The 288,358-nt window shown below is 43.7% G+C and overlaps 6 protein-coding genes and 1 long non-coding RNA gene across 25 annotated transcripts in view; 3 read left to right on the top strand and 4 right to left on the bottom strand.

Annotated features, from left to right (window-relative positions):
- The first annotated feature begins 33,167 nt into the window (after positions 1-33,167).
- Positions 33,168-46,323, top strand: LOC137666929 (uncharacterized). The gene is given in 11 exon segments (XM_068407208.1): positions 33,168-33,945; positions 34,378-34,519; positions 39,637-39,811; positions 40,586-40,831; positions 40,979-40,999; positions 41,145-41,167; positions 41,294-41,540; positions 41,571-41,831; positions 43,533-43,544; positions 43,546-43,679; positions 44,727-46,323. Coding segments are annotated over 11 exon segments (2,835 nt in total). The 3' UTR covers positions 45,523-46,323.
- A 13,573-nt stretch (positions 46,324-59,896) lies between these two features.
- LSS (lanosterol synthase) lies at positions 59,897-69,752 on the bottom strand. The gene is given in 22 exon segments (XM_068407714.1): positions 59,897-60,173; positions 60,392-60,470; positions 60,942-61,074; positions 61,077-61,111; positions 61,403-61,483; positions 61,915-61,980; positions 62,541-62,646; positions 62,856-62,952; positions 63,321-63,470; positions 63,618-63,668; positions 64,378-64,449; positions 65,141-65,197; positions 65,790-65,817; positions 65,954-66,051; positions 66,491-66,609; positions 66,927-67,035; positions 67,265-67,400; positions 68,235-68,331; positions 68,664-68,785; positions 69,189-69,297; positions 69,382-69,520; positions 69,603-69,752. Coding segments are annotated over 21 exon segments (2,010 nt in total). The 5' UTR covers positions 69,461-69,520; positions 69,603-69,752; the 3' UTR covers positions 59,897-59,987.
- Positions 69,753-75,737: 5,985 nt separating this feature from the next.
- On the top strand, positions 75,738-78,659 carry S100B (S100 calcium binding protein B). The gene is made up of 3 exons (XM_068407943.1): positions 75,738-75,794; positions 77,087-77,239; positions 77,738-78,659. Exons 2-3 carry the CDS (start codon positions 77,102-77,104, stop codon positions 77,876-77,878), a joined length of 279 nt encoding a protein of 92 aa, XP_068264044.1. The 5' UTR covers positions 75,738-75,794; positions 77,087-77,101; the 3' UTR covers positions 77,879-78,659.
- A 5,796-nt stretch (positions 78,660-84,455) lies between these two features.
- Positions 84,456-85,460, bottom strand: LOC137666927 (zinc finger protein 436-like; the record flags this gene model as incomplete). Its single annotated transcript, XM_068407207.1, has 1 exon — positions 84,456-85,460. A coding segment is annotated over one exon (1,005 nt), but the record flags the coding sequence as incomplete, so codon positions are not given.
- Positions 85,461-85,662: 202 nt separating this feature from the next.
- On the top strand, positions 85,663-90,112 carry LOC137666942 (uncharacterized). The gene is made up of 3 exons (XR_011048731.1): positions 85,663-85,917; positions 87,912-88,125; positions 89,998-90,112. It is a non-coding gene; the product is annotated as an uncharacterized lncRNA (long non-coding RNA).
- DIP2A (disco interacting protein 2 homolog A) lies at positions 86,162-217,148 on the bottom strand. Of its 7 annotated transcripts, none has more exons than XM_068407220.1 (39): positions 216,954-217,148; positions 177,868-177,939; positions 158,877-158,996; positions 149,795-149,914; positions 143,112-143,357; positions 135,194-135,322; positions 134,280-134,399; positions 131,429-131,626; positions 129,659-129,750; positions 129,309-129,419; positions 128,389-128,512; positions 128,004-128,113; positions 127,481-127,583; positions 125,894-125,958; positions 125,489-125,582; positions 124,899-125,018; positions 123,162-123,276; positions 121,917-122,056; positions 113,063-113,199; positions 111,610-111,690; positions 111,296-111,423; positions 109,097-109,241; positions 107,762-107,963; positions 107,091-107,200; positions 106,871-106,951; positions 104,207-104,330; positions 103,250-103,371; positions 102,826-102,937; positions 102,484-102,593; positions 101,838-101,968; positions 100,071-100,239; positions 98,363-98,533; positions 96,190-96,219; positions 95,038-95,099; positions 93,143-93,200; positions 92,610-92,684; positions 91,739-91,913; positions 89,014-89,137; positions 86,162-88,151 (listed from the first exon to the last, which is right to left on the bottom strand). In XM_068407220.1, the coding sequence occupies exons 1-39, from the start codon at positions 217,048-217,050 to the stop codon at positions 87,899-87,901; spliced, it is 4,776 nt and encodes a 1,591-aa protein (XP_068263321.1). In that variant the 5' UTR covers positions 217,051-217,148; the 3' UTR covers positions 86,162-87,898. The 7 variants fall into 7 exon arrangements, 6 of the variants coding, with proteins under 6 accessions (XP_068263321.1, XP_068263322.1, XP_068263324.1 ...); XM_068407221.1 differs by having other exon boundaries at positions 109,127-109,241; XM_068407223.1 differs by lacking the exon at positions 96,190-96,219.
- A 6,194-nt stretch (positions 217,149-223,342) lies between these two features.
- Positions 223,343-288,358, bottom strand: part of PCNT (pericentrin) — a 101,231-nt gene continuing 36,215 nt past the window's right edge. For 3 of the 13 annotated variants that reach the window (XM_068408016.1, XM_068408021.1, XM_068408027.1), the window contains 34 exons: positions 287,352-287,585; positions 285,524-285,688; positions 282,188-282,334; positions 280,473-280,624; positions 279,405-279,619; positions 278,745-278,956; positions 277,095-277,257; positions 275,882-276,025; positions 272,412-272,450; positions 267,428-267,657; positions 266,888-267,007; positions 266,376-266,396; positions 263,410-263,637; positions 260,696-260,866; positions 259,199-259,351; positions 258,417-258,587; positions 257,031-258,152; positions 253,939-254,460; positions 252,905-253,010; positions 252,317-252,471; positions 250,188-250,385; positions 249,746-249,922; positions 248,915-249,110; positions 248,080-248,293; positions 247,251-247,401; positions 237,903-238,619; positions 236,949-237,226; positions 236,110-236,212; positions 232,384-232,548; positions 230,804-231,042; positions 229,731-229,819; positions 228,110-228,263; positions 226,277-226,404; positions 223,343-223,741 (listed from right to left, as the gene is read on the bottom strand). In XM_068408016.1, the coding sequence (XP_068264117.1) occupies positions 223,698-223,741; positions 226,277-226,404; positions 228,110-228,263; positions 229,731-229,819; positions 230,804-231,042; positions 232,384-232,548; positions 236,110-236,212; positions 236,949-237,226; positions 237,903-238,619; positions 247,251-247,401; positions 248,080-248,293; positions 248,915-249,110; positions 249,746-249,922; positions 250,188-250,385; positions 252,317-252,471; positions 252,905-253,010; positions 253,939-254,460; positions 257,031-258,152; positions 258,417-258,587; positions 259,199-259,351; positions 260,696-260,866; positions 263,410-263,637; positions 266,376-266,396; positions 266,888-267,007; positions 267,428-267,657; positions 272,412-272,450; positions 275,882-276,025; positions 277,095-277,257; positions 278,745-278,956; positions 279,405-279,619; positions 280,473-280,624; positions 282,188-282,334; positions 285,524-285,688; positions 287,352-287,585 (7,323 nt within the window). In that variant the 3' untranslated portion in view covers positions 223,343-223,697. The remainder of the gene's footprint in view (positions 223,742-226,276; positions 226,405-228,109; positions 228,264-229,730; positions 229,820-230,803; positions 231,043-232,383; positions 232,549-236,109; positions 236,213-236,948; positions 237,227-237,902; positions 238,620-247,250; positions 247,402-248,079; positions 248,294-248,914; positions 249,111-249,745; positions 249,923-250,187; positions 250,386-252,316; positions 252,472-252,904; positions 253,011-253,938; positions 254,461-257,030; positions 258,153-258,416; positions 258,588-259,198; positions 259,352-260,695; positions 260,867-263,409; positions 263,638-266,375; positions 266,397-266,887; positions 267,008-267,427; positions 267,658-272,411; positions 272,451-275,881; positions 276,026-277,094; positions 277,258-278,744; positions 278,957-279,404; positions 279,620-280,472; positions 280,625-282,187; positions 282,335-285,523; positions 285,689-287,351; positions 287,586-288,358) is intronic. The other 10 variants (XM_068408019.1, XM_068408017.1, XM_068408018.1 and 7 more) reach the window with 10 other exon arrangements.

The raw sequence follows: 288,358 nt of genomic DNA, 5'->3' as shown, positions 1-288,358 counted from the left end.
GACTAGCACGTACATCAAGGACAAGGAGAAATAAAAGCTTTAGCCAAGTAGTGGAATCGGGGCTATTTATAAATTAGCAGGAGGAGCTGCAACGATCATCGCAATGAGCATCCAAGTTCTCCTTATCATCCTTTATGGCACTTTAACACTGGGTCATCCTCCAGGCATCCTCGCGTACAGTGGAAAACTCTTTAATAGATTGTTTACTAAATGAGGGTTTACTCAGGAGAACTAAAGGACGGGTGCCTCCTGTCCCCTCTCCCCTGCCCTGGCTGAAGGCAGGGCTGGGTTCACTCTGGCTGCCTTCTTTGGGCAGAAAGGCCAAGCCTGGCAGGTGAGGACCAAGGTCAGGACAGCGCGGCTCTGGCAATTTTTCCCAGCTGTGCTGGAGAGCTCCTCTGTGACCTTGAGCACATTCTGTCTCTGTCTCTTTCTCTCAGATGGGGCTTACTGAGGAGGTTTCCTGTGTTGCATTTGTAATTTAAGAGCCTTCAGTGGAGGATGCTGTGTTGAGCCCAGTGCCACTGACATCCCTCTCTACTGAGGTGAAACAGGAGTTTGACAGGCCCCCAAAAGAACAAACATTTGTATAATCAGATGTTGAACACACAGAAAGAGCTCAGGGTTGCCATGCTATTTATTTCTCTCCGAATTTGGCTTTTTTTTTTTTTTGGCAGAATTTAGTCCTTCTTTATTTAAACATCCTCAGATAGAAACAATGTCTTTACCTATGCTTGGTCACTTAATAAACCCATGAAAGCCAGCAATTCTGATCAGGTAAACTTCATTTAACATGTCTCACCAATCCAGAACCTGCCTATTTGAAACAAGATGAACATACACATGTACAAGAGGGATAATAAGACCCAGCTCAATCTAGCCTTGCGTGACAGAGCCAGCGAACTGCGATGCTTAATCCTAGAAACAATCAAAGTAACCATTAAGTTTGCCAAGTCCTTGCTGTCTGAAAGGGGCGAGGTGTTCAAGCTGGCACTGCTACCCCTAGGATGAGCGGCTAATTAAAACAAAACAGTTGCAAATGCAGGATTCAGGTCAGGTCTGTGCTCAGGCACAGGGGAAAACGGCAGCCTTGGCTTGGTTCTCTGGGCAGCTCCACTGGTTCCAGTGAGGCTGCCCGTCACTTGTAAAAGCCTGTGAAGGCTGATACAGGGAGACAGTCACCAAAGTCCCCGGAGCCATGCTTGGTTTGGGACAAAAGGACGTGCAACCCGTGACCAGATATTAGTGACTTCCGAGGCGGTCAACCTAAAGGAAAGCTGCTGGATATGGAAAAGGAGGGATCCCAAGCCCCGTACGAGGAAGCCAAGAGCTACCCGAGCCCAGCTCGGGAACTGACAGGCACGCCAGGCAAGGAGGGGAGCGGGGCTGGGGAGAGGGGCGGGCGGCTGCCGAGCCCAGCCGCCTCCTGCCCTCCGTCCCGGCCGCGGCGGGTCGGGGAGCCGCCGGCCTTGCCCGCAGGAGCCGCCGCGGTTCCGCCGGGTGCGGCGAGGGGCTGCAGGGCTGCCGCCCTCGGCCCTTCCAGCAGCGCCAGCGCCCACCAGACCCTCACGGAAGCCAAGTGCCCGTAACGCCGGGGCTGCGGGGCCGCCTCCTCCTGCCCCGCGCCCACCCCCGCCCAGCTCCGTCCCCCCCGCGCGCGCGCGGCGGGCGGGGCCCCGCGGCCGTTACGCGGCGGCTGTTACCCCTCTCCTCGCGCCGCCGCGCGCCCGCCGTTGCCGTGGCGACGGACTAAGCCGGGGCCTGGCTCCGGCTCGGCGGGCGCAGAGGGGGCGGACGGACGGCGGCGGCTCGGCGCTGCCGGGGCATGCACAACAAAGGCGGGAGGCGACGCGTCTCGGACGGGCTCCGCAGGTAGGCAGGTGCGGGCGGGCGCGCGCGGGCGGGTCCCTCTCGGGAGCCGTTCCCGCAGGACGTCTCCCCTTCCCCGCGCTGCGGGGGCCGTTCCCCTCAGGGGAGAGCGCGGCCCGGGGCGCGGGCTCCGGCCCCGGCCCCGGCCCGGCGCCGCACCTTGCGGGCGCGGGGCTGTAACAAAGGCGAATGGCTGCGCGGCGGGCAGGGCTGCGGGGCTGGCGGCGGCCTCCGCGCCTCTTGCCTGGCTTCTGCCTCTCTCTCGGGGCGGCACACGGAGCGGAGCCGGGCGCAGCCTTTCGTGCATTTATTTGTTCGTCGGGTCTCGTTCCCCAGGTGCTTCTGCCAGCCCCGGCGGTGCCCTTGCGGTACAGCCGCTAGCTCCGCGCCCAGCCCGGGGAGCGGGACACACGCTTCCCAGCCCCTTCCGCACCTTTCCCGGCTGACACCTGCTCGTTGCCGGGGCCCCGCATGCCCCCCGCCCCCCGCATTCGCCAGCTCCTCACTCGCAGCGCTTAGCGATGGCTGCTCTTGGCGCAGGGGAGCGGGCTGAAACGCTCTGCGCTGGGCAAACTGCCGGCCGGGGCTGCAGGCTGCTGCCCTCGCTGCAGGGCTTCGGGTGAGCCCCCCGGCTTCATCTCTGCGGGTCCTACGAGAGCAGCCGCAGAGGCAACTTTGCAAATTGGCAGGTTAGAGCCTTTTAGATGCCTAGGGGCTTTTGTCCCTTGCAAGGTGGAATATTGTGTGCTTGTACCGTATTAGCCTGAGTTTAATTGTTGTAAGGGGTGGCTGAGCAGCACCTAGCTCTTTAAATCTGCGGGGTGCAAGTGAGTCATTCCTTCATTCGTTTCCATGTGATTCATAACGTTTTCAACTCCAGGATGCATTTTCCCAAATTTATAATAGGTTTTGTTATCTGAGCTATGAGCAAGGGCATCTGTTTGAATCCATAGAGGTAGAAGTTTTACCTACTATTTTCAATAATGCAGTATGACAGAATTCCCTGGAGGGAAATCTATAAAACCTGCTCCTACCATTTTTATTTACACTGCAGCAAAGCAGCGCTGGGTGCATCTATATTTTTGCCTTCGCTAGTTTCCTAGTCATTGTGGCACTGAAAAGCATTATAAACAACTCTGCATTGTTTGTTAATATTATAGTGAGGCCTGAGGGCTTGGTAATGGGTTCTTTCATTCATGGCTCTCAAAACGCTTCACAGACATCAATTAAGACTGGGAGCCCTGCTGCAACTTGGGGAGGTTTTATTGATCCTGTTTTACAAATGGAGGAGCAGATCAGAGACCTAGAAAGATTTAAGTCAAATCCAGAACCTAAGCCATCATCTCACAGATAGCTAAATCCTCTGTTTAGGGTGCTCTTGCCCACCTCTTCTAAGGAAAGTCTCTCTTAATTTCACTGGCTGCTCCTGTTTTGGGCACTGACAGGCCGATGTATGCTTTGGGATTTTGAGATACTGCTCTTGCATATTGCCAAAAAATTATGTGCCTCTAGTGCCATATTGTTGAGAGGGATGGTTTCTGATTAAAACAAGCCTCTGATCGTCGCTTGGTTTGTACTGGCGTAGAACCCCAGAGCTCGATCATGGATGAGGGTGCATTAGGCAAGACATTGTACAGCCAGACAGCAAAGCATGTACCGAGCTGATGAGCCAAATGCAGAAAGCCTAGTTATGTGCTATGACTTCTTTGACAGCCTCCCTCACAAAAGAGAGAGGGTCTCTCCTCACTAAGACTCTCTTTGCAGGGCGTATTTCCAAAAGCAAAATCAGTGGTTCCTATTGTGACTGTAACCCAGAAGATTCCTGATCCTAGCTTGTTTTTGAGTCTCTCCACTTGCTTTCGTGGTGCAGACAGGAGATGGGCTGTGTTTGAGATCTGGTTCCCATCCTTAGGCATTGCTTATGTTGATCTCCTTTAAGGCCGTTAACCAGAGAGCCCAGCTGCAGTCTCAGATTTAAGTCTTGCTGCCCTGTCTATAGAGCACTGCCCAAGACAGTAACGGTAGCCCCAAAGTATTTCAAAGTTTTAAGCTTCTTAAGCTTCATCTGTGTAAGAAAAGCATACTGCAGACTAGGTGATGAGGTACAGTTCCCAGTTGTCCCAGAGGGAAGGGAAAGGAGCAGACTGAATGCTTTTATGGCTTTTCTGGGTTTAATATCCATTGGGTGCTTGCTGACACTGATCTAGTCTTACAAGGTGTTCTGGAAATCCTGATTTCTTAATATTTAGGTTTGTAGGAGATCCAGTGCTGCTTTAAATACACTCCCTCCGCAAAACAAACAATTCCCCGGCGCCCCCCCCAACTCCAAACACCTTGGTGCTGCAGTTGCAAGAACCATCGTTCATTGCCAGCAGGCAAGATACGGTATCACAGTTTGTTTCCCTTCCAGTGTTTCTGAGGACAGTTCGTGGAGAGAAGAGAGAGCAAGTGTAGCTCTAGGCCCTCCATGGCTGGGCATCAGCCAATTACTGTCACATCAGATTAGCTCTATGGCACATTAGCACTCGTTTATGTTAATACAAATGCAGCATGACTGTTCCATAGTATTGATGGAATTATTGTGTTTACAGCCCTATAATATGACTAATTGTAAGGGAGGTTCTGATTACAAAACCATGGACTTCCAAGGTGATTCCTTCTGCATCTTCTGTATAGGCCAGTTTTGAACCATGAAGTAGTAGTGAACTACTGGAAGACCTAATCCAGTTTTTATTTACCATTGATGCAGTTACGCTTTTGGCAAACTCTAGGGAAAAAAAATCCTGTATCACAAAAGAAACAGGAAGAACTTAACGGGTTTCTTCCACCTTGCCGTGATTCTGATTCAGTAGCTTGTGCTACTGTAGCTACTTGGCCTCTGAGGAAGTCTCTTTACCTGCCTATGCTCTGCAGGAATCTACTTGAGAGCAGCATTAACATTTCTTCAGCTGCCACTGCAGTGCGTGAGCACATTCTCCTTGTCCAGAGCAGCTTGGCAGCAGCAGTCGTGGGTGTTTGTGAGATGAGGAGGCATCACATGCAGCACTCCATAGCCAGGACTGTAAATCTGTCCGCAGCTTGGTGACTTTCCTGCTCACGTCACCTGCTGACATTCAAAGGACGTGCCTGTTTGTCTCTGGGAATGAACTAGGCACCTCTGGGCAGATGAGGTAGGACGTGGAAGGAGGCAGGGAGCTCCATGGCTTGTAGGAACAGGGTGAGGGATCTCCTCTGCTGCCAGGGATGGATTGTGTTACCGCTGCCAGCCCGCTGCCCAGGCTTCAAAGCCACTGCAGAGTGCCATGCAGCATTGGTTGTTTTCAAAACACCCTGCTGTAAGTTACAGCAACAAAGGGTGAGCAGCTCCAGGAACTGCAGAGGACAGCTGAGTCGACAGCCTTGTCCACAGTGCCATCCCTGCTCAGGGAGGGCCCTGGGAAAACCTCTGTCACCACAGCAGATACCAGCATCAGTTATATGAGGAGCAGCGATTTGCTGCTCAAGGACAAAATGGACAGTGGAAAGTCTGTGATTTCAGGAATTAGTTATGGAAAGCTGGGACCCTCAGGCTGAGGTAATAAGAATAGCTGGAGAATTAGGCAATTCCCATATTCATGAGATGACAGACTGCAGTCCCTTTGCCAAGGTTGTATTAAATACACTGAGGGGCAGAGGAATTTTCTGGCTTTGCTGACAGCTGCTTCAAGGTGAAGCACAAGAGGAAATAGAAAAAAAAAATTCTCCACTGTCTGCAGATACTCATTGTGCCATGGAATAACTCAGGTCCTAGAACAACTCGGGGCCCTCTGCAGACCTTTTGGAACCTGGGTTTAAGACAGTCCGCTCACCTTCTAGAAATAACCTGATTGGGAATTAAACAGTACCTGTCCTAAAGACTTCTTTCCAGGAAGGAACTAAAGCTTTTGAAATCCTTCTCCATCTCCTGTACTAGACAGGAATTCAAGGAGCAGGAGTAATTTTTTTCTTATAAAGAAAAAACATGGCTTTGTGTTTTTAGCTAGAGAGACAGTCTACGCCCTTGCTTTCTCTGCTGCTGAAATGCTTAAAGATACATGTAAGCAAAAATCCATTTTTCCTTTGGGATACGAAGCTTCAGCAGATGCTAGTGGGAGTTTACAGGCTTGGTTCTTTGTCAGTGGTTGCAGAAGCAGCCAGGCACTGCACTAGCTGTGGATGCAGTGCTAGAGCCACTCCAGTCAGACACTGTGCAGCCCATCTCGTGGCTTCCCCGGCATCTGGGAGCACTGCTGGCAGTGTCTTGTCAAAACTCATTTGTTTGCAACACAGCAATCTGACTGTTTCTGCAGGCATGTTTAGGAAGCCAGGTAGCGACTGAGAGATGACAGTGGCTTTGACCAGGAGCGACTGATTCACAAGACTTAGGAGTACACACAGCTGAACTGTTCATGCAAGGTTCTTCCCCCAGGAAGAAGGGAATTAAAAGACCCTCAGACACTGAGGAGAGAGCTCCATTCAGAGCTAGCACAGAAGTGATACACGTTAATTTCTAGTGTCACGGCCAGTCAGAGCTGCTGGGACAGATTTATCTGCTGGCTTCATAGCTTGTCTCAAGGACAACTTGCCTACCGTTCCCTCTAATCATGTCCTTGCTCATCTTAAGGATCTTTGCATCTCAGGCTCCTTGCTTAATGAACCCATCCCACAGAGAGGTTTAGAGGCAAAGCAGTGGTTCAGAGTTTGACTAGAGCAGAATTAGCACCAGCCGTGGCTGGTACTGGATTGAAGCTGAGCCCTCTGAACTAACAGGACATCAGTGCCTGTGGATATCAGTCAGCTCTGTGCTGAAGTACTCCTGCACTCATGGTGGTGTGGCTGATCCTTCCAGCCTGCTTCTAGGAGTAGACAGAAGGAACCCCTTTCAAGTGGAGGTCCCTCTTGAAAGACCCCTTTCAAGACAGTGCCTTTCAAGAGGCAGGACCGTAACTGCTTCCGATAAAGGATCAATACAGTTTCGCTGCTAATCTGTGCTGTGGTAGTTTAACCTGGAAAAACCTCATGCCTGAACTGAACTGAGACCGCTCAATTACAAGAAGATCTGAGAGCACTCCCTCAGGAGTCCTGGTTTGCGGTACTTAACTGTTTTGCACTGATGTGCCCCGTTTTTTACCACAGCTGTTGCAACAGCTCTGCTCTCTGTGGACAATCAGGGTTCAGGTTTCCGCAACACAAGATAACCTGGCTGTGAGCCCCAGTGTGGCAGTCCTCTTCCTAGTTTAAGGGCTAGACATGGCTTTGGAAATTAGCGCTTTATGCTTGCAGAACCTACCTGCTGTGGGGAGACCTCACAAGTAATTTGTTCAGCTTCTCTGAAAGCTCGGTATCACTGAGAACAAACATAAGCCAAAGTCACAGGATAAAATAGAAAGAAAAAGAAAATCTGGTTTTGGAAGGAGTAGGCCATGGAAGCCTTCCTTACTGATAAGCAGCCCCTGAGCTGATCAGCTTTTTAAGATTAAGGTGCATAGCTTGCTTGTTTGATCTGCCACTTGAGTCTCAGGACACCTTCCAGCAGGTATGGGAAGAGCTGACATCCCATTCCTGGTTCTGAGAACCAGGTCTGCTAATACAAAAGTGCCTGCACAGCCAGTCCTGTCTTTCGGAGAGCATCTTCTGCCCTTTATTCCAGGTTCTGTACTACCTGGTAGCCTTATAACCATGTGTCCTCAAGGGACACAGTCATTACTCATCTACACAGCACTGCGTTATTTCTCGTCATGTGCAAACAATAGAGCAATAATTCTGCAACACTTTTTATTCTGGCTCTCAGCACACTCCTCAGGCTTTTCTTCATTATAGTAGTAGCATGAAGTAAATCCATAAAACAGAGCTAGCCCAGTCCAGAAGCAACCGCAGGCATTAGCATAGCCCACAGTCACATCAGCCATCCCCTCCGTGCTTACGACAGTGCAGTATGCATTAGTGCATAGCTTGGATTTTTTGTACAGGATGGCTTTTGATCTCCATGGGAAGAAGCTCCCTACTCCCTCTGGCCTGTCCAGAGGGATGAGAGTCAGCAACTTTATTTCGTCATTGCATTAAGAGCCATGATTTTACCTGTATCTCACCTCGTATAAAGACTGTGTCAAAACACAGTCCTTTTTGAGTAAAGTCATGTTCAGGACAAAACTCCAGTTATGCCTCAAGCTAACACTACCATAAAGAGTAATCCCTTTGAGAATGTCTAAATGTTATACAAATCAATTCAAAATTGTTGTAATAGGAAAGGCAGATGATAGCCATGTGCATCATCAAAAATTGTGTTCCTAGCCCACCATAAGGAGAAACATTTAGACATACTTTCCCTTCTTAGGATCTGTGGAAGAAACACTTCCCCTTACCTGATCATGCCTTCTGCTTTCCTCCCAGAACAAGACCCAGCCTTTCCCTCCCGCAGTAGCCAAGGTGAATGCACCTGCTTGGATGACGCAGCAGAAGCTCATGCTGCTTATTTTCAGTGGGCTAGCTAAAAACGTGTCCTAGCAGAGAAATCTTGGCTTTCTGGACCAGGAGAGATGGTCTGCTATTTTCAGATGGAAATCAGAGAAATAAGGGAGGTTGGCCCCTGGGGCAGATTTCCAGAGGGTCTCTGCAGTCCCTGCTGAATTGTTTTGAAAGATGCAAGCACTTATTTTTGGTGAAATGATGTAGCACATTCTGTGATAATATGGCTATGAATATAGGTGCTGAACACTTTTAAGAATGAGGCTTTTGTGCTGTTCATTGGTGGATCTGAATGTAGTTAGAGAGGTGGGTATGTGTCGGTAGAGTGACTGAACTTTTGAAACGTGTACTGAGGCAAAGCTAGGTCAAGTGAGATGTCTACCTTTCCAGAGAGTGAACAAGATCATGGTATGTCTGGAAATACAACTCTGGTTCCACCTGCAGGACCACACTACATCAATTTGTAAAATAGCATTTGGATTATCTCTGTAGATTATCATAATTATTGCACAGTAAATGTGTGCATGTGTAAAAGTCCTCAGCAGTAACGTGTGTGCAGACTGGAGCTTGCCACACACGGTATTTAGCAGCTGCATGATCCTGCTGATGTCAGCATAGCTTCCATAGGTGGAAGCCCTGCACAGAGTGGTAATAGGAGATAAGAGGTTCATAAACTTGAAGGCTGGACAAGAATGCTGAGATGTAATCTTTTGCTAGACACAGGCTGTAGGACTTCCCCAGACTGATTTATTCTGTCCAGTGCCTCTCTCCTTTAATGGCTGTTTCCAACCCCTGAGCCCTGTGGACCAAACTTTGGCTTTCACATCCCCAGTCCTGCTGGGTGTCAGCAGCCAGTGTTACCATCAGCTGCCTCTCTGAGTGCCTGTGTGGTGGCTGCGCTCCCACCTCACGCTGAAGTGCTGGTGAGTTGGACACAGCACTGTGTGAGGTGATGAGGCATGTGCTTTCTGTGCATCACACATTCTCCTTCCACTCAATGGGAATCAGCTGCTGGACTGAGCTGAGACAGAGCCATGTGGGGCAGTGGGGTTTCACAGAGGGGTAGGGTACCAGGGTGTAGCAGCAGATGCTGCTTCAAGTTGAATTCCTCCTTCTTAGCACAGCTCTACCTCATAATTTGTGCAGGGCTGGACCAAAGCTGTAATGGGCGTGCAAGTGGCTATGGCTTTGAGGCAGGTGATAGTCTTCCTTCAGCTGCTTCTTCAGGGACGTGGGAGGGCCAAAGGACAAGGAGTTTATAGGAAAGCACAGAAAGATGGTTTGAGAGCCTTGTCAGGCAACAGGATAGCAGAGGGTGCTCCATGCTGTGATCCCTGGAGGGACTTGCCACCACTCTATGGTGGCATAACTCTGTGTCTTTTGTATTCGTATCGATATTGGTTTTCTTATTTTATTGAATATGTTTAAATTTCAACCCATGAGTCTCCCTCCTTTTCCCAATTCCCTTTCTCAGCTGGGGAGGGGTCTTGGGTGACAGAACAACTGGTTATTGTTTAGCCCTGGGTGTGGGCTAAACGGGGACACCTGCCCTATCCTCTCTGCCCATTTTGCCATTCCTGCTGCTGTTTGAAACACACAGCATCTGGAAAAAGCAATGCCCTTGTGCAGTGCCTTTAGTTTCAAGAGAGTTCTTCCAGCGTTGAATTTGGCCTATGGATTTTAATTACTCTCCACTGTGATAGTAATGAGAGCCAGTGCAATTGTACTGATTTTATTTTCTTTTAATTTGTTACGATGCTCTGGATGCAGATTAACTTTCCCAGCTCGATACGTATTATTGATTCATCCTGCCTTGTGATGTGGTAAATGGCTCGAAGAGGTGGCTGATTTCACTGTAGCTTCTGCTGCTACCTCTGCACCCCATGCAGTGTCTTGCTCCAGCAACAGCCAAAATCAGGTACCTTTGCTTGCCTGTGATCGGGTTGTTTACATCCATGTAAGTGAGGGAGCAGGGATACTCTTAGTCTCAGGGCCTCCCTCCCAGTGAGGGAACCTGACAGTAAAGCTTGTGGTGTGAGACTACACCCTACTGAAGGATCCTCCACCACTTTCTTTGATGTCTTTTTTCCTCTGCTTTTACATCATTGAAGCTGTAATGGGGATGGGGAACAGAGCCTGAGTTCTCTCAATACAAAGTCCTACCAGAGGTTGAGGTAAGGAGGCTGAGACAATGCCTTGCTGGTTGAACAGAGATGACTGCAAGATAACCTGCAGCCACATCAGCAGGAATTTGCTCCACAGGCTCAGAGACACACCAGTGGAGCCAGGCTGGGTGTGTCTGTATGTTGGTGCAAGTGCATGGCCAGCCCTAGCCTGGAACCGCACGCTGGCTCTGCACCACACAGCCTGCTGCTCCTGGCTGCTGGTGGCTTGCTGGGCCTGGCTGCGAACCTGGGGCGCCACCTCATCAAATTAGCTCACGGGGCAGTGCGGTGCTCGGAAGCAGTGGGAGTGTTTTGTGTCGCCCCATGGTGTTCCTATCCTAGTCATCTTGGATAGCAAAGAGCCAGAGGAGAAAGGGAGAAGAAAGGCAGAAGTTGCTCAGCAGCCCTTTACCCTCCACACGCCAGCCCCTTGGCATAGGCTGCAGCAAGAAGCCCAGTGTGCCAAGACCCATCTTAGAAAGCTACCTCGTCCTCAGCTGTGCTCATAACCTCCCAGCTCAAAACACTGCTTTGTGGTAACTGATCCTCTAGCTCTGTGTGTCGTTACAGCACGAGACCAGTGCGTCCCTCAGCAAGTCCAGAGGGACCCTGACTGCATTGCATGAGTGATGCAAGTGTCGTATCGCCAGAGGCCATCGGGGATCCAAGTGCAGTGGTTGCACCGCTGATGAGTAGCCCTTCAGCTCAGTGATTATTATCTGGTTGCCGATGATGGTTATTGCTACCTTGGAGGGATTCCCTGGAGCAGAAACTGAACTCAGGCCAGAGTAGCTTTGCCTCAAAAAAGAGTCCAAACAGTCACTTCAGATATAAAATGTTACTTGTTCTTCTTGCAAAAAAATCCATCAGCTCTGTGGACAACTCTAATGCACAGGAATATGTACTAACCATGCAGCACTGGGCAAGCCAAGATAAAGGAGATAAGAGGTAGATATCAGTTTGTCTTGTCACACAGCTGAGTTTAGGACTTAGAAGCCTATATCCAATTAAAGCAGCCAGGCAATTAACATCAAAACAGTTGAGCCTGGTCTTCATCTAGTGCATGTTAACATGGCTGCCATAGCTGCAAGGAAGCCTCAGATTTATCTTGAGTGGGTCTGGCCCTGCCCTCCTTATCTCCATCTCGCAGTAGTTTTGTTTCCAAACCTTGCTGTTTGTGACTTGTCCATAGCATCATGGTGACAGCAGTCTTCTGTCCATCTCTGTCTTCCTTCACCTCCAAAGCTATCCTGTGCACCTACCTGCCAACATCCCACTCGTGCTGGCCCCTGAACAGTGAGGAACTGCTGTCAGCAGCTTCTTGAGAGATACTGGGCAACACATTGGGAAAATGCTTTTTGGAAGATTAGAAGATATCACTAGGCAGAAAACTGAGGTAAATTGGGACACAGTGAAAAGTCAGATACTGGGGATTAGATCCCAAACATTAGCATCCTAGGGAGCTTGGGGCAGAATCCCGCAGACCCTCAGCCACGGACAGCCATCATGCATTAGCCCAGCGGTGTCACAGTGTCCTTGCCCCTGGCAGCATTTCCCCAGGATACTTGGCGTTCATTTAGGAGGAGCAAAAGCTTTGGGGACCTGGTGATTCACCAGAGAAGGTGCTTATGCTGCCTTAGGCGAAGCAGTACAAATACACACTTTTGGTTAGTTCCACTGTATCCTTAGAGAAAATAAAAAAGTACTTTTTCCCCCTCCCCCGTTAGACTAAGCCAAGTTTTACGTTTAGCTCGGCTCACCCATCTGTGGCGCTGAGTGTGCCTTCAGCACACCACCACTGAGGGCAGAACTGGGAGAACTGGGAGAAGGGCCCTTCTGTTCTCTCACTGTCACACCCTTGGGAAACAAGTGTGTCTCTTCAAGCAACTTACAGACTGCTTTGTGATCCCAGCCCAGCCACACCAGTGTCCCCAAAGTCCTAGCCAGCTCAATTATATCCATTTTATATCTTTTAAGTTTAAAAAAAAAAAAAACAAACAAACTTAACAGAAGCGTCTAAACTGTGCTACTCTTGATTTACACCAAGTTTGCCTTTCTTTCTACCTGGAATAAGAACTAGGCTGCTTTGTGCCCTTCTCTAACTTTTTTTCACTGTTTAGGCTAGGAAAGTAGAAACCAGGTGAATGTTTGAACAGGCTCCAGCCTCCGCCCTTCCCCAAAATGGTTTGCATTGAAATGGACTTTTAATATCTTCCTGAAAAAAAAAAGAAATTGTATTGGAACTGGTAAAACTTTTGCTTCCCTACATCTCTTCCAGTCCTTACCTCATAGCATCACTTGGAAGGAAACAACATCTCCTCCAGGATTTCTCTGGGGTTTTTTGTGGTGTGGTGTTTTGGTTTTTTTTTTAACAATAAAATCCTTTACTCTCGCCTCCCAGCTGGAATTCCCTGAAGCACTCTCATGTGAGCATATCTCAGGGATGATGCCTTGCTTAGAGAAAATGCTGTAAATACTAACTGGTCTCCTGAAGGAACAAAGCAAAGGAAGCCACATAGCAACTGCTGTTGTCTGGCAAGTCAGAGGGGCACTGTGCCTCCTAAACCAGGTCCCAGAGCGATCGTACATCATCACTAGTCAGGTGCCCTTTCCAGAAGATAACAGATGACTGTTTAAAAAAAAAAAAAAGAGGGGGGGAGAGAGAGAAAGAAGGAAAAGGAGAATAAAACAATGGTGAAAGGCCAAAAGCAGTTGCAAAGACACAACCACACACACAGTTACCCTGATGGGGTGTAAAGAGAGGCATGTATGCATCATGAACTGGTCCTTTGATACTGCAGCCCTGTCCTTGCCCACATACCTGCATTTCCTTACAGCTTGAGAGGGGAAGGCAACCGTGTACTTCAAGGTAGCTAGAGCTATGCCAGCTTGTGCTCCGACAGTGGCTTGGAGCTGTTATGTTGTAACACAGGTTCTAGAGTTCAGTTAGTTCCAAATAATTACACTTCAGTTTTAGGAAGCGTAACCTGACTTTCCTTGGTGCTCAAAGACTGCAAGGAGAGGAAGGGTCTAGTTCTCGCAGATGCTGGAAAGTAGTTTTATTATCTCCTTTTACAGATATCAGAGCTGAAACACAGGAATTGGAGTGTCTTGTCTGGGAGGAGCCCAGGAGATCAGGGACCAGATGTCAGTCTCACATGTAACCAGGTTACAGCATCTCCCACTCTGCAGCTGTGAGAGTTACAATATTTGCTTCATTCACACGCTTCAGGGTGAGAAGTCACAACGTCAGTTTGTGGCTTCTCCAAATGACCTTAACTTATGTCCACAAAAAGCTCAGGAGTGTAAATCAATGTCCTGTGACCTCCCGCAGAGAGGCTGTTAACAGAGCAAGAGGAGAAAGTGCTGCCTGCATTTCAAGGCAAGGGCAGTTGGCTTTCATTTTTAAAACACTCTCCCAAGTGACTGATGGAGCAGTATTTTTGGAGAGGAGAGGAAACTGTCAGTCTCCTGGGACTAGGTCAAACGTCTTATGATGCCAGATGCCTACATCAGAGTACTTCTACCAAAATACTTCAGACACTGAGGCCTGGGCAAAATCATCTGCTCTGGCTGAAGCAGGAATGGCATCTGGAAATAAAATCTGGCTTGAGACAATCAACAAGGCATGAGGATCTCTCCCTGTTCATCAGGATCTTGAGTCAAAGGCTGTCTTGTCCAACTGTCTTAACACGATCCAGAGCTGCTGTACCATCAGGGCATCACAAATTCCTAGGTGCCTGGTGGGGAACAAAGGAAGGCAATGCAAACCAGAGCTGGAGCTGAGAACATCACTGGGCATGGCGCTGGCCTGGGGGCTCAGTTCCTGTCATCACCAGTTGGAAAGAGAGAAAGTGATGGACTTCAGGGAGGGTCTTTAGCTGTGGCTAGTGGGGAGTTTCGTGATTGCATTAGGAGACCCTGTACCGGCAGCTGGGAGGCAGGAGGGTGTTCATTGCATTTATCTGGTTTTCCTCTTTCTTTGATAACTACAATTCCTCTGACCTCTGCAGAAGGAGGACCTACAGGAAGAGAAGTATCAGCCATCTAATTACAGTGCCTGATTTTGCTGCTGCTTTTACACATTTATCAAAGGTTTTACCGTTGACTTCAGCAGAGTTGAAAAAGAGCCCTTGTTTCATCAAGTGGCACAGATTAAGTTAGTGGGATTCTGTTCCAGGGCTTCTGACATGCTTCCAAAATCCAGCCCTGACACTGCCCAGGCTGTGGGTAATTTGATTTTGCTGGTGCTGAGAAAATCTCTGAGCAGCAGCAGCAGAGATTGCACCTTAATATCTGCATACTCAGATGGTGGTGCCTACTTCTTTGCATGTCCAGCTGATTTATTTTCATACATAATGATCAGAAAAGCAAGCCAATGCCCCCAGACATCCCTAGCTTCTAGTAAATATCAAAATCTAAACTTGATTTCAGTAAGAATCGTGAAAAACTGAGCCATTATATTCTGCAGAAGTTGATGGCTGAGGCAGAATGCTTCGTGCTCTGGCAAAAATCGGTGATGTTAGCCAGCTGGCTTCCATTTGAGAGACCCCATCGATTTTCGCAGATGGCAGCTGGATGACCTCAGCAACAGGAATCAGAGCCTCCCACTTCACATGGAGAAAGCCCTTCAATCTTTTAACTAGCCAATCTTTGACTTCATTTTATTTAAAGATTTTAGGCACTGTGCAATGCTAAAGAGGATCTTGCTGAGCTCCTATTACCTCAGCAGCAGCTGATATGTAATGAATTATTCAAGGCTAGCCAGTTCCTTCATTAATTTTAATAAATCAAGTTTTCCACCATGTTCCAGGCAGTGCTGCCAGCTGGGCTGTGATGAGGTAAGCCCATTATTTCCTGGGGCCTTTTCATTTGTTCCAGGTTTACGTACCTGAGGCTCTTTGTAGTTAACAAGAGATTAGTAGCAGACAGTGCTAATTTGGGGTAGATCTACAGTGGGCAGAAGAGGCAACAGAACTCCCCCATCTCTCAGGAGGTGGCGAAGCCCTGTCTTTACACAGGGAAGATGACTTTGAGTCTACAGAAACAGACTCAGCTGCTACATGCTGACCTCCAGGGCAGAGTGTAACCCTTCAGACAGATGGCCTGGACACCACTGCAGCTGGGAGAGGCACTTCCCATCTTTCACACAGAATCACTCTTATGAAATTGTTCCTAGGTCTCTAATATTTCTCCAGAGCAGGCAGATTGTGGTCTTTGTGAACCAATCCCATTTAGTAAGCGTCTACATGGATCAATCTTGTATGTAACGCACAGACGTGTTGCCATGCACAACTGTGAATACATATGCCAGCAGGGAATTTCTCCAGCCCAGGTCTTGAAGGCGGTTTAGCACTTACGGCCCTTATCCTTCCTGTACATAGGACTTGCCATTTTTACTGGAGAGAAGCAGAGTGTTCAGCCCAAACCCATTTCTACAGTGGCTGCATCCAGCCCTGACTATTCCTGTCTTCAGAGAGCTGATGTTGTCATGAGGACATGATCAGATATAGCATAGCTGCACTTCACAGCACATGCAAGGAGGGCAGAAGTCTCTGTAGCTGCTTTTGTTTTCATGTGTTTTAGGAGAGGTAAGATGAACTGCTGAGAAGAGAGGCTGGACACCAGCAATGCTGAGCACAAATTGTTTACAGCCACAGTGATAAATTCAGTCCATGGGTTAGCCCTTGAATATCTAACCTGCCAGCGTCTACGTGGTGAATAGTCCCATGAATGTGCTGCTGGTAAGGCATCCAAGTACAGCAGCTTATCCACAGATCTGGCACCGAGGCTCCGTTTGATTGATAGATGAAAGACAGACCTTGCTAAAGGAAGGTCACAGTTATGGGAGATTTAATGATTTGATCTTTGGGGATGGTACATGAAAGAATAGCACCTAATTGTGAGAAATAAGAATGTGGCTTCTCAGTGTATTAAATAGCAACATCCATATATCTGTGTTTCAAGAAGTGGGAGGGACATTCACAGATCCCTGCAACCATTGCATCTCCTGGCTCTTCTAGCCTGCCTCACACAGACACAGGGCTGTTTCCCGTGCCTGAGCCATTCCCACTAGTCATCACGGCCCCCTAGAAAATTGTTCTAGAGGTCAGATATCTTCCCTATGAAATCATGCACCTTTCTGTAGTCTGCTGTAGTCTAGCTTCTGTTACCAACCAACAGCAATGTGCTGCTCTTATGAAATGTATTTTCCAAACTGACCTAAATCTAAGGCCACTCTTATCTCATGCTTTGGTATTCAAAAAAAAAAAATCATCTCAGATTAATGCTGCAGAGCTCCCAAGACGGTTATTGCTGAGCAGCTGACGGGTAGCTTTCTACTTACTCTACATTCATGGCACTGCTACTGACTGTAGTTCCACTTCATTTTTGGAATGACACTATGCTGTTTTTAGGACCCAACGTATTTCAGCTCCTTCAAGCCATCATTAATCCTGAAGCTTTTTAATTATCTTTTTTCCCTTATCAGTTTTGTGCAATTCTTAGCCTGTCATTTTTATTTACTACTTTCTATTTTCCCAGTTTTTATACACATAACAGGCTTGCTTTCACTTTCCCAATAATAAATGAGAATCCTTTTTTTTTTCCCAAACCAATAGATTTACTTTCCTCAGCCACAGCGTTGTGGCTATTTGAACATTTAGCTGTATTTTTCGACGCAAATTTCCTTTAGGACATGGCTCAGGGTTGTTTTCAGCTCTCTGAAATTGACGTTTTTAGAGTCGTAATGGTGGATAATTGGTTTGCGCTGGGCTCTGTTTGCACACAGCAAATACAACTGTGTAGTGATCGCTGGTAACTAAGCAACCAGTTATGTTTTTAATTCTGTGAACAATTCCTTGCTATCTATCAAGATTAAGTCTAACACAGCATGTGCCCACAAGGGATACAATGATTTTTGGAGTTAAGAACCCATCATCTCTAAGATTGGGAGTAACAGCAGCAGGAGGCCCCTGATCTACTACTCTGACGCAGCCTCTTACAGGCATGTAGCCTTTTTCTCAGTCAGTGGATGTGAATATTTAATAGTCTTGTAGTCTTGATGGTTAAGGTAGGTGTTGTCCACAAGTAGTTAATTGGCTGCCACATTTTTTTCTGTGATTTAGGCGGTGACAGCAAACATTTTTTTCCCTTTATCTTTTAAAAGATAAAGGGAAAAGAGCCTTAGTGTTCAAAGGCTCTCATCTGGGTGGTTTGCCACTCAGAAATTGGAAGGCCACTTGTGACAAGCTTGAGTTGCTTTGCTCCTACATCCTGGAAGGTCTCTGGGCAGTGGTTGCTGCATGGGACATTTGAAAACTCTTAATTTTCTACTCTCTTGTTCCATGTGAACATTTCTTTCTTCTGTCTAACCTGGGGAAGTAATACTCGCCAAACCCAAGGGCTCAGAAAACTCCTTGTGAGGGAGCAAGTAAGGGTGGATATCTCTGGAAGGGAAGGTGAGGTGGAAGCCAGGCAGCAGGGCAGGTTGAGACTGCAACCTTGGACAAGGGGTACAGTCCCACTGTGATGAAATGCAAAGAGCAGAGTGGGCCCCATGACTGTTTCTTGGTTCAGCCAACAGTCCAACAAGCACCAGAGAAAGCCATAGTCCCAACACAGCTCTGACGTCACCCAAGAACTCAAGTTGGCCAGGCCAGAATCAGTATACATACAGCCTAGCTCAGGCAAGGACCAGGGCAAGGACTTAAATGCAGCTCCCATACCGGTCGGTGGCAGGAGCAAGTGTGGAGGTCCCAGATGAGGCTGGTCAAGGTAGTTAGAGGCTGTTGTACTAGGGGCTGTGACACTCCTCAGCCTAGGCCTGGATCTGCTTTGCTACCCAACGTCTGTTCCAGAGGGATCACTAGTAAACACTTCATAGAAAAGAAATCCATTTTAGCTTCATGCAAAAAAGAAAACATGGCCCATCTGGAGCAGGTCGTAACAACTCTTCCATCACTGTCCATCTGCAACGAGTATTATATGGTGCTTAGAAAGAAATTTTAACAAGCTCAATCTCCAGACTCTTTGCAGTTCACCCTTCTTGCTGTTGCTGCTTGCTGAAAGCAGCCATATGGATTTTGTACTGAACGTTGCATAAATGCTAATATGTAAGTATATTTAGAGGTGGCATATGGGCAATAGTAAATGGAAATGAGTGCTTTTTTTGTTCAGATTGCACAGGCAAGTTCAGTGAAACCAGATGCCGCAGTGGGTTAGTCAGGAAGCTTCATTCACCTGGAGTCCCAGGTTCAGATCTTGATTGGGGTTATTTCTGCACTTGGCTGCGCAGGCTGATGCTTGCCAGTTGATGTAGAAAATCCTGAAGACTTCAGCCATTGTAAAAAAGCCACACAACATACAGTCTGCTCTGGGTGACACTGTAGATCAGTCAGAGACAGAGATCTCTGTCCTTTGAGGTACTATAGGCACACATGTATGTGTTAGAGTTATTTTGTGTCAATTTAGAAAAGTCGTGTTGTAGTCTAATAGCTGACAGAACAGTCTGCTGTAGCTAGCAGATGAAGGAAATTCTTTTAACTTTGAATCCTCGCTGAGCATCAGAAGGTCTGGGGATATGTATGAGTCTATGGGTTTCAGTGGCCTCTCTGTTGGGAGGGTAACGTGATTCATTCTGGTGCAGTGCGTCACAGCTCCTTTTGTGCCTACCCCAGTCAGGGAGCAGGAGTGTTCTCTGTGCTCAGGCAACAGGTATTTGAGCTGGGTCTGAAGGCTCTGGACTGAGTCCCATCTGGCAACTTCCAGGCAAGCTGATGTCGGCAGAGCAACTGGCCGTGTTAAGAAATCTCCTACAAAATGTACTTTACTCTTTTCTGGTTTTCAGTGTTTGGGGGATTTACTTGTAGAGTCCCAAGCAGAAAAAAAAATCTCCAAGTTGAACAGAGATGGAAATTTTTCATGAAACTGTAGACAGAGCATCCCCTTTGATGATCATACCATAATTTTATCTGCTCTGATTGAAAGGTTAATTAGATTTAGAGCATTTATACACAAAGGAAAAATGACAGCACCCTGATGGATTTTTACAGCTTGCTCAGGGGCTGGCTTACAGCAAATCCACTGTGGTCACGACATTCCCCACTTCTGTCACAGCCTGATGTCTCTTCTTTGCAGCCTCGCCTGCAACATTAAATAGCAGCCATAAAGCATTTTGCCACTGGTCCTGCCAGCTGATGAGTCCATTTTAAAGCCTGCTCATTGCATTGCGTGCATTTCTCTTTGCATAGGGAAGTAGTTAGTTTTGAATGTCACCCAGTCCTACGGAGGCAAGTGGGAAGATGGATTATGCTGGCAGCGATCCATCCATCTGTTCATCTGCCAACACTAATGTTTAGCTTTTCAGGCTCCCAGTTGTCTTAAATAATGCTGACCTACAGGATCCGGGGTGGGAAAGGTCACGTAGCTCATTTCTTAAGTGGTAATTAAACTTTCTGAGGTGCTATAACTACATGCAGGAATTGTTGATGGGCAGTATTTATGAAGTTGAGGTTAAATCCTTTTCTGAGGTGCTGTGTTGCATGAGTCTTTTACCATCACATTGGCTGCAGCATCCCCATCATATCTTCTCAGAGTACTCCTTAAAAAAGGTGTTCATGAAGGATTCGAATGTTTCCCATGAGTGACGGGGTGTCTGCATAGACAGTATTTCCTCTTTTTTGATTGATATTACCAAGTTGTATCTATAGAGTGGTTTTGTCTCTCCTTGCCGTAAAGCGTTCAGCTTCAGGTGGGTATTGGTACTGGGAGACAACCACACAGACTGCAGGCTTTCAGTGCTGTGCAGGAGCCAAGTTATTACAAGAAAGCTGGTTGACATCGTTTTAAGTTAAATGTCTTGATATAAGGGATCTACTCTGAGAAACCTTTGGTGACCAGCTGTTTAGGGCACACCACACTTGGAAGGTTGTCCTCTGAAATATATGCTCTTCCCAGTGTGCTGGGATTTGTGCCTAAAGGCATTTACCCTGGTGTCTCCAAGTGGAGGTACCCAGAGCTCCTGCCCAGTCCAAACTGGCCACTTCTGTTCAGCCCTGAGCTGCTCTGGGCAGTTCACCACCTGACATGTCTCTGCAGTAACAGAGTCATTAGCAGAAAAGTAATGGCTCCATACGCAGTAGAACAACAGTTCCCCACAGGCAGAGATCCAATTTCAAGAAGCCATTACCTTCCTCTAGCCTTCTCTGTCTCCCAGTGCAATAAACCAGTTCCTGCCCCTGTCTGGCCCCACCTGTTTGTGGTGATACCTCCTTTCTTCCACCCACAGCACTCACAGCCCCGACATCCCCTCGCTTCTAGCTGGGGGAAAGGCAGGACGTGCAGCTGGTTCTGCGCTCTCTGCCCTGGCCAGCAGCAGGTCAAGCAGAGCAATGAGGCGTGCTAATTGCAAGCCACAACATTTCCTACATGGAAGACAGCAACTGGAGTCTTCTCCAGCCATTGGTGTTCCTAAAGCTTCTAATACAGACAGGCAGACAAAAGGAGCTGGGGAAAAAAATTAAAAATAATTTCCATAGCTAATTGAAATGGAGAGGAAGGGGAGAGGTGCAAATCCAACTTGAAAGAGCAGCCTTTGCCTCTGATAGTCAACTGGGAAAAATAACTTACTGGAGCATTCAAGAATATGAAACACAAGGAAATAAATGATGCTGACAGTCTGATCAAAGGGTTGCTATACAAGAGAGAGCCTCTGTCAGTCCTGGTCCGGCCTCCATGTGCGTAGGAACCTTGCCCAATAAATTTGATGAACAGCTCCATGTAATGTAGGAGAAACTAACTGAATTTTGCTCTTGGGATCTGTTGCTGATGTAAAGTGCTTTCAGACTCCATAGTCCATTAAAACTACGTTTATCAAAAGATGCAAAACAGAGGGACAGGGTAATTCTGTCTCCAGTTCCTGAGTTCACATGGAGGCAAAGGATCTGAACGCACAAGTAGCTGGAAAAGCTGACACATCAGTTGTATCTGATCTACACAGGGGCATTAACTGGCAAAACTGTCAGCGTAATGATACTGCTGTAGGTACCACTTCCGTGTGGATACACTTCTTCTGTAATAACAGATCCAAACCAATAACAACTTCCTGGGGCACAAGCGCCCACCAGGTGATGGAGTGGTACATGCCTGGAGGGGTACCACTGTTTGGAGTAAACAGTTCTCTATTAAGTTCGTATGTGCGTAGGGAAACTCCTAGACATAAAACACAGGAGAAAAGATAAGAGTCTCTGCTAGGACAAAAAGTATACTTTGAAATTTACTAATCATACTAAAAATCCCTCCCAAAACAAGGCATCTTGCAGTTTGTGCACCCCTTGGTGGGCTTAGATGAATAGCATGTGCAGAGGAAGAAGATGATCCACTGGGACTTTATCACGTCTTCATTAATATATCACCAACCTGAATTAGGAGTGTTTTTCCCAGAGAAAGCAAGGCCAAAGACAGAACTGGTATTTTAGGGAGATGGTTCCTGTGCCCCAAATCCCTAGAACACTTCTGCAAGGTGAGAAGGCCCAGCTGTGTCTGGAGTGCCACCTGTTCTTGGCAGTGGTCATTACTCAGCTAGTATGAAGGGTAGAAGATACTCTAAACTGCATATTGCAGAGTAGGGAGCTGTGAAAGAGCCCATGATGCCACCTTTGGAGACTGCACAGCACGGAGCCTCAGGAAAATACAGCAAAAAACTGTGCAACAGCATCTTTTTGACGCTTGAAACAGCTCTGGAGAGGCAGGGAGTTCCCACTGGCTATGGTGGCAGCTGAATGAAATTGTCACTTGTGATAAGGCATTCTGAGAGCTGGGGGAAATCCTGGCTCTGTGCCCACTGGCACAGGTCCAAGTGATTTCACTGGAGCCAAGTTTTTTACTCTGTATGTGAAATGAATTGCCAGGGTGAAGCTGCAAAAATAATGTCTGGTAATGAAATCGGCTTGCAGCAGTGCGCCTATGTGCCAGAGCCCTGCTGCGAGCAGGAGTGTTTGCACTGGCTCTGAGGAGCACCATGTTGTTCTTGTAAGAGGGAGGATGAGTCAGGAAGTGTGAAGTGCCACTGAATTCGTCTAGGATGTCACACAACTGCCCATTTTTAGGCAAATGCACATTTTCCTGGGGGGAGGAGGGGGTTAACCCACTTTTTTTTTTTTTTGCTAGCTTTCCCTGAATTCCCACCAACCCCAGGGACTATCCATCAATATCACCATAGCAACAAGAAGTCATTAATGGTGTCCTGCCTATTGACAGTCAGAGTCTACATGGCACTGAGCTGGGTGGCAAGCCATCGCCATCAGCTTCAAGGAGAAAGGAGAGAACTCAGGGTCTCTGTGGGATCAGTCCTCTCATTCTCCCTCCCCTACATCTCCCCAGAGAGGTCCTGCATTGCATAGTGGCAATAAGGGACATATTTCTTCCCTTAGCAAGTCGTGTGCAGTGTGTGTTGTAGGGGACTGCTGCCAGGAAAAGTTGGGGCTGGATTTGCTGCACAAGTAAGGATAAATGTGACTCCCTTGGGTTTGTTTGCATGGAGCTGTGGCACTGAGAGACACTTTACATTGCAAATAAGCAACTTATCCTGCAAACCTACAGGGAGTTTAGAGCAAAGCAGGAGGCTCAGGGGCCAGCAAAGGGGAATGGCAGGCTAAACTGCAAGGAGAGATAAAAGACATGTCATATAATTCTGCTAAATGGTGAAGGAAGGGAAATTCTCAGCGGGTGTAAATTAGCATTGACAAGCTATACTGATTTACACCCAGCTCATGGTCTGGCCCACAGTCTGATCAGCTGAAAAGCATCATCATCTGAAAGGGAGGGGGTTGTTCAGAGAGGCCCTTGGGAGGAGTTGGGGATTGAAGAGTTGAAAATCTTCAAAAAAGAAGAAATTCCTCTAGGTAGGTAGGGAAAAGCTTGTGATGCTCCCCGGGGCTGACGCAGAGGCAGAGCCTGGCCAGCTGCACCAGTTCCCTGTCAGGACTTTCGCTGCCTGGTAGCAGGCAACATGCAGTGCAGGACCTTCTGAGGACAAGTCCCTCACCTGAGACAGCTAACGGGTACAGTCCTCACAGGTTTTCTGTAGAAGCATTGCTAAGTACCTCCATGCTCAGAAGAGTGGGAAGTGTGACAGCCCGTGGCCATCCACGTGGCCAGGACTGCTGACACTACTGCCATCCCCATTTCCTCATGCCAAGCCTGCCTTTGCCAGCAACATGCCAAAGTGCCTGGCAGCTTTGGGATGTGATCAAATGAGGCGTAGGATGAGATCATCCATCTCCCTCACCCTCCTGAACACCTCCTTCCTCCCCCAGGCCTCTCTCTGAGCTCACCGATGAGGCGTGCGTTGCTGGCTTGGAAGGACTCTTCTTATCCACCTTCCATCGGCTTTGAGGGGTGCTGGAGGAGGTCCCAGTGCAAAGTTAATGAACTGAGATCAATAGAGTTAGGTTGTTGGTTTTTTTTTTCCCACTAGTGAGATGTGAGTCAGGGTTCATACTGCGTTGTTGGAAAGACCAATGCAGGAAGGGACCAGAAAATTTTGATGTACACCTTATTCTTAAAATTAATGTGTGATTTCTTTCCTCTGCCCTATGCATTTTAAGGATTGGGCTGGGACTCGTGGGGCAATGTTAGAACAAAAAATTAGGTATCCCTTCAGCAACCCTGGTGGATCCAACTGTATAGGACTGGTTTTCTGTTGTCCTCCTTGGACAGCTGGAGGCAACATAACAGAACATGGGAAAAGCTGTGTTTCTTTGTTCCCTGTTGGTCGTGTATTGCTAGTTCAGCCAGGAGTATTTCCACCTTGAAAACATCCAGCACCATGACTCGGGCCCTGCACATCATGAGATTAAATCATGTGTTAAATGATGATGTTAGAAAAAAAAGCCTGACTTTTTTTTCCATTTAGCGTGACTTGGCTTTTTATCTCTTTCTTGTCAGAGTGTGAGTGAAAACTGTGAGTTGAAAAGCCAGTCTTCAGTGTACGCTTCAAGAAAACGTTCAGCTGAGTGCTTAGGTGAAGGCTCTGTTGATCCTCATCACATGCTGAGAGGGGAAGGGAGCAGCCAGCTCTTTCCTGCTACTGGCTTGAGTTACTTCTCTCTCAGTTCTCATGTTCACCTAACTGAACATGCCCCTTTATTTTTTTGCACTGTCCTCTCTGCCTTCATAAAACACATGGAGAGGATCAAGATGGTTTTAGGTGGTCTGAGATGTATTTTCCCACCTCATCAGCTACCTGCTGCAGACATGCTCTGTCTGTGTTAGCTCTATCCAAAATTATCTGCCGCTGATCACTGCTGGAGACAGGCCTCTAGGCTGGCAGTACTGGCCTGGCTCACAAAGGCGCGTCTAGCAATTGACTGAGCGTTGGCGGGGTTGTGCTGGGGTGCGCGTCTGTCAGCTGGAAGCCAGAGGAGAACAGTCTGGAGCTGGCACTGGGAAGTTATAATTGATGTTGGACCCTTTGCTGGGACTGAGCTTCAGGTGACAGCCTTGAACCATTTTCTGCAGTTAGTGCTGATGTTATATCTATGCAGAGTCGGAATTTGGAGGAGGAGTGGAGGTGCCAGGCTTTAAAGTGGGCTCACAATATGGCTTTGTATTTCCCAGGTCTCACAGCAGGCTGGATAGGTTTTCCTAACTCAGGTTTGCCTCTGAGAACTGCATGTATCTGAGCCAGGGAGCTTGGAGCCTGGTATGGAGCAGGGCTGGAGGCTGTGGTCAGCTCATGCCTGTTCCTTGTGAGGCTAATAGTGCTTGCTGTGTGTGTATGCCAGGACCAAGGTGAATGGTGGGCAAGATCTGCTCTTCATGACCCAAAGGCATGGGAATGCTTGGTTCATGGTATGTACACAGGGACAGGGGAAAATACCTGGGTCCTGAACATCAGCTAACTCAAGCCTAAGCATTGGCTCTGCTTGGTTGTAATCCGCATGGGCTCTTTCTCCAGCTGCAAGAGGAGAGCAGAGTGGCTCATGGTGTTACAGAGAGGTGCAGGATCTATCAGTCAGGTTCACCCTGCAGGTTCATAGGTGCTGTGGGTGATCTGTCCCAGGAGAGGACTTCATTGCAAACAGGACTTTCTTCCTTCTGTGAAAGAGTCATCCAAGGGAGCTTTGTGGCCAACCAGGGTGTTGACTCACTGAAAGCTTGGCAGATGATGGGTGATGCCATTTCCTGGGGCGCTTCACAGCCAATGCTGCCAAGCAGCTCCAGCTGGGACACATGATGTGGGTGTCACGCTAGTGTCTCCAGGAGCATTTGTTACAGTAACTAACACACTCAGCCTTCCTTTGCTGCAAGGTGAATGCTTATCCTCTCAAGCTCCATTCCCTCTGCTGCATTGTCAGCAGGACTGTTGGAGCAATGTTGTCCAAGAGATTGAGTGGTCCATTGGTGAAACAAAAGGGGGTACCCTTTCACAAAGCAAGGAAACAAGAGGGAATGCAGGTCATCTTGAAGGTATGCTGCCTGAAATCAGTGTGCTGGAATGCCTGCCCTTAGAGGTAGGCTGGAAGTGCCATGTCATCACAGCCTTTCTGAAGGAGGACCACAAGGAGAAGACCATGCTGCGACACAAGAAGGAGAAGCTGCTCAGACTTAGAGAGCAGCCAGAAAAATTCATCGAAGGTGCTGCTGCCAAATGCGTAGATGTGTGGAGCAGTAGCGCTTCTCAAGTGAAACCTTTCATGTCAATAAAGCAAAATTCCCAAACAGCTTAAAAACCCCACAGAAAGGGAGCCAAAAATGCTTAAGACCTTCAAGTGATTCCACAAAATTTTGAGATTAGCTTTTCTACTGCCTTGAGACTTTTTAGGAGCAAGTCTGACCAAAATAGAAGTTCATGTGAAGTTATGGTGATTCTGACACTCTCCTTGGTGGAACTGTGTGTACCATAGCAGGATGTTTCCATGATGATCAACAGATGATGTGGACAGATTCTTCTCTGGCACATCTGGCTGGCACGTGTATACCTTTGGGCTGCTCTGATCATGGGTCTTGGCCCTGACCATGGCCAAGACCAGTTCTTTTTCTGGAGGCAGTGGTAGTAGTGGTGATGCTTCAGAAGTGGTACCTGTTAAGCAGCAGCCACAGATGGGCTGTGTAAACTTGTGTTGCATGCAGTGGGGTGGAGGAAGAGTTGGGGAAGCAGGAAAGAAAAACCCAAAAAGAATGAGGAGAAGAGATGTGAATGGAGGAAAATGGTTAGACAATATCATGTGACAAGGCAGGCAGCTCATTGCACAGCAGAAATTTAATGCCATTGCCTGTGCTCTCAGCAACCCCCTAGACCCTGGGCTGCACTGGATCTTCAGAGGTTCAAGAGAGACTTTGTTCCCTATGCCAGGCTGTCTCTGAGACAACATGGTCCATGCATATGATTAAGCTGAGAACACAAGGACTATAAATGTGGTGAGCAGATTATAGAGGTTATGGTTTTCTCTATATTACCTAGTTTTGAAACTAAGATGGCAGTTGTTCCTCTTGTTAGTGATCCTGATTTGTGCCGTGGAGCAGGCAATGAAAGCAGTGATAACGCTGTAAACTCAAGCAAAGTTACACTCAGCTGTTTACCCTAGGAAGGAAGAGAAACCCGGGAAATTGTACTGGTTTAGATAACTACTGTGGTTATACCTCTCCTGCTGCAATTAACAGACACCATATAAGCCCTGTTCCTGTTCCAGCTGCTAGAACAGACAAAAAAAACCCAAGAAATATAACTGCAGTCACCTTATCATCACACTGCGTCAACTAGTTCCTGCAGCACAGCTCTGGTTAAGTGAACAGCTAAGAAAGCAAACACAGCCAAGGCACCTTTATTTTTCTTGTTAACCTTTAACTTGGAAAGAGAGATGTATCTGGCATTCTTGCCCTTGAGATTGCTGGTGTTCTGCTAAGCAGCTGAAGTGATGTGCATGACACGGCAGTAGACAGATCATGCCGTGTCCATGAGGTTTGCTGTATCAGATAGCAAAAAAACTCACAGCAGTATCATAGCTTGCTAAAATTCTTTGTACAGCCCTTTGAAATGTGCCTTTCTCATCCCTCCAGCTGGTGAGATCTCTGAAGTCAAAGGCAGACTGTACTCCAGAATAAACCAACCTCTGTTCAGTGGTGCAGTTTGCAAAATTCAATGCAGGGAAATTAGAGTAAGACCTGAAGGTTAGCTTAATCTCTTATTTCAAGATGGAGTAAGGTGACTCCGATTACTCCCCTTCCCTGGAAACGCGTTTGGTGTGGTGGCCATGACTCAGAAGTCAATTTGCTTGTGACTGAGATGTCGTAAATGTGGAGAGTGGAAAATGTACCAGACTCACTTGATCTCCCCGATCAAGGCAGGAGAGACCAGACAATAGCAAGCTGCTCTCCACCATCTCATGGAACAACCTTCCCTGTTTGACAAGTCTATCAAGCAAATCTTGCTGCAGTGAACTCTGCAAAGCAGCACCAGCAAACCTACTCAGTCCTGCCAGATTTGGTGGCCTCTTTTCCTGAGGTCTTGTGAGGCTCTGTGGTCCGCCTGTCCCTGATGTCCCTGGAGTCCTTGGACAGGACTCGTCCTTTCCACAGTGCTTTTCACCAGTACTGAACAACTTACCCTGTGCCTGCCTATTTCATCCTCCTGACACTTTCTCTGGTGCTTTGCTGGGAAGGTCAGCCAGGCAGAGCGGTTTTTATGTGTGTGGGAAGGAATAATTTATCCTTCAAGCTTTAATCCTTAAGAAATAAGTTCTTTTGGGGGGATTTTGCAGGAAAATGAAGGTTAGTGGCAAGTCTCCAAGCAAGCACTTATCAGAGTAGTGGAGGAGAAGTTGATTAAACAGAATCACATGGTAGAAAATAAGCTGAGCACACGATGCCTTTAGTATTATGCTCACTTAAGGCGTGAGGCTCATAACCACCAGGAGCTTTTCAGTCCCTGAGCCAGAAACAGGCAAATGTTGCACAGACAATATGATCAAAGAGCAATGATGTGCTGTTCCCACAGCGGCAGCCAGCACTAAGCTCCTTTTTTGCAGTTTGGCCTGGAATAAGTCAGCATTAGCCTGGAGGATTGCTGGACTAGAATAAAGCCCTAGCTTTGGGGAAGTGTGGACAGGACTGCCTGGAAGTACTCAGGTGGATAAATGAAGGAGTGCAGCATCAACCCACAGTGCTCACGTATGCCGGGGAGCAACAAAGAACTGGCAAGTCACTGCTTAGTTTAACTGGAGAAGAACACAGGGTGGTTAGGACTGCTGTGTACCTTTAGGAGGGAGTGAGTCAGGACCCTGAGTTGGGTCACCATGTGAGAGATCAGCATTTACTTCTCTCAATTGCCTCACACTTCTGTAGCATTTGCTACTTTCCGTACCGGATCACCTGCTGTAGCTATAGACTGTAGTTACAGCTCTGAGGTAGTGAGAGGACAAACTCTTCAATGTTGCTGTAGCTCCCAGTGTTTCTTCAATGGTGACTGTGTAAGACTGCAGCTAAGTATTCTGTATGTACAGTGAGCCTGCAAGGATGTGCTGAAAGATCATCTTTAGCATATCATCCTTAAGCATATTAACTCAGATGGTTTGTTTCTGTCTCCATCTCGTGCTCTCCTCCAGCAGAGTGCCTAGAACATGCTTGTGGTCATGTTGGTTTAGGGCTGAGTGTGTAGACACGTGCTTTATATTATAGCAGTGTCACTGACCTGACGAACGCAGGCATCTGAGTTGAAACTGTGATACTGTTGCTGTGTGCCATGAAGAATGGAGCACAAGAACAGGGGGAGGAGGGAGAAGGGCTCAGTGTTTCCTGGTTACAGGCCAGCTCAGAATTACCTGGTGTTTTAGAGAGACCTCTGCTTTCTTCCTGCCCCAAGCAGCCCTGGGCAGCAGGGGAAGCAGGCTGTGCCTCAGCACAGCTTGTCCCCCTTCACAGGTCATGTCTTGGGCAGTTGGCCTGGGTGATCGGTGAAATTAAGCTTTGCTCTCTGACATGCTGTGCACAGCCCTCAGGGTGGTGACATGGAGATAATGGGCAAAATTAGAAGAGTTCAGTAGGAAAGAGATGGTCCTTTCAAGGATGGAGTGACAGGGAAGAAAGGTGCTCCTGTCCAAGCTGGCTGTTATGAGATCTCTACAGCTGCCTTGCAGGTGTGAGGCGGAACAGAGCTCATAGATTTCTGAGGCTCCTCCTCACTGCAGCCAGAGCACTGAACCCCCTTGCACGCCCACCTGTGAGCTACGTCCACGTGCACCTTTGCTCTGAGCTCTCCTGAAAGTATGAAAGGGACCTCCCACGTCTTAGAGCAAAAAGTTACTTTTTAGAGAAAGAAAATTCAGCTCTGATGGGTGACAAAGATTAAAATAAATTATGTGGAAACAAAATTCCCCTCTTCCTCCACTTAATCCAGTAATTTTTGGTGCCTGCCTACACGTCAGCAAACTCTGCACAGCCTCCTCTGGAAAGTCTCTGTCTCCTGCCATCTCTCACAGCTGGCTCTGGCTGCTCTCTGTCCTCTCTGGGTCCTCCACCCTGCAAAACTGCCTCTGCTGCCCCTCTCTGTCCCTCACCCTCTGCCTGCCCCACTCTGCCTGCAGGTTTCTCCCAGCTGCTCCTTCCCTGAAAGCAACTTTTGCCACCCCATGCACATCTGGAAGGTCCTGCCCTGGCAAAGCAGCAGCAGGTCCCCGCTGCCTGGCAGAGCTCACAAGCACTGGTGCCTTCCACACCCACTGGGGAGAGCGGCCCCTGCTCTCCCATGGGGCGAGTAGGTACCTCTGCTGCTGGTGGGAGACAGGAGACCTCTCCTGCCTCCGTGTGATGGAGGGACACAACCCCCCTGCATGGTCTGTGCCATGCACCTGAGCACCAGGGGCCTGTGGCCACCCACACCTGGTGTCACTGCAGCTGTCCTGCAGCCCAAAGAAGGGTCAGCACTATGGACCCTGGCAATAAGTTTCCATCTGAAGAGAGACCATGAGGACACAAGTCAGTTGTATTTTCAGCACTGCCCCGTCCATTGGTGAAGGGAGCAGCCAGAGACAGATCCCACCCCATCGTTTCTGTGCCTCTGCTTCCTTGCTCTTCTCGTCACAGCTTCTCCCTTTGCCTGTGTGCTTTCTTTGCTGGCTGTCTTGCTCTCGCACACACACACACAGAGCGCTTGCCAAGCGAGCGTGTAGCCCAGGAACCTGCCCCACATGGGCCTTGGTTTCTCTTTCAGGCCTTAGTGTATGTAACTCCTTGCCTTGGGCAAGGACCCCTTTATTCTCAACTCTCACTACAGCAAGGGTTGTTTTCTCTTTCTACTTGGTCTGAAAGTAGAGTGCAGAAAGTACACGCTGGCTTTTAGTCCTGTGGCTGTGACCGGATCACAGACCAACCTGACAGGCCATGGCATCTCTCATTAACAGCACTTTCTCACAGGAGCCCTTCGGCACTACCAGGAGCCCTGTTCCCTACTCAGTGACTGGTTCTCACATCATCTCATTCTCTCTTTCTTGACAGATCATGTTATAACCTATGATCACAGAAAGTCCTGATCCTCACGTTTCTCTGCTGTCACCTGTGGGCTCCTCCAGAGCCGCGAAGAAAGGGGAACTCCAGCCCCACCATGAGAAGACTGGGTGAGAAGTGCCTGTGACATCTTGGGGAACAGCCATACCTCGAGAGCTAGTTGTAATTTTTATTTTTAGCAATTATGACAGACTGAAATCATGTTCTCCATTCTGCGCTGATCCACAGGAGCAGCTCTGCCTTTCCTCTCTGGTATTAGATTAGAGATAGTTTCATTAATGCAGGGGAAGTATGTTAATTTGAACCACTCTAAGCAAGGATTGATTCAAGCTACCAGCGGGTTACCAAGATTGGCTTCCAGGCAATACACTGCCTCAGACTTCTCCTCAAATGGAAGATGTCTGTTGGTGCCTCACATGGTTAGATGCCTGAGGTGTCTTAGCCTTTGGGGAGTAACAAGCCTCTTCATTCCCCTCCTGGTCAAGGTGGCTGTGCTGCTTGAATGGTTGGCAGTGTGCGGAGAACCCAGCTGCACTACAAAGCAGTCTGGGCTGTAACTTACATGATCCTGTCTTCCTTTACCAAGACCTCTTCCTGAGTGGTCAACCTGGCTGGTTCTTGCCTGGCTTATTATTAGAGACCGATGCCCCACCATCCCAGCTCTAAGTTGCCCATGCGAATCTCAGGCTAACCCCATATCCCCTGCCCAATCTTGTTCTCCTTTACGTATGGCACTCACTTGTTCCCTTTGCCTCTGGTTGCCAAGGGAGGGAGTAGACAGGGCTGTAGCAGACACTGATGTCTTCTGTAACTGCTGGCAAGCCCATGAGGCCTAAATCCTTAAGAGAAATTCATAGTGTCTCCATTCAATGTAAGGAGGCAACTTCTACTTCCAAGGATGACTTAGATCTACATCCTGCTGGCCCAAACTGAAGTTTTGGGATTTAATTCTCCACATTGTTCTGAACATGTGGTTTAGTCTGTTAGGTTCCTTGGGCATTGCAATGCTGAAAACAGATCATAGGAACAGCCATGGAAACCACACGTTCTCTTTCTGGGCCTCCACTGAGCTGTCATGGGGGGTGATCATTTGGGCCTGTTGCTAAGGGGTCAGGAGTGCACATTTGTGAAAGTCTGTGAGGTACCTTTGTCTCTGCACTGGAAAGGCCTTGGGAATGCTTGTCTACCAGTCACTAAACCATATGTATCTTCCCTGTAACGGGTAAATCAGAGCATTAAGGGGCTGCAGTGTGACTCTCAGGGACAAAACCACCACCAGTCAGACACCTTCTTCCTCCTTGCTACTTGAACCTTCCAGGAGACCACGCTGTCATGTCATCCTTTCCCACTCCCAGCCTCCTCCTTAACCCACACACTCTTGTCTGTACCCCATTTGAGGGAAAGAACCTCACTATCTCTTCTAACCCTCCCATCTCCTTAGTGCTGCTGTGTGAGTAAGCTGAGCCTGCAGCAAACACTTCTAAGCATTCATCACTAGAGTTGAGCAGTGTTATTGTGAGGGAATTGCTGAGGGTAGGTAGGATAAACTTCTCCAGATTCAGATGGATAGTGTTGGCTTGGCTAGAGACGGAAAAGATTCCCTGCCCCAAGCCCCATGGCTCATCTCCTAGTTATGCTGCTCTGTTTCTACCCAAGCTGTTGGTGTTTGTCTTCTGCATTCCTTGGAAGCAGACCTGCTGTTGCATCCTGCAAGTCATCACCAGGCTGCTTCAGTAACTCATCTTTCCTTCCATTCACAGGTCTTCTACGCATGGCGACTCAACCCATGTGAGAGCTCTCTTATGTGAGTACCCAGCAGCACGCTTTGCTGTCTGTGGTCTGTGGACATTGACTGGCATCTAAGCAACACCCCAGCTCCCTCCTCTCCCCCTAAACGCCACTGTCTTAGAGCCTCCATGTGCATTTGCTATGACATACATCAGTGTTGATGAGAGACAGGAACACTGCCGGGTAATCTTGAGCTGCCAAAATAATCAGCTCTATGCACAACATGGCTTAAAGGATTTTTCAGTTAGCAGCATGCATCCACTAAAGAGCCTAGACACTCATATTTTTTCTGGGGACTTTCACACTCTGGACTCCTGCCACACAGGCAAGGCACCTTTGGCCAGTCCTGTGGAAAACCGGATGTATCGGAGCGTGGAGAACCTTCACTGGGCCACAGCTGCTGACTCTGGGCTGTATTCTCACTGCCGGAGCCTGGATAATGAGATCATCTTTCGCTATAGAGGCACCAGTCAGTGGACAGAAGGCTGTGTGGATGTGGCCCCAGTTCAGAGCACATCGGACTCTCTGAGAAACCTTTCTCTCCATGCTAAACAGACATCTCAGTCAGCACAGAATGTGCTCCTCCCTCCCTTTGCCAAAGTGCCTCAGTGGCTTTTCCCTTCAGCAGAGGAAAGAGCCCTACACGGGGATGCCAAAAAAGAGCTGAAGGAGAAGCTGAGGCTGCACAGCAGTAAGGTGGCAGAGCCCTGCAAGCCAGTGCGTCCGCAGGCGGCCCTGCCTGACCTGATGGCGCGGGAGTTTTTTGAATGCCAGATGTGCCAGCAGTACAAGAACGGTTGTGCTGTCAACTGCTGCACGGTGTTGGTGGAACACACTGCTCTCAGGCACAGCCTCACAGGGAGGGAGAAACTGTGTTCTGCACATAGGATCATCAGTCCAGAAGACATCAAGCAGGAGGCTCAGAGGAGGCTTGAGCTCCGAAGGCAGAATAGCTCCCCCAATTTGCCCCTTCAGCATGCTGGGGAAAGCCATGAGATGGCCAAATCCAGAACAGCAGAAACCCTGGAACAATATAGTGGGGAAACAGATGTCAAAGCCACATTGGGGCACAGCAAGAAAGGCCGCTGCAAAGGGAGGCTCTACATACCCACCTTTGAGGAATTCGAGCAAATGAGAAGTAAGGAGGCAAATTCATCATCCAGCAGCAGTAGGCCAACAGAGTGCTTGAATAAGGGTCTGCCTGCAAACCAGACCCTGGAGGAGGAGAACAATAAGAATGTCTGTCCAGAAGCTCTGGAGACCAAAGCTGTGAATGAAGCTGCTGTCACAGTGGAGGATGATGACAATGTGTTCCATGAAAACCACACCTCTGCTGGGTTTTCCCAATATCCAGCCACATGGGATGGTTTCAGAATGAGCAGCCCTGAGGTGAAGGACAGAACCTTCCAGATGTCCAGCCCGGATAGGTCCCCGATCCCCATTTGCTCTAGCCCTATTCCACTATCACCTTTGCAGGCAGTAGCAATACACAGAGCTGGGCAGGAGATCTTCAGTGATGGGCAGCAGAAAGGAGAGACAAGACAATTAAATGATGTCCTCCACCTTGCAGGGCAGTCGCTAGCTTCTGAAGCCCAGTCCTCTTGCTGTTCATCGCTGCTGTTAGAAGCCACAGACTTATCCAGCTATGGAGCTAAACTACAAAAAATGAAGGATGAATTCATAGGTTCAGCCCTGGAACTTATTAAGAAAAGGTAACATGCTCTGTGTGGTCACCTGAAAGCAGTTCCCTTGTTAACGATCTGGTCTCTCTCCTGATAGGTGCATTTAACTCCCATAGCATAAATACGCTGTTGGCAGAGCCTTTCATCTTAGGGTCTCTGATAGCCACATGGACGTGTCTTTAAGCTGTTGAGCTTAAACTCCATCTTTGTGTGGGATTAAACATCACAAAGCATTTTCATCTAGACTTTGCCTTTTTGTACACCTTAATCCTGTCCAGACAGCAGCCATTAGTAGTCCTGACACCCAATTTCTCACCCATTTTATTTCTGTAAGAAATTGTTGAAAGGTCTTTTTTTTTGTTTGTTTGTTTTTTTTTAACATCTGTTGAAAGTAGAGGACAGCAGAGGGTTACAAAGTACTAACGTGATTCCTTTGAGAAAAGATGTAGAGTCTATCCCACCACTGCAGGACACGAATTTAGGTAGTGTGACATGCAGCAACAAGTGCTTTCACTTGCTGCGTGTGCATAGTGAACTGGCAAAGAAATGAGAGCAAGATGGCTGCTATGAGTCTTTAACCACCCTCTGGAGACCGGCACAGGCAGCGAGCAAAGTACTTGCAAATACTGTCCTTCTGCCAACTCAGACAGCGTAAGCAGTGACAGAAAATACTTGCGTAAAGCCTTCCTCCCTCTTCTCCAACCAGGGTTTTCCCCTTCTCTGAGTAAGATTTTCACAAGGACTGCTTTCTCTGTCCTGATTTTGGAGGCTGCAGTCCTGTTACCTCCCTCCTACCAAAGAAATGAGGATCCCTTTCTATGCAAGCAGGTGGACCAACAGGAAGCAGCAAAATTCTGGAAGGTAGGAATTTGGGTCAGTTATCACTGTCTTATCAGTAGGTAAGGCTGATGTGAAAAGGAGGAGTAAGTGTTGGTGGAGTGGTTTGTTTCCATTTGCTTGGTGTTCAGGACCAGCTTTACCAATAATTGTATTTGGCTTGGTTCCTGGCTGCTTCTGACATCCACAGATGCGGTGTGTGAAATGCCAGGGTGATGCCTTGTACACTGACTTGGTATTTCTGGAATGCTAGAGCTCTAAGACTGGACTCAGGTTTTAGAGGAGATGATAGTGACTTCTGCACAGGAATGAGAGTTGTCTGAAAGAACTGCTGCAGAGCTGAAGCTCCCCATGTAGACAGAGCCAGAGGGACAAGCAGAAATACTTCTGCAACTTTATAATCCAAAGGGAAGTAGGTGGTGTCAGAGCCCTAAATGCTTCCTTCAGGTGTCCAGCCCAGCCTTTGTGCTTTTGTTCTAGAGTATGAAAACCCAATGAAGAAACAGATGAGAAAGTTACAGTATGCAACCGTTTTCATTGAGGAGGCTATTTTTATCATTGATATGAAATGAAATACACAGAATGGCACAAGCTGTGAGTAAGAGCATAGGAACAGCTGTCTTCGGGCAGACCAAAGGTTTGACTAGTATCTGGAGCCCTAGCTGCATGCCTAGCAAAGTATATAGGAACTGAGTGGTGCATATGATCTTTCTTCCTACTACTTTGCCAGCGTCCAAACACTTTCTGCCCAGGGCCTTTATGGCTTCAGTGTGGTTTCTGTGCTTTTAATATCCACAGTGGGTTTTGTTTCTGTGAATGTGTTCAGTCTCCCTAGTTGGATTTGTTAAAATGTGTGAGGTGATTTTATTAACACCAAAATGGTAATTGATCTATAACCAAGAACGACAGTGGTTCCAGTACTAGAGAGGTTTTTTCATGTGAAGGAACCACCCAGGCCTGTTTATTTTCCATAGTAATAACAGTTAATAGTAAAGGTTGTAATTTCTTCAGGATAGCAGGAAGAAAACAAATCTGTTGGCAGTGCCAAAGTACTGGTTAGTGGGAAACTCCAGTTTCCTTTGTCTGGAAATTTCTCAATTTTACATTATTTCACCCAAGACTGTAAAGTGCCTGAATATTCATTTGTAACTCAAGCTGATTCTCACTGCAGAGATGGGAGACTTTTTCTCTGGATATTTTGGGTCCTAAATTATGATCACTTACATCCAGGCCACATTTTTTCTAAGCCTCAACTGAAATGAGCTGAAAGCTGGGAATTTGGTCTGATTTGCACAGATACTGAGCTCACTGAGCCTTTGATAGAGATGATGTGATGGAGCGTCACACAATAAGATAGCTGAAATTGTTGTCTCCTTCTAGTGATTCTGTGTAAGTGTTGCAGTTTTACAAAGCAGTTTTGTCTGGTAAAGTTAATTGCCTCCCTAGTAATTCATAGTTAATTCCTTAAGACTCATTGAAATGGTTTAGTACTTCATCAGTGACGATTTGATTTTCAGCTTCATAATTGCGGTGGCTTTAGCCCCCTCATGGATCACTGGATACCTTTAACTTAGGTTGTAGTCTTGGCTGGGAAGGGGTGTTGAGATCTAGGTGGAAATCCTGAAGGCATTTCAATATATAGTCTACTTTCTGAACTTGTTTAAGCAGCGAATTGCTCAGGATAAGGACATGCAAGGACGTGGGGTGCCAGTCTATGAAATGGGGGTCAAGATGACAACAAAAAAATGCACAAGGAAACAAAGGACATGACTAAGACAGAAGGCTTCCTGAAAAGAGTGATGGGGTGTATTTGGGATGACACCAGGATGCTGGCTAGAGTAACAGCTTCCCATAGCAGAGGACTCCAAGGCTGGAAGGCAGTTGCCAGCAAGGAAGGAGTGGACAAAAATGTTTCCATTAGTCAGAAAGAGTCAGTCACACTTCCTTAGCTCAGCTCTGTGAGTAGTATTGGCTCTTATTCCCACTGCAGGTCACATCTTGAGATTTTTAAAAAATATCCCTATTGGGTTATGGAAACCACAATAAGCAATGGCATCTGGTCTGCAGACCTTATCAGCAGAGAGCTGCTGTCAGCTTCACTTAGAGGAGCAGTAATACTCTGGAGTACTTTCCATGTTTAAGTGGATGATCTTGAAGCACTGTAAAAATGACAAATGCGGGCTCAGCTTCTCTCTGAGAGTATGGTCTGTGTGGTGGGAGGTGGTGTGATCACGAGGAGAAGATAACATTCTAGTCCTGAGCTCTGCTACTGACCTTTGACACATCCCATTGCCTCTCGGTGCCTCAGCATGGTCCCTACTTTCTGCATGTTTCAACCAGAAGCTGTTTGAACAGGATCAGCTTTTGGAAATGATGGTTTTCTAGCAGTGGCAGATCCTCTTCAAGAGCTGTCTTGCTCCCTAACCTCTGCCTTCTCTCCCACAGGTGTACCCAGCTGAACTGTTCATACTTTACCCAACTCAATGAAACACTGATGAAATGATCTGGCTGGGAATACATGAGGGAGGATATTTTTTTAAACCCAGATACTTTCAAGAATGATTTTAGATCATGGCCACACAGACAGTTACATTGGACTGGCTGAAGGAGTGGTACCCCAAATCTGTCTGGGGACGGGAGGGAGGAACGAGACAGGAACCTCTTAAGCTGGACCAGGCCAGGACAGTACCATGGTGGGACCACAGCCTTGCTGGTGCCTGCGCTGCTCTTACTGCAACCCTGTAAGAGGGCTAATGCAGTCTGTGCTACAGACTGCTCCGTGACAGCGCTGATGTTGGTATCCCCTTTCTACAGGCTGGAGAGGAGAGGCCTGGAGGGGTGAAGTGGTGCTTCCAAATCCACATGGCAGGCAGTCAGCACAGCAAAAAGTAAAAGCCAGGAGCCTGTTGTTAGCCCTGTGCCGTTGCCACACAGCCACAGCTAAACTCTTTTTAAGCTGGTAAATCCTCTGGTAGTGTCAGCTGTGGCCTGGAAGCATAAATGGAGGAAGATGAAAAAGCATCAGCTGGGAAGTTGCAAACCAACTTTTCTGGCCTGACAACAGAGCCAGTTTGTGTTCTGGGAGATTTGGTCCCTTTTCAGCGATTTCAGTATTGGCTGATGGTTTGTTACCGGAGCCAACTGTCATTCATTGTAAGGAAAATGCCCATCTGTCTCATGTGGCTGCTTGTAGCTGACAGTGTTGTAATTCCATGTGAGCAGTATGACCTACCAGCATAAGTTCATGAGTGAAGTCTTTAAGAAGCAGCAGATTTTTGTCGTAGGAGACTTTTGTGAAGCCTAACATACATGCATAACCTGAAATATGTTCCAGACACAGGCTTCCTCTATGTACAAGCATCCATATCCAGTCCTGACAACCTTTCTTTTAAAAGGAATCCAAGCCCATATAAATTAAGTAAACCCATAATGAAAAAATTAATATTCTTCCAAGCAGGCTTCATTATGCATGGAAATAAGGTGTCTTAGAAAGTCTGTTAAAAAAAATGTATCACAAGTAGTATCACAAACTACAGCCTGTCAACTACTCTGTCAAGTCAGTGGTTTTACACCAGACTGTGTCCGTCTGGAGAGGTGATGTTGTCTACAGAGAGGGAAATGTGGGGTTGGAACAGGCTGTCTGTATCAGCCAGGCCAGACCCTTGTTAGCACCAGACAGCCGTGAATAAGAGCATCCCAGAACTGCCAAGTGAGAACAACAGACTCTGCCAATCTTTTCAGGACTCTTAAGTGCACCAAAAGGCCTGATCCTGCGTTCACTGAAAACAGAGGGAATCTGACCAGTGGTTTCGGCCGGCTTGGGATCATATGAGATGAAAAACAGAGGGAAAGCTCCTTTAATCCTGTAATCTCTTCAAAGTATTATGTTTTTTAGCAGGTGGTTTTCTTCCAGATGAGCAATATGGTTTCTGTGTTGACGACATCTCTTTAAATAGCAGCAAATATGGATATGGCCTACTTAGAAAGAGGTTTTTGTAGTCCCTATGGGAGAACCTCATGTTTTATGGACACAAAAATGCCCTGCGAACACTCGAGACTTGATATCCCAGACTGATGCTGGCATGAGTGCAATTATCCAATTTGTACTGCTATAATTGAGCTGTGTTTTGAGCCCCTGAAACACATGCACAGCCATCCATGCTGATCTGTCTAGATTCCTGCCTGCATTTCCCCTGAACTGTTGTGGCTGGTTGTTCAGACCAGGGCTTTCTGCTCAGTCTCATCTGTGTCAGGAACGGCAGGTGAATTGCATACATGATGTTCTTCAGAGTCTGCTTCTTCCCCTGCAGCTGCAATGCTGAGACTGCTGCCAAATCCCCCTCCAAGGGACGGTGTGATCTGAGGAAAGCTGATCTCCCACCTCCGGAGGACAGCCAGGAGCCCACAGCGATGTCCGTGGCAACAGAGACCTGGGAGGACAAGCCAAGCAATGAGACATCCAGTGACACTCCACCTGCAGGGAATGTAAGGGAGAGGAATTCCCCTCACGTCTTGGGCATGTGTTCAGGATTATTTTTTGTGTCAGAAGCTCTAAAGTATCCCTTTGTTGTAGGAACTGGGCAGGCTGGGAACCTGGGATCTGAAGTCACACCAACTCCCATGAGCAATTAAACTCTGTGATAAGGATTTCTAGTGCCTTTTTTGTTACAGTTGATGAAACAGGAGGCAGTTTTGTGCCCTTGCCTATCTGCCGCTGCATCTCTTGCAGGGAGTTCGGCAATAACCCCCTCGTGGCTTTCAGTGTGCCACCAGCCCCTCATTGCTATGCTGCCTGGGAGATGAGACAGACAGACTCCCTCCCAGTCCCCACTTGGTCAAACAGCTAATGTAGGTAAGGCATAGATGCTGGAGTTCCTGACCCCACAGCACTGAAACGTTCACAGAACAGAGGCAAGCTAGCTCAGATCCCTAGGACAGGCTCAGCGCCCCGTTTAGGCCCTTAGCCAGGGCTATGCTCTTGACTTCTTCATGGTTATTCGACAACAGTGGTCCAGCCACCATGGAGCCACTGTATTCAGAGCTACGTAGCAGCAGAGGGTGAGGGGTCCTTGCTGTTAGGACAAGACAGAGGGACCTGGGGAAGCAGATTTCCTAATGATCATGTAGCAGAACTACATTTAACTATCCTAATGCTGATGAGTTGCCTTTTCTGTCGTTTGGCAACTGAAGTCCAGTGGCTGCAAACCAGGCACTGCTTTGACCACTGCCTTGCTCCAAACCCACTTGCTTTTCATGCAGGTTCCCAGTCCTGGCTGCCGCCGATCCAGCTCCGACATCGTCCATGAGAGCACGGATGGTGCCAAGGCCCAGCGGGAGTGCCGGCTGCGGCCACACTTCAGTGACCCTATGCCAACAGACTCGGTGAAGAGGAAGCAGCTGGAGCTGAAGATTGCAGCTGCAGCACGGCAGCATGCACAGAAGCGCCGGCAGGAACGAGACTACGGTACCCATATTCTGCATGCTCAGAGGGGGCTGATGGAACACGTGCTGAGCCCTGCTACACTGATGTAAATATGGAGTGACTCTACTGACCTGGGGGAGGGAAGCGTTCTGGTTTTAACCTAGGTGTGCAAGGAATCAGGATCTTCTCTGCTGTGTCTCTGTTCCTGCCTGGTGGGTGGCAGGGGGGAGAAGGACCAAAGGCGTTCACGGGTATGAGCAGAGCAGGGATGACAGGTTTCACCTGGGAGCCATTTACTTTTGACCCCTGCCCTTCCCGGCACCAAAACAGGAGTGGGGACAGCTAACAACGCTAGATCTACCCCACCATGGTTCCTACCACTCATGGCTGTGCCAGCTTGGGCTCCGGAGGTGAGCTCTGTGCAGCTGGCAGTACAGTAATGATTTGTGTCTATTCTCAGGTCCAGTGGTAGCAAAAGCCAACCTTGGCCATGGTGGCAGCTTTGATGAGACCCGCCGTGCCCCCCGTGGCTCCCTCCACTCCAGACATCATTGGAGCAATGTCAGCAGCCTGAGCACAGACAGTGGGATTGTTGGCGTGAACGATGTCCAGGATGACCTAGATGCCAGCGAGGCCACTCGGACCAAGTCAGTGGATGTGGAGAGGGCAGATAGTGGCATTGGCCAGATGCCAGCCAGAAAGTGGAGGAACAGGGCATCCGAAACGCTGAGCTCCCTGCAGGCCTGGGAAGCCCACCGTCCCTGCACTGACTGCGGAGAAAGGGACCTCCCGGTGGAGACAGATGTGCAGAACTGCAATCAGAGGCGGGCTGACCTCTGCGAGAAGTGCCGCAAGCGCAGGACAGAGCGCAAGGAGTCTGTGCTGGAGTTTGTGAACACAGAGGCCAGCTATGGAGAGGACCTGCGCATCATCAAAGAGGAGTTCTACCTCCCCATGCAGGCAGCTGGGCTGCTGAGCCAGGAGCAGCTCCTGGGCATCTTCAGCAACATCCAGGAGCTCATCGACCTCAATGAGAACTTCCTGGAGATACTCCAGGAGGAGATTGATCAGGCCTTTGACCAGGTATGATGATGCATGCTCTAAAGGGGCCAGACCAGGCAGACAGGAATAGGTTTTGAGTTAGTGAGGCAGCATAGGTGGAACAGAGGATCAGGAGGTAGGACTCCTGGGTTCTGGTCATCTACCTAGTCTCTCATTCCCCCAGCTATTGTAAACCAGTGATTTCAGTAGGCCTGTGCCAGGTCACAGCTGCTGGCCTCACTCTGCTGTGGTAATGCCACTGACATTAGCAGGCCATCAGCAGTCTAGCTCCTTTACCCCAATAACAGGACCTAACTGTCCCATTACCAAAGTTAGCTTTAAGCCAGTTCACTTGGACACTGATAAGAGTGTGACCGTGGGGGCACAGAGCTCAGCTTAGTCTGGTTCACAGGCCATGCGCTTGCTGGCTCACTTCAGGCTGGCTTGGGTGTACGTGCCTTGGGTTGCAGTTCATTGCAGCTTGCCTCTAGGCTGGCTGTGACGCCAGGCAGCACAGGCTGCTCCCTGCTCTGGTGACAGTTGGCACTTTGAGCTCTGTGTACCAGTTGCTTCTACTGATGCACTCTGCCTTGCACAACGGATTTTCCTACCTCACCAGCATGGTGGTCAGAGGGCAGAAAAATAGAAATAAGACTCTTAACGCAGCAGACAATCACTAGTAGACAGATAAACAGCTCCACCCCTCCTTTCTTCAAGAAACTAAAACCCACTTGTTGCTGTATCAGTTTCACGAGGATGTTTTGTTCTCTAGGAAACACATCCCTCCTCTCCCTCTCCGAAACCCTGCATGTCAGACCGAGTGACACATGTCTCAAAAACTGGCAACTTTGACAACCACTCTCATGCACCTGGCACAGTGAAGGCAGATGTGCACTGTAGGTGTGATGTCCCCTGTGAATAATTTATTGAGACAATGGCTTCTACAAACAGCTGTGGGTTTCCCTGTGTCTGCCTCCATGTTGCCCTTTGCAGTCAGCGCTCAGTACTGCACCAAAACGCCGCCAGCAGCCAGAGAGCTGCTCCCTCTCTCGCCGCTCAAATGAGTAGTGACTGCAGAGCATGTCAGCATACACCTTGACACAGCTAAGAGCATTATGTGGCACCAGATTCTTACTATTCCCTTATTTTATTACACATCCAGAAATCAGAGAACAATTTACCATAAAGTTTATTTTTCACTTAGGCATCAAAGTAGCCAGTGAGAGCACAACTGAAGGAGACTGCTTCCCAGGCAGGCCTGTTGCTGAGAACAACTGCAGAAGTTGTTAGGTGCCATGTCTGTTATCGAGTTACACGCCTCCCCTGCCCGTTTGCTCCTAAATGCTCGCTTTGTTAATTTATGCACCTGCGCATTAGCCTTACGGCACACCTTCGGGCAAGAAGGTCCCCAGTTCACTCTCCTGACTGGCAGGCTTACTCTGGCCTCTGCCCTTTGAGCCCCTGCTCTGGTGAGCTGGCAGAGCCTGCAGAAGCAGAGAAGACGTCTCTGTATGTGTAAAGGAGGAAGCAGTTAGCTGAGCTTTCCTTCCATTGCCCATGCACTGCTCCCCCCCTAGACCTGTAGGGACTGCCTTTCCACCAGGAAGGGTGAGCCCAGTTCCACCTTTGGTCTGGGTGCTCACCAGATCCTGCCATAGGTTCATGCTGACAGGACTGAATGCAGGCTCTGTGCTCGTGCCTCCCCGAGCTAACCCAGCAGGGGCTGTATTGCGTTGCTTGCAGGGTGATGATGAACCTGATGACCGTGTGCATCGGCGAAATATTTCTAGAGTTCGTCAACATGCTGCCAGCCTTTCAGACCTACTGTCTCCAGCAGTCCTCCTCCGTGAATATGCTCAACGTGCTGGAGAAGGAGAAAGAGTTGCTCAGGTGAGAAAAGGGCTGAGTGTACTTTTCCAGGCTTTGGGGACAGGAAGGCACCTGGCTGAGGGTGAAGCCTTTGTCAGCTCAACTAGATCAAAGTTTTGATGCTAATGGTCTTCAGTGATGGGGTGAGGAGAGTAATTTACTCTCCAAAATATATTAACCCCTTGATATCTCCAGTGAGGCAGCCAGTTGGTCCCCAGCTGTATACTGTATTTTGTGGTACCAGTGTTTGCTCGTTGACCACTGGGCTGAACTGTCACCAGATAACACCCAGCTGAGAACAGCTTTCAGTCCCTGCGCCGGAGCATGGTTTGGATTTCCACTGGGGAAAGCCACTGTGTGAAGCATGCATGACTGGAATTTGTTTCCCGTTGCCAGCCCTGGCCTATTGGGCAACATCAGGAGAGTCACTTCTCTCTTTCCACTGCAACAGCTTACAATGATGACGGTACCAAATTCTTGGTTAGAATGCTTTGTAATCTAATGATGAAAGGAGCTACAAATTAATATAATCTGATATAAGCTGATGTGTCTGTCTGCCTGGGGCCTACGTCAGTGTGTACCAGAAAAAGATCACACCCTCGTTGTTTTATAATTTAATAGAAGACTGCCAGGATGTTAATGTGCTAGTGTCCAGGCACCTCATCACTGTTCTGCAGCTGAGCACAGCTGCAGGAATTGTTGTTAGTTTTTGAGAAGACAGAATTCACACGGCTGTTAAAACCAAAGCAGGGGCTGCAATGCCCAGCAGCTGTGAGCACCACACTGGTCATTTGCGTTAGGATTTAGGATGAGGGTAGTGAAGACACTGGCACAGGTTGCCCAGAGAAGCTGTGGCTGCCCCCTCCCTGGCAGTGTTCAAGGCCAGGTTGGATGAGGCTTTGAGCAACCTGGTCTAGTGGAAAGGTATCCCTGCCTGTGGCAGGGAGGTTGGAACTAGATGATCTTTAAGGTCCCTTCCAGCCCAAAACCATTCTATGATTCTATGATTTGCAGCTGTCTGCTGGCAGAACAGACACCATTTCATTCCCTCTTCTTAAATCCCTGCAGAATATTCCTCAATGTCTCCCAGAACGACAACACAGCACTGCGGCGGATGAACTTGAGGTCCTTCCTGATGGCCCCTTTGCAAAGAGTCACCAAGTACCCACTGCTGCTCAGCAGAATCATCAAGGCCACCACCGAGTACCACCCAGATCATGGCAGCCTGCGAGAGGCCAAGAGCCGCATTGAGTCCCACCTGGAGCACATCAACATGAAAACCAAGCAGGAGGGGAACACATGGACCCTCCGCTCCTTTCGCCAGGACAGCAAGAAGAAGAGGGAAGTCATCAACATCGAGATGAGAGAAACTGCCCTCAAAACTGTAGGTTGGCTGCGGGAGGAAACACGATTTGTGATGGAGGGGTCTCTGCAGCTGGCCCAGCCCCCTGATGGCCAGTGGGTGAAGAAAGGCAGCAAGACCCTGAAGTTCCAGAACATGCAGGTTCTCCTCCTGGTGAACATGAAGCGGGTGTCCGAGTCCAGCCTGGAGTCAGCTGAGCCAGGGCCTGTGAAGGACGCCGTGCTGGTACTCATCAGGGACAAAAATAATGGGAAGTTTCATTTGCTCAGGGAGCCCTTGAGGCTGAGTAATTGCATTGTCTCCACTGATCCAGACTGCGATGACACTTTTGAACTCATTGAGATCAGGCGGGAGGCATTTGTGTTCCGGGACAGCGACCGGGCACGGACTCACCACTGGTTCAGGCAGATCAGGCGATACTCAAGGGAGCTGGGCTCCTGGAAGAAGCGGCGGAATGCGCTGCCCAACATCATGATCAGCACCCCTCACACCAGGCCCTGAGTCCTGCATTGGCAGCACACAGGGAGACTTGGCTTGGCCAGTGCCACGTGCAAGGACCATCTAGAGCCTTGGTGGCTTGAACTTGCTCTGCTCCATGGACAACACAGGGCGGAGCCTGGCCCACAAAGACTCTTAGCAGCACTGGAATCAAGTGTTAAAGCCTGATTCTGGTCTCCAGCCTCAGGACTCACAACCCATTTGAGGCTGATGTACCTACAGAGATGGGCTTCCCTTGAGGAGCAGATCTCTGGAGGAAAATACTGAGTTTAACTTGTTAATATTGCACTGTGGGAGATGATGTATGATGCTTGCCATTGCATGGATTGTGTCAAAAGCCAGTCTTGACAATATGAGAGAGGTTTCTGCCATTGACTGTGTTTCATCAGCATTAGGTAAAGTCAGGGTCAAAATTAAGTGCAGTATTATGCAACAGAGGAGGAAAGTTGGAGAAAATTATGTTTTCCACCATGACTCCTAAGGACTATATTTCATTATTCACCTCTGTATATTCAGTCAAAATACTTGTTTAAAAAGAAAGCTCTTTCATCTTTAATCCAAATCAAGTAGGTATCAATTTGCTCAGATACAGCTGCATGCACACAGCAAAAAAAAAAAAAAAATAAAAAAAGCAGACAAGAATAACAGGAGCTCTTGCTCTCTGGCACAAACACCCCAAATACGTGTAGAACCTGTGGAAAGGCAGTATATCCGCACTGAAAGTCTGTTGTTTAACTGACTTAGGGACTGGAACGTAATGCTGCGTCTGAAATATCTCAGAAGTGTATGTAAATATAGCTTCGCTACCACTAATAGTGAACTTAAAAGTTTGCAATTATTTAAACGATGTAATCTAGTGTATTTCAAAATTTAATTGAAAGGAAGAATTTACATTGTACTGTAGAGTAACATAAAAGGTTTTAATAATTATCTTTCAATGACTTTAGGTGGGTATTTTTTGTAATATTTGTTTTCTGGAGTAGATAACTTCAGTTAGTGTGGGTGGCATTCAGGTGAACAATGTGCCTACGTCTGTTCTTTGAATCCCCTGAACAGAATTCAGGGGCTACTCCTAGTGAGACTGGGGAAAAAGGTACAAGCCTGCTAGTCTAATTCTTACTAGACAACAATAGACTGGCACAAAACCTTACGCTCTGGCTGCACCAGACATGAGAGCCGAAACTAGGTACACAGAGCGCTTCCCGTAAGGTCCAGCCTCTCTCAGCTCCGCAGCAGGGAAATGACTCGAAGCTGAACAATGGTAAAAAGGCAAACGGGGTTTAACCTTTTCAGCCTGACGTTACCACTGACGGTGGCCTTGCGATTACCAGATCAGCAAAATGTCACGCTGTGACTTGCATGGCAAAGGCCAAATTACAGCCCTAGAGGCTAAATTAAAGGGGCCTGAATTTTGGCCAGTAGATCTCAGAGGACAACCTGTAAATGTTCTTTCAGACCCCGGGGTAAAGACAAAGCCAGTCAGTATTATTCACTCCCAACAAAATATTTATTGCAAGCATTTATTTTACAGGAGGATTCACTCAAGGAAGCATATTTGTGTCTTTCTCCAGAGACAGGCCAGCATTGGTGAGCACACAGACACAGGCAGACAGAGGCTACCTTCACGTAGGTAGCCCTAGTCTTGTAAGTCACCACTGACCCAAGGCCTGAGCAGGCCTCCAAACCATGCTCAGTGCTTTGTTCTCCTGCCACAGCTGCTGGGGCTTGTTACACTGCCCTGGGCACCAAGGTGGACACCAGCAGTGAGATGTGTGCATACTGGCTGTACTTTATCTCCAACTGCACTGTCCAGCGTTTCAGTACTTCATTTAGTCCTTGAGGAAACGGGAGTTGTTGCGTCATCGGAGGCTTTACAAACACATACCCAAGACATGAGGGTGGCAGCACACAGCTGAGTGCTGTAGCGACCGATAGCTGACAAAATGCTTGTTGCCAAAATGCAGCAGCCTGACTCCCTCAAGCGAGTTGGAATTCCCTCCAGCTGTTTCTTGTCATTAGACAATAAATTGTTTGTTCCCCCAAAATACAGACTGAACAGCCAGCGACAAGCACGAGGCATTGCGTTTGTAAGTTTGTTGCTTGTTTTTCAAATAGATGGATGCCTAAGCAGAACAGCTGCTGGAGGAGGATTTCTCTGACGCTGCCATGACAGACCTGCATCTAACCGCCTTCAAGCCCCATTCACCTAACATGCGGAAAGCAACAGCTTGTAGCACCTTTGTTTTCTCTCCCAAGGTCAAAATGACACAGCTACCTTCTCTTCATTACCTCCAGTGGCAGTTTTGGTAAGGGAAGCCATAAGTGCAGTAAGTCTCAGCTTAATTTATCCAAACAGTGAGAGGCTTTCACAGCCACAGAAAGCTGCTGCTTTCTGGAAATTTTTCAATTACTTTCCAGCACAGTGATTTTCTCCACACCGTTTCAGGCTTAAAACCAGCCATGGACTGTTTGTACAGTCATATCTTTAAATCAAGATACTTTTAGTCACCCTGGCAGTTCAAAAAGGTTAGAGAACAATAAGTATATGTAAAGGTCTGATATTTAGCATCAATCTTGCGTTTGGGTGATTGTTCAATTTGTCAGATTCAGGGTTTTTCTAGGTATCACAGGAAACACCTGCCTGCCAGGCTCCTAGTAATCATGGCCTATTTCCTCTGAACCAGGCAAACTCTCCCCAAAAGGTCCGTAAATAATCGCTGGGTGCTGAGTTACGAGCAGGACGTGTACTTGGTGCTGTAGCCCTGTTCTAAAAAACCTACAGCCAGGGAACAGTACAAGCTCTTTGATCTGGGACAGCCTGCTACGGGAAGCGACAGCCCGATTGTTGAACCTGTCAAACTGGACAGAGGTTGCGCTTCCAATGTTACTTATCTTTTACCTATCCGGTGCGTACTCAGCTGCTCGCCTGCCTTTAAATTACAGGTGTTGAAAGGGAGCATGAGCACAGAACAGCCTCCGTGGCCCCGCGAGCGCTCGTGCTGTGGGGTGAGCCTGCAGAGGAAGGGCGAGGACGAGGAGTGTCAGCACACTGACAAGGTGGTAGGTTTCCATAATCCTCGGGCACCTTTCCGAACTGGATGATCCCTCTCTTGGGAAGTTCCAGGTCCTTCAGTATCGCATGTACACATCTTACTTGGCAGCCCTGGAGATTAGTTGTGCTGTATTTTTCCATTTCTAATTAACAGCCTGACGAAACGCTATTATAACCCAGGGTACTTGGGAACAGGGTTGTCTGTAAGCCAAGAAAGCAATTATTTGTTCCAAACTGGCCTTCCTAGGGCTCCGTAATATTTTTATGCCTCTCAGAAGACGTGACTGACAATACTAAGATTACTTTTCAAGATTGCTGCGCACTGAACTTACCCAGCTAGTACAAGCAGGCCTCTCTGGAAGTACCATGTTAGGGGGAAAAAGAGAAAGTCAGATTACTCTGTTGATTTCTCAGAACTCATAAATGACCTTTAATAAGAATTTACAATGAGTCTTACTTGTCATTTACCAGGAAAACCACAACAACAACAGGTAGTCTTTATCATAGAGTCCATGGGGTTTTGAGCTCAGAAGGCAGACACACAAGACACAATACTGGATTAAGAGCCCCCTCTGAGATCAGGTCCCAAGGCAAGAAGGAACAGCTGGTTTAAGAGTCAGAAGGCTGAGTGGGAAAGCCTGAAAAAAACACAGGGAGATGAAGAGCTAATACTTCAGAGGGCAGAGACTTCTGCTGTAGTGAACAGAGATCTTCTCTTGCATGGTGCTCTTGTACATTCCTGATTGTCCTTAACAGAGGTGAGGACGGGGAAGGGGTGTTCAGTGTGGGTCTCCGCTGTGTGATCAGAACACAGCTGAAAGGGAGTACCAGGTTTCGTTTGGCAACACAAAGCTATTGTAGCTGTCATTAGAGACTGAGAGATTGACCTCAGCACATCCCAAATCCTGAAAAAACACTCCGAGATCATCTCAGATGTCCTGCCTTAGGGAACTTCAGTCATTCAATGCATGTGAATCTTATCATGGAGCTAAAGTCCCAGGAAGGCAGATGTCCAGCAGGAGATTCTGGTGAATCTTGCACTCTTTCTTGTCCCTGACATCCTCAAAGGGAAGATAACTCAAGTCTTCTAGCACCATGTGAAAGATATCCCTTCAGGGCTCATGGATGAGGCAGCTGTAGTAACTCTCATTTCGTGATGTCAGCTGTGTCTCCTCTGAAATGTATGCTGGGGAACCAGGGGAGATTGAGCTGGAATTAGGCTGACATTCTCTGACTTGAAATTGGAAAAACCTGGAACCAAATGCAATGGAGGAAACTGTCCTCCTGATGGAGATCAGATAAATGTTGAAAGATCTCATGTCATCGTTGAGTGACCTTGTGTCACTACAGTGGAATATGACAGAGTAAAAAGTCTTACTGATCAGGCAGACAAAGGAACTGCTTTACTTCTCACAGAGGCTGCTGCAGAATATCAGTGTGACTGAAGACAGGTACAAGCAATTTAAAAAAAAAAAAATCAAAGTTTTGACAACAACATTGCACAGTCCAAAAACTCCAGGCAAGCCCCAAGGACATTCACTAGGAAAAACGACATCTCCCTCAGGAAGCTGAAGGTGGTGCCCTAAGGGAAACCTTTATACAACATGAGTGGGAAAGTTGAGCGATAGGAGCATAGAGGGTCGTCTTCAACAGAGAGTGAAAACCCTAACAAGGAACCAGCACACAGGCAGAGCATCTTCCAGCACTGGTCTCTGCCCAGCTTGACTGGGGGCAGTTACACAGCTGCAAAAAGTTGAAAAGCTGGCATCAGGCTCTAGGTCCAATAGCAGGGATGAATGTCATGACAATTTGCAACTCTCCAGCTCAAATCCTGCCCCAGTGTGATCTTCACTAGCACAGGCTTTGCATCCCTGAGAAATTATCTCAGCTGCAGGTGAGAAGACACAGACTGCAAACCCAGGGAAGGTGCCCTGTGTAGGAGCAGGCAAAGGAATCCTTTCTTTCAGCTGAAAGAATCATTGGAACAGGCTCCCCAGGGAAGTGGTGGAGTCTTAAAGGTCCTTTCCAACCAAAGTGGTTCTGTGATTCTATGATTCCTGGCCTCTACTGCCAGACGGAGGATGTCAAATCCCCAGTAGCAGAGAGCTCCTCACCACCCTTGGCCAGCAGCTCCCCGCTCCAAGGCCAAGCTGGTCAGTCACCTCGGGGTCCCTGGGGAGCCTCTGCTGTGCCAGGGCTGGGCTGGAGGTCCCCTGGTGGGGGTGGGACTACCTCTTCCAGACCTCTGAAAAGTTTGGACCATAGGGATGTTCCTGGTTCTTCATTCACACACTGCCCATCATCCAGCTCTGCCTCCCTGTGGATCAGCAGGCAGACAATGTGAGGGCTCCTACCATTCCCTTTGCCAAAAAAAGCAGCCACCCTACACAGACCTTTGCCAACCTGTTCATTGGCCTTGAGTAACAAATGAAGTGCAACTTGAGCAACTTCACCATGATATGTCATGAAGCAAAAAACCACCGTGCAGGAATTCACTAGCTTTTCAAGCAGCATAAGCTGTCACCAGGAGGCAGCTGATGAACTTGAGGTGTCCTGGACACATGGCTCATCCCAATGAAACACAGCAAGAAGCTCCATCAGAGTCAGTGAGCAGAGGGCATGTATAGCCTGGAGAACTTTGTGAGCCGATGGAAAAGGAGAACCACGTCAGCCTCTCCGTCTTCTCCTTATCCTGCTTGGGTTGCTTCAGAGTAGCACAAAATGTCAAAAGACCAGCCAGAAATGTAAGAATAGGAGGTCCTCCAAGGTAGCTAGTCAAGTTTTGTCCATGTTGGAGGCAGGTGCGTTCCCCTTAGCTCTCCAGGAATTCTCCCATTCATTTCCAGCAGTCTGTTGGGATCTTCTGGAGACAGCTGAAGTCCTGGGTAGCAGCCCCAGTCTCCTCCTGAGTAGGTACCTGAGGCGTTTCAGCAATGTTAAGAGGTAGGTCCATGCCTGGTAGCTCCTCTGGACCTCTCCAAAACAGCTGAGTTGTTGCGGGGGAAGCCTTTCTGTGTCTCACTGAGGCATCATGGGGGAAGCATTTTTGTGATGAAACGAGGCAGCAAGGGCGAAGCCTTTTTGTGTGGTACTGAAGCAGGATGGGGGAAGCCTTTCTATGTAATAGGGAGACAGCTCAGGGAAAGCCTTTCTGAGTCCTGCTGAGGCAGCACAGGCTAAGGGTTCCTTTGATGTACTGACGTGAGAGAGGAGAAGCCTTTCTGTGTTGTCAGGAGGCAGCACAGGGAAGGGTTTTCTGAATCTGAACCAGCAGCGTGTGGGAAGCCTTTCTGTGTCGTGGGGAGGCAGCGCAGGGGGAAGGGGCTCTGTGCTTGTTTAGCCACCTCACCCTCACCTGTCCCCTCACCCAGTCAGAGCCCAGGTCCAAAACGGACACCCACCACCTCAGGCTCCCACACACAAGTGGCCAGCACTGAAAGCTGTTGCTGGCTGTAACTGTCCCATGGTAGCCCTTTCACAGCCCCAACAACCACAGGGCTCTGCGCTTGCAGAGGTCTTTTTTGGACCCCTGCCAGCACAGACTGGGCCTTGTCCCAGTACAAACTGAATCCCCTGGCCACCTGCAAGTATAGACTGGGCCCCCTCCCAGTACTTTTTGGACCCCCTGGCCACTTCCCAGCACAGACTGAGCTCTGTCCAGTACAAACAGGGTCTCCTTGGCATGTCTTAGTACCCACTGGCCCCACTCCCAGTACAAACTGGATCCCCTGGCCCCTTCCCGGTACAGACTGGGCCTCATCCCAGTGCAAACTGGATGCCCTGGCCTTGTTTGAGTATAGATTGGGCCCAGTCCCAGTACAAACTGGATCCCCTGGCCTTGTTTCAGTACAGACTGGGCCCTGTCCCAGTACAAACTAATCTAATTTTGTATCAGTGCTGAAAATCAATGTGTTTAAAGTGCGTAGTAGTGCTGGTTGTGATATTGTGAGATTTTTTGACATCAAAAAATAGAGGGCGAGGGAAGCTAGTCTCCTTATCTTGATAAAGAGCACTAGGTATGAAATCCTGTACCTCGGGTGCTGCTTCTGACATAGTCCTAAATCAGGATCCAATGTCCTTCCTGTGATAGTCTTTGTTACTAAATATGCTGAATGATTATTCATTCATCACTATTCCGTGTGGAAGGTGACTTTGTGAAGCTGCTGATGTGGGGCTCTTAATCCACCCTCCCCTGCCATCACTTGCATACTTGCATCAGTCTACTAGGTAGCATCTCTTGCTCTGCAAAACCAAGTTTTGTGACTGAGTTAAGCTTCAGTAAGAGTCTTTTTTTGCTGCTGTGTACAGCAGGAGAAACAGTTTAACCTGCTGAATGGAAAAGAAACAAATTCTCCCTCCTTTTGTTTGTGTGAAGCTAAGAGTGCTAAAAGCGGGGGGAGAGAAGGGCAGGAAGAATGTACTTGCCAATTAACAGCTACTGTAGTTGTCAAACAGCTGCACTTAAGGTTAGTCAGCGTTAGACAGTCTTGTTTAGTATGGAATTGTACAATTCTGCATCAAGAGAACACTTTACTTATTGTGTGGTTACTTTTCCATGCCAGTATTGTTTTTCTTCCCTTTATGGGAATACTATAAACACTGGATTGTTGATACTGGTTTGCATGAAACTGAACGTGATGGTTTTTGCTGCTTGAAAGTGGGATTTTTCTGCTAGCAGGTGTAGTTCAGAGGCCAGTGGAGGGATAGGGGACAACCGTGTTTTTTGGACTGTGTGGGTTCCACGACCGTGGGTTTTGGACTGTGGCCTGGCACATCAGAACTACGGGAGTATAAGGCTCTAGGGGCACTGGTGCACAATGCACCATAATACCATCAAACTATAAAGGGGCAGAATCAATTTGTATCACTGGCGTGATGGGTGGCTTCCAAGAGCTGACTGTTGGAAGCTGAAGTGAGTCTGACTGGGACTGAGTGTTAGATGCACCCTATTGTGACCGGCCCAGATGCCCCATGCATTCTTGGTATAGATTACCTGAGAAGAGGGTATTTCAAGGACCCGAGGGGATACCAGCGGGCATTTGGTGTAGCGGCTGTGGAGAAGGAAGAAATTAAACAGCTGTCTACCCTGCCTGGTCTATCAGAGGACCTTTCTATTGTGGGGCTGCTGAGGGTCGAGGAGCAAAAGGTGCCCATTGCTACTACAACAGTCCACCGACGGCAATATCGTACTAATAGAGACTCACTGATCCCCATCCATGAGCTGATCTGTCAACTGGAGAACCAAGGAGTGATCAGCAAAACAAGCTCACCCTTCAACAGTCCCATATGGCCAGTGCGAAAGTCTAATGGGGAGTGGAGACTAACTGTGGACTATCGTGGCCTGAATGAAGTCACACCACCGCTGAGTGCTGCCATACCAGACATGTTAGAACTCCATTACGAACTGGAGTCAAAGGCAGCCAAGTGGTATGCCATGACTGACATTGCAAATGCATTTTTCCCTATCCCTTTGGTAGCAGAGTGCAGGCAATAGTTTGCTTTCATCTGGAGGGGCATCCAGTACATGTGGAATCGACTGCCCCAGGGGTGGAAACATAGCGCCACCATTTGCCATGGACTGGTCCAGACTGCACTGGAGAACAGTGGAGCTCTGGAACACCTGGAATACATTGACGACATCATTGTATGGGTAATACAGCAGAAGTTTTTGAAAAAGGGGAAAAAGTAATTCAAATCCTTCTAGAAGCTGGTTTTGCCATCAAACGCGGTAAGGTCAAGGGACCTGCAAAAGAGATCCAGTTTTTAGGAATCAAATGGCAGATCCCAATGGACGCGATTAACAAAATAACAGCCATGTCTCCACCAACTAACAAAAAGGAGACACAAGCTTTCCTAGGCGTAGTAGGCTTCTGGAGGATGCACATTCCCCATTACAGTCAGATTGTGAGACCTCTCTACAAAGTAACTCAGAAGAAGAATGACTTTAAATGGGGCCCTGAGCAACAACAGGCTTTTGAGCAAATTAAACGAGATAGTTCATGCAGTGGCCCTTGGACCAGTCCGGATGGGATCAGAAGTAAAGAACGTCCTCTACACCGCAACGGGGGAGAACGGTCCTACCTGGAGCCTCTGGCAAAAGGCATTGGGGGAGACTCGAGGTCGACCCCTAGAGTTTTGGAGCCGGGGATACAGAGAGACAGAGGACCGTTATACTCCAACTGAAAAAGAGATACTGGCAGCCTATGAAGGAGGTTAGAGCTGCCTCAGAAGTAATTGGCACTGAGGCACCAGCTCCCCCTGGTGCCCTTATTTCCAGTGTTGGACTGGATGTTTAAAGGGAAGGACCCCGTCTGCACATCATGCAACTGATGCTATGTGGAGTAAATGGGTTGCATTGATTACTCAGCAGGCTCGAATAGGGAACCTCAATTGCCCGGGAATTTTGGAAGCGATCATGGACTGGCCAGAAGGCAAAGATTTTGGAATGTTGCCAGAGGAGGAGGTCACACGCGCTGAAGAGGCCCCACCATATAATCAACATACCAGAAAAGAGAAGCATCATGCCTTGTTCACTGATGGATCTTGCCGTATTGTAGGCAAACAATGAAAGTGGAAAGCTGCTGTGTGGAGCCCTACACAATGAGTGGCAGAAGTGCCTGAGGGAGATGGTGTGTCGAGTCAGTTTGCAGAAGTAAACACCTTCCAGCTGGCTCTAGATATTGCTAATGGATAAAAATGGCCAGTACTTTATCTGTACACTGCCTCATGGAAGGTGGCAAATGCCCTGTGGGGATGGCTGAAGCACTGGAAGGAAAAAACTGGCAGCGCAGAGGCAAACCCATCCGGGAAGCTGAATTGTGGCAGGATATCACTCCCCAATTAGAGAATCTCGTTGTGAAGGTACGTCACGTAGATGCCCACGTACCCAAGAGTCGAGCCACTGAGGAACAAACAAAACAACCAGCAGGTGGATCAAGGTGCTAAGATTAAAGTGTCCCAAGTAGACCTGGCCTGGGCAGCATAAAGGTGAATCATTTTCAGCTCAGTGGGCCCATAATACATCAGGCCGTCAATGCAGAGATGCCACATATAGATGGGCCCATGACCAAGGGGTGGATTTGACCATGGACACTATTGCACAGGTCATCCACAAATGTGAAACTTATGCTGCAATTAAACAAGCCAAATGACTGAAAACCCTGTGGTATGGAGGATGATGGCTAAAATATGAGTATGGAGAGGCCTGGCAAATTGATTACATCTCGCTTCCACGAACCCAACAAGGCAAGCACCGTGTGCTCACCATGGTGGAAGAAAGCACCACCTAGCTGGAAACCTATCCTGTGCCTCATGCCACTGCCCGTAACACTATTATGGGCCCTGAAAAGCAAATTTTGTGGTGACATGGCACTCTGGAAAGAATAGAGTCAAACAACGGGACTCATTTCTGAAATAGCCTCATAGACACCTGGGCTAAAGAGCATGGTATTGAAAGGATATATCACATCCCTCCCATGCACCAGCTGTCGGGAAAGTGGAATGATGTAATGGGCTGTTGAAGACTATGCTGAAAGCAATGGGTGATGGGATATTCAAAAACTGTAATAAACACCTAGCAAAGGCCACCTGGTTAGTTAATACCAGGGGATCTGTCAATCGGGCTGGCCCTGCTCAATCAGAGCTGTTGCCTGCTGTAGAGGGAATTGCTTTTGCTCAAGGGAATTGCTTTTGCTCGAGGACCTGGGTGAACCTGGTGGATGATGCAGGAGGATGGGGAAGTTAGATGTATACCCCAAGGAGATTTGATTTTGGGTGAGAATAGCCAATAACTTGAACTGTATGATGCTAAGTGTCATTTATTACAGTAAGAATCACCCCAGACCGTGAACACAGGCTGCACCAGATACACCAGCTGCAAGATTAAGATGCAACACATCTTAATCTTCTAACTTTACCAGTCCATCACACCATATTGAGGCCTGGTTCCGATTTGCCAACTGAGTGAATCCCACACCATTTTTTTTCCTGCCCTGAGAGACTATTTTGAGAAATGGAACCCACGGTTTTGGACTAAATTAATTCAATGGACTTCTTAGAGAGAGAGCCCATAGACTGAAGAGAACGGTATCTGTGTGTATACATGGATATATATATATATATATGTTGAGAGACAGGGAAAATACTAGTGACTTGACGTAAATGATATAGAATAAGGGGTGGAATCCTGTCCTGGTTTCGTGGGGATAAAGTTTATAGAACCACTTTTCTGTTACATGTTGTTTCAGTTTGTGGCTAGCTGTGGGATGGTGATCAAGGACATTAGCAGTTAAATCCAGGGCAGCTGGCCCAGGCTGGCCCACAGGTGTATTCTATACCATTAACCTCAGGTTCACTATAAATGGGAAAGCTGCTTAGGATGATGTCTGCTCTCCACCTCACCCTGAGTGGCTCCAGCAAAGCACACACATGCTGCCAGCTCTCCCCAGGCTGTTGGTGATGATTGTGGACCAACCAACCTCTCTCGCTCAGCAGCGAGTCCTGTGAGTGCCTTTCTGACTGCTGAGCTGGGGGAGTATACGCTGGGGGACAAGGCACCTGGTGAGGGTGGTGGGGAACCAAGGCCAAGCAGGAAGGGTACTGCTGGAGTAGTCAAAGCAGTGGCAGCAGGTGACAAACCTCTGTGGAAAGAAAAACAGAGTGTGCACCTTGCAGAGATTTTGGTGCATGTAGGGACAGATTTCCAAGTCTCTCTGCAACTCTGATAATCTCCCAGGTAAGGTCAGTGTTTCCACAGAGCTCATCATCCCAAAAAAAGTGTTAGCTTGGAAGGTTTGTCTAGAGGTTGTCTGCTCCAACCCCCTTGTCTCAAAGCAGGGCCTTTTGGCTTCGACAAGAAACCGTGGGTGAATGTTGTTCTCTCACACGCACAGAGGGCTATGCATTACGATTACGCCGCCTCTGGGCTCCCACACAGGGACTAAACAAATGCAATCTCCAAGGACAGGCCCTGTCACCAAGAGCTCACTCATCATGCAAGGACAGGTACCCAGCTCTCTCTCCAACACTAGCGTCCCTAGACACACAGCTCCTCTCCTCGCTCGGTCTGGTATATGACATCAGATACAGCAGCAGCATAGCCTGCCAAGGAAAACAACTGCAGATCGAGTGGGTGTTATGCAAGAAAATCATGCCAACGTGTTTGTCCAGAAACAGGAATGAATACTCTCCCTGAGAGCAATGTCCCGACGGTGCTCCACAAAATCCCTCAGATACCAACACGAGCGAGCTAGGAAAATCTGAATGCCAAAACCCAAAGAGTTTCTGCTTTCAGCACTAGGAAAGATTCCTGTTCAGCTGTTGCAGCAAAGCCAGTGCAGGGCAGGACACAAAGCTTATCCAATAGATACTGAAGTGTGACATGAAGCCAGAGCACAAATCTTGACAAAAATGGGGGGAAGCCTGTCCCGGCCCCTCGGGAGCCCCAAGTGTCCCCAGGGAGCACGAAGCCTGGCAGCGGACCTTCCTCACGCTCCTCTCCAGCCCCTTCTGCCAGCTCCTCCTGGGAAAAGTGGGCACCGGCACCCTCAGACAGCCCTGGGGGCCGGGGCGGGAGACCCCCGCCAGGGCCAGCCCCGGGCCGCACCGCCCAGCGCCCCCCCAGCCCCGCTGTCCCCCCTGCCGCACCCACCTGCGCCCCAGATTCTGTGATTCTAATGAAAATGGGATTTTAGTGATACATTGCTTGAGGCATTAGGGATCAAGAAACTGTACACAATGAAAGAACCAAACTTACAATAACATGTTGAAAGGACATTGTTTTGTAAAGTTCCCCTATAACAACTTAAAACAAAACAAAATCAAAATTACAACAAAACCCGCTTGTAATAGAGAATATGAAGGTGCTTTATGAGCAGAGTAGTATCAGACGGGTGTAAAGGAGCCCGGAATTTGGAAAAGGCAAACAGGGCTGTCACAACAGCCCAAGTTGAGTTTGCTTAAATAAGCTTTTGTAGCTAACAGCTTGGGCAAGAGGATGGAGCGCGTTGCTCAGCAAGCCTGCAGACCCTACCAGTCGGCCAGGCGGAGGATATGGTACAAGAGTGGAGCTGCTTCTCAGAGGCTGGAGAAATGGGTTGAACAGGATGGTCTATGGTTCTTCTATGAAGTTAGACCCAGGTAAATACAGTATTTTACCCCTCTGATGGAATAACACCACACAGCGGCACAGGCCAGCCAGCTGGCTGGGGAACAGCTTTGCAAAAATGGACTGGGGGGGTCCTGGTGGGCAACGAGTCCAAGAGAGTGCAGCCAACTGCACGCTGGGCTTATTCGCTGAGTGTAAGCAACAGGTAGAGGGAAGTGATCATTCCCCTTTAGTTAGCTGCTTCCTTGATTATATTTTTCTGGGGCCAAAGGCATTGTAGGAGGGCAAAGCAGGCACAGGCTCCAAGCCTGGCTTGCCTGTTGGTGGAGATGGTGCCCATACCACTGGGGACAGGTGACCCAAGCCAGGTTACAGGACACTGCTGTACAAGGACCCGTCTGCTTGGGACACACACTTGAGGCAAGCCGTAAGAAGACCAACACACAGTTAAGTTCCACTTGCAACACCATTAGCAATTTATTAACCTGTCAGTCAATGCGACTTCCAACTCTTGACAACAAATCGTGAATGCCCAACCGCACCAGAGCCTGCACAGAGGCACCCGCTGCGCTGGGGGAAGGCTGGCGCCCAGGGACCCAGGCTGGGCCCTGACACTCACCACCTCAGTGCTTTCTGCTTTAGCTTCCCCTTTTTCTAAGTGGGAATGATGCTGGTGACTTCACCTGTGAGTGAAGCCAGGTGCCAGCAGCTGGGGGACAGAACAGTAAGCAAGCTGAGCGAAGCACTCCTCTTTCCCATCTGTCTGGGAGAGGACAGGTGCCCTTCCCCTCCCAGCACAGGCTCCAGAGCAGAGACCACTTCCAAGGCAGTCGCTGGCACCCACAGCACAGAGGCCAGCTCAGCAGGGACGGTGCAGTGCACCCCATCATGATGCTGGGCACAGGGGAGGCCCCAAATCCCACACTCTTGCCACAGACAGCCACGCTGGACAGCACGAGGGGAAGACAAAGGCAGCCTTGCTCTACCCCGGATGACAAAAGTCTGTGTAGATGTGTAATACAACACACCTTGGCAGCTTTCTCTTCTCAGATCACCAAACTGGTCTGAAAAGGCACTTCACTCCCATCCCATGAGGAAGGATATACCTGGAAAAACCTTAAAAGTGGGGTTTTAGAAGAGGTTCAACAGAAAGCAGAGACTCTGCAGCACCACGGCAGCACTCCTCCCTGGCAGAGGTCCATGTGTTAAGATCAGCACTGAGATATCCTATGCAGCAAACACCCCCGTGGCCCCATGCAGCAGCCAATACGAGGACAAGTCAGAGGCCATGGCATCTGCAACAGCCCGGGTTCAGGCAGACAAGGCCTCCTGCATGGTCCTCCCCACCCCAGCCGAGGATCCAGACTGGAGTTGCCCAGCAAGAGGGCTGTTGGGATGCAGCCGGCAGAAACGCCCTAGCGTCCAGATGGGGAAGACGTTGCGGTACGCAGTGTAACTGATGGCACACGACTTGTTGAATACCCCAGCAATATTCTCCTGAGAGAGAGACAGAAAGCAAGATGGTATGGGTAACAGGGGACCACAGTGTGTCCAGGATGTGGTGCTGAGCTCATTGCCTTCCTGAAGTCCCCACCAAAAGGCACACGTGGCTTCCCCTCCAGGTAAGGGAAAGCACACCATTGCAATGGCTGCACAATGCCCAGGACATCTGCAACACCAGGGAACCCCTTGGAAACACCAGAGGGAAGATGTACCTGAGGCCAGTCCCCGTTGGGCAGCTGCTTATCAATCAACAGTTTGATGCCCCTTTCCAGCACGTCAACATCAGGGTACCTGCAAAGCACGAGGGAGATGTGAGCACTGATCCAAACCATCTGCAAACCCCCATCCATGTGCTCAGGGAACTCAGCCACCTCCAGGCTGCCCTGAGCTTGTCCTAGGCATGCTTAGTGCTTTGGGAAGACCCCTCACAACCAGACACCAGACACCAGACATTATGAATACGGCAACATTTTTCCCAGGCTGGAGGCCTGCAGCTGTGATCCAGGCAGACCCTTGCTTTGCACTGTCTCCCCCTTGCTTGGCATTATGAGCCTCACTGGCCTGTGGACCACTGCGCAGGCTAGTCCCTCAATGCAGGACACTCGTGACCAACGAGGTCATGAACAAACACAGCTGGGTGCACGGACCACACCAGCCACAACCAGGGCTTGTGCCAGCCTTGCCACACAACCCAGCCTGCATTTACCTCCTCACTGAGCGCTCAGGCCAGGCGGTGCCTGAAGGGGTGAGCGCTGCTCCTACCTGACAGCCATGAGCCCCAGCAGGGCCCAACACGTGTTGTGGATCTGCGATGTGGCACTCTGCACGTACGTGCGCTGCTCACACGACTCGAAGTCCTCTCCCCACCCACCATCAGCCATCTGCTTGGAGAGGAGAACTGGCAGGCCTGGGCCACCTCTCGGCATGCAGCCCTGCAAGGATGGGGCAGAGAATCAGACAGGGCTGGGGACAGCGAGCGTTTGCACGCCCACGTTTCCCAGATGTGCTCTGCCCTGCCCATGGCTGGGGCTGCCCTGAGAATTCGAGGCTCAGGCAGTGAGTGCCCTGGTCATATCGCACGCACATATTCTGGGAGGAGCAGTACCTGGGGCAGGAGAGCCCATGTGCAGCCAGGGCATCCACCCAGCTCTGCCATGGAGTCTTGCCCCGCCCCAAGAGGTAGGCAGGGGCAGGGGCAGGGGCAGCAGACAGCCCCTTCTCACCCGTCACGGTGCATGTGCTGCATACTGGCGAACGCCTCCAGACCAAACCAGGTGCCGTAGGTGAAACAAACCCCCCAGCTCCTAGGAGGAAGGGGAGAGCGGTACTGTCAGGGGGGCAAGGCCCCAGGTAGAGGCTGCAACGCGGCCGTGTTCACAGCAAGAGCCAGGCACAGAGCTGCAGCCTGCCTTCCCCTGTGGCGCAACCATGCCCATTCCCACTGGCACCTGCTCCCAGCTCACTCAGGCGTCAGCAGACACCCTGGGACCAGAGGAGCTGGAGCCACCCTAGCCCCCAGGGGTTGTCCGGATCTTGCGCAATGCACGAGGTGCCTGCTCCGCCTGGGCTGGAGGGAGAGGAAAGGAGAGCAAAGCACGGGAGCTAGAGGAGGATCAGCCCCTACTTGCCCTTCCCACAGATCCTGCCAGCCAGGCATGTTTGCCATCATGGTCCCTCTCACACTGGGGCAGCCAGGGGAAAACTGGGCACCGGGAGCACCGGGAGCACTGCTTACCCTTCCCATGACCCATCAGCTCGCTGCTGCTTGCGACAGAAGTCCAGGCCCTTCTGCAGAGTCTCTCTGGTCAGGAAAAAAGACCCCCACTTCAGAAGCAGCTCAAACTCAGTGGCTGCTTCATCAGGGGCATCCATCAGTCCCTCTGAGGCTTTGATGGGTCCCATTATTAGAGAGCACAAGAGGCAAGGGCATGCAGACAGGCAGCCACCTTGTTCAGGATCTCAGAGTCAAATCGTGCACCAGTTGGGTGCTTTTCTGCCTCCTGCCAGCATGCAAGCGGGGGACCCAGCCCACAACTGGCTGCAAGATCAAGGCAACTGCTAAGTCAAAAGGCAGGCAGATCTTCACCAATTTCCCCCAGCCTGATCTCAGCTTATGCCCTGCTCCTTAAGAGAGGCTGGGCCCCAGCCTCCTGTGGGGGCCTCTGGTTTGGAGAAGTCACCACCATCCCAGCTGTGTACACACCAAGGGCCACCGCAGGGGCTGCTCCACACCAGTACAGAGGTCCAGGCAAGACCCTTGACAAAGCTCAGCAGGGGCTGTGCCAACAGAGGCCGTGGCAGGCAGCAGGGGACATTGCAGCCCGTCTTCTCCCCTACTCGACTCTCGTCTCAGTGCCTAACCTGATCTCTGGGGCTCTGTGCTCAGGGAACTTGTTGTGGAAGTGTCTCAGTGCCTGCATGACAGCCGAGGTGCACTCCACGTAGGTGTAGTCGATCATGATGTCTCCTGCCAACAGGTGAAGGATATCAGTGCAACAGCCCCTCTGCTGGGGAGCCTCCAAGCCCCAAGCCTGCCACCTCCCCCTTGGACCCAAGGCACACCTATCCCACAGAGGGACCTGGGGCAAAGCCAGGCACCCACTGGGCACGGCAAGGCCAGTCCGCCATGTCCCTTCACAGTGGACAGGATGACCAGTCCAACACAGCTCCCCTTACCAAACACCTCTGAGGGGTTCAGCAGCTCCAGTAAGTGGCCTCCTCGTTTGGTTTCATAGGTGGCAAAGCCTCCATCCGAGTTCCTCATGCTCAGCAACTGCCCGGACAAGCAGAGAGATGGGTTGGGGCTGGCTCCCAGGCAGTACCACCCCAGTCTGGCCCCAAGGCAGGTGTGAGGATAAAGTCAGACCTACAAGTCCATGGGGCTGGCAGACAACCTAGGTCCCAAACCACACTGACAGGTAGACCCAATCATCTGGACCATCACATCACGTCACATCACGTCATGTCACGTTACGTATGTAGCGCCGTATCACAGTAAATATGGTGTTGCCATCCCAAGCCACAGGCCTTGTACTAGCTTAGTAACATCAGATCTAACAGCTCGTCGGGCCTTGACTTCTCTTATTTTAGCTCAGTTTAGCTGCCCGCATTTCCCTTGGCCCTGATTTTTGCAGCACTTACCACATTCACGGCATCGAAGAGGCGCTCAGGAGGGACAAGCGTGGCTATGAAGGGGCACTTCTCCTGCAGCAGCATAACTGACTTCAGTCCCTCTGCTGTGCAGTCTGCCACCATCCAGCCACAGTCTCGGGTACTGAAGGGGAAGCCACCCTGGAAAGGGGTCAAAAGGGCTCAGCACCTTCCCCTGACCTGTTCTGTTCTTGTAAGAGGGGGAGGTGCTGCCCTCATTCCCCATCCCCTCTGCTCAAATCCCTGCCCATTCGTGCATCCTTCAGAGACCAGTTCCAGCCATCATACCTTGTTCATATGGCGATAATATTTCTGGTAGTCAGGTGGGTTCTCTGGAATCTGCAGAAGACAAGAAACAAGTGAGGGCAGGCTGGAGGTGCCTGGCTGCAGGGCTGAAACCATCACAGATGCAGAACCATGTGGGACTGGGCACAACCTGTACTTTACTGTGGAAGGCAGACAGGGAAAGAGGTCAGCTCTGGAGCAGGGAGTGCTGAAGAGAAATCACATTTTGGCCTGGTTTCAGCAAGTGTTGCTGAAGTCCCCTCTTTGGGTGCTCTCCTGCCACGGAGCCATCTGCTTTCAATGCTCCCATTGGCAGCACCATAAAGCAAGACCTATGACTGCATCTGCACCAAGCTGCTGGTGATGGCGACCCCCCCACCTTGAGCTACTGGCCTGGCCAGCAGGAGCTTAGCTCACAGAGTCACTAGCCAAGAAGTCTGGGTTTTCCAGAAGGGTGCCTCAAATGTGTGGGCATGACAGGACAAAGGGCAAAGAAGCCTGAGCTCTCAGTTTTCCAGCCTCTCTTGGCCCAGCCAGCTAACCCAAACATCCCTGGGCCTGGCCCAAGGTCCTCTCCAAGCTGCAAAGATGGCTCCCAGCAACATGGAGCAGAAAACAGGAAGCTGTCCCTAGGGACTCTGCTAGTCCAGCCCTTCAAAGGACCTCTTCAGAAGGCAACAGACACATACCAACAGAGCTCCTAGAAGCAGACAAGTCTGCCATAGCCAGCATGTGAGAGATACCACCAACTGGCTCTGCTCACCTGGGTGAACCGGAGGAACTCATAGGCATTTTGGAGGCAGGACGTGAATTCAGGCATCTTCTGGGCTTCTGCCTAGAAACAGAGGTGCACAGTCAGCAGTCAGCAAGGAGTTGTGGCCACCAAACATGCCCCTCAGGAAGAAGAGGATGTGCTGGGACCTTGCTGATCTAGGTGCTATTAATGCCTGGTCCTTCATATAGCCCTTTCTGTAGGTTTGTGTTCATACTTTGCTTACTGTTTCCATTACAAACCTCTACGGTGAGACCTGAACCAACAATGCTTGCTGGCATCATTGAGAGAGATATTTGCATGATCAGGTTAGGGGCTTACGGGGGCAATCACATCACCCTCCAAAAAGCATGCCTGCCATAGCTGTCTCTGCCCCAGTGCAGAACAGCAGGAGACCTGTACACTGTCTGTATCAAACGGCAATGCTCTGGGGCCAAGCAGAGCAAGGAGGAAGGGCCAGGGTTTTACCACAAGACTACAGCAACTGGGAATAGCCACAGCCAGCGCTGTGGCCTCCTGCTTCAAAAGCAGCTGGCAAACATAGGCTGCACCAGCTGTGCTGGGCACCCTGCCTACCACGGCTGAGGTGGGTTCTGTGAAGACATGTGTTTGCCTGGCTCAGTCATACGATGCAATGCCAAAATTGGCACAGCAGAGGTCTGAGGGGATGCACAGTAGGAGCTGCTGGTATTTGGGGACATGCCAAGAGAGACCATTTTCCCAAGGCAGCATGTAGCACTGAGTGGTGCATTACCTCCAAGAAGGCTTGAATGGCAAAGGCAGTATCCCAGACCTGGGATCCATTTGTGCCCTGGAAGAGAGAAAGTAGACAGTGAGGGGCATGCTGACAGCATATCCCTCTTGCATTACCCCCACGAGCTCCTTCCACCCTGTGTCTCAGTTTTATGCCACCCAGCATCACGGCTGATGTGCTGGCATAGAGGGGACAGATGCAGCAGCTCAGGGACAGCAAGGGAATAAGGGAATAGGAAATACAACAGCTGCTTCAGCCTGCTCTGTGCACAACCAAAGACAGGAGAGGTGGGTAGCAGTAAGGAGCAGAGGGACACAACAGCTATGAGAAAAGCACAACTCAGTTCACATGCAGTATCAGGGGCCTGTCTTTCTCCTTTCCTTCTCCCAGGACCTGTGGGGATGAAGGGGATGGAGGTCCAGAGCTGCCCCCTCAGCTCACAGCCACAGAGGCAAACGAGCAGGATGGACACTACTCACTCCTGGCACAGCCAGAGGAAGTGGCAGTGAGACAGACAAAGCCACCATGCACCAAAGGCGAGATGCCAGGAGCTCAGGCCCAGGGAGAACAAGCTATCCCATTATCCCATGGGCTGCTGCAGCATGCCAGAGTCCCTCTCAGTCACAGCTGGACTCCTACAGCACTTCACCTGCATCTTCATGCCGTCGAGGCCCAGCCTGTGGGAGGAGAGAGCACAGTGCTGCAGCGCAGGCACAGCGAGAGTGCCAGGAAGCAGGCTGGGAGCCACGGTGCGCTCATTCCACAGGGATCAGAGCCCTGCGCTGTGCCAGGTGGGCCACGCTCAGCCCTTACCAGAGATAGTCGGGGATCCTGGAAACATGCTCCTGAAAAGCTGAGGAGTTCTTCCCATCCACGAACCAGCGAACCAACATGTTGATCGTCTTGGAAATCTGCCCAGAGCAGCACTGTCACTGCTCTGGATACAGCTTCTTCCAGCCCCAGAGACATATATCCCTCCCACCCAGCACAAAGCCATCTAGAGGTGATCTCGGGTTTGATCCCGACAGCTCCATCTGTGGCAACACTCAGCATAGCTGAGTTAGTGGGGCAGGTGCCATGTGATTACTCCAGAGCTTCCCCTCAGATAACTTCCCTGGACCACAAGAAGAGGTACCCCTCACCAGGGTCACAGCTGTCCCCATGCCCTCTGCATCTCCTGTGCCCCGTTAGCATCAAGCTCTTGAGCATTAGGAGCAGCAGGAGTTGAGCCTGAGCAAGATCTGGTGATTATGGCTACATGCCACAATTGCAAAGGGCTGGGGGGGCCACAAGCTGGTCCCTAAAGAGCAAAGGGCAAGATTTTTAAAGGATCGACAGCAAGCATCCTACCGGCCCAATGCTGATGCACTTGGTGAATCTGTCATCAGCTTTGATGTGGTCGTACAGCTCTGTGATGGCTCGCTGCCGCAGGTGGGTGCTGTGATGGGCTTCGTATACATTCATGATGGCTATAAAAGAAGAAAGTGACAGGCAATGAAAAACTCACCCCATGTGGCCAGATTCACTTGCTGGGGCAGGCTGCACCACTGCTCACATGATGACCAGTCGAGGAAAGCATGGTAACTGCTCTGCCCCAGAGTGGCCCGAGGACCTAGGCACAAGGCCTTGCTGCTCTCAGGGAGGGAGAAGCCCAAGGGTCACACAATCCATGTCTCTATCCCAGCTGGCAGTAGACCCTAAGAGGCCTCATGGTACAAGCCAGCTTCAGTTCCACCACTGGCTCACATGGCAAGGGCCCTCCCACCTCAGCCAACACCGCACTCACCATAGGCAACCCCCAGCAGCCAGCTGTGTGGGGTGTACACATCACAGGCAGCCACGTTGTTCCTCTGGGCTGGCCAGTCTATGCTGGCGTAGTCTTGCACGTACAGCTCCTGGCACAAGACAACAAAGGGCATCAGCTTGGCAAGCTGGGAGCAAGCACCCAGAGGCAGCTTACTGCTGGAAGCTGGCTCCGCTGCCTGGACAGTGCAGAGACTGTGCGGGTATGAGAGCTGTCACTTTGCAAGCCAGAGGCTGGCCCACAAGGACATGGCTGGCACAGCAGATGGGCAGGGAGACACATATCCTTGTCAGGGAGCCCCAACAGGGTCAGCTCCTTACCTGCCGCAAGCTCCGTATGAGCTCGTCCTCTTCTGCTGACAGACGCTTGGCGTAACAGTAGCTCATGGGGAGGTAAACCTGGCGGCAGTGACACCAGAGCCGGGACGGGTGGGCTGGGAACCACGTAGGAAGCAGCCTGTTCGCAACAGAGAAGGTGCTACTGTGAGAAACAAGGAGGGCCAAGGGCAGCACAGAGAGATGATATGCTGACAGGGGGATGCCCGGAGCCGGGCATGCCTTTCCCTATTCCATGTACCAGGCCTGCTGCCTGGAAGGCAGTATCCACACAGCCTGGCCCTGCTCAGATCCTCCCCAACAGGGCTGCTCCCTCCCCACCAGGGCCAGCAGACACTGCTCCTGGCCCAGCTGACACAGGGCAGACAGAACCCCGAGCTCAGAGAGGAGGGAGGGGAGAATTCAGTTCAGGAGCCCCTCTCTTCCCAACCTGACTGAAGGCAGAGGCCCAGACTGATGGTTGAGTATGTTCGATGACAAAGCACCAGCAGCCCTTGGCACTGTGCAGCCCCTGACTTCCCCCAGGGAAAATGTCATATACTTTCCCTCTCTGACACCCAGCAGCCCCCTGAGTAATTGGAGAGGGTATGAGTGAGGGTTAGAGCTGGCAGCCTTACACGTGGCTGTCCTGTCCTGCTAGAGCCCAGTTCTGGCTGGCCACAAGAGCAGAAGATACTGGTGGCAGGCAGGGAGCGCACGGATGCATCGAGGACCCTGTGGGTAAAGCTAATGGGGCTGAGCTCTGGCATCTCCTTAGGGCGCAGTGTTCCGTGCTATCCACCCACTGTCTGGCCTTGCTGCTGGCCTCCCAGCTGACAAGCAGCCTGAGCATCCCCCAGTTCCAGGCCATGGCTGGAGTTATCCCAGCAAACACCAGTGCCTGGGACAGCTCTGGGTTGAGGCTGGAGGCAGAACTGACCATACCCCCTACCTCCACATCGAGGGTGGCACATACCACATCTCTGGGAGAAGCGTGTTCATTCCCTCCCAGCTGTAAACATTCAAGACAGCCAGCCAAAACTTCCCCCAGGACGGGATTCCCACAGCACCTCCTGCAGACAGCAATATCAGCTTTCAGGGCTAACGCAACCATGCCAGCTCCCTGCTTTCTTCCCCATCGCAGGGTCCACTTTTCACATGTCTGCAAGCATGCCACTGAGGCTGGGACACGTCCCGAAAAAGGGCAAGCAGGCAACGATACAAAAACATAGCACACTTTCCCATCATTAATTGATAATGCAGGTGCCATCAAGGGCAAGCAAGAGCAACAGTTCCTCCACTCCCTGGCAGCCCCCCATGTTCCGTGCAGCCCTTGGGTCCAGCCAGGCCTCTCACACCAGCATACCAGCCCCATGGCTGCTGTGCTGGGCACAACGGAGCTGACCTTTGCTGTGCAGATTGACACGGGCCCGCACAATGTCAGGGTCATCTGGTCCAAGCCCCAGGATCCTCAAGGCTACGTAGTTGAGTGCTGTGCCAAACACCGTTGATTTGTCTTCCACGTGCCTGTCATGCACATACACAGAGACAGCATAGCCATTAGCCAGCTATTAGCATTAGCCAGACCCAACCCGCTGCACAGGGCTGTCTTTGTCAGGGCAGAGTGGGATGCCAGAGGTGACTGTGGAAAAGGGGAGACCCAACTAACCCAGGGGGAAACATTGCTCTGCACTATCCCGTCACACATGATGCTCTGGGATATAGCGCCACAGAGGAGATGCAGCCAGACTTCACGCTCCAGCCATCTCTGTGGCAAAAGGTGTGCCTGGAGCGCTACACAAGCAAGCCCAACCACCCAGAGGTATCACAGTTGCTGAGTCCCACTCCCCAAGCCTGGGCAGATTTGCCAGCAGCTCCAAGTGCTGGACCTTGGAGTGCCATCACTAAGAGATGCATCTTTGCTACTCACAAGCCCCAGCCTCCGTCCGGGAGCTGCACAGAGCGCAGGTAGCGCACCATCTCCTTCCGAAACCCCTCGGGCAGCTGGATCTTGGCAGTGTGGCACGTTATGAGGAGACCTGGAAGATCGCACAGGCTGGCTCCTACCCGAAGCCAAACACCACACGCTCACCCCTCTCAGGGCCGGCGCCCCCGAGGCCTACCTGGCAGGAGGAACAGGGGCCCACCGTAGTCGCCCGCCCAGTGCCCGTCCTCGGCTTGCAGGGCGGTGTAGAACCGCATGCCCTTGCGGGCAGCCTCCCGCGCCGTGCCCGCCTCCGGCAAGGCCGGCAGCGCCTCGCCCTGCGGGAAGACGGCGCCTCAGCCGGGGCTGCCCCTCGCCCGGGCCCTGCCGCCCGGCCCCCGGCCCCCGCCCGCGCCGCACCGTGTCCAGGCCCAGGCTGTGCAGCTCCAGCGCCGTCTGCGCCCGCCGCTCGCCGTCCACCTCCTCGTTGTCGCCGTCGCCCAGGTAGCGCCAGCGCTGCCGGCCGCCCTCGCAGCGCAGCCGCCAGGCGGGCAGCGCTGTGGCCGCCGCCGAGGGCCGCGGGCCGCCGCGCCGCCGCACCGCCCTGCCGGAGACGGGCACCGTGAGCCGCGGGCACCGTGAGCCGCGGCCGCCACCCCCGGCGCGCCCCGCCGGCTCCCCTCCGCCGCGCCGGCACCCACCCGCCGTCCGCCGCCATCGCCGTCCCCGTCCCCATCACCGCCGGGTCGGGGCTGGGACCAGGACCGGGACCGCGGCCGGGGCCGCGCCGCCCTGGGCCGACATCGCCTCACGGGCGGCAGCCAATGGGGCCGCGGAGCCGGGCCGGCAGCCCCGCCCCGCCCCGCCCCGCGCCGCCCCCGCGGCCCCCGCCCGGCGAGCGGACAGTGCCAGGCCCCCGCGCCCCCCGGCTGCCCTGCGCCCTGCCAGGCGCTGCTGCCTCGGGAGCCGCTTTCGCTCACCCGACCTGCGGAAAAGCTCCCAGCAGAGGCGATTCTGGCAGCACCCCCGGGAAGCACCGCCGTCAGCCACAGCCCCGATCACCGTGCTGGGCACGGCTCTACCGGGGTGGTGGGCACCCGCTAAATCCTGGGGCCCTGCCCGGGCGAGGAGGGGTGCGGCGGGCAGGGGTGACACCCATAAAACATTTTGTTACACTTTACGGGTGCTGTAACCACGGGGATACAGGAGAACAGACACGTGGCACACCCTGTCACGGGCACGAGGGTCTGCCAGCCCTATGAAAACACCGTCAGGGTTGGGGTGAGGACGGGTGGTGGTTTCACCTCTGGTGTCAGGTGATGGGGTGAACAGTGGGTGCCCCCAGCATGGGTACAGTGTCGGGGGGGGTCATCATCCTACGGGCGCTGCCGTGGGACAGCAGTCCATGAGGTCTGTGAGGAGGGGGCAGAGCTCCTCTCGTCCTGTCCTGTCCCAGTGACGTGCCCCCTACGTGCCTCTGCTAACACCTAAGGAGAGAAACGCACCTGGGATTTAATACTTATTGTATTCACACACTGTAAATTGAATTTAAAATGCTCCTCCGCTAGCAAATAGCTCTTCACTCATGTCCAGCATAACCTCAGGGATTATTTGGAGAGGATACAGTAATTTTATTTGGGAATTATAGAATTAATTTGGTATTTATTTTATAAACTAGGCTTAGGTCACACACAGGTTCAGCCCTGGCTGTGTTCAGTAACAGCAGAATTTTGTCTGAACAGCTGGAGTCCTGCGGGGGGCGGGGGTGTCATGGAGTGACGACAACATCTGTGACTTGTGCCTCATACCACTGGTCCTCACTAGGGAGAGCTGTGTTGCTTCTCTTGCACAGTTTAAATGGACAACGGGAACTCAAGAAGTCCACTGATATGGGTGTTGTATTTGGGGCTTAATAGCCTGTTGTTTATTTTTGGTTTAAGAAAAAAATTTATCATAATCTGCCAGACAAGAGCTTCATGTAAGCATCTCCAGTTCCTTGTGGATGCCAAAATCTTCTGATAATTTATGGTAATATTTGTCTAAAGGCAGTGATGGAAGATGAACCACTTGATTTTATTTTTCTGTCTCTATACAACCTGCCTGCCTTAGAAACTCCGTTTTAGTTATGAAACTTTTAGTTTTAATAATAGCCAAATTCCTGTCACCTGGGCATTATTTTTAGACTAGTTTTTATGTCTGAGGTTTAGACCACAGTTGACAGGGTAACGCTCTATTCCTGTTGTCTGTGGGTGCTCTGCTTGCCAGAGGCACTAGAAGCTGAAAGTGTTCCCCTGAGAAAGGCATGCTGTCAGCTCACAAAAGCAAACGCCGCAACTTCCCCCAATTTACTGCAGTCCAGCACACGAGACTCAATTCACAAGGTCTTATCTGCCAACTGCTCTTCGTTATGCTGCTAAGAGTAAAAATTGCAAAGGTACTTTAAAGCCATGGGATATCATCTAGTTTATATAAAAAGGGATCTGATCAAAGGGATTTTATAAAACACGGTCTAAATATGGTCACCTGCTTTGACAGAAGATGGACCTGAAACGGTCACTGTTGCAGCAGAAATATTTTAAGCAGGAACAGAGGTGTTTCAGAAGCATCTAAAAAAAACCCCCGTGGTTTCCTCCGTCCCTGTTAAGGTAACTTGGCTCCATGCAGCCAAAGGTGGGAGCCTTCAGCACCCTGCTCCACCAGTAAGCCAGCGGCCCTCTCCCACTGGGACTGCTGTCTGTGCCAGGGGCCAGAGACACACTCTGGATCGATGCTGTAATGCCTTCTCTCAGCTCAAGTTTGCTGGAGAACATATTCATATATCTTTTTAATGAATTTAAGAGCAGTCTCTTGTTGTTTCAGCTGAATTCAGCCAGGAACTGACCTAAGCTCAAGGGCATGTTTCAGAGAAGGTAAGAGCATCCCAGTGTTTCAATTCCAGAGAATTTGTTGCAGTGGCAGCAGTGCTATTCGGTGTTTTCTTAAGGGGTCACAAAAACTGCCAAGATGACAGCACCTGGTGGGCCAGCAGCAAGGTCCAGAGCTGCTCCTCTGCAACCCTAGTGCATGGTTGTGCTGGGAGGACAGTGGGGGAACAAAGGGATTGGGGGATACAGCAGTTAGCGAGACCCCAGAGCCCAGGATTTATGAGATGAAGGTGGATGTAAAGCAGCCTTTGCCTGTGGTTCCCTAGAGGGAGGCATCATCTTAACCTTGCGAGTCTGTTCTGTGGGGGCAAAAAAGACCCACTGCTCATCCCTCGGAGCCTGCCCAGTCTGTCCTCATCCTCAGGTGGAGGCAGAGGTGACATCTGCACAGGGCTGTCAGAGATGGTGCAGGGCCCAGCAGGTGCCTCCTGGGGCAGACACAACCCCTCTGGCCCCCTGGACCTATGTGCAGGGCACTAAATCGGGCCCATCATCTCCCTCCAACAACTTCAACAAGCACCAGCCCAACTCCCAGATGTGTCCTGGTGTTTCTGCTTCTAGGCATCACTCGAGGCTTCCCATGAGGACCCCAGCTCATCCCTGGCTGCCATGTTCACGGGTTCAGAAACAGACACAGCGACCATGGCACAAAGCCAGGGAACCTGCTCTCTGCAACGCTGATCTGTGTGCTGGGACTGCGAGCACAGTCCTGTGGAGGCAGAGGCAGCTTCTTCCCCCTCCCACCCAAATTCCTCTGCTTTCATTACTTTTTTCTCCCAGTTCAATGACCGCCGGCCTTTGTCTCATGGTCTGGCAGAGCCTGGTGCCACACACACCAGAGAGACAAAGAAATACACTGGCTTTTCTCCCTGAGCCTGGTATGAAGAGCCCACATTGTGTTTTACTGGGGAGAGGGAGACAGGCAGAAGGCTGAAGTGTTTTGCTCAGCCCTGGGCTCTGTAAAACCTTCTGTTTTTTCAAACACATCAGCCCAAAGCTCTGGCAAGGAAGAGGTGACCCTGAGGGAACCCTGTAACCCCCCAGGTTGCACTTTCCTGTTCAAAGATCAGGACTATGAATTTTAAAATAATGGAAGCAGCTCTTTGGATAGCACTAAAAGCGCAGCCAGCTCTCAGCCCCACACCCATTCCCAGACCTCCTGGACTTTCACAGGACAGGTCAGGGACAACCCAGGCCAGGAGAGCAGTGTTTGCTAGGATAGGGGCCTGGACAAGGATGAGGGAAGTCGCCTGGAGCTGCTCATTAGCAGAGGTAGGAAAGGGCCAAGGTTTCTGGTGTTCACACCTGATCCTGCTGCTCCTTCCCACCCTATCAGCCAGTGCAGCAGATCATTTCAGCTTGTTCCCTGTAAAATATAGAAGTCAGAATGATTTGGGGTGAAGTGGACAGTAGGAATAAGCAGGAAAGATAATTTCAAGACTGTTAAGGTTTTGATTTGCCAAATGCTAATTTTTCTGTTCCAATTTAAGAAAAGGTCACTTTCAAGAATGACATCAGAAAATGGTTTAATGAGGCCAAGCTAGGACCTTGTCTCTGACTAGAAATGGTGTGCTTTGTTGCATTTCTTGGCTAATGACTGAGCTAAGATATCTACCAGATCAAATTGCTATCGATGGAGAAAAATACTGCGTCTTTCCTGCTGACAGAGCGCCCCATTTATAGCCAGCTCCGAAGTGAATACAAATATCCTTGGAAAAAATCGAATATTGCAAGATTGTTGACAAACTGTCTCCACGCTCGAAACACCACTGCCTAAAAGTGTGTCCCTTATCCCTGCCAGTCCAATGAGAGCACAGATAACTGCTGCTGTTCGCAATGCCATAAATGCAAGAACTTCGGTGGTCAGGTCTACATTTGTAATCAACATAGTCAAGCTTAACACTGGGGAAAAGAATTTTTCCCAAACGTGTGTTTGAAGCTGTTACAAAAGCTTTCAAGAATTGATGTAAGGAAATGATCAATGCGGACAAGTTTCTTTCACACTGGTATGTGAAAAACTCTTAAGTAACATGGTAGGTGTTGTCTCAGTGATCGCATCCATGGTAGCTCTGGGGAACACAGGAACTGCCAGGGACTGTGTTTGTCCAGCAATCTGGTCTTGCCTCTTCAAAGGGACATTTTTGAAGACGTCCAGACCTTCATCCTACCCCACAAGCATATGTATGAGGCTCTCATACTCCTCACATTTCTCCACAGGAGCTGACTGTGGTAATACAGTGACACCTCTGGGCTCTCCATCATGGGCATTGCTAAACTGTTGTCTTGGTAACAGTGGTGACTTGTTCTGAGCTGCCCTGAGTCTGAAAATCAACAAAGGCCTAAGCAATTAGTGATCCTGTGCTGCAGTGAAAAAGGTGCAAGTGGAAACATGCCACATCGGTCATAGACAGCTTCAACTTTGGCTCATCCCATCTCATTCTTGGGAAACAGCGTGGCTAGGCAATGAAACACAGTGAAAACCTGCTTTCTTTACCATGTTCCCTGTGTTTATCAACCACCCGCATGTACTGTGCCACCAGGAGCAGTCTGGGCGAAACACGCTGCTTACTGCTCTTGCTGCTGGCCACCTGCTCCCCTCTAGATCCCCCTTCGCTGCCGGCTGCCCGCCAGCCCCCACAAAGCATCACCTCCGTTGAGTCTGTGCACCAGCCTGCAAGGGAGTCTCTGGTGGGAAGGGAAACTTAAACAGCTCTTGGGTTTAACTAAAAGTGCATTTAATGGCCGTGGTGGCTGCTGGGGCTGGCAGAGGACTTGTGAGCAATGCCACCCGCGTGGCCGTGCCATGGCCAACAGGTACAGGGGGCAGGAGGTTCCCGCCGTCCCCCCAGACAAAAGGGTGGTGTCACAGTTAGTGGCCATGTGACAGCCTTGTGAGAGCACCTTTACGGCCCAGAGCCCCTTGACACAGCTGTTGGTGAGGATACGGCCGGGCACGCCCCAGGGCCTGGCACTGTCCCCTCCACAGGCATCAGGGAGGAGCTGCTGCTGGTGCCATCTCTGTCCTCCAACCACTTGCAGCCTGGTACAATCACAATTCTCCTGCAAAGGGTCCCACTGTCCCCTAGACTGACAGGGTGGCAGAGAAGATGCAGCCAGACACGTCTCAGAGATGCACAGTGAAGGGACGAGAGGCTGCAGGTGCAAGCTGCTGCGATGGACGTTCCCGTCACACACAAAGCTAAACCTCTGCCCCAGAGGGTGCTGCAGCCCTGGGACAGGGCCCACAGGGACAGGGGGGCTCCCATGCGCCTGGCCCTGGCTGCAGGGTGCCTTGGGGCAGGTTTTGGGGTCCCCAGCCCAGCTCTGACCGTGCCTGTCCAGCCGTGGCTCACAACTCACTGCCTTCACCGTGGACGAGAGCGGCAGCAGAAGCGATGCCGCCAGGCCGGCTTTCCTGCTGACTGCCCAGTTATTTTTTTCCCTCACAACGGCGGCTTTCTCCGCAAGGGCTCCCACGCCCGCGGCCGTGGGCTGGCAGCGAGTCAGCGTGTCCCTGTGTGCATGGCTCAGCGCCCGGCTCCGGCCGCCCCCGCCTCCAGCTGCCATTGGCGCCGCGGGCGCTGCGGCAGGGCCCGGGGCTCTGCCCCCGGGCATAAGAAGGCAGCGAGTCCCCGGGGCGCCCGGCTGCGCTGCATTGCTGTGCCACAGCCCCGCCGCCGGCAGCCAGGTGAGAGGGGCCGCGGGATGCCGGGGCAGGTGCTTGGCTGCTGCGGGCGGGATGGTGTGGGGGGCACCACCGCAGCCCCGAGCTCTGCCACCGCAGCGGAGGCCAGCGGGGAGCCCAGACACTCCTCGCCCTGCGGGTGGGCAGCAGGCAGTGCCGCTGGCTCAGCCTGGCGCAGGCAGGGCACGAGCTGCGCAGGGCTGCCAGGGTGCAGGCATGGAGTGCTGCGGGGGTATTTCCTACCTGATCGGAAACAGGCTGGCAGTTCAGACCCCGAACGCTGCACGGGGGAGGGCGTCAGCTCGAGAGTCAGGCCGTGGGATGAGATTCAGTGCCTTCAGCGTCGGGCCTTGTGGTGGTGAAACAGGAGCCAGTCCGCAGGGCAGGAGACATTTATCCATGGGGTATGAATTAACCGAGTGCCGGACAATAAGTGTTTTTTTTTTTTTTTTCCTCAGCGTCAGTGTATTCAGCAGCTTCTGGGAAGGTGGTTTTGCATCTCTCCCTTTTTTGATCAGAGTCCCTTTGGTTTGTCTGTCTGTGAAATCTGCAGGAAATGCTGCAATCCCAATGATTAACATTCCCGAGAGGGTCTCCAGATCAAGAGCAGGAGAAGGGAGGTTAGAGATGTGCTTATTTTGTCCCGCTGGCACTCATCAAAACTGGCTCCTGCCCGGGTTCCCCTGACTGCTCAGTCAGAGACAGACCTGCAGGCAAGGAAGGCAGAGGCGAGAGCGCCTGTGACAGAGGGGACAGCAAAACCTTTCTGAAGCTCCATGTGCAGAAGTGAAACGCTTGCCTGCCCCTCTCCCAAGCAGGGAGAACAGAGCAATGCGTTAAGCAGTGGGAGCCAGAGAAGAGATGAAGTGACAACACGCCACCCGCTAGCCAGGTCGGCACATATGGAAAATGCAGGAGCACCTTGCAGGAAGCCACCAGGGCTTTGCAGCCTCTCCTCATTTTCTCTCCCACGTTTTGCCCACATAGGGACCCAAGGTGCCGAACTCACATCAGTCCCAGGGGATTTGTCAGCCCCCAGCATGCACCAGCCCGGTACTGGGCACTCCTTGTGTTGTTGCTCTCCTCTTCTCCAGAGTTCCTGGAGGCAGGGCCAAGGTCTCTCGGGATCCTCCTCCCTGAAGCGAGAGCTGCTAGCGGTGCTTTTCAGCAGCATGTTTTGAGTGCAGGGTCTGGCGTTGCTGACGCGTGGGGAGAGGTCCCGGGGCGGCCGCGAAGCAAAAAGCATCGCTGGAGCTTTCCCAGGCTAACGCACCCCTTGCTCCTTCTGACCTCAGGGCCACGCTGTGACCATGTCTGAGCTGGAGAAGGCCATGATCGCCATCATTGATGCCTTCCACCAGTACTCAGGGAAGGAGGGAGACAAGCACAAGCTGAAGAAATCAGAACTGAAAGAGCTCATTAACAACGAGTTGACCCATTTCCTTGGCGTAAGTACTGCCCTCTGTGCTGAGGGAGCCGTGTCAAGCAGCTGCCGAGCTCTGCTACCTCCATCTCCCATGGGACGCAAGCACAGGGGAAGGGGTTTATTCACACGGCAGCAGGTTAAACACTTTGCTCTAGCTCCAGAGGAGCAGCAGGTGGCACGACAAGGGCAACAGCCTGCGCTGGGGGCTGGGGTTGGGGTTGGACACTAGGGAAATTTCCCTCCCGGGGAAGGGGAAACAGCCTTGCCCCAAGGGGCTTGAGATGTCCCTTCCCAGCGGCACAGCTGCGGCTGAGATTCCTGCTTCAGGAGGGCTGCTGTTGTGCAGCTGCTGCTGCTGCAGGCGCAGGGCGGTGCCCCAACACAAACACAGCAACGAGCTATCTGGGACGTGTCTGAACAGAGATTCAGCCATGAGAGCACCCGACAAACAGGGACATGTTACTGTCTGGGCCTCGCTCTGATCCTCCTCAGCTTTGGCTGCCTGTTTCTATCCCTTCAGGAGATCAAAGACCAGGAGACTGTGGACAAAGTCATGGAGGCGCTGGACAGTGATGGGGACGCAGAGTGCGACTTCCAGGAGTTTGTGGCCTTCATTGCGATGGTCACTGCTGCTTGCCATGAGTTCTTTGAGCATGAGTGAGCTGGTGGGAAGTAGGCAAGCACCTCTTGCTCATGCCGGAGAGATGCAGAGCAGCACTGCTCCTCCGGGAAAAAGACTGGGTGCGATTAGGGGCTCCTTGGAGTTAAGCTTGTGCTAGACTTAAGCAGCTTATTAAGTTCTGCAGCTTTGTGAACAAGAAACACCTGCACAGCTCAGGAAAGCCTATCAGCCAGTGCCCACCTGGCTGGATGCTGTGTGCCAATGCCTTGTCTCAAGCTCCTTCCCTGCTGCTGTATGCAAGAGACGTGCAAGGGGCTGGAGGCAGGCGGATGCTGCGATCCAAGCTTGCTTGCAAAGGGAAAAGGGAAATTCAAGGGCTGAAGCAGGAGGTGATGCAGAGGGGCTGGTTACAGAAGCCTGGTTCTGAGGCCACTGCCCTGAACGGAAAGGCTCCCATTGATTCCCGTGGGCTCTGACCACCCTGTGCATAGTACTAACCCAGGCAGCACAACCCGTGTCCCGTCCCAGGGGCTCAGCAGAGCCCACGCATTTCTTGGCAAATTGAGACACCCTTGGCTTGAAAGGCAACGCATAACCACCTAACAGCCCAGGCTTTTCTCTTCTCGATGAATCCTGCTTTTAGCAGCCTGCAGAACTGGAAGTGAGAGCATATGAGGCTCCTGGGCTGGGGACAGCTTCTGGGCTTGGGATGTGCCTTGGCAAGGTCTCCAGGCTCAGTCAGAAGGGAAGGGGGGATCCGCCCAGTGTGATCACAGTGCTTTAACATAGACCAGGCACAGCCTCCGGAGTGTGTGGAAACGGCGAGAATAAAATGTTGTTTCGGTCTCTGGGTCGCAATTAGTCTCTGGTGAAAAACGTGTTCTTTTGTCCCTGGCTGCATGCACCTCTGTGGCTGCCCTGCCCTGTCAGAAGGGAAGGCTGGAAGATGCAGCCTAAAGCACTGCTACAGCTCACGCCCCTGGGTTTCTTGTTGGGCACTGACCCTTCATCTCCTCCCTGGCATCACTGTGACTGGCCAAACAGCTCAAGCCTGTCGTCACCACCATGCTCGGCCTGGCTGTCCAAACTGGCAGATGTACCTGTGAGGCCAAAGGAGCGCAATGCCGCTCCATGGCACTGCTGCTGCTGCTCAGGATGTGTCCGCTGCTGCCAGGGTCATCCAGGGGCTTGCACTGGTGAGCCTTTGCAAAGCCAAAACCAAGCCTAGGACAATTTCCCCAAAGCCTGTGCTCCTGCCTTTTTAAGTCTGCACTTGCTATCCAGCTCAGTGATACCTGTGAGTTAGGCATTCATGGTCAGCAACATCTATAGTGACAAGTTAATGACAAAGACGCCTGCAGATGTTGCTGTTGTTTTTTACGTCATTCCATATTTCATAATGACATGTTTTTGGACAGGGACCATTTTGCTATTCTCATCTGCCTCCCCCAGGCTGTGAAAGGGGACACTCAGGCAGACACAGGCATACAAGAAAGACAACATCTTGTACTCCATCTAGAATTAAAAAACAGTTGTGCCATCCCAGGGTAGTGCTCATTTGTTGAGAACTTGTTTAGCATCCAAGTTACTTCCACTACATTTTTAACATCCTCATCAGTTCTTGGTTCATCTGTTTCCAACACTTGTATGGACCTGAGGCAGCATGCGAGGACAATGAAAGGGGACACTGCCTGTCCCAGAGTGTCCCCAAGGTTCGGCAGGGTAGATGGGACTCCCACAACCCTCTCTCAAGCCTGAATGTGACTTCAGCAGAGGGGTCTGATGCTTCAGCACAAGGGTCTGCAGGTGAGGCTGTCTGCCAGGTCTCTAAGTCCCGCCTGCGTTCTGCCTCACCGCACCACCAGTGCTCCCATGCATGAGGAATCCTTCCCCAAGACAGAGCCTTCTCAGCAGCTCTGCACAGCATCACAGCAGCGAAGAGCTGTAGGTGTAACACGCGGCTTGAATGCTGGCAGAGCCGGCAGGACACAGAGCAGGCTGTCCTGTCCCTTGGCCAGCAATGGGAGCCAGAGCAGGGAGCGACACAGTATGACTGCGTACGTGTCTGGCAGTAAGGCTGATCCTGACTTAGCAACACCACTGCTGGGAATTCACAGAGGCTTTACCTGGCACAGGAGAAGGTGCAGCAGAGCTGGTGCCTCTTGTCAGGGAGGAAGAGCACGTATGTTCCTGTGAGCACCCTGACTGCCAACAGTGCAGTATGCAGCGCTCGGGCTACTGAGCCCTGGACACTCCTCGCCAGTCAGCAAGGAAAGCAGAGCTTTCCTGAAGCGACATTCCTGAAACAGAGACTCAGTGCCACCCAGGCTGCACTGCAGCTCTGCTCCTGTCGTGTCCTGCTGCTCTGACACAGGCTGTGCCTCAGCTGAGGGCATGGGCTGTGGGGATGGCCGCACGCTGGCACGGTTCGGGAGGCAGGCAAAGCAGTTTGGGCAACACCGGCCCAAGCACGTAGCATGTGGTGCCTCTGCTGACAACTAACCAGCGCTGATCCCCCCTGCACGCTGCCCCCTCGTACGCACAGGTACAGCCAGCCACCCGCAGCACCTCTGCTAACACCCTGGGTCCCCACGGACCATGCAAGCCCCCTGTGTCCAGCCTGGGATGCTGCCTCGCTAGCAAGGGGTTTGAGTAGTGCTGTGAGGGGCTCAGAAGCACGGTGAGGCTTTCTGGGGAAAAAAAGAAAATCTCTCAAGCCTTGGGGCTGACCTTTGCAGGCGTCAGAGCTTTGCAAGGCAGACAACACTGCCAGCTCTGAAGGAGGCTCAAAAGGCTTAAGCAAGTTGCTAAACTCCCAGCAACGACAGGCTAGATGCTTAAAAGTGCCAGTCCTGCCACCACTGGTTTTCAGGCTCTGGCAGGGATAGTTCACTCTTCAGGAAGGGAAGGCGACAGGCTAATGACATTATGAAATAATTTTTAGTTATGCCCCCAACCCAGGCAACAGAATCAGCTTGCTGCATACCCAAGGTGTGTGTGCTCTTACAATACCTCACTGGCATTGGTTAGATTGATCTGAAATTGCATCAATCCCAGGAGAGCACAGAAAATCCACGTTTTTGTCATTAGTGCAGACTGGTGTGTGACAACATGCAGAAAGGCTGTTTTGGTAACATGGAGCTCTGGGGTCTGTGCCGTGGGACCCTCGGGGCCCTGGGAGGCTCCCTGAGGATGAAACAGCAGCATTACACTAGCAGTGCCTGACATTTGGACACGTTTGTCGGTTATCCTTTTGACTCCCTATAGAAGAGGATGCAAGTGAATTTCCCACCTGTGGATGCACCAATGGATAGTTTCTTATATTAAATGCCCTGTCAAGACAAAAACTCTTTATCAACAGTACTAAAAGTGAAATAAAGAGAAGAAAGTACAACAGGAGGAGCCCGAGACGTTTAACAGACTCAAATTAACTTTGCAAACTAGAAAAGTGACAGATGGGCAGATTTAGTACATACATGCTGTATTGTACCTCTGCTGAATTACATTTTCATAATTTAAAATGCTGCCAGTATATTTTGCTCTGGGAGATTAGAGTGCGCTTTCACTCTCTCCCCAATTACAGGTGACGTGCATGTGTGAAAGGGAACCCTCTCTCTGGATCAGACACAAAATTACCAGCACTGGAAGAGCCCTTACAGACCCCCCACAAAAAAGTTCTTCCACGTAAGACCTCATCTTACTGGGAGTGCTGATGATTGCTGTTAGCACATCTAAAAAAAATATTCTTAATATTGTTAACTGTCGATGGCATGTGCACTCAGGCTCAATCATTCAATAGCAGAGTTCATGTGCTGACAAGAAGAAAAATAATTTGTCTTAAAAACAAAATATGCTTTTTCCACAAATCATCCACAAATCAAACACGGACTTTTACAGACCCCAGAGAAGGAACATTCCTGACCTTGTTGGGTGGAATAAAGCAATCACGTAAACAAAGCGCTGCGCCGCTGGGCTGCGTCTCCCACGCGTTCAGAACTCCACGCTGCAAGCTGTGACGGCACTGAGAGGTGCTGTGACAGCACTGAGGTGCTGTGACGGCACTGAGGTGCTCCTCCATCCTGGCAGTGTAGTGACACGGAAGCACATTCCTTCTACCTCTATTCATTAAGCTGAAAAATACATTTCAAAATAAAGCGGCAGCATTTCTGTGAGTGATCCATGGATTGAGTGTGTTCCCCCTACCAGATATTAAATCTAAAGGATCTGCCTGGCCTTACTTACTGTACTGCAACAGTCAGGGCATTAGAGCATATTTTCAGTTTTCCATTCTGAAATATTCTCGACACTGGATTTTACTGTACAAAGTCTGAGCTCATCCTGCATCCTGAACAGTGTGGACTTCCGATGGCAGCGGGAAGGCAGCTGACAGAGCAGGAAACTAGAAGAGCAAAATGGGAAGCTTTTTAAACATAACAAAATAAAATGCCTCCAAAACTATTAAGGAGTAACGTAAAACTGACCTTTAAAAAGCCACTTTTATCTTCCCTTGCCACTGTAATTTTGCTTCTGCATGCAGGGATGCCACGTTACAAGTACAGACACAATCACCATAGCATTGCCGTCCATGTTTGGCAAAAAAAAAAATGCCAGAAATAAAGACAAATCGTTATTTTGCGGGTACCTTTGCAAGCAAAGTTTTAAAGAATGCTAGAAAATTAGCAATTGTTTTTCAGTTCCGTAAGCAAACTTTTATGTTTAGGTGAGGACAAGATTAAAAAAAAAGTGACTGGAGGAAAAGATAGTGGTGTATATTATTTTAATAACACGTATTGAAATACAAAAAAGATAGAACTCTGTTTATATGGCACTGGCATAACTGAAGTGGAAATAAACCCCAGTGTGTCTAGTTCCTCCTAAACAACACAACTGGTCACAAAACAAAATCTCAAGACTGTAGCAAAAATTTACATTAGAATTTGTCATGACAAGAAACTCTGGCTCAGAAACATCTGATTTGAAATACCTGATCATGTAAATATTTAAAGTACATTAACCAGCTGAATACAAACATCAGTTTAACAACAAGATACCCAGCATCAAGTAAATCCCGCAGTGCAAAAAGTTAGAGAATTATTCAGTGCAGTTTTGTTAGCTCTAAATTCTTAGATCTAATCCAGCTTTATCATCTGCGAACATGATTTCTGGCCTGATACACTGAAGTACTTTAAATGTGCAAACTTTTGGAAAATTCCTTTTTTGGCCTTAAAACAGAGTTGCGAATATGCCACAGAAACCAAAACCAGAAGTCTACCCAAAAAGATCCTTAAAATGCATAATATGTGTTTGCACACAATGGCAGGGAAATAGCATTAAAGAACTCAGGGACTTGGTACAGAAAATTAGGAATGTGCACTTAAAATGAACTCACTGCTTCCTTTTTTTCTGCTGTAATAAACTCCTGGGTAACAGTAAGTGATAAATAAAGGCGTAAAGTAGCCTCACAGTACTGTTGCTACAATAACATAAAGCTTATAAAAAGTCAGTACAAAGTGCTGGCTCACAAACAACGCTGCTGCAATAAAGGCGGTTTTATTAATGCTTACAAAGTTATTTAGTACTCGCTGGAGTCTGATCTCACACCCAGAATAAATCTGAAACACTTTGCTTTGACAGCAGCCCTTTCGGGGCATCTTGCCTCATTCCCTCGGCGTGGCGACTGGCCAGCGAACCAGCCACAGACATTTGTTAACTCAGAAGGAGACAGGGCTTAGAATTCCCTACTACATTTTACATTCCCAAAAGACCAGGGAAACAAAAAATAAAAATCATTCTTGTACCTTTACTACAAGCTGGTATTTCAAATGTCGAACTCATGCAATTTAAGATGAATTACAGATTTTTGACACCTGTCTTCATTAGTTTTGAGAAAGATGAGTTAAGTTGCTTTGCCAACAAAACCTGCCGTGCTTTAAATGCACTTCATGCACAGCGTCACCTGATGCTAAAGACAATGCCTTGTTGTAATTAACAGTGAGAAAAACAGAAAAGGCTCAAACATGCCACCTTCTCGCTATGTACAGTGCTTTTAAAAACAAACCGCGTTTTGCAGGATAAATTCCTGCTTGTTTCCTAAACCCACTGTTGGTACAAATCTGTCTTCTGTAGGCGTAGCACCTCTCTTGCCTCTTCGAACAAAAACTTTGCCTTCATTTAAGAAACTACAACTTAATTTATTTGCTCATACAAAGCAGCATGCCTCTTTCAATCTGGGTAAAAGCCGGTGCTTTGGTCAGGAACCCCTGGAGGTCTGTGTTAGAAAACAATGATGACGTGAAACAAAACCACCGGGGCCCGCGGACGGGGTGGAATCCCGCTGTAACCACAGAGCGTTCTGCACACCACACGGACTGCGGTGAGCCTCAGCAGACTTTTATGTATCTGCTGCACCCCAGAGAAATATTTGCATTGAACTTTGCGTCAGAGAAAGAATTCCATTTGGAAAGGAAACAAGCTCTGGAGGAACGCTGGTGCAGCATATCATTTTCTTTTGATAAAAATTAAACCAGACACTCTACCACCCGTGAGCCTTGTCATGGAGAGCCAGGAACAGTTCTTGTTCTAGTGGCTTTTACAGCCTTTCTGGCTGCTGCTGCTGCTACTTTGGGTCAGCCTGGTGAGGTTGCTCAAGGCTGTCATCTTGGTGCTGCTGTTTCTGCTCCTGCTTCTTGTTTTCAGCCAGTGCTTTTGCCCTGGTTGTCATTGGCCTGGGTCTAGCATCTGGTGTCTCTTCATCCTGCTGGTGCTTTTTACAATGTTTTTCAAAGGTGGAAATTTTGGCATATGTCCGGTTGCAAAGCAAACAGTGGTACGGCCGCTCCCCACTGTGTGTTCTCATGTGAAGCCGGAGGTAGGAGGACCTGGAAAAGGCTCGGCTGCAGACCGAGCAATGGTGAGGCTCGCGTGCCTTGTGGGTCTTCAGGTGGTGCTGCTTGAGGGACGATGACTGCTTGAAGGCCTTCCCACAGGTGGAGCACTTGAAGTTCCTCTCGCCCGACTCGAGAAGCTGGTGCGACACGAGGTGGGCAGAGGAGCGGAAGTTCTTCCCGCACCTGTCGCACTTGTAGGGCCGTTCCCCGGTGTGCAGGCGGACGTGGAGGACCAGCCCGGCCTTCTGCGTGAAGGCCTTCTCACACTGCAGGCACTTGAAAGGCCTCTCGCCCGTGTGCACGTGGCGGTGGGTGGCGAGGTGCGAGGCGCGCCCGAAGAGCTTGCCGCAGTCCTCGCACTTGAAGGGCCTCTCGCCGGTGTGGATGGCCTTGTGGCGCACCAGGTGCGAGGACTGGAGGAAGAGCTTCCCGCAGACGGGGCACTGGTACTTCCGCTCGCCCGTGTGCGAGCGGAGGTGGAGGGCAAGGTGCGAGGAGGAGATGAAGGCCTTGCCACAGAGCGGGCAGGCGTGGGGCCGCTCCCCGGTGTGGGTGCGCTTATGGAGGACCAGCCCCGAGGAGAGCGCGAAGGCCTTGGCGCACACGGGGCAGCGGTAGGGCTTCTCCCCGGTGTGGACCCGCCGGTGCTTGGCCAGGGCGCCGGCCTGCGCGAAGGCCTTCCCACACTGCTCGCACCCGTGGGGCCGCCCCGCCTCGGCGCCGAGCGCCAAGCCCCGCCCGGCCCCCGCCCCGGCGCCCCGCCAGGCCCCTCCGGCCCCATGGCGGCCGCCCTGCACCGCCCCGCCCCGGAAGCGGCGGCACGGCCCTGCCCGCGCGCAGCATGCGCCGCCGGCCGCGCGGTGCTGACGTCAGGCCGCGCGGTGCGGCCGGGAGGGTGGGGGTTGCGGCCGCCATCCTTGTCGCTCGGCGGGGTCGGCGCGCCGGGCTCTTGCCTGGGAGGGGGGGGGCTACAGCGGCTCTGGGGAGTGCCCCTGAGGCGAGGACACCGCGGGCTCCCCCGCCCTCCTGTCTGCCCCCTGCTATGTCAAGAGCCACCATTGGCTTTGCTGGGTGAAATGCTGAGGGGAGGGATGTTACCGCCCCCCCCCCCTTCTCCCCAGCTGTAGTCCTCACCCCCAAGTTTAGAAATCGTGGTGTGTGGAGGGCCCAGGCTCGGGTCAGGGCTGAGAGGTAAGCCAGACTCCAGAGAGTATTTCAGTTTGGGCATGGAAAACACGAAAGTCAGGAATATCCAGGTTTTGAGGATGTGCAATTGCTTTAACTATAAAGCAATTGTAATGGAGTTCTGCAGAAAAAGCTCTTTAAGCATTAAACTGTCCAAAGCACAGCTGAAAACTCTCTACTGTAGATAAAGTTTTTGATCTAACAGCCTAAGTTTCAACATTCAGGAAGGCAGATTTTCAAGAGCTGTTTTGAAATGTTTAATGTGCTTTTTGTTTTAGATTTAACTTTACAAGGCAACTTGTCTCACTGTCATCAATATCTCAATACAAAAATCTTACAATGCTTTATTTGCTAAAAAACTACAACATTAAAATTGGGGTTAGGTAGTTCTTTCCTTTTGCCAGCTGTTTTGTTACGAGGAGTGTCCCATAGTCCACTGCTAGAAGTTGCTGTACTTAACAATAAGTTACACAAGTTCTGTACATAATTACAGTCATAGTAGAGTATGCAGCTGTATAATACACCACAGTAAAACACCATGAGGGCAAAGAACTACTATATGTGAAAGCTTTTTGTTGAAGATTTTTATGGTTTATTTGACCAAGAGTCAATTTGATATCCTCATATCAGGAGACTGACATCCATCTTTCTTAGGCACTGATCCAGGCAGAATCGCCTTGCAGAAAAACCTGGCTCTTTTGCCAAACTCACGCATTATTAAAAAAATTTTATGTAGCTCAAAGTCTTTAACAACTCTATAAAAATAATTATTTGCTAGTCTCGTGCTTACCTTCAAATACATGAAGTATTTGAATAATTTCACATTCTCTTTCTGAATTAGGTTCACTGCAGTATTAGATCAGGCAGAAACTTCAAAACCTTAATTAGTCAAGTGTGACTCAACCTACTGGATATTTCAGCTTGAACAAAAAAGTTTGTCTAAATACAACTCTAAAAAACATTGAAAGTTTGTACCACAGCAGATCAAGCTAACTAACACTGAATGTCTTTTCCATGGTGGAAAAAAAAAATCACTATCATAAGTTTTAGCACAGGATATTCAGGGAAAACATATTGTAAGACCATGCTTTGTAAACATTTCTATTAATCATTCAGAGACTATTGGCTTTGGAATGAGTTTTCAAAAACTTGGCATTATGCAGGGCAGTAATTAACAGCTAACGCTATGAAAACAAGCAACTTTAACATGAAGTTACGACAGCAAGAGCAGTAAAGGCTCCTGCATCAAGTAGTTAAAACTGGATATTAATTTATATTTTATTATAAAGTTTATAGCATTACAGAGTCCAGCATGGCATGATAAGTAACCTTGTTACACTTGCAGTATTTGTTTTTGCTTGGTACAAAAAAGCTAAACAGCCATGTAATTGTTACATTGAATCCGGGATTGGAATGAATTTGTTTCTTCTGAATAGGGATGAGTCAGTGATTTAAAAGAAAAAGGCTGCATTTGTAAATCTCAAATATGTGCAAAATTCCTTTCAGTACAGTAGAGAATATGGTAGAGATGTGTGCAATCTTGAAAGTTACATCCCAACCCAGATACTGCCAGTATATTGCAAACAATCACATGGAGGGTGAACTCCGAATGGTTACTCACGACTTTCAGTATTCCTTCCAAGAGTCCTCGTCACAGCTGGTGTTCTCTTCCCACCCCGCTTTATGTCCTTTTATGCAGTGCATCAAGTACTGACATTCATAATTATTGTAAAAAAACACTGGTCCATGATAGTTCTAGTAAGTTTCCATCAGGAATTCCAGTAAACTCTCCATCCTACCACAGCTGTAATTTACAATGCATTTCTGAAAGCAAATGCAATCTGAGAGATGAAGGTCTGTGAAGCTGAGTATCTCCATTTTGCTAAGGTCTTCAACAGCTTTTAAAAACACAGAAAATGGATTCCGATATTATCATTCCGAAAGACCCTTGATTTTGGTGCTTTAGCCTTGATGTGATTTTCTGTTTTCACATGTTATAGGCAACATAAATAGGATCCAACTGGTCAGCTAAAAATCCGTCTCTCAAGTGCATTCGTTGTTTCTCACCACGGGAATTGATAGGAATAACACCGGGGTCCACAATGACTACAACACCTACTATGAGATAATGCTCTTCCAGAACCACATTTGTAACCAGCGCGACCAGGTCCAGCGCTTCTTGTTCTGAGCCTTCCAACTCCACAACCACCACCAGTAAGTTGGTCCAGGTAAACACAGCGCTGTCAGTGTGATACAGATATTAATGATGAGAAAGAAATACATAGTCAAAGGTAGCTAGTTATCAAAGAGAGACTCACTGGAAATAAATTTCGTAAGGACTTGAACAATATAATAAATAAGAACATATGATATAATAGTAATGTGAAAATATTCGTAAATCAAGAAGTATTAAAGTCGTAACTTCTTGGGATATTCTCTGCTGCTTGTTTTTTAATTGTACATGTACAAAATATAAGTAGGTCTTTTTCTCTTATATGTACACAGTCATGTATTTAAAAGCCCTTTGCACTTATGCATTGAAACAGGAACCATTAAGATTTCACATTCAGTGTGTACATACTTGATATTAATGTACTGGTGTAAATCTTCAGAGATTATTAAAGGAAAAACAAAACCACCCAAAGATTACAAGTAAACACTACCACTTTGAGACTGAAGAGCACCTACAGCCAAATGGCATACATCATCCATTAGGACCAAATGAGAATAATACATGTTAGACAATATCATTCAAGAAATCCTTGAGGTGTGTTTACCAGCTCCAAGTGCGTACATTCTGACACAACCAGGGGAGTCAACAACACAACTTGCAATTGCTCTGCTGCCCCATTCGTGCCCTGCCCTCCCTGTCTTTCAGACTATGAAGATCAAACTCTGATAAAGGGGTGGGCTTTTTTTTTTTTTTGAGCAGTGGAGGCAGAGGCGTCATATTTCAGTTACTCTCACTGCAGTTGTTTCTAAGCAGAGCTCTACAGCAAGCTCTCAGTCTAGCATGCTGTGGAGCAGCATGTGGAACAGCGTGCTAGACTTCTGCTTTACAAGAAATAACAGGATACAGAAAAGTAATACTGAGGCTCTTACCATTCTGCAATGCTCTTATGTGCTCTTATTACCGAGGTCTCTATATCAATGGGATGGTACCTCATTCCTCTGAGCTCCAGTGTTTCATCCAAAGAGCCTACCACATACAGGGCATCATGCCTCTCTGCAATACAGCACAGACATGTAAAACATCATCAGATCTACAGAACAAACATGGTCATCTGTACCTGCTTATTCCTGACATTCTAAGATGTTCCTGGTGCTTCCTAGAAGTCTATAATAGACATCAAGCTCTACCATTTGGAGAGAAGAGAATTAAGAGGTCATTTAGCACCTCCGCCTATTGACTCCAAGCAAATGAAATCAGACTAAAAAGAATTTCTGGGTCATCCAATTCTGCCCCTTCTCTCACATAATGTAATCTCAGTTCATAAACCCAATCAAAAGCCGTTGTTAAAGCATCTTTTTGTCCCACTATTCCTACCAGAGAACTTCTCTCCTCTGATTGATAGAACACTTTTCAAATTTCCAGATTTAACTTCCTTTTCTTTTTAAAACCAGCTTACACCCACTTGTCCTCATGCCAGCAATATTCTTCTCCGCTTCTTAAGTTCCCCACAGTTAATGCAGCAAGAACAACTCTATCCCCTCCTCAGCCTTAGCTTTGCTAGGTTAAATAAGCGAAGCTCTCCTAGACCCTTCTTGAAGGACATGCTCTCCGCATGGCCATGTTCATCCTGTAACTCTGTTCAGTTCAGCTTCGCTTTTTTTTTGCACCCATTTGATAATTCTGCTCAATCGTGTAAGTTGAGATGAAAAGCATGTTGAGAAGCTGCACTGCATTTCACACGTACTTGCTACGTTAATTCACCATACATAGCCTCTCAAATGCTGACTGAAGGACAACTCACATTGTTCCACAGTGATAAAAATCTCTGATACATGATTTTTCAGAAAGCTACAAGGCACAAAAACTTGCTGTAGTAATCTGATGCCTTGCCACCTGCAACTTCTCTTTCACAGATTCCAATTTCTGTCAAGTACCAGCTTGCTCAAGAACAGGGAGCCATTTCACATTGAACAGTGACAGAAGGACAATTCCATCAAAGCCTCCAGTGCAGAACCTTGCACTAAGCAGCAGTACAACGTGCCCTGGAGGTCTGGTAACTACCCTAGAAAATCAGAGGAGGAAAGCAAGGAAAGCTTAGAGCACCTTGGCTGAGTGTTCTTTCATCATGCTCGACCAGCTCTGAAGGAGAAGATGACATGCAGTAAAAGCTTTTTTCAGGGAGCTGGATCTACATCACCTCAGCTCCCACCAATAGCCTGAGATCACATTCCTTCAGGAACAGAGACTCAGGAGGGGCTGGCCAACACAGAACTGCTCAGTAGGTTGAATGGGTGGAGAGGCCTGGTGCCAAGAAGGGACCCTGCTGTGTAATGGTGGTAGCTGTGGGCTAAGGATACCACATATCTCTGATGGAGACTGTTTCTTCACCAGAATTCACCTTTTGCTCTCTGATGGCACTCTGACTATGGAAGAGGGAAGTCTGCAGGATGCAGCTCTGGAGGAGATGGAATTGAGTGGGCTGCAGGGGTTTCTCCAGCTGAAGCAATAGCATCCACCTTTCTTGTTCTCAAGAGCCCCAGGGAGACTGAAGAGCACACCAGCACAGCAGATCAGAGGATGACCCGCTCTTAGCGACTAGATCCAGAGATACATCACGGACCATTTCTGAACCCTGGTCTGGTATCCACTGCAACAGATGGAGTAGCTCCTCATCAAAAGCCTCTGCCTTCAACACATCGCTCTCCTCGCTCCCTCTTCTTCCTTCACGTAATGGAGGACTAAAAGGAGGATGGACATGCATGGTGTCCCCCGAACAGACACTTACATTCCAGAACTGGGAAGATTGCTTTTCTATCTTGTACCATGGGTGATTACAGGAAATGTAAAAGGTGTCTGTGAGCCCCCCACAGTTCATTACCCAGTGACAGCAATGAGGGGATGCTGACACTATCCATGTAGATACCACCATTTATTTAAGTCCAATCACAGACAATTAGCAATATACATTTGCTAATAAGTTATAAGCATTCAAACTCCTTTTCTTAGGATGTTTAGAGAGTACTTTTTTAAAAAATGTGTGATAATCAAGAGTTATATGTACTCCATATTCTGTTTCAACAGAAAAAGGAGCAGTTTTTCTTCCATCAGTTTACATCTCTCAAGTTTAGACATCTTGGCTTAGACTGAAAAAAAAGAGATTAACAATTTATTTTCTATACTGGAAAAATTATGGAGAAGTTACTCCTCTGGACCTTCAACTTCTGAAAGGCTGGGAAATCACTGGTATTTGTGCATGTCCTAAAACTGCTGAATGACTTAACACTATTCGTGTTCTCTGGATCAGCACTAAAATACTGCATCCTGTCTGTAAGGAAAGAGGTTCAGAGTAAAAGAGAGTAGAAAGGCTCTAGGGCTTCAAACAAATGTGCTCGTATTATTTTGTGTAAGTGGAAATAAAGGAAGATGAACATGACTTCTAAATCTGTCAAAAGGACATTACAAATTTCTCATTTTGCACAATTATCTGGTATCATTATAATCAATGAATACGTACAGAGTAACAATTCCTATTACATTCAGCACTTTTCACTGATGAAGTCTGATGAACTTGCAGGACAGCTTACTGTTTGCTAGCTCAACTACCCCGAGGAGTTTCAAACACAGGCTTCTGTGAGTACATCTGTTTTCTCTCACCTCCACTAGCATCAGTGAGTTCTGTTCTGCGCAGAAAGCCAAGGTACCCAGTCCGAGCCCATATGGTCTGAGTGTCTCCAAAACTCAAGTGAGCAGTGAAGTGATCAGCATGCAGTGCTTCTTCTCCATACACTGTGTAGTAACCAGTAGCATTGTGCGGACTACTCACCCAAATCTAGGGGATTAAAAAAAACCAACCAACCAACCAAAAAAAAAAACACAAAAGGGAATCATTCCCATATAAACACAGGTTATTTTGCCAGACACAGGCAGCATCATTTATTGATTTAAAAGATCTGTTCCACCAACAATTTTGTTGCTCCTAGAATGCCAGAGTAGTTTTATTAAAATAATTTCTTAACTTCTGCCTCACAGAAAATGACCAGGAAAAAGGAGTAAAAAGGAGTTTTATATACATGTAATTGGGGATGGTAAAGAGGAGAAATGAACTTGGCATTTGGCTTACTGGAAAGGAACAGCTATGACCTGCAATCCTCTGTTAGTTGGGCATCTTAATATACACAAATCCTGATGTATATAAAACAAAAGATTGAACCAAACATCAAATTACCTCACTACTACTGTCCACTGATGGCAGTACATAAGATATTCACTCTAGTTTCTAGCTGCCAATCAGACACAGACTAGTCACGTGATAATCACCTGGTACTGGCATGCAGTAGGTTGGCAGAGGAGGGAGAAAACCATGCAGACATACATACAAGTATATAAACAGTTCCAGCTCTCTGCAGAGTTCATTCACTTGCCACATTATGTTGCTATCCCACTAAGGGACAGGCATTTATCTAACGAGATTTATCTATATTAAATCACTGCCAATAAACAAAGTACAACAGCATCAAAACTTTACCTCTCCTAAATGCGAGTCTCCCAGAGGTCCCTTGGTTTCTGTGTGTGCTATGATGACCTTCACCCCTGGAAGAATCTTGAATAAGAAGCAAATGTTTAAAATAGAAGTTAAGAGAACTTGAATTCACCAAAAGAAAAGTTAATAATGCAGAGCCACAGAAATCAACAGTCTGTGCAATTCCTCCCCTTCGACTCCTTTCTGCACCACAGACATCAACCATCTCTTCCTACCAAATTGTTTAATCATTTAAACTCTTAAGCAGCTATTTTGCAGCTTCAGAGCTGAAGTTTGTTTCACACCTGAAAGATGCCTTCCACATGAAGGCCTCCTATTTTTTCAGGAACATATCCTATTGCTTCACTTCACGCACCCGGCTTCAATTTACTGTTATTTTTATGCTCTCTCTAGTGCCTCTCCTAGATATACTGTGATTAGTGAAGCTGTTTGCACAGATTCTGTACTGAGATCCAGCTGAAGTAGCTCACCACCCAGGTAAGGGTCATGAGGAGGAAGGATTGCTCTCAATCTCTCACCTTCCCAGACTCCATAAGCGGCAGACTGTGTGGAGAACCTCTCTCTACCAAACGCACCCTGAGAAAATAAGAGAATGCATTTGTACAAGGATTTATGAACTTAAATAAAACAGATGTGTTCCAGTATATTCAGTGTTATCCCATCCTCAGCTGCACTGACCAAACTGTTACGCCAGCCAGTTATGCTCAGTTATTCACAATGCAGTAAGACAGTTAAGAGTTTCTAGCTGTCTTCAAGACTTCCATATTAGCATTTCCATAGACCACATTTCTTTTAAGAGTCAGAAACTCGGCTCTCTGGAGAAATTAGTAACTTTTTCCAACTGAGTTCTAAGGTTGCAGTTCCACCAGCATTTTAGGTTCATGTTCTTTGTTGAACTCTCTTGGACCTCTGCTTGCCACACTGAACCATGGCAGAGCATCAGTAGGAATTATGAAAGGTGAAGAGCAAGCAGCCTACACAGAATTAAGTGACACTATGCAGCCCATTAGTAGCATAACTTACAAAGACAGCACATTTGCAGAAGGAACAGGAATTGAGTGCAGTAGGAGAGGTGTACAAGAGAAATGGCTCCTATACATGATGTTCTATTACACTATCCCTACACCCATAGGCTAGAACTGACTAACACAGCGGCAGCTTTGAGGCTATGGCTGAACTAGTTTTTAACAGGAATATATACCATGAAGTCATAGTGATGTATTAAATAAGGAGAAAATGACTGTAGTTTACATTGATCTGCTCAGACGCCAAATCGGGATTATGCAAATGAAGGTGAATAGCTTGTCTTCTAACAGCTACAATTTAAGCTTGCAAAAATTAGAATTGAGCAGTCACAAAAGGTGCCAGTTAACGTAAGCCCCTAATTTAACATTATCAATTAAAAAAAAATAAAGCAAACGTACCAAGTCTTGATACTGTGTTTCTTAAAATAAGTAGAGAAACAAATACATGTATGTATGTACCCTACTAAACTTAGTCTGAACTTGGCGCTGCCAGCACTTGTATTAAGTTAACCGAGAGGCAAGTTGATACGAAAATTGTGACTACAGAATTAAGTCTGATAGAATGACGTATCCTTGGCAAGTTTCCAGTGACATGTGTGTACGTATGTGCATGTGTGTGTGTGTTTTGATACGCTGTAGTGCAGGCCTGACATCAGTTTATTGGATCTGGGAAGGCTTAGGGAATTGAGTTGGTTTGGGCTGAAGGGAAAAAAAAAAAAAAAAAAGACTAAGGGAGACTAAATGTACGTTTTCCACTACCTAAAGGACTGTTAGAAGATGGAGCCAGATTTCTCGGAGTTGTCACCATAAGAAGAGGCCAGGGACATAATATGCAAGATGGGAACTGCCAGTAAGGAAAACTTCCCCAGAGCGGGGTGTCAGTCTCAGCACATATGCCCAGAGAGGAGGAGGATCTCCATTCTTGGAGATTTTCCATACTGAACTGGTCCTGGCCCTCAGTAGCCTGATGAAGCCTTGAAGCTGGTCCTACTTTGAGCAGGAGGTTGCATGAGGGCCATCCAGAGATCCTGCCCACCCTGTTTCTGTGATCCTGTGACTAACCAGCCAGCTGGCAAAGTCACCTTTTGCTAACAGTCTGGTTAGGTAAGAACAGCTAATGAGTCTACATTATACAAGACTGATAAACAGACAAGCAACTTAGGTGAGGGTCTAGAAAGGAACAGCAGAACAAGTGATGGAGGAGGAGATGCTGGACCACTTCCAGCACACAGCCGTCATTAAATGATTCTCTAGGGTGGAGTTCCTTGTATACAGTGGTGAGGGATTAGCTGCTGCCAAGAATATTTCAACATACCAATGCAATGCAAGGAGGCTGAACTTTCTCCTCTACAGTCATTAAATAGTTAATGCTTTAACATAATCTGTACCTGTCATGTCGAAGTGCTCTCATATCTACATAGACTGTTGTTGGATCTGGTCCTGCTGTTCCCTAAGAGTAAGAAAGAAGAAACAAATTCAATAGAAGCCAGAAAATCCTGCTTTCATTCTTACAGCCACATAAATTCACAAATTCCTCTCCCTTTTTTACTGACACTTACGAAGTATTGCCCTAATCTATGAGAAATATAGTAAATTTGCCCCCCTTTCTAGAGTGACTGCCATAAAGCTTTGATGTTTTATGGAATCAATAAATGAATGCACAAGTGAAGTATGTATTTATACAGGTAAGTCTAAGTTTTTAAAATTTTATTTTGGTAAGCACCTCTACTAAAAACTACATAGCAAGTGCAAAGCGTGTAAGCATAAACCTATGCGGGCCTAATCCCTTTCCCAAAGCTCAACTGTTCTACTACTTTATAACAGTTTTGTCAGCTTTGAAGAAAAACCCCAACATTTAACTAAAACATAACTCCAACCAACCCGTGTCTTTTCAAGGCTCCTGCCCTTAACAGCCTAGGCAGAGGTCGAGCTCTGTTGCAGTCAGAGGATAAACCTTCTGACCAACTCTGATGAGAGGTTTCCCATTTCTCAACATGGGAACAGGGGACCTTCTCCCACCCCTGCAGAATTTAATCTCAGGATAACTCGAAACTATTGTGAAATGCATATTTGAGATAAAAAAATAGGCAAAATTTTGGTGACTATTCCCCTCCATAGTACAGTTTCTCATTTTAGAAATACTTAAAAATGAGGGCACGTGGCCATCAGCTCAAGATTGCAGTGCTGGAGAACAGTAGTAATGTCTTTTTAATGACATTCTCTTGTACTTTTGTAGCACCGAGGCTCAGTGACACTGATGGCCACACCATCATGGTATTAATGGTATGATCTTTAGCTTTAGGAATATACCATTCAGTAATTTTTAATCATTGCTATACCCCTTTTCTGCTTGTTTGAGAAAGTTTTTGTACTTCAGCTACAAGTGTTCTTCATGAGTAAAACTAAATTTCTTTAGAAAAATAATCTTGCTTGATCTGTTTCAAATGAAAACTTTCTCAAATGGCATACATCCGTTATAGAGTAATACTGCTGAACCAGACTGACTTTAGGACATCACAAGCACACATGCATCACTATACCTGTTCAGCCAGCTTGCCCAGCCTGTTTGGCTGACAGCAGGACCACAAACAGAAGTAACAGAGGCCATCAAAGTGTGTGAAACAGAGAGAAAGGGGAAAAAAGAAAATACAAACAAAGAGGCACTGGAAACATAAGATACACACAGTAAGACAGAAAACAAAACTCATACTGTTTTAGAGTGAAAAGAAAATTTCCATTTCAGATTACTTAAGAGCTTGGCACTTCTAAGTGGTTCATTGGGAAACATGCAAGTCCCAGTTAACAAACAAGAAGAGGTTTAAGGCAGATCATGTGTAATGCTTGTTGCATTACATATCATAAATCATAAATCCCTCCTCCATCTGTAAGTATCTAAAGGCTGCTTGCAGCTTCAGAAACACCACCTCAGTAAACCAGTTCAGTAAGGTTGGAAGACGTTATGTATGTATTTGCATGCTAACTTGTATCAAATACCCATTCAGTTTGGCTATAAATCTGTATTAATTTAAATTCAATGATTTTAAAAAATCAAATACAGATATCACTTTGGAAGAATGGGGGAAAGGGGTTAAAAAAAAACACTAAAAAAAGGCGCTCAAGAACAGAGAAGAGAGATGAAAAAGGTATAAAATGAAGGGGAAGCTTAACTGCCCAGCAGCCCTACACTCTTCACAGTTTTCTTGGAGTACTTTTCACATTGCCATTTAGCATTCTGTAGAAACACTGTTTTTTCCCCCTTTGTACAGTCTGAACAGCAAATATCTAAAACTGGCTTTTAAAATTCTTATTTAAACAGGCAATTCAGAAAGCTATTCTTTCACACTTGGCATCTGAAAAGTTTTATTCAATGAATTTAAAATCCTTCTGTACAGTCATCTTAATTTCATCTATATCCTTCCTGTTTTTCCACCTACTGATTCATAAAATTGCTCTGGTTGCATTTCTTTATAATCGTTTATCTAGGGGTTGTTAAAACCCTTTTCTCCTTTAATATGTGTGAAAGAAACTATAGAAACTAAAGAAACAATTATGAATGGCAACATATTTAAGAAGCTCATGGCCCAGAACATCTCTCTTGTAGGAAATCTAGAACATGAAAACATATTCTGACAAGAAAAAGGCTTTCCTTCATCTAGTGGGCACCAGGAAGGAAAAAAAAAAAAGAAAAAAAGTTTTGCAGGAGCACAGTAGCAATGTTAATAGACTCATATTTTTTTAAGTAGTGTAATTCATACCAATAAAATTGGAAATAAAATTTACAATTACACACATACTTAATGCATGTGCCATCTATGAAATTCCCCACATAAAAAACTACATACTGCTGCATCTGAAACTTGAGCAGTTTATCTGTTAACTCAAGTATCATCCAAAACTCAGGGTGCTTTGCCATTTTCTACACCATACTTAGTACCTGATTTTCAGGTAAGTTGTGGAATACATTTGTTTTTTCTCTCCTAACTAGAGAGGAAACATCTCATTAAGAAAAGTTACATTTAATCTGGTTAAATTACACATAGAAGATTATTGTCAACTGAATAATAAACTATCGAAGACAGGCCTGGACCACAGCATGTCATTATCTCCACGCTGTGAAGCAGGGCTGTGTACTTTACGGGCATATTCTCCCCCTCAAAGCTTCCAATTTTATACCTTTAATTGAAAAAAAAAAAAAGTCCAGCTCTCATATGAGGTGAGACAAACGTATTTGCATGTGGATAATACTAATTTGAGATCTTTAAAAGTAAAAAAAACTGCCAACTTTGTCAATTTTCCTGGGTCTTATTTGAGGAACTGTCTTCCATTTAATTCCACATATACATAAGCTATTTATTCAGACAAAATCCGAATCACACAAAAGCTGAAATAGCACTGCTTGAAGTATTTAATACCTTTATGAACAGGGAGCTCTGTATTTAATTTAATACTGCTGCTGCATAGTAGGAAGTAGGAAAACAAGTTTCTTAATACGGATCCTCTGTATTAGAAAGCCAAATCAATTGGTCAATGAGTACAGAAAAGTGAAATTATCATAATCCACATCTTCAAGGCGTATTTAACTTGGTGATGAAACAAGGAAGCAATGGAGCTCTAGTTTTTTAGAAAAAAAATTACATACAGCTGAACATGATTTCCTATAGAGTTCCCAGAGATTCTCTCCATAAGTACAAGGAATAAGCAGTTTAATCTCACCTGTAAGCAAATTGCTACGTTGACCCTGCACCCAAATGTAGTGCTCACTGCACGAGCAGAGAGGCCCAGGTCTTTGAATAACTTCGAGAAAGACTGTGTTAATGTAATCCTTGGTCTCTCCTCTGCAACCACCATGCATGTTCGCACGCAGGACAGGTTAACTCCTTTCATCTGAAAACAACATTTTAAGATTGAAGTCAACAATTCCAAAAACAAGCCATTTCAATTCAAGGAACAGATTGACTGTACACCAGAGTAACTGACATGAACAATATAGACAAGGACTGCACTCAGTTTGGCTCCATCCACCCAGGACAACCCTCTAAAATTATGCCAAGAAGCTTCATGGCAGGGTTTGATGCACAGGATGCAAACTACTCGCATCGTGTAGTTGCAACACAGCCACTCATCATTTCGAGCTGAAAAAAACACAAAATGTCCTTGTGTCACAGGGCTTGGCTCACAAGAGACCTGCTTGCTCCCAGTGCTGAGCAGTTTGGATGCAGGCAGTGTTTGAGACATTATTAGCTCTCATCAGTGTGAATGTGAACCTGTAGCAACTGGCTGTGGGCCAGGATTCCCTTCAGTGAGGTCCAGGAGAACACAGGGACAGAGTTTTTTGTCTATACTGAGAATAAGCACAATGCAGCCTCTTTCTTGTGCACAACAAGCTGCCAGACATTCCCTGTGGAAGTCCTGAGCAGCTTAGTTACTACAGTCATGGGAACTCTCCTACTACTGAGACAGAGGCGCCTCTTCAAGGACATGAAGTTCCATTTAAAGAGATTTCCCTCAAAAATAAATGGATGTATTAGGGTGCAATTGCTGCTGTTAGGAAGATTTGCATCCATTTTAGAACTCAATACTTCTGGTGTCAAGAGATCTGAAAGCAGGTGAGACCTGGCAGGTTTTGGGAGGTGTTTTGTTTTGGTTTTTTTGGGGGGGAGGGAGAGGTTTTTTGGTTTTGGGGGTTTGGTGGGGCTTTGGGTTTTTTTTTGTGTGTGGGTTTTTTTTTGGTTGGTTGGTTGTTTTTTTTTAGTGTGGGGTTTTTTTTTTCCATCTCAGAAAAGAAAAAGTTGATAGACTTGCTAAGTATTTTGCCCAAAATCTCAGAAATACCCCACAGCACAGAGGTGACACAAATAAGTAAAGTTGAAAACATAAGACTTTTTCTTTTCCCCACCAGAAACATGAGAGCTGAAACTTCAGAAAGCTCAACATTTCCCAAAAAGCAAGTCATCAAGGATGAGGGGGAACGGTTTATAAACTAAAGAGGGTAGATGTAGATTAGATATTAGGAAGAAATTCTTTCCTGTGAGGGTGGTGAGACACTGGCACAGGTTTCTCAAAGAAGCTGTGGGTGCCCCCTCCCTGGCAGTGTTCAAGGCCAGGCTGGATGGGCCTCTGAGCAACCTGGTCTAGAGGAAGGTATCCCTGCCCTTGACAGAGGGGTTGGAACTAAATGATCTTTAAGGTCCCTTCCAACCCAAACCATTCTGAGATTCTATGAAAACATAAGACTTTTCTTCCCCAACAGCAACATGAGAGCTGAAACTTCCAGAAATCTCAATGCTTCCCAAAAAGCAAGTCATCATGAAAGGCTTTCAAAGAAACACTTATGGCCCATCTTCTGCAAGCCAAGATGAAATAGTTTTAGAAAGAGACAGGTATTTGTATGTCAGTATGTTGAAAAATTAAGTCCACTCACCCGGAGTATATCAGTCTGCGTTCCAAGCCCTTTGGTACACATCTCCATCACGGAGTAGGAGCAGAACGTGACGCGCACTTTATACTGACTTACAGCAGACAACCACAGAGACACGTTGCTCTCCAGTTCCAGAGGAGGGACTAGAATAGACTGATGACCCGAATATACACTAAGGAAGGGATGAAAAAGAAACACGAAAACTTCAAGCCAGCATAAAACCGCCAAAAGTTACATAAAGTCAAAATGAAGCAAATACAGGAAAACTGAGAGCCTGGTATCTATCTGAACTTCAGCTTGTCTTCTCCACAGAGCGCAAATATCTCTTAGTTAGCTAAGACATTTGAGACGTCATTCCAGTTACAGATTACAATTGGTAATTGAGCTTTTTTTTGTGAGTAATTCTAGGGAAAATGCACCTTTTGCTTTGAATTAAATGAGTCTTTAACACCAGTATGGCACCATTCAAGTTTTCAGCGCAATTTTCTAGCCTTTGCCTTAGGTGTCTCGGTTTTTAAACAGTGTTTACATGAAATATTTAACCTGGATACCAGTTAACATGAGTGGACAGAAAGTTAAATTCAAACATCATCTTTTAATTTTTTTTTTAAATATTATATACTCATTTCAAGAGAGTAAATGCCATGACCATACAGTCTTAAATTGACAAATGTTTTTTAGATCAGTTACTATCAACAAAATCGGTGACACATTCCTCTCTAAAACCAGGCTTAGATAAACCAATGCATCTTGAAAAAGATAACGGCATCTCTAATTGCTTTCAACAGGTAGCTTGACACGCTTGCCATTTCTCCTGACTAGAGGTGATGTGTTTTTGTAGTGGGCAATTCCATGAGGGGTTTTTGTTTTCTTTTTAAACATTCTAAAATAGAAAAAAAATCACTCTACAATAAAACAGCCTTTCACACTAAAACAAAGCTATAACTCAGATGAAACAAAGCAGACCTTATATTAACTCTTGTATAGAAAGCAGGACATACGTAGTTCCCTTCCCTAAAGATATTTTTTTAAATCCATTTAGATTTTAATTCTTCTGTCATCGAAGTTTCTTCTCCCTCGATCCTGCCTCACTTAATTGATGATATAAATCATCAGATGTTACCGAAGTTAAGTATACTGAAGGAAGGCAAAAAACTTCCTTTCCAGTTGGGGAAATTGGAGAGGGAAGGAACAGGTTAACTACAGTAAAATTAATTATATCTGTTTACAAAACAACGTTTCATATTCAGTTTCTGCACTTTTAAAAATTAAATATCTAAAACACTATTAAATCTTTGGAATAGTTAAAGCATATGGAATGTTTTGAAAGGCAAAAAAGAGGAAAATCTTCCAGCTTTGCAAAATATGCTGCATTATAGTAGTTATCCAGTTGAATCAATTCAGGTCTTATTCATTTTAAGAAACATGTAATTGCTTCCTTTAGCAGTATTTCTTAGCGCATACCAATCTTGCAGGCACCACCTTAAGAGTCTTGTAAAAAGATATGGTTTAATCTCAAAGAACTTTGAAAGGCTTTATTTAATCAATGTGAAATAGCAAAGTCCTTTTTTTCTTGGATTTGGTATCTAATTAATTCCACTTGCAAAACTCTAGGTACTGAAGTAACTTACTTCATGGATTTTGTTACCACAAAAGGTATTTTATGAAATACGTATAAAAAGGTTAATTTGGGTTTCTCCGAGAGTTTCATCCACTACTGTTCCGTTGGATTCTAGAGAAGGCTGGGAACACATGAGAAAGCTGACATACCTGCACAAGCACCATAGTGCAAACCCCAAGCCACAATAAGGGTCAAGGCAGATGGCAATCTGCCGTGAAGGGTACAGCTCACACTGTAGCTTTATAGAGCGACATAAGGCACTTGTGGCTGCGTGTGACATCTGTAAAGGAAAACAGGTGCTCTTAGTGGCTTTTCAAAAAAAAAAAAAGGTAGCACATGTAACAACTGATAAAAACGGTTATTGTAGAATACGTGGCAACACACAGTGGTTTGGGTTTTTTTAAGCACCTTTAAAACAGGGAAGGGATATGAGCCCAAAATTTCACAGGTACTTTTCATGCTAGTGGCAAATGACATCTGCCATGACATCAAATGATGCCAAATGACATCTGACAATCTCTACGATAAATCGCAAAAGAAAACATTAATGAACTTTATGACAAACACTCCCCATTTAATCCCCTCAGTGATTCCTCACATAGAGCCAATAAGACTGAACGCTTCCAAAAAGTGCATTAAGAAATTTTGATGTCATTCAAATTTAAAAATAAGCTTTCTGAACACTAAGGTGGTCCACTCACATTTTTGTATTTCTTCTCTGGCAGGAGGAATGAATGCGGAATATGCCTATACATAAGGAAACAAAGTATAATAATCTCTCTCTTGTTACTCTACCTTTACTCCTGCTAATATGCCAGTAGTAGACACACTGAAGTCCAAGTATGCCAACATATCTGGAGATGTAGGTCTGAAAATACTAGCCAGCTTCTTTTTAGGCATATCATCTATTTAAAATATATAAAAAGAGAAGAGTATCATATTATTATTGTGGAAAAAGAGCAAAGGACAAAAATGTATCTTTACAGCATTAACACCAGATGCTTTCTATAGTTTCTGGACAGCTGTTCCAATGCAATGCAAGATACATCAATTCAATTAGGCAGTTACAGTATAACAAAATAAATAAATCAGTCTTCAAACTATTTACATTTTGGCTAGTGGGCAAACAGTCCGTACCTGTGTCCAAAATAGTAGGCCATGTTTTAATATCTACAGCTGTTGCAGCTTCCTTGGACTTGAGCAGTTTCATTATCGCCTGTGTGGTCAGTATACAGGCAGACTTACTGACCTGTAAAAGACACAGCATTAAAAACATCTCTAAAGCCAGTGAATGAATGCTCAAGTGATTTCATATCCATCCAGATGAGATAACCAGTAAGCTGAGTACATGAAGAAAAACACTGGAAACAAAACAAAATAAACTACAACAGAAAGAACATTTTAAACGAGTTTCTGAAAAGATATTTCTTGACTCAGCCACAGCACTGATTATTTTTTTTCCTAGTTTATTTTACACTGACTGTGGCAAAGCAATTTATCAGGCTGCATGAACCATCCTACAACCACCAAAAGCATTAGGAAAGGAATATCTTATACATACCTCTACAATCATTTTGACAGTGGGCAAAGTGGTAGCAAGATTCTGTGGATGAGGTGGGCGAACGGTGATAGGTATACAGCCAGCATATAAGCAGCCATAGAAAGTTGCTATCAAGTCTACTCCTGTAAAGGATATTTGTGAAATTAAAGCCATTTTTATCAGAACAAAAAGCCAAACTCTTTCACCAAAATCAAAATACACACTGATTTATTTCATTAAGATGTAAGGATTTGTCACAAAGGTCTCTTCAAACCAACAGGCTGTTCTTGGCCATGCACAATTCTAGAAGGTTAAAATATTTTGCATTTGAGAATTAGCAAAAATTATTCCAACCCTACAAACTTTAAATTTGTAGGGATATATTTTCATGGGCAGGTAGCACAAAATAACAAAAATAACGAAACAAAGTATTGCAGGTTATGAAGGTGATGACTCAGATTCTTTTAAAAAGCATACATTTGTTTTTCACAATTATTACTCTGAAATATGCAGTTATCCTACTTTTACGAGGTAATTTTTCCTGAGATACACTTGTAAATACACACTAGTAATGCAAGTCTGGGGTGCAGATTTCACTTCTAGAGACAGCCATTCAGGAAAGAAAGGGTGTTCATACACTCACATCCATAATCTAGCTTTCAAGGGATACACATGCAGTTTTATTCCATTCTCTGAGGCTGAAAATCGAGAATCTTTCACATGGTTTAAATCAAACTACTCTTGCATAGCTGCCTAGACATCTGGAGCAGTGAGATGAAATGTCTGGTAAGTGTAGTTTGCCACTTGGAGAAGCGACTTAATAATAAAATGACAAAAAGGAAGTCTCTTCCTTGAAATACTGAGTCACTGCCATATACCACTATATTAAATGGATGTTTGAATGCTCTATCTTGGCAAGAGGTTTTTTCTTTTCTTGTGATGTCTGACTTTGATTTTTGTTGTCTGTGTTTGCCTTACCTGGAGGATAAACCAGGGCCACATGGTCACCAACATTTAGTCGTCCTTTCTCCATCAGTGCGACTGCCACTCTCTCTGCTCTCTTGTGCAACTGTATGCAGGACGCAGTGCTAGCTACAGTGCCCTGTGCAAAACAAAAGCAACCTCAGAAAACTTTGTGGAGAACAGATTGAAACTGAATAAAGTACCTGCTGCAGATGCGCTATTTCATTGTCCTTATTTTAACAACACAGCAAACACTTTTAAAGACTCTGTCTCAGAAACCATGCTGCTGGTATCATGAACTTTTAGAACGCTAGAGAATTTTATATGTATTATTTTGAACATCAGACAGTGAGGCAGCTTCTAAATGTATCTGGTACCATAAAAACACTACCTTACAAATATTCGAGATGTCACAGTCCAAGGGAGAAAACACAGTAGTAGTAGTAACACCATTGTTTTAGCAGCAAGTGAAGCACTGCATCAGCTTTACCCTGCCACGCACAGCCAAATCTCTAGATGCTTTTGCAATCAGCATTCTTAAAAGTGCAAAGGGAACTCTGCTGCTGTTTTTGGTACAGGTATTCTTTTAAAGGGTCAGAGAGGCAACCTGAGCTGTGGTTGGTATGTGCTGTCACTTCTGCTTCAGTGCATCTACTGTCCACCTTGTAGAAAGTGTATTTCCCACTTTCCCTACACATCTGGAAAGTCTCCACATGGAAGCAGCTGTATCTTTGGATTTCTTAGGCAGTCGCCAAGTTCTGGGGATTCCAAAAGGCTTAGTCCAGTTTTTGATGTGAAGACAGAAGACATCCTTTTGCTATCCAGCCTAGGAAGCGACGCCTTAGCCTTAAGTCTGTGAGGTTGGGATGTATCTGTTTTTCCAAGACTACAATCTGATTCAAGAAAAACTGGTGGGACAACCACCTCAGAAGGAAACAAGGCAGTCAGAGACTGAATCAAGCCTCCCGATATACAAATAAGGATTATCACAGCCAATGTTTGCTATACAAGTATCCAGTTTCAAGTACAAGATGAGGTGACACATGTAATCCTCAGCCCAAGTGCACAGCTGTCTGATCCAAGGCCTAGTTTGATGCAGGATGGCACTGGCACTCTGCTCAGTTTTACTAAGGAAACTTGTTAAAGCCTGGGAGCTAAAGTCATGCAAAATAAGAACAGTTAATATAGTGTATTGTTGATATAGGAGGAGTAGCAGGTCAAGGACTTGAGAGAAAAATATTGACATGAAGAGGTGTAAAATGAAAAGGTTTCTCACGGAGAGCTGTGAACACACTCATGTTTAGCATTGTAGCTTATTAGTCCCAGCTATTTAAGGCATGTGTTCACCGACTGATAATTTCTTTGTGCCTAAGTTTTGTGTTTCCTCTTTGCAGAGTCTCTTTCTGAAGGGTAAAAGTTGCCTGAACAAAGTGACCCAGAAAGGGGCTTCTTCATACTAAAAAACTTCCCTCAAAAGCCTCTTTACTCAGAGAAGAATAAACCAATTCTGTGGCTTTTAACAATAACCATATTGAAGCAGTTTCTTCTGTTAAAAGCAGAGTCTCATGAGAAAAGTCAGAACTTTGAACCACGTCCTAAACGGTTTTGCCTGTCTAAATGAAAGACCCAAAGGCAAATCCGTCACTTCTCAAGGACTGTGGCTGGACCTTCCAAAAGCACGCTCCCTATCTCGCATGTCTGCGGTACAGCACAGCACAGGGTAGACCCAATTTGTCACTGGGCTGTTATTGTCACCAGAAGGGTAGCTACTGAATATGGGCTCAAACAAAAGTTGACCAACTTTGCCTCCTGGAAAGAAATGAGGGGAATAAAAAAGTGCCAGAACAGCAGAAGAAGAATCTAAAATATTTGAGTTTTCTGAAATATGCACAGCAGTAGTGCTCCTCAAGCCCAGGGAGGCTGAAATACTGAGGAATATACAAAAGTGTGCATTTTTTCACACTCCTTTGTGAAGTGTTGGATGCACAGGGCATGTGAATGCTCCAAAACTACTGACAGTCACATGCAGAGCAGAGTGGCTATGAGCAAAAATGATGTATTTACAGAGAAACATGACTGTTGCCTTGTGATATGTCATAAGGGCTCAGACAGCCCTTGAACAGAGTAAGTATATAGAACCTATAAGTACATAGAGCCTGTACTCCAAACCTGAAGCATTTACTTGTTCGTGTTTGAGTGACTAAGTGCCATCCTTTTTGGGGGCAGAGCCTAGTTGAGGGAAAGGCATCAGTGTCTCCTGAAGGGTGCGCAGTGTTCCTGGAAAATATGGCTCCAAAGCTGTCCCAAGGGTTCTCTGCTTAGGCTCTAGATCTTCTAATTAAAAAATACTCCAGCTCTGACTTCCACTTACCCTTGTGCTCAAGGACGAAGACAGAATCGTGGTGTCCATTAATATGACAAAAGTTGCGTTCCAGCAGGAAATGCAATTACTGCAATGTTTTAGGCTAGGCAGAATGCATACTGAAATTCCAGATGTGGAAAAATTATGCTGCTTGCTAACTAGCAATTTCTGTCTGCTTCATCAAAATAACCTGAAGCATTTTAGGAAAAGACTTCTAGCTGGACTTTTCTTAGAATCCGAACAATCTTTTACTGATCTCAATTTCCAAGTATTCCAAGTATTCCAAGTACTGATCTCAGTTCCAAAGTGCATCTCACCTTGGAATTCAACAAAAGGAAGAGGGGATGGTCTGGAGTTGTCTGAGCTCGCCACTGAAGAACATCTGCTAAATACAGGAACTGAAACAGGAAAAAAAGGAGACACTCAGATTCACTTGAAACGCATCGTGCTTAGTTTCAGCAGAATACCGTAACTGGTCTTCTCTCATTTTGAATAAGCCCATTCAAATATTTAATAATACCAGGACATCAGTGTTACCTTTCTTGCCTGGTCGTTATCCTCCAGCTGGGTAACATCTCTCCCTGAGGCTTGTGCAATTCTCTTTCCAGCAACAAGGTTTCCTACTATCATTGAAGCAGGACCAACATCTGCATTTTGAGAAACAGTGCAAAACGAGGAAAAATAATGTCAGGAACATGTAATAATCTATAATTCAGCCTGTAGGTTATCATAAATGCCATATGTAACACAGATGAAAAGCTAAACCCAAGCATCATATTGCATAGAAAAAAGAGAGGATAGTATGGTACACTATAGTCCGTTATGAGTGTGCTACATTAAAAATCAGTCTGTTACTGATTCAGCAAATTGAGGTCTGTCTGTACTTCAGTTCTGTTACACGAGTTACCGCATGTGTGAGGACCGGCCTTTGCAAGATGACCAGTACAGAAACAATTTATAATGTAGCTACAGAAGCATGAGATTGGTATATGCTGTGTCTTTGCATTTATCTGGGACTCAAGGCAGACCATAATGCCCTCACTGAACCCTGGGCTGCTCTGACACCACCAGTAGCTCTGCCAAGTTAAGCAACTTAAAGCCATCCAACACGCACAGCCCTGAGCTGTCACATTGCCTCCGGATCATACTCCATGCACGCCCTCAGAGACAGACGTGCAGAACTAAGGGACACGCTCTGGTTTACTCACCCGGTTGTTTCTGTCGAGGCTTAGGCAGGTTAGTAACGCAAGTATGTGGACACATCAGGACATTACAAGGGTGCAGAGCACCCTCTAAGAAGCGCTGCTTGGTTTCTGAAATATGAATTCCTCCGAGCGGAGCCTTTGGCAAAGTGTTGGCTGGCACCAAGGCAAGACAGTAGACTCCCACTTGGTGAATGCTATCAATTGCCTTGATAGAAAGAAAAAAAATACATTCCACGTTATCAACTGGGATGTAGCTAGAGTAAGAATTTGAATTCAAGTCGTTTAATAACATGAAAATTTTTACTTGCACCACAATTTGCAAATAAAGGGTCCAATTCTGCACTCACTGAACTCATAGAAGTTGTGCCATGACTTCAATGGGAGCAGGAGCAGACCCAGGACTTTGCTTGTGCACTCTATCAAGGGGATGCCACCTGCACATCAGGGATTAGGAAAGTCTCTTAAAAGTGGGCAAAAAGTGCAGAGATTTTAAAAAGCCAAAATTATACCACAGCAAATTTAGCATGTATGGCACAATCACAAAAGCGCAGTAGAACATAAAACCACAAAAATAGAGAGGGTAACATCTTGCTGCCTAAAACTTAAGTGTCTATTTTAGCTATGACACTTCTAAAAAGAGAAATAAAAAAATATTTCGTCCCATGAAAAACGGCCTATTACCAGGTATTCCCTCCAAAAAGATTACAAAGCTGGAATTAGACAGACACCATTATTACACAACTGCCTTACTCTTAAGAGGCATCTTCCCTTAAGTCCTTCTCTCTAGTCTTCCCTTCAGTTGTCCCTTCACCAGAGCCTTCTTCCATAATTGCTCTCTCACTTTTTAATTCCTTAGAACTAATTGATTAATTCAAAAATCTTCAAATGCAAACCTACCAGGATTCCCCTCCCTCCTGGCCCCTCATGGAAACACAATAAAGTAATGAAGGGAAAAAGTTTTTATTGCTTACTGTTGGAGATCTAGAATAAGGATGTTAGTGACACAAAAAGATCTCAGGGTCCGTTCTGATACTTGGCACTAAGTATACCCTTAAATATTTTCAGACTTGATTTCTCAGCCAGTATGAAACCAGCAGATATGTAGAATTAAAACAAACAAAAACTATCATCCTTATGACTTGAAGAATCCTAGCAGTATGAAGTTAAAAAACATTCTGAAAGAAAGTCTTACATTTACAAATTTCTGTTAACTATCAAACTCTGAAACAGATTCAGGAGTCAGCTTATTACAACTCTGTAGTTACACAGCTAGGTTTTTTTTTTACGGAAAAAAAAAGATGCTCTAAGATTCTCATTTTATACATCAGCCTTATTCACCTGGAAAGAGAGAAAGGACAGACTGACTACCTGTAGAACCCTGCTCATCCACTGAAAACTATCCTCCTCTGACGCATCAGGGCGCTGCTCTGCCACAAGCACTATTCGATCATCATGCAAAACGGTCACAGAAAACACTGCTATCCTAAAACGCAAAGGACAGAAGAATGATAGGATGCAACATATGATGAACATAGCGTGGTTTATTATAATGTGGAAACGACTGCAACCTTTAATGGCACTGTTTGAACACACACAAGCATTATTCATGCCGGATCATCACAAAATCAGACAAATTTAGAACAAATGTAGGTTCATTATTGTAATTTCTTTCTGTTGGGGGTCAAGTGAATTTGCAGTCACCAATGTAGAACGCGCTTAACACAGGCAGGTTCCATACGTGCAGGGGCTGTGCAAACCTTGCCTATATAACTCCATCATGCATGCTACACTTGTTGCACCTACATACAATGTCCCTCCTGAAAGACAAATATGCCAATTTACCAGCCTGTCTACCAATGCTTGCACTGAAAAATACTTACTCCCCTTTGTTAATTAAATTAGTTTCGGGCTTGCATCTTCTAGGATAAAATATTAATAATGCCTCAAGCAGGTATGTGCCATTATTTTTATGGTAAGTAAATTGCACAAGTGATGCAAAAATGAGGTAAGCTCAACTTTCATAGAATCATGGAATGGTTTGGGTTGGAAGGGACCTTTAAAGACCATCTAGTCCAACCCCCCTGCAATGAGCAGGGACATATTCAACTAGATCAGGTTGCTCAGAGCCCTGTCCAACCTGACCATGAATGTTCCCAGGGATGGGGCATCTACCACCTCTCTGGGCAACCTGTGCCAGTGTCTCACCACCCTTATCATAAAAAAATTTCTTCCTTATTCTCCCCTCTCTAAATCTTCCCTCTCTCTTAGTTTAAAACCATTACCCCTTGTCCTATCACTACAGGCCCTACTAAAAGTCTGTTCTTATCTTTCTTATAAGCCCCCTTTAAGTATTGAAAGGCTGCAATCAGGTCTCCCTGGAGCCTTCTCTTCTCCAGGCTGGACAACCCCAACTCTCTCAGCCTGTCTTCATAGAAGAGGTGCTCCAGCCCTCTGATCATCTTCGTGGCCCTCCTCTGGACTCACTCCAACAGTTCCATGTCCTGTCCTTCTTATGTTGGGGGCCCCAGAACTGGACGCAGCACAGCAGGTGGGGTCTCACGAGAGCAGAACAGAGGGGCAGAAACACCTCCCTCGACCTGCTGGCCATACTGCTTTTGATGCAGACCAGGATACAGTTGGCTTTCTGGGCTGCAAGCGCACATTGCTGGCTCATGTCCATTTTTTCATCCACCAGTATCCCCCAGTCCTTCCCCACAGGGCTGCTCTCAATCCCTTCAACCCCAGCCTGTACTGATACTGGGGGTTGCTCCAACCCAGGTGCAGGGCCTTGCACTTGGCCTTGTTGAACCTCATGAGGTTCACATGGGCCCACTTCTCAAGCCTGGCAGGTCCCTCTGGATGGCACCCAGTCCCTCAGGCGTGTCAACTGCACCACTCAGCTTGGTGTCATCTGCAAATTTGCTGAGGGTGCACTTGATCACACTGTGTCATTGATGAAGATATTAAACAGGACTGGTCCCAATATGGACCCTTGAGGGACACCACTCATCACTGATCTCCATCCAGACACTGAGCCATTGACCACTGAAGAGCGATAAGGTTGGTGATACAACACACACTATCTTTGAAGGTGCTTCAGCAGCCTCAATGCTCCTAGTTTGTTCTTTAAAACATGCTGCAAAGTTCTTCCCCAGGCCACTCTGCATGAAAGGCTCAGGTGGACAAAGGGGAGTTGTGTTTTACATCTGGCATACAAGCTTCATTTGACTGTCTTAAGAGAAGCTTTGAAAGAAGTTTTAAACAGACACTTAAAAGATCTACGTTTATACTATGTGAAAGTAATTTTAAATCTATTGTGCACCAAGCAGGGTGTCAATATTTGTCTTCCAAGTTTGCAGGGACAGCCAAGTTCTTATCTTGCGTATCACAACCTACGGCCACCTTTCCTACAAAATACACATGTGAAAACTCACATGCAGAGCTCCTGTGTATGCTATGTTACTTGTTGATCGTGTGCAGGTGAAAAAAGGAGCAACAAAGTCTAATCAGCAGTGGTGAAGTTTTTTATATACTCACCTTCCCCGATAGACAAACTTCATGGGTTCGACTGCCAATGCGGTGGCTACCACATCATCCGCGTTGTGCCTGCGGCCACTAACAGTCATTAGGCCATCCAATTTTCCTACCACGAACACTAAATAGTCCTGAAAAGAAGACAGGATTAGAAATAGAGGTGAAAAACCTCCAGACTCTCAGTGATACATGCCCGACTAAAGCCAACAATACTGAGGTCACTGCCCTGACACAAAATTCTGCTGAATTCAGGGGGCATCACTTAAGAGTGGGGACTCAGGACAAAGCAGGGCCCCAGACGGCTCATTCACACTTACAGGACCCACAAAGCCAAGCAATCCTGTTCTTGTAAAGGGTTGGTCTGAAACAGGCACACCGGCTGCCGTCACTGGAATGGCCTGAAAGAACACACAAGTATTCAAACACTCACAGTACGGATAAGAAAAGTGAAGTTAAAATGCTTTCTGCCTCTGTTTCATTGCAGCTCTACGCTCAGTTGAAAAATTACCCGATGACAACAGTTGCTATCATGTCAAGTATGAACAACAGTTTTTTGGATAATGAAGAGCACACCAATTCTTAGCCGTCTTTCTTAGCCTTCATCATAAGAGTTCACGCTGCTTTTTATATCAGGTTTTATAGTATGCACTCATACAGCACTTGATCAGAAAGTCTTTCTGTTGCTACTATTAACATCCCCGATGAGATGTGTACCCAGGGTGTGACAAAACACTACGCTATCAAAACTTTGAGAATGTTTGCTGCAATTATGGGACTGCCTACAATGGAGAACCACAGCAAAAGCATTAAGCTCATCAGCAAGTTCCTCTCATCTGCTCAGGTGGTTTCCTTGTCTTCCTTCCACCCCCCAATTCTTCCATGACATCAGGTTTCTCACTGGCTCTCTCACTAGTTAAGGACAGTGCAGAAAGCTAAGCTGTTTAAAGTGTTGAGGCATGGAAAGCTGTCAGAAAGAGCTTTTTTTGAAAGAGAGGACTACGGTCAGGATTTCTTTCATCTTTCTGGTGGAACTCCATCCTTCAGCTGAGTGTGTGACTCCCAAAGGACTTTCGCTCCTTTCTTGCCAGAAAAGGGAATACATGAACTTGGGATAGCACTGCAAGGAAAGATCTGGGCAGAAAGATCGCTTTTGCTTTAGTTTGACAAACTACAAAGCTTATGACTGTTATGCTATCATCCTTACTATCTCTTCTTCCACATACCTAGGAAGATAATTTCATATCTCCAAAAGCAAACTGCTTTGTGTTCTAAGCATTACAGCAAATCTACACTAAAGCTCATTTTGAAAAGCACACAGTGTTTTCAATACACAAAGGAAGTTTTTCTAAATCATTTATTGTATCTTAACAAACGCATTTTGATTGCATGAAGAAGCTCCAAACATCAGACTAACTTCTAACTCTATGTTAGAAGAGTTACGCTGTGCACCAATAAACTTGAAATATCTTCAGGTAACTTTACATAAGACTGCTGTGTTAATACAGAACAAAGATGAATTTAAATGCTAACATAGGCACAACACTGGATTGCAGAATACAGAGGCAGCTGATCAACCGCCGATAGTACTTTGTATTTTTGGTTGTAAGAGACAGAAATTTAAGTTCTGATAGAAAATGAAGCAAAGTGTATTTGGCCAGGACTTTTTCTAATAAAACAAAAAAGGTAGATTAAGGAACAAATAAGTTTATTTGCAAGAAGAAATATAAAAATGTAACAATGAAACTTTACATTACAAAGAGAAATACAAACCTCGAACACATTCTTGGTGATTCCGAGGAGGCCAAAATACGCCATCCCAGTTGCACCTGAATTCACACATATTTCTCCAACCTCATCAGCTTTACACAGATAAGGAGTCCCGTCCACTTTCACAACACACACATTTGCTAAAGGGAGAGGAAGGACACAGAATCACAGCATTGGTATGCTTCAGCAGCTGACACAGAAGTTGCTTTGCCACTGACAGGCAGATAAAGATTTTAATATCAATTATCTATCAGCTACAGCAAAAACACAGCATGCAAGAGAGCTCTGTCTATCTTTTTGACAGCCTGTGTCATGTGTTCTCCGTGATTAAAGATGCAAGTTCGCACATGCAAATTCTTTTTCTTACAGTGCTTCACAGCCTGCACATCAGCTGCAACTGAATCCAAAACTGTAGCAATTGCTTTTCCATGTGAAGGCAGATCATTTGATCAAGTACAAGCAAATATGAGAATAAAGATGACAAATAAGATAACAAATTACAGACATCCCATTCCTTTTATTTATCGCACACCTTGGTATTCATTGTATCATCCCTTAAGTTATGTGAGAAACACAGTAGAAATGGAGAGAAAACTAGGCTAGTTTATTCTCTGTCAGGTCAATGACTTTTCTGCATTATCATAGAATCACAGAATTGTTTTGGTCGGAAAGGACCTTTAAGGTCATCGAGTCCAACCATTAACCTAACACTACCAAGCCCACCACTAAACCATGTCCCTAAGCACCACACCTACACGTCTTTTAAATCCCTCCAGGGATGGTGACTCCACCACTTCCCTGGGCAGACTGTGCCAATGCTTGACAACCCTTTCGGCAAAGTTTTTCCTGATATCCAATCTAAACCTCCCCTGGCACAACTCCAGGCCGTTTCCTCTCGTCCTGTCACTTGTTACTTGGGAGAAGAGGCCGACTACCACCTCACTACAACCTCTTTTCAGGTAGTTGTAGACAGCGATAAGGTCTCCCCTCAGCCTCCTTTTCTCCAGACTAAACACTCCCAATTCCCTCAGCCGCTCCTCATCACACTTGTGCTCCAGACCCTTCACCAGCTTCGTTGCCCTTCTCTGGACTCTCTCCAGCACCTCGATGTCTTTCTTGTAGTGAGGGGCCCAAAACTGAACACAGGATTCCAGGTGCAGCCTCACCAGTGCCAAGTACAGGGTGACAATCCTGCCCTAGTCCTGCTGGCCACACTATTTCTGATACAAGCCATGAAGCAGGTGGCCTTCTTGGCCAACTGGGCACACTGCTGGCTCATATTCAGCCGGCCATCGATCAACACCTCCAGGGCCTTTTCCACCAGGCAGCTTTCCAGTCACTCTTGCCCAAGCCTGTAGCGGTGCATGGGGTTGTTGTGCCCCAAGTGCAGGACCTGACATTTGGCCTTGTTGAACCTCATACAGTTGGCCTCAGCCCATCGATCCAGCCTGTCCAGATCCCTCTGCAGAGCCTTCCTACCCTCCAGCAGATCAACACTCCCGCCCAACTTGGTGTCATCTGCGACCTTACTGAGGGTGCACTTGATCCCCTCTTCCAGATCATTGATAAAAATATTCAAGAGAAAGAGGTTATGTCCCATCTTCTTTTAAAGCAGGCCACTCTGCCAGCTATTATTTGGAGACCACAGACAACTCATCTCACAGAGCTGTCCCTTACTGAACTTACTCCTGTGACTACATATTATCTCTTCCTTATCCTTAGTTTGATGACCTTCTTCAACTCATTAAAAGGATTGCATTTCATAAAGGTCCTACTGCTATTATCCTTGCCAATTTTCTTCTGAAATCTCAGAGTTCTTCCTACACTGAAATGTTCTTATTTTTAATCAAGGATATACACTCTTGTAAACCAAATATTACACTGAGCTTTGCTCTGGCCACTGGTTACATTTTACTTCTGAAGCCACTGTTTTCTCAGAGGTTTCCCTGGCTAAGTAGAGCCCTTGATTAAGCAGTCTGGATTTGACATTTCCTAGTCCCAAAGGAAAAGGAAAAAGGATATGGAGGGAGAAGGCACGATGGAACAAGGAAGTTTAGCTTAGCACTTAAGATTAACAAAGAAAACAAAATGGCTATCTGGGTCAATACAAAATAAAGAGAGCCTTTGAAAATAACCACATATTCATCTTCTGCCCTTTCCCATTGCGTCTGCTTCCAACTTATCAGACTACTTTGTGGTCATGCACACTATATTAAAGAAAAGAAAACCATGAGAAGCCAGAGGTATCAGAAATGTATTTAGTTGGTTTATTTCTATCAGGATCTTTTGAATGTTTTCGCCATGGAACATATGTCAGATGGCAAGCCCAGATAAGGCTTACAACAACCATTATGAAGGACTGTATTACAGTTTTCTAGTTTAGTCAATCTTAAGTGATATACAGATAGCCCTTACTTTTACCACTGTCCAACTAGCATGAAGAGAAATCATAAACGGAAAGTGGCACATTTCCTTTAATACTAATACATGATAAAGCCAGCTCTGCTGCAAGCCTGGACCAAGAATTCTGCTGGTAGAACAGGTTCATAGGTACATTTTCTAATCTCAGAGAAGTCTTCAGTTCTTAGGTCTGAACAAGAGAAACAGTAATTCACCCTACCAATAGATCAACCTCTAAATTATCTTGGTTTCATAAAAATTATCTATCGGAACAACTGACATTTATTAATGAAGTGTTTGGAACCACACAGTGGTAACATCTGGTGACCGAATAAGGAGATGCAACTCAAATTCTGGTACAGGTCCAAGTCCAAATTAGAACAACAGTTTCAGCTGGTGAAAATTATATGTATGAACTAGAACGTTGGAAATTATACAGTAGGAACTATCAGTTAGTCATGCAAAAAGCGCATTTTGCAATTTAGGAGGGGAAACCGGGAAAAAAAGGCCATTTAAAACTTAATGGCAAATTGAAACAGAATAGTTTATTACCACAGGAAAGAACCTGAGTTAATCTCAGAACTCTGTAGCAATGTTGCAGAGAGAAGTGTTAATAACTGGAGAAAGTGCAACAATTTGTAGGCATACACAAATGCTACAGCCCCCAACTCACTCACAAACATGGAAAAACCAACAGATTAGCCTACAGTCCCCAAATGATGCTCCATCCATGAAGCCCAAGGACAATCCTATCACCCTGATCAAGTAAAAAAAAATACTTACCAGTAACCAATGTATGATACAAGGTAGTCTACACATACATTCTAACAGCAGGCATAGCTCTGCCCTGCCATGTGATACTGCAAGGTTTTCCTTTTGCAGTATCTGTAGAGACTGTACTCTTGCTTCTCCTTCTTTTCCTGCTTCATGTGTGACATATAAGAGAGTGCATCTACCACCATTTCAGTCTCTCTCAACAGCATTGCATCTGAAAAAGAATTAGAAGGGAAAAGCAGATGGGACAGGAATGTACATGTGGACTACACATCACGAAGAACACTGATTACTGGTAAGAAAGCTTTCTTTCTTCAAATGAGTCCACATGTACATTCTTATAGATGGTGACTCTCAGCAGTTAGCCCTGCCATGAGATTTCTGGCAGAGGATGAGAATCCTACTGTGCAAACAAATGACCGCACTGATGCCCTACCAAAGACTGGATTCAGTTTGCATGTTTCAAGACCAGCACAGCATGAATGCAAGAAGAATGTCAGAGGCCTGCAGAGCAGGCTACTACCAAAGGTGCCGGATGAGCGTTAGAAAGTGCTCTCTTCTTCCGCTTTCAAGGTTTTATAGGGATCCGTATGCAATTGATATCCATTTGGATTGTTAGTGTGTGCCAACAGTGGAATTCCAAGATCCTGTAGCAAGCAAGTCTTCCTAAAAGGCCTGGGTCCATGAGAATAAAAACAAGAGGACCCTCCTTGCACTACAGTCTTTACTTGTAACTTCTAGAAGCATAAAGCCTTAGGAAAAATACTAAAAGGCTAGGACAAAATGCCTCTACCACCATTGCGGAAGGCATTTGCAGGGTTTCCAAAGAAACCTAATCTTTGAAGAAAACAGCATACAGGGATGTCCAATGGAATGACTGGAGTCTTTCCCTGCTCTTCTGGGAAGGGCAATAGGCATAAAGCAAGCTAACTTTGCAGATAAGGACGAACAAGAATCTAGACTCTAAAGGTCGTCACACAAGCACCCAGAGCATAGCATTTAAAACGGAAGAAAACGTCTCATCACAAGTGTACACATTGCCACAGGTCTCCAAGAGAAGATTTTCTGCAGTAGCAGGCTGTTGTGCCATCATGTGATAGACTGAAGCCAAGTGGAACACATGGAACTAATTACTATGATAAATTCTAACGGCTGAGTGGGAATCTCACATTCACAATCTAAGGAATAAGAGTGAAAGCTTCACAAAGTTGTTCTGTAACAACTTCTTTCACAAATCAGGCACTGAGACAACGGAACCTGACTCCTCTGCAGTGAAGATACATCATAGTAACTACTAGAACCTGGGCAACTGTTTGCTAAGACATGGACAGAGGAAACAACATCCAAGACATCCACAGACAAAGCAAGCATCCTGCCATTTGAGAAATTTGAACCATTCTCCTTGAAGTTCTGGGAAAGGTACTGAATACAGTCACAATCCAGAACTTGAAACTGTATGCATAAGTTCATCTTGCAGAAGTCTAAGATCTGGCACCAACCCAAAGTTTTCTGCAGCAGCACTCTTTTCTATGAACCAGGGTTTGTATGATTAAGAGCTATAGGGATATAGATTTTCCAGATTATTGAGGGCTACTCTCCTGTCAAAGAAAGAATGTGAGAAGGATCCCTGTAAAAGAATGGAAAAGTTTAGTCAGGAAGTAGCAGGGAGGCAAACTTCACTGAATACCCTGAGCATCTATATCCAGGTGCAAGCATAAGGTATAACAAGTTTCCAAGATGACAGACGGACATGGCAACCGCATCCGAGTTGATGGGAAAGTTGGAGGCACAAACAGGCAGAAGAAGAGAGGTTTGGTACTCTCCCTACCATCTTTACCAGTCCAATTTGAAAAAGTGAGCTAAAGATTGTTATGAGCCAAATATTGCTTCTTAACACCGTCAGTCCCAGACAGAAACCATGCAAAATAGCCCAAGGTGGTCAGCAGGTGAGGCAAAACATCATCCCTCCAGGAGCTGCAGAGAAGATTCCAGGGGAATGCATACTAGGTTCTCTCTTAAGAATTCCCACGCTATCTTTGATGGGGACATTTCTTCGTGGATGCTTGCACTTCCCTGGTAGCTCTTGTGATTGGCATTCACAGGAGATAATGAAAGTGAACAGCTAAGGCAACTGAAAAAAATGTGACATCAAGAGAGGCCTATGGGTTAAACAGCAGTGACATAAGACACGATCCTGGTGCTGAGGGGTCTGTTGAATAAGATTCCCTACGCAGGTGGGCTCATTGTCTCAGAACAAATAGCAAGATCTGAAGAAAAGGAGGGTGAAAGTGGACCATTTATCCATGACCTTTTAAGCAGCTGGTTCCTGAATGAAGTGTGCCAGGGATCTTCAAGGGTAATGAGATCAAAACCATTTGGCTTGACTGCATAAGCCTCAGTATGACTACTAGTTCTTGACTAGGAGACTACTTTCACAGCATGTTTGACCAAATGAAATTCAGGAATGCAAACTCTTATGTCATAAGATGTTCGAAAGACTAGGGCATGTAGTCACTTCCAAGACCTTAAATGTATTCAGTGGGGATCAGAAGATGGAACAAAGCCTTCAGGGATGGCATAGGACTCAAATTAAGCCTCTGGTGAAAGCACAGCAGTCTAAGGAAAGGAAAAAAATACAAAACCAAAACCAGATAAAGAGCAAGGCTCATCAGTCAGCAGAGTAATTCAAGAGGGCAACTAACAGGAAAGGAAATGGTGGTATGTTCTCTCCTGTATGCCAAACACCAAGTGAGAACAGACAGAGCATGTCCTCCATGAATACTACACAGGAAAAAGCATAAATCTTACAAGGTAAGGCACGAGTATATCCACTGTTAGAATGTACATGCAGACTCATTTGGCAATAAGTCATTAATTTCCTTAAATCATTATTTCTTTTTCATGTGGCACACACCTATCAGTAACTGCTAGCCTTTTAACAAATTTTTTTTTAAGAGACAGTCACATGGAAAAAAGTCATTGGATTATCCTCTAGAAAGAACTCTATCACTTCTGTTCTGACTTAAGGAACATACAGAGAAATATCTGCCAAAATATACCTTCAGACCTGGAATGTTTATCATTTGGTCAAATTGAAGATAATCTGCCCCAGATACTGATAGCCCAATGCTGATCAGAGCTTTAAAAGAGTTAATTCATTAAGTTGCCCAACTTCTGCTTAACCTACAAGTAGTTCTGCTACTTACTACTATATTTTAAAATAGCAACAGCCATCAATTACAAGTCATACCACTTCGAGGCACTAAATGGATACACACTGAACTGTTCTCCCCTCACACAATCAGACAAGTCATGTGATGTTTCTTACTAATGTAGAACGTCATGGTAGTGTTGTCAGGTGTCTGCCAATGGCATCCTAAACCAGAAGGGTCCATTAGATTTGCCAGCCAATGCTCCAAGGCATTTGACAATGGAGAAGGAGCATTGTCAAAGATCCCTCTTGCTACCCAATTAAGCATTTCACAAGGACAGGGACGTTTTTCATTAACGACTTACACAGAAGAGGAAGGTGAATTTACTTACCCACAAACATACAGGTAATTCTTCCAAAATCATAAGGCAAACTTGAACCTGCCACTGAGCAAATGCACTACGGAATATTAACCAAGTGGACTTAGAGCCCTAAGGGTTGAATATGAAGAGTAGCTTGAAGTGCAAATGACTGTAGGCTGCTTTGTGTCTTAGTGTAGTCAAGCACATTCTGCCCAGAGAGCAAGCCTACAGCAAGGCCAGGGGGATCTCCATGTGATAAACTGATCCAAAGAAAGATTTTAATTGATCCTTCAAATACCACTTTTTTGAACTCTCAAAAACTGGACCAACATCCAGTTTGACCTCAGTCGGTTCACAAAGGATCCATGATTACCTGAAGGGCATGCAAACTTGTTCCCTCCGTGTTCCTGTGACTAACCCATAATCTAAGTAGAAGACTGGGAGCACAATTACATTTCAGTGTGGTTTCAAGGGGACATCAGTAGTCTTAACAGCCAAACCAGATAGCAGTAGTTGTCCATGCCATCTTTATTCTAGTTGAAGTGGAAAAATAACCATTCTGTTTAGACACAGAAGCTAGTTGCAGCTGACTGACTTCTGGGTCTTTGCAGACAAGTTTAACCACCTGAATTTGAACATACAGATGAAGCAATTCAGAAGCCACCAAGTCAGATTAGGTCACCATACTCTTTTTTTCCCCTGCACTCACGTTTTCACATTGAGGCCATACAACAATGCATGGTCATTATCCTCGATGGCTGCATTCACATTGGCCTGCCTTTACAACCTTACTTCCTACAGTGTTAAGATGAAGCAGAAGTTATTTTGCTGCAAATTACCTGGCCCACCTATCTTGATTCAGATCCTGAATTCTACTGTCTCGTAGTCATTGTAGCCTTCGACCTTCACATCCGCAACGAGTGCCTCGTCATTTGTGAGTATGAGGTCCAGCAAAGACCCTCTCCTCATTGGCTCCTCCATCACTTGGGTCAGGAATTTATCACTGACGCTCTCCACGAACCTGCTGGATTGCTTATGCCCTGTCATGTCGTCCCTCCGGCACACACTGAGGTGACTGAAGTCCCCCATGAGGACCAGGGCCTACAAATGTGAGGCTGCTTCTAGCTGTCAGCAGAAGGCCTCAAGCACTTGTTCTTCCTGGTCAGGCAGGATATAGCAGACATCCACTACAATGTCACCCATACTGGTCTGCTCTTTAATCCTTACCTATAAGCTCTCAGTTGGCTCCTCATCCATCCTTAGGTGAGCTCCATGAATTCCAACAGTTCCCTCACATAAAGGGCAGCTCACTCTCCTGTCCTTCCTAAAGAGACTGTATCCCACCATGTCTCTGTGATCTCAGGTACGTGAATTCATCCAGAGGAGGGCAACAAAGCTAGTGACAGGGCTGGAAGGCATGTTCTATGAGGAATGGCTGAGGAGTCTGGGTTTGGCTAGTTCAGAGAAAAGAAGGCTGAGGGGCAACCTCATTGCTGTCTGCAGCTTCCTGAGGAGGGGACGTGGAGAGGGAGGTGCTGATCTCTTCTCCCTGGGATCCAGGGACAGGATGGCGTTTCTTTACCGAGAGGGTGGTCAAACACTGGAAGAGGCTTCCTAGAGAGGTGGTTGATGCCCCAAACCTGTCAGTGTTTAACAGGCATTTCAACAATGCCCTTAACAACATGCTTGAACTTGGTCAGCCCTGAACTGGTCAGGCAGTTGGACTAGATGATTGTTGTAGGCCCCTTCCAACTGAGATATTCTATTTTATTCTAACATGTGGACTATTACTCCTGGATGAAAGATGGTATTTCTTATTACGCTTTACGTCTTGTTTTGTTCTGCTGTATTTGTTATGACATAGCTGTATGTCAGTCAGTACTAATGCTAACAAGTGAACAATAACACAACTCTGCAGACCAGCCAAAAGCATCTGCCCATACCAAAACCTATGCTCATTCAAATCTATTGTTGATTAATCTCTACTGAAAACATTAAATAAACTAGTTGAGACAGTACTTAATTGTCATGTGTTCAGGTAATGTGTCAAAACGTAAGTCATACTACCTTGAAAGTATTTATCATTTGACATTTTTATTTATTTCATAAGCACAATACTAAAGGTAACTTATGTGGAGTATGCTTAAACCTACATGAAATGCTTTCCTACCTCCAGGCATAATCTGACCAACATCCTGTACAGTTAACACTGACAACTTCTCTTCTGTATCCACTCTTATCACGCCGAAACTCAGACAATTCATAGATAACACTGCTTTTCCTGGAGGAGGCCCACCCAATTCTGGAGGTCTGAAACACAGAAAGTCAAATCATATATGAATCAACAGACCAATAGCACTATGGTCATCAAAAGCATTGTGCAAACCTCTCAGGGTTGTTAAGGTTAAGAGAAATAATGTTTCTCATTTTAAACAAACAAGAGTTTAAGACTGGTAATATATTTTAACTAGATGAAAAAAGAGCTAGAACAAAACATCACATAGCTTCCTCCCACTCTAAAAGGTTACAGAGAGGATTTCATTCTATTATGGGCAAAGAAGTGTCAAGAATCGGCATTCAGAGGCTAGATTTTCTGAACACCAGGAAAAATTAGCAAGTGTTTGGAGGGCTTGACACTTCTTACTCTGACCAGAATTGATTGAGGACCAACAACTCCATTTTGTGTAACTGTTCAACTTTCAGGATGGAACAGAACAAAACATTCCAGGTGCTGTTGTAAAAAAACAGTTAAGTATTTTTTTTTTTAAGTTGGGAAATGTCAGTTCTCCCACCAGAGAAAGTACTCTCCAAAATCTCAAACTTTCTTGTTTCAAGGTTTCTTAAAATTGATTTTCCAAAAGAGCACATTCTGATCAAAACCGCTGTCAAAAAATTCCAGCATATTCCATCCATACGTCTATTCATAATCAAAGTATTTCCTTTTTTCAGAGCATCCCTTGCTATCTCCAGAAATTCAACGGTATTTTTCAGGCCAGTTACGAATATTTTTTTCTTTCTTTAGCCCCCTGTTTACAAGACATTGTATATAAGCAATTACTTGAATATTCCTTCTTCCTCCCAAATAAGTAACAGTTTTGATTTTTGGGGCATTTTATAAAGGTCCTCCAGCAACATCAGTGAGGATGAGACCTCGCTTTCCCAAGTGGTAAAAAAAAAAAAAACCAAACCGAAAACCTTATGGCTGACTACAAGAAAATATTAAAATTTTTAAAGATAACAAACAAAAATCACCCATCCTTCAGTGAAGGAGATAACTGCGAGTCTCAGACTTCCTCTGTCTAGGTCTTTGGGCATCTTTATGTGGGTAATCATATTTTCTGACTACCATTTTAACACCAGATACATTTCAATAGTCAAGAAATGCTTCAGTTCACTTCTCGGAAAAGAGAATTACCTGCGAATAGCAACAGTTAGTGCCTCTGAAGAACTAGCACAGGGACAGATTACTTCTGGTCTCAAACCTCTGGATTGAAATACATTCAGGAATGCATCACAGGAAGATATTGACCCTAAAAAGAACAATCACACAATTGGAAACATTTTGCCAAGGGCAGGAAAGCTTGAGCTGCAGGATTTCAAAGCCTATGCTTACTCTCAGCTGTACAAATACAGTTGCATCTGTGCACAAAACCAATATACTTTCAAACTGCCTAAAAGACATTCCAGCCTATTGTTAGATGTTAGATTTGGAGAAAAAACTCCCAGTGGTTAACAACTAATTCACTGACTGAAATTCACAACTGCATACTCTCTTTCTCTGGGAGCACTCTGTAACACTTAACATCATGGGAAGTCCTTCAACGATCAGAATATTTTGCCACTAAGGGTAACTGTATCTGTTGGCTTCCTATATAGCTCCTATATGAGTGTTTCTTATAGAGGTCACAGAACCAAAGCATTTAGAAATTAACATCAAATGCTTCTGACTTACCTTCAGTTCAGTTCAGAACTCTTACCTGGACTTCGGCACTCAGCCCAAAATGCAAGAGGATACCTCATCACCTACAGCTTTGTATTTTACAGTTGTGGAATTGCAGCACATAGAATCGTTTTGGTTGGAAAGGACCTTTAAGATCATCAAGCCCAACCATTAACCCAGCTCTGCTAAGTCCACCACTAAACCATGTCCCTAACTCATCTTTTAAATCTCTCCAGGGATGGTGACCCCAACACTTCCCTGGGCAGCCTGTTCCAATGTTTGATAAGAATGCAAACCAGCAAACTTCACTAATTATACTACATCCAAGGTATAATTTCATGTTAATTCATGTAAGAGTACAGCACTGATGAAAAGATGAAGTTAAAAAAAGCTATATTTAGCTGTGTAAATTCATAAGAAGTGCAAACAGTAATGAAAAAGCAGTGGCATCACTAGCATAAAAGTAGTATTTTACTATAGAACGAACTGCCTGGCTTTCTAAGAATCAGCTCTGAAGCAGTGCTTACAGCAAGTATAATCTTAGCAAGGCCATTTCAAGCTTTCATCTTCCACCATCACGACTTGCTGACCTCTCATCATGTAACTCCAAGGAATGTGAAATACTATCGATTTTCTGGTATACGAGAACAGCAAAATTAAGCAACTGAGGTATATTCTTGCCTGTTGCAAAAAAAAAAAATTCCTCCCAGCTGCTTTCGCAGATTACTGTAAACCACCACATGACTGGCAGAAAAAGGCAAGAACCTACTGCATGCTCTAGTTAACAGTTGTCATGGTTTTGAGTTAAGACTGTGACTGCTCCCATTTTTATGTCCTTGAAGATGATTGAGACAAGTCTTAGGGGCACGTACAGAATCAGACACACTGCAACTCAAAGATTTTACATCTACATGCAAACACATGAGCAACTACTTTGAAACTGGCATTATAATTTACTTGAAATGTTAAAAGCCTCTTTCAGATTACACTGCCAATATATAGAAAATAAATCCTTCAGAACATTTTCTATTAAACTTTTGCTGCAGTGTCCTTGGCAAAGAAATACTGCTGTTGTCTCGCTGCCTCTGTTTTGCTGAAGATGAACTATAGCCAGTGCTGCTGACCTCCTACAGTGCAGACCCAGAGTTCTGTGATTTACAGCGTGCTGTAGTTCACCTTGGGCTGACACTCAGAAAACGCATCCATACTCACATGGATTAGCTCCATCTGCCACGATTAACATTCGTAACGAGCTCAGACTGACATCTCGCTGATCCCTCTGAGCTAAAAGTGACCAGTGCATATCACGTGATTTTACTACTGCTACACGGGCTGAAAATAAAAAAAAAACTATTACGGTGCGTGTGCAGAACAAAATGAAGACTAATTATAAAATTATATAAATACTGTTGTGTATTTACATAAATTTATGAAACAAATTACATAGAAAACAAATAAAAATGCCATATATTTAACTACTTCGACATGTGTATACTCAATGTCTCCAGATGGACTTGATTATAGAATTTAAATATTTATGATAAATTCAAATACTGAGATGAGAAACACAGTTTCTTTAAAGGTCTATCAGATGAGGCCATCAATGTCACTCATCAGTGAATCTCTCAGTACATATAACACTGAAATGGAGTACCCAATTGCTAAAGCTGTGGCAAAGAAAGGCAGCTGGATAAAACGGCAGTGGCCTCAGAGCAGACATTTTATAGAAACAGATTTATTTAATTTTTTTGTTTTAAATCATCCAAAAAGAGATGAGTTAAGTAAAAATACTTTAAGGTTACCTTTGTATGAGCAGACTTTCTGTATCCAGGAAAGTGGATTAACCTTCATTAACGCATAGGGAATACTGATGACATGCATCCTGTTCATAACACTCTGAGAAAAATATTCAAAAATAAACTTTCAAGTGGCTCAAAGAATACACAGCATGTACCAATACTCAAAAAAACCACATCACAGCTATAGTGTAACTTACATTTAACTATTAGTGAAAACTATATGTATAGTCAGTAAAAACATAAGCTATGCCTGTTCAGTCTGTTACTGAAAAAGTAAAGCTTTATTCTGAAAAACACAAATACTGAAATAAAAATGGTTTGAGGGAGTTTGACCTCATTCTGATACCAACCCTCTACCTCTAAGAGAAGCAACTTGCTGCAGTGTTTTTCATTCATTCAAATACTCACTGTTAACACTCCATGCCAAAGGCCAGCATCTCTTTTGAAATCCAAGACATTTGTTAGTGTTTCAGCTGAAAGCGAAGGAAAAACTATCAGACTTAAGAAGCATATTCATGAGAATATTTAAGAACTCAAAGTATTTGTTAAAGCAACTATGAAACTTCCAACACCACTAAGAAATCAAAGCTATGTTGCTGTGCCTTCTTGTCTATAACAAACAGGCTGCTTAAGCTGAAAGTGTCTTATTTGACTTAAAACAATCATCTTTAAATTATGATTATAGACTGTATTATTACAAGGTCTTTAAGACCCCGTTTTCATTATAATACCACTTCCATGTGTTTGTTACATTTGCCAATGAACTACGCAGACTGAAACTTTAGTTTTGATGCTAACTTCTTCAGCTGAACTTGTAGTTGGCAACTGTGATGGGAAGGTGTTCCAAAATGAAAATGGGAGAGGGTCCTCTTTGATGCTAACTAAAAAGAGTACAGACATCTGACTGTGAAAATCTCTTTTACCCTATCATACTAGTTGTGTGGACTCTGGAGCACTTCATGGGTCAACCAACTACACAAAAGGGGAAGGAAAAAAAAATAAGTGCAAGAGAAGACAGTTAGCAACTGTTAGCAATCTGCTCATGCCCTCAAATGTGCTATCTAGAAACACAGATGTAGCTCAAGCAATTGGGTCAGACGATTTGCACTAGGGCTTCTAACTTTGTGATCTAGGCAGGCGGGGTCATCAAAGGTGCAAGAGCAGTAAAGCCAAGCAAGTTGGGGTGTTTTTTAATACGGTAACTCTCAGACTTTCTTGATCAAGCTCTCCTTTCAGGGTCAAGTGTCACACTCCTAGGCACTGCAAAGTAGAAGAGTTGTAAGGACTATGATGCATATTACATCTCACCTAGTCATCACTGGGCTTCAAGTCAAGACTTCAAAAGGCCTTCCCTTTGGTCAATTAACTGCAACTCTTTCTCCTGAGAGATAAGAAGCTGCATAACTGACACCAGATGTCTGCATGGCACACCAGTCTGCACTGTTAGAGCAGCTACAGCTGGAACTGGCAGCATCCAGAGCTCTTCAAATAGATCCAAGCTACTCAAATGGCCTCTAGGATCAGTCTAAGTTCCCTCAATTTCTGCTGGGAGGGCTCCTCTAACTCTGAATGTGGGCATCTCAAACTAGTCATCTTATGACTTCTTAAACTGGCCAGTGTGTTCAAAAGGTATTAGGGAGGGCAAAATAGATTCGTAGCAAAGCTGTTTTCAGGAGGATGAAAAGTCAGTATAGCTCTTACACCAACTAACACATTTATGAAGACTGAAAAATCCAAACCCTCGAATAAAACCAATAAGGATCTTAGGTTAAAAAAATTTCAATACACATCGATTATGATTTCACAAGTGGTTTCTTACTTTCCTTCAGATATCACACCCATTATGAATGAAGAAGTTTTTCTTTCCCTTTGCAGTTAAAGCTCCCACTGCTCATCTAAATCTCTTTTAAGACAGTAAAGATGATTTTGCAACATAAATTGTCTGAATATTCAAAGCTATGAGTATCATTTTAAAGTTGTACCTATCTAACTTACCTTCTGAATAACCACATGCCTGAGTCAATGCGTGGCAGTGTGCCAGCATGGAAGCATGAGATATAGTAATGCCCACTGTGCTGCCCTCTTTACTTGTTTTGTACTGAAAAGAGGAAGTTTACACAAGCATTAGATTCACAACAAAATCGAGAACACTTACAGTAGTGAACTGAAAAGATATTATGAAGTGAACTTTTTTAAAAAAACCCAAAAAGCTAGTGTAAGAGATACATTTATACTCAGAGAATACACTAATGTCATATGAAATCTGACTGGTTCTCTACCCCAGTTAAACAAATTGTCCCAGGGATCCAAAAATGCCAATTATCCCCAATCTTCAATCTGACTCAGCATAACCACTCAAATGACAGTTTGCCTGGCAACCTTAAGGGAAACATTCTTATTCCACAGTTAAAAATATTACAGTAATCTCTTTTATCACATCAAGAGATTAAAGGAAGAAAATGTGCTGTGACAAACTACAAGAGAGTAACCGTAAGTTAGGCATATTATATTGGATCACCTCAATATAAGCAATCTCAGCACTGGCATCCCGTACTTGCGGATGCCAGTCCTTAGTTGGTTTGGCCAGATGCTTCCCATCAATCACAAACCAAATGAGACGAGGCCAGCCTTCAACAAAAAAGAAAAGTTACCATCATTGCAGTTCCAAAAATCAGGGTTTTTTTTCCACAGTATTCAGAGATAACAACAGGAGGTGAGCAAAAGCTGCAGCATCACTCCCCTGAGAGGAGGAAGCAGCACTAAGTACTGTCTTGACAACAAAGGCAGCTCTTTATATGTAAGCTAGAAGTACGCAAGCAAACTCAAAGATTGTTGTTTAATAGCAACAATGGATATACCCGCTCTTTTCACTATAAAGAAATTGGAGTAGCTTAAAAACGTACCTTTGAATGTAACCACCTCACCAGTCTGAGCTTTAGGAAGGCCTTTTTGACACGCATCAGTGGTTAAAGCTAGTGTTACTCCACAGCTGCCCAAAAGAAACCCAATCTGCTGGCTGCCAGCATCCTACAGAGAAACCACGTTATAGCAAACTTACAAATAATGAAGCTTTTGTACAGTTTACTGTAACTTTTCCATGTTTAGAAAATATTAAGCCAATTCATATCACAGGAAAGAAACTTCTAGCCCTTAGGACTTTTTATGGAAGACAAAAGACTGAAGTCTATGCTCTAGGCTTGGTTTTGCTTAGTGCCAACTAAGTTAGATTTGGCAGCAGATCTGGCAAGCAATGGTAGCAAAGTAGTGTCAAAAGCGATGGTTGTGCATCCCTCTCCATCCCAACAGCGACGTTTATAAGTTCTGGTAAAACAGAGAGCTGGTCTGATGCTGTTTCTGAGTTCTGACGCACTGAAGAGCAGAGCCTGTAGCTTTTCAGCTCTGATCTCACACCTTCCCTAATAATCTCAATGTGTGTGGGATTATCCTGGTATTTCCAGTAACTATGGTGTCTCTACCTGCCCATGCTCTCATTACTCATCATAACAGCTGAAAAGATGGCATTTCTGTGTTATATTTTAAGAAATAATTTCACACATCTTTAAAAAATAATGAATTAAAATAATTTCTACAGTTACGTATCCTAAAATAGTTAACTTATTAGCTTCATACTATTTCCCCCCTTCCCTGACTAAATATTAAACACTTTCCAAACATATAACGTGCACTGAGTAGTTTAGGTGGTGCACCATGCTGCTTTCAAATGTGCGGGCTTTGAGGGGTCCCATATAAGGATTACAGAATTTAGACCCTCCCCCCTTTATTTATTTACAGAGACATAAAAATGTTGAATGTATTTGCCTACCTTTCTTGTTAGTGGAACTTCTATTGGGACAGGAATAAGTTCCGCCAGGAGACATCCATAAAATGCCACCATAAACATAACTGGATCACTATTAGGAAATACGAGAGCTACCTACAAAAAAATACATTAAAATAACAAGAAATGTGTTTTCTTGTCGTTTTGGCAGGGACAGGGGGGGATGCTTTTTAATTTGTGGGAAAAAAATCTTCACAACAATGTTCAGGTTCATATTTAAACTAGGAACAGAAATACTAAATGTTGTGATAATACACTATTACAAGTCACAGTGTTACAAGGCTTTCTTTAGCTAGAGCTGTTCCGCACAGAGACCATTTCAAACAGGAGCCTACCCGGTCTCCAGGCTTCAGCAGTGGTTCATTCTTAGTTGTTAGCTTGTTTAGAAGGGTATATGCTAACTTCAAGCTTCGACTCCACAGTTTGCCTAAAGAAAAAAAAATATAGAAATTAAAAAACAGAGACTAAAATTTTAACATTTAATTGGCAAATCTCAAAGCCTTATGTATGCACTAGGCAAGTCAGTTGCATTAGAAAAGGGTCAACAGGCACGTGAGCAAGTAATTGGGGAAAACCGAACATTGGACTCGATGATCTTAAAGGTCCTTTCCAACCAAAATGATTCTATGATTCTATGATTGCTGTTGTGAAAGCAATCCCACCTCACAAACCTACTGAGTTCTTCCCATGTTTCAGTGCACGTGCACACACACACAGACATGCACGTAGTCTGGTTGACACAACTTAACTGCATTTCCAAAAGGCACCTAACAAGACCCCTTCCTACGGGCTCTTAGAGAAAGCAAACTGCTTGGGATAAAAAGAAAAATCCTAAACTGGACAAAAAATTAACTGAAATTATAATAATGTCACAATATCTGGCTCTGTGAAACGCCAGTTCAGTGCTCAGTAGTGATCTACACAGCTCTCAATAATTCAGAACAAAAAATTATGCCAAGTTATTAAATGCAAAGACAACAATTAACTACCTATTTGGCACAACATAAAAATCAATTTTTAATTTGTAGCCTCCAAAAAAAAAGAGTTTTGCTAAAAATACTGTTTATAAAAAACTGAGCAACAGCAAAACCCTTCTACTATAAATGGTAAATCAAAGGAAGAACCCCCCCCAAAGAAGCATGCCGTGGCAAACTGTGCATCTGGAACTCAGCTTTCTAGTACAGGGTCTTTATTATGGACTGACATCCACACTCAGTCTCTTCAGACCATGTAACTACCATCAGTTACTTTGTGTTTGTCAGTCTCAAACTTCTTCAATTCAACAGGTTTCTTTCTGTGAGGCTTCAAGTTCTATAAAAAAAAGTGGCACAAGACTCAAGTACATCAAATGGCCAGTTCTTTACAGAACTGGCACATTCAGTGCACTCAGCAGAGAGTCCAAGTACAATTTAGAGCTTGGCTTCTTGTTAGTTTTTCTTTTCCTTTCTTTTTTTACAACGTAAAACTAAACATGATATTCTAAACAATTCTCAAAGCTCCACTGCAAAGTAATGAAACTGATGCAACTGCTCAGTTACATTTCCTGTAAGCATACCTCATCTGTATGAATGCAAACAAGAAATTTCAACATTCTAACATACCCTACAATGAAATGCTGCAGTTAAGTGTCCTGGGGGACACAATTATCTTCCAAAAAAATGCAATTACTGTAATACTTCTAGTTCACTGATACAGGCAAGTTTCACTTCCCATAATAACATCCTTAATATGCTCCTGAAGCACAAGTCTTCTCTATAAGGATATGCAAGAACATGTTAAAACTTAATATCTACTCTGGGAATCTGAAGAATGCATCACTAGTCATCTGTTTCTTCCTCCTCTTTTACACCAGGGTATTTTCAGTGTTCCTTTAAGCCCAAAACCCACAATTGTTTGAAATTCACAAATAGCCACTTGTAAAGAATCAATACCATATACATTTTCCCTTAACTTTCTTTAAAATATTTTTCATATACAATGAATTCACACTTTGCATTCGAATAGCAACCTCAAAGTATCTATCATGAGCACAGTCAGTCCCTCTTAAAGCAAATTGTTCATTCCACAATGAACAATTCTTTCTTACAGTTACCACCAACACCTACCGTAAGTAAGAGTATAAATAGCCTTCCCAGTCGTATCCAACGCCGTCAGACAAGGGGCTTTTGGCTGGGTGGTTCCCCAGCGCTGCAGGGCAGCCAGCAGAGAAGGTGGCCAGTTGGTTACCACGCCTAAGGTTTCACCTTTAAGTACATTCATTGGATTTCCTTCAGGCTTTGGTTGGTTTGGGTCAGGCTGTTGCACTAAAACCAGAGCACAGGAAAATGGCAAAATGTCAATCCTTACAAAATGTGCAAGTTACACTTAGCAGGCTATTCTGCGAACCGTTCTCACCTTCCTCTTCCTAACAGCTATCATTACTTCTGCTCTGCTTTATGATGATGCTATGCTAATTGTCTGTTGGCTTCACAAAAAATAATTACCATCACTCTGGAGTTCTGATCCCACATTATTCAAAGGACCTAGACCCAGGAACAGAATTGAATCCCTAGTTCACTCTTCTTCTTCTACTTTGGAAAGACAGTGTTTTTTGCTGCTTGTTCTGCACATCTATTTAAATGAAAGCCTACACCATGTCAAGAAGCATTATAAGAGCGAATGGCTTCAGTGACAACTGGACATTAATTTTTGCTGTACCAAATTCTCAACAGGTGATGAAGAATGACACTATGCTTCTGTAATAACATATATTAAAAAAAGAGCCAGATAGAATCATAGAATCGTTTAGGTTGGAAAGGACCTTTAAGATCATTGAGTCCAACCATTAACCTAACACTGCCAAGCCCACCACTAAACCATGTCCCTAAGCACCACATCTACTTCTCTTTTAAATCCCTCCAGGTATGGTGACTCCACCACTTCCCCGGGCAGCCTGTTCCACTGCTTGACAACCCTTTCGGTGAAGAAATTGTTCCTGCTATTCAATCTAAACCTCCCCTGGTACAACTTGAGGCTGTTTCCTCTTGGACTATCGCTTGTTACTTGGGAGAAGAGACCGACCCCCACCTCACTACAACCTCCTTTCAGGTAGTTGTAGACAGCGATAAGGTCTCCCCGCAGCCTCCTCTTCTCCAGGCTAAACACCCCCAGTTCCCTCAGCCGCTCCTCATCACACTTGTGCTCCAGACCCTTCACCAGCTTCGTTGCCCTTCTCTGGACTCGCTCCAGCACCTCAATGTCTTTCTTGTAGTGAGGGGCCCAAAATTGGGCACAGGATTCAAGGTGCAGCCTCACCAGTGCCAAGTACAGGGGGACGATCCCTGCCCTAGTCCTGCTGGCCACACTATTGCTGATATAAGCCAGGATGCTGTTGGCCTTCTTGGGCACCTGGGCACACTGCTGGCTCATAGTCAGCTGGCCATCGATCAACAAATGAAGATGAAATGCTCCTAGTATGGATTATCTACAACTAAAACTGTACTGCTCACAGAATATTTTGTTTGATTTCTGGATCATCTCTCTCAGCTGTGGAACATCGTAGGGTTTGTATGCCATTTGCTCTCTTAGTAGCCTGCTGTTAAAAACTTGCCCCAAGCTGCTCAAAAGGTGAAGTATCTTGATCTTAGTTAGCAAAACAAAGCCATAGTTGGATTTAGCTAACACTCAATCTATGCAACAAGTACAATTAACAGTACAAAGTGATGCTCTCTGCTCTCCACAATGACATACATTCATTTCAATGGAAGCTTGCCTGAAAAATCTTCAGCGGAAGACTAGAACTGCAATCACTTCATATCTTAAAGTATCAAACATATAGTACAGGAAATCTAGTAGCAGCTGCTCAAAAATGTCACATCACGAACAAAATTTTCAGCTAATCTTTAAGACTAAGAGAACAGAACAGCAATCATTCTCCACAATTAGCTGATGCACCTAGTTTTAAAGGCAGCTACATATTGCCAGCAACTTCTACATTTGTTAGAGATGCTTTTCTTTCTGCCTGAACACATGCATACAGAGAAGGTAGGTTTTTTTAGCTGAGCAATATCTGCAGAGCATGTACAAGCGCTATCCTTTCATGTAGTGCACTGACAGGACATATTGCACAGTACACTCGATGCATTTAATACCTCTGAACCTCTAAAATAATGGAATTTTCTGGATTTCAAGAAGATGATATTAACAGGCATGCAAACAAAATTATTGTAATGAATTCCAGTTACTAACAAGTACCTTTTTTTATCTAACTATATTTTGGCACTAGAAAGCAGCAAAAGCAGCTTTCCAGAGCAGGATGTGGGGTGCTTTTAGACAAGGAGCTGAATGCGAGTGGCCAGAGCCGCTGTGGGATCTCCGTGTCTGGAGATGCTCAGAACTGAACTGGACACGGCCCTGAGCAGCCATATCTAGTCAGACCTGCTTTGAACTGGAGGTTGGTCAGAGGCTTCCAGAAGTCCACTGCACCATCAGTTACGCTTAGGCTATGCCCTGACTTACTCCAAGGAGTACCCTTTATAAATTCGCTGGTTACCACAGGGCAGAGTTTAGATAGAATCTCTGAGGCAAAAAGTGACGGTGAGACCATCACCAAACACAACAATTTCTGGATGCACCAATGAAGTTCTTGACAAAGATGTGAATAGAATTTCTCCAAATGTCTGTAAATCACTGTCTTTAGTATTCACTAGCTCATCACACTGGTCCAAATTGGGCTGCATCAGAAGAGTTTCCAGAGCAAGGGAGGAGAGCAGAGAACAAGTACACTGAGTAGGAGAGTTGAGTTGAAGATTATGTTTCACTTTTGATAGCATATGACCTTTCTCTCTCCAATATAACAATTCCACCATGATTTGTTTTCTATTGGGAAGAGAAAAAGAAAACACTTGCTAAGACGTAGCAGTTCTTTTGTGAACCACTTACACGAAGAGTGAAAAACATATTTGAAAGAAAATTAACCTTCTAGCAGTTCTTCAAAATCATCAACAAAAAACTCTTTCAAAGGTGGGCGCTTTGGTCTTTTCAAGGTGTTTAGAAGCTGCTGGATTTTAGAGGACACTCTGCTATTCACTGGGACACCTGCCAAACAGAAAAAAGTTATTATTTACCATATATTAATAAATATACACTAAAACACATGCTGCCACATTGCTGACAACATCACGCTAAGCTCAGTGCAGCTTTCAGGTGGAAGAGTCATTCAAGATGTGCAACTTGTTTGGAAAAAAACAGCTTTAAATCAGTAACAGTTTCAACCATGGGTTTGTTTGTTTTAAAACAATGCTGTTCCCTAGCTACCTGGCTGATGCATACACCTTCTCACACTTTAATTTAGCTTTTGAAACTGCTGACTCCTTCATGAGATTCCAGTACAAACCTGAAGAACGTTCTTTCAAGAGTCTAGCTATTTGCTACATCTTAACATTTATTCAGTTCTGAAAGTTTGAGAATGCTTGGAAAAAATAGGTGAATCTTTCAATATTTTACAGGGCTAGCAAAAAATAATTATAACACCATGTCAAATGTTGGTTTTTATTTGTATATGTGATATATTTATTTTAAATTAAATATAAATGTGTATGTTTGTTTATATTTATTGAAATTTAAACCTCTGAGGCAATATAAAGTTAAAATGTGAGACTAAAGGGCTTACACTGCCTTTTACTATAGAAATATACAGAAATGGGGACACGGCTCCCACCAGCAGAACATGGGAAAGGCAGTAGAGGTAGACTGACAGAGACACCATGCTACTGCAAAGCTTCGGACGGGGCAGGCACATAGCACACGATGGGTGTCAAGCTCTGTTATGCTTTCACTTATTCAGAAAAAGGGACACAGATTGAAAGGTAGGAGTTTTATAATACAATCACCATCTGCAGTTTCCAAAATGCTGCTGTTGTAGCCTCTGGGAACTCCTCGTACTGATGCTACCTGCGGACGCTCATGATGTAAATGTTCCACCAGGCCAGTGGTTACGTCTGGAGGTGCAGAGTGGTTATCTGTAGAAATGGAAGACAGACATGGGAGCTCATCAGTCATCTTAAGAATCAATATATCCAAAGTTGCTTCTTACAGCGTTCTTGCTGTTTTCTCATGTGTTTTTAACAAAACTCTGGTTTCTCTAATCAAACTCTAACCAAAAACTTCTACATACAGGGGGAATCCTGAAAAGAACCACCATGTCTTTCCAGGGTGGAGAGGAGCTATTCCAGCTTTCAAAGGGATCCAAACAAATTCTGACAAATAAAGAGAGTGGTGGGTCACTCCATCACTTCAAGGCGAACACAAGGAGGTTCATTATGAGTAAACAGCACAAGTCTACAAAGAAAGCCTGTCTCACATCTCTCAGGAGAAATACAGGCACCCAAAGTCTCAACACAAATGACTAGTCTAAGTCCCATAGGAAGAGAAAGGGACACAAGCATAAGGTTTAAAAGAAGGGAACTTTTGCCCCAGGAAAACACGAAGCACTTCTCTACATTCTGCAGGCTATAAGAGGAAGAGTTTTGCTGAGAAACATGATGAAGATTTAAGGTGGCAAAGATAGCGCGCTTAGGTCTGAAGACATCTTGAGGATGGACACGGAAAGATGAGAGACTCCCTCAGAGGAAAGTAACTGCAGACTTAAACTGTCACCTGTGGTTTGTAAGAGCAGTCACAGCTTTCCTTTAGCAGCTTTTCTTACCCCCTGTTTTTAACAGCCTGTCAGCGATACTGCAGGTAAAAGCTTCCTGTTTATGCTGTGGTACAGACACGGTGTAGTCTTCACTGAGGCATCTACCAATGAGAACAGCTGGAATGCGTGTAACACTCAGAAGTCTGTGGTGTAGATGTCAACATTATACACACATACCGCTCACAACAGATAAATCTGGCACAGGGTTTTCTGAGGCATGAGGTGGTCATTTGTGGCCGTCCATGACGCGCTGTTTCATTTTAATGGTGTGCGCTAAATACTTAAATTTTCTGTAACGTATATTTACATAGGGAAAGCTGGGCGTATCTCAAATGCTCACGTACTCACAGGGGCTTGAGAACCACCTTGTAACAACCTTGAGGCAAAAGCCTGCTTTGCTTGGAACTGCACCATGTTTCTGTGCTGCAGAACAATGCTTAGGGAATTATTATTGTCATTCCAAAATTGTGACCTAGATTATGGAACTGTTTTGAACGGAATCGCAGGAAACGGCAGTATCCGGGAGAAGCGCTCACATAAGGAAAAACAAGAGTCGGAGGCCTGAAATATTCAGAATCCTAATGAGTAAAAATAGGAGCGCAACAGGAAAGAACTTAAGAACACGCTGCTGCGCTGTGCTGGAGGAACTGCCTGGGGTCACACTGACACCCCTTGAAGGACCTCAGCACACCACAAATCCTGCAGAAAGAACTCAAAGCACAGGGCGATCTAGGCAGTGCTGTGAAAGACATATATTACCCCACCCATTTTGAGGAAGCGATTAGCACTAAGTGCTCCTAGCTCTGTTCACAGATTTCCAGAGCTGACATACAAGCCACCGGTACAGCTCTAAGCGGTTTTAGAGGGATCACCAGAAGAAAAAAAATCAAATCCATCCCCATACTTTCCAATGGTCATCACTGTGATGCCAGTTTTTGTATTGCAGAGACCTGTCTTGCTAGGTACTAAGCAAGGACCACAAATTGCTTTCATGTCCGTAAGGTACAAGGACAGTATCAGTTAATGTCTCTGACAAATGCCTGAGTTAGAACCAGTACCAAGAAAAGGTGACAACTATGTGTAAAACTGATCCATGTAACCACTTTACAGGGCATATATCGAAACGCTTTCGCTGTGTTCTAGATACTTTTTGAGTTCTTTTTGGTTGTTTTTTTTCTGTTCCCAAAACATGTACTTCAAGCAGCATACAAATTAATCACAGAAAAGGACAGTCAAACGTACCTGGTTCCCGTACTACAGTATCAGCCCACAAGTCATACTTCTCAACTTACAGACCCTGCGGTGCTTATCAACGTCTAAAGCTTCCACTCTGTGAATACACCAGCAAGAACTACAATTCGGGATGTATCTCCGGTGTGGCTCCATCAGTCAAAGGCCCCAAAATGGCATTCCTACAGATGAAGTTGTCACCACTAAACACTAAGGTGACTCAAAATGTACACTCGAAGTGATGTACACATCAGTAGAAATACCACAATCAAGAGAGAGGACAAGAGAGACCGACACACACTATGAGACTTGGTGCACGTATGGGTCAGAAGCCGTGCATAAAGAACAGAAGTTGAAATGCTGAACGGACGCAGGTTTTACCACGCATATTCCTGTTGGGAAAAAACAATTCTTCCGCCCACATGCACGAAGCAGATATTTGAAATACAAAAGCTCTGCAATTAGATGCTCAGAAAATAACACAAGGAAGAAGCTATTTGGGAACATTTACGGAAGAGCTGGGTACTTGGGAACAGCTCAAAGAAATTGCACAAAAAAATGAGAATGCTCAGAAAAGAAACAAAAAAACCATTAACAATCATTCCCAACTGAAAACAAGCACAAAAATAACTATATATGGAGGTGCTAATCTAGGACATTCATGTACCTTACAAGCATCTCAGAGCCAAGCTTCATGCAAATCAATGTCTCTCCCATGGAAGGAAAATGGCTGGGGTCCTTATGAACAACTTCTCTGCTATCCACAGCTATTTCATCTTATATACAGCAGAGAACTGACTCTCCCTCTCAATTCTGCCTTGAGAAGGCAAAATTATTTCTATGCCTGTAGAAGGAGTACGCTCAATTTTCAGGATTTATGCTCAGATAAAAACCACATTAGCTTCATTAATTATTTAGCTATTTTACTAATATATGCCCATGAAATTAGTCTGTATCATCTAGAGATACCGTGGCAAAGCAGAGAAAGAGAAGTGGTGGGTAGTCAAAAAAAAAAAAAAAAAGAGTCTGAACAGACTTGTGACTTCAGGAATAAAGATAATTTGATTTAGGCTGAAGTACCTTTCCATCATTGATTAGAAGGCAGAGGTAAATGCGAAAGAGAGCAGTGGCCCCGGAAAGAACGTACGGGATATGATACAGAAAATTAAAAGCTAGGCATTGGAGAGAAAGGAATCTCTAAGGAGGCATCTCAGGGTGAGGACTCAAACACTTGAGAAAAGTCCCTACCTCGCAGGAAGTCAGGTCAGACCTAGAGGTGGCTGTGTATGATTGTTTTCTCTCTAGGAAACCTCTCAACCAAAATGGACATTTAAAAGAAGTTTGTTAAATTGTATTGGAACAATAAAACAAAAAAAGAGCACACCAACCCAGCCAGAACACAAAATAGGACCCACAAGCCACTACTTCATTCTTGCATTTCTTCTTCAATAAACTCCTTGAAACTGTTCTAACACATCTCACTCTCACAACTCCTGTAAAACTGCTTACGGAGCCACAGCAGTTCAAAACACCTACTCTCATAACGCTGCTTCCCCTTAAGATAAGGAATTGGACTTTTAAGTCTTTCAATAAATTGATAGTGGGTCAAATACCACGATAATCCATTTTCCCAGTTACTTTACAAGAGCTAAGCTGGGAAATTCTCCACAGCTGCAATGCTGATCTTGAAAAAAACCTAGACACACCGCTAGCCTTATTCATTTTAAAGAAAATATTAGGGTAAAAGAAAAAAAAAGCCCCCAAAACAACATGTAGATGTTGTCCTTGCTTTTATAGGTGAAAGACAAACAGCTTAAAAATAATGCGTATTCCTATCTGACTTTATTAAATACTGTAACCTTGCACTTCCAACACTGCAGTCCATTGCTTGGGAATTTAGTATGATTTCATCATTAAAAATGCAAACTGGAGAAGATGAGCTGCAAGGGAAGAATCTGCTAAATTTAAATGCTCCAACATATCAAAATTGTGAATAGTTATTTCACACATAGTCAAAATACAGAATATTTTAATAAGGTATTTACTATTTAATAGTATTTAAAGTATGTAAGACGCCTTTTATGTTGCTGATGTCAGCACATTAACTGAGAAATTAAACTCTTCTTTTATGCTCCAGAACAAATCAAAGAGGTCTTTTGTGAAAATATATTAGTATTTACTGATAATAAAAAAAGTCTGCAATGTAAGAACTGAGTAAGTTTTCATATTCTTGTGAGCAAGGAAGACTATAGAGAAACATGCTGAAAAATTATTTTAACATGAAAAATGTCAAAACGCAATTGTTATTGGACATGAGTGAATGTCACCAACCTAGAAATGAAAATTAATGGAATATAGCAAGCATTTCAGAAATGACGAACCTTATTCTTATGCAAAAGGACATTCAATTTTTTGTTAAAGGCATCGGAAATTTTACCTAAATATTTTTAGTAGATCAGCTCTTAATGATCCCTGAGCTTCCTTCCTGATAAGATACTATAATTGCATATTTATTTCCTATTAATGAACTTTGCACTCCAACATTTAGCTGCTTAAATGCTGGACTTTGAACTGTTAATAATGCCTTGATTCTGCACACAATTTTGATGATTAAATAGTCCTGACGGATAGGTCTTAAGAAGCTAGTTGTGAAATTTGGTATGTATTTATATGGCCTGAGATATTAGACACAACAGGATGCTGTGTTACATTTCGCCTGTCTTGCAAGTTTTTACAGCCTTATCGAGAATTTCATCAATTACACTTACAATTACGGCTAACCTTCCAAGTTCATTTGTTAATTTTAAGGAGTTAAACATGATTCCTATAAATCCATAACGTGAAATCCAGAATGCCCTCAAAGCAAGGTGTAGACATCTTGCTTACATTCACTAAGTAAAAAAAAAAAAAAAAAAAATTGCAAATTTCTCATTATAAATAAGCCTGGAAATGGATAGATGAAAATTTACATAATTGTTCAATTTACATTTCTTTAAAGGCAATAAGATAGGTATGTTTTGTACAAACAGGAAAAATTTCACTAGCAATAAAGCCACAAAAGGTGACTGAAGAGGCGAAACTTTCTAACTCTGTTTATGGATGAAGTACTGATGAAGTGAAGAAAACTGAACAAAGCCAAATGCTGCCCATAACTTTGTAAGACACAAACCAAAACCCAACATTTTGGCATGCAGAGCTTTCTAAGGCAACAGCATTAAGCAGGCTTGGGGAAAAATGTTTTGCTTTGTAGAAGCTTAGATATCAGAACTCGTTTCCCTGCTTACCTTCCACAACACAGAGATCCCCATATAAAACAGACAAGGGAGCAAAAGTAACTATGAAAGACACAGATAATCCTTCCCAGACTCTCTGCCATCTAAAGAGCCTTCCAGAACACAAAGCAAGCCACTACCTCTCTTCCGTCTCAGCTCCACTTGCAGAAAACTGCCTGCGCTATGAAAACTGGAACGTCAATCATGGCAAAACAAGTCAATCCCTGGTTCTGTCAGCATCTCAGCCACACAGAAGATGAATCATAGAATCAGAATGGTTTGGGTTGGAAGGGACCTTAAAGATCATCTAGTTCCAAGCCCACTGCCACAGGCAGGGACACCTTCCCACTAGACCAGGTTGCTCAAAGCCCCATCCAACCTGGCCTTGAACACTGCCAGGGAGGGGACATCCACAGCTTCTCTGGGCAACCTGGGCCAGCATCTCACCACCCCCACAGGAAACAATTTCTTCCTAACATGTAATCTAAATCTCCCCTCTTGCAGTTTAGAACCATTACCCCTCGTCCTATCACTCCATGCCCTTGTAAATAGTCCCTCTCCAGCTTTCCTGTAGCCCCTTCAGGTTCTGGAAGGCTGCTAGAAGGTCTCCCCAGAGCCTTCTCTTCTCCAGGCTGAACAGCCACAACTCTCTCAGCCTCTCTCCATAGGAGAGGTGCTCCAGCCCTCTGATCATCTTCGTGGCCTCCTCTGGACCCACTCCAACAGCTCCATGTCCTTCTTCTGTTGGGGGTCCCAGAGCTGGATGCAGCACTGCAGGTGGGGTCTCACGAGAGCGGAGCAGAGGGCCAGAATCCCTTCCCTCGACCTGCTGGCCACGCTGCTTTTGATGCAGCCCAGGATACAGTTGGCCGCCTGGGCTGCAAGCGCACATTGCCGGCTCATGGTGAGCTTCTTGTCAACCATCACCCCCAAGTCCCTCTCCTCAGGACTGCTCTCAATCCATTCTCTGCCCAGCCTGTATTTGTGCTTGGGATTGCCTCGACCCACATGCAGGACCTTGCACTTGGCCTTGTTGAACTTCATGCAGTTTGCATGGGCCCACCTCTCAAGCCTGTCAAGGTTCCTCTGGATGCAGAGGATCCTCTTTTGGAGAGCCCCTAGCTTTTTCATACTCCCTTACTTGTTTCATAATGTGCTTTAAGAATCTGAAGAAGTAAAGCTCCTTGTCACAAACTAAAGCATTGTTTGCATTTCGAAGCCCATAGCTACCATAAACTAAGGTTGATGCCCCAAGCTTAGTATAAGGCAGAAGGAACTCAGAGGGCAAACCAGCAAAGAACACAGAATCAACCCTCTCGTGAATTAGCCTCATGCCTAAGAGAACTGTGAACTGTTTGTATCATCTAAACAGAGAAGTCTAAAGGATTCATGACTGGGCTTTCAACAAAATTTGAAGGCAACAGGTAAATGAATGGGTATTTGCTATATATATTTGTGCCTTAAATTATCACGTTAATTGACATCTCTCAGTATTCAGAAGCCTGTGGACTCAGTTTAAATTGAAAGCTTTTCAACGTGTTTTCCTTATCTGACCTAATCTGTTCTCCGTAACGAACTAGAAAAAAAACTATATAGCGTATGTAGCATAAAGTCACAGAGAGACAAAAAGTCAGATAAGGAGAGCACTAAAACAGCCAAAACCTGAAACGTCCAGGAACAATATACATGATGCCTACCACATATTACTAGAAGCACAAGAACTTCATGCTGTAGCCCATACGTGAAATACAAACATCATTCTTCATTTCATTTTTATAAATTAATTTGTGGAAAAAAAATGATCTGAAATACAAAGTTACCGTTTCTCCTCTAGGTCCTTTCCCATCATTTAACATTAGAGCGGGCCTGTTTCACTCACATAAATGCACTATCAATCTTCACTACAGCGTACAGAAACATTGTAAAAATTATTTCCATGGTGGGAGAGAGTGCCTTTCTCCCTCCCTATGAAATCTTCCAAAAGCACAAGACTAGTCCTCTGCATTTTAGGACAAAAAAAGTAACCTGAAGTTCGGGACCTTCAGCATTACAGAGATTGAGACAAAACTCACATTTACATTTTGGCTTACCAGTACTTCTAGATTTTCACTCTAGTTTCACAATAAAGGACTACTCATGACTTAAATTTTAATTAAAGGGGAAAAAAAAAAAATCACATTTCAGCTTGAAATCTAGCTCTGTCAGTACCTCTGATTTCATACGTTTCCAAAAGATTCTGCATGTTTTTCTAGTCTTTTGGGTGTTTACCAATTGAGTCACCTTTGAAATCCATAACCTTATATTGCCTAGGGTAAACACAGGTAGATCAGAAAGCATGCACCAAAAATATGATCCCTTTGCAATTCAGTAAAATTGAACCTTAGTTTCTTGATAAATCAAGCATTTTACCAAGAAGAATGCATTGTTCAGATCTCATGAACAACTGTTTTGGTTTAAATTAAATACATATATATCATACATACCTGGTCTGTGGATTGAACGTTTTAAGGCTATTTACAGATATCTTCTGGCGAAGACTTTTGTGTTTAGCCCTGCTTTGGGATTTTTAATTTGATTTTATTCCAACCACACAGGCAGTTCTTTACTGACCTAGCTGGGTGTGTGCCATGAGATCTGCAAGCACAGTGGCAGCAGCGGTGGCAGTAGCAGTATTGGAAGCAGCAGCAGGTTTCCCTCCTGGATGAGATGAGGTGGAGGATGCAGAGGATGAGGTGGAGGAGCCCTGAATAACCCGGTTAAGCCAGGGCTCTACGTTGGAATGGCTCTGGAACGGAGTGGAGGTGATCCGCCCTTGCCGACGTAACGAGCCCTCATCTTCTGATGCTGACGATGTGTCTGTGATTAAAATAACGATGACAGGCATGTAATGTGGGAATGACCCAACAGACGGGAACATGAAGTTTTTCCATGTTCTTCACGTAGCATTCTCATGTGCTACACATGAGATGCATGTATTAAGCAAATGGTATATTCACATGCACAAATTCTGCTCGTTGCCATTTTTTAAGTTAACGCAACAACTTCTACACATTATAGCCAGAACACACTTGAAGCAAAGTTTCAGTTACCTCCTGTATTTGCAATGACATCAGACTCAAAAAAGGCAGATTCTATCTAAGGTACTGAGTACACTCACTAAGCATTCTCAGTGAGCATACCATACCTATTCCACTGACAGAGTATTTCTGTTTTGAACAGGTAAAGTGGATCTCATCCCACCCGAACAGATTCCATTACATTTTCTGTTAGGTATTTCTATTTTTTTTCGGGGGGGAATTCTTCACTTTTTGATTCGTTTGACAAATTTTTTGAGAACTAATTACTAAAAAAACCACAGTGCTATGAAGTTCAATGGAAGAGTAATTTCATCAATCTAAGAATAATTAAAAGGAATTTAAAAGCATGTGTTTTAACTACATCAACTGATATTAATAAGCACTACATAGAAATGCTTAGTAAAGCATCTTTTCACTGTAGATGTATATCTGTTGTTGTTAGAAGTCTGATAAAGAGCTCCTATTTCAATTACTGTTCAGTTATTTACAACTTTTCAGAAGTTTCCCTTTGTCACTCAACCTTTCCACATTTATTATCCACTCAATAACAAATAAAAAGGTCTTTCTAAATATCAAGAAAATACATACCTGTTGATTTTGAGTGAAAAATAGAAACTTGTTACAGAAAAAAAATCTTGCCCTCCTAAAGAGACTGCTGCATTTTAAGAACCTGATCCTTTATAGGGCCACCCTGCTCTCCCCTGGGTAATTAAAGGAAAGCTCCTAAAATAATGCATTGCCCATATACTGATAAAGTTCACATCAAGTCACTTTGTGAAGAGTCGTTTTAAGTCACACATAATGGCCAGACCGATTAAGAAGTCAGCAGGAGCTGAAAACAGCTTCTGAAAGAGTATCCATTACTATACTCTAGAGTCCCTTCCAGATATGGAAATCCTGGGTGATAGTGGGGTGGGTTACATCAGAAATTCTGCAACCTTAATTTTTTTTTTTTTAAGTCCTCTGAACATGTAACTGTTCAGCTACATACAAATCCATATAAATTTTGCTGAAGCCACATTAAAAATTTTTTCCTCATCTTTGGCAACAAATTTCAGTTACCAGGTGTTTAATTTTCTGCTTTTCAAAAATATATGCATTTCCAATAGCTTCAGAACAGCTGCTCTTAAACAGCCTGAAAACACAAGAAACAGAAATCATTTCATAAGAAGCTCATTTAACTGGACGGCGTTTTCAAAGTTAAAATTGCAGATCTCTCATTACTTGACCATCCCTAGTCAAGCATGACAATTTTGAACGAAAATACACAAACAATTGATCTTTGAGAAGATACAGCTGTGGTGGATCACCATTCCTGGGTCCGTGCCTTGTACGATACTTCTGGTCTACTGCCATGGTTGTAGTTTTTGGCTGCTGACTCCATGTGCTCCTGGAGAGAAGCCAAACCTGCCCCTCAGTGCTTGCAACCCTCCCTTTCTTTTAGGCAGAAAGCAAAAATAAACAATTCCAGGAATATGGAACAAAAGAGGACTACAAACAGTCAGGTTTCTAAAAAGAACCCCACCACATTTGCGACGTATTATCACTTCAGAGTAAGAAATAAAACTACAAAAAAGCAGGTTTCTCGAAGAGTACATACTCTGGTAGTACCGCCTTATGCAGATACAAGTTAACTAAGGAGAAGGACTTGGGCATGATGGTTGAGAAGCTCACCATGAGCCGGCAATGTGCGCTTGCAGCCCAGAAGGCCAGCCGTATCCTGGGCTGCATCAAAAGCAGCGTGGCCAGCAGCTCGAGGGAGAGGATTCTGCCCCTCTGCTCTGCTCTCGTGAGACCCCACCTGCAGTGCTACATCCAGCTCTGGGGGTCCCAACAGAAGAAGGACATGGAGCTGTTGGAGTGGGTCCAGAGGAGGCCATGAAGATGATCAGAGGGCTAGAGCAACCCTCCTATGAAGACAGGCTGAGAGAGTTGTGGCTGTTCAGCCTGGAGAAGAGAAGGCTCCGGGGAAACCTTCTAGCAGCCTTCCAGTACCTGAAGGGGCTACAGGAAAGCTGAAGAGAGACTTTTTTAAAAAGGGCAAGTAGTGACAGGATGAGGGGTAATGGTTCTAAACTGAAGGAGGGAGATTGAGATGAGATATTAGGAAGAAATTCTTCCCTGTGAGGGTGGTGAGACAGTGACACAGGTTGCCCAGAGAAGCTGTGGGTGCCCCCTCCCTGGCAGTATTCAAGGCCAGGCTGGATGGGGCTTTGAGCAACCTGGTCTAGTGGAAGGTGTCCCTGCCTGTGGCAGTGGGCTTGGAACTAGATGATCTTTAAGGTCCCTTCCAACCCAAACCATTCTATGATTCTATGAAGTTTCTCTAAAACTTCTAAGCTTTCATATGTCTTACATAAGCAGAGGGGGGAAAAACACCCTCACTTTAAATGTCAAATATTAACTGTGTATAAAAATGAAAGAGCTGTAGTAAAAACATTCTAATATCAAAACATAATTACAACAGAAAAGTAGCAAGGTAACATCAGTAACTAGGTCTGCGCCAGTCGCAAGAGTTAATTAACGGTTCTGGGTGTGCTGCGAGCAGAATGCTATGTACTTGGCTTGCAGCTCTTCCTGGCTGGGACCTGACCCAAGGTAGCCACAGAAACCACCACCCTTTGGACCAAACTTGCATCAAGACTACAGCTCAAGTTCTGATCACGTGAAATCCGTATGGGAAGGATGAGAGAGTCAATGGGACAAAAACAAAAATATATTAAAATTTTTGGAAGGATGGCTGATGAAAGCAGTTCTATTACTGTCGGTCAGGAGCTGGTTTTGAATTTAAGGTTGTGAGTAGAATCCAATGCTTCCTGCCTGGTGACTGATGGCAACTGTTTGTAACAAAGTTTCAGTTATTAAAAAAGCCTGGTTTTAGTTACATTAACTTCTGCCAATACAAAGATTTTAAGGCAGCGGTTTAATGGCTCACGACAACAAAACTAGATGCTTCAGCGCTACTCAGGTTCTTTGCAACCCCAGATTGTTCTCGCTGAGCTAACTTTGCAAATAAAGGCAGGCCCATAAAAAGACAATTACTTTTGTGAATTGATACAGCTGAAGCAAGTCCTCAGAACATTTCTAAATGGCCTGATCTCCCATGATACAGAATTCATCCAGTGGCCTATTCTCTTATAAAGGTATCTTGTAACGAGTCACCTTCTCTTAGAAACAGCACAACAGATCCCAGAGACACTTAACTCTTCTTTCAGAATACGTTAGGGTGCTCTGTATCCTGCTAAAGCCCAGTGTGAGTATACTTGTCTTCTCTGCTAACCACTTGGGCAGGCACGTTAGAAGATGACACTCTCCAGCAGCACAAACACACAAACCCACTCACACAAACATGGGCAGAACACAGAATCACAGAATCTACTAGGTTGGAAGAGACCTCTGGGATCATCGAGTCCAACCTTTGACCTAACACCACTGTGTCAACTAGACCATGGCACTAAGTGCCACATCCAGTCTTTTCTTAAACACCTCCAGGGATGGTGACTCCACCATCTCCCTGGGTAGCCCATTCCAATGCCTAATAACCCTTTCTGTGAAGAAATTCTTCCTAATGTCTAACCTGAACCTCCCCTGGTGCAGCTTGAGGCTATGTCCTCTTGCCCTTTCGCTAGCTGCCTGGGAGAAGAGGCCAACCCCCACCTCACTACAACCTCCTTTCAGGTACTTGTAGAGAGTTGTTGTAGATCCCATGGCCTCGTCCTGCTCCCCTCTCTGGCTGAGCAGCATGGAGGTCATACATGCACATATGTGTACAATGTGGATCCCCCCAGCAGCTGGGCTCAGACACTCGCTCTGCTGAGTAGCTCTCCCTGGATGCCAGACTCCCCAGTTGCCGGCACCTGGATGTACAAGCCCAAGGCTGCCTGCACACAGAATATGGAATCCCTCACTCAGGGGAGGTATTAGGAATGGGCTAGAACTCATGGAGAGGACAGGCTGCAGGGTCAGATGCAGGGCATGGCCAGGCAAGTGTACCATTTATACATGAACAGCACTTTTTAGCCCCTTACCTCACTATTTTCCTCACACTTGCTCCTCCCCAAATCACCTAAATCTACTCCTTTCCCCATCTGTGGTTCCTCACCTAAACATCCCATAACAAGTCTCATGCAGTCTCAAAATACTTTTGCCCCGCATTTCATAACATGTCCCATACCCCTCCGTGACATCCCCCTCAGTCTAGGAGGTGCTCTGGTGTCAGCTGGTCCTGATGGGTTTCCTGCCTGGACAGGAGAGCTGAGGCTCTAAGGACAGCCGTGGGAGCAGCTTGGACAGGGTGACCCTTCTTCTGAGTCCTAAACTTGGGTTCTTGCCTGCCTTTCTTTCCCGTGCTCCTCTGGGCTTGTGGAGATGGGTCTGGGACAGGCTGATGGCTCCTGGGACAGGCCTGGGAGTAGCCAGGGAAGGGAATTATTTGGGCTCCCCTAACTGCCACTCTCTGTGCTTCTGCGAAGGTGTGCAGATCAGCTTTTTATCACATAGCCTAACATATTACCCACAGCATCTCTTTTTTTTTTTTTTTTAATAGAGTCTCTCAACCCCCCTAAGACTTTGCTCCTTCAGAGCAGCATGCAGAGCCCCGACCTCAGGCAGAGCAGGCACAGCAGTAACCACAGGGTCACTGCTTCAAATCTGTCCTGAGGACATTCAAAAGAGAATATTGTGGTTCTCTCAAAAAAACTGCAAGGAGATTCCTTCTAGTTTTAAATGCTAAGGGAGACAGGAAAGCGTAGCTGTCCTCCTCTCTCAGCAGAGCTTCTGGATGCCAGCTATTTTTTGTACACCAAATCTTAGGCAGAACGGCAACACGTTCTTTTCTTGTCGTGATACACCTCATGCCAAGCACATCGTGATCTGTCACACTAGGGAAAGGAGAGAAAAGGACAGAGTGATGCTACATGAAATGCATCGCAGACTGTTCTATGAGAGTTTGTTCTGGAGAGTGAGAAGGAATATTGCTTCGAAGAGCTATAAACAGAAACCTTAGGGCCTCTCTCCCAAAGCCTCAATATACAGATGGTCGCTATATGTTAACTTTCTCCAGGATTTCACTTTATGCAATTCACAACAACTTTCACGTACAGAAACAACATGTATGCAAGAAAACTCAAGAGCATGATAACCACCCTCCTGCAACAGCTGCCCTCATGGGCTTCTGAGTATATGAGTACTAGAAGAATAAGGTAAGCAAAATGCATGATACCTTAACATATCTTATACTCAAAAACATAAGGGTGAAGAAAGACCATATATAAGACTACAGAAGCAGTTTATTATTTATTAGCTAATTAAATAACCAGAGAACCCACAAAAAGAACATACAAAAGTGTGTGACTAGCAAAGAAAAGTGGAATTTCCTTTACACGGGAAGAACAGTAAGAAGAAACAGAGCCCAAGAAGCAAGAGAGCAGCACAGCAGAGCTGCTCTTTCACAGAAGGGGGTTAAGAGAGAGAATTGATGGAGGGCACTAGAGGTCAGTGTGCTTCCACTCCCAGGCCACATTAGAAGACAAGAGCACACCATTCAAAATCCAAGAGCTTAGGGAAATTCCTCTTTGTATACAAGACACTGGCCCCAAAACACTTGGCTTGCCAGCACAACGTGTTGTCTGGAGAAAGATTTTCTTAACCTCTAGAGAATTCATTGTGAGACAACAGGAAGATTACTTTTTTTTCCCCCCTAAAAAAAAAAATTGGAAAGAAAATGTTCTGATCTAAATGATCTGAACAATTATAGCATATGATTTTCAGAATGTTTTAAATTGCTCACAGCTGAAACCATCTGATGAGCGTTCTGCAAGCCTAATGCTCTGGCATTTTCTTCAACTCTTAAAAAAAGAACCTTATGCAATGGGAAATAAGGTATTTACAGCTCTGACATACTTGCCAAGATTAACTCCTTCCAAGCGAGATACTACGTAACAGAACGTATTTAATGCATAAAGGGCAACTGCTCACTCTATTATTGCTTTCAAGCCTACCTTTAGCAGCTACAGTGTCTCTAGATGAGACACTAAAAATCTTGAGGAAAGACATGAAAGAACAAATCCAACCAACACTTGATTATCAGGAAATACAGCCAGGAATACAGAAGTTTATTGCAACATACTTACAACTTAGCAGAACAAAGTATTTGCTCTTTACATTTTGCTATGGTGTTCCCCTGGCAAGATTTATATATGTTAACTCAATAGATACCTGGAGGTGTGTACGTTTCTACCGAAGAGTGCACAAGAACAGACCGTCTTTTTGAAGGCATGGGCATTTTTCTCTCTTTGTATTTTGCGAGTGCTGCTTGTACTGCTTCAGTGTGGACATCTATACAGAAAAAAAAAAAAAGGTTAAGAGATTAAGTTTAATCATTATTGCTTTCTAAAAAACATAGAAAGCATCAATGCCATTTTTTACAGCTCAAATCCAAAGGCTGAATCGCACACGATGTCCCTTATGGCTTTAGTCCTGTTTAGCCCAACTGCTCAGCTTGCAGAAAGGAGAAAGTTCCCTGCTGCAGAGGAAGCAGCGCATCTTGGAGAGCAGGAAGATTCAAAGCTGAACTACAGTAACACAGTTTTCAATTCTGAAGCTCTGACAGCTCTTATCAATTGTTTCTCCTTCAACAGTGTTCAGCAGGACTGAATAAACACACTTGCCTCCCACTCAAATTCAGCTCAGAAGCAACGGTTTCAAAAGTTAAGGGAGGATATAAGCAGGGTCAAGTTGACATATTTTCCTCGTGAAATCAGCTTGAAAAGGCTTTGCAAGTATCATTTAGGAAGAACACCCTGAAAATACTGAAGTTACAGAATACCTAGTTCTGAGCTATTTTTACTTTGGGGGGAAATTTCAATGCAGATACTACAAACTGGCAAAAGCATTGGACTCTTCAACCTTCAAAATCCACAGTGGGAAAAGAAGTGAAAAATGTATACTTGAACCTCTCAAAAGAATGCAAGTAAGAAAAAACAGAAAGAAGAGGGTAAATCTATAAGAAGAATTAAGGAAGAGACACAATCTGTTTTCACTTTCCTGAAAGCAAAAATTACCCTAATATACTCATTGGGTATATTTTAACTTTTCTTATTTTTAAGTCAAAACTGAGATTAAAGAGGAATTTAGTGTTCAACCAAGACCACACTGCAGATAAAATTTAATGTATTCAAGTAATTCTAAACTGCCTTCAGCAGATTTTTCTCCTTGACATATATATTTCAATGGTGTCAAAAGCTAAAACTTACGCAGAAAGAAAATTCATGAGAAGTGAACAGATGTCAAGGAGAAATGACGCAGACCAAAAATACACTTTAACTTATGACCTAACATTCAGACTTCTGGAAAACAAGTACAACATGTCTACACTTACACATAGCTACAAAGGGTCCAAAAGAAAGTATAGTGACTACGCTTTTGTCTTGCATTTGTTTTACGTGGAAGCTGCTATACAAGAATTACCGAATGAAACTGTTCAAGTAACAAGGTCAAGTGTCAGGTCCTGCACTTGGGGCACAACAACCCCATGTACTGCTACAGGCTTGGGGAAGAGTGGCTGGAAAGCTGCCTGGCAGAACAGGACCTGGGGGTGTTGGTCCATGGCCAGCTGAATATGAGCCAGCAGTGTGCTCAGGTGGCCAAGAAGGCCAACAGCATCCTGGCTTGTATAAGCAATAGTGTGGCCAGCAGGACTAGGGCAGGGATCGTCCCCCTGTACTCGGCACTGGTGAGGCCGCACCTCGAATCCTGTGCCCAATTTTGGGCCCCTCACTACAAGAAAGACATTGAGGTGCTGGAGAGAGTCCAGAGAAGGGCAACGAAGCTGGTGAAGGGTCTGGAGCACAAGTCTGATGCGGAGCAGCTGAGGGAACTGGGGGTGTTTAGTCTGGAGAAAAGGAGGCTGAGGGGAGACCTTATCGCTGTCTACAACTACCTGAAAGGAGGTTGTAGCGAGGTGGGTGTTGATCTCTTCTCGCAGGTAACAAGTGATAGGATAAGAGGAAACGGCCTCAAGTTGTGCCAGGGGAGGTTTAGATTCGATATCAGAAAAAATTTCTTCAGTGAAAAGGTTGTCAAGCATTGGCACAGGCTGCCCAGGGAAGTGGTGGAGTCACCATCCCTGGAGGGATTTAAAAGATAAGTAGATGTGCTTAGGGACATGGTTTAGTGGTGGGCTTGGCAGTGCTGGGTTAACGGTTGGACTTTATGATCTTAAAGGTCCTTTCCAACCAGAACGATTCTATAATTCTAATTTGACAAAAAGATGTGGTCTTTCATTAAGTATCCATCTAAGGCTGCAAATCAAGCACAGGCTGATAGACTTGTAGGTATGAAACTCAGACATGTGACATACGTACATTTATACAACTTACCTATTGAAAAAAAAAAGGAATTTCTCTGCCCCATACCTATAGGGATTAACCTTGATGACAACTACAAGTAAAGCTCTGTATTTTATGGTAACTTTAAAAAAAAAAAAAAAAGGTACCATTTCTGGTACTAGTCCTGAACCTGCTTTGGTCACACTCAGCACGAGGTTCTTCCTAATTGATTTTAAATATGCTGATTAATTCCAGTTAACTTTGACAAAGCAAGACATAGCTCAGGGGAAAGTTTATCAGTATATATCTTAATGAAAATCAGAAGAGATTTTTGAGCATCCCAGAGAATGAAAGACTATGAAATGGTAAAGTGCAGCACATAGATGTGAACCTGTAGGAAGTCCTGGCACGAAACACTTTCCAAAGGCAGTTGTGTCCCAATGCACTCGATAAACACCTGACACTCGAGGGACAACTATTCAATTCTCTACTTCGAAAACAGGTTACAAATGCTGCCCATAAATTCAGAAGCAAGACCTCGCCAGAGGAGGTGATTTACTGCACAGAACGATTTACTGCAATACATGAGACCAAAGAGACACCACAAGAGACACAAGTTAAAACCCCAGTACTGGAAGAACGTGGCGCTTGTAAGAGAAGTGCCAGAAAAAACGATCCACTCGTAACCAAAAATCAGGATTTTCTTAGTCACAGGTCTGAATCAGAAACAAACTGTGTCCTTGAGCCTGGCCACATGGATCAGAAAAATCAAAATAAGCCCTGTGAGTATGGTCCCAGACACCATCTCGGTCTTTGCAGTAATAATGTCACTTCTCAAGCCTGCAGCTCCCCCCAGATAATCTGCTCAGTGATGTATTTAAAATATATATATGCAAATATACTATACGACCTGTGTGTTCTTACAAGACTTAGGAATTTACTGGGTAGATGCTTGTCTCAAATAAGAACTTTCTGTGCAACGAACCTATAAAGTTCAAGGACAATGCTGTTAGGAGAGGAAAAAAAAAAATTTAAAAAAATCACTTCTTAAACCTCTATCTTTGGAGACACGATTTTTTTTTTTAATATTGGGCACCATGTTAGATTTTTGCTGCTGTCCTTCACACCAAGGAGTTGTTCATAGATGTTTTAGGAATTAAAAATTCACTACCCTCTCCCTGTGTCTCCCTGCCTCCCTTCCCCACATCTGGGCTACTGCTTTTTGTCAAGTCTGTGTTTCTCCTGGTCTTTAGTTTTGGACTTCCCCCCCGGTCCACTCCTTGTAAATGTCCACCGTTGAAGTTTAATCTCATAGATACCCAAAAGCAAACCTCTTAATTTCACAAAACCCCAGAAAGTTTAAACAGAACTCAACACACTTCTTGTTTTGCTGTGTTACTTAGATGCACCAAGGACATTGCTGCTATCCTCAGACTTGAGACTATTCCTTAAATTAAAGGTTATTTTTGCAGCCTTAAAAGTTAGGGGTAAAATGCCAATTCTGCAGGACACATTTCCATAGCAGAACTTGAAGTCAAAACCAAGCCGCATGTTTTTAAAAAAAGATGGTAACTATTAGATGCATTCACTTCAACCATGCATATATCTACATATAATTTAGAAGATATTTTTATGTTATATTAACATCTGGTAGGAAGAAGGGGAACATAACAAATGTTTTTTCTCCAGAGAAGGTCTTCCAAAAGAGAAAAATAACACACAATATTTATAGTCTGTATATAAATTAAGTCATTAAATAACGTTGCAGATAAAAAAATGAAAGCATTCTTAGCTAGCTGTGTATTTAGGGAATGGAAAGGACTAGCTTGAGGCAAGGGTGTGTGGAGGCATTTTAACAAAGTAGAGTGGGACAGGTCATAACATCACACAGATTTGTGGTAGCAAGCATGGGAACTACTTTTTATTCCATTTCCAGAGGGCAAAATCAGCACCAGCTCCTCCTCCAGCCCTCCTACTCCTGCCCCAAAACCTGGAAAATACTAGATTAAAGTATAAAAATGCAACTAGAAGACAGTCAGGATAAATTTTTATTCTGTTTCATGTTTTATTTTTATAGTGCTAATTTAACTCATCAGTTCCTTCTGTACTCATTAAGATCTATTTCCAGCTTGAAATTTTTCTTTTAATATCTTGTCCTTGGATAACAACTGTGCAGGACCATCCTCTATCAGCCAAATAAATTAAATAATCTGTTTCACTTCCCTGGAACGCTTTGTTCCTATTCCACGTTTCCTTTAAGAGCTTTTCTACATCATGTACATGATGAAACAGACTTCACTAAAAAAAGTAAAAGGAATGCAATTATTTTAAAGAAGCAGAACATTTAGGGTACAGAAAAGCAGAAATTACTATAAATTAAAGTTTATCTGGATATTGGAATTGCAAAAAGAAGCTCCCTACCATTGTCTATTACTAAAGTCTTAAAAATTTACTGTGAAACTGATTTAACATGTAAGAACTGTGGACTTCAGTTTTCTTCAGCAGATTAAATAGCCATTAAAATCAGATCAAACATGATCTGTATTGTATCATATTTCTGAGAACAGGGAAGACAAATGTTCAACAGCAAACACTTGAAGAGATGAACAGCAAGCCCAGCATCTTATTAACACAAAGACTGCGCATACCAAAGGGAGAAAAAAAATACATATGCTGTCATCCAAAAGCAGAAAAAAAAGTCTTGAAAAAATAGTTCTAAGTTTCTGGACTTTATTAAGCTGAAAAAAACCATCAACAATTCATTACTGATTCAAAGCATTTTATTCTCTTCCATTTAATTTCCACATAATATCCTCTTCCATTTGATGTACCTATTCTCATTTTCTTTCCTTCTATGTGTCCTTAAAAAAGGATGGGGGAGGAAAACTAAGAAATAGTTTGTGGACTATAAATCACCTCAACTTTTACACTCTAAACCCTCCAGCTACTAGAAGAGCATTTTTCTTTCTTTTTTGTAGCCTCTGCTTGTTTATCAGCCTCTGATTCTTGTTCCTGCCTTAGGCACAGGAGGAAGTATTTCTACAGTTGTTTGAAGAAAAAATGGCATTCACGGGTTGATCAGTTTCCCTTCTGCTCACAGATCTCCAAATACCAGCAGCTAAAGCAACCAGCACTGTCTGCTGCCTCTACAAATAGCTGCTGCAAACTAGTGGCCCATATGATTTCATCTCTGGGACAAGGATTGCTAGGGAAAAAAAAGTTAAAATAATTTTTAAAAAGCTAGTATGACTCTAGGAAGGCTGGTCGAGCACAGAGGATCAGTGTGGGATCAAGGTCTGTGAAAGGAAAGGGAAAAAAGGGGAGAAGAGAAGAGGGGAGAAGAAGAGAAGAGGGGAGAAGAAGAGAAGAGGGGAGAAGAAGAGAAGAGGGGAGAAGAAGAGAAGAGGGGAGAAGAAGAGAAGAGGGGAGAAGAAGAGAAGAGGGGAGAAGGGGAGAAGAAGAGAAGAGGGGAGAAGGGGAGAAGAAGAGAAGAGGGGAGAAGGGGAGATGAAGAGAAGAGGGGAGAAGGGGGGAGAAGGGGGGAGAAGGGGGGAGAAGGGGGGAGAAGGGGGGAGACGGGGGGAGAAGGGGGGAGAAGGGGGGAGAAGGGGGGAGAAGGGGGGAGAAGGGGGGAGAAGGGGGGAGAAGGGGGGAGAAGGGGGGAGAAGGGGGGAGAAGGGGGGAGAAGGGGGGAGAAGGGGGGAGAAGGGGGGAGAAGGGGGGAGAAGGGGGGAGAAGGGGGGAGAAGGGGGGAGAAGGGGGGAGAAGGGGGGAGAAGGGGGGAGAAGGGGAGAAGAAGAGAAGAGGGGAGAAGAAGAGAGAGCTGCTGTACACGTATCACGCCCGCACGCTGAGCAGGTTTGTTCCTCATCTGAAGCAGCTCCCCAAATGCATCTCCGTATGCTGTTCCAGGCAAGCTAGGAGAACAGGTTGCGTATTACAGCTGTGTATCCAACAGGCTGAAGAACAGTAACCAGAAAAAAAGTACAAGAGTGGCAAGAAAAAGTGTAGCTGCTGGGAAAGCTTTTTCAGACACCCTAAAGGCTTCCCAGCTAACTCATTTGTGTTCTTATCCAAAACCAGGCAGCAGTGGGACTGAACACAGGAGAAGGCACAGTGCCTTCATAAGAAACCGCACACCCTCCCTGAAAGAAAAGCCAGCAACAACAGCAATACACCCATCACCAAGGGTTCTCTGGACTTAGAGTGTGAGGGTCTTGGTGCTTATCATGGACCGAATGCTTGAAAAGTTGCATTTCTCACTTTCTTTATCACACTGTCATCATTTAACAGAAGGAAAACGTAGTTAGAGCACTGTAATGTTAATTGGTCTTCTGGGAATTTGTAGGTAATTCAGTAGCCTACAGTGTTTATTGATGGTATTCACTGTTGGACATTTTTTGGTAATATTTACTGCTTGAAGACAAAAAAATCTGTGGATGATAAAAACTACAGTTAATCTAAATGGACAACAACTCTGAGAAACTATAAAAAATGTGCTTACAGCTAGTAAATGGCAGATTAATTGCATAAAAAGGCAAAACTGTTTCACTTAAGTATTTTATGTTGATGGTTCTAAAATAACTATAATCGCTCCAGAAAGAGATGCTGTTCTATGAAAAGTTGCATTCCACCCTCATCAGCTGCTCTTGAAAAGGACATAGCAGAACTGATGAGATGCAAGGAAAGGGAAAAAAAAAAGAAATAAAGGCTGGAAGGACATAAAAAAAAGAAGAAACAACACAACCCCTGCTCCCACCCTAAAGTCTAAAGAATAAATAAGGCATGCAATTGATAGAAGTACCCTGAATTATAGCCTAAAGCTGTTTATCCTTCTCAACAGGTAACGCTTGTCAACATGTAGGGAAATTTAGAAAGGCAACAACATTTCAAGCTGGTGGTGGTGGACATCTGTTCTTTAGGGAGAAAATGCTTTTAGCACAGCTAGAATTTCTCAGATAAACTGGGACTGCTTTGTGAAGCAAAGCCGTGACTCTCTTTATGCCAAAGTATTGGAAGGAACAAAGTGAAGCTACTTTGCAGTAACTGCTGTCTTGTCAACATTTCTATTCATGCTCTATGTATACATAAACCTCACAGCATGAGTAGCTGTGAAAAAGAGCATCAACACTGATGTGAAGCATTTTCAGACTCGCATCAACTAGATGATTCAACATCTCTTAGAAGCAGAGTAGTAATACTTCCAAAGAGCAAAAACATGCAACAAACACCTTGCATTTTTCTTTCAGTCTCTCTCTTCACTGAGATAAAGAAGAGAACCACTAATGCAATAAATCCGAAGAATATTTTTCTAAAAATTAGAGAGTAGAAAGGCAAAAAGATATTGGCTTCTGAAAGCTGTATCTATATTACCTTGCATAGGCATAAGTTTAACCTAAATCAAGTCAAGCAAAATCATCACTAGTGGTTTTTGACACTAAGCCTTGTCATATATCACTAATGGGAAAAAGAAATCCAATTACATGTGTTACAACTAAGAACTTTCTCCCCAAAAGTTTAAATTTCAAAGTGGAGAATACGTTCCAGGCAAGAATTTTTAATGAAACATGAGTTAGTGGAGCAGTGATGGGAAACCACAGAAGGACATGGCAGTCCACATCAAGTACTACCTTGGGTTTTGGCACTGGCCAGTGTGATAAGTACAAAAAATAACCTAAAACCCCTACACATCAGGCTTTATCTTGAATAACTGTCAATTTGTATGAGATTAATGACACTGCCTGTAATTTATTTGAAATCTACTCGGTCACAAAGTAACCTGGAAATCATGGCTGCAATTCATCCACTAAATCTGGGGTTTTTTCAGTGTATATATTCAACAGTAGAATTATATTGATGATACATTTGAAATGCAAAAATAAATTTAAATGACCAATTTGTACATACTCTTAAACATGTCATTTAGTTAATTTTGATACTATGTAATCTTCCCTGACATTCAGAAGTTTCTTCTTGGTGTAGTTGAATACATGCATCTTTCCTGGGAGTTCATATATTTCCTCAGACTATTTAAGAAGTCTCATTCATCCTTCAGTTACTCATAAGGAACCCATACAGGCATATCAGCTCCATTTCTGGAGCAAGGTTTTAAATGTCAGCAATGCAAATATGATGCAATAACCACTATGCCCAAGCAGTTGCAAAGCAAGTGACGCAAAACCAACAACATATTAAGGATGCGCAGTGCATGTCATTACTTGCACTTCTCATCCCCAAACCCAAGACATATAATTACCCTGGAAAACAAACAGAAAAATTTCCAGGTAAAAGTCCAAAGGTATTTAGGAGAGAAAAGCCTCCAAACACCTGCCTTTTCTCACTATTGTGACAAGGAATTTCACAGGGAAATAGTGTACTTCAACCACCTGAAAAGTAACAATGGAAACAGGATGTGATGAGGATATTGATATTTTCACAGAAGTTTCCAAAACAGGTTTGTCACAGTGCTGTCCATTTAAAATTAAGTAGAATATCCATTGTGACGTTTCCCTTTTTTGTGCACTTGCTTTAAACCAGGAAATATTTGAAAGTGAGCTCCAGTAAATACAATAATCCTATAATCTTCCTTTAACAAAACAGCCCAATCAAGCAAGCAAAAAAATCCCCACAACCCACACATTGTAGTTTTCTAAATGTTTAAATAACTGTTCCAGAGACTGGAAACCCAACCAGCAAACAAGAGAAAATTGTTAAGCATGGTGTAAAATTTACAATAAGGAAAACACGAGAAGGCATATCTACAATTTCTTTCCCTCCTATCCTTTCCTCCATTATGGATTCGAACAACACCGCGCATGTATAGAAATACAAAAAGCTACTTGAAAAATATTCATTACCTATTCCCTTCTTCCAAAGCACTTACAACTTCTTCTTTAGGTGTAGCTACTACTTTATTGGTACAGTTTTCCTTGTAAAGCACCTGATGTTTTAGCTACATTTCTTTTCCTTACCAGATCGGAAGCGCTCATCCCTTGAGTTGGTAGAACGGGATTTCTGCTGTTTAGATACAGCAGCCGTAGCTTGCGAAGAGCCTGGGACTCTGTTCTCTGCTTGCAGGGATGGATCCACACCTGAAACACAGTTTTATTTCAGTACAAATCCAGGTTCACAAATAAAACACCTGCTTCCCATGTCTACGTTCTTTTACCACCCCTGACACCTACTTATAAGTTCAACTGGAGCCCTAAGTCTATACCTTTAAAAAAAATCTCATCTTCCAACTGCATTTTAAATTATTTAAACTAAAACCTAGCTTGATCTGAGAAGCATTTCACATAGAAGACAAGAAACAGAAAAACTCCTTTGGTGCTTGCAGGAGTTTAGAATCATTTGTCATTAGGTGTTCTGTATGTCAGATTCATGTGGTTGGCGGAGGGAGGAGAAGGAACCCACCCTCTCCCACCTTACTGCTAGACATCAAGGGAAATGCTGCAGAGATAGTTACAGTTACACACTGGACTGGGAGATCCTGCAGAGACAATGTGATACTGCTCCACCTTTTAAATAAAACATGAACTATTCTGTCAAATTTCTTTTGAGCCCAAAACCACGAAAGCTAATTTGAGTAAAATTCAGGAATGTGCATATCTGTTTAATCTATACCCATTTAATAGAGCAATACCCAGAAGATTCACATTTTACAAAACCTCCACTATTCTCTAATAAAAACTTTGCAGATATTAAGGACAGAATTACTCTCTCAGCTTCAGCTGTCTAAGAACTACTGCACTAATCTAGGCAGGCTGGGTACTTTACATACTCATTAAAGGACTACAGATCTTCCCATCCCCATAAAGGGTAATAAAAATAAGAGGAACTGACCCACTCTCTAGTTGTTTCCTCTGCACCTGTCTAAAACAGGGCTCTAGACTTAGTGTTGTGTTTAATTGTAAACTTTCCTCATATAACATCTGCTGCACCAAGTTTACCACAGCCCTTGTACCTTGTACTGAGTTTATTTTTCATTTTACTCCTTTCTTCCCTTAAAGAGCTTCTGATTTCCTACCTGCCCTCAAGTCTTGCTAGAACGAGAAACAACATTTTCAATATGCAAATATTTACAGAAAGCAGCTTTCACTGAACTGAAGACATCGCTCAAGAGGAATCCGTGCCAGTTCCTTTGAAAGTAAAGCTCTTTCTTTAACAAGTAAGAAAGGATTCTTCTTTCTCTCATGGGGTTCCTGTTCCCTCCCCTCTCCCCCAACTGTGTACCAAGAAAGAAACTGGTAATTAATTATTAATAAATCTACCAATTATAAGATACTTTTAATAAGACCTTTCCGTAAGATGTGGTCTTCACATTTGAAGTGTAAGTTTTCAAACAGTAATTGGATTAAATATACCAATTCTACCTCAACTGATTGAAATGAACATTCAGATATGCTCTTTAAATATAATATCCTCAGTAGAAGTGTTTTATCATATTCTTGACTGGATCAGTTGCTATACATAGAATCATAGAACCATAGAACCACAGAATTGTTTTGGCTGAAAAGGACTTTTAAGATCATCGAGTCCAACTACTAACCCAGCACTGCCAAGTCCACCACTAAACCATGTCCCTAAGCACCACATCCACACATCTCTTAAATCCCTCCAGGGATGGTGACTCCACCACCTCCCTGGGCAGCCTGTGCCAATGCTTGACAACCCTTTCGGTGAAGACGTTTTTCCTGATATCCAATGTAAACCTCCCCTGGCCCAAATTGAGGCCGTTTCCTCTTGTTCTATCACTTGTTACCTGCGAGAAGAGACCAACACCCACCTCGCTACAACCTCCTTTCAGGTAGTTGTAGACAGCGATAAGGTCTCCCCTCAGCTTCCTTTTCTGCAGGCTAAACACCCCCAGTTCCCTCAGCCGCTCCTCATCACACTTGTGCTACAGACCCTTCACCAGCTTCGTTGCCCTTCTCTGGGCTCGCTCCAGCACCTCAATGTCTTTCTTGTAGTGAGGGATCCAAAACTGAACACAGGATTCAAGGTGCAGCCTCATCAGTGCCAAGTACAGGGGGACGATCCCTGCCCTAGTCCTGCTGGCCACACTACTGCTGATACATAACTGTATCAGCAATGCAAGTAAACCTGAGATGAGGGAATTGTGGCTGTGCTCTTTTAATTCCTTTGGTTTTGCTTTCAATTTGCCATTAAAACTTGGAAGAGAATGCTTTTGAAAGGTTCACCTGGTAAACTGGTACAACTTATCTAAACTAACCTAGTTTAGAAGTGAAATTACTTTGTCTGAATTTCTATTTTGGGAGATGAATTTCATTATCAGTCTTTTTGTGAAGGTAATTAGATTTGACTGTCTAATAGCTGTTTCGAATAAGAGTTCACAGAAACATTGATGAAAAATCTTTAAAAACCACTGAGTTTGATATTAAGACATCTTATGAAGATGAGATGAAAGAGGCAATAGGGCAACTGCTCTGCACATGGGTTGCCCAGGAGAGTCCTCTGGCAATAAAGTTTGTGCTTTTGCTCAGTATGTTTTTGAAGTTTTTATCTCTGCCTATCTGATGTCAGATGTGTTTCGGTAGGCATCCTCCCCAGCGATGCTAGCAAAGAGTCTTCATTGTGCTGTCAACTCTTCAGTGCCCTCAGAGTTAAATAATCTTTGCTTGTATAAATCCAAATTGCTAGAAATGTCAGTGTTAGTCTTGATTCTCCAGTGTTAGTGGATGCAAAAATACAGTTATAATTCAAATATTAACTTTAATTTCATCCTGTAGAAGCAAATTGCTCAGTTAATTGGAACAAGCAGCCTCTTTAAGATGTCTTTTCATTCTTGCTAGCTTTGGGTAAGTTAAAAATGGACAAAATACAGTGATAATGGATCAAGTGTCTTAAGTGTGTACTTCTTAAAATGTTATTTTTGTAAAGATCTTCAGTATGAATGGGGGGAGTTAGCCTAATTATCCAGCTGCTTTTGCTGAAGGCTAAGGTGGTGATTTGCATAGTACCAGAATAAATTAACAAGTTCACCAAGCTTGTGGAACAGGATTTTTCTGGCACATTATTGTGTAACCTAAGAGTTAGATACAATATCTTACTAATTTTACCCAAAAGTGACATTTTTCAGACTCATCCTTGGTATTTTTGCACTATGACGTGAAACCACCTTCTTTGAGAAAACGAAAAGGGAGACTTAACCTGAAGTAACACAGTTGTGGTTTCCAACAGTGCCACTGATTTTGTGCCTCATCCTAATTTAAATGGAACTTCTGAGGTTCATTGATACATATTTCATCACAATACAGCTACCCTAACTCTGATCCCCAAATATCTGTTCCGTAAGTGTTGGAGGAGGAGAGGGTTCTGGTTGTGGAGTTGGCAAGCTTTCATGCACTCTTATGCTTATTTGGGGTCCCTTCTCTTCCCCACTCCCCCTACCACCAATACTGGTGGGGCCAAATAGTGATGCTCAAGTTGCACGTGGCTCGGGAGCATCCCATATGCAGCTCATCATCTGCTGATGGATTATACCAGTTAGCTCATTTTCCATCTTATTTTCCCCATACATTCAAGAGCTAAACCCTTGTGCTAGATGCAGCAGTGTCATTCATCACCGATCACACTGACCAGCTTTGACGGGCACATGGGATCACGGAGTGGGAAAGGGGTTTGATGGTGGTCTTGTGAGTCCTGATTTCAAGGCTCTGTGGTTACTTGCTTACATACCAGCTGCAGGAGGTCAAAATGGGGATTCATGGGCTATACCGTGCCTGGGGAGAGAGACAGATTTGGAAAGCTTGGTACTGAACTGTAGGACTGGAAAAGATAAGAGTAAGGAATTACGAGTAGAGCATTGATCTCTTCTTCTACTTACAATTAATAACCCTCTTTGAGAGGAAAAAAAGGGCACAAAAAAAAAAAAATCTTCTCTTTTGTTGCCTTCTGCACCCAAGGTCCCCTGTGACAAGGTCATACAAAATTGACATGATGTTTGGCACATTGATCTTCCTAATGTAGATATGTTGTTGTCTGAAAATTTCATAAACAGGCAATCTATTTTAGGGAGACTCCCAGCTTAGCTGCTTGTCCTGTTCTCTTTTTCACCACCTTAGTTATCACGTTATCCATTTGCATCTGCTCTTTTCTTGGCTCAGGCTTTGAGGAGATGACTTGCCTCAATATTTTCAAAAAAAAAAAAATGAAGTTGTTTACTGTTTCCAGATCAACAAATCTCACTGGACTCTTGAGTTGTGGTTATGTAAAATTTTTGTTCACATGAAATGTAAAATACAATTCTCAAGTGTTTTCACTGCTCTTCGAGTATCAGATATGTTGAATCAATTCAGCTGGAAAACTAAATTGGCTTTTCTTTTGGAAACAGAATTCTGCTAAAGTGTTTCAGGGAGTATTGCCTCTTTATATTGGGTACCATTGAAACATCACTTCAGCTGCTGTCCATTGAGGACTCTTCAGTTTCCTCACTGGCCTGTCTCGTTTCCCCTATCGGAAAATGCATTTGGTGTTACTTAGCCTGTCATCTACTTCAAAAGCTTTGCTTGTGTAGAGTAGGAAAACTCCATTAACTGAGAATGTGTTTGTTCTTTCTGTATAGCAAATTGTAAAAGACGGGAGCATGTCTCCAGAGTTGGATTAATTTGTAAAAACTTAAATCTGTGTGATTTATTACATGTTCCTTCCTTTTCTATTACTCAGGATCATTTTTTCCCCCACACACCGTCCCCAAACCCATGGCTAACTCAAAGTTGCCTTCTCAACATCCAGAGGTGTTAAATCTCGGCTGCAAATGGGGATGGGAAAGGGATTATGGAGCACATTCACCTAATGGTGTTAACAGATACCTAAGAAAGCTGACGTATGAGAACATCTGGAGAACAAGTCTGATGAGGAGAGGCTGAGGGAACTGGGGTTGTTTAGCCTGGAGAAAAGGAGGCTCAGGGGAGACCTTGTCGCTGTCTACAACTACCTGAAAGGAGGTTGTAGTGAGATGGGGGGTCGGTCTCTTCTCCAACAAAAAGAGCTTTGCAGAGAGAAGAGGGGAAGAGGAAGGCTGAAGAGGAAACTTCAGGCTCTACTTACACTATTAAAACTTTCTGCAGCTGTTGAACTGGATCTAGAAGTAAGAAAGGAACAAAAGACAACAATCGGGTTCAGAGCACTAGAAGAAAGGAAAAGGGGTATGACAAGGCAGAAAATAAAACAAGTGTGGGAAACTCCCAGTCTGGCCTTAGGCCAACTTTTCAGCCCAGCTTTAGGCCAACCTTTCAGTCTGTCCAGCCCTGCTCTAGTCCTTCTCTGCTGTCTTCTCCGCACCCAGCACCCTGCTCTACCCAAAGACCACGGCCAGTTGTCCAGCCTGCAGCACGCTCCTTCCCTTACTGTCCCCCTCCACCTCCAGGTTCTTCAGCCCATCTCTGACAACCCTGCCTCTGGTTTCCACCCCCTCTCCGTAGATTCAAGCTCTACAGACCTCCTGTTCATGTTTCTCCATTGTCATCTGTTTATCACCCACACTCGCATTGGGCCCCTACCAAAACGAGGGAGGTTTTCACCAAGGACTGCAGTGGTGGAGTCACCATTCCTGGAGGTATTTAAAAGATGAGTAGATGTGGTGCTTAGGGACATGGGTGGGCTTGGCAGTTAGTTTAATGGTTGGACTCGATGATCTTAAAGGTCCTTTCCAACCAAAACAATTCTATGATTCTGTGATTTCTTAGTTCCCCCTGCCTTTGCCTGCCCTAAAGGAGAGGGAGCTTCAGGAGTCTCCTACTTAGAGACAGGTACTCTATGAGAATAAGTAAGGTCTTTCCTGGCAGGTGTTCCAGCCATTTATTAATGTATGCAAGGAGCAGGGGCAGGGCCAGGTGTGCTGGGCATAGCCTCTCCTTCCCTGGTAGTACCGCTCTTCTACATCATGGTTGAAGGGCAGCATCAGTGTGTGGCACCTTCACATGAAGTATCTACGTGTAACCCCTTGATTTCACCATCACTAGGGTACCTCGTACTCCTCAGTCTTCTCAAGCAAAGCTGCATAGCTGTGCTAATGCGTACCTCGCTTAAGTACAGCTCCACAGTAACAGTCATATTAATTCCAGATTTCTTTAAATAGAATTTTAGATACAGTTATTTCACACTGAACTGTAAAGGAAAAAAGCAAACTTCTCACAAAAATTACCTGAGATGGTGAAGCTTTACGTGAAACACATACGCTGAGTTCCAGATCTATTCACAGAAAACTTGAGGCAGGAGACTAAATGGAACTTATTCCTCAAGTGAGTGAAATCTGAGGACTGAGGACCTCTCTCTACTTTTTGGTCTGAGAAGCCTCACCTCAGTTATTAAGCACCCAGTCCCTAAGTCATCATTCAATTTTATCATTCTTTGGAGTCATACCACAGCCCAGAACATATTACCTGATACACACATTTTTGTCTTCAAGATCTGAAATGATCTAAGTGTTCACACATTCTGGGTCAGTGAAACTGAACAAGGGTCTACCTAATGTAATTTATTACCCAGAATAAGATATTAGAAAACCATGAGTTTAAAAAATAAATAATAATAATACGCAACACATACATGCATTATGCTTGACAATCTTCCACTGTTCTATAACATTTTCCTCTACTCAAGGGAGTAAACTTCAGCTCATAAGTTTCCACTTGGAGAAAATGAAACAATTTTAAGGGTGTTATTGCTTTCCATTAAAGGAAGCATACAACAGCAGAAAAAACAAAACAAAACAAAACAAAAGCCTATAAGACGCTTGTCAAAAATTCAATTGATCCAAATACTAGCCAGGAAATGAAACTGTCTCAATGAAAATACCAACAGCATAAGACATGGTTATTTAGACATTACGACAAGACCGGTGAGCAGAACACCTACATGTCATTAGCTAGAACTTTTATTTCTCAAAATAATAGTCCCTTCTAAGCAGCAGTTCAGGAGATGCTTCACAAGCAGCCCTCCTAACATAAGTTGATTCTGCCTGTCAATCACAGCCCAAATTAATATAAATTATTTAAGTGCCATGAAGCACAGGTCTAATCAAAGCAGGTAGTAAAAGAAGCAGAAGCTGGATATGAAAAGCCTCCGTGGCAGACAGCAAAATACACCTAAATACACCACCTAGAAAACACATACAAGGAAACCAAAACCTATGAAAACTGCATTCAAGTCCACTTTATTTCTAGGAAATACATTATTTCTAGATAAAACTCTGAGATGACAGAAATGTAGCTTTTAATTTTATCATAATTTTAAAAAACTATTTACCTCAATGTTTCCTATAGCACGAAATCCTTCGAGTTTAGTATGCTACTTGATCACTTGCTCTTGACTGTGTAGCAGGTTTGTACCAAGAAGTTTACCTTGTGCAGCTTCTAAACCCTGAATCAAATGTTCTACAGCATAAAGATCCATACAGAATAAACCATCCTTAAAATAATATGATTATTAAGCTCTATACTATCTAGGTAGCCTTTACCGCTACTTAGGTGGTAACCACCAACTGATTACCAAATGAACCATGGGAGAAGATGAATGGCTTGGACCTGACTGCTTAAGTTCAGATTACTTTAGAACCAGCTGCCTGAGGACTGATTTCTTTGTATTATTATTTTTTTTAATTCACAGAGTGAAACCACCAACATCTTGTTTCCTCCCTTGGCAGCAAGCTCAAAAATATCTGTTGTACCTAGACAGATATAGTTAGGCTGACGCAGGATGACTCTTACTTTTCATGAAAAATTAATTTATCACAAAAAACTCAACAAAAAACATAAGTCAATCTAATAGCCTAATCTCCATACTCAAGTTCCCAAAAGAATGTACTACAAAATTTGGTCATAAAGGTACAATACTAAAAAATCACTTAATTAGAAAAGCACATGAACAGCAATCTCTTGATATTTTCAGAAACTGTGAGCAGTGAAGCTATAAACAGCTTTTTCAACTAGCCCACGTGATCACATTACATTGTCATATATTTCATTTAAACCAATTACACTAAGATCCAACCAAATTAGCCTATTAAAATTTGGACATGCTTTGATCACAGCTGTTATACCCGTAATATAAAGTAGGAGTTTTAATTCAGTAGCATCAAGGTAACTGCACTTTTTTTCCTGTAAGTTATAAATATAAGAATTTATAAAAGCTATTGTAGACTCCAAGACACCAGAGTTGCACATTCCTTACAAAAGGAACTACAGAACAAAGTGCTATAGGATATGTAAAACTCATCCTAGTCTAATTGAATGTTAGGCTGAAGTACCCACAAAGAAGTAAAAACAAAAATCACAGCTACATAGAACCACAGAACAGCCCAGGCTGGAAGGGTCCTCAAAAGATCATCTGGTCCAGCCTCTCAGTTGGAATAGAAAGGGCACATATCCTTTATAGCAGCAGAAACATTTTTCAGAGACTGGAGAAATTTCAAATGACTGCAGAGTCTTAAGCCCAGTTTCCTACGCTAGGTGACCCTTAATCCCACTCTAACATGCCTTTCTATTCAGCATGGCTAACAGAATATGCACTCATCATTCGCCAAGCAATAAAAAGTATTACAGTGTAAGAAATATGCTCTTATTTTCAGGACTTCATATGGTCAGTAGATAAAACCATCTGTCATACTAGGCTGCACTGCTAAGTTCTCTTAAGTACTGTTTGGTTGATGCTTTAACTGAGCTCCTACAGAATTAGCAGTAGGGTTTTTCAAGTAAGTTCCATAAAACAATGAAAATGTAAGAAAAATGGAAGTATGGGACATGTCAGCCTCAACCAAACCTAGAGGCGGTTTCATCATAATTTTCCTTAAAAACGTAAATTTGAAAATGACAATATTTTAATTTTGCTGGAGCAGAAGCGCTAAGGAAGAAAAGGAGAGAAAAGAACAAAAGCAAATAACTTTAATTACGGTGGAATCACTCTGACAACAGAGGAAAAATAAAGTTACTCAGCAAGGTGTTTCTCTAGCACTAAATCGAGTGAAATAATTTACACAGATTGATCTGCAAAGCAGCACCAGAACACTGACTGCAGTTGCAACCTGATTTATACAGCTCAAGAGGCAATTTGAAAATAACCGTTATCCCTGTCAAAAGATCAGTAAGAAATCAGGATACTAAGAAAACGACCATCATAAGGCAAGAGGGTGGATGCTCACATTCTCAGGAGCATGCATGGCGAGGTTGGCAAAAAGGTCCTCAGACTTCAGATCCAGTTCACCAAAACACACAGAAGCCTCAGGGAGGCAAGTTTCACTGACACACCCAAGTAACTGGCCACTGAAGAGAAAAAGATGTTCAACAAGATCATTCAGGGGCATCACACAGAAATCTTGTTTCCATAATAGCAGCCCTAATGGAGAAGAACAGTTTCCATGCAAGATGGCAGCAACCTAATGAAGAGAAATTATTCCATAATGTGTCTGCTTGATAAGATGGGCCAGATTTCCTTTTGAATTGATAGATACCTCTCTAGGGGCAAGAAAAAGGGAACTACTGTGTTAGATGTTGCCACCATGAACTGTCTAGACTTTTGACAGTATCAGAGAAGGCTATGTGATGTAAAGGTGAAAAGTTCCATCATGTCACCATCCCTGGAGGTGTTTAAGAAAAGACTAGATGTGGCACTTAGTGCCATGGTCTAGTTGACACAGTGGTGTTACGTCAAAGGTTGGACTCAGTGATCCCAGAGATCTCAATGATCCAAATGATCTCTTCCAACCTAGTCGATACTGGGATTCGGATTCTCACAACATATCTGAACATGGTCTTGCAAAATATTGGAGATGAACCAGCAGTAAGAGTTCATGTAGACACTAGTAAGGCAGGAAAGAGGTTTTGGAGTTATAACTTGAACTGTTTAGAAAGGAAGCTGAAGACCAGCACCTCCACGGTAGCATAATCATTCCTGGTAAAAGACACACAATTACACGAGGAGATGTAGACATGTACCTGAAAAAACTGTGGAACAGAAAAAAAAAATGCTTCCATTTAATTGAAACCGATAAGCTTTTGGAAGAATAAGCAACAGCACAGTAAGCAACAGAGCATCTGTAAGTTTAAGGAAGCAAAATTAACAGCCATGGTAGACACTATCCCCTAGCTTCATCTCACAAATTAGATGACAGTCTTGTCTTCTGTTTTAGGGACATCCCTTTTGAATGTCTCCTCCCCTTCCCTCCAAGTGAAATATTATTTTCCTTTACAATGCAGTCATCTTTTCCCTTTCAGCGAGGCTCACCATTCTCTCTGTACTTTTTTTTCCCTAAAAGTCTCCTCCAGGCACCTTTTGCTGGAGCTTTATCAAAACTAATGTCCCCGCAGTACTGCCTAGGAGACAATGGAGAAAATGGACTTGTACTACAGGCAAGAGCCAGAAACACCCAGGTGGGACCGTCTCCCATTCCAGTCTTTCATCTCAACTTCTCTGAAGGGAATTTCAGCAGAAATACACTAACATAGGAAGGATGAAGTATACCAGCTGCACATGTTCAGAGCAGAAGTCCCTCAGCTAATACCCAAAACCAATCTCCTACTCAGCACAAAACATCAAATGGAAAGGAACTGGGATTTTATAGTTGCTTTCCTTGCTCAGACAGTACCCAAGGAATTGGTCAGGATGTAGTTACTAACACCAGGTTTAAGCAAAGGGAAAAACTCTAAATGAGGTAGAAAATTTGGCTGGTACTCCTATTTGGAGGTTTGCTTATGATAAGCCCTTTGTCAAACCTCTCAGCTGTTAAACTAACTAATTCCTATTTGCCATTACCACACCCTGCTGCAAATATTTTGAGGAGTTTTGCAATACAATTCTTCGGGGCAGCCATCCAGCTTACATAACCCTGCTTACACTGAAGAACAAACTCTTCCCTTGCTCTGCTTGTACATAACCCCCCCGCCTTTTGACTGTGCCTTGACGCCAAAGTCAAGTTCATTTGTTTTCAAGAATAACGACGTGAGAAAAAAGGAGTAACACCTTTCATGCTTTTTAATATTTTTGAGGTTTAATGACCCAAAGAAAGGAAAGCCATAAATGAAAAAACTGGAGCAGGTGAAACTGCAAACCAAACCATATCAAAGTTTATGCAGAAATACAGTAGCTTTTATCAGAACCAGTCATAGCTGGGTCAAAGCAGACAGGAAGAGGAGAAAAAAAAACCACCCTTGATTTCAGATATAATTCCTTTATCATACAATTCCTGTGCATCTGTAGGTACTTCACTTTTACCAGACATCCCAACTATAGCAGAACATTTCTCTGCTAACAAAACCCCTGATGGCAAAATCTCCTCGTATTATATGGCTTGCCAGCAATACTACCACTAACGATATGCATCGTGATTTAAAATTTCAAACCGCCTTTATAAAGCCCTCACTGATGAAGATGTGGATGCACTAGAAAGTATCAGCTCTTGGGAACATCCAAATGAGTAAAGGACACTGACTGAACAGCATTTCTGTTTTAGGTCTCAGAGAGCTCCTTAGAGATCTATGAAAGAACAAGCTGAAACCATTTGTCCTTGTTTTAAAAAAAATCTGAAGAACCATGTGTTTTAATTAAAAAAAAATCAGCTTGTTTCCTTTAAGGCTATTTCATCTTGGTTATTCTCCAACTTAAATATAAGACAGCATTAGTAACAGAAGTGAAAGATGCCTCTGTGTGTGTTAATTTGTCTCAGATTAAAGCACTTCAAAAAGTTGGCTTAATTTGTACCACTGAATGACCATTGGATCTCAGGATACTCAGAGGCAAGGTTTTGCTGTAATTAAAAGAAGCTATATGCTCAGGTTACTTTATATTTATAAAATGCAACATTTTAGCATTGTTTTTAACTCAATAAAATAACCTGTGATTGGCTGCCATAGAGCAGTTTGGGTTTTTTTTTTTGCATTTCAATTTTTTTTCACCCTGAATATTAAAAATATTTTGTTAATGACAATCAATTCAGGGATTTTTGTTCTCACTAGTTACACTATCACTCTAGGAAAAAGTACACTGGAGACATGTAAATCTCTAAATTTAATCCACTACAGGAAAACTCCAAGACAGCAAGCTGATGTTAGCTCTCAAGGAAAGAGATGCAAAGAAAAAGCTGTTACTATGTGAAGCTTTTTTTTTTTTTTTTTTTTAATTTTAATTATTTTTTTTTAACAGTAATACAAGGAGCTTGATCTAAACACCTTGGGGTTTGTAGATCATACTTCATGCCAGATTTCACTCAGGTGAGCTTTCTCAAAACTACCATTACTCTGGACTAGTACTTATGGTTGACCATCACACCAGCTCTCAGAGGAAAATGAAGAATGTGTGGTTTTTTCAAGTTGATAAAGCAGGAGCATGTCTGCTTTAGTATTTACATATCTCTCCATTTTTCTTTTCTTTATATTTGTTATATTGTCACTAATAGATAAGCAGCAGTGGCAGCTGCACTATGGCTAATGTACCACTCATATTTTCTTTCACAATAAATCCATAAAAGCAACAATCTTAAAAAATCTATTTGCCCAAGATGAAGATAGACATTTGGAACTTTTATGTGAAACCTGATGGGTGAGGAGACACATCACACACATTATGTGCTGTGGCTAATTACAATCATGTCACTGGTGCAGAACAAGTCTATATTATTGGATGATTCAGTGCAGATCCACTGACTGCAGAAGTATGGCCTCAAGCTGAAGCAATTACCTTCAAGTCAATATAGGTCTCTTCCATCATCTGAAGATTAGATGGAAATCAACCGATGTATTTTTCATGTTTGATTTTTATCTCATTTCTTCAGCTTTGGCTTGGAAGTGTTCTTGTATCTTTAAGGTCACCAGGTCCTAGCAGGTTCTTCTGACAAACTATTTCTTTTTTAAATACTTAAGTACATTTGAAGTTCATTTAAGCACTTTTAAAAACCACTTACGTTGCCCATATTTCTGAAAATTTCTGTTTCTTTTCCCAGCAGAGCTCTCCCAGGTTGGTTCTAGCTACCACACCAAGACCTGTCTTGGACTTTCTCAGAGTATAATCTTGGAATTTATTCTTACGAATGGCAAAAACAGGGAAAGGAAAGCTCACACACATCTTCTGTTCTCCAGAAATACAGGGTATTCAAGCCCTGATGACTCTGGGGTGCCTTGGCTAAGAAGAGGTCCCTGAGATTATAAATGAGCAGAGTGGTCAATCTGCAAATCCAGTACCAGTATGGAAGGTGTGCCTCAACGGAATACAGGTGCTCAAGGCACTGGTCTGATTCCACTGGCATTTGACAACTAATCTGCACAGTAACAGCTGGCCTCAAATTCTAGCATTGAATTTACTCAACTGAAAGAATATTTAGAGCAGGAAAATCCAACTTGTGAAACATTCAAGAGCTAGGAAGAAAACAAGCAAAACACAGGTAAATAAAAAATAAATATATATAGCCCTATATAGCTGTTATTATATATAGAAAAATATATATTTTTATATATTTTTATATATTTATATATATAAAACAGTGTAGCTGTTTATATACATATATATAAATATAAAAATATAAATAAAACCTCTACATTGGCCAAGCTTTTAAAAATACAGATAAGACTTTTTTTTTTTTTTTGAAGAAACAGCTGGTAAGTGAGCAGGAAATTACCACAGTAGCAAAAGATGGTTCCGGGGTAATTCCTACTAAAGGGAACACAGACTTCCTTCAAGTGACTGACTGGCTGTTGTCAGAACCTCTGAGGTTCATATTTCATCTTCCCCTCTGGTTAAAATAGCTCTGAAATGGTTTCAAGTGCCTGGAGTATCAGCAGAATTCAAGTAATGGTATGACAACCACCAAAAAGAAATCTGCATGTACCAACAAGCCACACTGGAGTGCAGAGAAGTTGTTTCATTTATTTCACATTCAACAATCAGCTCATGACATTCCAGTCCCTAACATGAATTTTTCAATACTCCAATGACAAATGGAACTTCACAGGTAGAAATTACCTGCTCTCCCAAACATAGCACCGACATTGCTTATAATGAGGCTTTTGGAGTTGCCATCATCCCTGGTATTGTTTCTTATTCTGAGTTGAGAAACATCACATGTGGGAATATAAAGCAATTCTAGAAAGGAACAGTTCCTTTAACCATCAAAAGTTTCCTGAAATTCAACAGAAAAATGACAGCGAACATCGGCTACCAGGGAAAAAAAGGAAGAAGGGAGTACACTATTAGCTCCTCAGTAGGACAGTACACTCCAGGATGCAAGTCACCAAATTTCGCTGCAAACACTGCTCATTTTATCATGTTATTTCAGAATCTTTTTACACCCAAGCTCTATCCACATCCAAAATGTATTTTTTCAATGTGTCTGATGTTATCCATTGCTCAGAAGCTTCACCTCGTAGCACGCCAGGTCGCCTACAGATATAATTATTTATTTCCTCAGAGTTTTATCTGAAATTTGGGTGCAGAGATTGACTGAGGAAACTGATTACTGACTGATTACTGTTAAGGCTTGCTATTTTTCAGCACTCATTTTTACTTTTGCACAGTGCATTTGGTTGACCTTATTGCAGTCTACAACTACCTGAAGGGAGGTTGTAGCAGAGTGGGAGTCAGCCTCTTCTCCCAGGCAACTAGCAATAGGACAAGAGGACACAGCCTCAAGCTTCACCAGGGGAGGTTCACGTTAGACATTAGGAAGCATTTCTTCTCAGAAAGGGTCATTAGATATTGGAACAGGCTGCCCAGGGAGCTGGTGCAGTCACCATCTCTGGATGTGTTTAAGAAAAGACTGGACATGGCACTTAGTGCCATGGTCTAGTTGACATGGTGGTGTCAGGGCAATGGTTGGACTCGATGATCCCAGAGGTCTCTTCCAACCTGATTGATTCTGTGATTCTGTGGTTGAATCAGTGAAAGACAACACATTTTAGTTAGTATTTCCCCGTAACTACATAGTTCCTAAGTGAAATCTACCATTTCCCCTAACTCCTCATAACTGCAGGTTTAGAATTTTAGAATGCAAAACAGAGCCTACAGGAATGCAATTCCTGAATACTAACATGTTCTACTTAATTTTACTGTTAATTGAAAATACGCTTTGCAGCCACTTCTCTCTTCTTCTATTCACCAAGCCCTCTGTGGGGTTATTTAACACTGTCTGTATAATGATTTCGTTCCCCACAGATTCACCTACACAGTGCAGTAGAAACTTAATCCAATCCATTTTACTTGGCATTGAAAGAGTAGGAGTTCTCACATTAGTTTTTACGTGGCAGCTGATCAGGTATAACATGAAAAGTCAAACTTCTAGAACTCAAATCTTACAAGTATATGAGTATTTTTTAAGAAACAAAGATCACACAGCTTGTTGATTCATAAATATTTGTTAAGAGAAGATCCCATCAACTACCTGTGTAAAACTGAATTGTATGATTACAGATATCTGTTTCCAATTTCTAACAAGACAGAAGAATCACCTACCCCAAAATCGTAGAAAACCCTGGCCACATTCAAGTCTTCAGATTCACAGAATGGTCACCCTCTCCTCTCAATTTAAGCCACCTCTTCCCATTGTTGCTTCCAAACCTGTGCCACCACTTTTTCCTTCTTTACAAGTACCACATCAACATGCAGTCCTATCTCGAGTTCTCCAATCGTTTCTTATTTCATAAACTTACAGTAACCAAAACCTTTCACTTCAAACAATTTTCCCATTACTCCTTTTTCTACTTTCCTGCCTCTCACCAGGAATTGTATTTCTTACTCTATACTTTCACTGCCCACCCTACATTTCATTAAAAACCTTACAAATCAGCAGAATTGTACTATCAGCTGACGTTTCGTAAGAAAACAAGTAGAGCTGGGTACTGATGGACTATGAGGATGACATCAGGTTTTGTGAAAGTCAAATAAATACTGAAGAACATGAGATAAAATTAACTGGTTGGTGGTCTTTGCCTCATAGAGCGACAGAGAAAAGATGACACTGCGTATACTTGGAAAAGAAATGACGACCAAATGAGCTTTAGAAAGACACGAGTTATGGATCCTGTGGATGGTCAAATCACAGACTAAGAACTCTTCAAATCTAAAATGCTGGCATCCATCAGTCTGCAAAAACTTGATTGATAACGGGAAACTTAACGAATCCTATCAGGAATGCTACTGAGCAAAGGATGTTACAAAAAATCCTGCGATCAAATTGCTAATGATAAAAAGTTACCGCAGGCTCAAAGCCACTGGGACTCCCAGATATTAATGTGAGCCATGCTGAAGCTGTGTCAATTAACAAAATTCCAAGCTAGAACTGGGTTAATGGAACATGTGTCAAGAAACTGAAATGAGTTCTTGACACCCTGAGCTCAGGGTTTTAAGCAAACTTTGTCTTTTTGCCAGAGTATCATTCTTCGTGCTCAGAGGCAGACAGCCCACTCACTCTCTTTTTAGCATATTAAAGTTATGTTCCTGTCATCTTAATGCAAAGCTAAGCAGAAGTGGTAGACAAATCAGGTAATCCAGTATTTCCTAGAAAATGTGGTATCAAGCAAGTAGGACAAACCATAGGATCAGCTAATTTTTGACCACTCTTTAAGATGATTAGGGAAAACCTGGCTGAACAAGGAGAAATTTTTAAGCAGCTGGAAATCTAAACGAACCTAGGATTCTTAGTTGAGCTTAGTATCAAATCACAGACAAACTAGAAGACCACTGAACTGAAGTGCCATCCCCTTAGGACATGCTTACTTACAATTACTGTCCAGGATGTTAAGGTGTTAACCTAGATTATAAGAAGTCACTTCTCCTGAATGAAACACTCCTGAACACCTCAAGTTTGAAAAGGAAGCTTCAGTGAAAACAATTCTAAAAAAGTGCCATTAACACATTTTTCCTACTCTTTTTTTTTCTTCCAAAGCTGTGTAACAAGTCAATTCTGTAGTCCCATACACTGCTTCAGCTGAGTGAGCTCCTGAACAAGCAAGTTACCTAAATAGGATATTACAAAACACCTTTGGAAATTACACAGGTATCACAGCAGGCTTCTAGAGCAGACAGAATCACAGAATCACAGAATGTTAGGGATTGGAAGGGACCTCGAAAGATCATCTAGTCCAATCCCCCTGCCGGAGCAGGATTGCCTAGACCATATCACACAGGAACGCGTCCAGGCGGGTTTTGAATGTCTCAGTCTAACACTCCTGGAAACCCTGCACAGGAGTCAGTGCTGCTTCTAACACCCCAAGAGTTAGAATATGACACGGGGCCAGCAGTATTCATGCAGAAAAGGGGAACAAAGGTGCTTTACACTCCATCCTAGGTTTAAAACTTACATTAAAAAGTATGGAAGACACAGTGCTGTACTTGCCTAAGCTACACTTGAGAGCTCAGAACATGAACAATTTGTGCAAACAGCCTTTCAGTTTAAGGGTTGAGACGGAAAAAACAAGTTAAAAAATCACTATCAACAGAAAGGAGAGAAGACAGAGTAAATCAATGGTTATAAGAGATTAAAACAAGAGACAGAAATCCAAAGATATGACTTTCTAGTAGACAAAGTTCATTGACAGAACATTTCTCCTAACTGTTAATCCTCAGCTAAAATCCACACTTAGCCTGGTCTCAAAATCTTTAACTAAGCTCAGCTGGAAGACAGGGTATTTTGAACAGCTAAGTGAGATAGTTCCTTAGAGAAAAATGGTGCAAGGAGGAGAAGCTGTGGCAGGTGAAGCTAGAGCTTGCTGCTGACTGCAATACTTAACAAAAAAACCCAAACTGCTGCTATTCAAGGAATGAGTCATTTCACAGAGAAGACTTAGGTCCTGCGTGGTCTACAGAGTATTATAACTTTGCTAAGGGAAAAGCAACAGCTGTTCTTAAAAAAAACCCAACAAAACAAAAAAAAAACAACCAAACAAAAAAAAACACAACAACAACAAAACAAGCACATCACAACAAACCTGTGCTAACAAACCTCATGATGAAACACCAGGTCATGTTCTAACCATTCAACGCCAAATGCACACTGTATAGCTACTTCTAAAACACCAGAACTCAGCAGTCAGCAGAACCCATGAGAACAAAACTTTTGCCCGTCCTGCTACGAAGAGCCACAGGGGTCACTGCATCGAGATTTCAAAAGCAAAAGAAACTATCGTCTAATTTAACAAGTTGCACAAAGCTGGCTAGAGATGCCCATTCCTGCTTCAAATCAATAACTTCTGTAAACGTCAGAACCAAAACAGGACCAAAATCACAGCACTATTCCCCCTGTTCCCTGATCTAAAAGCGTAACACTAACTTTGTAAAATAATACCTGTTATTCTTTTTTCTCTCATCTACCTACAGTGTCTCATTATCGGTTCCACTCATCTTGGTTGTCTTCTCATTTTCCCTTATCTCTGTGGGAATCTCTCAAGCCATTGAAGAATTAGCCTAGGGTTTTTATACAAGACCAAAGCTCAATGGCAGTACAACAGCTTTAACCTTGAGTGATTTAAGTGTCCTAGTACAAAAATAAACTAAAAAAAGTTGGGCATGTAGTTTTTGGCCATTGAAGATAAAGTCTGATAATAAAGTCAGTATTTTGAAGAAAATGGGGTTGGGGGTGGGGGGGACAGGGCAGAGGGCATATTCAAAAAAGCACACGAAAGAATGAATGTGATGACTAGTGAGTGTTTTCATTTAATGCAACTGGCCAACTTGCTTTCAGGAATAACTTTACTCATTTTTAAAGCTACCTTAAAGTCTTGGATGCAGTTCTCAAACTAAAGGTTGCTGACAAAAATGTTACCATTTAATATTTCACATAAAATGTTAAAAAACTCATTTCAGACTTTTCTCTTGTTCTGCACTTCTCCATAATAGCCTTTTTCCACTGCTGGCTGCATGTCAATCAAACCCTATTAATTCATTTATTCTATTTAGTGATAACTTTTCCATTACATATTTTCACAGATTTAGCACAAAAGGTGTAACTTATATGCAGTCTCTTACCTTGAATTAGTGGTATGTACCGTGCTAACAGCTTTGCTCTTTTCTTTTCATATCCTTTCTGAGTGATGTCTCCTAAAGAAATGAAGAAATAAATTCAAGTTATTTTGAACAGTTTGTAAAGAAGCTTTCTCATTTTCAGATACCCATGATTAAACTCACCAACTTTGAATCAGTCACATTAGCAACAAAGACCTGGGCCTGTCAGAGAAATTCAGGGCCGTACACATACCGCCCATGCAGCGCTATCTGTGCACATGTGAAAACAAGTCTCTCGGAGCTATACAACAGAGGAAAAGTGTTTTTGTCTGCAGCACCTGTGTTGAACATGGTTCTGGAGATATTTAGCATAATGCAGAACACCGCACAAAAGATCTGAGGTGTAGCGGAAGCCAACGAAGCTGACAAGCCTGGCTCTGCACCCTTCTGGGGCACAAGAAATGGTCAATATACCAGGGTTTGAGGGAACGTCCTCTAGCACACCTTTGTAGTGCCTTTCAAACTCTAGACCATGTTGTCTACTCTGCACTGCGCAGCACATCAGAGTCTCCAGTTTCAAATTCTAGGAGGTGATAATCTCCTCCTATGACTAGTTTTCATTCACAGTTATAGAATCACAGAGTGGTTTGGGTTGGAAAGGACCTTATATAGTTCCAAACCCCCTGCCATGGGCAGGGACACCTTTCCACTAGACCAGGTTGCTCAAAGCCCCATCCAGCCTGGCCCTGAACACTCACAGGAAAGAATTTCTTCCTAATATCTAATCTAAATCTCCCCTCTTTCAGTTTAAAACCATTACCCCTCGTCCTATCACTCCATGCCCTTGTAAAAAGTCCCTCTTCTGCTTTCCTGTAGCCCCTTCAGGTACTGGAAGGCTGCTAGAAGGTCTCCCCAGAGCCTTCACTTCTCCAGGCTGAACAGCCCCAACTCTCTCAGCCTGTCTTCATAGGAGGGGTGCTCCAGCCCTCTGATCATCTTTGTGGCCTCCTCTGGACTCGCTCCAACAACTCCATGTCCTTCTTATGTTGGGGGTCCCAGAGCTGGATGCAGTACTGCAGGTGGGGTCTCACGAGGGCAGATCACAGAATCACAGAATCAACCAGGTTGGAAGAGACCTCAGGGATCATCGAGTCCAACCATTGCCCTTACACCACCCTGTCAACTAGATCATGGCACTAAGTGCCATGTCCAGTCTTTTCTTAAACACATCCAGAGATGGTGACTCCACCACCTCCCTGGGCAGCCTGTTCCAATGTCTAATAACCCTTTCTGAAAAGAAATTCTTCATAATGTCCAACCTGAACCTCCCCTGGCAAAGCTTGAGGCTTGTGTCCTCTTGTCCTATTGCTAGTTGCCCGGGAGAAGAGGCCAACTCCCACTTCACTACAACCTCCCTTCAGGTAGTTGTAGACTGCAATAAGGTCACCTCTGAGCCTCCTCTTCTCCAGGCTAAAAAACCCCAGCTCCCTCAGCCATTCCTCGTAGGTCAGACCCTCCAGACCCTTCACCAGCTTGGTCGCCCTCCTCTGGACTCGCTCCAACACCTCAACATCTTTCTTGAAGTGCAGGGCCCAGAACTGGACACAGTATTCAAGGTGTGGCCTCACCAGTGCCGAGTACAGAGGGACGATCACTTGCCTAGACCGGCTGGCTACACTATTCCTAATAGAGGCCAGGATGCCATTGGCCTTCTTGGCCACCTGGGCACACTGCTGGCTCATGTTTAGCCGGCTGTCGATCAGCACCCCCAGGTCTCTTTCCACCGGGCCGCTTTCTAACCACTCTTCCCCCAGCCTGTAGAGCTGCATGGGGTTGTTGTGGCCGAAGTGTAAGACCCGGCACTTGTTCTCATTGAACCTCATGCCGTTGGTCTCGGCCCATCTATCTAACCTGTCCAGATCCCTCTGTAGGGCCTTCCTACCCTCCAGCAGATCGACACTGCCACCCAGCTTGGTGTCATCTGCAAATTTGCTGAGGATGCACTCAATCCCTACGTCTAGATCATCTATAAAGATATTGAACAGCACTGGCCCCAGAACTGAGCCCTGGGGAACACCGCTAGTGACCGGCCGCCAGTTGGACTTTGCCCCATTCACCACCACTCTCCGGGCTCGGCCATCCAGCCAGTTTTTAACCCATCGAAGAGTACCACCCATCCAAGCCCCGGGCAGCCAGTTTGTCCAGGAGGATGCTGTGGGAGACAGTGTCGAATGCCTTACTGAAGTCTAGATAGACTACATCCACAGCCCTGCCCTCATCTACTAAGCGGGTCACTTTTTCATAGAAGGAGACCAGGTTGGTCGAGCAGGACCTGCCTTTCATGAATCCATGTTGGCTGGCCCCGATGCCCCGATTGTCCTGCATGTGCCGTGTAATGGCACTCAGGATGATCTGTTCCATCACCTTGCCTGGCACCGAGGTCAGGCTGTGATATCCTGTTTTAAACAGATGCTGCAGACTCCACTAGTAAAACGTGACGTGTTTTCATGCAGACTAGAATAAAAGGAAAACTTCCGTAGAAACCCAAAATAAGTTTTTGAGACATTTCAGAATCTGTACTTCCATGATTCTACCGACAGAACAAGGCAGCTTCATGAAAACCAGCAGCAAGTTTAGTATAAAAATAAAAAAACCCAAATCCCATCAAAATTTTAGGAGCTTTGCCCATTTTCTAGATCTCTGTAGAGACATGAAAATAGGGATCTCAAATAACTTAAAATCACTCCCACCTCCCAAAATTCACACTTGCTTAAAGACAGTGAAATACTACGCAGTTCCACTAATGCAGAGGACTTTTATCCCTCCATACCTGGCAAATGCATCATACCAGCATGAAATATAACTAAGATTAAAGATATTAAAAATATCTGATGGTATTTCTGAAAACATACTCAAGTAGAAGGTGAATTTTAGAAACGCAGGCAGATAATTATCTTGACTTTAATTAGGACACAAAAGTAAAATTTAACATTTACATCTTTCCTTCAAGCACATTCTTCCAGCAACATATTGGTGAAAGAGCATATCAAAGCAAACTACAGAGAGAAAAAAAAAAGGCATGAATTACGTATATATGGATTAAGTAAACCAGCCTATCTCTGGCCATTTGCTTTCTGCCAAACCTGAAACTTTTTCTCCATCCTATTCACACAAGGAATCAAAACTTAATGTCTGGAAACCATAAGAGGAGTTAAAAAAAAAAAAAAAAAAAAAGAAAAAGAAATAATCTGTGAGTCTTAGCACGCTTGGTGCTTGAATGGATTTTGGTCTTGCATTTGACAGAACTCCAAGAATACTACCCCATGCTATTTCTAAGGGCTCTCTGACCTCAGTCGTCAGGTGTGCAGCAAGAGCTGACAACATGTTCCAGACCTGGGACTTTGCTGGATATTTGCCTTTATCCTTCCCAAAGTTTTCCGCAGGCAACCAGCAGAATCAAGAGTTATGAGGGCAATCCAGAGAAAGACAGAGCATGATTTACATGGGATTTATTCCCTTTGAAAGTGAGGCTATAAAATTATATATAAGATTATATGTTCTAGTAACAGTCATTTTTAATTCATCCAGATGAGTGGCATGGCTTGGGTATGCAGAAGCAAGAACCCCTTTTCCTCAGTCAGATTTTACACAGAAAAGTTCTTACTCTGTATTTTAAAATGTTTCTTGGGTATTTGCCTTTATACATAAGGGTTGGGTTTGTTTTTTTGTTTAATAATGTCCAGAGCAGCATGTGCTCGAAACACATTTCTTCAAACTTCCACCTCTCTCCTACATCAGAGAACATCAATAGAAACAAAACCACTTCATTCTACCATCCTCCCCAAAATCAAGTGAATACACATCATTTAAAGTTACTGACAGTATGCTAAAACAAGCAATGAGAGCTTGAAGACACTTCAAAACAGGTAAGAAAAGAAATGCAAATCCTGGAGTGCTTCATCATTGCAGGTATTTCAAACTACAGCCAAAGAGAATTTGTCAGTTTTTACTTGTAAACCTGTGTAAATATTCAATATAAAATTTGAACACAATGCTCTGGTTACCATTTTTCTTGAGCAGAATATTTTTAGCAGAAGAAATACATAGAAATATAATTCTTTTATATATATACGTATGTTATATAATTATATCAGAACAAGAATGAAATCAAAACAAAACAAAACACACAAGTGCCCAAGCAGATCTGTGTGCCTGAGAAAAGCTGATCAAAATGACAAATTACACTCTTTAAGTAATTTCTACAAAGTAAGAAAAAGGATAGCAAAAAAGATGCATCATTTTCAGTTATGGAGGGGGAAAAAAAAAACAGACAAGAAGCACCAGCAGGAAGAACAGTTTATCTGAAAATACAAGTAATTTGGAAGACTAAAGCAAACTCAGCAAATTCTTTCAGTGACAAATGCTGTACCTAACACAAATTTGCCGTACCGTAACTTCAGCGAGGACAGCAATTTTCACAGCTCCGTAAATGACTCAAGCAATCCTTACATCCAATTTCTGTGCAGATCAGCTACCTTGCCAGGTATCACCCAGCTGAGAAGGTATGCCATGAAAGCAGCAGATCAAAAGACAGGGTTCAAAAAGAGAGTCTCACTTAAACCACAATATCTCAAACTTTGGCACCACACTGCATTTGGAAAGTCTTTGGTTTTGCCGGAACGCTGGCGTGAAGAATTTTCCTTGCATGGGGTTAAGAAAAGTCCAAAGTCAAAAGCATCTCTGTGGGCTTTTGCTGCCCCACTGGCAAGTCAGCCTTTGCTGCCCAGCAAAGCTTTTCTTTGTTCCTGTCTCAAAAGCTTGGGGGTGGATGCCTCCTGTCCATTGCTCCCCACCCCCTCAGAGCCTCAGTGGGATTAACCCATCATTTGGGGTTCTTTGTGATCCCTCACCTCTTCCAAAAGAGCCACATCTGGTACGTCGGGGCCACAGCTGCTGTCATTTAGCCTCACTTTCTCCCTAGTTATTAGATTACACAAAAGCAATCTGAGGTTCCTCAGTCTCAGCAAACCAGCTGGGAAGCCTCGATAAAGCTAGACACTGGGTTGAGCTGTTAGTTCTCTGCCTGGAATATCTGACATATTGTAAAATATGTCAGATATTGTAAATTTACATATTGTAAAATATATCAGAGGCTCCAAGAAAATTAATCTAGACAGAAATGAAAGCACTGACATTTCTTAAAATGATCTATAAAAATCATTTCCTTAATCAGCACACAAAGAATCTGCCATGCAGTTACCCCAAATCTACCCAGGCATGTTTTTATTTCACAGTGTTAGCACTATAACTAACAGAATCTTAATGTCAAATTAACCAAATAAAAATTACGTGCATTTTATTGGGTTTTCATGAATTATTTTTTCATTGGCTATCCACTTGCTGGGTTCAAAAATTTCAACTAGCTTATTTTCAATTCTGAAAAGTAAGTGGTGAACACTGAGTAAGCGCTTCAATGCTCTTAAAAACACACAAACAGGAAACAAGCACACGGTTTACAGCCTAGATACAGCTGCCATGCTTCAGCGCATCGCAAAATCCTCACACTGCAAAATCCTGGCTTTGTAATCTCAAGTATTTTATGGTAGCTATACCCATTGGGTAATAATGCTTAGAAAAAGCTTGATGTTCAAAGGCTTGAAACCAACACAGGCAAGTAATATCTAGTAATTGGTGCAACTAACCTGTAATAAGGACGATGAAACCATCTGAACAAGAATCCCTATTACCAAATCTCAAGGATGCTGTTCTTTCAAACACAGCTCTGAAAACTGCAGTAAGCAGAGACTGCAAAAAAAAAATATCCACACTCCTAGGAACACAACATTTATGTTTTTGGCAAGATGCATTTACAGTAGATCAGTAGGCTTCAGAAAGCCCTTGCTAATAGTAATCAACATGTAAAAGATTGAAAATGGTGAGAACGTGACAGTCGGATGAAGCGGTTTGTTCATCAAGTGGGAGATACACAGCAGTAGCCACATGTATTTCCCCAAACGAATACTGAGTCTTCATGGTAAGTCAGATCTATATTCTCAGTTATATATGATACATCTCAAGCAACATCACACGTGCCTTATTAACCGGCTTTCGAACTCCAAGGTATGTCATTCGTCACAGCACCCTGGTAGCCAATACTGGTTGCTGATACCCTGAGAAAGAACAGAAATACAGCAGGATGGTTGTATTTATGCCTAAACTTGTAGTCACAAACCAGGCCTTGAGGAAGAGGAGGAGGAGGAAGAGGGGGAGCAGCTCTCCTGGGTGCTGAACTCCCTCAGCGGGCAGGGCCATGCATCACAGGGCATCTTCATGCTGTGGCATTCAAAAGCTGGGGAAAAGGCAAGGTCAGTACCTTACCAAACGGCTATTCTCCTGTTAACAGCTGACAACACAACAAAGACCAAGTCATAAAAACGCCCACCAAGGTTGCCACTTAATTGAAATTAACATCTCAAAATCAAATATTATGAGGGTGTTTCCAAAGTCTAGCATTTTCTTTCAAAGGTGAAACCAGCACAATTGCAGCCCCTGATAAAGGGGTTGATGGATGAGCCCCCAAGTAGCCAAGCCCACTGCACCAAGAGCAGTGAAGAAGACATCTTCTGCTAAGCCTTCACTCTAGGATTGCTAAACCTGTGGATGAGAGGACTAACGCCAGAGTTATAAGATTATGATCTCATGTGCGTAAGTACTTGCCACACAGGCGAGAAGTGCCACACTATCCAGCAAAGGAGGGAAAGCAAGAGACACTGGGAGGTCACAGTCCTTGCTGGGATTAAAGGGCAGAGCTGACAAAGTTGACTGAGGTCTTACTGGCTTCAAAAAGAAAAACAAACAAAAAACAAACAAACAAAAAAAACACCAAAACTTTATTATCCACATAAAGTTTTGTGGACTTTTCCAGAAGATCATCATACAGCTTACACTCACTGTTTAAATACGCTCAGAGGCTTGACCTAGCAAACATTTGGGAAGACATGTTCCCTTCCGAGGCTGCAGACATGTCTCATATGAACATAAAATCTGCCAGTTGCAGGTAGTTCAGGGCTGAAATACAACCTTGAGGAAAGTCCCTGAAGATGAACCAAAGATCAAAATACAAATCCTTGAAGAGAAACTGTAGAAATATTGGAAAGCAAGGGGGAAGGTTAAGAAAAACTTGCAGAAATGAAATACTCTTAAGAAAACTGGAAGTGGTTTAGGGACATATTTTCTCCATATACACAGCCATGAGCTTCAAGCTGGGCCACATACAGGTGCACCATCAACAGATTTTGCCGAGTGACAGGTCGCAAACATTCTTACCAACTCTCAAGTTTTAACCACCATTTAAATCTAAAAACCAGAACAACTCCCCCAAACCTACTACTGGTGCCCATTACAAGCTTTGGTTACTTGCTACACATTCTTCTCCCAGATACCACACTTTTTGTATAAACCAGGCAAAAGCCAAACTGATCAACAGGTGATAAAGGAACTAGAAGATGAAAATAATTACTTGCAATTAAAGAAAGGGTTTTGGACCTCTAAACAATGCAGAAGCCAACATTTGCTGCCATTCCTGAGATACAGTGTCTGGTAGGTCTGTGCTTTTTAAATCTGATAATCAAAGTGTTTTTGGGGAAGAAAAAAAAAAAACACCAGAAAAAAAAAAAACCTTCCATAACTATCACTTACCCCTATCTGGAAATTTGTGTACTTATTAAACAAACCGGTTTCAAACTGGACCCACTTCTGTAAATCCTGGCAGATTTTTTTCTCCTTTTTCTGCCAGCTGAGGAACCACCATTTTTTCATGGGCAAAACAGAAGTTTACCACTGGATTCTTTCCCTAGTAGCTGAATTATTAATCAACAGCATGTTGATAAACCAGCAGGACATCTCACAACTGTCTGTAAATAAGTAGTCTATTCAGTAGTCTTGGTTCCACATTTTTAGCTATTCATATTTTTCCCGTTTCAATCTTCACCTTTGATTCTTTTCCTAAAATTGTGTTACAAGCTCCATTTCCATCATTACTGAACTTTATACTGAAATAAGTGACTGTATACAGATTAGTTATACTGCTAAACCTCAGTGGTTTGGGGTTTTTTTTTTTGGTTAAGAGTTGTAAGTGCATCTGTTTCCAATTGTTTGCTCTTCTATAAAACTCATGCTTTGCAATCACAGCTATAAAGAAGCACTTTTAACTTGTCATGTAACCTTGCCATTCTGCCATGCAATTTCTAGTGAAAAGTCCCATTTTTCTCTCCTCTATACAACATACCTTCATTCCAAGACTCTTTCTGTAGTGCTTATGCTCACATTGTCTTTGAAAAGCATAGAAAACTGTAGCCACATGAGAAGCAGGTGAAGCTTTTTCTTTAATATCGAGAAAAGAACACTTCCTTACATCTGTAAGTTTGCAAAGTATTCCAACAGCAGTCCTTTGTCCTGAAATCATTGCTATTTTCTGAAGTAAGGGCTATCGATTGATGCCTTAATTTAGTTTGCCTATGATGAGCTAGATGAAGTGTGAAAATATCTTGATTATCATCTTTCATATTATACGAATCTGTTTAAAATGGAAATAGGTGACATCTGATCATTCCATATGGTGATGCATTTGACTAACCTATAAGAAATTCTATTTCAAAGATCCTATTTTCAACATCCTGAGAGCACCAAGAAGCCTTTTAAGTAGTATTAGAAGTTTAGCACAACTTCACTGAAAATATATTATTGGTAATTCCTAATTTGCAGCAGGACTTTCATCCCTCTGGCAGAACTGAAGTCAAAGTACAAAACTTGTCTGCGTGTAGAAGTAGTAACGTGGAGATACACAACTACTTAAATGTACAGTTTCTTTAAACCTTTGCATACGCAACAAAATCACTGAAACATCGAGTTCTAGAAACCAGACACACATTGACTACCTAATTGCATGAATCTTAATGAGAGAAAGGGAAGTAATTTTACGAATTTGTCAGTAGCAGAAGACTAAGTTTTCCACTTCATGCACAATTACACAACATTAATTGACTAGTGTGTTTTGTTTTGGCTTAAATTTAGTCTGATCAAGCCATGAGGAGTTCTGCTATTGGCAAAGCAATGCTAAATGTTAGAATTAGACAATTCTATTCTGATGCATTTATATATCACCTTTTCACCCCAAAGTTTCAAAGCAGTTGCTAGACAAAGGCATCACTGACATGTTACAAACTAAAAAAAATGCCAAGGTGAATGAAGTATACAGTAGAGCGAGGATGAGAAACAAAAGTCTATGCATTTCATATTCTATTCTGCATAAATCCACACTTGTAAACTGTGCATGTACCCTGAAAGACAAGAGAGCTGCTCCTTTTTAAACATTGAGCTGTCTGGCTTTATGCTGTTATTTGTTTCATCTGCCAGGAGCTGGCATTTGACAGGGTAAAAGAAGGTTAAATAATAGGATCACAAAAGCAACCTGGCAAGTTTCCAGGCTCAGCCCAATTAATGAATTGTTCTTATACTGCTTCAGTAAATCCTTAAGGTCACTCCACAGGGAGACAGGAAAAGCTCAAACTCTACCACTTCCCCTCTATCCCATTAGGGCTCTCTGTAGAAACAGACTGACACATGTCAGCTATCCATACATCTGTAGGCGTACCAGTCTTACCCTGGCTCCTGCTCTTACAATTATTTAAAAACTAGTCCCTGTTTTATATAAATTGAGATGTTGCCTTTCAATGAATGTACTCTTATCTACTATTGCACCAGAAGAACAAATGAAGAACCATCTTCATTAAGTTCATATTAAATTATGGTTTGTATTTCCACAGCAGATATGAGCTTCAAAATATAATACCCCCTGCAGCCTCATAACATCAGGCGTTTTTAAGTATGAAAACTGTTTTTGAAACACTCAACTGATATGTTCTGCAAAGTCGATTAGAATCTTCACCCAGAGGTTACGAACAAAATTTATCAAACCAGATACAGCTTTCCTATCTCATTATTATGTAAATCATGACTGTTGCCATCCCCTTTAGCAAGCTGAGGAAAGCTATACGCATGGAGGGGGAGTGGTGGAAATCATCTGGTACACAGGGAATGTACTGTCTGCTTTCCACAAAAGAAGCTGAAAAAAAAAAAGACTAGGAGTGGTCGGGCAGATCGACGAACAGTGCATTTCAAAATTTGAGCTAAAAATATTTTCTGACACACAGTTGAAAATTATTTTGGTAAAATACAGAAAGAAAAAGCTTTTGAAAGGATGTTGTATACATGCAATGTGTCCCTCTTTTAAACACTATTAAGAAAATGGTATTTCAAAATAACCAAAATCTCAGTGTACTGCAGAGATGAAAATATTCAGACTTTTTGCTTGTCCCTTCCTAGACGCATCAGGGATAGAATATGAAAGTAGAATAATTATGCCTGGCATGTAGTAAACTATTATAATGAATTAGGCCAGGAATAATTGTCTGAACGAAGTCATTTTAACCTAAAGCATGTAGTGGGGAGGGAGGGGGAAGATGCTTTGCTGCTACGTTCAAGGACGTATAATTTTGTGTTTTGTATTATCATTGATACTGGGTTTCTTTATTTTATTAAATCTGTTTAACTTTAACCCATGAGTCTCCCTCCTTTTCCCAAGTCCCTTCCTCGGTCGGGGAAGGGACATTGGGTGAGAGAACAACTGCTTATTGTTTAGCCCTGGGTGCGGGCTACATGAAGACAGTATTTCATATTTACCAGTTCAAAAAGCTCATATTCATACTTTGGTAGCAACCACAAAGCCCAACAGATCACAGCAAAGATGTCATTTAGGCACGATGCACAGTACTACAGATGGAAGCAGCCTTATTCACAAATCCATGACTACGGGAAGATACAACTCATTAATTAGACCACGAAAATCTTTTAAAAACCCACCAGAAAATCCAAAACCACACAAACCACAGCACAATATTCAAAATTCACAGAATACATTCAAAACATACAAAGACAAGTCACATAACCTGCAATACCTAGACCATACAGAACTCAAGTTATTTCAATTTGTAAACTATGAAACTTTTTTAGTGGATTTCTAGGTCTCGGTTTCAGGTTTGATTAGTTTCCTGACATTATTACCACACTCTCACACACATTGTCAAACTATGCTTTTTAGGGGAAAGGACAAAAGAGATTTAAAGTTGATCTTGAAATAACTGGGGCAGGGTGGGGATGGCTACTGGGCCAAGTTTTACTATGAATGCAGACACTTTGACTTTCAAAAATATATTTTCAAAAAATACATAATACAATATAATTTTACTAGGAAATTAGACCTCACTAAAAGACCTTATATTGGATCTACATAAATCGTTCAATGCCATCACGAAGAAACAGATGAAGTGATTCAGAGCTCCTGGCTGAACTTCAAAATTATAAACTACACTGAAAAACTGAAAAAGAGAAATCAGCTGAATTATTCACAGAAGCATGCAGAAAAGCAAGCCAGCTAGTGCACACAGACAGCCTCTCATGACAGGAGAAAAAAACTCATCAATCCCTATTACAACCAGAACACTTCAGTGCTTACAAGCTTGGGAAGCCCCAGCATGGGTCCCTACCATGGCTAAATTTACTTACATATATTTCTAGTTGCAACACTACTTATTAGGTGTCTAGCTGAGGTTAGGAGCCTATAAATGATCAGCAAACAAAGTATCTTCCTGAACCCGGGACTTGAAAAGTGCAAGAACATGGCTTGTAAAGGCCTTTCTTGATTACTCACACAGCTGGGAGCAGTGCTTTACTGGTCAAACTTATCACACAGCACACGTCATATATCCATCAGCAGAGTCAGCAAGTGTGAGTGCTCACAAAAATTAAACCGATCATCTCTTGCCAACTTTCTGCATAGAAGGTAGTCATCATAGAATGGTTTGGGTTGGAAGGGACCTTAAAGGTCATCTAGTTCCAACTCCCCTGCCATGGGCCGGGACACCTTCCACTAGACCAGGTTGCTCAAAGCCCCATCCAACCTGGCCTTGAACACTGCCAGGGAGGGGACATCCACAGCTTCTCTGGGCAACCTGGGCCAGTGTCTCACCACCCTCACAGGAAAGAATTTCTTCCTAATATCTAATCTAAATCTCCCCTCTTTCAGTTTAAAACCATCCCCCGCTCGTCCTATCAATACGCGCCCTTGTAAAAAGTCCCTCTCCAGCTTTCCTGTAGCCCTTTCAGGTACTAGAAGGCTGCTGGAAGGTCTCCCTGGAGCCTCCTCTTCTCCAGGCTGAACAGCCACAACTCTCTCAGCCTGTCTTCATAGGAGAGGTGCTCCAGCCCTTTGATCATCTTCGTGCCTTCCTCTGGACTCGCTCCAATAGCTCCATGTCATTCTTAAGCTGGGGGCCCCAGAGCTGGACGCAGCACTGCAGGTGGGGTCTCACGAGAGCGGAGTAGAGGGGCAGAATCACCTCACTTAACCTGCTGTTATCAAGGACCAAGACCATCCCACCCCACCCCAGCTTCCCATTAGTGGTGGTTATGAACAAGCAGACTGCTTCACTCCTGCATGCCTCCCCTGTCCGCTTAATGACCAGATAGGAGCCATCAGTTTGCTAACGATACTAGGAAAATCAGTTCCTCAAAAGGAAGACACTGATTTCTTTCCAAATGTTTTCATATCCTTAACTGGACAAATCTTCCGTAGAAAGACATTCAGATGTCTATTTTCAGATGAACTGGAGCTCTCCCTGAACAGCAGGAACAAAATGTTGTCATTTCTGCCAACTGCACTTTTCCCTCATTTACCTTGTTAGAAAGAGCCAAAGGAAAGCCATATTCAGTGTCTGCAGTCTTAGATGCCCAAGCCCACAACTAGCACCCTGTTTGAAGTTGAACGTTGCTGTTGCTGAGGCAGTGGCTAACTAGCAGTATTTTCTATAAAGCAAGGTTTGTTAAAACCGAAGTAGTGAAACCCATCATTTTTATTACATTAAGTATGGAATGCAAGAAACTTTTTTTAACTGGCTGCTAAAAAAGGACAAAGCATGTTAGGAAGAAAAAGTCTAACAACTCCGGCAACAAAACAAGAAAACAGGTTTCCAGAGTTTCACATGCAGTGGTACCCATAATCAAAGGCTGCAACGTGTCTGAAAAACCCTTTTGCAGTAAAATACCCTTAGTTACCAACATAACAATGATGTAAGAGAGGTTCAAAGAGACTCACAGAAGGGAATCTAGGAGCACCACCACAGCAATAAATCTCCTTTCTGATGAGTGTCACCATCAATTAGGTGGGAGAAATAACATTACTGAATCTATTAAACCCATTTAATATTACCAAAATATATCTCTTGTCGAATTTATCACACTTTCTGTAACATTCTTTTGTATGGAAAACTGAATATGCAAACACTGAGGGGAAAAAAGCTTAGAACAAAACTTTGGTTTTATTTGGTTCCTAGAATCATAGAATCACAGAATCATTTTGGTTGGAAAGGACCTTTAAGATCATCGAGTCCAACCACTAACCCAGCTCTACCAAACCCACCGCTAAACCATGTCCCTCAGCACCACATCTGCTCATCTTTTAAATCCCTCCAGGGATGGTGACTCCACCACTTCCCTGGGCAGCCTGTTCCAATGCCTGATAATCATCTCAGTGAAGAAATTTTTCCTGATATCAAGTCTGAACCTCCCCTGGCTTTAGACGTTCCTGAATCATATTTACTAGAAAAGTTCCTCAACTGTACATACCTTTTGTCTTCTCTTTTCAGAAGTCCATTTCTTTCATTTCTGAAATAATTTAAAAATCTACATCTGTGCACAAGCCGAGGACGACTGTATCACTGCTCAAGCCGTAGCACACACTGAAGATACCTGCTGAAAAGAACTTTTTTCTGCCAAATTTGCTTTCAGATAGTTCCCTTAGAAGTGACCCAGAGAGCCAGCACAAGGGGTCAGCAACCCTCCACGAACAGCACTGAGGACTTTGTTGGAATAAATTGACCCAATCAGGTTTTATAGCCATCGTTTTACCCCAGTATATTTTGAAGCATGGCCATGCTCTTAGCTGCTAAATTCCATCTTAGTTATTGAGCAAAGACCTACTTCCTTACTTAGGACTGACCCAAACCTAACACTTACTTGGTAATTTTATAAACATAATATAAAGAACAAGTCAGCCAATTTCACCTCATTTTTATTCCAGCACATAACCGATTTTTATTTTAACAACTGAAACAACATTGTTATTCAAATATTTAAATGTTTAAACAACATTGTTATTTAATTTAATAACGTGTATAGTCCAGCCTTTGCATTAATAATTGAGAGGTTTTTTAACTTTATTTTATAATTCAAATCTACTAATACATAGAATGACAAGGCAAAGAACACCGAGACTTCAGGCAGTTTACCTCATCAACCTGACCAACTACTTGGCTATGCCTGAACAAACATTTGCTACTCGTATGGTGTGCAAAGTCTGATTCAAGTGAACTATTCTGTGTTTTTTTCTTTGATTCGAGCTATTTCATTATTAGAGAAACGTGTTCATTGGAATCTATCCCCCTTTGAGAAGCTGCAGATGAGTGCATTAAATTGCAAAAATAAAAATAACATAGGAAGAGTAAGGAACGGACTGGCAACTCAATTAGCCAGGAAATCAAAACTGGGGTTGGAAAAACCCACCATAAACTGGCAGTTATCTTTTTGGAGAAGAGGAGACTGAGGGGTGACCTCATTAATGTTTATAAATATGTAAAGGGCAAGTGTCAAGAGGATGGAGCCAGGCTCTTCTCAGTGACATCCCTTGACAGGACATGGGGCAATGGGTGCAAGCTGGAGCACAGGAGGTTCCACTTAAATTTGAGGAAAAACTTCTTTACGGTGAGGGTGACTGAACACTGGAACGGGCTGCCCAGAGAGGTTGTGGAGTCTCCTTCTCTGGAGACATTCAAAACCCGCCTGGACGCGTTCCTGTGTGATATGGTCTAGGCAATCCTGCCCCGGCAGGGGGATTGGACTAGATGATCTTTCGAGGTCCCTTCCAATCCCTAACATTCTGTGATTTGTTTACTGAATATAGTCTACTTAAGCCTACATAACAGTTTGTTGTTTTCTTTCTCTGTTACTCTCACACTCCACAAAAACCTTGAGATACATATAAGTGACTGTCATCATGAACTACATCAGCAGTATCATCTTGAAAATCTTCCTCAGTGCAAACTTTGAAAGTGTTACTCCTTCTAGGAAGAAGCTATTCACTTCACAGGGAATCTAACAGATAATTACTTTTCTCTAGGTATTCACACATTTTACATATCTGCTCAAATTAACAGATTAGACTCAGCTTTCACTTGGTTGGAATGTGAATGGCAGCTAAAAGACTAATCTAGAAAAGTGAAAAAAACCCGAAGTTCAAGTTAATTTCATCTGCCAAAAATTTTATTCTGCTGTAATCTTATGTTTGCTGCTCAAGAGTTACCAAGTCACACAAACACAGCATATTTCAGTGCTGAAGTTGTAACTGCTTTTACACCTTGGTATTTCAAAGATTAATAAAACCAACTTGTACTGAACTGGGACCCATTTGATTCCATCTGAAGCCACTTGGACATCTACCTTGTTCAAAGCTCCCAGTCTTGAAAGCACAGTTCTGCTGTACCTAAAATTACCAGTATAGAACTAGTCTGGCCAAGCTCATGCTTGCCTTATGCTCTAGCATGCCTCATATTGGAGAACCACTGTTACATGCCACGAGACTGCACAGAGAACCTGCATCAACTAATTATCCACCACTTCCTCTTATTCTTTGCAATTGCTGCTTCCCAGAACACAGCATATGGATTCTGCCCTACATCCTTTGATCCCGTGTCCATATATTTGATGGCATTGCCTCTAAATCTCCTTTAAAAAGCTACATAGCTATTTACCTTGACTTCTCCTAATGGAATCTAAAAAGTATTCAATTGCCAATTGCTTGAGAAAAACAAAGTGTTTATAATTGGGCCAAACCTGGGAAATGTACTAGAAATGCTGCATTCAGGAAGTGGCCACATTTATAATTCCATTTTTAAGGTCGTAACATTAAGCTGCCTTTTAAGTCATTCATAGTGACTTCTAATCTTCCTAGCGTCTTACTATCACATCACTAACTCCAACACCTCATTTTTTTCAGGGATTCCCCCATGGTAGCTATTCACTATTTGGTCCATACAAACAAGCCGGATTCTCAAGTCTTCCCTACTCACATAGGCCTCATCCTGTCCTAGGAGATGCTCACCTACTATCTGCCAGATGCCTGTGTTACCCAGTGCATCCTAATTCCTTCCAAATCACCCATTCAATGATTATCTCAAAGCTGTGGAGGCTTCCTTGTAGGTTTCCTAAGTCTTCTTCCTCTGTCTCTCAAGCTAATCCTTCATGAAATAATTCCTCTCTTCCCACTCCTTCTAGCACTACTGAAAAATCAACATAGAATCGGACAGTAATTCAGGCTGGAAGGGGCCTCGGGATGTCTCTAGTCCAACCTCCTGCTAATAAGCAGGAAAATTAAGAGGTCAGACTGGGTTGCTGAGGTGTTTACCCAGTTGGATCTTGAAAACCAGAACAGAGACTGCACAGCCTCTCTGGGAATGCTGATCACCCTCATGGCAAAAAGGCCAGTCCTAATCCTCCTCCTTATATCCAGCCAGATCTCTCCTGCTTCATTTGAAGTCCACTGCCTCTCATTCTCCCTGCATGCATCACTCGGAGGTGCCTGGCTCCATCTTCCGGATAATTTCTTTGAAGATAAGGGGCATCAACAGTTCAAAGACCTTCTCCACTAGCCTCTTCCCAACCTTTTTCAAGAGCTCTTGCATACAAACTGCCCTCAGTGGCTGATCTAAAGTTTTCTCACCCCAGTGGACAAGGCTTAACATTCTCAATTATGGCTTAAAAAAAGGCATACAGCATCTTCTATACCTTCCCTACGCCCAACAGGGAATTCCTTTAAGTACTTCTGCCTTTCCGAAATTAGTTGAGAAACATGGAATTTCAATATGATTATGCTCCAATATTTCTTGTGATTCCTTTGTTCTTAATATAGTTATTCTTTCAGTCTCAATGGGTCACACATTGATGATTTTTTGATGTTTCTGTGCTCTGAACCTGGGAATGGCAACATTTTTAACTACAGAGAATATCTCCTCATCCATTCTTCTAGTGTTTGTAGCATTATTATCTCACTTGCCTCCAGTTATGCAAAATAAAATTGCTCTAGCTATTACAACCTGCCAAATGAAGCCTCTGGTTTCTTGGTGGCCAGTTTCTTACTTTCTCGAGTCTGGGAAACAGTTCTTTGCAAATCAGCTTGGAGAGAATCAATACTGCTTTGACAATTCTCTGTATTGTCAGATCTTGTTTTTCCAAACCACAATGCTTTCCTCCTGCTGAGCCACCAACACAAACCTCATACAGAGAAAGCCTGGCTTCAGGTCAGAAAGAGGAAAGCATTCACCTGCTGTTGATCAGCAGCAGGAGACCAATGTAATGTTTGCATTACAAAATCATGTCTCAAAAGATCATAGGACTTCTCTCAAGATACACTTGCAATTTCAACAGCAGCAACAGGCAGGTGAAGATCCTCAAAGTCAACACGTACAGAACAGGACAGGTGTAGTAGGTACGTAAGTTCCCAAGACAAGGCCAAAGGATACTAAGAGAAATAGGATTAAAAAATAGGATTAAAGAAAACAGATTAATTTCTCCAAATCTGGTCACGTAACACACCTAGGCTAACTTAATAGATTACAGCTGCTGAACGATGTAGCTCTGCTTATAGCTCCCAACCATTGCAGCCTCCCATACACCAGCCGTAGAGCTCATCTGATCACAAAGCATGCCCGATTCAGATCACTAACCTGGCCAGTTAACAAACAGCCAGACCCACTCCCTTTGTGCCAGGTAAGTTTTCTGTTCAGTTAACGAACTGAAACAGCTCTCTTTTTTTGGCACCAGCAAGCCATTAGATCTTCTCAGTTCCTATGGGGTAACTGGGTCCTCATCTTCACTTTTGACATCTCCATACAAGGAAATATCAATAAAGTACACAGAAAATGTAACTGCACTAGAATAGTCATGAGTGTCAAAGCCAGGCAACTCATTCAAGAGGTTTTCCTTTCTCTTCTCTCATATGTGTGCTCTCTCCATCTTCTTTTGCATCTTGCCCATGTCCATACCATACAGCTTTATCTAGAGCTCATGTCAAATTTGGTGTGCATGTTTGGTGCTGTTATTAATGCAAGTGTTGTCGAAAGGACATTTAAATGTGCTGAAAATTGTTTCACTTCATTAAGAGGGTGGCTGAGGAGGGGTGCGGCAGCATAACTATTTTTCACCCTGGCAAGTAGGCAAAGGGTGCGGCTGCACAAGGCAGGATTGCAGCTGGAAGAGACAGACCTGCTCCCCTTCAGTGTGCTCCAAACAACCGCTTCTGCCACAACTCCGCACCAGCTCCAGCGCTCAGATCCCTCCAAAACCTGAGTGAGATTAACCTACAAAGCAAACTTTTAAGGGAGGAAAGGAACTTTTAAGGGAGGAAACTGAGATGGGTGGGGAGAGCTAGTTTTCTTGAAAGGTCTGTTGAGCCCCATAGTTAGCAGTCAGGATAGCATCCCTTGGCCCAGAGCACAAGAGGAGATCCCAAGCAGCAAGGGACTACGCTGTCCTCAGCCACTGGTGAAATACCAAAGTTCTTCAGCTTAATAGCAAACAGTTATGTTTTCCTCAAGCTCTTCCATTACTACCAGCTTTCCCCCCCAGCTCCTTAACAGTGATCACTAATTAAGTGATTATTAATCACTTCATCACTTGGAATCTCTTTATTAAAATAAAGAGAATGCAAGCAATTCCTTTAAAACAGTACTCATCTATAAACTTTCTAAAGTTCACATATTTGATGCCATAGCAGTGAAGCCTAGCACAATTTCCTCTCAAATTCCAAGAGAAAAAGAAAACCACAGGATCACAGAATCGTTTTGGTTGGAAAGGACCTTTAAGATCATCGAGTCCAACCGTTAACCCAGCACTGCCAAGCCCACCACTAAACCATGTCCCTAAGCACCACATCTACTCGTCTTTTAAATCCCTCCAGGGATGGTGACTCCACCACTTCTCTGGGCAGCCTGTGCCAATGCTTGATAACCCTTTCGGTGAAAAAATTGTTCCTGATATCCAATCCAAACCTTTCCGGGCACAACTTGAGGCCATTTCCTCTGGTCCTATCGCTTGTTACTTGGGAGAAGAGACTGACCCCCACCTCACTACAACCTCTTTTCAGGTAGATGTAGACAGCGATAAGGTCTCCCCTGAGCCTCCTTTTCTCCAGGCTAAACACCCCCAGTTCCCTCAGCCGCTCCTCATCACACTTGTGCTCCAGACCCTTCCCAGCTTCGTTGCCCTTCTCTGGGCTCTCTCCAGCACCTCAATGTCTTTCTTGTAGTGAGAGGCCCAAAACTGAACACAGGATTCGAGGTGCGGCCTCACCAGTGCCAAGTACAGAGGGACGATCCCTGCCCTAGTCCTGCTGGCCACACTATTGCTGATACAAGCCATGAAGCAGGTGGCCTTCTTGGCCACCTGAGCACACTGCTGGCTCATGTTCAGCCGGCCATCAATCAACACCCCCAGGTCCTTTTCCACCAGGCAGCTTTCCAGCCACTCTTCCCCAAGCCTGTAGCATTGCATGGGGTTGTTGTGACCCAAGTGCAGGACCTGACACTTAGTCTCGTTGAACCTACCATACACAATGCTATGCAGTACTAACATAAAAAGTCTGACTGCCCAAAATGCAAGTTTAGACAAACATTAAAGTTACAAAGACAAATACGGGAGTTCAAAAATATCAGACTTAAGCTTGTCCATTCAGTCCAAAGTAGTCCCTTGCGTGCAAGTACTGGGAAAATCTACATGACCACATTTATTTTTCAACAAGACCTCTGACTCATCCAGTGCACTGAAGAGACATTGTTCAATGAACAGAACATTGAATAGGTTTGTGTTTTGTTTTTTAATTCTTTTGCCAAGATAGAACAGACTTCAGAATGCAAAAGCACATGACCAGGAAGGTCATGGTTGAGGGTACAGATCAGGGGTACTTGTGAAGGAGGTACTAGGCTGGCACCACATGTTCAAACTTTTTCATCCTAAAATAGAACATCTGTATTTCTTTATACTCAGAATGGTCTCATTCAGATATGCTATGGTATGAAAAGCCACTTCATCCTAAATTCAGATTTAGTCTGAGCGTGGATTTATTTCAAAAGTCCCACCAAGATCCCCAGCAGTGCCTCTCGGTGTTCTGAAGCAGCAACAACCTGTTGAATGCTTGTGACTGGATACAGTACAGAACGCAGGACCACACAAGAATTAAAAAAAAAAAAAAAAAGATGGCACTGCTTGCACAGAAGTCGATATCTTCAAAGATAACACCTGGATCTGCTTTCACCTTGTATAACCTGTATTAAAATAGTTTCCAGTTATCTGCAGAACAAAGCTATCTACTGATAAGTTGGTTTTCACTCGATCTCTTGCACTCAAGAGACTGGAACATAAAAGTTTCTACATGGGAGACTCATTAGCAGTGAAATTGTCCTAGGTCAGAGCAATAGATTTTGACATTTGTCTCGAAAGCCTTGGCAAACTTAAGGCACTGCTGACATTATCCTTCCAAATGCTGTGTTATAGAAGCATTTTTTCAGCCAATTACAAGATTATGTTTAACAGTAGCTCATTAAACTACTTAATGTCTAAACCCACTTTAGCAAATCTGTAAGTTTCAGAACAAAGATAAAAATGTCAGAGGATCATGCTAAAGGGCTACTTGCTTTTTCCTTCAACGTTAAATGAGCCTCCAGGCAACGTAAGAGCTCAAGGATGGATCTGAACTCCACTTCCAGCACAGAAGTTATTTACACATTTATTTACCAAAAAAAAAAAAAAAAAAAAAATCTGTTTTTCAGAAGTGCTTATCAAAAGGATTTTGTGTGTTTTTTTTTTTTATTTCTTAAGTCTGAATACTGCATTTTCAGAAAAGCACTACAAAGCTATGCAATCAAGATTTATTTTTTATTGTCACCAGAAAGGACTGGGGCATAGCCATATATCCATACAAATGCCAAAATGGACTGTTGTGCCTGAAGTTATGAATCTGTAGTTATTTTCCCCCCAGTATAACAGTCACTATATATCACAGTTATGATTCAACACCACCTCTTACGACGGTGACTATCTTAATTACCACCAAGATTTTAAAGATTTCTCGAGACAACAAATGAAATGCACTAGCATTTTTAAACTGACATCCCAAATCATATTTCAATTGTTTGAATAATTGGTTTAAACAATCATAAGACAAAGCCATTCCTGTTCATGAAAGACAAATGCTTCAGGGCTCTACATCATTTTAGACTGGAATAAAGAAGTCCCTACATTGCTACTACAAAAACACAGATAATCTTAGAGTTCAGGATTTCAAATAGCTATATTTAGTCCCTTCACTTTGACTGATGATCAGAAGACACTTTAATGGCCTTACTGCATTTTATAAACAGCTGTGGAATTTTAAATCAATTAAATTCCTGTTAATCTAATATGTAGAAGCTTCTGACGTGACCTGTACAAATGCTAAGTTTCACTTGCCTTGCCCATTCATCTAACTTGATTAGGTTTCTCGAGTTCCCCAGTCTCCTCTCTCCAGTCTTGATTAATATGAGGAAAAAAATTCCACCAGAGCTACTATCCACTTATCTACCGTGACTTTATTAATTCATGAGAGCATTTTGCTTTTTACTCCTGGAAAATTTAGACCCTCCAGAGGTCTGGCAAGAGAGCTGTAAAAACCTATGTCCTGAGTTACCATCAACTTCTCAATTATCCATTACTTTTAACATATTTAAACAAATCTAGAAAGTAGCCCAACACAATTTTCTCATAGAGAAGGTTAGGCAGTGTTTAGATTTTTTTTTTTTTTTTACTCCTGAAAAATCTGTTTAGCGTGATCTTTATAGTACTACACACAAACATTTGTACAAGATTTCTCTTTTGGAAATGCAACTCCTTGCCCAAGAAAATTGTCTTGGTATACCATTACTAACAGTTCAATTTTTCAGCCGAAATTCTGCAATTTTAAATTTTCCAATATCCTCAATCTGCAAAGCTTTTCTGATTTTTGCATGTGTTTTCTTAGTATGCGCCTTGGACTGTATGAAAACAACTGAATCCCAATAATTCTACATTCTCCACAGTTTTGTGGCTAAATTCTCCTGTGCTTCAGAAATGAGACACTCCATTTTTAGCTTCTCTCAGGAACAAAGGCATCATAGTTTTCCATAATTATCTCACTTGTCAACTTTTTCAGTGTACATAACTTAACCCATAACTCATGGGTTTAAAACACTCAAAAACTGACACAAGTGGATAATAATTTCAAAGCCTCATATATTTCTATTAGATACTCAAGTGTTCTTTCAACAGCTAAACTGATTTACTCATAAATTTAGAAAGTAATTTTAGTTCCCAAATTATGAAAGATATTTAAAGAGTTTACAATTCTAAAGCATTTACAGTTGCTAAGGTTCCCTCTCCCCAATATTCTAGAAAGCAACATTATTTTAACCTTCCTCCCAGAAGAAGAAAGACTGAAATCAAGAAATTCTGATTACTCATGCCAGCCATAAGCAACATCCCTGAAAAACTCTACAAGTCACTGCAGCTAGGAAAGAAAAAAAAAAGTAATTTCAAAGTCCATGTTCTGCATGCTGATTTTCCTTAAGGTCCTGTTGTTACTTACTTTGTTGTAAGCAAGAATAAAATTCACTACAAAAGCTACCAGTGAAGTCCCTTCCTGCAGAAGTTGGAAATCAGTAACATTATTAACATGGCATCAAGATCCAGTAAAATCTACTGGAAACACCAAAGGTTAAAGACATCAACGTGACATTCTTCTGCCAAGTGACAGATTTTATATTTATTTCTATTTTTAAGCCTCACTTCAACAGCCCTCAGTCATTAGAGGACCTGCCTCTCAGAGCCTCCTCTAATAAATTCACGTCTATTCAAGACTTTCCAAGAAGTGTCACGTGAAATCCTTGACACCAGAAACTTCCTTGAAAAACCTAAAAGAACTGCGGTGAGCCAACATTTGTTAATTAGCACCTAAGAAAGGTTAGGAACTAATAAGTGCTTCCTTCAGCATCCTTTCTGAACACAGGTAGATGTTCTCCTGGTACAAGCACCACTGGTTCTCCATGTGAACATGTAAACAGTAACGTCCTGAGGTCTTTCCATGCTGTTTTCCTGGCTGTTTGTAAAGCACTGACCATGTGGCGTAAAGGGTTTCCTTGTGTCCCAAGCTCCCACCTTCCTTGAGTAGCAGAGGACTGCATTTGGCAAAAAGCTGCAACTTTCTACCGCACAAAAAGCATCACTGAGGTCCATCTGGGAACAAACCCCTGCACACTCTTTAAGTCCTTTACAGAATCACAGACTGGTTGGGGTTGGAAGGGACCTCTGGAGATCATCCAGTCCAACCCCCTGCCAAAGCAGGGTCGCCCAGAGCACGTTGCACAGGGTCGCATCCAGGCGGGTTTTGAATATCTCCAGAGAAGGAGACTCCACAACCTCCCCGGGCAGCCTGTTCCAGTGCTCTATCACCCACAAAGTAAAGACTGTTTTCCTCATATTGAGACAGAACTTCCCGTGTTTCAGTTTGTGCTTGTTGCCCCTTGTCCTGTCGCTGGTCACCACTGAGAAGAGTCTGGCCCCATCCTCTTGACACCCGCCCCTCAGGTATTTGTAAGCATTGATAAGATCCCCCTCAGTCTTCTCCAGGCTAAACAGACTGAGCTCCCTCAGCCTCTCCTCAGAAGAGAGATGCTCCAGTCCTCTGATCATCTCTGTAGCCCTCCGCTGGACTCTCTCCAGTAGTTCCTTATCTATCTCGAACTGCGGGGCCCAGAACTGGACACAGTTTTCTGCCTAAGATTTTGCAAGCATTTAGTGTAAGACAACAAGCATTTTTCAGAAAGAAAAAGAAAGCCTACCTGGAACTGATCCTGGGAGGAGAAAGAGGTAGACTAAAAATTTCTTAGCTAACACTAGCAAAGAAAAGAAAACAACTTCTCTGCTTGTCATCTGTTTTAAGCTGATCTCCAGCTGTCCTGTCATCTCGAGTCAGAAAGGAATTGCATGCTGTTAGGTTTTCCTCCATGCAGTAGAAAAAGAAAGTAGCAGACGAGTTAGAGCAAGTGCCAGACACTGGGCGAAAAGAATTTGTGCTGAGCAAGTATTGAGACACTGAAGAAAAGATAATTACTATTTGTAAAGTAACCAGGAAGTTTTTTACAATGAGGGTGGTAAAACACTGGCACAGGTTGCTCAGAGAGGTGGTAGATGTCCCATTCCTGAGAACATTCAAGGTCAGGTTGGACAGGGCTCTGAGCAGCCTGATGTAGTCAAAGATGTCCCTGCTCGTTGCAGGAGGGTTGGACTAGTAGACCCTTAAAGGTCCCTTCCAACACAAATCATTCTATGATTCTATTCTATGATTCAATTCAAGAAATAACTGGAATAATGGTGCCTCCTGGTTTTCTCAATAAAAACACTTCAATTTCTTCATACATTTTCCCTAGTAAACATACCAATAGAATTATTTTTTTAAAATGCTCATGCCAATCAAGTGTAGACTGCACAAACCAGCAATTCAATAAACTATTTAAAAATACTTGGATATGCCTAGAATCAAATAAATCACTTATATAGAAAAACAAGTCCAAAACCTGAAGATGAGTCTCAAGGGAGTAACACTAATTCCTATAATGTTGGTAATTGGACTTTATAAACATAAATTTCCTTAGTCTTAAAACACAATCCATTGGCATTTACCATTAAATACCCAATGGTTTCATTCCATTAAATGCATATTACTTCACTGTTATGAAAAATGTCTACAAATCCATAAACCTGCAAAAGTTACTATTTTATCACCTGGTTTATCATCTGAAGGTACTATGTCAACATACTGAGGTCTTCTCCTCCCTCTGGTCACACTGTAAAAGTGTTGTGCTTACAGAAATATCTCTATTTAGAATAATCTGAACCACATTTTGCCAAATATATTTCTACCAATTATGCACAACAACACTATTTTCCAGCGAACAGTCATATTGTCCTCCTAGCACAAAACCACGCAATGGTCTTTAAACAGCACCGCAATTTTACTGCAGTCATTCTATCAAATGTGATATCCAGTGAAAACGACTGCAAAATAAGTTCTCAAGTTTTGAAGTTCAGAATTTCCCTTATAAACGGGCACTGAGAACCTATTCCACATGATGAACACAATTTTGGTAACATCAATACTGCATGAGTCATCAATCTATCCAACAGTACCCTTCAGTCACCACAGGGAATTATCTCATACCGATTCATAATCTCTATTTTGCATTGTCAAGACATTGCTTGCTTTAACACAGCAAGGCTACTTCTTCTTATGATTTAGCCAATGTCACTTTCATTTTATCACAATCACTAGTTATGGGCTCAGTAATAGCCAGTAATTAAAAAAACACCAGGGGGCAGCAAGGAAAGAATGAATGGCTCACAGAATACCTGTCAGATATGTCTCTTCTTCAGGAAAGTGCCTGTCCAAAGGGCTTATCCTGCTATCCCACGTTTCACTGAAGCACATAACCATATTGCCAACGTGACAGAGAAATGGCTACTGAGCTTCATGCACTGAATCATGCTACAAGAGATACCACCTACCTCATTTACAATCTTTGATCTTTATTATTCAAAAAATTTCCATGTGCACTTAACATAAAATAACACTAAACATACGCATGAACACTCGTGATTCAGTTTACTGGGCTTCTCAAACTGCACAAACACAGCAAGCATGACTGAAGCACTGCAGAGTACAGCTCAGACTTAAGCATAGAGTATCTGTTGGTTCAATTCACTACTTACAAATATCTGTTAAAGAAAGGTCAAGCAGCCAAAAAACTTGTGTGTTATCATTAGTGCTGAAGACTTTGGACAGAGCTGGATAAAACCACAAACAGGCTCTTTCCACAGTCAAGAAAAATCTACCTGTTTGTAGCACAACAGTGACTGAAATGGCCTAACCACAAAAGGAAACAACTCAAATAAGCAGTAAAAGCAACCCTGATGCAAGAGCTTGCCAAGTGGAAGACGTAATGATGTGCTGTAGGGCGCAGAAGACACGTAATGATCACTAGAACAAGTTGTCAGATAACGGCTATGCACAGGTTTTGTGTATTTAAAACTATTTTAAAATTATTTTTTCTCCTCTGGATGCACATCAGACAACACTGGTCGTGCCAGGGGAGAAGGATCAGCAATACAGCAGTTGTGTAAGTACTCAGCCACTGAATTTATCAAATCTTATTTATATAGTTGCCATTTAAAAAGTAAAAGACTTCATTTATTTCTTACTACTATCTACCATTTACTAGTTTTCACTAGGCATTCTGCTCTTCCTCCTCCGTTGTCTCAAACCAGCTTGTAACCTACCTTCATCACCACAACTATCAGGCTATGATTTTGCAACACATAGGTCTTAAATTTTGTTATAAGTCTATACAACTTGCTGGAGCAAAAGTAATATATACCAGGATTTATACACAGCCATTTTATTATTTAAAATATTATAAATAATCTTAACAGTAGCATAAGATAAGAATATCAAGCCATAAGCTACAAGCAAATACAGAACGCGAGGGACCCCTATGAACAGAAGTTAACAGTTTAAGATGGACAGAAACTCTCAGGAACTGGGAATCGTGCTCATGCCTCTACTACAGTGCTGTCAGATTGTGGTTGATTATTCCATTTTCCAAGTAAGAATTCACACAGCTAGTCCATATGTAATTTTTTTGGTCACCTATCCTGGAAAAGGAGAACAAGTGAAGCTCCCTTTATATTGCTCAGGACCTGGTAACACCTGTGGCCCATAAGCCAGGCACATCTCAGAGGCACACTACTGACAGTGTTAGAAGTTACTCCATGTGGTTCTGGTTCCCTTTCTCTTCCTGCTGGAAAACTATGCAAGATTTCTCTAGTTTAGTATGTGCTGTGCCACAAGTTTCTATTATTAATAATAAGGCAAAAAAATTTCACTTTAACTGAAAAAGGAAAGGGCGATAACCACAGCGCTACCTTTTGCGGATCTTCATTGTATGGTCTCTGGAACAGCCCCTGTCTCCTGCAAACAGCTCTGTTACAAGTATTTCTAGCACCCAAAGTTTTTCTTCCAATTAACAGAATCTAAACATTCTGAAGGACATCTGAAAAGTACCTTTCATTAGGAAGGGCAGATTAGTTGCATCTTAGTGGTCAGTCTCAGTCACTGATAAATTTACAAATTGTTGTCCTATGGAAATAAAAACAAATCAAATCTGAACAGTGCCAATATCTGCTAAAACCTAAATTTGAAGGAAACTATGACTTTGCACTCACTTAGGCATTTTGCTGATACATCTAAATCCTAGCAGAAGTCTAGAAACAGAGACAGAACTTGTTCTAACCAGTTTAAGTTGATCAGAAGAGTGTTTCCTGTTTAAAAATACACATTTCCTTAACATATTCCTTCATCTGTCACACAATCACATTGGTCAATTATTATAGCAATGCTGTTAAACAGACCAGTTTACTGCATTATTTAAGAAAAGTAACCCAAAACCTCAGAAACAAGGTGGGTGTAGCTGGAAAGGGAGCACAGGGACAAAGGCACACACCGTCTCTACTTCCATGCTCTTGCTCAAACTGACAGGTCCAACTACGGTTTTGGATTTGACCATGACAAAATATATTGTTTCTCAGTTTATCAAACTGCTCAAGGAAGACAAACTCACAACGAGCAAAAATACGAGACACAAACCCAATACAGCCAAACTTATCCTTACCTCACTGGTGTCTTCTTGGTAAATTGTAAGTGTAGCCCAAAAGTCAACTGAGACTACGTGGCGTCAAACTGGGAGGAACTCCAGAGTAAGAGTTCTCCACGCACAAGCTAATAGAGCAGCAACACACTTGCACTAGAGCAAGGAACAAAAAGACCTCCAGCTCCCGCTTAAGGCGTGACTCTGGGTTCATCAGCTCAACTGCTAAGAAGTTGCAAGGTCATGAATTTTATTATGTACATGTATAACCCAAGGGCAGTAGGAACAAGGCAAAGAGCAAGAATGAGCAGTCCCAAGTACAGCCATTGTAATTTCCACAACATGTACTACAACCTCCACTAGCTGGTTTATATAGTTTAAGTTTCTTAGTGACTGTTACTTAGTAAATGAAAACTTGGACAAAAAAATTAGAAAAAGATGCCCAAACCTAAATATTTGCTTTCTTCAAATACTGTTTCTGGGAAAAAAAAAAATGAAGGGAAAAATCTTTACTGATTTCTCTGGAAACAGTGACTACTCTTAAACAACATGTAATTGTAAACAAACATTTTGCCCCGTGATCCTGAATGTCTTTTTTTGACCTTGCCTCCCAGTGTGCTTTAATGACATCATGTCTGACACTCTTTGCAACAACAAATTTCTCCTTCTTAACATTTCTTATTCCTTATAATGTAAGGCAGAGATCTTATATTGTGGGACTTTTACAGAATTCAGGCTTCATACCAGGAAGCAAAATGATCTTGAAGATAACAAAACACAGTAGCATACTTTTTTACCCCTCAGTTTCTTCTCCCTACTTTATTACGGCACGCAGATTGTTTCTGCCAAAAAGAGGTCGGATCAAAGACCAAAGGTAAAAACCCTCCCGCCATCACGGGACACAGCGGGATGCAGTCAGCTGGAAATCTTCCTTGCTTTGTTACCTTGGGATCATAATTACAAAGCTCTGGCATAGCAGAGATGACCCCGGCACAGTAACCAGCAGGAGAAGCACGCGGTGCGGTGTTGCTCATACGCAGCACACACGGGTACAGCCACGGGATGGACCCACCAGTGCGTCTGGAGCAGGGAGGGCTGCTGGAGGGTAACGTGTCAGCACGAACTCGCCAGACAGCCGAGAACGTAAATCCTGGTGAAGGGGAAAACTCACTGCTGCTCCCCCTGCCAATCCAAAAATTACACATTCCCACTGTGGACTTTGCGTGGAACCTGGTACTTACCAGAATCTTCTCCACACAAAACCACCACTCATCCATAATCTTTATACCATTCACAGGACTTTTCAGCCTCACAGTTGTACTGTTATCCTCCACAGGACATACACCCTTTATCATTGGCCTCCTCCTACCCACATGCCTTGTTGCAACAGGAAAAAACAGAACCAAAACCCCCAGCCTTCCTTGCCTATAAGAAAGTTGCAGTTCCCAGACTGCCCCGCAGAAACCTCTTCATGGCAGGATAGAGCTGAAGGCCCTCTAGTTATATTCACACCACCTGCCATTACAGGTTTTCTGTTCTCCATATGCAAATAACTTTTTCAAACCCTATCTGATAAAATATTGAGTGGCTTGTATCTTCCTTGCATCTGATTAATCGCAGATCTGTCGGACACTAACATATTGATCTTCCACCATGTTCTATGGGAGTTTTATATTTCAAATTCTAGAAGGACAGAACGCTGCTATAACCAGCAAGGGCGACGTTTCGTTCATTGCTGGAGCGAGTCCAGAGGAGGGCAACAAAGCTGGTGAAGGGTCTGGAGGGTATGTCCTATGAGGAGCAGCTGGGGGAACTGGGATTGCTTAGCCTGGAGAAAAGGAGGCTCAGAGGTGACCTTATTGCAGTCTACAGGTACCTGAAGGGAGGTTGTAGTGAAGTGGGAGTCGGCCTCTTCTCTCAGGCAACTAGCGATAGGACAAGAGGACACAGCCTCAAGCTTTGCCAGGGGAGGTTCAGGTTAGACATTAGGAAAAATTTCTTCACAGAAAGGGTTATTAGGCATTGGAATGGGCTACCCAGGGAGGTGGTGGAGTCACCATCTCTGGACGTGTTTAAGAAAAGACTGAATGTGGCACTTAGTGCCATGGTCTAGTTGACACAGTGGTGTTAGGTCAAAGGTTGGACTCGATGATCCCAGAGGTCTCTTCCAACCTAGTTGATTCTGTGAACATTCTGTGAACATTCCAGGCTGGGTCCAGGACAGCTCTGAATGAACAGCAATCCAGATACTGAAAAAATTTATTTTGGGTATGGATTCATGTCGCAGCTACACTGAAGTCTTGGCACCCTCCTTCACCCTTCTTCCCTCAACCCAATCCTTCCAATCAGCTCTGAGCCCATCTGGCTATAACACTAAGCCAATTCAACTCACTGAATTCCTTTAAAAAAAAAATATTCACTGTCTCTCACGTTAACATGCTGCCACCGTACCACAGCATCAGACAGGCTCCAGATGTAGCTCAAGATAAAAGCTTGGGGGTGGAAATTCCCCTTTTGGGCAACAGCTGCTTCTTTAGTTCAGCCGCCTGGTGAAACAGCACCCTACGCAGAGCCCGGGACTGGATGGAGGCCCCTTCCAGCTCCCTCCGCAGCAGCAGCCAGAAAGCAGAGACGCAAGGCAAGCACAAGGTCCCCATTGTAAAAACTGAGACTCTCTTGTGCGCGAGATGGGAAATGGAAAGAATGAGCTCCTGCAGCAGCATAAGGGTGCCCCTCACCAAAGAACCCCCCATCAGAGAACCACTACACAAAGGATAATAGGTCAGAAACGGAAGTAGCAAAATCCCAGTATTATATTATTTTCCAGCAGGAAGGAAGGAGCTAGCTGAACTGATATGCCCACATATACATAACGCATGCGTACACCCTTCAAACTTCATCATCAGCCTGTTAGGTGTAAGCAACAGTTCCTGCAGTAGTGTGGAATATTGTTTTAAGGATAAATAAGGAATGCTACCCTCATAACTTTCTTCTGAAATCGCTGTTTACTTCGAAAGGTGGTCTAGGAAAAAAAAGATAACCAGAAATAAAAGAAACAAGAAAACTGGGAAAAAAGGAAAAAGAAAAAACTCAAATATTTGAGCCACAACGAATTACAATAAAATGCCAAAATAAAAGATGATTTGCCTCTATCTTCGTAATATTATGACATCAGCTATTAGTGTATGTTCAGTGTCCATAAACAGCAAATACTAGAAGAGGCAGAATTTTGTCAGACCTTTCTTGCTGATGTCCAGGAGGAACACTCAACAAGAAGTTCCTGCTAGCGAAGGGATGAGGCCCAACCATACTCACCAGCTATAAGAGGTCCACCCAAATTCTTAAAGGGACGTATGTAGAGATAATAAAATAGAAATGTTTTGACCTTTAAAAGGTAACAATATGACAGGGAAGATTAAGAGCTGCTTTTCTTCACTGTCTTGTCAGTACGCTTATCATAGACACCTACTACAAGTCACAAGCTTCAACACAGGAAAACAAACAAAAAAAAATCAAGGAGGTTTAAAAGAAAACAGGTTATTAAAAGGGAAGAGTGAATAAAATGACCATCGTGTAATCAGAGAGATTGAAATATTTTGCCTCTATTTGCACGCAGGTATAGTAAAAAGACCTTTCTTCCAGTAACAGAACTGGGTGATACAGTTGTAACTCAGCGGTATGAAATGTCATCAAGCTGGCACCTTGGGCATCTTGGACCTCTGTGTCATACTGTTCTTTGGTTCAAAAAATGCCCATAGCCCTTCGTCAGTGAAATCACGTTTCAGAAGAATAGTTTATTCCTTAAAAACAAAACAAAACATACCCACAACCCAACAGTCCTTCATCAGTGAAATCACATTTCAGAAGAATAGTTTATTCCCTAAAAACAAACCAAACCAAACCCACAACCCAACAGCATTTTAACTAGCAAATGTTAAAAAAAAAAAAGCATTTATGTTCTCAAGACTGGCAGAGCTTGATTTAGGTTTGTGAGGAAGGATAGGAAGGTAGAACACAGGACTGTATTCAACGTTGATTTCATAAAGGTCTATTTACTTCATAAATACATGCATTTATGATTTTAAGGGAAGTTTACTTTTGCATGAGAACACCTGGAAGAAAATGTAATTCCTTTAATTCTCTTCAAGTAGCTGTTGCCATCATACTCCTGTTCCTCACCAGGATTTAACCTTCCTTGCTAAAGCAACATACAAAAGAATAACGAAGTTTACAGACCAGCCCTCTGCCGCAGAACAGCTGCAGTTCGAGAGGATGCCAACCTAGCTGGACTGTCTTTATCTCAACACATATGTGGCCTTCAAATAAACTTCAGTCCTATCCTGAAGCACAGTAGGGAGATTCTGGAATGTTCACAGAATGTTCACAGAATCAACTACTTTCAGAAAGAAAATGCCATTCTTGACCATACTAAGTAAGGATGCTATTTTTGTTTTACAGTTTAATAGCAACAGTATCATTACAGTTGTGATAACCAGCAAGGAAAAAAAATCTTCATTCCAACCATCACCTTATTAGACAAGTTAATTTGTGTTTCCTACCATAATCAGAAAGTTTTACTTGGAAAAGGGGGCTTTAAAAACAATCTAGTTTTCAGCTGCTGCTGTTATAGAAGAAAATCCAGTTGTGACCAGAACACAGCTTTGGAAAGCTGAAGTTATATGGTTCTTGTTCTTTAATGACCTGAACCAGCAAGGGGATGAGACAGAGCAATGACAACACACCAGGCAGCTGCTTCACAGCCGGCCTCTCAATGGCTGCAGGTGACTTTGCATTGCTAGATGCCATCAGTGAAACAAAGGCTGGGACAGCAACTCCATCCAGCAGTAACACCTTTTGCCCGTGAAGCCCCAAAGCTTCACCAGCTTTTCAGAGCGGGCAAGAAATCTGCTTGGACAGAAACAAAAAGAAGGTTTTGGAGCAAAGGCTTACCACCGCGAAGGCAGCAGCTTTAATCTCCTAGAAGATATCCTCAAAGACGGCTATAACTGGAATTCCATGCACACATTCACTGTGTTCATTTCAAATAGCACCAAATGAAATCCTCCCCCTGTTACAGGCTACAAAAAGCTCCGCTTCTTCTTAAATAACTTAATCTCTCCCTAATAATAATCCCATAATACATGCATTAAACAACATAAACCTAAGAACATATGAGTTGAGAATGCGCTTAGAGACCCGCCAATGAAACACTGGACTCCCGCAAGGTTAAGCCATTATAACTAGATTCCCTGAATATTTCAGGAAGGTAATGTTAGCTACATCACTGTGTAGTTTTACAATCAAAATCTGTCAAAGCAAAACCAGTTTAAACACAAGCACATTTTGATAAAAGGATTCAAATATGCTTGGACCCATATAACGCACATTTGAGTTGGCTACCACTCGTTGGCTCATATACAATATAACACTAAAGCAGTAAGTATTCATAAAGACTACAATAGTACCTAACTTCCAGACAGTGCTGGCAGAAGGAGCTAGCCTTGTTCCATCAACTGATAGTCACCAACAACAAGCCCTCACAGCCCTTCTTCAGATACCTTACATGACCAGAATGAAAGGATCCCTTGTGTATGGTAACCATGAAGCTTGCAATGGCAACCGCTCCTTGCCACGAGACTGTTTTATAATAAATAAATAAAAAAATAAATCAGAAACCTGCTCCCCTTCAAACATCGCATGACTATTTCAGTCACAAACCAGACCTAAGGATACGAGCTAGCCTGAAGGATGTCAGCCAGTCACTTCCTGAGACCTGCACCAGGTGTAACATGTGAGAACAAGCTTTGTGGACTCACTCAGTCCCCATGGGCATTTGGCAAGCGCCATGTACTATCATACAATTAACAGTTTCTGTTGGAGAGGCTCAGAAATTAAGCAACAAAGATGCTGCAGGTCAAGTTTCACAGACTACCATCCACTTACCAAGCATCTGTCTCCCCAGTTCCAACAATTCTTTCTCACTGACAACCTCAGATTATATTTATTTCCAAGTATTAAAATTATCACAGAAGTAGTAAACAACTGCAATTTGCAGACATACTTTTTGAAGACTTCCATAACAGAAAACTACTACTTAAGATCAGAAGAACCTTAACACCCGAATACCATGCTTTATCATAAAGATAACAGGTTAGTGTATGTGTCTCTTCCTCACCTGATTTCACAGAGTATTTTAATATCACATCAATACTGCTAGTGTAACAAAAGCTATTAAACTTTTCAGCTCTGACCACTACCTTAGTTTTTATAAGAAAGGTATTCTGCACAAAAAAAGTATTCTGTTATCAATTAATTTTTTAAAAAAACCCAACCAGACTGTTAGTATGGGTTAATACTGGCTAGCAGTTATTACAAAAAGGATTTGCTGGAGTATTGCTGGAATATTTGCAGTAGCCAAAAATGTCAGACACTAAATACCTTTAATTTTTCAGGAAACCCTTCTTAGCTGACACCTTCTTCCACTCAGCTGTATGCATTACGCTACCTGCCGTACCTCAAAAGACACACACAAAAAAAACACCCAAACCCCAAACAAAGCTTCCTTGTCACACGCACCAATTCTTCCTTCCTTAAATGGGAAATAAATAATTGGGATCAAAATTATGCAAGAGTGAGCTTTCTGTCCAGGCAGATGTGAACATCTCATTGGGAACCAGAGCAACCTGCACATCGAACGGTCCATCTAAACCGCCACACTTCCACTAAAACTTAACCAGCTCAGAAGAAACTTTGGAGCGATGTGTTAAGAGATGGAAAACACAACACCCCACAAAAACAGCGAAATCAAGTTATAATTAACACTGCAAACTACGTGACAATACATTTCTATCTCAGGACTAATTCTGTAGCCTGTTTGATAGAAGCCATCAAGAGCAGCATTTCCCATCTGGCAATCTGTGGGGTAACAGAATAGATTTGAACTAGAAAAAATATCTTCAGCCTCTTTACAGTAGGTAATCTCTGTTAAAGAGTTTCAGCTCTGTTCCAAAATAAGACTGACCTACAAACTCCTAGGAAACAGAAGAAAAAACAGATCCATGTACTTAACGTTTAAAGCTGATCAGGAATTCAGACAAAAAAAGAAAAGCGTTGTAACATTCACATGCAGGTCAAACAGCCCCCTGAAAGTCCGTAAATCCACATTTTTCTTCCCGCAGCTTTTATGTAACATTTACTGAATGTAAATCATATGTTATGCATCCAAATGGCCCAGTCTCACCAGAACCACACAGCAACAAGTACAACAAATTTCCAAGAAAAGAAACAAGCGTAGTCGTACATTCTTGTAAGACCCTGAACCGCTAGCTGAGAGGACCACCACCACGAACAACTCTAGAAGACAAAGCCACAAAAGCTACCACCAGTGGGATGGTCCTCATTGCTACATGGATATATAATATGGTTTTATCTTTGACTAGTTCTACTCCTCCATATATCGTCCTTGGATTAGAAAGGAACAAGCGAGGCATCTTCCTGCACAGATGACCTGGAAGAAGCAAAAAATGACCCAACTCCACATTCCCTGTGCTTGGAAGAGTACAAGCGAAGCTGCTCAAATGGTGGACAGGCCGTGCCTAGCGCTCTTCAGAAAGAGGTCTTCAAACGTCAAGGTTTATTCCTGACAGAGGAAGGGGTTCATGACCTCTCAAGCTTTTCTCTCTTACCTAAAACATGCATCTTTATATGAGCCAACAAATTATAGCTATGTGCCATGGAAAAAGTTGTAGCAGAAAAACTGAGAGAGCTCTGAAAAGGAAAAGGATAAAAACGAGGAGCCTTTTTTTGCACAAGAAAGCAGTCAAAAGTTGTTTCAAGGCATAGCTTTCGAATAAAATGTGGTTTTCATGAACGGACAAATCTACAAGTAACATTCATGTCTAAATGAGACCTGTTCTTCAAAATGATCATACCTTACTGAAAACCAATGTACAAATACATCTAGATACATAAAAATACACACAAAGACATGATACACTACCATAAAACAGGTACACCTTTAAAAAAGCACATTGATGTTTCTCCTACAAAATCTCCACTGCAGATTGGATTTTTTTTTTAAAAAAAGGGGAGTTTATAACCTTAGTCCTCTTTCAGAACACAGAAAAAAAAAAAAAACATTTTATAGTGACTAATAGAAAAACTTAAGAAAAACTGGACTTTCACAGCATCACTTTCACGCTTTTCCAGAAGACCCTGCCAGGCTGATTAGGGAGCTCCGCATCTTTCCATTACATCAGAAAGTAGCAGCATCTTACAGTCTTAAGGTAAGAAAGCTTAGTCTACAGATCAATGAGCTACAATTCAGCTCAGCCGCCAATCACCATTTCAAAATTGTCCTTTTGTCCCAAAAAGGTTGTGGCAGATCTCTTAGTTTTCACTAAAAGATTAACTGATTTTTTTCAGCAAGAAAGAAATTGCAGTGTTGATAGAACAAAGCAACTCAGCTGCATTGTTCTAGGGTTTCTTTTTTACCCCTGTTATTTTTCTACCACATGAATACCAACAACTGCCAAGACAGTAGGATCTTGTAGAAGTGGAAGGATCCATCACACTGCATGTGACCAGAACTGTAGCAAGAGCTGGAATTCCCTCCCCATCCAAAACTCTCCTAAGCTGAACACTTCATTTGGGATTTTGAGTTGTCTTTAGAAAGTAGTAATGTACTCTGACCGTCTTCATTTTTCTCTACATCTAAATGCAAACACTCTTCCCAGGTTTCACTGTGACAACCCAGGGCAAGACCAAAGGAAGTTTTTAATTATCTTCCCAATTTATTTATAGGTGAAAATAACGTAATCAAAGAGAACACGTTATTCCTGCCCCAACATAGCATACATGACATTTCAATTAATAAAGTACACATACAAAGTAGAAAGGAACTTGCTCTCAAGTTTCTTCTTTTCTTCCCTTCACACTTCCTCTCAGATGATGGTAATGCTCTCCCAAGTATGACCTTCTCCAATTTATGGTGTATTCAGCGTAAGAAATCCCCCATTAAATCTCCTTGCAGTCAGCCTGTTTTCACAAACACACACAAGCCTTCGCTAAGGCAGAGGTCAGCTACAACATCCATACACAAAGTGCAGAAGAGCACTGTACATCCAGTAAAAAGGCTGCTGAAAACTTGAGGAAGTCGTTGTCAGCAGCGGCCTTGACTATGGACTGGATTCTGCTCAAGTAAGAAGGGGGAAATAACCGACAATCTCTACAGGTACCAACTTACTACTTATAGAAGAGGCAGAGTACTATACAAAATTTGTATCCACTTTACACAGATTAAAATGCAAGTATCTAATCCTAGATCACTATTCCTTCCTCTCCAAGTAAGCAAATTCTGAATATTAATGACGAAGGGGTCATTAAAAGCAGCATACACAAACTTCAAGTGATTGCAGAACACAAGCACGTAACATATTACCAGATGTTGAAGAACTCCTGCCCGCAAATACTTTCGAGGCATTTAGGCAAGGCAGAAAAGGAATCGCACCTTAGATCAAAGATCGCACCTAAGATCATAAATTAAGTCTTCAGAGTGGTCAAGAAGTTTGAGCCAACGTTATCACTTAATCCAGCAGCTATATAGCAACACAAATTTCAGTATTAGACACTCCGCACTAAAACAGTTCGCAAACACTTCAGGCGTTCCACAGATTTAACATACTGCAGACCCATATATAAAAAAAAAAAGATTCCAGTGGTTAAACAAACACACAGTCAGGACCTCCACAAAAGAGGAGCCAACCCCAGGATATCCTGGCCGACGGGCAAGCGCCAGCCGCTGCACCGAGCGTGGCTGCAGTGTGCAAGCATGCGGGTACCGGCTGCTCGCTACCGCAGCTCACAACTCCCAGGAACTCCTCTTGCACAAGCAACAGTATGTGTCAGGTACTGCTTCCTACTGCTCCGGCAGACATGCAGCGACAGGTTAAACTTGGACAACAAAGTTACTAACCCTATACTTTTCCCCTGTCTCTGCACCAAAGGTTCCACACCGGAGGCGAGGACAATCTGTGAATCATTTCCTAAATCACGACATATCTCAGCCAGCATATCAAGGTGAAATAACCCCAGTTTTGCCCACCTGAACATACCAATCTGAGAACTGCAACATCTGAGGAGCAGACTGAATGCTCCTTCCCCAAGACTGTGGCACTAACAGCTTTTTAGCTCTTCTATTCCAAGATGCAGCTTGCCAACATAGCTAGGGAAAATGCAGTGACTTAACTGCTCCATAAAAACGCTGCCTCGGTCTCCTCTGCCCCTTGCGTGCTCTCCCGCACCAAGTGCCTACACCTGCCTGTCCATAGGGTGGCCACACCAGGGAACCAATATGCAAAAAAAAAAGAAAACAAAACCCAATCCTACCAAGAAAACAAGCATAATTCCTACGGGAGTCACAGAAGGACACTTATCACCAAACACAAGCCTGGAGGTGGAAGGAAAGGAACGGTACCTTTTGGGGGCAGCAAACCCATGGATGGGCTTAAGGGTATTACTGAAGTGACCCTCAGCCTGGCACTGCATCTCTGCCACCTCCGACCAAGGGCGCGTTAACTACAGAAGGGGAGGGAACGTCACTGTATTCCTGCCTGGAAACTTGATATACAGGAAAGCATAAAAATGTTGGGGATTATAGAGAGATTCGAAGCAAGATTTTAGCTATAATTAGGAATATATATTGCAAAAAAATGTGTTTTCATAGTATCCAGCTGCATGCTAACTGACCATTTCGATGCCAGTTCAGACTGAACAACTCACGGCCACCACAAAACGCCTCTGCAGTGGCCTCTGCCACCGCTGCCACCCGGCGCCGGGGCCGAGGCCGCGGGTGGCTGGAGCCGCCACCCCGTTACGGCTCACCCGCCGCCGGCCGAACCCCACCACCGCCGGCCACAGGGCCCCCGAGGAGCGGGGCGCAGGCCCCCGCAGCCCCGGGTCCGGCTCCCTGCTGAATGCGGCCCCCCCATCCCGGTTCCCCTCTGAGGGCTGGCGGCCAGAGGAGAGCCCCGGGCCCGACTCCCGCCTCCCCCCAGGCCCCTCCGCGGGCCCGGGCCCCCGCCCCGGGCAGACAGCGGAAGCGACCCGCGGGCTTCCTGCCGCGGCGCCGGCCGGGCCGGGCCCCCCCCGCCCCGGTCCCCCGGCCCCGGCCGCGCTCACCCTCCGACAGCTCCAGCTCCAGCTCCGCCAGGCTCTCCCGCACCTCAGGCGGCAGCGGCACCGCCTCCAGGGAACAGCCCCCGCGCTCCGCCGCCATGGTGCGGGCGAGGAGCGAGCGGGCCCCGCCAGAGCCTCCGCCCAGCGCTGCCACAGGTGGGGCCGGGGGAGGCGGCGGCGGCCCCGGGACGGGACGGGACGGGAGGAGGAGGCGCCGCGGCGGCCCTGCCGGCCCGCGCAGCCGCTGCCGCAGCCAGGGACGCGTGCCCCGCGCGCTGGGCGGGGCGCTCCCAGGCCGCTTCGCGCGAGCCGCCCGGCGGAGGGGTGGGGGCGCGGGCCCCCTGGCGGCGGGCAGCGGCTGCCGGCGGCTCCGCCAGAGTGAGGCGGCAGCGCTGAGGCGGGGGGAGCGGCCCGGGAGCCGGAGCGCGGCGGGGCCCGGCCTGCCCCCGCGGGGAGCCCCAGGCCTGCCCCCGCGGGGAGCTCCAGATCTCGGCGAGAGCTCCCCTAGGAGCGTGCGCCCTCCAGTGCTGAGGGCAGGGAGCTCTCAGGGCCCCGGCCCCCGGCGTGGTCCCACCGCTTAGGAAGGGCCTCAGCACGACCGGCGCTCTCCCTCATCCAGCTGCTGTCCTTCCCCTGCCCTGCCTGCCGGTGCTGTGTCCCTCTCTGAAAATACCGAAACTGGGCTTTCTCTCCCTCCCCACTTTTTCCTCCCGGCAGAAATCAGGAAACGTGACAGAGCCCGAGGCCGCGGGGCCCATCCTTCTCACAGCGTTTCCCAGGAGGGGGCACGGAGGTTTTCGTGGGGCAGAATTACACTGTGAATACCTGGAAACGCGAGAGCCTGGATGTAAAGTGCTGCTTGGGCCTGCATAAAGTTAAAAAAAAAAAAAAAAAAAAAGTCCTTTCTAAAGACAACCACTTCTACAGGGACCAGCAGGAAATGTTTGTTCTGGAGCCTCTATTGATGCAGCGTCTCATCCCAGTTTAACCACAGGTATCCAGGGTGAACACATGGCAAGAGACCAAGGTGGGATCTTCCTCTGTCATTCCTGCAGACCCCCAGAGACTTGTGCAATGGGAAATCCGGGACCTTGCCAGTGGTCCTGACCACAAGGACTGCTCCCCGCTAGTAACAATAACTTTCCTGGAGCCAGAAAGTAGGGAAGAAATCTGGGGAAGTAACAACTACTTCTGTCAGAAACAGCTCTCCCTTTTGGGGGGACCAGGGGTGTCTTGGTATCACATGTAGGGCAGGGTCAATGCAGCCCTCCAAGGTCTCCCACGTAAGTGTTTTCTCTGCACCTTCTGCTCCTGAGTGCAGTGCTGCAGAATAACGTGGCTGTGGCACCACACCTTGTATCCCTGTAGACCCTGCTTCTGAGCTGGCAGGAGAATGACACAGGCAGAAGAGTTTGTTTATTCTGAAAACAGGACACCACATTGCTGAGGCAGCCATCACGTGAACACTGTTCTCCTCCTCACACACATATATGACAGGTATAAAAAAATCACACAGGTTTCACATGGGTTAGCATCATCTCACATCCCACAGCACCCCAGCATCCATGGTACAGTACAGCCTTCAAACAGGGCAGCAGATTGGGGCTGCAAGCAGCAAGAGCTAGAACAGCATTCATGTTTGCTAGCACCATGTTTGCATCCTGCGAAACATGGGTTGATGGCATTCTGTAGCACAGCTCCATGTGAGACAGGCAGGCATTTGCATTAGCAGATATTGCAGGTGACTGCAGCAGTGGGAGAATCTCTACTCACTCTCTGTTTAGGGAAGATTATCAAAAAAATTACAGGATCAGCCACTTTCTGTTCCTGTTACCCACAACAGGTTGTTGCCTCTCCTTCCCTTTCCTTCTGCTCCTGCCCTCTCTCTTCTTCTTTCCTTACCCAGTCCAGAAATGCTTCAGCCTCTGATTTCTGTGCTCATACTACTGATGTCAACATGTCACAAGAGACTGTCCTGTATGACTGCCCTTCAGAGGGCACAGGTGCACCACACCAGTACTTGGAATGGCTGTTTGAATGCTGTTCAAAACTCTACCACCCCACACTGGGCAGAAACATTTCTGCCACGGTGCTTCCAATGTCCTTCAGAAAACTCTCTGGGAACCAGGGAGCTGATGGGAGCGTAGCTGCAGGCAACATGTTTCCTATAGCTCACAGATCCTGAAAGACTGATGTGCTTGATTTCTTCTCTGCAGATTTTTTTTCTGAACAGGGGGCTGCAGCGTCTGCCTCTTATCCCCTGCACCCTGCCTGTGTTTCTGGAAGCAGCGAATGCCCAAGGAGACTATCTTAGAGGGGCGACTGCGGTGCAGTGGGGTAAGCGGTCTCTATGGAGGGAGGAGGTGAGGCAGGGGAATAATACAACACTGACTGTTGTGGAAAGGTTCCACCTGAATGCACAGCTGAATGCAAGCCCTGCAGAGGCTTGGGCAGAGGCAGGGGAAGAGCAGTGGGTGCCAAGTGCTTGGCTTCCACAGGTGGTGGTGGGGGAGCGTGGCTGGGGAAGCCTCAGCAGCAAATACATCAAGTTACCAATAGCTTTTGTTGCCTAGAGACGAATTGCTAACAGCCAGCCTCACTTCATTCACAATCCTCATTTCTGAGAAGGATGAAGTAGACTACGGATAGGAACACTTAAATTATCCACTATGCTGCTATGCTTGCATCTGGCACAGAGCACTAAGGGAAAACAGTGTTTGTTCCTAGGGCTTTTGTGTACATGCTAAGGCAATACTTAAATCATTTTCACCCATCAGTGACTGACCTAAGAGCAGTGAATCTTTGGGACATTAAATTACTTACCCTGTAAATTGATATAAAAATGTGCAAATGCAAAGCCAAGTTCACGTGAAACAGAACTGATCCTTACCCATGTGCCAACCAGGACATGCTGGGAAACTAACTAAATACATGTAAAATTTACCTTTTGTCCTTTAAAAGGTGTTTTTTGTTGTCCACCTGAAAGTACTAGATTTTAAAACTAGTCATTAATTTAGATTTGCAATGTCACTACTTACTGGCTCATTACAAATACGGGCCCTAAGGTCTAACAGCCCTCCTGCTTACCAAGTCAAAATGAAAAGTGCAGTTCACATGCGAGTATAAAATTACAGATTTGATTTAGTGCCGGTTTTGAACTCTGGAAGATAAAGTCATGCTGCGCTGAACAAAAAGGACACCAACACCATTCAGAATGTGCAGTTTGACAGAACGCTACAGCTAGCATTAAGACTCCTAGAATCAGATTTTTAAAAGAAATATGATACAGTCACTGACGCAGCATAAACTTACTCAGTTCAAATTGGTTTGGAACTCCGGACAAGTTACTTTTGGCAAGCTTTTATACCAAATCAGGTACTGTTTGTTCAGGCCAAATTAAATTTATGCCATATCAGGTAATAGGTTCTCCTACAGCTACCACAGGATAATAAACTCTGTACATATGCCAGGATAACAGAACGATTAAAATACACAGACTTGTCAGGCACAAGGCTTTGTCGAGCCAGGCTCCAGTCAACCAAGAGACAGAAGTCCCTGTTGAGGAGCCATGGTACTAGGGGCAGTCCAGTACCTCCAGCAGAGACTCTTCCTTCGCCTAGGGTTGGTGCTAAAGCTCCACAGCATTTTCTCCACACAGCACAGGAGCTCCTGGCACTGCTCATTTCCCCCATGGACAGGCTATCAGCACAGATTGCTCCTCTCCCCTGCCACTCATACCAGCTCTTGTCCTACCCATCTTCTTGGAGGCCAGGCTTCTCTATTTTTCAGTATGAGTGTGTATATATATATATATATATACCACATTTTTTTTTTTCAGAGAACTAAATGGTGATCTACCTGACAAATAAACCAGGGCTTGCCAAGACCAATATTGGACAAAAGCAGTTAAATAAGTGTATCAATCTCAAACAAACACCAATATCTAATTGTCAAATATCCTGTAGAGAAAAATCTTTTAATAGGCTGTAGTAGAATAATCTGGCCCCAGAAGAGATTTTTCTGACACCCCAAAGTTAAACACCACGTATGCTTCAAAGGTAGAGATTTCACATTTCCAGAGTGTTAAAATAGTTCTAGTGTTACAGTTCTACCTGTACTTTTTCTAAAGAAAAAGAAAGAGAAGAATGAATCTTCAGTTATCCCAAGAAGTCCCTGGCTTCTGTGAAATACCATGACAACAAACACCACAGGTAAGTACCACAGTCTCATTCAGCGTGATATTTGGAATCTCTCATTTTTGCACTTGAGACATTATGACTGGACATGGGTGTACCACCAGAACACCTCTTCATTTCTCTTCTCTGACCAGCAACTTAATACACATTTGGAACTGCCCCCCTGAAACATACCTACAGCACAAGGTACTGGGCAGAGCTAGGATTTGCAATGAGGAGTTTCACTTACATTAGACGTAGGTATAGTTTAGCAGTTCGGTTTTTACCCCACATACACACATTTCAACAAAAGTTATGAGCCTTTTGAATTCAGAAAATGAAGCTGAAAGGATCCAGACTAAATAGGAAAGAAAACTACCAGCAGTCCAAGAGTTGTGTTAAAAACTTCTAATTCAGTGCTTGTAAGCTTTACGTATTTCTCTTCTATCCCATGTATTTGCACTTAGGCTGAACTTAATTTCTACTTTCCTGCATTGACTCTGTTTATTTTCCCATTTAGAAATGCTAGTCTAATCAAAGTCTGTTTTGGAAACTTATATTTAATTTTTTTTTCTGAAGTCCCTAAACACGTAAGCATTTTTGTAACACATGCTCCAGTTTGCCAAGTGTCAGAAGCAGCACCTTTTCAGGCTACTCTCTCTGAGTCTCTGATAAGTTGGGGGAGAGGCAATGGTGCAGCCAGCTGAGTTCAGCTGTTTCCAGAAGACTACCACCCTTCTATCTCACTAGTTCCAGCATGGGTTTTCTCATATGTGGACTAGCACCCGTTACCTTTATTCAAATCATCAGCAAATACAGCCCCGCACACTACTAGCTGGTTGTGACAGGGAGGAGAGAGAAGATACCTGCCCAAGCTGTCACTTGCAGCAGGGTGGCGGGGACACAGCAAAGAGGACACACCTGCAGCACAGTAAGGGCAGGTGTCCTGTACTGTATGGAAATACCATACATTGAACACTGAGGCAATTTCCCCCTGAAGCTCTGCTTTTCCCTCTTCCCAGAGGGAATGCTAAAGGAAACTGGAAGGACAGCTCTCATACTGAGTCAAGTTCATGACTGGAAAGATCAGTCTGATAGGTAAAGGTCACCCTGGAGGAAAATCAAACATGCATTTGACTTCCTGACCAGGCACAGATTGATCATACTGCATGAATTCAGTTAGACCAAATATATCATGCATGCATAGCTCAGTTATAGAAGAGCTCAAGGAGTGGTGGCTTGGCACTGAATTGGAATGGGATAGAATCATAGAATCATTTTGGTTGGAAAGGACCTTTAAGATCGAGTCCAACCATTAACCCAGCACTGCCAAGTCCACCACTAAACCATGTCCCTAAGCACCACATCCACGTCTTTTAAATCCCTGCAGGGATGGTGACTCCACCACTTCCAATGCTTGATAACCCTTTCAGTGAAGAAATTTTTCTTAATATCCAATCTAAACCTCCCCTGGCACAACTTGAGGCCATTTCCTCTCGTCCTGTCGCTTGTTACTTGGGAGAAGATACCAACACCCACCTCGCTACAACCTTCTTTCAGGTAGTTGTAGAGAGCGATAAGGTCTCCCCTGAGCCTCCTTTTCTCCAGACTAAACACCCCCAGTTCCCTCAGCCGCTCCTCATCACACTTGCTCCAGACCCTTCACCAGCTTCGTTGCCCTTCTCTGGACTCGCTCCAGCACCTCAATGTCTTTCTTGTAGTGAGGGGCCCAAAACTGAACACAGGATTCCAGGTGCAGCCTCACCAGTGCCAAATACAGGGGGACAATCCCTGCCCTAGTCCTGCTGGCCACACTATTGCTGATACAAGCCAGGATGCTGTTGGCCTTCTTGGCCACCTGGGCACACTGCTGGCCATCAACCAACATCCCCAGGTCTTTTTCCACCAGGCAGCTTTCCAGCCACTCTTCCCCCAGCCTATAGTGGTGCATGGGGTTGTTGTGCCCCAAGTGCAGGACCCGACACTTGGCCTTGTTGAACCTCAAAGACTGAGGGAGGGAGAACTTATTTTTTGTAAAACCATAGGAGCAAACCCTAAATTCACAGAAGGCTGCACGTATCTCTGATATCTGGGAGAGTATTTTAGCTGTTCTGTTAGTCAGAATGATCCTACAGAAATATTAAAACCAAACAATTTTAGGAACAGCAAAAAAAGTAAATAGGTAAGGTGGAAAGAAATAACCACACAATGCAAGAATTCACTAATAAAATGCCATTTTAATAACTTTTTTTACAAGGAATCCAGCTATACACTATAGAAAAATAAACACCAGAGACTCTTTCCAACTTACAACACAGTGATGCAGGCACACTTCAGCTGTTAACTTAGCAGTAATTTCACATGAGAATGTAAAACATTGTTCTTAGTGAAAAGTAATTTCCTCTTAAAGTACTAAAATAGAATAAAAAGAGTCATAAAAATCTGATGCAAAAGCACTGCCCTTTATTCAGTTGCACAAGAGATCGCAAGTGCCTCCATTCAGTATGAACCAACTCAGAAGGAAGCAGTAACTCAGGGGGGAGTTATAATACAGATTTCAGAAGCGTTCTCATCACTTTTTCACGTTTCTCTGGCGAGGTGGGCCTGGAACTTGTCCTAAATGTAAATAAAACAAATGAATATTAGAAAACTGCTTGTGTTATGAAGCAACAGGGTGCACTTAGCAGCATGTAATTTCCTCAGTGTGCTTCATATGAGCTACGCTGAAGGCGATTACCATTTTCATAAGCCACCTAGGAACAATACAAAACAAGATTTGAAAGCTCACTTGTCTGCCAAAGCAAACCTTCACGGGCTAAGACCAGCGCTCAATCGCAGACCTACTTTACACAGTAACAGGGCTGCTCAGTTCAATCCTACCATTCTTGCGATGCTTCGATACACGTTCTGTTGCTGGACAAAGTCTTGTCACTGAGTAGATGTTGTAAAGTTCATTAGAAACTGGGAAATCATTTTGCTCACAGCACTGTTCTAAAGGTTGCAACATCCTGACATCATCATTCTGGACATGAAAATTACAAAAATGATACGTACTTTCCACAAAATTGCTATTAATGGTGTCCCAGTTGTGGGATACTTATTCCACACTTAGCATAAAGCAAAATACCTTATTTCTACAAAATGCTGTCAGGTTTCAATTCTACAATTTGTTTATCTATCTATAGCTGCCATAAACAACTGCAGTATTTGTGGAAAAAAACCCCCAAAAACCCAGAGTCATGGTATTAAGGTTTCTAGGTAAAATCCTGCTGAGAACAATGTCAAAGTTCCCATATGGAAGTGTCACTGTAGCTATTGACTTTAGTGATGTTAGCAAGACCAGGATTTGTAAGAAAAGCTAGCCTTTTTTAAAAAAAAAAAAAACACCTTTTTTTTTTTTAATTAGATCAACTCAGAACACCAGGAACACAGTCAATGTTTTCCCCCAGAGCTGTTGTCCAGCTATACCAGGCTCCTGTGAATGCTGACAAAGCCAAGATTCCTCTCTTTCTAGAGAAACATATAATTTTCAGGTTTAAAAGACAAGTAGATGTGGTGCTTAGGAACATGGTTTAGTGGTGGACTTGGCAGTGTTAGGTTCATGGTTGGATCTGATGATCTTAAAAGTCTTTTCCAACCAAAACGATTCTATGATAGCAATCCAAAAGTAGCATGACAAAGTAAACTGATTGTGGGGATGAGCAGACACAAGTTACATGAGGAAGGAACCACCAATAACAGATGAAAGGGATGAAGGTTGGATGAAAACATCCATGGCATTTATCTGACCTGGTGGCCCATATTAGCTCAGACCAGGGAACTAGCAACATAAACCTGGATGGGTGAAGCAAGCTCTGGGGAAGATGCTCCAAAGACCCTGGAGGAATAGCTGTCAGCAGGCTCCTCAGGAGCCTCCACACAGAAGGCAGCACTGGAGCTTTGTGCTTCTCCCTGGTCCTGGGATGAAGCTCTGTGTTATACCCCCCTGTGGACTGTGGTCATCACGATCCCATCCCTATCAGTGAATTAAGCTAACACGGGTGCCCTCTCCCAGTCACCTGCTGGGATAGGTGTGCAGAAGCATGACTTCCCCCTGCAGGGCCACGGCATTGGCTGTGTGAGCAGGCTCTGTGTGCGTGTGCATGGATAGTGTACATATCGTGTGCAGGCCCTGTGTGCATGTGTGTGGATACTGTAAATATTACTTTGCTGTTTAATTTATGTTGCTGCCTTGCGGTGGGGAAGGCAAGCACCAGGAGGCTGCCCCTGCAACACAATGGTTATGTGTATAAACAAGGAACAAGTTATCTTTGTACTTGGTCTAGCACAAATGACACTGCAGCCAGAGGTGGAGCTCTGTTCTTCACAATCCAGAGATACTGATAAACTGGAGAACATTTAGATGGAAGTCTCAAAAATAATAAAACACTGGAAAACACATCTAATCATATCGTGATAGAAGATGATTTGAGGATGATGTGATGACAGTTTGTACGTTCTTTCTTGGGACAAGGAATTTCTGTGGTATAACTAAGATGTAACAAGAGCAAGTAACTAGAAGGTTAAGTAAATTTAGTCTAGAAATTAGGTGGAAGTTTTTAAAATAGCCAAGATAAGTGCCACTACAATCCTTTGTGTGCTCTTCGATCAGTCTTAGAACTAGATGGCTGTTTTTAATCAGCCTCCAATTTTTTTTTTAATCTGCTGTGAAATATAAGGAAGCAGTAAATGAGGGAAGTATTATAGTTTGTGCTGCAGAGAAAGCCCTGTTCAGGTATTACAATGGTTCTCTTTGACTTTAAAGCAAATTAACTCCATGCACAACTTCATTTAAACTGCAACACTTGCTTATTTAGACTTGATAACTGGTGGGGGGAAGGTTCACATGAAATTATTCAGCCTTATCTCTGAAGAATTTCACTAAGAACTTATTTTGAGAAATGCCACACTTGGACTAGTTTTAGGTAAGATTCACAAAAAGGTTTCATTTCAGAGACTGACTTAATTTTTTTTCTCCTTCCTTCCCTCAATAATTATAATTATTCATTAAAATGATGCTCTTTACATGCTTTAAGGCAATATGTAGGAAGAACCTTGCAAAAAGCAGCCCAGGCTGCTGGCAGCTGTGAGGGGTAACAAGGTGGTTCTTACCTGGTTGCACACCCCCTAGTCTTTGCTGGATAACCTCTAAGCGATGGATGTATTCCGTTAGTGATCGTTCAGGATCCTGAGTAGGCACAAGTGACTTTTCTGAAGCTGAACTTGTGGATGGATGCAATCTTAAAAAGGAAAACAAATAATTTTCTTCTTCTCATGCTATACTCTCAAATAAATATAATAAAGTTACATTCATATAGGCAGTAATTCAGTGCAAAGCAAACTAGAACAATGGTAAAAACCACCACCACCAAAAAATAAAATATAAACCAATACAGACCGGGCAGCTTTGTGTACTGGGGAGTCAAAAGAAAGGACATTTTGATAAAAGCTGGAGTATCTATGAATCTCTCTCTACTGATACACAACACAAAGTCCCTCAGGTAAGAAAGCTGCAGCCAGAGGCAAGTCCAAATGGGCAAGTGAGAAAAGACCCACTTCTGCAGAGGACTAAAGAAGAGCATGCTGCATCCAGGCACGAACTCTCCTGTTCAGCAGCTAAAATGCTATCTTGAAGGACAAGGTTGACAAAGGGGACCCTTTTAGATGGTACACTGCATTTCCTTTCTGGATGTTAACAACAAATTTCAAATATTAGCAGAAATACACATTGGAGGGGACACTCTGTGCAAACAAACTGCTATTTGGAGTTAGGATTTATTATGGGTGACTTTTCTGGATAGGTGAGCTGCCAGCTACTGTTTCTGGCTGTCAGACCCAGCTACAGGCCACGACAGAGGAAGATGGTGGGGTAGAATTAAGTTTTTTTGGGAAATGCTTGCAGGTCTCTAACTCTCCAAAATGTTTTGCTAAATTCTGTGCAAAGCAGAACATTGCCTGTCCTTCATGACAAGCACTGTCCTGTCCCCCAAATCAGTCAGCAATGTTAAAAAACCTAAAATAATTTGGAGCATCTGCTGTCTTTGGGTACCTTTAGAGCACCACAGCTACGTCCTTACTACTCTTTTGTTCTTTATGAAGAAATTTCTTGCCTGCTGATTGAAGTTTCTAATTTAGCAAAGAGGTTAAGAAACAAACAAGTCCCAAGCTGATGGGACTGAGAACGCTACCTTCCACATCAACTGCTGCAAATCCTTACTTTAAGGAGGAAGCCACATATGAGGAGTGGCTTGGGAGAGGAGACGATACACCCAGTAATGGACTATGCAATGCCTGAGGTTACTCTGGGTCCCAGGAAAGCCTGGGAGTGGGAAGGTCAGTAATGGCTGAAGACCACCTTCCTCCAACTCAAGTGCAGAGCTTGCAGCTCAGGCACTGTCTTAGCAGCACTGTGCAGAACGCCACCTGTGACATTAACCCATGAACAAGTAACTGGGGTTGTATTTCTGTGCAGAACTGGTCATAATTCATGAGAAACTGCAACAGCACACACCCCGCAAGCTCTCCATCTCCCATTCTGTGTGCATGCACAGTCTGAAGGCAGCTAATACTAATGCAATGCTGTCATATGGTAGGGGAGCTGCTTCCACAGAATGCTCAGAAATTCATCTCCAACTTGAATGGCAAAAGCAACAAGAATTACCCCCCAAAGAAGGCTAACAGACATAGCCATTATAAATCCTGTAGCTTGCCCAAATTAAACTGGGGAACACCGCTAGGAATGCTCTCAGTCCAAGAATGTCAGACATACTTAAAGCAAATGAGACGTTTTCTTTTCTTGTAGCATCTTGAAAGAAATAAAACATTTACCAGATCCAAGAAAACAAATTCCTCTTCTTGTTCAAGTACCTCCTCCAATAAGTGGTTACATTTTTAGGAAAGCCTGTCCTTCAGGATGATTAACAGAGGCAGAGACTGCAGACTGACCTGTTGTTTAAGCAGCGAGAGGATCTGGGGGAGCTGCTCATGAGTCTTGCAGAGTTGGTTCTGTGACACAGCCCAGTGTCCCGGGTCGGGGGAGAGCCGAGGTGAACAGCTGGAGGCTGCTGCTCCTTCAAAACTTCTGTTCTAGCACCACAGGCTGTGTCAAAGATGAAACAGTTAAAAAATGCACACTGGGAACTATTCAAAACAGGCTAGCATAAACCTAACCAATAAAACCCACAGGAATTACAGCAGGGTACAATTGTATTTGGTTTTAAATGCAGCTAAAATACACTTTCTACAGCTAACTGCTTTTTTGTTGTTTTTGTTTTGTTTTGTTTTAACCAGATTTAACAGAAATTTGACATTTTAATGTTGAACAACTGCTTCCTGCAAATGGAGAACTTGCACTGCTTTCTTTCTCCAGACTTGCTTTTTCAGCAGCTGTTGCTGTATCCACACAGGGGACGTTCTGATATGAGCAAAATATTTTTTCAAGAAATTTTAATACTTGTTGTTTGCTCTAACTGTATGTTACTGTTGACTTACACTCTCTGATTTTAGAGACAGCAGAGAAAGGATGAGATTTTTTTGTTTGGTTTGGTGAAGGTTTGGGGGGTGTGGGGTGGTGTTTTGTTTTCATTAAAAAAGAAAAACTCCTTCCAATAAGTCCTTTAAATCACAAAAAGGCTCCCAAGATGCTGTTTTCTAGTGAAGTAGAAAGGTCAGCATGTATTTCAGGATTCAAGTTTCACAGGAACCACACCAGAGTGGTTTTATGTAGGAAGCTGCTGGTTTTTTAAAATAAGTGTTTCCAGTAACTTAGACCAGTGAAAATTAGGTAGTACCAGGTAATGAAAAATGCACTATTTCGTCTGAATTTTGGTGAGTGTTGAAAAGCCACAAGCAATGGAATATTACATAAAATGGGACAGTTCCACAATATTCAGTATTGCATTAAGATGTTTGTTTGAATTCTTACAAAGACATCCATAAGGAACTCAAAGGCACACGGTCCTTACTGAACGCATCAGAACACCTATCCATCCGCTCCACTTTGTCATCTCTGATAGCACTTGATAAACTCCAGAGAAAATAGTTATGGGATATCTGCCATCGGATTAAGTTTCTTCTGAACCTCAGGAACCACTTAAAACCCTTTTTCACCTCTGGTTACACGAGCAAGCACACCACTTCTGAGACTTTCTTTGATACTGCATGTACCCATTTTAACACTATTACAGCAGTATTTGTCTTTGCCTTATTAATAATCCGAGGCATTAATTCCATTACAGGTAGCTTCAAAATGTACAAAACATAATTCTCTGATGAGTTTTATGAACACAGGACTCTGTTTTGCAGCTTGAGCAGTTGCAATAAAGGGAGAAGAGGAGGAGCTCGCCGTTGGTGTAAATTATAAATTCTAAAAGTTTTCAATCATCATTTCTTGCAATGTCCTTGTAAACTCATAATCATTGTGTTCAGGAAATGGATAAACACGTTTGTGTTAACATATAAACTGATTTTGCCACTTCTGTGGGTATTTTTTGGTTTTGTTTTTAAATGAAACACATCACTAAAGAGAAACTATGATTAAAACAATGTAATTGTCCAAAACACTTACCTGTATTGCCTCCTATACTGTGAGAAACGGTTTCACCCTGTGCGCTCTTCCTGCAAACTTTGTTCCACTTTTTCACCAAAAACTTTAACCTTAGTAACGAAAGAAATTTGTACAATCATTAAAAATAAGCAAAACCACACCGAATTTTAATATTAAGCTCTTTGTTAGCATGAAACGTATTAAACAATATAAGTAACAATCCTTGCAGGAATGGAGGAAGAATTATTCGACTTCAGTCTTTACAATGAAGGCTTATCCCTTTTTACTCTGCAGCAATCCTCCAACTGTTGGAAAAGTTTGAAGGTTTGCTCATTTTGGCACTGCTCCTCCACTCTGTCCCTAATCTCCAGAAAGTTCTGTGGCAGCTCCTCCTGCCTCACAGGAGTAGTTTGGAGGCCACTGTTCCTACATCCTTTGATACTGCTATCGTTATAGCATCCACGTCAAAGACAACAGCCTAAAGACATCCTGTGCCATCTCCTGGAAGTCTTATACTTGCTAGTCACCATTTTTACTAGACAAGGGAATTGCTCAGAAGCAACCACTTATTACTTTTAAGACTATTTTTTCCATTAAATGGACTCAAAAGCCATTATGAGATGGCATATTGTCCCAAGTACAGCTAACAAACCCCATCTGATAGTAAATGACAGAGTATGATAGAATCATACCCAATGAAACACAGGCTACTGGATTCAAGAGAGGAAAACCATCACTGATGAGATGATCACATTCCAATACAAGACAGACTATCCAGTGAGGCCAAACAGATAAGGGTCAGACCTGAAAGGACATCAGTTTGTAATGGTTGTGCACTGATTCTCAAATACATTGCAGCTGGGTCTCTCTCAAAACAGAAGCAGCTTTTTGACTCTTTAGTTTAGTACGCATCCAACTTAGCGCTGACTCTGAAATAGTGGTTTGGCCAAAGGTATAGCTAACAAGTCACGTTTGAACTAATTTTGGAGATAGCTTTTGCTTAATGTTAGTGTACGATAAAGCATAGGAACTATCAATTTTTAAAATTTCAAGAAAACCCCATGTATGAGAGACAGTGAATGTTTTGGCTTTACCTTGATACTGCGATGATTGCCCTGACTGCACATCTGAACTTGGTAAAAGGACGGGAATGTGATCCAGAAAGCTGCAGGTCTACAGGTGAGGGGTAGATTCCCATACGTGCTATTAGAGAGAGGGTTGCTTGCTCACAGTCCTGAAATCCACCGAGAAGCAGCAAGAGGTATTTCTTCTGATAAACCAGAGCCTTTCTAAAGCTCTCTGCTCTAAGGTACTTCCTATACAATCTCTGCAACTGGAGAAAGAAAAAACGGGGAAAAAAAAAAAAAATATCAATCTGTTAAGATTTAGCAACAGAAAGCCCACAAAAGCTGGCCACTTTTTCCAGCAGTATCTCCCACAACTTGATTCTGCACGGGTATCTAAAACCTATTTCACTTTACAAAATTGTAGAAAGCCATTTAATACTTATGAAGTACGGAAGCAGTGTACATTTATCTCTACAATGAAATTTTGAACCAGTGTTTGTATAACAGACTCTATGACTTGGCCAGTTTTGGTGCAAAGCAGCGGTATTCCACTCTGGCAGTTGGGACGTCACACATGGAGGCTTGTACCAAGTCTACTGAATTTCTGTATGTCTATGAAGTCTTGGCTAGGCTAGAAAATTTTGGCATGGTTACTGGTTGGTGTGCAAAAAAACAGCCACAAACAAGCTGTCTTCATGTTGAACATCCATACTGCACACACAAGGGCAGCTGGAATGATTCTGTACGTAGCTAAAAAGCACCCGAGTTCGGAGTGTCAGGCTGCCTTCGGTCTCCTGAATGTTTCAAAGCAAAATTTTCATACTCTAAACCAGCGTTACTCTTTAACAAAGAAAATAACAACCTCTTTAAATAAATGTCAGCTAGAAAGCATGTTGGGATAAGTGCCCATCTGACTTGATTACAGTCAAATGCGTCAGAGGAATAAGAAGTATTTAAGATTAGGGGGAAAAAAATAAAAATAATGGATATTTGATATTTTCATGCTTAGACAAGAAATCTGAATCTCCCTCTCACTTCAGAGTAGAAAGAGATACCAAAGAGCTAGGTTACTTTTGGTGCAAGTTCCTGTCTAACACCAAGAAAGTTACAAAGGAACTTTTCTGATGAGGGACATATGGGCAAAGTGTTCCTAATTTAATATGCAGTATATAAAACTGCTCATCTATAAATTCCCCTTTTAAAATAGCAACTGACAAAGATTACACAGCAATAAGTGAAAGTTAAATACCATAATCTGACAGATGCTTATATCCACAGAAATTTGAGCTATACACTTCCTGGCTCCTCTGCAACAGCAAGTTTTATCATATTTATTAAAAAAAAAGTAGAATTACTAAATTACCTGTTCTACATGTGACATTAATCCCTCAGGCAATGCCCAAGAACAATACTACCAAGGACTGAACTCTCCAGAGGTTTTTATAATCTTGAGTTAGTAACAGTTCTCACACAACAAATCTGTACAGCAGGCAAGACAGCGAAAGCAAACCAAGCGCCAAAGGTTTAAATCACATGCTAGTGGCTTTGGCACTGCTTGCTCACCAAGCTCCAGATAGCCCATTTGTTGGCCATCACGATCATCTTACCTTAGGACTAGAAGTTTCTGCCACTGGTTTGTTTTCAAATTCAAGGGTTGCTTTAGCCAGTTCGGATTCAGCCTGTTTCAGTGAATTCTGCAAAATGGTTCTCTCTCGCTGCCAAGCGTCTCTTTCCAGTTCTTGAACAGAGTCAGTATCATCCGCAGATCTGATCTACAAAAGAAACCCAAAGGAAATGAGCCGTGATGGTTTTTGCATGTTACTTCCACAGCCAAACATCTCAAACCGAATAATAACCTAACTATGGACCAACTATAACATAGAAATAATGAGCCTGAAAATCAGCAATGGCATTCAGGTGTTAAACGGTAGGATGGGAAACTGAGACACACAAGCGGCCTCACGTTGTGCCAGGGGAGGTTTAGATTGGATATCAGGAACAATTTCTTCACTGAAAAGGTTGTCAAGCATTGGAACAGGCTGCCCAGGGAAGTGGTGGAGTCACCATCCCTGGAGGGATTTAAAAGATGTGTAGATGTGGTGCTTAGGGACATGGTTTAGTGGTGGACTTGGCAGTGCTGGGTTAATGGTTGGACTCGATGATCTTAAAGGCCCTTTCCAACCAAAATGATTCTGTGATTCTACGATCTCTTATGAATTATCAAATTAATTTTTAATCAAGCTACCACTTCTCTACAGATCTGTCTGATCGCTTTACAGGAATCCCATTCACTTCAATAACAGAGAGTCTCCCAAACATTTGGAAACGCAAACAAATCATCTGGCTTTCTTCCGCATCCACAGGCAGCACAGAAACTGTGAAGAAAGATGTCTGTCATACATGTACGCACAAAAACATGTTGTGAAGCATCTACAGAAGTAAATTCCAAAAAATCACATCCAATTCTGAGAAATTCAGTTTTGTGGTAAGTCATCTTTGGTAGGAATGAGACCCATAACTTCAGGTCCAATTCTTCGTGGAAGTTCTGCCTTCATAACCCTTTGTACTGACTACCAATTTAATGGCCAACAGTTACATCAGTGCGTGATGAGGCAAATCACAAGGGAGACAAAAGAGATTTTTTGAGGTGGTTAATGTTTTATCCCTTGAAATAAAATCTATACATTAGAGGAGCCAGTACACAACTGACCCCAATTTCGTCTAGCGATTTATTTTAGTACAACCTTATTAGGAGTTTGAACTTTTTCAGGAGTAATTTCGTATGAATACCTTAACACACTAACCCGTGCTATTTATATTTGTCTTCTATGAAGAGCACAACTTGTCAAATAAAAAATCGTACACAATAAAGTTTAATAAACCACAGCCATCTCAGTCTTTTTACTGCCTGCAATATATATACAACAACAAATGGGTATTTCAATGCTATCCGTACCTTCACAGCACATAATCCACCTCCCTCTCTTTTGACTTTACAGCTGCTTTAAAATTTCAGAAAGCAAAGGCTCCCACTTCTCAGCATATTTAAAACAAGTTAAAAAAATGCTTCAAGAATCTAACACTACCTTCAGTATTGTTTTGAAATTAGGTATTTATTTCTGTTCAAGTTAAACTCTTGTCCTGTACTTATCTAATTCACAGATGTTCTGTATAATTTCAGGTTTTTACACTGATATTAGATGAACTAAAGCACACATATCCCTACGTACGGCTTTCACTGGGAAGGTGGTTGTGCCATAGCACACAGAGATGGGCTAGAAGAGCATTTTGAGAACAAGGGCAGAGAGAGGGACTTCAGCTATAAAACACACTTCAGATAAGTAGTATTAAAAATAGTTCAAACATGGGAAACAAAACCCATCTGTATTGTACTGAGGTGGAGGGAAGCTGCTTTATATTGGCCTCCTCAGCCAGCATCCCAGTAAGGACTACGGTCCCACCATCCTCAGCATTTTGCAGACCTACAAAAGCCCAATCTGAAGGCAGTAACAGATACTTGTGATATCTGAGTTCTACGTGATTCATCTATGCACTTGACTTCTACTGCACCAGTTGGCATTTGATTGATCAGCTGACTCCACATACATTTTGGCACAGATTTGGCATTTTGCCAGTTTCCCTGTCTAATAGTCCCCAATTTATTGCAACTCAAGCAGGTAACAGCAGTAAATTCCTTTGGTCTCCAGAGCGTGTGGTTCAGTACCTTAAAGGAAGGAGAAAATCAGGGAGGAGACTGAAACAAAAGGTGTTTCTGGAAAAAATCAAAGCCTGAAAAGAGAGCAGAGAGGAGGGACCGTTTGTGCCCACAGAAGAAAGGATATCAAGGTAGAGTTTTTGCTCTCTAAGCTACAGAAAGGCATACGTCTTTACAATGCTCCACTAAACTGTTTTTGTCAAACAAAACGCAAATCAGAAAACTTGAGTCCCTTTATTTTAGCGTGGTTGTAGTCCCTGGAGGAGGCAATTGCAAAATCTGGTCCAACAAGAGAAGGGACTGCTATTCTGCATGGTGTTCACTGGCTCAATGTTGAGAGGCGCTAATGGATGGTGCTGAGAGCCTGGAAAACCTAGAAGTTGTTAAAGCGTTTGCAACAGTTTCTAATGCACAAGACTTAACAGCATCAGAGAGAAAAACAAACAACCCAAACTATTTTTTCTTTTCCAGTAGAGTAATAACAGAGGGAGCTGAGCCAGAAAAACAGCTCAGCTCTGGAAGGAGTTCTGCTAATTCAGATTTAAATGGAGCCATTAGGTTGCCTGGTTCTCCCCACAGGCTCTCTGAGCATTTTGTCCACAGCATATGGCTCTAATGCTTTGTGAGAGGAAGGTTGAACCAAAATAACTCCATGAACACCTACTTGGGAAGAGGCTACATCCCCTTCCTCAAGGCTGGAGATGATCCATTTGGCAGCCACCTAAGTGGTTGCACAGGTGACATTGTATTTGGTAAGCAGTTAGACACAGGGAGAGCTTGTACCATACCAAGCCAGCTTGTCATACATCAGACTTGTCTTAGAGAGCACATGAGAAAAACAGAAGTTACAAAAGCCTCTTCATGTACCAGACACAGAACTGTTTCTCAAAGGTGAGCTTTCTGGGGATCTGCTATCAGGCAGATGAGGGAATAGAGGGAGGCTGAATCAAACAATAGCCAAAACTGTTAGTTAGCCCTAAATCCCAAAATTTTGGCTGAAATGTAGTTGAAGATCTTCCTTTATTACAAGAGAAAGACATAAATGATAGGGCAAAGTTATCTAGTGAACAAGATAGAATCTAAAATCTATGTTTTTATGATGTATTTTGTATCGATACACCTGAGCTCAGTCTTTGATAATCCCTAGGCTTGTATAAAATATTTGCAATACTGCAAACATCAGTCAAAACACCCCTCCTGAGATGACAAACCACTATTGCGCTTCTTGAAAATTACTTGTCAATTTGCTGGAAAAGAGCTTTCTCTGGATGCGTACCGAAGCAGCAGTAACACATCCCAGGGTTTGGTATCCTCGGACATACTACGTATCTAGGAAAAAAAAATGCTATCTGAAGCAAACTCTGCAATACAACAAAAAAGCAACTGTCTGATACTAAAATATGTTAATATGATGACAATGCGAGTACAAGAGTACATCTTTTTTCCATTCCCAAGGCAAAACACAATTTTCCTCAGAATGTTTTACCAAAAAAGGAAGGGTGGGGGAGGTGAGGGGTGGGGAATCAATCAATCAACTCACATGTGTACTGCAACTCACATCTGTACTGAATACAGAACAATTTCCTGATAATCAACAAAGGTATGCTGTTTTCCTTACCTGAGATGCAGGAAGAGACAATAAATCTGATTTTACTTCCTTTAATGTCTGCAGTAAAGAGGCTACAGCTTCATCGTTTGATGCAGACCAATCGTGAACTGTTCTGTTAAACAGAAATACTTTTTTCAGTATCAGGTTTATTTGTAGTAATGTTAATGTACATTTAATTCCTTCTCCCCACTGGATGACCTTTAAGTTTTGAGGCTGTACTTATGCACTATTCATCACCCAAAATACACAGAGAAATTAGCAAGTTTTGTTAATTTTTAAGAGTATACTTTCTAAATAGCGCCGCACAGGATTTATTCAGAAGTCTGTATTTTATACCAGTCTGAAATTCTATCATGCAAATTCAGGCTGCAGCAAAACATCACTAGTATTTTACTCTACTGCTAAAGAAATAAGAAATTGCTGCTGCTTGGCCTCTCATTCCTGACCCCAGCTTTTCCCTGCCACGCTCAATGGAGTTTCCCATTCTAAACCTGCAGATGTGTTGATTAACCTGTTTTTTTGATTGCTCTCTAATTAGACTGCTGCAGTTGCCAAACTACCAAACAACTCTTTCCAGTAGGGTTTTTTTGGGGGGAGTTGTTCTTTTTAGCAGGGCCACTTCACAGATTTAGTTCAATGCAGGCACACAAGCTTCTAATGGGAACGGCTGCAGTGGGATGACAATAACCAGAGTCTGCGTCCACCACAAAACCATGGTTTCACACAAGGCCGAGTCTTGTGAGCAGATACACCACTCGCTCCCTTCAGCACAGGGCTCTCAGCCACGACCCACACAAGTTCAGAAGCAGGATGGAAAGAAAACTACTATTTTATGAACAGCTACTCACTTATCTACGGTTTTACATATGAACTCATTCAGTTGCACAGCTACAGAAAGCAACTGCTGCCTTATCTTCTCTAGCTGTTGCTGCTGTTGCAAAGGTGATTTTTCAGTTTCTCTTGTCGTGGCCTGTTTGGCATTTCGATCTTTGTTTAAGGTACACAACAGTTCTTGCTGATGGTTTGGAGGTGGGAGATTTCTTTCTCTTTCTTCTAATATTGCCAGTATTTCCTGCAGCTCTTTAATTCTTTGTTGATCCCTCTGGTGTTGCCATTCCAAGTTTTGCTATTTGAACAGAGTAAGTACTAGTTAATTGCATCTTATACATATACACATACACACACATATATATACATACTCATTATAAGTGGTTTTTGGCTTTGTTTTTTCATACACACACACAGACTGCAAATAAAAACATCACACCTAACTAGCATATCCATCTCAGTGTTCCTTAACTCACAGACCACTTATAGTGGAAGGCTTGCAGTACTGCCTTCCACAGCCACCAGGAAGCCATTTAATGACTCTGGAGTGGCCATTTTCTCCATCCATTTCCAGATGTGGGGACTGACAAGTCTCCAGAGAGCCTGCAAAGCCTCCCTCCTCCTCTAACAAAAGTGAAGGAGCACTGAGAAACAAGGAGGGTGAAATAGATACTGTTGCAAACCATAATTAGGAGCCTAGTTCAAAATAAGGGCAAGGACATGAAAACTAGTTCAGTTCTGTTCTGTGTTTAAGCCATATTCTTCCCCATCAACTTTGGCAAAAATAAACCCAGACACAAACCCTTGAAAACAGCTGTGTTTGAGAAATGCAGGAGAAGCGCTCATCTAAGGCGTTTTTCAGAATGCTTTGTTTAAGGGATGGAAACATTTCAATTAATGAACACCACCCACAGGGTTAAATCCCAGTTTGTGGCTATTTCAATGTCAGGCAGGGCTTGCAGAGGCATTCTCACCAATCTCTCCTGATCTCTCTGCCAGTCCTTCTGTTTCTCTAGCTCTGTTTGTTGCTGCTGTCTTCGCTCTTGCTCTCTCTCCTCTTTCTTGTTTTTATCTTGCTCCTTCATCGTCTTGAAGAGCAACTGCAGTTGTTCCCAGTCAGCTTTCAGCTTCGCCTCTCTTTCCTTCTGGGCCTCTAAGGAACGGATTACCTCTTGCTTCTGACCCTGAAGAGATTCCAGCGCAGCTCGCAATTTCTCACTGACCTCTCTCTCCTTCTGGGTTTCTTTGCAGCACATCTGTACCTCGGCCTCTAGTTGCCTTTTGGAGAGAATGGCCTTCTGGTGCATTTTCTCAACAATAGCAGATAGCTCCATAGTTCGGGACCTCTCTTCCTCCAGCTGGGCCTGCAGCTCTCGAACAAAGGCTTGTTCTAGCAGCGACTCCCTGTGCTGACATGCAGCACCTTCTTTCACTCTCACGCTCAGCTGTTCTGTCAAAACGCGTTCGTGATTCAAAGAATTCAGGAGCTCCAACGAACGATTTTTCTCAGCATCCAAATTTCTCTGTAGCTCCAACAGTTTGGCCTGTTCCTGAGACAGCAACGCTTCACAGCGGGAGTGCTCGATCTGCAGTTCTTTGCGGAGATTATCATTTACCATTTGCTCGTGCTCTAAGGATACGGCAAGCTGGCTATTCTGCACCGACTGCAACTCCAAGGCAGCCTGCAGCTCCTGTTCAAAAGGAGGAAGTGCATATTAATACTCCAGCACAAACACTCATTTGTGGCGCAGGCTGGCACTTGGCAATTTTCAACCTCCTGTTTTATCCAGGAAGAAGTTCAAGACTGAACTATAGTAGTTCAGGTATTACAAAGTTTAATTTAAATTTACAAGTTTAATTTTCTCATTACAAGTGCCAGAAGCATGCTTGTTAGCAACAAGTCACCAAGTAATAAAACCAAAGATTGTAATGTTAAAATATCTTTTGGTACCTTATTTTTTTTCTTCAATTAATAAGACCCTCATTAGGAAATCACTATTCTTTATATCACTCAGTCACCTTAATAAGTGAAGCAGAAATAACCCGTGTTGATTTAAGAACCACCAAAAATCTCAGCAGTAAGAGTAGATGTAAAACCTCTGGATTTTACAGCCCATCTGTTTAAAGCACACAGAACAGACCATAATAATCCATCCCTAGGTCCATTTTCGGAGCCAGCCCTTCTTCAGAAGTAAAGGGAGCGACTGAAGGGGCAGTCCCAGGGCACTTGCAGACAGACAGAGCTAGCATTGCTGTCCTCCTAGCAGGGGGGTCTGCCCTACCACCGCAGCCAGGACCACCTCTCCTCTGACCTCGTAGAAAGCCAGGTGAGATGCTAAGTGGCAACAGCTTTCCGTAGTAGGGCTTCAAGGGAGGATTTGGGAATCCAAGACTGCAGCAATGTGAACTGTGAATGGTTTAATCTGTTGCACGACTACACCTGGGGAAACAGACTTTTCTCTTTGCCTTGGCTAAGATGGTCCCTGCCTTCCCTGCACGAGCAGTCTCTTTACAAGACGGAGGATGTTAGCACCATGTCCTACCATGCAAGCAGTAACAAAAATCCCAACAAACAAAAACGATCCACAAACACCTACCAGAGAGATGATGTGAGAGGCCAGACTACAAGGAAATAGGGTCAGAATTGTGTTTCCTCACTTAGAGCATTTAACTAGGATTGTTTTGGAGTTATCTGATAGGGTTTGGTTTTGTTTTTTAAGTTTAAAAAAAGGTTTATGTTAAATCTTCTTTCTTTTCCAGTCACTGTAGGTCTTTTACAAGAACTGAGTCATTGCTTTCACAGTATCCGAGAGAAAGCTGTTCATTTATTTTCTGTTCAATTTAGAAGAAAGGGAACAAAGAAAGACTTTGGTTAACCTCCAAAAATATGTTATATTGGAAAGGCTCCAGTTACTCTGACAAGCATACGTATCATTGGGTGGTCTTCTTTATAATCTCAGTTGATCATATACATCACATCCTCATAGCACGTTTGCTCTGGAGCAAAGGCTGCAGTCACACAACTGTAGGATCTGGCTCTCCCTACACAGCACGGGGTAGTACAAAACTGATCCCAAGAATGTGAAAGCATAAGCCTCCAAAAACACTAAGATATGAAAAAAAAAAATTAAAAACGGCATACAACTTTTGCTTATTTCTGTACGTGCAATTAAGAAGGGTAACTGAAAGCTTTAATACTGTGAAAAGAAACTAAACGCTCTACACATTCAGTAGAAGTTTGGGGATTTTTTTTGTTTTTACACGGTGTCACGGTTTAAAGCTGGGCCAGCTATTAACCAGGTGGCAGATGCTCTCTGTTAACCCTCTCCCCCCCCCCCAAGGGAAAGGGAAAGGGAAAAGGGAGAGAGACTTATGGGTTGGAAAGTTAAAACAGTTTTAATAAACTATAATAATGAAAAAGAATATAATAACAATAATAATAGAAATAACCAAATATATACAAATATGTACAAAACCAAGATCAAGAGCTTGGAAATCCTCCTCAGGCAGAATTGCTCCCCCCAGTACAGGCAGAGGGGAAAAGGCAGTACCTCCACCCAGCACGGGCAGAGGGGAAAATGCAGTAGCTCCACCCAGCACGGGCAGAGGGCAAAATGCAAAAGCTCCACTGCCATCACACCTGCAGGCTTTTAACTGGAGATTTGGCAAAGCTGGTACCAATCAGTGGGAGACAGGAGGGCCCCTCCCTCCTGGGCCCCACCTCCAGGAGGCAGTGGGTTAGTGATAAACAGGAAAGTGAGAATGACATGTATGGGATGGAATACCTTGCTGGTCAATCCTGGGTCACCTGCCCCGTCCACTACTCCCTGCAGGTACAACCCCCTTCGGCTCTTTACTCGTAAGCAGTGACCTTGGGTTCTCTAAGACTATTTGGCCTGGTTTGAGCCAAACCAGGACATTCCACCCCTTATTCCATACCATTCATGTCATACTCAGATCACCACTACCTTTTCATTTTCAAATATATATATACATATCACTAGTCTATGATTCATCTTTATGCGAAAAGTCCATCAAGTTCATTTGGTTCAGGATTGTGGGTTTCCATCTGGTTAGCAGTCTCTCAGCAGTCTTTCTGGCTAGCAGTCTCTCTTTTGTCATGGTTCGTGCCCACGGGTTGCAGGTTAAAGATGTCAGACTCGAGGAGGTTACTGGACGCCACTTGATGAAGCTAGCTCCGGTCTCATCACCACTGTCTTAACCTAAAAGACACTTATGCAGTAACAACATACAGTTCAGAATTAAGTAGTCTCACCCAGAATCAGATCACCTTCAGGGACACATCGGACTTCACCATCTTGCAACATCACCCACCAAGTACATCCAGGTCCCTGAGCAAAAGCAATCCCACGAATGGGTTTACCTTTGCCCGTTACAGGAAGAATCCAGACAGTTTTTCCCAATAGATTCCTTTCATGCACCACCGGGACTTTATCTCCTTCTACTGTATGTAGAAGGTCTGACTGAGCAGGGCCAGCTCGATTGATAGATCCCCTGGTGTTAACTAACCAGGTAGCTTGTGCCAGATGTTTATCCCAGTTTTTAAAGGTTCCACCCCCCATTGCTTTCAGGGTAGTTTTTAACAGCCCATTATACCGTTCAATTTTCCCAGAGGCTGGTGCATGATAGGGGATGTGATATACCCATTCAATGCCATGCTCTTTGGCCCAGTTGTCTGTGAGACTGTTTTTGAAATGAGTCCCATTGTCCGACTCAATTCTCTCTGGCGTGCCGTGTCGCCACAAGATTTGCTTTTCGAGGCCCAGAATAGTGTTCCGGGCAGTGGCATGGGGCACAGAGTATGTTTCCAGCCATCCGGTGGTCGCCTCCACCATGGTAAGCACATAGCGTTTACCCTGGCGGGTTTGAGGGAGTGTGATATAGTCAATTTGCCAGGCCTCCCCATATTTATATTTCAACCACCGTCCCCCATACCACAAAGGTTTTAACCGTTTGGCTTGCTTAATTGCGGCGCATGTTTCACAATCATGGATAACCTGTGCAATAGAGTCCATGGTTAAGTCCACCCCTCGGTCACGAGCCCATCTGTATGTTGCATCTCTCCCTTGATGACCTGAAGTGTCATGAGCCCACCGAGCTAAAAATAGTTCACCTTTGTGTTCCCAGTCCAAATCTATTTGGAACACTTTAGCAGCCTGATCTGCTTGTTGGTTGTTTCGATGTTCCTCAGTTGCCCGACTTTTAGGTATGTGAGCATCTACATGACGTGCCTTCACGACTAGTTTCTCTAGCCGAGCAGCAATATCTTGCCACAATTTAGCAGCCCAAATAGGTTTCCCTTTGCGCTGCCAGTTGCTTTGCTTCCACTGCTTTAACCACCCCCACAAGGCATTTGCCACCATCCATGAGTCAGTATAAAGATACAGCCTTGGCCACTTTTCTCGTTTAGCAATGTCTAAAGCCAGCTGGATGGCTTTTACTTCTGCAAATTGACTTGATTCACCTTGTCCTTCTGTGGCTTCTGTGACTCGTCGTATAGGACTCCATACAGCAGCTTTCCACTTCCGATGCTTTCCTACAAGACGGCAGGATCCATCGGTGAACAGCGCATACTGCTTCTCATCCTCTGGTAGTTCATTATATGGTGGGGCTTCTTCAGCACGTGTCACCTCCTTTTCTGGTGGCATTCCGAAGTCTTTGCCTTCTGGCCAGTCCATGATTACTTCTAAGATTCCTGGGCGATTAGGGTTTCCTATTCGAGCCCTCTGCGTAATTAATGCAATCCATTTACTCCACGTCGCATCAGTTGCATGATGGGTAGTGGGAACCTTACCCTTGAACATCCAGCCTAGTACTGGTAGTCGAGGTGCTAGAAGAAGTTGTGCTTCAGTACCAATTACCTCTGAAGCAGCTCTAACTCCTTCATATGCTGCCAGTATCTCTTTTTCAGTTGGAGTGTAATTGGCCTCGGAGCCCTTGTATCCTCGACTCCAAAATCCTAGGGGTCGACCTCGAGTCTCCCCTGGCACTTTCTGCCAAAGGCTCCAGGTAGGACCATTGTCCCCAGCTGAGGTGTAGAGCACATTTTTAACATCTTGTCCCGTACGGACTGGTCCAAGGGCTACTGCATGCACAATCTCTTGTTTAATCTGTTCAAAAGCCTGTCGTTGTTCAGGGCCCCACTGAAAATCATTCTTCTTTCTGGTCACTTGATAAAGAGGGCGTACAATCTGGCTGTAATCTGGAATATGCATTCTCCAGAAACCCACAATGCCTAAGAAGGCTTGTGTTTCCTTTTTGTTAGTTGGTGCGGACATAGCTGTTATTTTGTTGATCACCTCTATCGGGATCTGGCGACGCCCATCTTGCCATTTAATCCCTAAAAACTGGATCTCCCGGGCAGGTCCCTTGACCTTGCCTCTTTTTATGGCAAAACCAGCTTTCAGAAGAATTTGGATTATTTTCTCCCCTTTGTCAAAAACTTCTGCTGATGTATCACCCCACACAATGATGTCATCAATGTATTGCAAATGTTCTGGAGCTCCACCCTTTTCTAGTGCAGTCTGGATCAGTCCATGGCAAATAGTAGGACTGTGTTTCCACCCCTGGGGCAGTCGATTCCAGGTGTACTGGATACCTCTCCAGGTAAAAGCAAACTGTGGCCTGCACTTTGGTGCCAAAGGAATAGAGAAAAAGGCATTAGCAATGTCTATGGTGGCGTACCACTTGGCTGCCTTTGACTCCAGTTCGTATTGAAGTTCTAGCATGTCTGGCACAGCAGCACTCAGCGGTGGCGTAACTTCATTTAGGCCACGATAGTCCACAGTTAATCTCCATTCTCCATCAGACTTTCGCACTGGCCATATAGGACTATTAAAGGGTGAGCGAGTCTTGGTAATCACTCCTTGATTTTCTAATTGTCTAATCAGTTTATGAATGGGGATCAGGGAGTCTCGATTGGTGCGATATTGTCGTCGGTGCACCGTGGTAGTAGCAATTGGCACCTGTTGTTCTTCAACCTTCAGCAACCCCACAACAGAAGGATCTTCTGAGAGGCCAGGCAAGGTAGACAGCTGTTTAATGTCCTCAGTCTCTACAGCTGCTATACCAAAGGCCCATCTGTACCCTTTTGGGTCCTTAAAATACCCTCTCTTGAGGTAGTCTATGCCAAGGATGCACGGAGCATCTGGGCCAGTCACAATGGGGTGCTTTTTCCATTCATTTTTGGTTAGGCTCACTTCGGCCTCCAATACAGATAACACTTGAGATCCTCCTGTTACTCCTGAAATGCTGATAGATTCTGCCCCTTTATGATCCGATGGCATTAGGGTGCACTGTGCACCAGTGTCTACCAGGGCTCGATACCTTTGTGGTTTTAATGTGCCAGGCCATCGAATCCACACAGTCCAATAAACTCGGTTGTCCCTCTCCTCCACCTGGCTGGAGGCAGGGCCCCCCTAATTAAGAAATGGATTCGTGCTGCTCACAGGGACTGGACCTTCATTTCTCCTATTCACACTTGGGAAATAGGGACCTGAGGCCCATCTACCATGACTGGAGTCCTGCTCACTGGTAACTGGAGCAGCCATCCTCCTAGAAAAATTCTCTCTGGTATTTCTTTTAGCTTGCAACTCACGTACTCGTGCCTGTAGGGTACTGGTAGGTTGTCCATGCCATCTGCTCATGTCCTCCCCATAACCACGCAGGGCAAACCACAGGATACCTCGTGATGTGTTCTGTTTCCTTTGAGCTGGTCCTGTAGGAGAGCGTTTTCTCCTAACAGCTGCAACGCGCGCCTGTGTAGGTAGAGAGTCAAGTTTATTCTCGATCATGGACAGTTTGTCTGACAGTTGTTTAAATGAGTCCTTGTTCTCCTTAGTCAGTTTTTCCACAGCCGAGATGCGTGCCTGCAGTGGGGAAGAAATACTATCTTCATACTGTCTCATACAGTTAGCCATTTCGCCCACAGTAGAACATGCCATATCATCTTCTCCCCATACTAATATTGACAATGTATGGGTATATGTCGGTGGAGCATTCTTCACGACCTTCCGGAACATGGATCGGTTGCATTCCACTTCATCAGGATCTACAGGATCTACAATGTCCCGTGGGTGTCTATAAATAATCTCTTGCACAGCCAGTTCTCTAAGGTAGTTAATACCTTTTTCTATAGTGGTCCATTTGCTTAGGTGGCTCATAACATCATCTTTATAGGGATACCTGCTCTTTACAGCTGACAAGAGTCGCTTCCAGAGACTGACAGTGTTTGACTTTCTTGCGAGCGCCTTATCAATACCACCATCTCTGGACAGGGATCCCAACTGTCTGGCTTCTCTGCCATCTAATTGCATGCTGTCTGCCCCATTATCCCAGCATCGGAGCAACCAGGTAATAATAGGTTCACCGTCATAACGGCTGAAGTCTTTCCTTATATTTCTCAGGTCCTTCAGGGATAAGGAGTGGTAGGTTATCTCTACGTCTGAGTCCTCCTCTTGTGATAGTTCTGCTTTAGAAGGGCCTTTCTTCTGTGATGGGTCTGTTTTAAAAGGACGATCGAGGAAACCCCCATCTGTGTCAGGCCCTAACTCTGCCTGAGAAGGGCCCTCACCTGGGTCATATGATGGCTCTGCCTTAGAAGGCTCTGAGTCATCATCCTTCACTTCACGAGCTGATTTCTTTTGGTATTTCTTCCTGGTTACAGGAGCAATTGGTAGAGATTCGATAGATGCTGGAGTCTGAGTAGATGCAGTGGCTGTCGTGGGAGTGCTGAGAGTCTGAGTAGCTACAGTGGCCATCTTGGGGGGTGTAGCAGCTGTGGTACAGGCTGCCGAGGTTTCAGTGGGTTTAGTGGCTGTAGCAGCAGTACACACTGTAGGATCTGAGGTGGCTGCATGACACCTACAACTGTCCCTGCACTGATACTTAATCTTATCCCACATCAGAAACACATTCAGGACAACCAAAAATAAAAACATGCCACCTAGACAGCACCATCCTAATTTCGCAAAATCTAGTGGAATCAGCTTGGCAGAAAAGGAGAAGGTACTATTTCCCAAAGTAAAACTGGAAGTGTAATCATTAACAGAATCAGCTAAAGGGCGCCTGGAGCGTGCAGATGAAGTTGCTGCTACTGATTCGCGATTAAAGCTGCCCATCATTGTGTCATAGAGATAAGAGATCGGAATATTAACTGCCCAGTTTATCACAGCATAAATCAGTATCAAACCCCATACCAAAACAATACATTTCGACCAGCGCCCACTGCTAAACTGCATGTAAACATTCATAAGAAGCAAGCAATAACACAGTGCCCACGGCAGGTAAGGCATCATTGCAATACTCAATTGTGAAAGAACCTCCATAAAAAGATGAGATAACACAGCATTCAAAAATGACATCACCATCTTCACTATCTGTTTTAACTTTCCAACCCCTCGTAAATCTCAAAGGAAGAAATCTGATATTCTCTCAGCTGAGCTCTCCGGGTCTCCTCCCACCAGAGCCAGGATTCAACTTATCAGAGTAACCTGTTGGAGCTTCTCTCGAGCCCCACGTTGGGCGCCAATAAATCTGTCACGGTTTAAAGCTGGGCCAGCTATTAACCAGGTGGCAGATGCTCTCTGTTAACCCTCTCCCCCCCCCCCAAGGGAAAGGGAAAGGGAAAAGGGAGAGAGACTTATGGGTTGGAAAGTTAAAACAGTTTTAATAAACTATAATAATGAAAAAGAATATAATAACAATAATAATAGAAATAACCAAATATATACAAATATGTACAAAACCAAGATCAAGAGCTTGGAAATCCTCCTCAGGCAGAATTGCTCCCCCCAGTACAGGCAGAGGGGAAAAGGCAGTACCTCCACCCAGCACGGGCAGAGGGGAAAATGCAGTAGCTCCACCCAGCACGGGCAGAGGGCAAAATGCAAAAGCTCCACTGCCATCACACCTGCAGGCTTTTAACTGGAGATTTGGCAAAGCTGGTACCAATCAGTGGGAGACAGGAGGGCCCCTCCCTCCTGGGCCCCACCTCCAGGAGGCAGTGGGTTAGTGATAAACAGGAAAGTGAGAATGACATGTATGGGATGGAATACCTTGCTGGTCAATCCTGGGTCACCTGCCCCGTCCACTACTCCCTGCAGGTACAACCCCCTTCGGCTCTTTACTCGTAAGCAGTGACCTTGGGTTCTCTAAGACTATTTGGCCTGGTTTGAGCCAAACCAGGACACACGGTTATTAAAGAAAAAACACTGAACGTGAAAAAGCCTGCAAAAATAACCTGCTAGTTAAGTTCATGCACCAAGGGAGGTGAACTGAAGCATTGAGATGTAGGGCATTACCTCCAAGGCCTTTGTCTTTTCATCTTCTGCTTTCTTATGCTGAAGCTGTTGTTCCTCAAACAAACCTCGTAACTCTGTTTCCTTATGATGTTCAGCCTGCAAGTCTTCAAGTGCAGCTGTCAAATCCTTTTCTTTTTTTTCCAATTCACAACTGCAAAGTTCAAAACAACACTTCTATGTTCAGAACAGAACATCCTTCACCAGCAATGCAAGCAAGACATTTTGGGTTACTTTTTGTGAATTGGTCTATTGATGTGTTTCTTTAAGATGGCCTCTGCTCTTTCTAAAGAGGATCAGTTTTCAAGTCACAGCTATTTAGCATGTGAAAACATTTACCTCCCTGCAAGCAAAGCCAGAATTGCTCTATTTAGTAACAATTAAGAGATGGAGAGAAATTATCTATCCTGGCAGAGCAAAACTTGTCCTGTGAGAGCAAAGAAAACCATTGGCATACACTAGGAATAAGGAGAAGGGAAGGAAAAAGCCATACAGAGAATGACAGGCAAACAGAATTACCAACCAAAAGCTGCAGGAGTGGATACATCAGGGGTACAGGGATCCACTCTGTTCACTTTTAATACACCCATACAGTGCACATGTTTCCACAACCTTCTCAGTCAAGGCTACAGAAAAGGTAAATATGCAAATTAGAATTGAAGAATAGATAAATTTAAGCAGTTAGTGAAGAAAAATGAACATATCCATGAAAAGGGAGAGGTTATTTTTCCTCCTTGTGTTTCCAAGTGCTAAGCCATTTGTGGATCCAATGAATATAAAGCTCTTTCAGACCTGTTGATAAATAAAACAAAATAATAAAACTCCTTCTCACCGTAACTGGTTTATTTCCCTCTGAAGCTCTTCTAGGGATTTCTGCAGCTTTTCATTCTCTTGCTTACTTTCATAAAGCTCTGATTTCAGGGCTGCTTTTTCTTGATTCAAGAGATCACTTGTTTCAGAGGCTCTCTTCTGCTCTTCAGTCAGGGTGCATTGCAAGTCACTTACAACAGATTTTTCCTCCTGAAGCTTATATTCTAATAATTCAACTAGAATAAGAAAATGACAAGAGCTATTTGTATTACAGAGAATTTGACAATATGTAATCAGTTGCACTGGATCAAATTGGGGAAAAAAGTGTCAGCTGTATTAAAGTGTTCTTGTCTGAAGAATTCTTTCCTTTTCAGACAGAATATGAATCAGCAGAAAGATGCACATACATGCTACAGCTGTGCTGCTAGTGGACCAGGCAGTGAGAACATGAGTAACCTGTTACTAATGGATTCTAAACCTCATTAAGCAAACCCATCCATTTACTAGCAAACATATACATAAAGAATTTCCTGAAAACCAACAAGGGTATTTTACTACCCTTGATGGGTTTTCTAAACGTATACACTATTTAACAGAGTCACGCTTCAGTTCTATTGCTTTGGGTTATTTTAAAGCTTCTCTTTGCTTTTCCCAGACTTTTCTTAACTACTAATATTAAAAAGAAGAATACCTTCCTCTGCCAAATTTGTAGGAAACCTGAGTGCATTAGTAAAACTGAAGAATTGTACAGCATCTGCTTCTTTGCAAAACAACCTTTTTTTTGCCTTTTATCTTCTAGGCAAAAAGGGAGAGAACTGACATGGAAGACCAGATAACAAGAACTTGGCGATAACTACCTTTCCTCCGAAGGTGGTGTTCTTGTTTGCTCCCATGATCTTCCACATTGATAAGGGTTTCCTGTAACTGCTGTAGCTTCTCCTGGTTCTGAAGATGTGTCATGCGTAGCTGAGCTCGGAGGTCCTGTATTTCAGAGAGCAAGCTATTCCGGTCTGAGGAGAAAAGGTGCTCTACAACCATCTGCCTCTGTTCCTCCTGAAAACGAAGCAAGGCCTATTAAATCTACAAGGCTATTCCCATATTTTCTACAAAGATAAACCCTAGAGAAACTCTTGCAGTACAGTTTTTATACAGAGGCAACTTCAAATGACTAAGTTCATGCTTCATGTCAGCATTAAGTAAAAAAGAAAAACCCCACTTCACTAGATTCCAAATGGAGTAATAGTTCTTAATAATAGTTCCTGCATCATAGTTGTGACAAACCACCTGGTCTAAACCTAAAAACTAAAGATTATCAGCAAAAAATCCCAAACAGATTCAGAGTTAGCTCAATATATACCCTTTGCAATAGAAGTCTGTGAAGCTCTAGGTGGAATTCTTCCCCTCCTTCCCTTTTTATCAAATATTTCCTTTTCACTATCCCAGTCTGTAGGTCACTATTTTTTCTGCATGCCAGCTAAAATAATCAATAGTCTTTGTAACACATTATACAAAGTCTGAGAAAAATGGTACCAAAATATAGACTATGAAAGCCTACTGATCCCACACAATCTGGATTAATGCACAAGATAAGATTTAACAACAGAAGTAATAAAACAGTAAAAACCTTAAAAAAAATATGGGGGAACAGAAATTATTTATGAGCATAACACTTTAAGAGGTTTTCTTACTTGTTGTTTCATTACATACTCCAGTTTTTCTGCTAATGAACCTTCATCACCTGACACAAGACTGGAGAAGTGAGACTTCAAGTCCATTTGCAACACATTTCTCTCCTTCTCAAACACGCTCTGTACTGCTTGCAGAAGTTCTCCTCGCCAGTCAGCAGCAATACCTGAATGTTCCTGCTAAAAGAGTATGGTTTTTTTTAAATGGCATCTCTCTCAATCTCTAACCCACCGTCTTTCATATCATTACTGTGTAAGAATATACCTGTTAATTTAAGCAGACCAAAGGTGTTTAGAGAGGCCTGTTCAAATCTCAGAAAGCAGAGAGTCCCTTGCTCCTCATACATATATATATATACACACACACAAACTACATAAAAATATACATTTCTATATATTTAAAAAACTGGTTACCTCGCTTCAAAGGGTATTTTTATTGTCATACCTTGTCTCCTCTCTCTGCCACCTTGCTAAGGTAATCTCTCAGTGACTGTATAGCATCTAGCAAGGCTAAGCCCTCCTTCTGCCATCCCTCCATTGCCACTCTGGTCTGATGAACATTTTCCAGCTCCCTAAAACCAAAGGGACGTTCTGACAAAGCCAATATTTTGCGGCTCTCCTCATATACCATCTTCAGCACAGTCTGAGAACAAAAAAAAAATGATAATGCATAATATTAGGAAACAGGCACCAGCGTCGTGACAGTGTAAGAGTATGATGGGATAGCACTAGACAACAAAAATAAGGCGGCTGTCTGAGGCTGTGATACAGATAAAGGCGCGCGCGCATGCACACGCGCACACACACACACACACACACAGTGAGCCAACAGTTACCAGAGAATTTTTATCTCCTAACAACTGAGGCCAATATTTCAGAATACAGTGGCCACTGTATTCTTAAATACTGTATTCACAATGTTAAAGTACGTACAGCAGCCTCAGACAGGGTATCTTATTGTTGTGTATATCAAAATGCTAATATGCAATTAAGCCGAAGGACTGTACTTACCTTTGTTGTTTCTGCACTATTTAGCTAACTTTCCTGGGAATAAATTAAATTCTACCAAGTCTGAAGCCATGTTACTAAACTCCAGTGATGCCAGAAAACTCAATTATGTATTTAGACAACCTTGGCTTAATTTAGTAGATTATGTACAAATAACATCTCCCAAAATAATCAGTCTTAATAATTTACATAGTGGAAATTGTTTCCTCTGACATTATCAGGCAAATAGTATCTTTTAAATAAAATCCCTGCTCACAAACTATTACATAACGCACAGATGTTTCCTGGTCTCTTTTCAAGGAAGGTCACTGGAGATTTAAGTGCTTTTCTACATACATCTCATCAGAAATATCCCAGCGTTGATGTGGAGCTGTTCCTTGCTGCTAGTCACTTTAACGACAATACAGAGTACTTAAACTCTTTATATTCTTTCTTTGAACTTTTTGGAATGACTTAACTTTTGAACCAACTTGAGTTGCTTTTCTGTCACCAGAATCAAAATAGTGATTATATCAAGAGCCAATGCTAAACGAGGAAAACCTTTAGTAAACATTAACAACAGAAGCACACTAAAGTGTTCAAACTAAACATTCAGTACTGGAATATGCACTCAGATCTTACAGCCAGTAAAGTCTATATTGATGATCCATAAAAGAACCAAAATATAAAAAATTCTCTGTTTCTTAAGATAAAATAAAATTCACCTCTTCTATGAAGTCTATGAAACTATGCTCTTTGAGAATTATTAATTTTTTAGATACAGACTCATAGAATGGTTTGGGTTGGAAGGGACCTTTAAACATCACCTAGTCCAACCCCCCTGCCACAGGCATGGGGACATCTTTCATTAGATCAGGTAGCTCAAAGCCTCAACCAACCTAATTTTGAACACTTCCAGGGAGGGGGCATCCACAGCTTCTCTGGGCAACCTGTTCCGCTGTCTCACCACCTTCATCGTAAATAATTTCTTACTTATGTCTAATCTAAATCTATCCAGGTTCCTCAGGTGCTCTTGAATCTGATCTTCTCTTACAGTGGGAGGGACTTCATTCCCCCAGTCCCTGCCTTGAGGTTCAGGGGAGTTAAGATGTGAGAAGAATGGTTGCCAGGGAAAACTTGGCAAAAAAGGGTGTTGAGTACCTCAGCCTTGTCAGTTGTCACTAATTCTCCTGTCTTATTTATCATATATGGAAGTGTTCAAGGCCAGGTTGGATGGGGCTTAGAGCAACATGGTCTAGTGGAAGGTGTCCCTGCCTGTGGCAGGGGGGTTGGAACTCGATGGTCTTTAAGGTCCCTTCCAACCCAAACTATTCTATGATTCTATGATATATATATGTGTATGTGTATACACACACATTTTCTTTCATCTTCCTTTTCTGTCCAATGTACTTGTAGAAGCCCTTCTTATTCTTCCTCACATCCCTCACCCTTGCAGAGATGCTCCAGTTTTCTCATCGTCTTTGTAGCCCTCCGCTGGACTCTCTCCAGTAGTTCCTTGAACTTAGCATTTAATTTTTCCAGTTTCAGTTTTAATTTGCTGGTATGCTTACATTAATCATGTCTTACCTTCAGCTGTGGTGAAAGTACTTCCTTTTCTCTCATTGGTTCCATAATATCTGGAAACATTCCACGGTACTGCAGATAAGCCATGAAACTAGCATTTAGGTGGTCTGATGTTTGTAGCTCCTGCTTTAGTTTAGCTGCCAAATTTGAGCTGGTATCTGAAGAAAGACAGCCCCCCACCCCCACAAGTGTTACAAATATGAAAAAAATATGAAACCAGCACAACTGCTTGCAAAATAACCATGATTTCTTCTGTTAGTATGAATGCAGGGTCAGCTGAAGTCAGGTGGTTGAGATCTCAACTAACTTAAACAAGTAAAAAGGTTGTAAGTTGCCTTTAGCACCAGAGAAAGAGTTGTAGCTAAGTGAGGATTCATTAAAACCCCATGTCCCCTTTTCAGTATATAAAGATGAAAAGGTAAAAGCAGACTTCCACTAGCACAAATATTCTAAACAAAGAACCCCCTGACAAAGGCATAGCTTTCCAATAAAAGATTTACAGTAACAGAAAATGGGAGAAAGAGGAAATGTTATAATATTTTTATACTAAAGTGAACAAAAGGTGAAAGGAATCTACAAAGTTAAACTTACTGCTGCCATATCCATCACTCATCGCATCTATGGCAGATGCTCTTGATCTTACATCATCTTGTAAATCAGAAGGGGTTAAAGTTAGATTATCAGCTTCTCTCATCTGCTTGGAAATAATTTTTCACGTTAATTTAGTTTTCTGAATCCAGCTGTAGAGTTTTCTGCATTTCTAACAACTTTGTTACTAGTGCAGGTTTTAGCAAATGCCTGCTTGATCACAGTGTTAGAGATGGCAAATATCACAATCAATGCAACATTGCTGCTCTTTGGAAGCCATTCCATCTCATTTTTTTTTGCCCTTTCAATAGTCTTAAGAAACAGACATGTATTCATAATTAATTGCCCTTCGAAAGCAAGGCACAAAAATATACAACCAAAGATGAATTTTCTGAAGTACAGACTTTATCTTCCTGCGATATGATACAGACACAAATATATAAAATATTTCCCTTAAAAAGAAAAACCTCTATTCTTCAGCTTTGAAACAGTCTCTTCTAACACTCAACAACAGATATTTGTAAGTGGAGAATGGTTACAGTAAATTGAGTACCGTGGTAGCAAAAAGGTTTTACAGGTTTTAGCTCAATTACTTGCACGTGAAGTATTATCACAAATTTATCAGTTACTTCCATGTAGCATCACTGCAAAATTACCAGGATTTGACAAGTCCTCTCAACAAGTCTTCTTTCTGAGAGCACAAGAGCAACACCATATTTTTATTGATACCGCATCAGCAGCGTACAGACATGCAGGATGCAAAGCCTGCTGTGAGCAGCTTATTGCTCCATTTTAGGGTTTGGAAGACTCTTTTCAATTATTAGCAGCAGTGGTAAACAGTGTTTTAATACAGGCCAGAACTTGCTCCACTATCTGACAGCAGGAGAGGAATCGTGCATCCAGAGTGTTACTGGACCTACCCCTCTCAGTTGTGAGTTTCTACTACTTGGAGCCAATGGCCCAACAATGATCTGAGGGGGACAGAGCTGAGCAGTCTTGTTTAATTAGAATTAAATCAGACATGAAATATCACTTACTAAAATCTTCTTCTCCATATCTTGGTCATCAGAGTAGGTACTTTCAGAGAAAGCTGGAGATTTTCTATCCGCTCCCACTGCCGCTTCCTCACTGCCGTTTTCATACAGGTTAGAATATCCCAGCAATACCGAATTATCTTCTTGCACGGATGACCTGGTGTGCATCATTTCAAAATCTGTGCTTTCAACTTCCGAAAAGGGCGTCAGGTGAAGCACTGGTTGAAGTTCCATGCTTGTATCTTGCTTTCTCATAATCTCAGGTGAGCCCCATGAAGCCATACCTGCAATGAAATTCTGGAAGTCTTTCGAAGTGTCTTTGCCTATGTTCAAATTGTGTTTTGGAGAATCAGGAGTTTGATGAATTTCCAACATCTGCTGGCAATGCTTTTTCAAATCTTGCTCCTCTTTAGAGCTGTTGATCACATCCAATTCCCGAGTCAAGATATGTTCTTGTGATTGCTTAATCTGAGTTTTTGGATTTATATTGTGAGTTCTCAAGTCAAACATAACTTCATCTTTTTCCTACAATGAAATAACACATATGAATTGTTTAATGGAATTTAAATATGTTTTTACAAAGTGAAAAACATGCATTTAAAAAAATCTTCTCAAATGGATTATTAACACAAAAGGATTAAGGTGACAGTCTAAAATAAGAGAGAGAATAATTATTCATAGGATCACAGAATGGTTTGGGTTGGAAGGGACCTTAAAGATCATCTAGTTCCAAACCCCCTGCCACAGACAGGTACACCTTCCACTAGACCACGTTGCTCCAAGCCCCATCCAACCTGGCCTTGAACACTGCCAGGGAGAGGGCACCCACAGCTTCTCTGGGCAACCTGGGCCAGCATCTCACCACCCTCGCAGGAAAGAATTTCTTCCTAATATCTAATCTAAATCTCCCCTCTTTCAGTTTAAAACCGTCCCCCCTCTTCCTATCACTCCATGCCCTTGTAAAAAGTCCTTCTCCAGCTTTCCTGTAGGCCCCTTCAGGTACTGGAAGGTTGCTAGAAGGTCTCCCTGGAGCCTTCTCCAGGCTGAACAGCCCCAACTCTCTCAGCCTGTCTCCATAGGAGAGGTGCTCCAGCCCTCAGATCATCTTTGTGGCCCTCCTCTGGACTCATTCCAACAATCCAGTAGACCACTAGACTGGAAGTCAGGTGGCTAAGCTCTGATGCCACCTTGTATACATACATTCAATGGTCTAAAGTATGTCATTCTGCATAGGTCATTCAATGCTTTTCCCACCTAATCCCTTTTTCTGAGGGATTACTGAGACAGATCCTGAAGGTACAGTATCAACTAGGCAAATGGCACTGATCCAAATTAGAACTTCCAAGCAAATAAAAATACAAACACCGGTAATGATCACGTTTTGCAGATCTACACTCTTCCTTTCTGCATAAAAAATAAACAGAAGCCATTTTACATAGTAAATATCCTATCATTTCTTTAAATAAGGAGAGATGACATTCAAGTATAATTTAAATAAGATACATCCTAAATACATCAGTGTAGCTCAAAGATAACAGACGAAAGCCTAATGCAAACCCACTGTTATAGCTGACCAGGTTTTAAAACAAAGAACTACATCCCGTTGTGATTGCTGGGCTATGAAGTGAAATGGCAAAGTAACACGAAACATTCTGTAACACCACAGTAACTCTGCAAGTAGGTTTTACCATTAGTGATACCAACATTAAAGCTCAGTTATTTTGCCTAACTTGGAAATCCAATAATTCTACCTATAAACCACAATTTCTACCTGGTGCTGAAAAGCCATCTTCCTTTCCCACTACAAAGCAGCAAGTAGTACAGTACAAGTCAAGCACCTTGGATTTTTACACCCATATCATATCGCCAGTCAGGACCCCCAAAATCCACATAAGCCTGACACCTAACTGTTTTCCTTTCCTATGTACTCAGAAACTCATTTCATATAAGCCCTCTTACTAACACTTATCAGCTCTTAGAAGACAGTAAGTTGGTATATGACGGACTACCACAGCCCTCTGAAAACAGGTCATCTGGGTCCTTCTGCTTTCCAAAACTGAGGAATTTAATAGAAGTTCACAGAAGGTTATCTGGAGCAAATGGTTCTAGAAACGATTCAGAGTAAATACAAGAAAGAGTCACAGTAAATTAAGATTTCTAAAAAAAACCATGAGACACGAGAAAGTATTTTCAAGTAGTTCTCCAAGACAGCCACAAAGCATGGCAAACATAGTCCTAGTAGCTTGTGGCGGGTTGACCTTGGCTGGCTGCCAGATGCCCACCCAGCCACTCTCTCACTCTTCCTCCTCAACAGATCAGGGGGAAAAAATAAGACGGAAAGAGCTCATGGATGGACATGAAGACAGGGATATCACCTACTAACTACTCTCATGGGCAAAACAGACTTGACTTGGGGGAAAATTTATCGCATTAAAATGGAGTTGGATGGCAAGAAACAAAGACAAACACTGAAACAACTCTCCCCACCCCACCCTTTCTCCCCAGGCTCAATTTTGGTCCTTCACTCCAAACTCCTCTACCTCCTCCCCTGCGGTGTGGATATCTGCTCTAGCATGGTCTCTTCCATGGGCTGTTTCTCACTTTTTCCCCCTCACTCCTCACTGCCTGTGCAGTGTTTTGCCCTTCCTTAAATATGTTTTCTCTGTGGTGCCACACACATGGCTGATAGGCTCAGATGTGTCCTGCAGTAGAACCAGCTGTGCCCAGCACAGAGCAGCCCTGGCCTTTTCTCAGGGAAGCCCTCCTGCAGCCCTCCCACTGCCAACACCTTGCCACCTACACCCAATACATACCTTAGGATCTAAAACATATCCAGCTCAGAAAAACTGACTGGATTAGGTTTCCATGCATCCTTGCCCTGTTCTTAGTCCTTCCAGGCATCTACCTCTAGCCACTGCTGGAGAAACTACAGAGACAGACAAGACTCTTCAACTGACTCACCACAGCTGTCTTTATGCCACAGTATTCATCTTCACCCTTTCTTACAGCACTGATAAACTATAGGGCTTTATATGACACATAAAATTGGATTATTTTAAAAAACAAATAATACTATTAAAAAACAAATCACATACCAGTTTATCAGTAGGGAAAGCCAACACTGCAAATGACTGATCAGTATTTGCTTCCAGTTCTTCCAATTCCTCCCCTCCTTTTTTAAGGGCTACGCCTTTTCTTTCTCTCTGGCAGAATGGCTTGAGAAGGTTAGTCTCTTCATGATCACGTTGCTCCTTTGGCTTGTACGACTCCAACTGTGAAATAAGTTCACCTCTTTCCAGTCGTAAGGTTTCAAGCTCTTTCACATATGCCTCGATCTGATCTTTCAGTTTTGCAGTGCTACCTTTCAGTTCATTGATTTCTCTCTGATAAGCTACTTCTTTCTGATTCAGTGCTTGCACCTGGATACCAAGTCTAGAAACCTCTAATTGAAGACTATAAACATCTTGAGCCTGACTTGCATCTCTCTTTTCCAACTCAGTTTGAAGCTCTGCTGCCTTTTTTGTTAAGTACTGCAACTCGGTCGTGGCAGCTTCTCTTTGATCTGCCATTGTCTTCATTTGCATATCTTTCTCTAGAATATTTGCTTCCCTTTCTCGCACAGTATCTTCAAGTTCTTGAATGCGAGAAGTCGTCATCTTTGCTTCAACCTCTCTCTGAGAGAAATGTGTTTGGGAAAGGCTGTACTCTTCCTGAAGTGCATCATACTGTATTCTCAGAGAGGTTAGCTCTGCAACATGCTGCTCTGATGACTCTCGTAATTTGTGGCATTTTTTCTCCAAAATTTCCACTTCCATTTTGAACTGCAATTCCTTTTCTTCCAGTTTCTGCTGCAGAGCTTCTCTAGCAGCTAAGACAAGCTCTAGTTCCTCCTGAAGTTCTCTCATTTTTGAGAGTAGCAATTCATTTCTTCTGTTTGGATCAGTATCACCCTGACAATCTACCAGTCCCTTCATCAGCTCATTTTGAAGGTTTTCCACTGGCTTTCCCAATGCAAGTTGATAGAGATCATCTTGGTTGTCACTAACTTCATGACATACTGGTCCAAATTGTGCCAGCTCTTTTTGAAGCTTCTCAATTACTCCATGGAGTTGCTCTACCTCTTCATCTTTGTCCTTACGCAGCCTTTCCTGGTCACCACGAAGGTGCTCTACAAGTGATCTGAGTTCTTCAATTTCAGATTTTTGGTCTTCCACAACCTGAGCAAAAGGATAAGATCTGAATATTACTATATGTAGGCAGAATTACTATTGCACATAGAGTTTAAATTACATTTTTCTTCTGAATCACACAGGCATTAATTCACACATTTAACAGCAGGAAGAACTGCACACTTAGCTGGCAGCTACTCAGAATACTCTACTTTCCTAAGAGAATTATGAAATAGATTTCATTCACAATAAGATTCTGTACACCTTGTTTCCCCCAAAATCAAGCAATGAACACATAGTAAGTACTCTTACTTTATTCTCCCGAGTATTCTCTAGCTCGTTCTGGAGCCTCTTCATCTGCTCATTCAAATGATCGATTTCTTCATTCTTTTCTTTAAGTAGTGCTTGTGGGAATGATAAAGCTGAGGAATCACTAATACCCAGGTCCTGATTTTGCTTCACACGAAGTTTTGTTAGATCCTCCTGATCAGAAAACACAGCGATCTCATTAGAAAGGACTTACTTTCTCTCCCAACCTAATGGCAGAACAGAACCAAGGGCTTTATTTAAACATTCTTCACCATACTAGAATGTTAAAGAGCTCAAGAACACAACTACAGCTACTTTGTTTACATTTGTACGGCTGGATTAGATCACCACAACATTTCTCAACTGTCAAGGTAAGAGGTAAACACTCAAGTTGCCAGACTGACAACCAACCAGTTTTCTAACTTGTAACATCTGCTATAGCTGTAGAGGTCAGGAAGGCACACAAAACTTTATAGTGTTTACTAACTGACAACACTGTAGTTCATAATCTGTCAGGGCTAGAAAAAAGCTGAGCTTTTTATTTAAATCAAATGACTGTAGAAGAGAATGCCACAAGCCTGAATCTAGAGTAGCGGGGGCGGGGGGCGGGGTGGGGGTGGTGTGTGTTCTACAATAACCAGCGTTAACCTTGTGACAGTAATGCAATATTCCCTTCACAACAAACTAAGTATGTGTTTATAACATCACCAGAGGAAGACCACAACACTCAAGAAAGAGAATCTCTGAAGTTTTAGCTGGTGCCCTCTAAAGCTAAGGAAACCTACCTTCAAGTGTGCACTCTCTAACTGAAGCTGGCTGATGCTGGAAGTGCTGAGGTTTTTTTGCATCTCTAACTGCAAGTTCAACTGCAGTATCTCCTTGTTTTTACTGATCAAGTTATCTTTATATTGTTCTAGTTGGTCTAACAAGCTTGCAATCTAAACAAAGAAGAAAATGGATAGTTGTTTCGATTAAGATTTAAGCAGAAAAGATAAAAATTCATCGCCTTTTTTACTGAGAGCAATTAACTTCAGCCAATTCTATGATTTAAACTCTCTCTAATCAATTTACATTAACAAAATACTAAAGACATAAAAGGAGGGTAAGAAGATAGTGTTCCAGCTCCTCAGCTGCGAAACCAAAGTACTGCAAAGGTGGTTTTCCATTTTCTTTTTAAAAAATCTAACTGCTCATAAAAGGTATGTTAATCCATGTTCTGAACAATCAAGGCTTGACTGACATAATTTGACATAACAATAGGAGACATGTTAGCATTTGATGTCTAATGTAATCACCAGCAGTTAACATAATCACCATTCTCCTCCTAGAAGACAGAAATTAGCACTGCAGTACTAATCCCAGTAACACAGCAATCAAAAAAAGTTTTGAGCACTGACTCCTTCAACCTGTAAGAGATTCAATAACTACACATTGCTCTGCTTGTAACTGTTTGAAAGCTTGAGAGCAAAGAGCTGTTTGGAAACACTGTGAAATTGCCACCCACAGGTTTTATCATCTCTTGCCTTAATGGGTAGCAAGGTATAGGGGCTTTTAGAATGAAAAAGGCTTAGCAGCTCCTGAGGTCAGACTTCATAACAGACATGAAACTTGCATGTGTAAGAAATTAGTTTTTATTATCTTACTGCTCTTGAAACAATGGTGCACAATTAACTGGAGGGTCACCCATGTTTTTCTTCCATTGCACATCCTTAACTGGGCTGTACGTTTGTATATTACAGATACTATAATAATTACGTAATATTACAGATACTATAATAATTATGTAATATTACATAAACATACAGCAGGGGTGTGTGTATATATCTGTGTGTGTAAATCACATAAAAGTTCTAAATAATGTGACCAATTACACTGTGTTTCAGCTTAGCTTGTCAGAAGAACTCATGGCTAACATCCTCTGGCTCACAAAACAGAGAAGGTCAGATGACACCATTATGGGTAATTGTCCCTTCTGCTCTTAAAGGAATTATCGCTCACTCTCAAAGTCAAACAAAAATATATCTACCTTCCACTCTCTTCCAACTTTGGAAGGAAAGGAAAATCAGTTTACAACAGCTACTGATCAGTCTCAAAGTTGATGTGAATCATCACAAAACAGTTTCCAATGGGAGGGAAGACAGACAGACAGGGGGATGACAAAACAGAAACATTAATATTTGGGTTTTTGAATGGCTTAAATTCCCAAGTACAAGCCTGCACAAAATGTTTCTGCAATTACACGAGTGCCTTGGAAGTCTACAAGACCTGATCGAAACTCTTACCTCTCTCTCTTTTGTCTGAAGTGCTTCCTGCTCTGCCTGTAACCGCTCCTTCAGCACTGGGGCAGAAGTGCTGTCTGCTGGTACTCTGTGCCTCGCTTCATCCAATTTAGACTGTAGGGCAGAGATCTGAATCAGGTTGTTGTACTGTTGCTGTTGCAATGCCTCTTTATCCTGCAAAGCATTTTTTTTAATGTTAGAATTAATTGTTGTCAATATACATACCCACCTAACCAGAACAATCCTGCCAAAATATTTCATCATCCTTGACAAATCCCAGTACAAGAAACACCTAATCCCAATGGCCTATAAAGAAATAGGAATGCAAACCAACCGAATGTTTTTAGCTCACTTAAGTTTTTAACCCTTTATTTTTTGTAACCCAAGTTTAACAACTTCTGAAAATCCAGCATTTGGTGATGTATTATACTTTCTCAATTACACAGCATTTTATATGTTTAATAACCTAAACATCTTGTTCTTGTAGCCATTTCCACATTTATTATGATATCATATATTTGCCAACCTAAATTCAAGAGGTAGAGACTTAAGAGATTGAGAGTTTTGGACACTACTACAAAAACATCATGTCAAGTCAGAATGTGAAGCACCAGCACTAAGTTTTGTCAGATCTGTGGTCTGTCAACCTACTGTAGTTTTATTTTTAAAACTTCTCCTTTGGTCCTCTTTCCCTCACAGACCTTCTCAGGAGATGGCTCAGTCCAAGGAGGAAAACTCCACTTGGCAAGTCATCCAAACAGCAGTCATCCATATCTGTACTTCATACAATAAAGGAAAGCTGGGCAAAAAACCTAAGGCAGTAACAGCCTCTGCTGTTCAACACTTATTCTGCCCATAGCTCAATACACTGACCTCTAACAGAAGGGTTATTTTAGACTCATCATATGATTTGCTAAAAAAATCATATTAAATTTGACCATCTTTTCTCTAATCAAAGAGAACTAAGACCCAGAGCACTTGGATAGCATCTTCTGATCTTAACATGAAAGACAGCATCAATTAAAAAATAAAAAATAAATTACAAAGTTAACAGTGTATTGCACTATCAAAACAGCATGACCAAGAACAGGTATTTAAAACAGTTGTCCAAACCTTCACATCCATAGTAAACAGGCCATCTGATTTCCACCCAGTAGCCCCCAGCTAGTCCCCGCTGGCTTTCTGACCAGCTCTGGGGGCAGTCCAGGCACACACAGCACACAAGAGGAAAGAGTCTGAATTTGCCTTATTTAGGATTTTTAAGACAGACCAATTTACCAGGACATTCAGACAGCTAAAAGAATGTTTTGAATTCGCGTGGATAAAGAAAGGCTGTTTAACAGAAAGCTAAGATTTCAGGGACAAGAGCAACTTGCCAACAGCAGTATCACAATCTCCATCCACTCCAAGAAAAAAAAAGCTAATGGGCACGGATTTTGCATGTTTGGACAAAAATCACAGAACAGCTTAAGCTGGGAAGGGTCTCTAGAGCTCTCTGGTCCAACCTCTGACTCAAAGCAGAACCAACTTGGCTCTGCTCAGGGCCTCAGCCAGCCAAATTCTGAACATCTCCAAGTCACAGAGACACCACTGCTGCTCTGAGCCCCTTTTTCAACATTTGGCTGCCCCCAGTATGACCGTTTCCCCCTGCCATTTAATTGGAATTTCCCTTGTTGCAGTTTATGCATGTATCTTCTCATCCTTTCACTGTGCACCTCCAAGTCTGACTCCATTTTCTCAATAACCTCATATTACGTGGTGGCAGGCAACAATAAGATCTCCACAAAGCAAAACAAACCCTGTTCTCTCAGCCTCCCCTCCAAAATCATCTGCTCCATCCCCCTGACCATCTTCATGGGCCTTTGCTAGACTTGCTCCAATACATCAAGGTCTTTCTCGCACATGGGAGTCTAAATCCAAGCAGTTCTCCAGATGCAATCTTGCAAGTGCCAAATAGATAGTTTATTAGGTACTATTGTTCCTAAGACTGGCTTGTCTATATCACATTAGCTGAAGCTAAAAAAAAAAAAAATAGTTTCTTCAATATTTTTACAATGAAGAATAATGGAAGCAAATATTTACAGAATTAGCAATTAAACTAATAAATTTAGTTTAGATCATGCCATTCTCAAATCTTCAAACTTGACAGACACACCAACAATACTTAACCAAGGAAAATTGCTAGGAGGAAACTGAAACATTTCGTTTAGGAAGGTTTAAAAGGTTACTTGGATGTTTGGTAAAAGGCAAATACTTTTGCTAAATGGAATGTAATTCTTAACTCTAAGCTGTGATTCAATCTGCAGTAGTAAGAAAGCACTAAAAATTTTGGCGCACGGCAAACAGATCTGGCTCCAAAGGCACATAGCAAGAAGAGCTGCCAATTAAGATAATATGATTTTAAACACAGTTATTTATTGAAACCCACAATGTTTCATATTCAGTAACACTATCTTCTCAGGAACTTCCTGAGAAGCAAAAGAGCAGCTCTGATCCATGCAAACATGGCAAGTGTCAGGAAGCAGTCTCTATTGTAAGTAGGCTTATAGTTTGCAAAACCAGAGATTGTTTAAAACTGTGGCTGCGATATCTGCCATTAATACAACACATTAACTCACCACTAGGTGCCAGGGATAGCCTAAAACAACACTAACACAGTCAGTGATGACACTGTCTGCATAATGCCACTCCCATTTAAATAAGTATTTAAAAATTACTTGTTTTAATTCGATTTCCACTTTCTTCATTTTTTGCAGCTGTTGTTCCAAGTAGTGTATAGTCTTTGAGACTTCAGTACCACCACACTCCAGTTCTTGTATCTGTGCCACCAGTTTTTCTATCTCTTTATCACGAGCTGTAATTTCTTGGTGTTTTTGATCCTTTTCTAATAACAGCTTATTGTAATCATCCATCTTCTCTTTTATTTCTGCTTGCAAAGATTCTACCTGTAGAGAAATCACATTCTACAGATATTCAGGCAATATAACAAACTTCCTATTGGAAGCAAGAGTAATTTAATGGCAAAGAAGGTGGAGTTTTACTATGGACTAAACTATGCTAAAATCCCAGATGAAAGTAAAATCAGATGTGGGCAGAAAGGATGAAAAAGTAACTTTCTGAAATCTTATTTTCCAAATGCAGCAGCTCTCAAACACAGATTTGATTACTCTCTCAATATTTGCAGTATTCTAGCAAAGTGCTGGATGAAGGCATACTCTCAAGGCCCAGTGGTCACCAAAAGGGACCTTGTGGTGTGCGTGGGGTTTTTTTGTTGGTTTGTTTAAGGTTAAAAAAACCCAAGATTACATGAATTATTACTAATAGCATTAGATATATTCCTATAACCTCAGAACCCTCTTCCGTTACTTCAAGGAATTCCAGTTTAAAGGAAGATAATTGAAAGATAAATATGCAATACAACATACTCAATGCCTGCAAATCAGAGAGATTCCCAGTAGTTAACATAGAATAGGTACTCTTTTCCCAAAAATTGCTTAAATATGAGGAGGATAACAATTTTGCATTTGAGCTCACTGAGATCCATCATGCACAGAGCTGCAGGAAAACTGTTACTCATTCATCCCAGTAGTAACCGTGAGGGCAAGGCTAGGAGCTTTGGTGGGTAACAGAGGCAGGAGAGAACCAAGTGTGACAAACAGACTACGTCTGAAGTGATAAAGTCATTAAGCACATTGAAAGCAAGCTCAGATAGGAAAGCAATGGGAAACCTTCTAAAGGAGAAATAATTTGGTCAATACCAATGAGCAAGGAAGATGAGATTTTACAAAAAAAAAAAAATGTCTTGTTCATCAATAAGTGTCTGAATTTATGCAAATTGCACTTCAATATTATAAAATAAAAATTTTTTGTATTAAAGTAGAACTTTACATCTTCCAAGCACTGTACAGATATTACTACAGCAGAAAAAAAAACCCTCTAGCAAAATACAGAAGAATAGAGTTAATTTAGTCAAATCAATAATCGTGGAGAGCATCACAGAGTAGTTAAGAATACCAAAAGTGATTAACATTACATTTTCAACTTCTTCTAGGCACGTATACATTTGCTTAATTATGTATGTATCTTATTCCCTTCTCATCTCATCAGCAATTAATCAACTGTAAAGTGTAACACAGGCCTTACAGAAAAGCTTTTCGGTATAGAAAAATCTTTTAGAAGTCTAATACTTTCTAACGCTATAAAATTTTGGCATAGATCATCAGAATCCCAGACGCTATGACACTTCACACATGAAAAGTGTGTTTTTTAGCACCACGTTGCTAGAAAGCTGCAATTCTGTAGCTAAGGAAACACTTTCACAACCTTCACCCTCACAGCATACTCTCAGCTGGTAGCTCCCAGTACCAGTCAGCTCTCTTTTCACAAAATAATCCCACTCACATATTCTTTGAGCCTAGAGAACAGCAGAGAAAACAACTGTGAACTTGTTGTAACTCCTACATGCAGAAATTAGAAGTTCAGGCGAACTGAATTGTTTCGGAGTGGGTCAAGCAGTTACCAACGTTACAGTTGCATTAAACAACTGTGTAAGAACTGGATAAATCCTGACATTTTATTTTGGCACAGATTGCGTGCATATCTCACCCCACCCACAAATGTCACTTGCTGAGTTACCTTCCTTGCATGCTTTTCTCCAATTAAGTTTTAATCCTTTCTGAGAGAGGTTGCAAAGTTACAGCAGCTAGCCTTAATTTTTTCAGATCTTCCTCTCTACTAAGCCACAAGCACACTAGTAAATAGTAACTAATTGTCATCCATCTAACATCTTGGATAGAAAGCAAGCTGTGGTCTTTGACAGATTTTGACTAACTTGACATATATCCTTTATGATTCTGTATGCCCAAGATTTAGGGAAAGACTGCCACAGAGGTACAACCTTCTGGGTACCAACAGATCTTCAACAAGTCACACGGCCTTCAAAACAAAATCCTTTGCCATTCTTTTTCTGATCTTTGCCACACTGTAAATAACATGTAGGCTATGTGTGTGATGTATTCAGAAAATCTTAATGCCAGATAATGGCATTCATGCAAATGAGAAGCAAAGACTGATGCAGAATGATATGTAATCACTCTGCTTCTTAAGAAGCCCAACGAAGTTCGATCAGAGGTAACAGAAGGCAAGAGACCATCAGGTGCCCTCCAGCATGGAAAATTCACTCTATCAAAGATTCAGTTGTTCCTACAAGATTTGCTTCTCTAACACCAAGGTACACAGTTTCATAAACTGTAAAAAAGTGAACAGATGGAAATGAAATTCAGTAGTATACACGTTGAAGTTTTGTTAAGAGCAGGGCCACAAGCAAAAGCTGAAGGCTAAGGCACAGTGTATCATAATAATTCCGCTATCTTTGTTTCATATTCCAAACCTCAACTTCTCCTTTCACACCAAAAAGTTCTTTTACAGTAAGTAACTGTCTGTAATACATCTGAGCAATAAGCCAGGAGAATGAAGCACTTATGGGAATTAAACTGAAAGCTGTTCCTCACTCCCTGCAAGAATTCTGCCACCCTAAAACATGTATCCTTATCTCCAAGTCAAGCTGCAGCAGACTTGACATTCAAGAACAGGAAAAAAAGCCATAGCAGATCTAATTATAGTAGAAGGGATTGAAAGGAAAATGAAAGAAAGGTTAAAGAGATATTCATGCTGTTTTCCATACCTGTAAAATCAATTCATAGTTCTGTATAATGTTCATTTATGTGAAAAAAACACAAAAACAAAAAGCAAAAGTTAATCTTTGAAACCAAGCATCAAACAAATGAACATGTGAAAAAAAGGACTGATTTATAAACTAAAATAGGACTAGGCATGCAGTCAAAGAACATCTCTTATTATAACTGCTATAGCTAGAAAAATACACTTAGAACCCATAAGACATCTCAGGTGTGCTCAGAGTGTCTGTATTGTCCTCCTCAGTTAATTTAAACCAGACTCATAGGCTGTGAAACTTTACTGTAATGCACATACAACATTTCTTCCCATCTCCATAAGAAATAATGCAAATACACTCTCACTGCCTAAATGTAGTCCTGTCAGCTGGGGGAAAATCTGCTCTCTGGGTGACAACAGAGAAAAAAGTCTCTCAAGAGCCAATCCTCCAAGACAATACAGGTTTTGGTATTTAATTGTAATAAACAAATTCCTTTGGCCACTAAGTGTGATTTTACTCACCCCATATTCCCTGGGCTCTCCTGAAGTCTGTGATTTTGCTGAAAGTTTTAACTGTTTTTCCAGTTTCTGAATTTCCTGCTGAAAATCATCACGTTCATGTTCCCTTTCTATAGCTTGTTCCTGTAAACCCAGCCAGAGAAAGTCTTTTTTTAGAAACTTTGCATTTCATTAAAATATGGAGTACAAGAAAAATTTGGGGTTTTTGTGGTGAAGAAACTCTGCTCACTTAAAAATAATTAACACCTTATAGTAGTCCTGAAAGCATAGCTAAAATTACAGGGAAAGAAAAAAAAACCTTTCTGACTCCAATGTATAATTAGCAATTAATAAAAAGGAAAAAATTATCCTGTAATACTACATGAAGGGAATTTAAAAATTAGCTTTTTTTTTTTTCTTCCTTTTACTAGACTAGAAGGTCTTAATTTCAAACAAAACAGAAAGTATCCCATTTTAGGAACCATCTTCCAAGTCTCAATCACAAACTAGGAGGAGTATTTATCACCTCCAAAACCATGGAAATGTGGTACCAAGCTTGCTTACATCCATGAATTGCCGCTGGTTTTTAAGCTGTTTTTCAAGAACTTGAATTTGCTGTTTTAATTCAGCAACCTCCAATAACTGTGTAGCCAGGTCTTGATTACTATGCAGTTGTTCTTCTAGTTCCACCTCCAAAACTTTCATTTGAGAGCGTAAGTTGGAATGGTCCTTTTCTGCCTGACACTGAAGCTCTAATTTCTCCTTTGTTAAATATTCTACTTCCTTGAGTAGACCTGAATGAGAACACAAAAATAACAATGAATTTGTCAGTACAGGGTACAAAAATCAAATTGAGTTTAAGATGAGATTAAATTCAGGTACTTTGGACAGCGTAAAAACCGAAGAAAAACATCTCCTGAGATGGTCTGTAAGAGACACAACAGGAAGTCTGATACTTGACTGCCCATTGTGTCTCTGAAAGCCATTTCTGTTAAGACTATCATACAACGTGGTAAAGGAGGACACAGTCATCTGTTCTCAATCTCAAAGTGAATCCTAGTTGGAGATAGTCTGGGCACATAGAAAGCTTTCACCTTCACCCCTGGAGACCTCACAATTCCAGAGAGCCCCATCTCATCTGACCAGGAGTCCTTCAAATTCCTTCCTTAGGTCCTTGCTCTCTCAACGCCAGTTCCACACTCCTCCTACCCCAGAGGCTCTTTCCAAACCACACCAGATCCTCAATCCTCAAAATTAATTCCATTCCAGATGTACTCCATCCCTAAGTTTAAGCCCCACACTCCACTTTCAGCCACCTAGTCTCTCATACCCGTCCTTCCAACTGCCCCATCCTTCACTATTCTTATCCTAAATCCTTGCCACCCCTGCCACCCCAACTTCCTTCAAATCTCTTCTCAATCAAGCCATCTAATACTGAATTCTCAATTCCTCCAAACCGTCGTGCTGAGATCCTCCTCAGACCTCCAACACCCAGTCTCAGGTCAGCCTCTCAATTACTTCTCTGCCTTGTGCCATGCTGGATACTGCTGCTGACTTCTACACTGTTGAGTTAGCACCCCGTCCATCTTTTCAGCGACCACTAGTGCCCAGCCCTATCCTGAAGCTACCTGCTATGAGAAAGCAAAGTTAATATTTTACTCTGAACCTCAGTGGAGATTAAAACCCAGAGAAAAATCACACTTGCAGAAAATCAGTCCAGTTCTGAAGCTACAAAGGGAAGAAACACCTGTGAAAAAGATGGCACATATTTGCCCTATATAGACTGCAAAGGAAATACCACATCTATGAAAACTTACGTAGCACAAGGTTATTGCAGTTATCAAGAGCTAATTTATACCTACAAACTGCATTTTCAATCATTTGGATGCACTGAATACACTGTTTAGAAGACCCAGACTAAGACTCTACTGTGAATGCACTTGGAACAAGACTGTTTTAATGTACATATAGCTAAAAGTAACCTGAACACGAAAACAGAAGTTGGGCTATTTAGCATTTAAAGCAAGGTCCTGCAGGAGCTCATTATTTTACTTTCCAGATGTTCCATTCAAATGTTTTCAGGCATAAAGAAAAAGGTCAGTCTATGATTTCAACAAGGACCTTAACTGGTCATCCAGCCCAGCGCCCAGAATGGGACAATTCCCTTTTCCAAGCACGATCAACTCAATCCACGTGATTTCTGACCTAACATCTTTCACAAACCTTCGAAAACAAAAGTGATACCACAGCCTCCTTACATCTTTTCTAGTGCTTCACTGTCCACAGGTATTTAATTAAATTTCTAGACACTTTAAAATAAGCCAAGAAAGATGAACATTTCCACGTTCATGCTTGAGAGGTTAAGCGTCACAAGCTTAAAATGATGCAGTAACATTTACATTAAACATTGGGGAAAATGAAGCACTGGAACAGACTGTGAAGGGACTGCAAAGTCTCTGTCTCTAGAAATTAAAGAGGCTGGACAAGAGAAACAAGTAAAGTAGATTCTGTTTTGGGACAAAAATATGGACTAAATGAGCTCTCGAGGTCCACAGCAACCCTGTGATTCCACGATTTAGTCACCCTGGTCTCTTACTGTAGCAACCATACTTTCTCTGCATTAAGGCAATATTAAAATATGCAAGATAAATCTAGGAGATTGAGTGAAAGAAAACTGAGCATATACAGAACTGTACCAGATTATTTAACTGTTTGTCAGATTTGCTAAGCACCCATGGTAGCCTCTGAAACAGACACATAATTGCTTACCATTGACTTGAATTCTTTGAGATGTGTAGCACACATGTGCATTGCCAATGTGAGAGCATGACACATACCAGCTGAAGGAAAAAACCTTTTTGGTTTGCAGTCACCCTAGACAACATGTTAAGAGCCCTGCCCTCCCTTACACACAGATACACTGGCACCAGGCTTCTCCCACCACTGTAAAATTGCTGTTGGCTGATAAATACAAATCACAGGATTAATAAAGGACTTTGAGGAACTGCTGGAGATATACACACAGACTACGTATCTCAAAAAGCTCTAGTCCTGGTAATTTCTGCCTCTGAGTGATAATCCACAACTACATTCCAACTACATGTCACTCCAAGCACTAATTTTGCAAACTCACCATTACCAAGAGTGGTATCTCAGACGCCTACATGATAATAACAACCGTGCAATTGCTGTGCCACGCTCCCTACTTCTTCTAGCACAGTGCTAAATAATCATGTGAACTAAGCTTCAAGTTTCCTAATCAAATGTTCATTGAGTTGTGGATGTAACTCAGGCTCTGGCAGAATGCGTGCAGGTAAATGAAGAATCTCCCCCAAAGCAATTTCTCTCATGCCTCACTTGGAGCAGTAATAGCCTCCTGCCATCATGAGATGCAACACAGCAAGTTATCCAAGGCTGAAACACAAAGTCTAGAAAAACGCCAATGACAGTCTGAATGCCATTAGGAGACTGAATTCCAGGCACAGCTGCACAACAGAGAATATCTTCTGCCAAGTGCTGTGGTTTGCCAGGCAGGAGATGGGTATATAATAGCACTTGACCGTATTTGCTTACATATGGTGCACAAAGGAGGGTGAGGTATAGTGCGTACAGATACACGTGCACTCCCAGGAAGGGCACATATGTAGACTGACCCCCTTAGAAAAGAACTGACACTTTGGTGAAAACAAGCACAGTGATTTTTTTCTTTCTATATCCTAAGAAATGTGGTCATTAATGAGTTGAGGGCTTCTTTTTATCTTCAAAAGGAACACTATTGCTTTCTGAGGAACAAAATATTCATTCGATAAAACTGAACAGTCACGGTCACCTCCTCAGACAGAACTGCAAGTTAATGGAAAAAAGAATTAGGCTAACAGATTTTATGTGGAATTAAAAATGTTTCATAGAAAGCAGGTATCACATTTTGGCAATCTCAGTGTAACCTGTTTGAGCAATTTTTAAGCACACATTCCCCAAGCATATAAATATAATTTCAAGCAACACGAATAGATCCTCAGATCACAGATCTGCTTCTTTGTAGGGACAAACCGACTATTTATTAATGCTAATTCAAATCATGCAATCCCACTTTGGTAATGCCCCGGCGCACTCTTCCCCGCTCCCAAGATCATCATTAGCAAACGCCAAGCTCCATTCTAAGTGCATTTTATTAGCGAGGCCGTTCTACTCATATTAGTACTCCAGGTCGAAAAAGGGAGGAGGCATCAGCTTTGTAAGGAATAAGCCACGTCAATCAACTCCAAACAACACGATTTTTATTTATCATATTTTCCACATACTACAAACAATTCCAAAACAGAGGAAGAGTACTACAGATGGCTGGGGTGGAGGAAAGGGGATGATTTGGAGGGCTCAGCACTTGCAGCAAATGCAACTGTTCAAGTTCTAACAAGTTGCTGGCAAGAGCTGGACTGCAGCTACCAGGAGAACGTCAATCCCCAAACACACTCTAACCAGCTAGGTTAGACCTTCCCTCTCATTGAGTGGGCAGCAGCAAATTTCAGTATAAAAATAAAAATAGTGTTTGAGGGAGATCTGAATGGACAGAAGGAATAAAGATATAATAATAGGCAAGACAGCCCAGTGCAGCTTCTTAACTCTAACTGGAATTGACCTAGATAATTCTTTTTTATTCACCTGAGGGACTTGGTTTACTCAGCTCACACCCTTTGAGGGAAAAGAAAAAAGCCTAGGAAAAGAGATAGTGAAAATGCAAGAGAACACACCTACAAATACATATGTGCATATAAATAAAAAAATCGATCTAAAAACATGCTAAGAGAACTATATCTTGAGCAGACTACAAAACCTGATCATGGCAGCTATGAATTTATCAGATCTAGATATTTGCTCCTCAGGAGTTAAGTATGCACACTTTGGCACCTACAAATTTTACTTCAGCATTACACTTCCAAAGTCAGTATAAAACTCTGGATCCTTCTTGCTTGTTTTCAGTTTTATCTTTCCTCTCATAACTAGCCTTCCTTACCATTCTGCTCTCCTCTTTTTTTTTTTTCCTGATTCACCTACCCATTCAATTACATTTCTCTAGTCTCCCTTGGACTTCCTTAAGTTCTTGCTCTATTTTTTTTAGCTCTCCATTTTTACATCAACTCAAATATTTTTTTTTACCCCCTTTAAATTAATTTAATCATTTTAACAGCCCACTGTGTATCATTAGAAGCTCACAGCAAGCTTACAACCCTCTCCATCCCCTCAAAAGAAAAATGAAGCTGGCAAACACAAAGATAATGGCACAATGCACTTTAAGCCTAACAGCAGCAAAACATTTTTTTTTCCTTTAAATATTGACCAGTGAATTGAATATTCTTAGTTTTAGTTGTTTTCTAATGCATCACTAAAGTAGTAACTTTTTTTTGCCAAGATATTCATAATGCCAGTAATTTCTTGGGCCTATTTAGGAAGTACTATTCCTCTTTGTTAAAATAAAATCAAAACTCTCCATTCATTCACTCAGTGTTACAGCAACACAAACCAGAGAAAACCCCCATTCATCATTACAAACCTGAACCTTCTTTTTGTGCTACATTAGCCACAGGTGTTCCTAGAAATCAAAACACATAGACATGTACAAGACAAGAACAGGACATTGTGATCCATTCCATCGTCTAAATCAGTAAATAATTCTATGTAATACAGCTAATGCCTACCTTTTATTTGGTAAAAATGCACTTCATCTTTATTAAGATACAAAGTGCCTGATGACATACATTGATCCATGTCTGTAATTGGACTAGAGCTACTATAGAAATGGTTTTACATTATAACCGTGCAAGTTTGTTGCAACATTCTTGGCTACTCACTCATGTACTTTCTAAGACAATCAATATTCTCTTTTTGCAATTTTCCCCAGAGATGAAATAATTAGTGTCTCAAACCCCCCTTCCTGTCAGGGGATTCAAAGCAGGATTCAGTCCAGTGGGACTCACTGGCACAGACTTACAGACTCTGAATCTGTCATACACTTCCATGACACACAGACATGCTTGTGTTCAACAATATGATGGAATTATTTTGCACTTCCTAGGGGACATATTACTCGAGGCCATAATCACTGTTGTAAAGCAAGCACAACATGCATTTAGTTTCAGTTACAGCCCCTGAATCTGTTTATGTTCTGCTGTCTTTCCCATGAGGAAGAGAGCTCTGCCCCCACCTCTTCCTCTGCTTACTGGGGTAAACAAGCGTAGACTCTGTAAACCAAGACAATCTGCACGGGACCACTATTCAATTTTCTCTTAAGGTAATAGCAAGATATTACTAAGATGTCATATGAGAGGTCAGAGATGGACACAATGTTTAATACTAAGATATGTACTATATTTAATAGGGCTTGTAGCAACACGACAAGGGGTAATGGTTTTAAACAAAGAGGGTAGATTCAGAGTAGATACCAGGAAGAAATTTTTTACGATAAGGGTGGTGAAACACTGGCACAAGTTGCCCAGAGAGATGATAGATGCCCCATCCCTGGAAACACTGAAGGTCAGGTTGGACGGGGCTCTGAGCAACCTGATCTAGTTGCTGGCAACAGGGCTGGAAGGAATGTCCTATGAGGGGCAAGTAAGGACTTTGGGCTTGTCTAGTTTGAAGAAAAGGAGGCTGAAGGGTGACCTCATTGCTCTCTCCAGCTTCCTGAGGAGGGGAAGCAGAAAGAGAGGTGCCAATCTCTTCTTCCTGGGATCCAGGGACAGGATGCATGGGAATGGTTCAAAGCTGCATCAGGAGAGGTTCAGACTTGACATTAGGAAACATTTCTTTACCGAGAGGGTGTTCAAACACAGGAAGAGGCTTCCTAGAGAGGTGGTCAATGCCCCAAACCTGTCAGTGTTTAAGAGGCATTTCGACAATGCCCTTAACAACATGCTTGAACTTGGTCAGCCCTGAACTGGTCAGGCAGTTGGACTAGATGATCATTGTAGGTCCCTTCCAACTAAGATATTATATTATATTATATTCTAGTTGAAGATGTCCCTGTTCATTACAGGAGAGTTGGACTAGATGACCTTTAAAGGTTCCTTCCAACCCAAATCATTCTATGATCCTATGTATAACAGGAGTATTTTGATTGCACTACATTTGAAAGGTCGTGTGCAGAGCGAAAAGGAAGAACATAGAAGGATGGCAGCCCACAAGAGCAGGACAACGGTGGAGTCGAGTCAGAGAGGTGAAGAGCGGCAAGGTGAAGAGGAGAAGATGAGGTGGGAGAGAGTCAAGAGGCAGACAAGAATTGCAGAGGAATGGTACAGTAGGGCTGAAAGCCAGGCAGGAGTCTATAACAGAGGCTGCTGAGAATTGGACAGATAATTGCAACAGACTGTGTCCAGTCAAACATACTCCTCCTATAGAATTTGAGTCCACACCCTGAAACATAGAGTCTTTACATTCCTCTACTAATGACAATGGAGAAATTCACTAGAAAACTGTTTCTTGCTGTCTTTATTTCTGACTTAAGTATGCACTATGTACAACTACCTGTTAAATAGTCTGCTCAGGCAGTAAAGATCTACGCAACATAGCTGAAGGTGGCATTGTGGTGACATAGCTGAAGGTAGCATAATGTTGGCAATAGCAGAAATGTAAAGGTAGTGATCCCAAACGATACTGGAAGATGATACAGGAAAATTAACTTATAGAAGTACTAGAATGACATTAAGGCTGCAAATTCAAGAAGTCAAAACTATATAATGCTGTTAAATGATTCACAGATTCATCATTAAGAACCAGCATAACCTAGTCTTGAGTTCCTGCATAGTGCAAGTGACATAACATCTCTGAATTTTCTTCTCTGAATCAAAAAAGTATCTTACATGCAAGCCAGCTATATTACACTGAGATTCTTCAAGATCTTTTTTAAATCACTGCTGTCACTGTTAAAATGTGTGCTCCTTCATTTGCAGTGCCAGTTGTCACAGCCCCAACTTCCACTCATTAGACTCCATACAGTATGCTGAAGAGTGCCCCTTTATCCTACTCCACTTCCCTTACACAAGCTCCCTGTAGTTAGCTTACATCACATCACATACTCTGTGGGGCTGAAGGAGTGATGCAGTCGGGGAAGGAGTTATGTAGACTGCTTATTTGCACCTACTTATCTGAGTTCGATTTGGTATTTCAGGGGCTGTCTTTGGCTTGCAGTGAGTCTCTCTTTTATATAAATGTTTAAGATACTTGCCTCACCTTATCCTCTCCAACAACGCTACCTCATTCAGCTTTTTAAGTCCAGGTACTTTCCTTTAAAAACCTGAACAGACTTTGAGCTTGATCATGAAAATCTCTCCACAGTCACCCTTACTGATCATGTGTGTATGTTTTGACAGGACAAGGCTGGGGAGCAGGGGAAAAGCTTAGGTATGAAACTAAGTACACATCATCATCACAGTTTAACTTTCCAACCCGGAAGTCTCTCTCCCTTTTCCCTTTCCCTTTCCCTTTGGGGGGCGGGGGGGGGATAACAGAGGGCATCTGCCACAGGTTTAATAGCTGGCCCAGCTTTAAAACCGTGACAACAGTTTTTTCATAATTCAAATAATCTTCCAGGAGTATTTTATTTATTCCATCATTATTAAGTTATCTCCATAAACCTGGAAGCAGTCAAAATCCTTGAAGCTCCAACTCTTCTCTTTGACTGCAGTGTCAAATAACCAGCATTTCAGTTACTAACTAGGTGCTAATTATCTGTTGCAACTAACTACCTGTAGTTAATACATGTCTCTTATTTTCTCAGACATTTTCCATTTCTAAGCATAAGACTACAGCAGTACCCTTCACTAACAGTACTATCACCTTATAAGCAAAGAACCAGCTGTTTTATTTTATTTTCTGCTTTTACAAGACCCTGCTAACCTCTATACCAGACTGAGGTGCTCACTAGGTCATCAAACCAAAGACTGATACATTACAGAAACACATTGCAGTGTGCCCTGACTGGAGACAATTTTGTTTTCCAGTAATAGTGTCATACCCACTCCTCACCAAGAATTGCTTGATCCTGGGTTAGCTCCTGGAAGCGTTCACGCATATTCTCCAGCTCCACAACAAGGCGACGTTCAGATTCTTCTTTTAGATTCAAGGCCTCTTCCAATGCAGCTTTTTCTGCAACATAGCCCTCGATAATGCCTAAAATCCCAAGTCAGAATACAAATAAAACAACAGACAAATTCATCTATTGGAAAAAAAGCAGCTTGAAAACACCAGTAAACGATTTTTTGCCAACAATGGAAGGTGACATAGAAAGGAAGATGTGCAGGGTGACTTAAATTTACACTGTAGCTAGGCTTTTTGAAGTATCTTAAGAGATAAAATGTACCAGTTAATGAATTCTAACAGATTTTATTATGCTGCCAGGTCACAAAATGTCTCCAAACATGTAGAATATATGTGGGGATCACCTCACAACATAGGACAGCCTGACACAACCTGTGCTGCAGGTTGAGGTTCAAAGAAAAGGAATGTCCAGAAAGTAAGATCAAGTGTTAGATTCAGAGCCCAAGAAGTTCAGAAACAATCCACAGAAAGGAAGGAAATAGGATTTTGGAAAGACCAAATAAGCCTAAAGGAGCATGACTGAAGAGGAATGAAAGGCAGGTGCCATGATTAGGGAGAGAAGCTCAACTTGAAGGACACAGAAACCCTCAAAGACTCTCCTACATAAAGGCAAAGGCCTCAAGCTGTAATCTTCACAAGGAGGAATTAGACTGATGATGTGCAGTCTGTGATAGTGTTGAGTTCAACAGCCTCAGCCTTTTTGTCTCTTCTTACAGAATCTCTTTATGCCTGCACTACCATCAAACATTGCTCTAGTTCATGCTGAACCCTTCCAAGGTCAGACAGGTGGGCTGACTTACGCTGGGAGCATATCTTCTTTTCAATAATCCAAGCTCCCATGTTTAGACATGCAGGAATGCAAACCGCTGGTTTAAAAATCATGGTATTTTTCACATGCAGTCAAGGGTATAAGTATAGGACTAACCACTATCACGCTTGCCCCAGGGAAATGCATGAAGAGAATTAGCAATTTGCAAGAGAATATCCATGCTTTAAGTAACTTAGTAACCTGAAATGCAGAAAATGGATTATAGACAGGCAAATGAACAAAAAAAGACTCAAAAAGCCTATCAGATATTTGGAGGAATGAGCTATGAATAAATGACACTGAAATCTCTTCATAGCGGTTTCATTTTCTTACCCTCTGCTTTATGAAGCTCTAGAGCCAGCTGATTCTTGGCCTCATTTTCCTCGCTGAGGCACTCCATTAGTTCCTGGTGCTGACTAACCACTTGGGCAGTTTCCTGATTTCGTCGGCTGAATTCTTCTTTAAATTGCACATGGTTTTCATGCATTTTCTCCAGCTAAAAGTAAAAAATTTCTCCTAGCATCAGATCTTGGATGCACATGCAATATAACAATACTACAGACATTTAAACAAAAACCCTCTTAATTTTTTATGCATTAAGGTCCAGGTTTTGAAGTTTCATTTTAGTATTAGGTTGACTTTGCCCAAAACCCCTGGACACTTGGGTGACTCCCTGCACTCACATACCTGTATTTTTGCCACAAATCTTCCTTAGGCACCTAAGTTTCTTTACTGTGCATAGAGACACCTCCCTGTTGGCTAAAGTGCTCAGCCTGACAATTCCTGAGCCACTTGAAATTCAAAGCATCCTTACAATTAATTTCTTCAAAAGATTCAGGCACGTCTAATGGACAGTGAAGTCAATATATTATCAGGTTTCCAAGGTACGGCACCAGTTCTCTGAGACTATGTATCTCGCATTCCTACGTGCAACATCTCAAGTTCAAAGGAAAGGAACAGAGCAGCCCTATTCCCATTTAGTTTATATTTAGCTTATCCTGGTGGATAGGACATTTCACAGAGGTAAGCAAAATATGCTTGAATGCAGCTGATGAAGGTGACCTACAATGTAGATCTGCCACAGCTTGGGCAAGTGAAGTGCTTCAACCACAAGTTAGCTACATGCTAGTGGAACCAGCATCAGTACCCAAAAGTACAAATTTAAGCAGCAAATTCTCGGAGGGATTTTTTTAAGATGGTGAATATACATTTCACTCAGACACTTATCTCTGGGTTGCACAAAATACTTGAAGAGAAGATGAATTTCAGATATATTCCTTCCCTTCACATTTTCTCTTAAATTGGGGGCCTCCTTACTCGACAAACTAATTACTGTAGCACTAAATTCAATCCTCTAAATGTATACAGTACTTGGGCATCTACTTCAGATTTACTTTACAACTTCTCTTCCCAAAGCTGAATATGTAGACACTGCAAAACTCAGTATGAAAATACTCACATTCTTTTATGATATTGAGTCCAGCTCCTTTTATCACAACTAAGCAGTATATAATTACAAGGATGTTTGCTTCCTACTATTTACATATCCCCAAAACATTTTAACATGGGACTGAGTTTTCTTGAACCTGCTTATCAATGTTGAAGAAGCATTGATGTGAAGTACAATAAAAACCCCTCAATGACCCTTAACTCTTGGTCTCCTGAAGTTACCAAATGCATCTAAAAATCCTAGTTTAAATCTACTTAAGGTAACCAACTTACAGCCTTCCTACAGGATCTGCTAGGAAAAAAAAACAAGTCGCTAAAGTCTCATTTATAAGAAATGATCAAATAAGGGCAAAACCTTTGTTGTAAGGAGCAGCGGATGCACATGCCTCCCTATACTGATAACTTGTCATGTATTCAGACAAAATCTGTTTCTTTTTAGTAGCCAGTCCCTACAGGGTGATAAATACACGAGTCTTAAAACAGATTTCACATTTATAGTATAATCAAACTTTTAAATCTGTATGGATGTATTACTTGTTTAGTTGATTCTGTAACCAGCTCCAGAAGTCTCTCCACTGCAGTGCGCAAACGATGACAAATTTTCAGTATCATTTCTTCATTTTCACATGCCAATTCTGGCTTTGCAAAAACACTTTCACATAAGTATTGGCTCAACTCAGACCCCTCGTCAGTCACTGGAGACAGCTGGTTGTGTTCTGTGAGAGTTTCATCGAGCAGTTCATCTACTGAAAACAAGCAAGCTATTTAAAAACACAGAAAAATGACACAGAACTGCCCACTCAGATAACAATATTGCTTGATCCTGAAGATGTATTACAAGGTAAAGCTTCCACACGTTAATAACTCAATGTTGACAAATCAAGATGCTCTTTCACAATGTTTAGATATATTGTGCTATATACATCAGGGCTCAAGACTCTGCATTCATTTTTCCTGCTCTATAACCCATTCAGCTTTTTCCAGCAACATTTTAGTCTTTGCACTATTAAAAGAATTAAAATGAAAGAACACTGGTAGACACTATCTTAAGTGTGGAGCAACTTTGAAAGAGACACAGAAAACCCTGCAACAAGAGATAACCCCTTTCTGAACCTCATCCAAATAAAGGGAATTGAAAAGGCGTTTTTCAAGAATGTGAATTGACTACATCCAATTATGCAGATTTCTACTCACCTTTTTCTAGGTGATGCTTCTCTTTGGCTTTGAAATACTGCATGAATCCCATTTCTTCCATAATAATGTGACTTTCTCTAGAATCTCCAGAAGTCAGACTGTCATCAAGGCAAAGACCAATCTTGCTACAGATAAGGTCCTCAATAGCTATTGTGGCCTTCACCAACTCTATAAGCAATTTTAAAACATGCTGATAAGACTCCTGCAGTTTTTTCCTAGAACAAAAGCATATCAAAGACTTCAAAAATTGCATGCACTTGATTTAAAAGACATTTTGAACCTACTGAAAAACAGTCTAAAATGCCACAGTCTGACAGTTATCAGTGAAAATGATTCAGATGACTCACAAAAAAACAAGGCCATTTTCACAGAGCAGGCTCAACAAAAAACCTTTTGTCTTCTCCACAGGTAGATGCAGAGATCATACAGCAGTGACAAGCATCTCAGGCTTCCACATCTGTGGTAGCACCAGTAGGGAGAACACATCTACTACTATAGTATCTGTGACACCAAAATAACTAGGGCTGTTCTGGCAGAGTAGACAATAAAAACTATATTTATGAAAACATATTAGTTTTAAGAAAAGCAGTAAGCCAGTTTCTTAAAGGTGAGAGAGGGAATTCTTCTAGAAGCTTATTCAGCATGACAGCTTCTCTCTAATCCACACATTTCAATGACATATCAAACCAACCTACATTGCACTGAAGGGTTTCTATGACCGAGAGGCTTTCTCCATTTCCTAGCTTCTTCCAAGATTATAGACAGTGGAAACCCCAAAACACCAAAGCCTCCATCAGACCACAAGAAAAAAAAAAAGGAAGAAAAAAACCAAACCAAAACAAAACCCAACCTTGCTCTCCGTATCAATGAAGAGGTAATGGTTGGTAATGGCTGGTAATACAAAAAAAACTCAAAAAACCTTGCAAATAAAGCCAATATATCATCATCCTACAGTATTAATTTGCACTGGCTTAGTTTTGCCTGGTTATTGATTTCTTTATGAAAAGTGAGAAAACTAGCAAACAAAAAACCAACCACTAAGCATTATACAACCCAAGATGTACAAACCTTTCATCCTTGGACTGCTCCATATCAGATCTCAACATATCTACCAAATTCCCTCCTTCTTGGTTTTCTCTGTCCCGCCGCTGAAGGAGCGTCTCCAGTTCAGAGCTGGTCTCCTCTATTTCACGGTTTAAAGACTCCGCTTTCTTTTCCAGCTGTGGAAAATACAGTAACAATGCAACAAAGTGGATCATTTTGCCTAAACTATGAACTTCACCCAGTGATCTTACCCTCCATGACTTCATTTATATTCACACAATCATCGTCTGCTGTTACACAAATTTGCTTCCATGAGTACTAGAAATGAAGGACAGCAGAAAGACTAAAAATGAATGTTTTGGTTTTTTTTTTTAGTTGTTCTTTTCTGACATCGATTTTGCTTCAGGGAGCTGCCTTGTATTCAGATTCAGTGCATACAAGCAATGCAAAAAGCTTATGAAAACTCTGTGTCATAATTTGGTTTGCTCTTAGTTTGCTTTCATTATTACGCCTCAAAGACACAAAGCAATGTCCTAGCATAGATTTTTGACACTGTAGCGCACAAACCTGAACAGCAACTTGGTCCAGTATCATCAGGGCTGGCCAACTTTCTTCTTTGCTTTATAAGTTCTGCCTGAAAACAATTTTCTAGAAAAATGTCTTCTCTCCTTGCATTTATATGTTCAGACGACACTTCCATCCCATTTTTATTTTTATATATATATATATATATATTTATATATTTATATTTTAAATTAGGTATATGTATGTATATACCCACCCCAGGTCCCCAGATTTTGCTGCCAAACAAATCAGTATTATGTTGTTAGAAACTCTGTCTCAAAAGTAAGCCAACTAATTAGTCAAAATACCTATTTTGGAGGAAACTGCAAGGAAAGAAAAGCATTTTACTCCCCTGCCAACTTTCTCACCCCTCATCAAATCCTGCATGAAGAGCAGAAAACAATAATGTATTTCTTCCAGTAGAGGAAATTCTTCATGTTGCTCCCTGTTTTCCCACAAAACATAAAGGCCTAACAGAACAGTCCCATCTACCATATACTCTGGTCCGAGCTTCCTGAACATGTGAGAGAAGACATGAATGTTTTATTTTGTTTTATAGTCTATTTTGAAAACTTAAAGCTATTACTTTAATCACTGAAAAAGAACTTGACATTTCTAAACTTCCCAATTAAAAGAGACACCTTTTTCAAGCTGTTTCTCTCTCTCTAAAACTTTCTGGGCAACCTAGATTCAGCTTAGATATTTGCTTTACAGGAGGCATTAAATTTTGTTTGGCAAATTAATGTTATCTTTGCCACTTCCAGATCCAAACTTCCCATTTGCCTCTCTTACTTCCTCCAAGCTATAGGTCAGTTGGTCTAACAAAAGCTACTAGAGCACTATCTTCTTGACAAAAAAACGTGATATAGACAGCATTTAATACACAGACAACAAAAAAGGCAAACATCCAACCTTCTCTTACAAAGCAGTGTTAATCTCCCTGAGAAATGGCTGAAGACCAGTTTTCAAGCTGCTACCCATGCTATCCATGTTACTGCTGTAGCACTCCAACTAAGAGACAGAGCCCACCATACATTACACCTTGAAAACTAGTGATCACAAGAATTATACGCACAGTCCCTCTATATACATCTTGAGAAAGGTGAGGGCACTGTGCTAAAAATACAATCACAGAAGTGCATTTAAAATCTAGGCTTAAAATATTTTCCACGCACCTGGATAATTATTGCTGCTTTTTCCTGTAGCTGGGCTGATAACATCTCCTGCTCCTTTTGGTGAGCAGCCTGTGCCTTCTCCATCTCCTGAATCAACATCTGCTCCTTGTCATGTAGTGATGCCTTTTTTTCAGCTTCAAATTCATCCTGCATAAATCACACACACTTTAATTTACAGAGAGAGAGAAAAAAAAAACAAAAACAAAACCAAACCAAAAAACCCACAACCAAAACCCTCCCCCCTTCTTTTTTTTCTTCAAGTGTACACACCTTACCTCTTAGATTAACTAGCAGTAACTTACACAGTTAACACCCCCAATCAAAATTATGCCGAAATTATGATTTACAAATAGTTAAGGAGGTAAATGAACTATCTGAATGCGCTCACTGAGACCTGGGTCATTTCAGACTGCTGAGACAGTGATGAGGAACAGAAAACAGATGGATAAGTCAAGACAGAGACAGACAGAAGCCACTTTCACCAACTGCAACATGCATAGTACCGAGTTCCACATGGGAGGAGTGATTTATCAGAACAAACAAAATCTACAACGTAGATTTACATGGCTAAATGATCTAGAAGCTACGAAATTGGATCTCACTTACCTCAGAGTGCTCTAAAGCACTCTAAAGGAAGGGATTATTAGACATCCCCCACTCCTGCATCAGCAAATAAGGGGGGGTAAAAGGGTCCTGGGATCCCTTCCCAAAGATGCTAAAAGGAACTCTGATTAGTAATTGTTTCTGCAACACCAGAATTGGGAAGTGAGTAGTCTTGATCACAGCATAAAAAAACCCATGCAATTTGATCTATGAACACCAATACACTCCAAAGTGACAGCTGCCTTTTTATTGGTAAGTCAAGAAAACACTTTTTCCCCAGCACATGGAATAAGACTTCAGAGCAGAACATATGCAGTCTCCTGAGCTGTTCTGGATCCTTTGTGGAAGACTCAGTCAGTCCTTGCACTGAGTAAACTCAAACAGCAGAGTGCCTAGCAGTTAGCAAGATACAAATGAACAGAGACAAAGGAGTATGAGGACTTTCCTCAACCAGTACAGTAAACTTATAGAATCATACATAGAATCACAGAATGGTTTGGGTTTGAAGGGACCTTAAAGATCATCCAGGTCCAACTCCCCTGCCATGGGCAGGGACACCTTCCACTAGACCAGGTTGCTCAGGGTCCCATCCAACCTGGCCTTGAACACTGCCAGGGAGGGGGCAGCCACAGCTTCTGTGGGCAACCTGGGCCAGTGTCTCACCACCCTCACAGGAAAGAATCTCTTCCTAATATCTAATCCAAATCTCCCCTCTTTCAGTTTAAAACCATCCCCCATATCACTCCATGCCCTTGTAAAAAGCCCCTCTCTAGCTTTCCTGTAGCCCCTTCAAGCACTGAAAGGCTGCTAGAAGGTCTCCCTGGAACCTTCTCTTCTCCAGGCTGAATAACCTCAACTCTCTCAGCCTGTCTTCATAGGAGAGGTGCTCCAGCCCTCTGATCGTCTTCGTGGCCTCCTCTGTACTCGCTCCAACAGCTCCATGTCCTTCTGCTGGGGTCCCCAGAGCTGGATGCAGCACTGCAGGTGGGGTCTCACGAGAACAGAGTAGAGGGGCAGAACCCCCTCCCTCGACCTGCTGGCCACGCTGCTTGTGATGCAGCCCAGGATACGGTTGGCCTTCTGGGCTGCAAGCGCACATTGCCGGCTCATGGTGAGCTTCTCGTCAGCGGTCACCCCCAAGTCCTTCTCCTCAGGGCTGCTCTCAATCCATTCTCCGCCCAGTCTGTATTCGTGCTTGGGATTGCACATGTGGACGAAGTCTCTGAAACAGCCTGCCTATTCTTAGAAGCAGTGCATCCACTAAAAGAGTATGTCAGACTGTAGAAAGGAACTCTGAATACCTAAAAACTGCTAGGGGAGGCAGGGGGAAGATAGCAAGGAAACTGTCTGGCATGAAGATCATCCCATAAATGAGCATGGGGGAAGTAGGAAGGGGAAGGCTCATTGTAAAAGCCTTTAACAAACCATGATGCAGCTCAGCCTGACATTGCGAAGAGATCCAGTCAGTCTTTTCTGGGACAAAACACCGGTCGTCAAGTTAATGAGAAAAAAAACCCCACAAAGACAGCTGTACTAGCAGTAGAATTACCCCTGGCAAAATTTCAATGAAAAGAGAGATTTCTGGTGTCCCTACTCAGTAACTAAAGTGCCCAGGCAAGAGGGAGAAAAGCAGGAATCACTTCTGGGGTATATGCATAACAGTCAGTCCACTTCCAGTTTCTGTGGACTGAAGGCTGGGGTTCAGCTGAGGACAGCAACGCCAAATATGTCTCCAGCAGCTTTTCAGGATACACTTGTGTCCTCTGTTTCAAAAGACAGCTGCACCAGGTAGAGAGAGGTCAAAGAATGACCAGGACTCCACAGTGGGCCAGAGGCAAGAAATAGGAGACATTTTCTGCACATCTACAGCAACCAGTTCTAGAGGTTTGTGCAACTGTTAGGAAGAATCCCACCTCAAGCCTGAGCACTGACAGGAACAGTAAGGATCTGTCGAAATCTCCCAAGGAGAAGCAAATAAGGAAGGTGGTACTTCATCTAATCTAAGTTATTTGTGCTCAACAAGTTGACCTCAACACATGCTCAGTACAGTGATAACACTGAGATGAATGTAAGCACCGCTCTCAGTGTGTTGGTGAGTTTCCCTCTCTCTTCTGACACAGGATGAGTCTTCTCCATTCATTTAATAGCTTGACACTTGCTCATCACCTAACCAATGAAGGCATTTTGTGCAAGGCTCAGAAGATGATAGGCAATTACCACATCGTACACAAGGCCAAACAAAGATAATTTTCAGGGATAAGCACCTTGAAGATGATCATCAAGATGAAAGTTTGGAACTCAAATGATGAACCCAAGAAAGCAGAAACTAAGAACAACTACAAAAAAATCTCATGCACAAAGTGCTCACTGTCATCACACACTTGGTAAAAGCTTAGGTAACGCTGAACATTTTTTGCAATATATGCACAAGCGCAGTAGACAAGGCATGATAGGCCAAGGGCATAGTCTCTGAAGACACCAAGAAGAAAAAGTTTCAAATGACAAACTGAACATAAATGTACACAAGGACTGTTGCTTAGAGTAAATACTTTCCACTGATTTTTTTTTGGTTTTGTGTGAAGGACACCGCTTCACACCTACTTCAGGATTTTAACAGAACCCTGTAGTAAACACCGTAACTGCTTACAGAACACTGCATTGCTTCCAGTTCTGCTTTTTCAGTAAAACACGCTACCAGTGCATGCTCTGAAGTTCATTTTAATCAGACCCTACCTTCAGCTGTGCAATCTGCTGCTCAAGCAGCACCTCCGACTGACACTTCAGCAGCTCAATCTCTTCCTGGAACTGAAGCTGCTGCTTCAATTTTACCTCCTCAAATTGAGCCAGAAGAGCTGTTCGCACACTTTCTACTTCAGTGGCTGATGCAGAAGCATACATCTGCAGACAAGTAATATAAAATATTTTAGCCGTAGTGTTATAATGAAGGAAAAAATAAAACCAAACCAAAATGAAACCATCAAGCTCAGCCAAATTCTTCAGAGTATTTTCACAATAGTTCTCTCCAATCCTCAAGGTCATACAGCACTGCTATCTATCATCATGCTGAGTATAGAAAAAAGCAAGTTCATAAAAATAGATAAGAAGCAATAGATGAGGTATCAAGTATCTTTTATATTCATGAGACCATCAGGTCAGACTAACAGAGTACTCCCTACTTGTTCTTTCCAATAGACATTTGTCTAAGCGAAATTCAAAGAAATAAGGAAGAAAGAGAGGGAGAGAAACACCGGGAGAGCATATTTTGTTAAGATGTGATTTATCTTGTTCAAATGGGATTAAACATTACGCAGTTATATTTAATGTAATTATCCTATGAGATACAACAAAGAAGTCCATCAAAAATATCAGAGAAAGGTTGGGGGGTTTTTGTTCATTTGTTGTTTTTTTTCTATTATCTTCTCTAAAAAGAGTCACTGTAGTCATCTGAACAGAGAGACATCCTGTTTCTAGGATGAAGGGCTTAAAATTCTAATAATCACGAGAATTTCCCACAAAACTAACTTCCCAGGCAAGCTATTCTTCCAAAAGTAAAGAGTTTGCAATGCACTCCAGCCAGCTGGGAACAACTACCAGCTCCAAGGCCTGACAGTCCAAAAAGAACACAGGGGATCTCCTCAAACCTAAATGTTTTTTGAGGTGCACCAAGTAAAACAAAGGTGCACCAGTGATGAGGGAGTTATTTAGCACACTACCCAATTTTCAAATTAGTAAGTGAAAAAGCAAAAGTTATATTTTAATATGACATATGTTGTTTGGTTTTAGCTGGATAAAGCTCATTTTGTTTGTGACTTCTAATGTAATACATAATATAGAAAAGTGAAAAGTCTTAATCACTTGTGGCTGCTTGCATCAACAGAAGTCAGATTGTATACAAGACTGAATAAATATTTCCATTTATTTATTCCATTTCAATGTTTAAAGAGAACTTAAGTGTAGATGAAATTTTTAGCCTTCACTATCACCAAGCTTACACATTAACACTCCCAACAAGAAGAAATGGTAAAGCTTTAAGGGCAACTAGGAAGACTTCCAAACCTCACTGAGAAAACATATTTGGAAAAGTATTACCTACTGTAATTTCTCTAAGAAAAGAAGAAATCAATGCCAGTACAGGTTGTTCACTTATAAAACCTTGAATTGAGCAGTTACTTTCCACAAATGGTTAATGACCTTATCTATTACCTATTAGTTTTCTATCAAAATGGCAGCTTTAAAATTTTTAATTAAATACAGCAGGAACTCAGAAGAAAGCAAGCCCACTTCTCCCCTCCCCTCCTGCACCAATAAAGACAGCACTGCAAACATGGATTTAAATTTTAAAAATTCAGGATAACACATATATATGAATTCTCTTAAGCTCTTTTAGATAAAGCAAGGCTTAAAAATGTTAACTTTATCTCCTCTTACGTACTGGCACTATTAAAAAAAAAATCCAAAAAGCATCTAGATATACAACCTTACTTCTAAGGTTAATAAAACTGAATTTACTTTAGGTTACAGTATGGGTTGTTTTGGATTTAGGTATTAGCAACATTCTGACCTCTTGCTCACGTTCATGCTGTGCTTTTAGTTTCCCCAATTCTGTTTCCAGCTCCCTGGAGTATTCTTCTTTATGTTTCTTAATTTCTGCCTCATGAAGGTCCTGAAGTTCTTTAAGTGCTTTTCTATGCTTTTCCTCCATATACAATACTTCCTCACGTAACACATCTAGGGCCAGACGTTTCTCTTCTTCCAGCAACCTTCTTTGATTTTGAAGAGCTGTGTTCAAATCAACCTGTGTAAGCATTCATTAAAAAAGGAGAGGGGGAAAAAAAGTAAGTACAAATATTTCTGTAACCCATCTGTAAAGCACATGTCCTGCTGTATCAAAGCTTCTTAAGCAAACAGGAACAATATTGCCTCATGAATGATGAGCACACATACATACACACTCTCTGTATCATTGGAATGGGTTTATTTTTTTGTATCTAATAAAAGTTTTGTAAATCCCCTACTTTTTCCTCTATCCACGACAGCATTCCCCATCAACACAATCTTCAACTCTTTTTCTTTTTGAAGTTCTTTACACTCAAGAACAATCAAAATGCAGATTTAAGATTAGTTAACAAATATAGGACAGAAAAAAAACACCCATCTTTCCCCCTACACAATCTTCCTCTCAGCCTTTGGGGACACAGGAACCATATATAATCGTAAGTTTGGGAAGTGGGCATGGTGACAGACAAGTCTGAAAAACAGTACATCTCTCTGGGAGGCTCTAAAGTTTCAGTCAGGAGCTAAGCCTTCTTACTCCTTTGACTTGGAGAAGTCTTGGGATCATTTTTTACCCATCTGAACTCTAGAAGAGCTCACACCTCTGCCCTATCAAGAGCTATGGACTTCTGTTAAACACCCTAAGACAAGGTCCACTCACCCACGACTTGCTCCCAAAATCTCATCTGGGACCTTTAGAAATACCTTTCTTCCATTCTTCTCCTCCAGAATGTGCTACTAGGGAAGATCTTTGGATTCCTAGAGATGTAGCTTAACCTACAGAATTACATTTAC

The sequence above is a fragment of the Nyctibius grandis genome, chromosome 9 (assembly GCF_013368605.1).
Source record: "Nyctibius grandis isolate bNycGra1 chromosome 9, bNycGra1.pri, whole genome shotgun sequence".
NCBI classification, from domain to species: Eukaryota; Metazoa; Chordata; class Aves; order Nyctibiiformes; family Nyctibiidae; genus Nyctibius; species Nyctibius grandis.
This window is presented reverse-complemented; position numbering and strand designations above follow the sequence as displayed.

Coding starts and splice junctions, on each gene's coding strand:
- S100B (XM_068407943.1), top strand. CDS start 77,102: ATGTCTGAGCTGGAGAAGGCCATGATCGCCATCATTGATGCCTTCCAC. Junction 77,240..77,737: donor AGTTGACCCATTTCCTTGGC/GTAAGTACTGCC, acceptor CTATCCCTTCAG/GAGATCAAAGACCAGGAGAC.
- DIP2A (XM_068407220.1), bottom strand. CDS start 217,050: ATGGCGGCGGAGCGCGGGGGCTGTTCCCTGGAGGCGGTGCCGCTGCCG. Junction 101,969..102,483: donor GCATATTAGCAGGAGTAAAG/GTAGAGTAACAA, acceptor TTTCCTTTACAG/ATGTCACACGCAGCCACAAG. Junction 100,240..101,837: donor GCACTATGGTGCTTGTGCAG/GTATGTCAGCTT, acceptor TCCCTTCCTTAG/TGTATATTCGGGTCATCAGT.